The sequence below is a fragment of the Heterodontus francisci genome, chromosome 19 (assembly GCF_036365525.1).
Source record: "Heterodontus francisci isolate sHetFra1 chromosome 19, sHetFra1.hap1, whole genome shotgun sequence".
Taxonomy (NCBI): domain Eukaryota; kingdom Metazoa; phylum Chordata; class Chondrichthyes; order Heterodontiformes; family Heterodontidae; genus Heterodontus; species Heterodontus francisci.
In genome coordinates, this window is record NC_090389.1 from 11,331,438 (window position 1) to 11,604,279 (window position 272,842).

Consider the following 272,842-nt stretch of genomic DNA (forward strand, 5'->3'; position numbering starts at 1 on the left):
GTAACAGACTCCTGTCCCAGTTCTCACCACCACTTGGCCAATCTCAAACTGCTACAGTCAGCTTCAATGGCTCTAAACTAGGGAAAAGAAAATTAGGCAGGATTTCTGCCTCTAGTTGATATCCAGGAATTCCTGCCTGATAGTGTTTTCAATAGATCACAGCAGGACAACTGTCCTGCTACATATAAAAAAACCCTTGCTGAGTGAGGATGGGATTTGCTTGTGATGCCTCTCCCAGTCAAATAGGCTGTCAGAGGTGTTTCAGAACCTAGTGTCTGATCTTCACAGTTGTGGGGTGCGGGGGTGGGGGCTGGTGGTGATGGTGATAGGGGGGGTGGGGGGAGGTGGTGCAAGTTGTAGAATGGAGAAACTGCAAAAAAAAAGCAATGGAGTTAATGAATCCTTTTTCTGTTGAAAACCTACTGCATAGGAAGTTAATAAGTGAACCAGAGACAAACATTGGAGGAATGGTGCAATGAGATTGTGAAAAGGGGCATGCATTGACGTCTGAGTCCAAGGCAAACAACAGAGTATTAGGGTTCAGCAGGAAAGCAACATCAATGTATACAGCTGTACACGATGAAGTCTCTCCATATCCTGATCTTCATTTTAAGCATTGAGCTTGTGCTTGGTAAGTTAAACAAAACCTAGAGAGCTCAATTGGTAAATGGATTGCCCAGTGTGATAAAGAGTGGTCAGATAACAATGTCTCTCACTGTACTGTGTTGAGGTAAATTATCTCTTTATATTATGACTATTAGCTGATTTCCCGTGACAGAGTTTACAGTAAATTGTATTGCATACGGTTTCATGATTAGTGTGTTGTACTGTTTAAGGTAAGAACTGGGTTTTCCTCTTGGCAGTATTCTGACAGGGCAGGACATTCTGTCCACTCCACTGACAGTGCTGAAACCCAGATTCATTTCCCCCAGTTGAGGATAGGTTCCAGGTGGGTTCCTGCTACCAAGAAGGGGTCCATTGGTTGAACTATGGAAGCTGCTGGCCTTGCTGCAGCACAACGTGTTACATTAAATGGACAGAGGAGCCACACAGATGGTAAGAGCTGCAGCCTCGCAGGCTTCAGTAATCTACAAAGGAAAGTGAGTTGGGGCCATGTCGGAAAAAGAGGATGTTTCTACTAGGCCCTCTTCCTCCACTTTATGACATTGGGGCCATTGCTACGGCCTTCTTGTGCCGACTGTCATTTTGCAGCAGGCTGTCGTGGGGTGTGGGTAATGGTCAGACAGATGAGAACAGGGATGGGAGTAAGGGCTCTGCACCTCCAGCTTTTATATGTGGTGGGTTGGGGAAGGGGAAGAGGGAAATTTAGCTTTTGTGGGAAAGCAGTGGCAGACCTTTTCTGCTGCTACCATACCTGGTTTCAGATAGTTGGACAGTGGAGGAAAATCCAGTCCACAAACAGTGTACTGCGCTGCTGCTGCTGCTAAGGGGCAGCTGTGTTTAACTAGGCCTCTCTGTTTAAGCTCAAAGTCTATGTTATGTTGTATGTATGTTCATCTTTGGGTCATTGATTGTTTAATTGTTGATGAGGGAAGTCAGCACATTGATAGGTGCTTGTAAATTTACGGCTTCAGGTCAAATGAAATCTGCATGGAATGACCGTCAGTACCAGACGACTGGAGAGGGAGCCATGGATGCTCGAAAGCTGCCAGGGATGTAGGCGGCTTTCGAGTCACAGGCGGTGGCAGTGCAAGTCCCCTTCAACAACAACAACAATTTGCATTTATATGGTGTCTTTAATATAGTAAAACATGCCAAAGCACTTCATAGGAGCATAATCAAACAACATTTGACACCGAGCTATACAGGGAGACATTTGGACAGATGACCAAAAGCTTGGTCAGAGGGGTAGTTTTTAAGGAGCACTTTAAAAGGGGAAAGTGAGGTAAAGAGGTAGAAAAGAATTCAGAATTTACGGCAGCTCAAGGCTATAATGATGAAACATAGAAACATAGAAAATTGGAGCAGGAGTAGGCAATTTGGCCCTTCAGGCCTGCTCCGCCATTCAAAAAAGATCATGGCTGATCGTCTAATTCAGTACCCTGTTCCCGCTTTCTTCCCATATCCCTTGATCCCTTTGGCATTAAGAAATATATCTATCTCCTTAAATATATTTAATGACTTGGCCTCCACTGCCTTCTGCTCTAGAGAATTCCATAGGTTTGCCACCATCTAAGTGAAGAAATTTCTCCTCATCTCGGTTCTAAATGGCATACCCCGTATCCTGAGACTGTGACCCCTGATTCTGGACTCCCCAGCCATTGGGAACATCCTCCCTGCATCTAGCCTGTCTAGTCCTGTTAGAATTTTAGAGGTTTCTATGAGATCCCCTCTCATTCTTCTAAACTCTAGTGAATATTGGCCAAGTCGACCCAATCTCTACTCATACATCAATCCTGCCATCCCAGGTATCAGTCTAGTAAATCTTCTTTGCACTCCCTCCATGGCAAGAACATGCTTCCTCAGATAAAGAGACCAAAATTGCACACAATACTCCAGATGTGGTCTCACCAAGGGCCTGTATAATTCCAGTAAGACATCCTTGCTCCTGTACTCAAATCTTTTTGCAATGAAGGCCAACATACCATTCGCCATCCTAACTGCCTGTGCACCTGAATGCTTGCTTTCAGTGACTGGTGTACAAGGACACCCAGGTCTCATTGCACCACCCCCTTTCCCAATCTATCACCATTCAGATAATAATCTGCCTTTCTGTTTTTGCAACCAAAGTAGATAACCTCACGTTTGTCCACGTTATACTGCATGTGTTCACTTATCCAATTTGTCAAATCACATTGGAGCCTCTTTGCATCCTCCTCACAGCTCACATTTCCCACAGCTTTGTTTTGTCTGCAAACTTGGAAATGTTACATTTAATTCCCTCATCCAAGTCATTAATATATATTGTGAATAGCTGGGGCCTAAGCACTGATCCCTGTGGTACTCCACTATTCACTGCCTGCCACCCAGAAAAAGACCCGTTTATTCCTACTCTGTTTCCTGTCTGTCAACCAATTCTCAATCCATGACAGTATATTACCCCCAATCCCATGTGCTTTAATTTTGCACACTAACCTCTTATGTGGGATCTTATCAAAAGCTTTCCGAAAATCCAAATACACCACACCCACTGGTTCTCTCTTTATCTTTTCTACTAGTTACATCCTCAAAAAACTCCAGTAGATTTGTTAAGCATGATTTCCCTTTCATAAATCCATGCTGGCTTTGTCCAATCCTGTTTATGCTTTCCAGGTGTTCTGCTGTCACATCCTTTATAATCGAGTCTAGCATTTTCCTCACTACTGATGTCAGGCCAACTGGTCTGTAATTCCCTGTTTTTCCTCTCCTCCTTTTTTAGATAGTGGGGTTACATTTGCCACCCTCCAATCTGTAGGGACTGCTCCAGAGTCTATAGAATTTTGGAAGATGACCACCAATGCATCCACTATTTCCAGGGCCACTTCCTTTAGTATTCTGGGATGTAGATTATCAGGACCTGGGGATTTGTCAGCCTTTAATCCCATTAATTTCCCTAGCACTATTTTTTTTAATAATACTGATTTCCTTCAGTTCCTTCCTCTCATTAGACCCTTGGTTTCCTAACATTTCCTGGAGGTTATTTGTGTCCTCCTTTGTGAAGACAGAACCAAAGTACGTGTTTAATTGTTCTGCCATTTCTTTGTTCCCCCATTATAATTTCCCCTGTTTCTGACCGTAAGGGACCTACATTTGTCTTCAGTCAGTTTTTATGTTCCCTGCAAGTTTACTCTCATACTCTATATTCCCCTGCTCAATCAACCTCTTTGTTTTCCTTTGCTAAATTCTAAACTGCTCCCAATCTTCAGACTTGCTGCTTTTTCTGTCAATTTTATATGCCTCCTCTTTGGATCTGATACTATCCCTAATTTCTTTTGTAAGCCACGGTTGAGCCACCTTTCCGGTTTGTTTTTGTGCCAGACAGGAATGAATAATTGTTGTAATTCATGCACACGTTCTTTAAATATTATCCATTGCCTATCCACCGTCAACCCTTTTAGTAAAGTTCCCCAAGTACCATAGCCAACTCGCGCCTCATAGCTTCGTAGTTTCCTTTCTTTAGATTCAGGACCCTAGTTTTGGATTCAGCTACTTCACTCTCCATCTTAATGAAGAATTCTATCAGCTTGCGGTTGCTCCTCTCCAAGGGACCCTGCACAACAAGATTGTTAATTAATCCTTTCTCAATGCACAATACCCAGGCTAGGATAACCTGTTCTCTAGTTGGTTCCTCAACGTATTGGTCTAAAAAACCATCATGTACACACTCCAGGAAATCCCCCTCCACAGTATTATTGCTAATTTGGTTTGCCCAATCTATATGTAGATTAAAATCACCCATGATTACAGCTGTACCCTGATTGCATTTTTTATTTTTTTATTTTATTTTAGAGATACAGCACTGAAACAGGCCCTTCGGCCCACCGAGTCTGTGCCGACCAACAACCACCCATTTATACTAACACTACAGTAATCCCATATTCCCTACCACCTACACTAGGGGCAATTTACAACAGCCAATTTACCTATCACCTGCAAGTCTTTGGCTGTGGGAGGAAACCGGAGCACCCGGCGAAAACCCACGTGGTCACAGAGAGAACTTGCAAACTCCGCACAGGCAGTACCCAGAATCGAACCTGGGTCCCTGGAGCTGTGAGGCTGCGGTGCTAACCACTGCGCCACTGTGCCGCCCATATTTCTAATCTCATGTTTAATGCCATCCCTTACATCTCCACTACTGTTTGGAGGCCTATAGACACTCCCCCACCAATGTTTTCTGCCCCTTGGTGTTTCTTAGCTCCACCCATACAGATTCCACATGATTTTCTGAGCCAATATCCTTCCTCACTACTGCATTGATTTCCTTCTTTGAAAATCAAGATATGCGCAAAAGGCTAGAATTGGAGCAACTCAAAGATCTCAGAGGGTTGCAGAGTTGAAAGAGATCAGAGATACAGAGGGATTGCAAGCCAATGTAGGTCAGCGAGCTCAGAGTTGTTGGGCGAACAGGACATGGTGCCAGTTAGAATACTGGCAGCAAAGTTTTGGATAAGCTCAAGCTTATGGAGCATAAAAGGTGGGTGGCTGTCCAGGAAAACATTGGAATAATTGAGTCTAAAGGCGTGGCTGAGGTCTTCACAAGTGGATGAGCTGAGGCAGGGGCAGATGTGGACGATGTAATGAAGGTGGACATAGGTGGTCTTTGTGTCCAATATTAGCTGTGATTCCACGATTGGACAACATTTGCTAAATAATCCTCAGTGTGCTAAGAATGACGTTGACAACCAATTTAAGATTGTCAGTCGGGCTTGCAGTGCGGCGCATTTGCGCGTACTGGAAGCTACATATATTAATACACAGGGCCCTGTTCTTTGCAGACAGAAAGAACATGTACAAACATTGTGCCTGTTTCGGCTAAACAAAATAAGTGATCGCAATTCCCTGGTTCATTCCTCAAGACAGTGCCTTGACCAATCAGAGTCAAGCTGCCTGGCTTACATTTCAAACCAAGCTTGGCAGTTAACTGTCAGTCACCATAAAGTGGTGGATTCTCCATGGCAACACCTCTACCAATCAGAATTCACTTGCCAACCAATCAGCACTCTCCTCTCATACAGTATAAAGTTGCTGTTTTCTCTTACATTGGTATTCTTGCGGATTGTCCTGATGAGTGCAAGCCGAAAAGCTTCGACAAAGCGTCTCTATTTTCACTAATACTTAATTGTAAGATGTAGGTCAATTCAATTACAGACCAAGTTGGGAGAACAGATCTAAAACGGATTTCCAGCTCAGACTAGCTACAAAACCACACGGATATGAGGGTGTTTTCACAAGCTTCACAGATTTCATTAAGTTTTTCACAATAAACACATCGTGATACTCAGCTAAAGGCAGTGGTCAGCAGTTGTGTTTATGGTGGAACACCGGTCTGCAACCTCTGGTTAACTGGACACTTTGTCTCTTGATTGAAGTCTATCGCCTATCTTCTTCTTGATGCTGATGTGCACTTAATGTCTTAGAAATCCTTATTTTATACACTCTTCCCAGCTTGGCTCTGTGCTACATCAGGAAAAACCCTATTTCTGTCCATCTGATTGGTCAGTCATTACCTAATTGCCCTTCCATGATGGTACCTTGAGGCTGGTTTAGATCATTGTCATTTTCATTCGGGGGGGGGGGGGGGGGCTCCATATTCGTGCTTCCTTGCTGTTTATTCATTAAAAATTACCACTTAATGAGATTGATATGCGCTTGCCCCATTTCACAGCTATTTGGCTGCACATGTTTACGATTTTTACTGGTTAAAAGGCTAACAGCCTCCCTGGGGTAATCCACAGTCTAACAATTTTTAAATAAAGGGTCATTACATAGTCTGAATTAACTTTTTCCACCACTTCTTGACATGTCATGACTTGTACAGAACTTTTGTTAACATCACGCTTTGTGGTTACGTTACATATGGGATACAATTTTAACTGTTATGCTTAAGGATATGGCAACTAAGTTCTAACAGTCCCATAATAAAATAAACTCAGTCCTACAATGCACTTACTACAAACATAAATCAGTCCACTGGAATCTATATCTTCTCCCCTAATCTGAAACCTATGCTTTATATAAACTTTTCTTGTTTGCTTAATCGAGGACACCTGGGAGCACATTTTGGAGCCCAGATGGCCATAACCAGTCACTCCCCATGGTCCTATAGCACCCTATGTCTTTGGGAGTTGATGTACACTTGATCATGGACGTTTAACTATGTTCAGCTATAAGTCAACATTTGATTCACCCAGTTACAGCCTTCTCATAGAATCATAGAATGGTTACAGCACAGAAGGAGACCATTCAGCCCATCAAGTCTGCGTCAACTGTTTACAAGAGCAACTCCCCTAATCCTACTCCCTTCACCTTTTCCCTGTAACCCTGCAAATTTTTTCTTTTCACATAATTATCCAGTTTGCTGTTGAAGGCCTCAATTGAATCCACCTTCACCACGCTCTGAGTCAATGATTTCCAGATCATAACCACTTGTTGCATAAAAAAAGTTTTTCCTCATGTCGTTGTTGTTCCTTTTGCCAATCACCTTAAATTGGTGTCGTCTGGTTCTGGATTCTTCTGACAATGCAAACAGTTTCTCCCTATCTACTCTGTCCAGACCCTCATGAATTTGAACACTTCTATCAGATCTCCTCTTGATCTTCTCCAGTGAAAACAGCTCCAGCTTCTCCAAACTATCCACGTAATTGAAGTTCCTCATCCCTGAAACTATTCTCATGAATCTTTTCTGTACTTTTCTAATGCTTTCAGGTCCTTCCTAAAGTGTGGTGCCCAGAACTGGATGCAATACTCTAGTTGAGGCCGAACCAGTGTTTTATACAGTTTCATCATAACTTCCTTGCTTTTGTACTCTATGCCCCTATTTATAAAGCTCAGTATCCCATATGCTTTATTAACTGCTTTCTCAACCTTCCCTGCAACCTTTAATGATTTGAACACATATACCCAAAGGTCCCTCTGTTCCTGCACCCCCTTTAGAACTGTACCCTTTAATTTATATTGCCTCCTTTCGTTCTTCCTACCAAAATGAATCACTTCACACTTATCTGCATTAAATTTCATCTACCCCTTGTCTGCCCATTCCACCAGCCCATCTATGTCCTCTTGAAATTTATCACTATCTTCCTCACAATTCACAATACTTTCAAGTTTTGTGTCATCTGCAGATTTTGAAACTTTGCCCTGTACACCCAAGTCTAGGTTATTAAATATATATTTATGACACTGCACCTCCGAAGTGCATTTCCCAGGCACCATACCTCTGCTGGCAAACACAACACTAAGTTTAAGGAACAGTTATTTTTATCACATTAGGAACAGGAGTAGGCCATTCAGATACTCCTGTCTGTTCTCGTGTTCAATGAGATCGTTGTTGATCTGTATCCTAACTCCATCCATCTGCCTTGCCTCCATATCCCTTAATACCCTTGGCTAGCAAAAATCTCAGACTTAAAATTATTAATTGAGCTAGCATCTACTTTTGTGAGAGAGTGTTCCACAGTTCAGCCACACTTTGCATGAAGATATGTTTCCTAATTTCTCCAATGAGACATTAACACAAAGCCCATTCTGCTCTCTCAAGTGGGTGTAAAGATCCCATGACACTATTTGGAAAAAGAGCAAAGAAGCTATCCTTGGTGTCCTGACCAATATTTATTCCACAATCAGCATTACTAAAGAAAAACACATCTGATTATTATCACATTGCTGTTTGTGGGTGTTTGCTGTGTGCAAACTGGTTGCCATGTTTCCAACATCACAACCCCCTTGCCCCGTAGATACAGGTGCCAGGTCCAAGAGGACACTCAAGCGGAATGCCCCCACTATGCTAGGCAAGTTAGACCCTGCTCCCAGTTGCTCCTTCGGCTGTCCAACCAGCTCCATGCTCTGTGCTAAGCTATGCTACCGCTCACAATGGCTGACATTAGCAGTCAATGCTGACATCCCACTAAGCCACCACCTGGTTATAACTGACGAGCCCTGAAGCACCATTGTTCCCGTGCACCCGTGGAAATTTTTTTAAAAACTGATAACATTCGTTCATTGCCTGTTTTACAGATTTAATTACCTTCCTGCCTCATTCCAGCACAACATAGGAAATGCTTCTTACCATCAAACCCTTTGCGGGAGTTAGTGAACTGTTAATGGCCCAGTAGTGTTTAAAGAAGTAAAGGATCTTTCAGTAGTGCACAATATCTCAATTCATTTCAGACAAGTACACATCAAGGTGACATCTAACATCAGGATCTAACCCCATGAAACCCAAATGCAGCTAGGGGGACTTTTTCATGCATTTGTTGGTTCTCCTACATGGTGCTCCCCCTTTGCTGTCAGCTGAGGTGGAGGCAGGCTGCTGACATTTCTGCTCCATGGCTTTCAATGACAGTGGTAGTGGTGGTCATCCTCTAGCTGCATGAGGCCTGGAGCACCCCAGCATATTGAAGGCCTCCTCCACAGGTGCAGGAGTAGCCTCTGTCTCCACAGCTTCATGAGGCGCTGGTGCCACCGTCAGAGGGACTGAGGAGCTGCTGTCCATGCTGGAACGCCCTGAGTAGAGCCCACTGATGCTGCAGACAGCTGCTCCTCCACCTTTTCAGGCACATCTGTCCCTCCCTGCTCACCTGAGGAATCCGAGGACCTGGCAATGGTTCCAGGCGTCTCATCCATCACTCGCCCAACCTTTGCTCCACAGAGCTCATGGCAATGGTGATGGCAGGCAGGTCTGTGCACATCTCTGGCATCCACTGGGTGGTATGCTGGATAAGGCTCTTCATGAACATTGCCAATCTCCAATGGAAGAAGCCATGCGTGCACACACCAGAGTCATTGCAGCACTCACAGCCTGGCTGGACTGCTTCATCGTCTGCTCATGGGTGCGCACAGCCTCTGGAAACTCCGACAGATGTTCCCGCACCTCATGCTGCAGCTCCAGCACCTTGTGGATGACTCCAGTGGCATTTCATCAGCCTGAAGAAGAGCATCGCTGTGCCCTCCCAAAGTCCTCTGGGTGTGTGTGACCTCAGCTGTCACTGCCTCCATCACTTGCTCTGGTACATCTGTACTGTTCTCACCAGAATGTGACCCAGTGACAGTATCTTTGCCGGTGGAGGGCGCAGGAGAATAATGTTATAGTGCATCCTTTGAGGTCTCCTCCTCCGAGGTCGGGGAGGGGCTGTCTCTCTGGCTCGGTGCCTGGCGTTCTTGTCCATGTCCTGCAAGAATGATAAGACCAATGAGAGGGCTATATGTTTCCAACATGTCCTTCTAACTACTCATCATCTGCTGACAACACAACCACTAGGTGGCACAGAACTGGCAGATGCGCAAATGCAGCCTCATCCACTGAAACGTCACTGTCTGCAATGTCTCAGGCAGCTGCCAGTAATAAAGATGGCACTGGAGACATAGGTTTAAGGTGCAAGGGGCAAAGTTTAGAGGGGATGAGCGAGGAAAGTTCTTTACACAGAGGGTGGTGAGTGCCTGGAACTTGCTGCCGGGGGAGGTGGTGGAAGCAGGTACGATAGCAACGTTTAAGAGGCATCTTGACAAATACATGAATAGGATGGGAATAGAGGGATACTGTCCCCAGAAGTGCAGAAGTTTAGTTTAGTTTAGAGATACAGCACTGAAACAGGCCCTTCGGCCCACCGAGTCTGTGCCGACCATCAACCACCCATTTATACTAATCTTACATTAATCCCATATTCCTACCACATCCCCACCTGTCCCTATATTTCCCTACCACCTACCTATACTAGGGGCAATTTATAATGGCCAATTAACCTATCAACCTGCAAGTCTTTGGCATGTGGGAGGAAACCGGAGCACCCGGAGGAAACCCACGCAGACACAGGGAGAACTTGCAAACTCCACACAGGCAGTACCCAGAATTGAACCCGGGTCGCTGGAGCTGTGAGGCTGCGGTGCTAACCACTGCGCCACTGTGCCGCCCCTTAGTTTAGACAGGCATCAAGATCGGCGCAGGCTTGGAGGGCCGAATGGCCTGTTCCTGTGCTGTACTGTTCTTTGTTCTTTGTTGTTCACTGCTCAATTTGTCACAAAAACAAATGATACCCAAATCCCCTCAATGGCTGTGATCCCCACCTCCATCCTGCCCCCAGCAGTACCAGGGCGGCGCAGTGGCACAGCTCCAGCGACCCAGGTTCGATTCTGGGTACTGCCTGTGCGGAGTTTGCAAGTTCTCCCTGTGACCGCGTGGGTTTCCACCGGGTGCTCTGGTTTCCTCCCACAGCCAAAGACTTGCAGATTGATAGGTAAATTGGCCATTGTAAATTGCCCCTGGTGTAGGTAGGTGGTAGGAGATTGGTGGGTATGTGGTGGGGAATATGGGATTAATGTAGGATTAGTATAAATGGGTGGTTATTGGTTGGCACAGACTTGGTGGGCCGAAGGGCCTGTTTCAGTGCTGTATCTCTATGACTATGACTACCCTACTCCCTTCTGCCATTGCCACCTCGCTTCACCGCTCTCTCCTGCACCCATCTGCTCGCCGCTCACACTCTGCTGCCTTTGCTCAGCCACTCGCTCCTGCCTCGCCACTTCCCCACAACCTTGGCCATTTGCTCCCGTGTCACCACACCATCGCTCGGTTGCTTCTGTGGCTTGTTCCCCCGCCACTTCTTCAGGCGGCATTGCAGAGAGCGATCAGCCGAGGGGGGATGTGATGTGGCCAGGAGTGAGTGGCTGTGGTGGGGTGGGAAGCGGGAGTGGGTGCCTAAGTGGGGGAAGTGGCAAGGCGGGAAGCTAGTTGCCAAGGGAGGAAGCACCGTGGGCGAGAACAAGTGGCTGAGGGGAGGCGGGATGGAGCGGGAAATTAAAGCAACAATTGAGGTGGGGATGGCAGGAGGGAGTGGAGTACTGTTAGGGGGAATGGAGCCAGCAATTGCAGCTATTGAGGGGTGAGGACGTCATTGCATGGTGACGTCAGTGCATGCATTCATACTGGCAAGCTGACAAATGTTCGCATGCACGGATGATGTCTGCGATTGCTCTGCGTTTTCACTGTGAATATATATTTAGGTCTCAGCTGTGGCTCAGTGGTAGCATTCCTGCCTCTAAGTCGGAAAGTTGTAGAATCAAATCCTACTGTAGAGATTTAAGCATGCAATCTAGGCTGACATGCCAATGCAGTAACAGAGAATTTTCCCTTTCAGGTGGATGTTAATCACTCCACCATTGGTGACTGTGCCTTCAGTTGCCTAGGACTCAAGTCCTGGAATTCCCTCCCTACAGCTCTCTGCCTCTCCACCTCACTTTCCTCCTTTAAGATACTCCTTAAAACCTACCTCTTTGACCAAGCTTTTGGTCATCTGATCTAACACCTCCTTATGTGGCTCGGTGTCATATTTTAGTTTAGTTTTAGTTTAGTTTAGTTTAGAGATACAGCACTGAAACAGGCCCTTCGGCCCACCGAGTCTGTGCCGACCATCAACCACCCATTTATACTAATCCTACACTAATCCCATATTTCTACCACATCCCCACCTGTCCCTATATTTCCCTACCACCTACCTATACTAGGGGCAATTTATAATGGCCAATTAACCTATCAACCTGCAAGTCTTTGGCATGTGGGAGGAAACAGGAGCACCCGGAGGAAACCCACGCAGACACAGGGAGAACTTGCAAACTCCACACAGGCAGTAGCCAGAATTGAACCCGGGTCGCTGGAGCTGTGAGGCTGCTGTGCTAACCACTGCACCACTGTGCCGAGGGACTGACTATAACTACAGAACTATAATTCATCCACAGCTTGTCCCCATTCATTAGACAATGGAAGATGTGATGAGTCATTTTTATATTGGTGCTGTATTGGTTTTAATTCTGAGACTCCCCATGCCGATGAACTGGCTCACAGTATTTACACCGCTAAATGTGGCTCCCTTCTCCTGGCAGCATTTTGTTTTATAATGCTCCTGTGAAATTCCTTGGGATGTTTTATTATGTTAAAGGTGCTATATAAATGTATGTTGTTGTTATCCTTGTGCTGCTGTTTCTATCTCAGTCTGCATTTTTACTTTTCTTTCCTTCTTCCTTCTCTCAAAATCATTTTATTCTCTCTGTTATCTGTTTCTTTGTGTCCTTTCCCTCTGTCGGGAAGTGATGGAGGCACCATGCTCCATTTTGGATAGGGTTACAGGGAAATGTGGCCCTCATTGACTCCCTTCTTGCCCTCCTCCAAGCAGTCATGTTTCCCTAACAAGCATCTAGTCCGCTGCCCCTATGCTTTCTCTTTGCTCCCTCTCTTCACTTACATTACTACCCCTATCTCTTTCCCTTTTAATTATCCACTTAACCCTGGCATATTCACGCCAGCCTCACCCCCCACCCCCCAACTAACTCCACTGTCACCCACCTCTTCCTTAGCCTTCCATTCCCCAGACCCATCCCCAGCCTCCAGTCACCTCAAAGCGTGATGACAAGAGGCTGGAGATCTCCTCATTGACAAATTCCTCTCCTCTTCCCTCACTGCTTCCTTCAAAGACGCGTTGTTTTCTTTTAAACTTCAATTTTACTTGATTTTTAAAGAAAACGGAAGACTGCCTCTCGGGTGTTTTGGATTGGTAATTATCTTTTCTGCCAACAATACACAGACAAGATTTTGATTTTATTTATTTATTTAGAGATACAGCACTGAAACAGGCCCTTCGGCCCACTGAGTCTGTGCTGACCATTAACCACCCATTTATACTAATCCTACATTCCTACCACATCCCCACCTGTCCCTATATATTTCCCTACCACCTACCTATACTAAGGGCAATTTATAATGGCCAATTTACCTATCAACCTGCAAGTCTTTTGGCTGTGGGAGGAAACCGGAGCACCCGGAGGAAACCCACGCAGACACAGGGAGAACTTGCAAACTCCACACAGACAGTACCCGGAATTGAACCCGGGTCGCTGGAGCTGTGAGGCTGCGGTGCTAACCACTGCGCCACTGTGCTGCCCTGAAGGTAATTAGTTCACTTCAAAATTCAATTGGTGGTTTACTTTTAAAAATTGAACTAATATTAGCCTTAAGAAATACACACTCTCATCACATTCCTCTCTCTTTCTGACCTTAGTCTCCCTTTCTCTCTCTCTCAGGTTAATGCACCTCCTGGAGTTTATAGGACACAAGACAAAATCTCCAACAAATGTCTAATCAGTAAATTGGCATCGCTCTCTCTCTCTCTTTCTCTCTCTCAAACAAATTCTGTTCTTACAAAAAGCATTCAGAATAAATGTTATCTCAGTAAAGCTTTTGAAATTTATCCTTTAGCTTTTCTTCCAATAACTTTGTAAAGCAACTGAGCTAAAGAAACATATTTCATCATTACAAATCACCAAATGTTACTGATGATTCTGGGACATTAAGTACACTGCACACGCTCAGATTGTGCAATCCAATTTCGGCTGATAGCTCCAGAACTCTCGATAAAAATATCAATTCTTATTGCCCAAAGTCTTCAACTAATGTTCTATCGGGAAGGAAATCTGCTGTCCTTACCTGGTCTGGCCTACATGTGACCCCAGACCCACAGCAATGTGGCTGATTCTTAACTTCCCTCTGAAATGGTGTCAAGAGCAATTAGGGAAGGGCAACAAATTCTGACCTTGCCAGTGATGCCCAATCCCATGAAAGAATAAAAAAAATAAAAACTTTAATGAAGGTATTAAAATTCACAAAAGACAATCCAGTAGATTCATTTAATCATGCCATTGTGAAATATGTTCTTTTTGACTTTTTAAAATATTGTTTAAGCCGTTATTGTGGAAATTTGAGCATGCTAACTAATCAGGGACCTGTGCCAAAATTGGGAGAGCTGTCCCACAGACTAGTCATGCAACAGCCTGACACAGTCAACTGACGGAATCATATCGTACAACCAATGTCCCAGGCTCCTCCATCACCATCCCTGGATATGTCCTGACCCACTGACAGGAGAGACCCACCAGAGGTGCCTGTACAGTTGTATACAATAGGAGGGAGTGGTCCTGGTAGTCCTCAACATTGACTCTGGACCCCATGAAGTCTCATGACATCAGGTCAAACATGGGCAAGGAAACCTCCTGCTGATTACCACCTCCCTTAACTGATGAATCCATATTGAACACTATTTGGAAGAAGTACTGAGAGTAACTAGGGCACAGAATTTACTCTGAGTGGGGAACTTCAACGTCCATCACCAAGAATGACTCTGTAGGAGTGATCACTGTACAGTACTTGTGGAGATGAAGTTCTGTCTTTACACGGAGGATACCCTCCATCATGTTGTGTGGCAGTACCACTGTGCTAAATGGGATAGATTCAAAATAGGTCTAGCAGCTCAAAACTGGGCATCCATTTAGATTAGATTAGATTAGAGATACAGCACTGAAACAGGCCCTTCGGCCCACTGAGTCTGTGCCGAACATCAACCACCCATTTATACTAATCCTACACTAATCCCATATTCCTACCAAACATCCCCACCTGTCCCTATATTTCCCTACCACCTACCTATACTAGTGACAATTTATAATGGCCAATTTACCTACCAACCTGCAAGTCTTTTGGCTTGTGGGAGGAAACCGGAGCACCCGGAGAAAACCCACGCAGACACAGGGAGAACTTGCAAACTCCATGAGGTGCTGTAGGCCATCAAAAGCAGCAGAATTGTATTCAACCACAATCTGTAACTCCAAGTCCCGGCATATCCCTGACTCTACCATTACCATCAAGTCAAGAGACCAATCCTGGTTCATTGAGAAGTGCAGGACAGCATCCCAGGAGCAACACCAGGCATACCTAAAAATAATATGCCAACCTGGTGAAAGCTACAACACTGGACTACTTGTGTGCCAAACAGCAGAAATAGCATGCTATTGATGGAGCTAACTGATCCCAGAACCAATGGATCAGATCTAAAATAAAAACAAGAAATGCTGCATCAGGTCTGGCAGCGTCTGTGGAGAGAGAAGCAGAGTTAACATTTCAGGTCAGTGACGCTTCATCAGATCTAAGCTCTGCAGTCCTACCACATCCGGTCATGAATGGTGGTGGACAAATAAACAACTGACAGAAGGAGGAGGCGCCACAAATATCCCTATCCTCAATGACGGGGGAGCTCTGCAAGTGAGCGCAAAAGACAAGGCTGAAGAATTTGCAACTGTCTGCAGCCAGAAGTGCCGAGTTGATGATCCATCTCGGCCTCCTCTTGAGATCCCCAGTATCACAGATGCCAGTCTTCAGCCAATTTGATTCACTTTGCGTGATATCAAGAAACAACTGAAGGTACTGGATACTGCAAAGGCTATGGACCCTGACAACATCCTGGCTGTACTTCTGAAGACCTGTGCTCCAGAACTAGCCACACCCCTAGCCAAGCTGTTCCAGTACAGCTACAACACTGGCATCCACCCAACAATGTGGAAAATCTCCCAGCATGTCCTGTCAACAAAAAGTAGGACAAATCCAATCCGGCCAATTACCGCCCAATCAGTCTACTCTCAATCATCAGCAAAGTGATGGAAGGTGTCATTGATTACCCTATCAAGCAGCACTTTCAGCCTTTGTCCAAACATCAACAAAAGAGCTGAATTATAGAGGTGAGCTGAGAGTGACTGCCCTTGACATCAAGGCAGCATTTGACTGCGTGTGGCATCAAGGAGTCCTAGCAAAATTGAAGTCAAGGGAATCAGGGGGAGAACGCTCCAGTCGTCTCAGCCTCAGGACTTTGCTGCAGGAGTTCCTCAGGGTAGTGTCCTAGGTCCAACCATCTTCAGCTGCTTCATCAATGACCTTCCCTCTATCATAAGACCAGTTGATCTCCTGTGGTGCTGCACATGAGGTATTAAGACCAAATGCTATCTTAAGTGTAGCTTAAGAGAAGTGGTAAGGGTAATTAGCCTGGGGCATGCAGCATTACTGGGTCCCCATTTTAAATCCATATATTCTGTTCTTATTTTTATATATCCATTATAAATTTCTGCATCCACATTTATAATGGAAACTGCCTACGTAAACCTGCTGCACTGTAATAACACTCTACTGCTACATGTGGTGCTGTACTGCCTCCACTGGGTGGGGATGGTGTAATTACAACTTTCATTCATGCAGTTTCCATTATAATGCAGATTTTAAAAAATTCTTTCACAGGATATGGTGCAGTGGTTAGCACCGCAGCCTCACAGCTCCAGCGACCCGGGTTTAGTTCTGGGTCTGCCTGTGCAGAATTTGCAAGTTCTCTCTGTGACCGCGTGGGTTTCCGCCGGGTGCTCCGGTTTCCTCCCACAACCAAAGACTTGCAGGTTGATAGGTAAATTGGCCATTGTAAATTGCCCCTAGTGTAGGTAGGTGGTAGGAGAATGGTGGGGATGTGGTAGGGAATATGGGGTTAATGTAGGATTAATATAAATGGGTGGTTGTTGGTTGGCACAGACCCGGTGGGCCAAAGGGCCTGTTTCAGTGCTGTATCTCAGATGTGGGCGTCGCTGGCTGGACCAGCATTTATTGCTCATCCCAAATTGCCCTTGAGAAGGTGGTGGTGAGCTGCCGCCTTGAAATGCTGCAGTCCTTGGTGTGTTAGGAAGTTCCAGGATTTTGACCCAGCGACAGTGAAGAACGGCGATATAGTTCCAAGTCAGGATAGTGTGTGGCTTGGAGGAGAACATGCAGGTGGGGGTGTTCCCATGCATCTGCTGCTCTTGTCCTTCTAGGTGGTAGAGGTCGCGGGTTTGGAAGGTGCTGTTGAAGGAGACTTGGTGAGTTGCTGCTGTGCATCTTGTTGATGGTACACACTGCTGCCACTGTGCATCGGTGGTGGAGGGTGTGAATGTTGAAGGTGGTAAATGGGGTGCCAATCAAGCGGGCTACTTTGTCCTGGATGGTGTTGAGCTTCTTGAGTGTTGTTGGAGCTGCACCCATCCAGACAAGTGGAAAGTATGTAGGAATTTGTAATGGATACGGTTGACAGGAGGTGTGCACTGAGGTAAGATTTTTAATATATAGATAAATGAGCCCTGTAACATTGGCTGCTTATCTTGGAATAGTTCAGTTTCCTCTAACTCTCAGATTACCACCAAGTTGGTGGTCTTGTGGAAATTGAAGGCAGCAAGATGCACAATAAGTGTAATTTGGCCAATAAAAATCAGGTAGGCCAAGCACATCGATTCAAGAAGTTCAGATATTTAAGTATAAAAGCAGCATTAGGTTTGACATTGTAAAGGTTATCCTGTGTGGAGCAATACATAGCAGCTGTTTATTATCAGGGTAAAGGTTACTCATTAACTCCAAGAAAATGTTTATTCGTTAAAGTAAGGGTTTCTCACTGTGTAATTCTGGAGTTCCTGCTCATTCAGCTGGGTAAGGGTTACTCACTCTGTAACTGCACAGAGATCCTGTTTATTCAGCAGGGTAAGGGTCACTCACTCTGTAACTGCACAGAGTTCCTGTTTATTCAGCAGGGTAAGGGTCACTCAGTCTGTAACTGCACAGAGTTCCTGTTTATTCAGCAGGGTAAGAGTTACTCACTCTGTAACTGCACAGAGATCCTGTTTATTCAGCAGGGTAAGGGTCACTCACTCTGTAACTGCACAGAGATCCTGTTTATTCAGCAGGGTAAGGGTCACTCACTCTGTAACTGCACAGAGATCCTGTTTATTCAGCAGGGTAAGAGTTACTCACTGAGCACTGGGGACATGAGATTGAGTTATATAAACATAGAATTAGGTTAGTTGTCAGGGGGCACTTCTTTTCACAGAAAGTTGTCCACCTATGGGACAAGTTGCTAACATGTAATGTGGGTGCAGATTCACTGCAAACATTAAGAAAGGAACTGGATAAGTTCCTGAGAAGGTAGGGGATATGTTTCTCAATCACCTTGGTCATCTGGAACTTGTTTCATTGCATTTGGAGGTTGGAGAGAAACTAGCAACTTGACAGTTCTTTCCTAAAATGGTCTGAGATAGGTGAGATTACCTCACATCAGCAGATGCCGTATTGGTGGGGTCTTAGAGTCATAGAATCATTTATGGCACAGAAGGAGGACATTTGGCCTATCGAAAGCAAACCAGTCAGTCCCATTCCCCTGCTCTATCCCCATAGCCATGCACGTTTATTTCCCTCATGTGCCTATCCAATTTCCTTTTGAAATCATTCGTTGTCTCTGCTTCCACCATCCTTGTAGGTAGTGAGTTCTAGGTCGTTACCAATCGGCGCATAAAAAGGTTCTTCCTCACAGCTCCCCTGCATCTCTTGCCAAAAACCTTAATTCTGTATCCTCTAGTCCTTGTACCATCTGGGAACAGCTTTTCTTTGTCTACCTTATCTAAACCTGTCGTAATCTTGTACACCTCTATCAAATCTCCTTTCAAGCACCTTTGCTCCAAGAAGAACAACCTCAGCTTTACCAACATAAGTTGTAGCTAAATTCCCACATCCCTGGAACCATTCTGGTAATTCTCCTCTGCACCCTCTCAAGGACCTTCACATCCTTCCTGATGTGTGGTGAACATCACCGGACACAATACTCTAGCTGTGGCCTAACCGGAGCTTTATAAAGGTTCAGCATAACTTCCCTGCTTTTGTACTCAATACCTCTATTTATGAAGCCCAAGATCCCATATGCTTTGCTAATTACTCTCAATATCCTACAATCTTCAAATATTTATGCAAATAAACCCCCAATTCCCTCTGTCCTTGCATACCTTTTAGAATTGTGCCATTAAGTATATATTGCCTCTCCCTATCCCTTCTGTTAAAATGCATCACCTCACACTTCTCTCTACTAAATTCCATTTGCCACTTCTCTGCCCATTCCTATTGTAGTCGACTGGCATCATCCTCACTGTTTGCCACACTTCCAAGTTTGGTGTCATTGGCAAATTTTGAAATTTTACTTTGTATTCCAACATCCAAGTTATTTATATATATCAAAAAGCAGTGGTCCTATCACTGACATTTGGGAAGCACCACTATCTACCATCCTTCAATCTGAAAAGAAGCCATTTACCACGACCCATTGTTTTCTGACCTTAAGCCAATTTTTTATCCAAGCTGACACTGACTCTCCTATTCCATGAGCCTCAAGTTTGTTAACCAGCCTTTTATGCGGTATTTTGTCAAATGATTTCTTAAATTCCATATCGACTACATACGCTGCAATTCCTTCACCAAATTGTGTAACAGGCTCGAGGGGCTGAATGGCCTCCTCCAGTTCCTGTGTAACAGGTTCGAGGGGCTGAATGGCCTCCTCCAATTCCTGTCTAACAGGCTCGAGGGGCTGAATGGCCTCCCCCTGTTCCTATGTAACAGGCTCGAGGGGCTGAATAGCCTCCTCCAGTTCCTGTGTAACAGGCTCGAGGGGCTGAATAGCCTCCTCCTCTTCCTGTGTAACATGCTCGAGGGGCTGAATAGCCTCCTCCTCTTCCTGTGTAACATGCTCGAGGGGCTGAATAGCCTCCTCCTCTTCCTGTGTAACATGCTCGAGGGTCTGAATAGCCTCCTCCAGTTCCTGTGTAACAGGCTCGAGGGGCTGAATAGCCTCCTCCAGTTCCTGTGTAACAGGCTCGAGGGGCTGAATGGTCTCCTCCTGTTCCTCAACTCATTTAAAAGGCACTGGACATGCACCTAAATTGCTATAACCTGTAAGGCAATGGACCAGGTGCCAGAAGGTGGGATCAGATTGGGGGGGGGGGGGGTTAGTCTTTTTATCAGCCGGTACAGACATGATGGGCTGAATGGCCTCCTTCTGTGCCTAACTTTCCTATAACTTACCCATATCTAGGAAAGATTAGAAGATTATGGCCAGCCTTCCCCCACCACCCTCAGAAACTTGGGATGCAAGCCATCTGGACCAGGTGACTAATCCACTCTAAGCATAGCTGTACATCCTGCCTATCAATTTTCACCCCAACCATTTTACCCGCACCATCTCTGCTTCCACTAATATTTTGTCAGTATCCGCTTCCTTAATAAATATCGATACAAAGTACTCCTTAGGCATTCTAGCCTTTCCCTGCGCCTATATGCAAATATGACCTCCTTTGTCCCGAATAGGCCCCACCCCAACTCTAACTACCCATTTACTATTTACATGCCAGTAGAAGATTTTTGGGTAAGGGAAAGCAACAAATTTATACGGTATGAGAAGAAAGTGCTGTTTGGCAGGGAAGCGCCTCTACCAATCAGAGTCCACTTGCCAATCAATCTGTACACTGTTCTCATACAGTATACATTTGTTGCCTTCCCTTACATTGGTATTCTTGCAAATTGTCCTGATGTGTGTAAGACAAAAAGATTCAACAAAATGTCTCTGTTTTCAGCAATACTCAAGTTTAGATGGCTCCTCGAACTTCTCCATTACTAATCTAACCTTATGATACGATGATCGCTTGTACCCAAGGGACCCTGATCCCACTGGCAATATATCTGCCAACATGAGAGATGGTCTAAGAGCACTTACCATTCCATTCAGTGACTTTTTCATGTGCTTCTATTTGACGTGATTGTCCCTAACGACCTTGGATGCCATGTTTCCCCACTATGGGTACACTTGGTGCCATATGTCAGGAAATGGCATCGCTATCCCCTAGTGACCAGGGATAGACAGCTACATGTTGCACCACGGATATTTGACAAAATATTGACTCAGTCACAGACATGGGGGCAATTAATCTGTATATTAAGTGTATAGCCAATCCAATGCCATCAAAACACAGTCTGATATAAAACATATTTCTCCTTATAAATAAAGTAGCTAAGTATACAAACATTAATAGAGAGCAGCACAACTGTATTAACTAGCTAGCAAGCAAATAATATGCAATGCCAATGCAAATTACATTTGTTGACAGAATAGACCATGTCACAGGGTGGTAGATGGACCTTATCGGATGACCTTTGGATTCATACTGTGTCAGGAGTGCAAATTCATCCAATCAACCATGAAACACAAGGAGAGGATTTTATTGTGGTTATTAAGGTGAAGTAGTAGAAAAATCATCAATAGGAAGACAAACCATTTCTCACACTGCCATTGTCACAAGACCATTTAACCCATGATGGTCAATGTTTGTGCAACTTCTCCACCTGCTTGTAATATGTGTCTGAAGACAGGGCAACCAATACAAGGGCAGTGATCTCCAAATTAGGAGAATTTTATAGGATGGAGCAGATAGTACTTCAGAAGAGTCATGTAAAACAGAAAAGCAGAATGGGACAGGAAGGGACAGAGAGATTAACAGTAGGTAGCTGAGACTAGTTTATTCATCTTCACAGGCTGTTAAACTAGGTCCTGTATTCTAAAATACAAAAACAACAGCATCTCTCACAGACAAAATGTCATTTACTCACCAAAACTAGTGACAAACTTAGATAAACATAATTACAAATAATGTGTGCTATTTAGTTCCTCCAATAAAGTGATTCTCTTAAATTCACTTATGTCTATATCTCAGTCTATCACTGTTGATTCCGATTCAGCTTTGACAAGATAATTATTAACAAAAAACTTTTCTAAAAAATGTTGAGCACTTATTACTGCATGTATTATTCAGTTACAAAATGTTTAGTTGCTATCTGTAAGATTGTACTCCAGACTAATCAATTTATGTGCAAGCCAAATCTCTTACCTGTGAACAATGGTGTACTTTTGATGTAATATAATTATATGATACAGACAACTTGCAAATGCCATTAACCCTCAGGTTATTTGCCCTAAAACTGGATAGTAAATGATGCACGTTGCAGTTACTGATCTTTGGCATACTTGTAAAACCTGTCTTTTAATCCAATTCACAGCAAAAAAAAAATCTGTTGATGACTGTTTCTAACACGGTCATTGAAACATATTACATTTTTATTAAGTCTTCCCCAACAGTTTTCAAAACTGTAAATGCAGCATATATTTTGTTAAGGAACCTTAGACATTTCCTCATTGATTAAGGTTTATTAAAGCTATCAATTACATTGTAGTTACTAACTATTGTATATGGGTCAGCAGCATCCTGTTTTTGCCAATATCAACCCCATTACACCATACTCTTGTACAAGGAACTTACAAAGTGCTGAATTCTGGAAATTCCTTTGATTTTCTTGGCAGTTTCCCCCTCAATACAAGTTCTGGAATAACGTGATTCCAAATGGACAGTGGAATTGTGACATTTATATAGAAGTAAAAGTCCAGCAACTTTCAAGAGGTCACTGAGCTTGTGGCCCAAGTGAAAGTAATGCATGCCAGAGCATAGAAATTGAGACATTCCCGAAGTGACTTTTGCCATTTTAAAGTGAATTTATATGATGCAAGCCTTTAAACTTGTGGTTTCAAATAATCTAGCTGCTAAGTTATTTTAAATCATGACGCTAAAGGCTTGGAGCTGTGGTGACCAACCCTTTTGTGTGGAGGTTGTTAGGGGGGGGGGGGGCGCACATTACAATTTTTGTCTTAATAGGGGGCCACTGAGACAATTTCACAAAGATAAAGACATTAAAAATTGATCTTACTATTAAACAAAACAAGAACAAATGTGAATTTTTCTGAAGAAGCTTTAAAAGTGAAGACTAATTTATTGACTTACTTTCTTGTTATTATGTTGGGCACTGATTTAGTGAGAGACCAGGCTTTTTTTGCTTGCACAAGTAGTCAATTTTTGCCCACACACTTCTTGTCGTGATGCAGAATATTCCTGATAGATGTCCATCTGTCAGGAGTGATCTTTCCCTCCTCTCTCTTTCTCTGTCTGTCTCTCTCCCCCTCCTTCTCTGTGTCTCCCCCCTCTCTGTGTTCCCCCCTCTCTATGTTCCTCCCTCTGTGTTGTTTTCTTCTCTGTTTTGTCATTCCCCTCTCTGTGTCATTCTCCCCTCAGTGTCATCCCCCCTCTCTATGTCGTCCCCCCACTCTGTGTCGTTCCCGCTCTCTCTGTCCCCATTTCTCTCTCTTTGTCCCCCCCTCTCTGTCCCCCTTTCCTTCAGTCCCTTCTCTCTCTCTGCCCCCCCTCTCTCTCTGTTCCCTACTCTCTCTCTGTCCCCCCAGTTACCCTCTCTCTCTGTCTCCCTGCTCTCTCTCTCTCTCTGTCCCCCTCTCTATCCCTCTTCTCTCTCCCCCACACTCTCTTCCCCACTCTCTCTCTATCCTCTCTCTCTCTGTCTCCTCCACTCTCTGTCTCCCCCTCTTTCTGTCTCCCCTCTCTCTCTTTGTCTCTCCTCGCTCTCTGTCACCCCTCTCTTTCTCTGATTCCATTCTCTCTCTGTCCCCACGTTCTCTCTCTGCCCCCTCTCTCTGCTCTCTTTCTGTCTGTGTGCCCTCTCTCTCTCTGCCCCGCTCTCTGTCCCCTCTCTGTCTCTCTCTTTCCCTATCCCCCCTCTCTCTTTGTCCTCTGCATGTGCTCTCTCCCTCTATGCCCCCAGCTGTTGCTGAGAGGGGATACAGAGGTTTCCAAACTTTGGACAGCTTCGTGGTTTGCCAGCGTGCTTTTAAAAAAAATCAGAACCTGCCGGAAAACCCCAAAGCTATCCAAAGTTTGGAAACCGCTGTTCCTTCTCTCAGCACCTGTCAGCTGTGAAACTGACAGTTGCAATTTTTTAAAGCCAGTCTGGTTGGAAAGAAGAAGCCAATGGGAAATTTCTCATCCCTGAAATTACCAGTCACGGAACTCAAAATCTTTTTACCACGGACACTGGTGTCCTTATAGGGCCATGTTGTTGACCTGTGCTAGTGACTGCACTAATGGAGCTCCCACCAGTTTTTCTCTGTTGTGTGGATGAGAGAAGAGGATGGAAAATAGGAATCACTAGGTGAAAAAGGAAGCAGGTCCATTTAGTTCACCTTCTACCATCCTGGTAGTTGCATGAGATAATGATAATGGAGTAGTTAATCATAGCAATCAATCTCTATCAGTTATTTTATGACAACCCAGTTACAACACAAAGAAATCCTTCGTGCTGGATAACTTTGGGAATCTTGGGTCCAAAGTCACCTGTTACGCCCAAGCATGCTACACTTACCACAAGCTATGTCTCAAACTTGCACCATATTCCAAAATGTTATTTTCCAAATGAAATCTATCTTATTTGCATTTGAAGAATCAATACTAACTGCTTGCACCATCTTCCTAGGGAGCCTGTCTTATAGATGTACCACTTGCTCATTGAACTGAAATATTGTATCTGCAGATTAGAATTAGAATTAGAACATTACAGCGCAGTACAGGCCCTTCGGCCCTCGATGTTGCGCCGACCTGTGAAACCATCTGACCTACACTATTCCATTTTCATCCATATGTCTATCCAATGACCACTTAAATGCCCTTAAAGTTGGCGAGTCTACTACTGTTGAAGGCAGGGCGTTCCACGCCCCTACTACTCTCTGAGTAAAGAAACTACCTCTAACATCTGTCCTATATCTATCACCCCTAAACTTAAAGCTATGTCCCCTCGTGTTTGCCATCACCATCCGAGGAAAAAGACTCTCACTATCCACCCTATCCAACCCTCTGATTATCTTATATGTCTCTATTAAGTCACCTCTCCTCCTCCTTCTCTCCAACGAAAACAACCTCAAGTCCCTCAGCCTTTCCTCGTAAGACCTTCCCTCCATACCAGGCAACATCCTAGTAAATCTCCTCTGCACCCCTTCCAAAGCTTCCACATCCTTCCTATAATGCGGTGACCAGAACTGCACGCAATACTCCAGGTGCGGTCTCACCAGAGTTTTGTACAGCTGCAGCATGACCTCGTGGCTCCGAAACTCGATCCCTCTACTAATAAAAGCTAACACACCATATGCCTTCTTAACAGCCCTATTAACCTGGGTAGCAACTTTCAGGGATTTATGTACCTGGACACCAAGATCTCTCTGTTCATCTACACTACCAAGAATCTTCCCATTAGCCCAGTACTCTGCATTCCTGTTACTCCTTCCAAAGTGAATCACCTCACACTTTTCCGCATTAAACTCCATTTGCCATCTCTCAGCCCAGCTCTGCAGCCTATCTATGTCCCTCTGTAACCTACAACATCCTTCGGCACTATCCACAACTCCACCGACCTTAATGTCATCCGCAAATTTACTAACCCACCCTTCTACACCCTCTTCCAGGTCATTTATAAAAATGACAAACAGCAGTGGCCCCAAAACAGATCCTTGCGGTACACCACTAGTAACTAAACTCCAGGATGAACATTTGCCATCAACCACCACCCTCTGTCTTCTTTCAGCTAGCCAATTTCTGATCCAAAGCTCTAAATCACCTTCAACCCCATACTTCCGTATTTTCTGCAATAGCCTACCGTGGGGAACCTTATCAAACGCCTTACTGAAATCCATATACACCACATCCACTGCTTTACCCTCATCCACCTGTTTGGTCACCTTCTCGAAAAACTCAATAAGGTTTGTGAGGCACGACCTACCCTTCGTAAAACCGTGCTGACTATCGCTAATGAACTTATTCTTTTCAAGATGATTATAAATCCTGTCTCTTGTAACCTTTTCCAACATTTTAGCCACAACCGAAGTAATTTACCTCTTTCAAGTGCAGGCCCTGTCCTCAGGTTCTATTGTTCTGGACAAGGTAAAACACCTCGTCATGGTCTACATTATCCAGTCATGGTCATAGGAATAGTGCAATGGTTTTTTCCTGTCCTTTCATTTTCGGATGATTCGTATATGACTACATTTGTAACTTGCTAATTGACATGCCCAGTACCCGTGGTTTACTATTGATCCTGATATCTGCAACACCTCCAATCTGAAGTGAAGGCCAATTCCAGTTTGGAGCATTGATCTTTCATTGTCCTTCCAGCCATCAGTGGACAGGTGAGCGCTAGGAGCCCCCCTCCCCCCCCACCTTGTCCAGGTAGAGTTAAAACGTAATGTTCTTGTTTTTCAGGTCAGCGGAGCCCTCTTAATGACTACCACCGCTCCAAAGGAGTGCAGCTCCGGCATACATCTTATTGGCTACTGGAGGTGCCTTCATCAGAAGAGCAGTGTGCCACCCAGTGTACCAGAGATCTCCAGTGCAGGTAGAGTCCTCCGTGAATATGCACCCGCTTAGAGTTATTCACTCTGCACCTTAACCAGCATACCCCAGTAAAGGCTGTAATTTTGGAGACAGAGCTGGGCTTTCTACTGTTTGTGAAATAGAGTCCACCCTTGACATGGCGCGATGTCATTTTAAATTTCCAAGTATTGTCTTCCAGTAGTTTCATGTTTTCCTTCCAATTTTTCCTATTGTCCATCACCTCAGCCAGGTGAACTGCACAGCTCGGAGCACTGACCACTACTTGGTTCACTATTCTCTGAGGGGTTTCTCAAGTACCCCTTAACCTATATGGCATCACTTGACACTGGAAAACCCTATCTGGTGTAACAGAAGCTGACTTTTCCTTACTCTGGGGTGTCAAAGGAATTTGACAGTATCCTTCCAACACATTTGTCTCTTTAAGACACATGGTGTTTCCCACTCTGTCCATACAGTCCTTTAAATAAGAATTTGGGGAGGAGTCTGCCTTCTTTACCGCAGTTACTTTTCTACAGTCTATGCAAGTTTGAGCCAACCCACCAGGTTTAGGCATCAAGACCATCCACAAATTCCAGCTGTCCTGACTCGGTTCAACTAAGCTGCCCTTCAGCATGCATTATACCTCTGCTTCCACTTGGGCCTGTCTGTCTGGACCTAAGCGGCAAGGATGTTGTTTTAAAGGAATGGTTCCCCCAATACCCACATCATGTGTGGCTAAGGTTGTACATCCTGGCTTATCCCTACAAACTTTTTGAAACATTGTGAAAACCCTGGTTTGGACTTCACGCTGTTTTGCCTCTAAGTGTAAAAGTCTATTGTTTAATTTTCCTAGCCATTCCGTATTTGCTAATCAGATGGTTGGAGGTTCAATCTGAGAATTTCCTAGGCCTACTTCTGCCTCATCCTCACTTTCTCAACAGTCCCGATTACCTGACATACCTGTACTGGCTTATCCTCCTCCCTGCAGTAATACTGTTTGAGCAAATTAATATGACACAACGGTGGTTCTTCCAGCGATCAGGAGTGTCAATCAAGTAATCTACCTTACCCACTATTTTGATCACTCTATATGGGCCACTGAACTGTGCTTTTAATGGTTCTGCCTGTAATGGTGACAACACTAATACTTCATCCCCTGGTTTTATGATAGGTTGTGGTTTTCCCACCATTTGGCAGGTATGGCATGTCCTACAAAATTAGCTCACATCCTTTGTAAGACCCGGCTAATAATAATGTTGGCTTATGTGTGAATTGTTCTTCCGAATTCCCCAATGTCCTGCAAAAAGAATGTTGTCTGCTAACCTTAATAAACCTTGCCGATATTTAGGTGGTACCACTATCTGTTCAACGACTGTCCAGTCTCCATTTTCTCCTCAAAACCCCGTTTGCCATATAATAACCTTCTGGAACTCCTTTCGCCTCAGCTTCTGACAGAGCTGCCTGTGCTATTTGGTATGTCTCTGGATCAGCTTGCTATGCTGCAATGATAGATGATCTGTTAAACATCTCATTTGGATTATCTAAATCCCCAAATAAGGTTTCAGATACTTGGCTATCTATTTGTGGTGCCTCTTTTACCTCTGAAAGTGGATCCTGTTTAGCAATTGATCAGGTGACTACACACGCAGAAAATATTCCCGGAACTTGTTCCTGTAATTGCTCTGTTTGAGTAGTTTCATTTGGTTCCTCTGTAACTATAGGAGAAACTGATACTTTTGATCCAGTCAAAAGATTTCCTAGAAGTAGATCAGTTCCCTTTACTGGTAAACTGTGGACAACACCTACAGTTACTATCGCAGATATTAAGTCACTCTCCAGGTGTACTTTATACAAAGGTATGGGTATATTCTCCCCTCCAATTCCATTAACTAAAACTTTAGCGTTCAGGGCACTCTCTGGTGGAAATGTTATACCTTTCCTCAGCAAGAGCGTATGGGTTGTTCCTGTGTCCCTGAGTATAATGATAGGTTTTCGTGCCTCACTTACGGGATATGGAGTTACTCTCCCCTTTAACAGAAATTCATTATAACTCTCAGGTATTTTATTCTTAACCTCTACACTCCTTTTAGTTTTAGTATCTGGTTTCACAGCTGTCGTTAAAGCTGTAGCCTGGTCTGCTATACTCTCAGTCAGAGTCTTTTCCTCTGCATTAGTTTTGCATACCCCAACAAGTCCTATGGGTTTACCTCGCAATTTCCAGCACTCTGAACGAAGATGACCTGTTTTGTTGCAATAACACTTTGGCTTTTGAACCTTATTCTACCCTCAGCACCTTCCTTTCTGATCTGAGGAGGTGATCCTGCGGCATTCCCAGCTGTTCCTTCTTGTCCCTGGCTACTTGCCTTCCTTTCACTTTCCCACTTTCTCTCCTTCTCGGGTTTATGGGGGTAACAGAAAAAATAGGTTGGCTTATTCACAAGCTCAAAATCATCAGCAATTTCCGCTGCTTGCCTAGCTTTTAAAACTTTCAGGTTATCTATATGAGTTCTCACTACTGAAGGAATGGAGTTTTTAAACTCTTCTAAGAGAATCAATTGTCAAAGGTTCTCATATGTGGTTTCTATCTTTAATGCCCATATCCAACGGTCAAAAGTAATTTGCTTCACCCTCTCAAATTCCAAATATGACTGCCCAGCCAATCTCCGTAAGTTCCTAAAGTTCTGGCGGTAAGCTTCAGGGACTGACTCATACGCAGAGAGAATAGTCTTTTTTGCCATCTCATAATCTACAGAACCCTCTTCAGGAAGTATGGCATAAACTTCATGAGCTCTGCCTACCAGCCTGCCCTGCATTAGCAGTGTCCAGATTTTTTTTGGCCACTTCATCTGTTTAGCTATTTTTTCAAAAGATATGAAAAATGCCTCTATGTCCCTTCCCTCAAACTTAGGAAGAGCCTGTATACATTTAAACAACTTTTCACTGGGTCCTGAGCTAAATTCAAATTCTTCCTGACCTGAATTTTCCCTGGATTTAAGTCTACCCTTTTGTCTTAGTTCCATCTCTTTTAACTTAAATTCCCTCTCTTCTCTTTCATTTTCTCTCCAAAATGCTCTCTCATTCTCCCTTTCCTCCAATTCAAGTTTTCTTATTGCTGTTGCTTTTTCTTTTTCCCTTTCCTTTTCCTCTTTTTCCAATTCAAGTTTTTAAAATTCCTTTTGAGCCTCAAGTTTTTTTCGTTTCTAACTGGATCCTAGCCAATACCACTGCATCACTCTCGGACCTACTACCTTCTTGCTCCTTGTATTGCCCTTCATCTTCTTCATCATCATCATCATCTTCTTCTACTAATTCCAGATGTTCGGCTATTATGTCAATTATCTCTGCTTTTTTGGCACTTGATTTCAATTCCAATCCCAATTTTGCTGCCAATTCTTTTAATTTGTTCTTAGTTGAAGTTATCAAGTCACTCAGGGAAACATTCTGCTTTTCTAAAAAATCTGCTGCAACCACTAATGCCATTACAATGATATAGACTGTACCTTATTATACAAGAGGCCTGGTTCTTTTATTTTCTTTGTAATTGGCGTTAGATTTAGATCCCAACAATTGAGTTTTCAATTGACCCCATTTAAATATGTTATCCCAGAGCCTAGCAGTTAATATGATTTCAAATGGGAGCCCTCCAAATTAGTCTGATTCTAATCCCAGACACGGGCCACTGAATTAAATATGATTCAATGTCAAGCAATCCCCCAATGTAATATGTTACAATCCTGGACGAGCCCCCAATTAATATGTTACGACTGACTGCTCAAGACAAAGCCCCCAATCAAAATATATGATTCTAATTGTGGTAGGAGAAACGCACTGTTGATTCAGTCCCACCCCTCAACAAATCGCCTAACATATCATATTAAACTTTCCAAATTAAAGAAACACCCAGCCAAATTGTGCCATCTATTAATTGCTTGACTTCCTCCTTTGTGTGTTCACTGGTTGTGCATATACTTGGACTGTACACAATTCCTCCTCCCCTGCCAACTGTATTTGAAGTGAGAAGACGCTATCTGAGTAACTGTTGACTTGTTTAACATAGTCTGTCATCTTGGGGTGCATAAGGAATCCTATTCCTCATGCTTCTTTATTTTCTTCTGTTTTTCCTTGATAATACAGCCACCACACCTCCTTGAATCTCTTCTAGTTTCTGCTAGATCTATGAGGCTCCACCTAAAGTCCTCTAATTCTTCCATCAAATGATACAGTAATTCTTCTATTCTTAATGTCCTAGTATTATAGGTGTGTTACAGACAGGTGGAAAGGGGTGTGGGTGGTTCCCGCTGTTCACCTCCCAACTGACCGCAATTGTGTTTTGTTAAAAATGCTGAGTTAGTCCCTGAGTGTTTTTTGGGGTCAAATAAAAAGACAGATGACAGGTTTTCTCATAGGTTAAAAAAATAACTATTTTTAAACAATTTTTAAAATAGTCACAACCTCACCCATACACATATTCACTCACACACATATACACAAGAATAGGTAGATAGAGAGTAAAAGAGTAGGTAGTTTAAAGTGTAAAGTGAGGTAAGTGTTCATAGTTTACAGTAAACCTTTTGAATCTTATCAGGAGGACCATCTCTTTTAAAGCTGCAGGCCTAGGTGTTTGTAGTATTGAACTAGTTGAGGTGTTGTAATATTATAGTGATTATAACTCAACACAAAGCTGGTAGTGTGGATGTTGTTACCGTCACATATGAAGAGTCTTGAAGTCACTTTGTGGTGTCTCTGCTGTCGTGGCTGTTCAGTTATTGTTTCAGCAGGGTTTTTCTTGCTTGGCTGTATCTCTTACACAGCCTCTGACTGGACTGCTTTCTGAAGGTGTTGGCTTGATCTTCCATCTCTCTCCAGAAAACTACCTTTTTAAGATAAAATCCATCACAATAGAGTTTCTGTTAGGAGACACATGGCCCTCTCCCCTGATGTGACCACACAATGGACCAGGATGTGGAGACCATGGCTATCGATTGATGTCTGAATGGGGACCATTCTGTTAACACGGTACTATTTCACACCTATTCAATTTTGGTTTGGGCTGTGAGTCCGTCTGTCTCCAGAATCCTTTGTTAGTTCATTCTTGTCAGTCAGAGTCATTAATATGCAATAGTGCTCTTTTAAATTTCAAGGGGATTCTCCCCAGGGCTACATCAGACAAAGTTAATGAGTTCCATTCTTATAGACAGGTTTGTTGATTTCCAGTACAGGAGGGGTCATGTGACTGCTACTCCATTTTGACTGTGGGACAAGTGTATGTTCTTATGGTTTTGTTTAACAGTTGACTTTTTAATTCATAATTCTTCCATTTCATTGTTTATTTCACCACAGCTCCTTCCATGCATGACAGGTGCATAAATGCAGTTTGCTTTGTCCAGTCTCTCTACTCATTACCTATTACAAGGTTTAAAATAGTCTCCTCCCTCGTTGGTTCCAGAAGATATTGTTCTAAGAAACTGTCCCAAATACACTCTATGAACTCATCCTCCAGGCTACCTTGCCAATTTGATTTGTCCAATCTACATGAAGATTAAATCACCCACGATTATTGCAGTACATTTCTTATAAGTTCCCATTATTGATTTGTACACTGTACTATAGTGTAGCCACTGTTAGATGGCCTATAAACTACTCCCACCAGTGACTTATTTCCTTTGCTATTTCTTATCTCCATTCAAACTGATTCCACATCTTGATCTTCCAAGCCAAGATTATTTCTCACTACTGTACTGATCTCATCCTTCATTAGCAGAGCTACCCACCTGCTTTTCCTTTCTTCCTATCCTTCTGAAATGTCAAATACCCTTGAATATTCCATTTCCAGCCTTGGTCACCTTACAACCACATCTCTGTAATGGCTATCATATCATACTCATTTATTTCTGTTTGTGCCATCAATTCATCCATCTTGTTATAAATGCTGTGTGTATTCAGATAAAGAACCTTTAATTCTATCTTTTTACCATTTTTCCATACTCTGACCTTACTTGCTGGTGCACTCTTACGTTTGTACACTTTGTCCCTTCACTCATCACCTCTGTGCTTGCTGATCAACACTGGCTTCAAATTTAAATTTCTTATCCTTATTTTTAAATCCCTCAATGGCCTTGCCCCTCCTTATCTCTATAATATCCTCCAGCCCTCTGAGATATCTGCAATATTCCCCCAACGTTGGCTTCTTGTCCATCTGCCCCCTTCTTTCACATTGGCAGCTGTGCCTTCAGCTGCCTGGGCTCTAAGCTTTGGAATTTTCTCCCTAATCTTCTCTGCCTCTCCTTTCTCTCTCTCTTCTCCCTTAAGAACCTCCTTAAAACCTACCTCTTTAATCAAGATTTTGGTCACCGGTCCTAATATCTCCTCATGTGGCTCGGTGTCAATTCCTTTACTTGATTACATTCCTGTATAAAAGCAAATTTAATAGTAACTTTAAAAAGGGAATTGGATATTTACTTGAAAAGGAGAAATTTGCAGGGCTATGGGGAAAGAACAGGCAGACACGTTGAGGCAAATGGCCTCCTTCTCTGCAGTATGATTCTAAGATTCTGTGAAGCAACTTGGTATATTTTACTGTGTTAAAGGCCCTATATAAATGCAAGTTGTTGTTGTAGTGACACCCTCAGAGGTGTGCTGGTACAGATTCCTTCGGGATCAGGCGACCCCACCAACAATGCATCTGCAGAGATGAAGTAATCTCACCTAACTCAGAAGATGTGGGTGTGTGAGTGTCAGTGGGAGGGCATTGATCATCTCGGCATCCTCCTCATTGGAATACTTCAGCTCAGAGGATTCCCATTGGGAAACTCATTGATGCCGTGAATGTCTCTGGGGGAAAACAAATGAATGACAGTTTGTAGAGAGGCTCCAGAGAGGCCAGCAGAAAATAAACAAAAGAGGAGGTGGCCAAAGAACACTTGCATTTCCATTCCATGACCTTCCCGCGTGCTTCCTGCCGGTCCCTAGCAACTGTGGATGCCATGTTTCCTCGCCATGGGTTGCACTTGGTGTCACACGCCAGAAAATGGTATCTCTGTCCTCTATTGATTGCACTAATGGAGCTCCCACCAATTGCTGACAGTTCTATGGATGCTTGCTCTAGAGACTGTTGGAGGTTACACTTGTCTGTGCCCCCAGTTGTGAATTGTAACAGAGCGTGGGAACATAGGAACAGGATTGGGCATTCAGCCTCTCGAGCTCATTCCATCATTTAATTTGATGATGGTTGATCTGATTCTAAACTCTATTTATCCACTTTGGTTCCATTTAATACCCTTGCCAGCAAAAATCTATTTATTTATTGATTCATGGATGTGGCCAGCATTTTATTGCCCTTGAGAAGCTGGTGGTGAGCCGCCTTCTTGAACTGCTGCAGTCCATGTGGGGTACGTACACCCACAGTGCTGTTAGGAAGGGAGTTCCAGGATCTTGACTCAGTGACATTGATGTAGTTCCAAGTCAGAATGATGTGTGGCTTGGAGGGGAACTTGCAGGTGGTGGTGTTCCCATGCATGTGCTGCCCTTGTCCTTCTAAGTGGTAGAGGTCACGGGTTTGGAAGATGCTGTCTAAGGAGCCTTTGTGCATTGCTGCAGTGCATCTTGTAGATGGTATATACTGCTGACACTGTGCATTGTGGTGGATGGAGTGAATGTTTGTGGATGGGGTGACAATCAAGCGGGCTGCTTTATCCTGGATGGTATTGAGCTTCTTGAGTGTTGTTGGAGCTGCACCCATCCAGGCAAGTGGAGAGTATTCCATCACACTCCTGACTTGTGCCTTGTAGATGGTGAACAGGCTTTGGGAAGTCAGGAGGTGAGTTACTTGCCGCAGAATTCCTAGCCTCTGATCTGCTCTTGTAGCCACGGTATTTATATGGCTACTCCAGTTCAGTTTCTGGTCAATGGTAACCCCCAGGATGTTGATAGTGGGGGACTCAGCGATCGTAATGCCATTGAATGTCAAGGGGAGATGGTTAGATTCTCTCTTGTTGGAGATGGTCATTGCCTGGCACTTGTGTGGTGTAAATATTACTTGCCACTTATCAGCCCAAGCCTGGATATTGTCCATATCTTGCTGCATTTCTACAGGGACTGCTTCAGTATCTGAGGAGTCACGAATGGTGTTGAACATTGTGCAATCATCAGCGAACATCCCCACTTCTCACCTTATGATCGAAGGAAGGTCATTGATGAAGCAGCTGAAGATGGTTGGGCCTAGGACACTACCCTGAGGAACTCCTGCAGTGATGTCCTGGAGCTGAGATGATTGACCTCCAACAACCACAACCATCTTCCTTTGCGCTAGGTATGACTCCAACTAGCAGAGAGTTTTCCCCCTGATTCCCATTGACTCCAGTTTTGCAGAGCTCCTTGATGCCATACTTGGTCAAATGCTGCTTTGATGTCAAGGGCAGTAACTTACGCCTGACCTCTGGAGTTCAGCTCTTTTGTCTAGTTTGAACCAAGGCTGTAATGAAGTCAGGAGGTGAGTGGCCCTGGTGGAACCCAAACTGAATGTCAGTGAGTAGGTAATTGCTAAGCAAGTGCCGCTTGACAGCACTATCGACAACACCTTCCATTACTTTACTGATGATTGAGAGTAGACTGATGGGGCGGTAATTGGCCGGGTTGGACTTGTCCTGCTTTTTGTGTACAGGATATAACTGGGCAATTTTCCACATTGTCGGGTAGATGCCAGTGTTGTAGCTGTACTGGAACAGCTTGGCTAGGGGCGCGGCAAGTTCTGGAACACAGGTCTTCAGTACTATTGCCAGAATGTTGTCAGCGCCCATCGCCTTTGCACTATCCACTGCCTTCAGTTGTTTCTTGATATCACGTAGAGTTAATCGAATTAGCTGAAGTCTGGCATCTGTGATGCTGGGCATTTCAGGAGGAGGCTGAGATGGATCATCAACTCGGCACTTCTGGCTGAAGATTGTTGTAAATGCTTCAGCCTTATCTTTTGCACTGATGTGCTGGGCTCCACCATCATTGAGGATGGGGATATTTGTGGAGCCACCTCCTCCAGTTATTTGTTTAATTGTCCACCACCATTTACGATTGGATGTGGCAGGACTGCAGAGCTTAGATCTGATCCGTTGGTTATGGGATCGCTTAGTTCTGTGTGTCGCATGCTGCTTACGCAGTTTGGAATGCAAGTAGTACTGTGTTGTAGCTTCACCAGGTTGACACCTCATTTTGAGGTATGCCTGGTGCTGCTCCTGGCATGCCCTCCTGCAGTCTTCATTGAACCAGGGTTGGTCTCCTGGCTTGATGGTAATGGTAGAGTGGGGGATATGCTGGGCCATGAGGTTACAGATTGTGGTTGTGTACAGTTCTGCTGCTGCTGATGGCCCACAGCGCCTCATGGATGCCCAGTTTTGCATTGCTAGATCTGTTCGAAATCTATCCATTTAGCATGGTGGTAGTGACACACAACACGACAGAGGGTATCCTCAATGTGAAGGTGGGACTTCGTCCATCCAAAGATTGCGCGGTGGTCACCCCTACCAATACTGTCATGGACAGACGTATCTGCGGCAGGCAGATTGGTGAGGATGAAGTCAAGTATGTTTTTCCCTCTGGTTGGTTCCCTCACCACCTGCCGCAGACCCAGTCTAGCAGATATGTCCTTTAGGACTTGGCCAGCTTGGTCAGTAGTGGTGCTACCGAGCCACTCTTGGTGCTGGACATTGAAATCCCCCACCCAGAGTACATTTTGTGCCCTTGTCACCCTCAGTGCTTCTTCCAAATGCTGTTCAACATGGAGGAGTACTGACTCATCAGCTTGGGAGGGCAGTAGATGGTAATCAGCAGGAGGTTTCCTTGCCCACATTTGACCTGATGCTATGAGGCTTCATGGGGTCCAGAGTCGATGTTGAGGATGCCCAGGGCAACTCCCTCCTGACTGTATACCACTGTGCGGCTACCTCTGCTGGGCCTGTCCTGCCGGTGGGACAGGACATCCCTGGGGATGGTGATGGCGGTGTCTGGGATATTGTATGTTTGGTATGATTCTGTGAGTATGGCTGTGTCAAGCTATTGCTTGACTAGTCTGTGGGACAGCTCTCCCAACTTTGGTACAAGCCCCTGGATGTTAGGGAGGAGGACTTTACAGGGTCAACAGGGCTGGGTTTGCCGTTGTCGTTTCCGGTGCCTAGGTTAGATACAACTGAGTGACTTGCTGGGCCATTTCGGAGGTCATTTAAGAGTCAACCACATTGCTGTGGGTCGCGAGTCACATGTAGGCCAGACCAGGTAAGGACAGCAGATTTCCTTCCTTAAAGGACATTAGTGAACCAGATGGGTTTTTACAACAATCGACAATGGTTTCATGGCCATCGTTAGATTAGCTTTTAATTCCAGATTTATTAATTGAATTCAAATTCCTCCTTCTGCCATGATGGGATTTGAACCCATGTCTCCAGAGCAATACCCTGGGTCTCTGGGTTACTAGTCCAGGTGAATGCCCAGGTACAAGGGTTCAAATCCTATCACAGCAGATGATGAAATTTAATTTTAATTAATTAATTAAAATCTGGAATTGAAAGCAATTCTCAGTAATAGTGCCATAAAACTATCATCCATAGTGACAATACCACTGTCTCCGCTATATCAATCTATCAATAAGCTTAGTTTTTAAATTTTCAATTGACCCCAGCTTCAACATCTTTTTCAGGGAGGAAGTTCTAGCTTTCCATGAACTTTTACATGAAGAAATGCTTTCTGACATTACCTTTTTTTATTCTTTCATGGGATGTGGGTGTTGCTGGCAAGGCCAGCATTTGTTGCCCATCCCTAATTGCCCTTGATGAGTGAGTGGATTGCTAGGCAATTTCAGAGGGCAGTTGAGTGAGTCACATTGTTGTGCGTCTGGAGTCACATGGAGGCCAGATGGTTAAAGACAACAGAGTTTCTTCCTTAAAGGACATTAGTGAACTAGATGGGTTTTTTCAGCAATGGATGATAGTTTTATGGGGCTATTACTGAGAATAGCTTTCAATTCCATATTTTTATGTATTAATTGAAATTAAATTCCATCATCTGCTGTGATAGGATTTGAATCCATCTCCCTGGGCATTCACCTGGGCCTCTGGATTACTAGATTCATGAAATTACTACTATGCCACCATCTCCCCATGAATAGCCTAGAACTTTAAGGTTATTTCTCCTTGTTTTGGACTTACACACCAGAGGAAATGGTTTCTCCCTATTCACCCTATCAATTCTTTTAGTCATCTTAAATACCTCAATTAGATCACCTGTTAATCTTCTATACTTAGGGGAATACAAGTCTAGTCTATGCAACCTATCCTCATAAATTTAATTCTTTTAACTCGGGTACCCTTGATGCCCAGAACTGAATGCAGCACTCTAACTGAGGTCTAATCAGAACTTTATGTAACCATAAGATAAATTTCACCCTTTTGTATTTCAGCCCGCATGAGATAAAGGCCAACATTACATTAGCCTTTTTAATAGTATTTTCTACTTGTCCACTACCTTTTAGTGATTTATATGCTTGTACCCCTAAATCTTTCTGCTCCTCCACAGTTCCTAGCCTCTTCATTTAGCAAATACTCTAACCTATCTTTTTTACGTCCAAAGTGGATGATCTCACACTTCCCCAAATTGAACTCCATTTGCCAAAGTCTTACCCACTCACTTAATTCATTAATGTCCCTTTAAAACTTTCTGTTCCTGTTTACACTATTTACAATGCTAATTGGTGTCATCAGCAAGCTTGGATTTACAACTCTATTCTTTCATCTAAGTCATTGATCAATATAATAAAAAACAGGCCACAGTAAAGATCCATGCGGGGCACCACTTGTCACATCTTACCAATTTCAGTATACACTCATTATCCCTACTCTCTGTCTTCTACCTCCTATCCATTTCGCTACCCATGTCAATAGGTTGCCTCCAAATCCATGCGCTGCCATAGAATGCCTAGAATTGGCTCCAGTTAGGAATTGGCTGTTGCACAAACAGTCAATAATGGGTCAGTCTTTGCTATGAGTTATCTTTTAGTTAGTGCTGTGTATGTGGATGAGTATAATTGTATACACATCTGTGTGTATGATACTTTGTGATCGTGAAAGTGTGTGTGAGGACGTGGCAATGTTGATGCATGTGTGTTCATGAATGCATTAGTGTGTCTGTGTTGATAATGCTGTGAGTATGTATGTGAATGTGTGTGCTCATGTGGACATGTGTGTGCATGGAGGTGTGTGTGTGAGCATGGTTCACATAAATGTGAGTGTACTTTGTGCATATAGGTGTGTGTGTGCACATGCGCGTGTGTGTGTGTGTGTGTGTGTGTGTGAAGGTGAGGTGTGGGGACATTACGTAAGCACAGTATTGTGTGAGCTGTGAATGTCCTGCTGGCCCTCTGTACAGGTTCCCAATCACATGGAATGAATGGCCAGCTGCATGAAGTATCAGGATGCTGCTGGCGCTGTGATCCCAGTCCAGAGTGACTGCAGGAGAAGGGGAAAGAAGACCTTTAAGGAGAGAACTTCTTAAGCAGAGAGTAAGTAAAATGAAGGCGGAGGAAATTTCCTTAGGTTAGTTGAAATATTTTCATTGAGAGATGGCTGTGTGCTGTGCCTAATTCCAACCTCAGTAAAAAGTAAAGCATTGCAGAAACTCGAGCCTGAGGCTCAATACTCATATTATTCTGTCTGATTTTATCTCATGGTGAACTGTTTTCAAAATAAAAGGTAAACTTATGAACAGCAGAACATGTGTGGTAGGAGCCTCTTTTGATGGTGGAAGCACAACCTTGAACTTCTCTCTTTCCCATTTAGAGCTTTCAATTACAACCTCCAGAGCAAACAATGCCAACTACTAACCTGGACCAGTCAGGAATTAGGCACAGAGCGGCACAGGCATAATCACATTGATCTGTACGAAAAGAAAGGTATGTCTCTCTGTGGACATTGCCCATTGGTTGAATGATGGGCTGAATGACATCCTTCTATGCTGTAATTATTCTGTGGGTAATGTAGTAGATGTAATATATTTGGATTTTCAAACGGCCTTCAATAAGGTACCATATAGCAGACTCATGTCCAAGCTCAGAGCATGTGGACTCAGGGGACAAGTAGCAGAATGGATAGAAAGACGGCTACAAAATAGAAAACGGAGAGTCGGGGTTAAAGGTAGTTACTCAGATTGGAAAATGGTGGGATGTAGAGTTCCACAAGAATTGATGCTGGGACCACTGTTCTTCACTGTTTACACAAATGATTTGAACTCTGGAATCAGATGTACAATTTAAAAATTTGCGGATGACACCAAATTGGGGGGGTGTAGTCAATACAGAGGAGCCTGCAGAATGGGTGTCTAATTGCCAAATGAACTTCAGTATAGATAAGCATGAGATAATACATTTTGGAAGGACGAATAAGGAAGGCACATTCTCTTTATTAAACAAGTATCTAAATGGGGTGGAGGAACAGAGGTATCTGGGGGCACAGATATAGAAATCACTAAAAGTAGCAACGCATATTAATAAACTTGAAGAACAACATTTAATTGGCAAATGAATATCAATATAAATAAGTGTGAAGTGGTGCATTTTGGTAGGAAGAATAAAGAGGCCACATACTGCTTTGATGATAAGAGTTTGAAAAGGATAGAGCAGCAAATAGCTCTATGGTTGCAGGTACACAAATCACTAAAAGTAGTGATGCAGGATAATAAGGCCATTAGGAAAGCAAACCAAGCACTGTAGTTTATTTCTAGAGTGATAGAACTGCAAAGCAGGCAAGTACTGTTAACCTTGTATAGAACCTTGGTTAGACCACAATTAAAGTATTGTGCACAGTTCTGATATAGGAGCACTGGAGATGGTGCAAAAAAGATTTATAAGGATACCAGAACTTGAGAGGTTATGCCTATCAGGAAAGACTGAACAATATAGGGCTCTTCTCTCTAGAAAAGAGAAGGCTGAGGGGTGACCTCATAGAGGGCTTCAAAATGATGATAGGGTTCAATAAGGTTGATAGAGAGAAGATGTTTCCATTTGTAGGGGATTCAAAAACTAGGGGGCCGCATATATGAGGTAGTCACTAGTAAATCCAATTGGGAACTTAGGAGCAACATTTTTACGCAGGGAGTGGTTACAATGTGGAACTCACTACCACAAGGAGTAGTTGAGGTGACTAGCATAGATGCATTTGGTTGGGGGTGGGGGGGGGGGGGGGCGCGTGGAATCTAGATTAGCACATGAGGAAGAAAAGAATAGAATGGTATGCTGATAGGGTTAGATGAAGAGGGCTGGGAGGAGGCTTGTGTGGAGTATAAATACTGGCATTGACCAGTTGGACCAAAAGGCCTGTTTCTGTGCTATAGATGCAGTGTAACTCGATTTACCAGTGTGAATCTCCATTATGTTCATTTGTGTATATCCATACACCCGAGTCAGAGATGGTTATTGGAAGTGCACCCACCAGGCTTCCAATTAGAAAGGTTGCACTACATCCTCTAAGCAGACTTGCAGCCGAAATCCTCCACAGGTACAAGGCCACCATTATAAAATACTGTATCCCCTGAGCAATGTTTTTTTCTTTCATGGGATGTGAGCATCACTGGCAAGGCCAACATTTGTTGCCCATTCCTAATTGCCCTTGCGAAGGTGGTTGTGAGGCACATTCTTGAATGAATAAATGGCTTGCTAGGCCATTTCAGAGGACGGTTAGGAGTTAACCACATTTCTGTGGGTCTGGAGTCACATGTAGACCAGACCAGGTAAGGACAGCAGATTTCCTTCCCTAAAGGACATTAGTGAACCAGTTGGGTTTTTACTACAATCCAGTAGTTTTATGATCCCCATTACTGAGACTAGTTTTTTATTCCAGATTTTATTAATTAATTGAATTTAGATTCCACCCACTGCCAGGGTGGGATTTGAACTCGCATCTCTGGTGTATTAGTTCAGGCATTTAGATTACAAGTCCAGTAGCATTATCACCACACTACCATTCCCAATTGCGAGCAACACCACACCAAAATATACTGTGCTCATGTACACATTAGAGGTGCTCCCTTCCTCAGACCCTTCCCCTTTAATATAATGCACATGAGACTGGTATTCCATTATAGTGGTTGTTCCTAACCTAATAATGACTGGTGCTAATCTCAGAGAGCAGTGTTACTGCTTGTAGCTAACTAATATGTATACTTCACTATGCCTCTTTCTGCCCTTTGATATTGTCCCACATTGTGTTTGTAGATTATATGCGAGAATGCATTTTGAACAGGGGAGTCACATACAGGGGACGTGTCTCCAAGACCAGGAGTGGGAGGACTTGCCAGCAGTGGAGCTCTAATGTGCCTCATGAACACAGGTAGAGGCGCTCATCGGAACCTCTCGCTGTTTACCTTTTGTTGCTGATTTCTAACTTAAGTAACGCTTATCAGATGGGCACTGATTGGAATGGTTTTGATGTTGGAAAACGTTCAGTTCTATTAACCAGTTCAAATAAAGGTTCAAGTGAGTTGGCTCACTTTGGGGCATGATGCAGAGAGAAGTTCAGGATAGATGTTTTTCACACAGGTTACCAGGGAAGGGCATGGAAGAAGGGAATACAAAGGGTTCAGGAGACCTTCCTGGGATTGAGGCACATGGTGAAAGTGTTGATGTATGAGAAGGGGTGGGCTAATGAGGATAGACCTTTCTGTATTGGCGCCAGTGGGTACCCTAGAATATTGCCGGGAAATAGTAGGTGAACTTGCGTTTCATGCCCCAGAATATCTACATGTTTCAGGTGCACTGCAGGCACCTGCCTGGGCCTTTTACCCTATTACTGGGGAGGGAATGATGCCTGCCCTTACCATTGTAACCTTTTGACTGCTGTTCTCCCCAAATTCCCAAGGGCTTTAGATCGTACTGGTGGCTAGGGATGGGATGTAACAAAGATTGAAGACTTGCCTGTTTCACCTTTGGCCTGGCCTTGGAAATTCAGCAGGCCCTCTGGCCTGAAGGCATCTCAGGGCAGGTCACACTGCCTCTTCTTTTCCACCCAACAAACGTATCAAGAGGACATCGAGCTTGCATTCCATGGACAACTCAGCACCCTTCCCCAGCCTACGGCCAATTCTCCTTCCCTCCGCTGAGCTTAGTCTGATGTCACATTGGTTTGGGCCCTCTAGAGGCATCCCTGGCGACCCCTGAAAACAAGTGTTAAGTTCCTTGAGTATACCACAAAAGGGCCTATTGCCTGTTTTAGAACCCAATTCATTGCATTGAAACTGCAGAGATTGGGCTTAATCCAGTCAGGATTATCAGATCTACATGGGGCCTAACCAGAGATTCTTAAAGGGACCGCTGAAGGCCACTTCCAAAATGGTTTATAAAAAAAAATTACCTCAATGCGTAGCAGAAGTAGCTGGTTGTAAGAAACTGGGCTGCTGGTCACTGCTCATCCCCCTCCCGATTGCCTCCTCCTCCCTTCCAGACATACCACACACGCTCAGCCAGGGCCCAGCCCTGTCAGTCTTGCTGTATTTCTGCAACCTGCAGCTCAATGCTATTAAACTTATAAGGCCAGATACCAATTTACCGTAGTCCTGCCATCTGCCTCATTAAGTATATAAGAACGTAAGAAATAGGAGCAGGAGTACACAATTCAGCCCCTCGAGCCTGCTCCGTCATTCAGTATGAACATGGCTGATCTTCTGTCTCAATTCCACTTTCCTGCCAGCTCCCCATATCCCTTGATTCCCTGAGACCAAAAATCTGTCTATCTCAGCCTTAAATGTATTCAACGATGGAGCATCCACAGCCCTTTGGGGTAGAGAATTCCAAAGATTCACAACCCTTTGAGTGAAGAAGGTTTTCGCCATCTCAGTGCTTATCCTGAGACTGTGCCCCCCCCGTGTTCTAGATTCTGCAGCCAGGGGAAACATCCTACCTGTCTATGCTGTCAACCTCTTCAGAACCTGGCATGTTTCAATGAGATCACCTCTCATTCTTCAAAACTCTAGAGAGTAGAGGCCCAATTTACTCAGCTTGTTATCATAGGGACCAATCCCAGGGACCAATCCAGTGAAACTTCACTGTACCGCCTCCAATGCAAGTATATCTTTCCTTAAATATGGAGACCAAAACTGTACACAGTACTGAGGTGTGTTCTCACCAAAGCCCTGTACAACTGTAGCAAGACTTTCTTGTTCTTGTACTATAATCCCCTTGCAATAAAGGCCAACATGCTATTTGCCTTCCTAATTGCTTGCTGTACCGACATGCTGACTTTCTGTGTTCCTTGTATGAGTACACCCAAGTCTCTCTGAACATCAAATTTCAAAGTTTCATGCCTTTTAAAAAATATTCTGCTTTTCTGTTTTTACGAGCAAAGTGGATAACCTCACACTTCTCCACATTAAACTCCATCTGCCACCTTGTTGCCCATTCACTTAACATGTCTATATCTCTTGGTGTCCTCCTCACAGCTTACATTCCCACCTAACTTTGTATCATCAGTAAACTTAGATACATTACTCTCAGTCTCTTTGTCTTACTCATTAATGTAAATTGTAAATGGCTGATGCCCCAGCACTGATCCTTGCAGCATTCCATTAGTTACAGCTTGCAAACTTGAAAGTGGCCTGTTTATCTCTACTCTCTGCTTGTTGTCTGTTAACCAATCCTCTATCCATGCTAGCATATTACCCCCAACTCCATGAGCCCTTATCTTGCATATTAGCCTTTGTGACAAACCTTATCGAATACCTTTTGGAAATCCAAGTATACTATATCTACTGATTTCCCTTTATTCACCCTACTAGTCACATTCTCAAAAAAATCTAATTAAATTTGTCAAACATAATTTCCCTTTTGTAAAACCATGTTGACTTTGTTTGATCATACCATGATTTTCTAAGTGCATTGTTGAGATTTCCTTAATAATAGATTCCAGCATTTTCCCAACAACTGATGTCAGGCTAACTGGCCTGTAGTTCCCTGTTTTCTCTCTCCCTCCTTTCTTGAATAGCATTGTTACATCTGCTAACTTCCAATCTGCTGGGACCATTCTCGAATCTAGGGAATTTTGTAGAATCATCAGAGCTTCTGGGTTATCCTCTATTTATGATCTGTAATTTGTGTCTTCATCTGTGAAGACGGACACAAGATATTTGTTCAAGGTCTATGCCATTTCCTCATTCCCTATGATAATTTATCTTGTCTCTGGTTCTAAGGGATCAATGTTTATTTTAGCCACTCCTCTGTTTTTATATACTTGTCAAAGCTCTTACAATCTGTTTTTATATTCCTGGCTAGTTTACTCTTGTATTCTGTTGTTTCCTTTTATCAACTTTTTGGTTGCACTTTGCTGGTTTCTAAAACACTCCCAATCCTTAGGCTTATTACTACTCTTTGCAACATTATAACCCGCTTTTAATCTAATACTATCCATAACTTCCTTAGTAAGCCACGGATGGATCTTTCTTACTGAGTTTTTTGCTTTTTAATGGAACACACATTTGTTGAACATTTTGAGTTGTTTCTTTAAATGTTTCTCACTGTTTATTTACCGCCATGCCTTTTAGTGTATTTACACAATCAACCTTAGCCAGTTCTCCTTACATGCTTATGTAATTGTCTTTGCTTAAATTCAAGATTCTTTGATGGGATTGGAGTATGTCGCTGTCAAACTTAATATGGAATTCAGTTGTATTATGATCACTTTTTCCTCAGAGGATCTTTTACTATGAGATTACTAATGAAACCTGCCTGATTGCACAATACTAGATCTAAAATAGCTTTATCCTTAGTTGGCTTCTCAACATATTGTTCCAGGAAACTGTCGAGAAGCTTTCTACAAATTCATCTTCCAGGCGACCTACACCAATTTGATTTGTCCAGTCTATATGAAGATTAAATTTCTCCACAATTATTACATTGCCTTTGTTACAAGCTTCAATTATGTCTTGCTTAATGCTCTGTCCAATGGTATAACTGCTGTTAGGGGGCCTATAAACTACTACCACCAGCATTTTCTGACCCTTTTTATTCCTAATCTTCACCCATACTGATTCTACTTCCTGATCTTGTGAACCAAGATCCTTTCTCACTATTGTCCCTATGTCATCCTTTACTATGAGGACGGCTCCTCCTGCTTCAGCATTCTGTCTGTCTTTTTAAAATGTGTGTTAAACGGATCCAAGCCAAATGGTGAAGAATAAAGCTAGACATAGATCCTTTTCTTGATAGTTGGTTTATTCACAGAATGCAGCATTACATATCTCCGCCTCCACCGTGTTCTAGCAGGCTATCTTTATATCTGCTCTAAGTCCTTAATTAAGCAATGCCCTTCACCTGTATATCTTTAACACATAATTAACCCACCATTAACATTGCGTACCCTGGAATATTTATTTTTCAACCTTGGTCACCTTGTAACCATGTTTCTGTAACGACAAATAGATACAAACCATTTATATCTCTTTGTGCTATTAGTTCAACTATCTTATTGCGAATGCTTCACGCATTCAGATAAGGAGCCTTTAATTTTTCTTTTACTAATAATCTTTGCATGGACCTTATTCGCTGATGCACCATTACAGTTAAACCCCCTGTTTCTTCCTGTCTCACTCTGCTTGTCTTTACCCAAATTGCTACACTGCTCTATTGTCTTTAGATTCTAAATCACTCTTCACCTGACCCCTCCCCTGCCTTTTAATTTAAATCCCTATCCACAGCCCTAGTAATACGATTTTCCAGGGCATTGATACCAGCCCAGTTTAAGTGCCGTCCATCCCATCAGAACAGCTCCCTCTTTCCTGAGGACTGGGGCCAGTGTCCCATGAATCGAAACCCCTTCTTCCCAATCCACTTTTTAAGATGCAGATTTAATTCTCTAATCTGCTTGACCCTATGCTAACTGGTGCATGGCTCAGGTAACAATCCAGAGATTATTATCTTTGAGGCTCTGCGTTTTAATTTCGACCCTAACTCCTCAAACTCTGTCAGCAGACCATCATTCCTAGTTCTACCTAGGTTATTGGTTCCTACATGGACTTGACCCCCATCCCCATTCCAAGTTCATCTCCAGCTGTGTGCATTGCGCTCTTACTGCAACCTGACTCCTTGACTTTTCAGGATCATGGTGGGGGTGGAGGTGGGGGTCGGGGGGGGGGGGGGGGGGGGTTGGTGTTGGTTGATGAAAGTAAGCCTATGGCTCAGTGGTAATATTCCTGCCTCTTACTCAGAAGTTGTAGCGTTTAAACACCACACCAGACAGTCCTGATGTACAAAGGCTGGTGATCTGGCTCTGAATTCTGGATTAGGCATCCAGTGGGATATTCATATCTGGTGGGTATGGGTGGCCCCTCCCCTGTCTTATGCCTTGTGGGAACCCTCCCGCTGTATAGAACTAACCACTCTTTTGGCTGGTATAAAGGTGGTTATGACCTTGGGAAAAGAGTTCACGTCATAGCAGGTTAAACTATTAATTAGCCTACGCATCGTCCCACTTCTCCACACTGATCCACAAGGGAAGAGTGTACAAAAGATACAAAAAGAACAACAATGCCACCCTGTTAATCACCCTGCCAGTCCTTCCACTTCTCCAAGGGCAGGTTGTGAAGATACAAAATTATTATGATCGGAAAGGGGGGAATTGAACATGCAGAGTTTCCTAGGACAGCATCGTATAACTTCTACTGTCGTATTTCAAGCTGTATGCTTGTAGGGAAAGGCTGATGTTTTGTCTGCTTTTGCTTTCAACAGAAACACTCCAGGTCAATTCCCAGAAAAAGGGCTTCATTTGAATTATTGCCGCAACCCTGACAACGATCAGAATGGCCCCTGGTGTTACACCACTGACTGGAGCACCCGGCTGGAGGACTGTGGCATCACGAGATGTGATGAGGGTAAAGTGCTCTTCATAGAATTTAAGGCACTTGATGGAGTGTCACCTCAGGCCCACCATAGCCCTTGTATCTATGTCAGTATAGCATGGTTTCGTATAGAGCAGACTGCTGCTTGGACTAACCCACAACAATTTGAATTAAGGTAGAATGAACAGTGGAGTTAGGATTGAGGCCAAGCATTTCATGTGGTCAACTGAACCGAGGGGTTAAAATGTGCCGCAGCTCTGCCGAGAACATTATAATGTATCAACTGTGGCTCAGCTGGTAGCTTGCTAGCCTTTAGATCAGAAGGTTCTCAGTTCAAGTTCCTTTCCAGGATTTGAGTGCAAAAATCAAGGCTCACACTCCGGTGCAGTCCGAAAGGATTACTGCACTGTCGGAGGTGCTATCTATTGGTTGAGATGTTTAACTGAGGCCCCATCTGCCTCTTGGGTGGAGATTGGGTGCAATTATACAAGGCCTTGGTGAGGCCACACCTGGAATATTGTGTGCAGTTTTGGTCTCCTTATCTGAGGAAGGATGTTCTTGCTATAGAGGGAGTGCAGTGAAGGTTTACCAGACTGATTCCTGGGATGGCGGGACTGACTTATGAGGAGAGATTGAGTCGGTTAGGATTATATTCACTGGAGTTCAGAAGAGTGAGGGGGGAATCTCATTGAAACCTATAAAATTCTAACAGGACTTGACAGAGTAGATGCAGGAAGGATGTTCCCGATGGTGGGGGAGTCCAGAACCAGGGGTCATAGTCTAAGAATACAGGGTAAACCTTTCGGGACTGAGATGCGGAGAAATTTCTTCACCCAGAGAGGTGAACCTGTGGAATTTGCTACCACAGAAAGCAGTTGAGGCCAAAACATTGTATGTTTTCAAGAAGGAGTTAGATATAGCTCCTGGGTCTAAAGGGATCAAAGGGTATGGGGCGAAAGCAGGAACAGGTTACTGAATTGGATGATCAGCCATGATCATAATGAATGGCGGAGCAGGCTCGAAGGGCCGAATGGCCTACTCCTGCTCCATAATCTATGTTTCTATGTAAAATATCCCATGGCACCGTTTCAGAGAAGAGCAGGGGAGTTATCCCTGGTGTCCTGGTCAATATTTATCCTTCAATCAATATCACAAAATCACATTGCTGTTTGTGGGAATTTGCTGTGTGCAAATTAGCTGCTGTGTTTCCGACCCTACAACAGTGGTAACACTATAAAAGTACTTAATTGGCTATAAAGCGCTTTGAGACATCCTGTGGTTGTGAAAAGCACTTTATATATGCAAGTCTTTCTTTAATGTTAACTGCCAGGTTGTCAGAATTTTTAAGAGGTAATAGGCCATAGATCTTCCCAGCCTCAGCATTCAGTAAAGCAGATATTTTCCTTGTGTCAGTCTGGCTCACCTGGTAGCATGTATGCTTCTGAATCTGAAGGTTCTGGATTTAACCACTCCAGACACTTACACACACAAAGTCTAGGCTGTCACTCCAGTGTGGTGCAGAGGGAATGCTGCTCTGTCAGAGGTGCCGTCCTTCCTATGAGATGTTACACCAAGGTCCAATATCCCCTTTCTGGTGGACGTAAACAAATGATTCAAAGTACTGGAACATGATTTAAAGAAGAGCAGGGGAGTTCTCCCAGGTGTCCTGGTCAATATTTGACCCTCAAATAACTTCATTAAAATGGATTATCTGGCCATTATCTCATTACTGTTTGTGGGACCTTGCAGTGTGTAAATTGGCTGCCAAAATTCCTACATTTCAGCAGTATTTTTAAAAAAGTACTTAATTCACTTGTCTGGATGGGTGCAACTCCAACAACACTCAAGAAGCTCAACACCATCCAGGACAATGCAGCCTGCTTGATTGGCTCCCCATTCACCAACTTAAACATTTACTCTCTCCACCACCAGTGCACAGTGGCAGCAGTTTGTACCATATACAAGATGCACTGCAGCACGCCTCCTTTGACAACACCTTCCAAATCCTTTATAAATCACTGGTTTTGCCTGAGCTCGAGTATTGCACCCAATTCTGGGCACCACACTTTAGGAAGGATGTCAAGGCCTTAGACAGGTTGCAGAGGAGATTTATCAGAATGGTACCAGGATTGAGTGATTTCAACTAAACTAAAACTAATTATGTGGAGAGTCTAGAGAAATTGGGATTGTTCTCTTTAAAACAGAGAAGGTTAAGGGGAGATTTAATTGAGGTGTTCAAAATTATGGAGGGCAAATATGGAGAAATTGTTTGCACAGATTTAAGGTAATTATGATCTGCAATGCATTGCCTGGAAGAGCAGATTCAATAGTAATTTTCAAAAGGGAATTGGATAAATACTTGAAGGGGATAAAATTGTTAGGAGATGGGGAAAGAGCAGGAGTGCAGGACTAATTGGATAGCTCTTTCAAAGAGTTGGCACAGGCTGGATGGGCCGAATGGCCTCCTTCTGTGCTGTATCATTCTATGGTTGTAAATAATCAGCATAGAATGGCTTAAGCAAATAAGACTTCACCCCTGATTTAGTTTAGTTTAGTTTAGTTTAGAGATACAGCACTGAAACAGGCCCTTCGGCCCACCGAGTCTGTGCCGACCATCAACCACCCATTTATACTAATCCTACACTAATTCCATATTCCTACCACATCCCCACCTGTCCCTATATTTCCCTACCACCTACCTATACTAGGGGCAATTTATAATGGCCAATTTACCTATCAACCTGCAAGTCTTTGGCATGTGGGAGGAAACTGGAGCAACTGGAGGAAACCCACGCAGACACAGGGAGAACTTGCAAACTCCACACAGGCAGTATCCAGAATTGAACCCGGGTCGCTGGAGCTGTGAGGCTGTGGTGCTAACCACTGCGCCACTGTGCCGCCAATCACTTACTGCTTTTTAGTGTGTACCAGCCACATTCACTTCTGTTAGTTATAGAGTGCAGTCAGTGGATAGCCAACCATGACAACACTGAAGTCTTTCAATATCTCATTACTACCCACTTACACATTTATTCTCCCCCACCCCCCACCACACAACAACACTGCAGCTTTGGGGCATAGGTGCCACGCACACAGAAACTGATGATCAGGTCGCCTGCTAAAAAGCATCTGATCTCTTGTAAATTCGAGAATCTTTGTGAACCTTTTAAAGCATGACTTTTATTTTTTCTGTATCCTGTCAAGAATGAGAAGAAAGTGGATTCTTCTCTTGACACCTCAATTCTAACCAGTGACACTGTGTTGAGTGGCCTTGGGGCACAGCATTGGTGTTTGCCGGCAGTGTGTCACAGAGTATTGGAAGGAAATGTATGATGAATCCTTTATCTGAATGAGTGGTGAGGAACGGAGGTCAAAAAATCAGAAATTTGATAGATTGGTAAGAGCAGTGGCCTGATCTAAGACAGCGGCTCCCTGTTGGTCAGTGAAGGTGGACACTGAAGAGCAAACAGCAAAGCATAACCTTCAATAAGGAACAATTGACATATCTGCACTTCCTGGTGAGATGAGAAGAGAGAATCACGATCACTTATCAATAAACTAGGTCGCAGGCAAGCTCCTGATGGAATGTCTAACAGTGTGTTTCTGTATTTTTTTGCTCAGACATTTGTATGTTGTGCAATGGTGAGGATTACTCTGGCTTTGTGGATCACACGGAAAGCGGGAGAGAGTGTCAACGCTGGGATCTCAGTTATCCTCACTTACATAAATACCATCCAGAGAAGTAAGTGACTGCTATCTCACTGTTCAAACTAAGCAGTACAAAATTGTCACTGAGGTACATGGATGCTGTTAACAAAGGATGCAGTGGATCATAAGAATGGACTAGTTGCAACAATATTCCATTGGGTAGCTACACTTAGCTGAGCACTACACACCAGCAAGGCCCCAGGTTTGATCCATAATCCATGTTGAGGTAGAGTGTGTGGCAGATTTGGGGTGGCTCTCAGTGCTGTGATGTAACAGCAATAATGCAGTAAGATGTACCATAAGGTGGTTCATTCCCGTCCATAGGATATGTTAACGTTGTCCTTTGGGATGCTGCTCAAGGTCAACTGTAATTATCGGCGCAAAGACAGCTGATGGATGGGTCTTCTACTAATCTTCGCATCTTTATGGACATCCCTGGCTTTCACTTGCTGCTTTTCTGGCACAACTGTGACTGGAACATAATGCTGCAGGGATTCAACCCATCTCGCCACTGCCATGGTCCTATGCGTAGATCTCTCGTGGCTGCACTAGCACATTTCTCTTCCAATCTGCTGAAAAAAACTAGGAAGGACTGACTATTTCAAACAACTATTTTTTTAATACCATGAATTTTGCAGTCACCAAAATGAAGCTGAAAAGTGGAGTTTGTTTCCTTTTTGGAGACACTGCCCAAGGATTCTTCTTCAGAAAAGACCCAAAATTTGTAATCGCAATGGAGAATGAAGGAAAGTATGGGCGGTGAGGTCTATCACCTACATGCTGCCAGAGCTGTTCACAATGGGACTCCTTCTGAATCTGGAATTCACCACATGTTAAGGCAATGGATGGGTCATGGCCTGACAGCCCAGTCACTGTCCCTCCCGTTCACCTATGTTACCGCCATTTTCCAGAGCTGCCATGGGAAAGGTGACCTCAGACTCCAGGAGGAGACAGTAACGGCCCTGAGGCCCCCTATGGAGGGAGAGAGCCTAGTAACTGCCTCCTCTTCCTCAATTTCAGCCCCACATTTACCTTGCTTTGATTTCTGTTGAAGCCTACAAGGCAGCCAATCATTGGGGCGCTTCTGTTTCTTTAGCTGCCTGACTGCTCTTCTGGTGTTGGGATTTCATGGCCAGGTGTGAATCCCACCAGGGCCTGCCATGTATATTAGATGGAAACAGGGTCAGCATGCTGGTGGTGTTGGAAGGATATGTGGAAGCTTTACCCATTGAAAGACCACCAGTGGAGGAGAGAATCCCGGCCACAACTTCACCATCTAGGACTCCTGGGCCACCTATGGCAAGGTTGCATACAAATCAGACTCCGTCTGCTTTACCTGAGTTGCAGCTTCTGGATTGTACACCAGGCGTACCAGGGTGGCATTCTTCCATTTCCAACATCAGCCATCCTGTGGTCTGAATTGGCAATTAATGTTCAATTTGTTTTGTGGGCTCATTCTCACATTCCCTTCTCCAATAGGCAGTGAATGCAGGGAGTCAATAGAAATTTTAAGACCGAGATTGATAAATTTTTGTTGGGTATGGGCATCAAGTGACATGGAACAAGTCATGGGGGTGGGGGGCGGGGGGGCGTTGAAGTACATGATCTAACTGAATGGCAAAACAGGCTTGTGGGGCTGAATGGCCTGTTACTAAGAGCTGGGTTCAGATTGTTATGTAAGACTCTAAAAGCCAGCAAACGGAGATAACCCTTGGAGTTGTCCCAGTGGGGAGTATTAGAGTCATAGAGTTATACAGCACAGAAACAGGCCCTTTAGCCCATTGTCTCCATGCCAGCCATCAAGCACCTATCTATTCTAATCCCATTTTCCAACACCTGGCCCATAGCCTTCTATGCTATGGCATTTCAAGTGCTCATCTAAATACTTCTTAAATGTTGTGAGGGTACCTGCCTCTACCACCCCTTCAGGCAGTGTGTTCCAGATTCCAACCACCCTCTAGGTGAAAAAATATTTCCTCTAATCCTCTCTAAATCTCCTGCCCCTTACCTTAAATCTATGCCCCCTGGTTATCGACATCTCCGCTAAGGGTCTGCTGGCCCCAGATATCAGGAAACCACTGGCATACTGCCCATCCATTAGGCAAATGGAAAATTCTGTGTAACATGTCTACATTGTCATGGAATGTGCTCCCTGCCAGCAGCTTAACCTTGGAGGGTTTGTTAGAGTCTCCTGTGCCTAGTGCCAGAAATATCAGCTTGCCTTGCATCCAGCAGATCACAGTTCTCCAGAGTGGATATTTCTATTTTCAGATCTATAACAGACTGATCTTCTCTCTGGGTTCTTTGCAAAACAAAAGGCCTTTTTTTACCTGGACAGGTTGTTAGCCTGGCTCACTAGTCCCTACCCATGCCTTTAGTCTGACCCCTGCCTTTCAACCTGACAGTCTTGGTGGCCCTATCAGGAGTTATACACACACCAGCATAGCTCTTGGGGTCCCAGGAGCATGCTCATCTGCCCACCATGTCAATGCTCAGTCCTTGGGGAAGACCCTCAGAATAAACTTTCACCCCATCGGTCTGGGATAGATTTGAATCCAAGTAAAAGGCCAGCGTGCGAACCAATTGTGGCCCCCTTTCACCCGAGCTCATGTTTCTAGCATCAGTATTAAGATAGGCATCTTTTTGTGGGCCAGATTGCAGGTGGTTAGTTGCTAATAGCTTTTATTGTTCCGTTCCCTTCTGATGGATCAAGGTACCCTGAGAAAAACTTGGATGATAATTACTGTCGCAATCCTGATGGGTCAATCCGGCCCTGGTGTTATACCACTGATCCTGCTGTGGAGCGTGAATACTGCAGCATACAGAAATGTGGTAAGTGAAGCTACTAAAGGGAAACTCATGCTAGAAATTAGACCTTTCTTTCATAATTTTTCCTGGACAAATATTTCAGCTTGTTCCCCTGGAGGTGCTGATTCTCATTAGTGTACAGGGTCACTGACAATGGAATCCTTCTCTTCCTCATCCAAGCAACTGTTCTTGCTATGTATGATTAACAGAGAGTCTCGGGTGCGATACTGTTTAACCATGGTGGGCATCACAGGCGAGCCTGATCCAGTCCTCATGTGCACACTTTCCAGCAGGAGTTGTTGGATAGTTACTAGATGGGAGCCCCTGGCTGATCTTCCCCTTTTCAACTCATGGAGGGTGAGGCCCAATTGCAGCAGCTCAATTGACACCTCATTTGAAACCAGCTAACTTGAGCCGAGAACAGAAGTTGAATCTGCACCTTCTGATCTGTGTGGCTCAGTGATACACTGGCCGATGCCCATGTCCACTGGCACACTGGGGCAACTTTCATCACTTTTAACAATTTTGATGATAGTAACAAGAGTGCAGACTGCCGATCTGCACAGTGCTCCAAAGAGAGTCCCAAACCCGAGCACCAACCTGCTCCTAACCCCCAAACCATAGCAATGTTCATAGACCCGTTCTGTATTGCCAGCATTGCTGGAGAGAAAGTGGGAGCTACAGTTAAGGTCTGAAGCTGTTAAAGTCAATATTAAGGCCAGAGGGCTGCAAAGTGCAGAGTAGAAAGATGAGGGGCTTGCGTTGAGCTTCATTGGAACATTGGAGAAGGCTAGAGAAACAGAGGCCAGATTGGGAGTGGGACAGTGAATTGAAAAGTGACAATTAACTCATCTGTGGGCAGAACAGAAGTGTTTGGCAAAGCGATGACATCATCTGCATTCGGACTTCCCAATGTAAAGGAGAGAGCACTGCAAACAGCAGATACCAAGTTGGAATGAGTGCAAGTACATTGCTTTCTCACCCAAAAGCTGTGTTTTCGGCCCCAAACAGTGACGTGGGAGGTAGTGAATGGCAGATGTTGCAGCTCCTGTGTCCACATCCTGAGGTGTCAGGGGAAGTAATGTTGATGGTAGAGTGAACATAGGAACAGAGAAACATAGGAGCCAGAGTAGGCCATTCAGCCCATCGAGCCTGCTCTGCCATTCAATACGATCATGGCTGCTCATCCACTTTTTTTTATTCATTCCTGGGATGTGGGTGTCACCGGCTAGCTCAGCATTTATTGCCCATCCCAAACTGCCCTTGAGAAGGTGGTGGTGAGCTGCCTTCTTGAACCGCTGCAGTGCATGTGAGGTACACCCCCAGTGCAGTTAGGAAGGGAGTTCCAGGATTTTGACCCAGCGACAGTGAAGGAATGGCGATATAGTTCCAAGTCAGGATGGTGTGTGACTTGGAGAGGAACTTGCAGGTGGTGGTGTTCCCATGCATTTGCTGCCCTTGTCCTTCTAGTTGGTAGAGGTTACGGGTTTGGAAGGTGTTGTCTAAGGAGCCTTGGTGCATTGCATCTTGTAGATGGTACACATTGCTGCCACTATGCATTGGTGGTGGAGGGAGTGAATGTTTGTGGATAGGGTGCCAATCAAGCGGGCTGCTTTGTCTTGGATGGTGTCAAGCCTCTTAAGTGCTGTTGAAGCTACACCCATCAGCGCAAGTGGAGAGTATTCCATCACACTCCTGACTTGTGCCTTGTAGATGGTGGACAGGTGGATGGGGAGTCAGAAAGTAGGTTACTCGCCACAGGAGTCCCAGCCTCTGACCTGGTCCTGTAGCCACAGTATTTATATGGCTACTCCAGTTCTGTTTCTGGTCAATGGTAACCCCTAGGATGTTGATAGTGGGGGATTCAGCAATAATAATGCTATTGAATATCAAAGGGAGATGGTTAGATTCTCTCTATTTTTAGATACAGCACTGAAACAGGCCCTTCAGCCCACCGAGTCTGTGCCGACCAACAACCACCCATTTATACTAATCCTACATTAATCCCATATTCCCTACCACATCCCCACTATTCTCCTACCATCTACCTACACTAGGGGCAATTTACAATGGCCAATTTACCTATCAACCTGCAAGTCTTTGGCTGTGGGAGGAAACCAGAGCACCGGGCGAAAACCCATGCGGTCACAGGGAGAACTTACAAACTCCGCACAGGTAGTACCCAGAATTGAACCCAGGTCGCTGGAGTTGTGAGGCTGCAGTGCTAACCACTGCGCCACTGTGCTGCCTCTTGTTGGAGATGGTCAATACCTCGCCCTTGTGTGGCGCAAATGTTACTAGCCACTTATCAGCCCAAGCCTGGATATTGTCCAGCTCTTGCTGCATTTCTACAGGGACTGCTTCGGTATCTGAGGAGGCGCGAATGGTGCTGAACATTGTGCAATCATCAGCGAACATCCACACTTCTGACCTCATGATTGAAGGAAGGTCATTGATGAAGCACCTGAAGATAGTTGGGCCTAGGACACTACCCTGAGGAACTCCTGCAGTGATGTCCTGGAGTTGAGATGATTGACCTCCAACAACCACAGCCATCTTCCTTTGCGCTAGGGATGACTCCAACCAACGGAGAGTTTTCCCCCTGATTCCGATTGACTTCAGTTTTGGTAGGGCTCCTTGATGCTCTACTCTGTCAAATGCTGCTTTGATGTCAAGGGCAGTCACTCTCATCTCATCTCTTGAGTTCAGCTCTTTTATCCATGTTTGAACTAAGGCTGTAATGAGGTCAGGAGCTGAGTGGCCCTGGCGGAACCCAAACTGAATGGCACTGAGCAGGTTATTGCTAAGCAAGAGCTGCTTGATGGCACTGTTGATGACACCTTCCATCACTTTACTGATGATTTAGAGTAGACTGATGGGGCTTCAATGCCTTTTTCCCACACTATCCCCATATCATTTTATGCCATTGGTATTTAGAAATTTGTCAATCTCTACTTTAAACATACTCAATGACTGAGCTTCCACAGTCTTCTGGGGTAGAGAATTCCAAAGATTCACAACACTCTGAGTAAAGAAATTTCTCCTCATCTCTGTCCTAAATGGCTTCCCCCTTATTTTGAAATTGTGTCCCCTGGTTCTAGACTCCCCGACCAGGCGAAACATCTTACCTGCATCTACCCTGTCTATCCCTTGAAGTATTTTGTAGGTTTCAATGAGATCACTTCTCATTCTTCGAAACTCTAGAGAATACAGGCCCAGTTTCCCCAATCTTTCTTCATAGGACAGTCCTGCCAACCCGGGAACAAGTCTGGTGAACCTTCGTTGCACTCCCTCTATGGCAATAATATCCTTCCTAAGTTAAGGGGACCAAAACTGCACACAGTACTCCACGTACAGTCTAACCAAGGTTCTATACAATTGAAGCAAGACTTCACTACTCCTTTACTCAAATCCTCTTGCGATAAAGGCTAACATACCATAAGCTTTCCTTGGACCAGGGTGTTACGATGGGAAGTGGAGAGGGGAGGGGAGGGAGAGGTCACTGCGTTTGGTGGTGGGATCATGATGGGGGCGACACAAATGGCAGATGATCTGATAAGGCAGAAGGTGAAGTCAAGGAAGACCCCATCAAAGTTCTGACTGGGGTGAGAAGGTCTGAGGGCAGAAGCACAGGAAATGGGACTGACTCAGTTAGGAGTCCTGCCAACCATGGTGGAGGGCAAACTTTGACTGAGGAGAAAAGGCAGTTCTTAAGCTCCGGTGTGGAAGGTGGCATTGTCAGAATAAAATTGATGACAATGGAAATTTTGGGAGAGGGGAATGGAGTTCCTGCAGAAAATGGGGTGGGAAGCAGGACAAGTCCAATCTGGCCATTAGTCTACTGTCAATCATCAGCAAAATGATGGTTGATGTCATTGACAATGCTCTCGAGCAACACTTACTCATCAGCAACCTGATCACAGATGCTTAGTTTCGGTTCTGCCAGGACCACTTGGCTCCAGACCTCATTCAAGCCTTGGTCCAAACATGAACAAAGGTGAGATGAGAGTGACTGCCCTTGGTATCAAGACAGAATTTGATCAAGTGTAGCATCAAGGAAAACTTTTAAAACTGCAGCCAATGGGAATCAGGGGGAAAAAAATCTCCACTGACTGGAGTCATACCTAGCACAAAGGAAGATGATTGTGGTTCTTGAGGCCAATCATTTCAGCCTCAGAACATCACTGCAGGAGTTTCAGAGGGTAGTTTCCTAGGCCCAACCTTCTTAAGTTGCTTCATCAATGACCTACCCTCCAACATAAGATCAGAAATGGGGATGTTCGCTGATGAATGCAGTGTTCAGTTCCATGTGCAACTCCTCAGATAATGAAGCAGTCTGTGCTTGCATGCAGCAAGACCTGGACAACTTTCAGGCTTGGGGGCTGATAAGTAGCAAGTAACATTTGTGCCATACAGTACCAGGTAATGACCATCTCCAGCAAGAGAGAATCTAACCATCTCCCCTTGACATTCAATGGCATTACCATCATTGAATTCCCCACCATCAACACCCTGAGGGTCACTATTGACCGGAAACTGAACTGGACCAGCTACATAAGGGCTGTGCCTACAAGAGCAGGTCAGAGGCTGAATATTCTGCAGCGAGTGATTCACTTCCTGACTCCCAATGCCTGTCCACCATCTACAAGTCAGGAGTGTAATGAAATACTCTCCACTTGCTTGGATGAGAGCAGTTCCAACAACACTCAAGAAGCTCAACACCATTTAGGGCAAAGCAGCCCGCTTGATTGGCACTCCATCTACCATCTTAAACATTCACTCCCCCCAACATCATCACTGGGTCAAAATCCTGGAATTCTTTGCCTAACAGCACCGTGGATGTACCTACACCTCATGGACTGCAACGGTTCAAGAAGACAGCTCACCACCAATGTTCCCTCAAATTTCTCTTTACTGTGTGCAGCCTGTTTGTTGCACTACGTGGTCCCTTTAAGATTGTTGCATGGCAGCACATGCATGCACCTTAAAGGGACTGCTGCATGTACGCAGCCTGTTTACCCCCGGGTGGCACATTCCTGATTGCTGCGCAGCCACACACCCGCGCAGCGTAGAGGGCACATAGTTCACCACCACATTTCTCCAGGGCTATTATGGATGTGCAATAAATGCTGGTCTTGCCAGTGATGCCCACATCCCATGAACGAATAAAAAATAGTATAATCTAGGTTGTCGTGGGAGTTGGTGAGCTGATTACAGAGCTCAGTAGAAAGCCCATCTCCTGAGATAGAGAAGTCTAAGAAGAGAAGAGTTACTGATGGACCAAGTAAAGGTAAGAGAGGGGTTGAAAGTTGAAGCATTATTAATGAAATATTTTGGATCAGCAGAAAGCATGATCAGTGTAAGGGAAAACAGTTTAGGGAGGAGGCCTGTATAGGGCTAGAACATGGAGCTTTCAAAATATCCTACAAAAGGAGCCATAACTAGGATGCATTTGGGTTCGTGGAACAATCCCTTTTACTTGGAGGAAGTGAATAGTGTTAAAGCAAAAATTGTTCAATGTAAAAACAAATTTGGCCAGGCGGAGGAGGATGGTGGTGGATGAAGACTGGCTGGAGCCTGGTTCGAGGAAGAAGCAGAGGGCCTGCAGGCTGTCCTGGTGGCAACTGGAGGTGTAAAGAGACTGAATGTCCAGGTGGAGAATGGAGCTGTAGAGAGACTGGATATTCTGGTGGGGCTGGAGCTGTAGAGAAACTGAATGTCCAGGTGGAGAATGGAGCTGTAGAAAGGACTGAATGTCTGGGTGGAGAATGGAGCTGTAGAGAGACTGGATATTCTGGTGGGGCTGGAGCTATAGAGAGACTGAATGTCCAGGTGGAGAATGGAGCTGTAGAAGGACTGAATGTCTGGGTGGAGAATGGAGCTGTAGAGAGACTGGATATTCTGGTGGGGCTGGAGCTGTAGAGAGACTGAATGTCCAGGTGGAGAATGGAGCTGTAGAAGGACTGAATGTCTGGGTGGAGAATGGAGCTGTAGAGAGACTGGATATTCTGGTGGGGCTGGAGCTGTAGAGAGACTGAATGTCCAGGTGGAGAATGGAGCTGTAGAAGGACTGAATGTCTGGGTGGAGAATGGAGCTGTAGAGAGACTGGATATTCTGGTGGGGCTGGAGCTGTAGAGAGACTGAATGTCCAGGTGGAGAATGGAGCTGTAGAAGGACTGAATGTCTGGGTGGAGAATGGAGCTGTAGAGAGACTGGATATTCTGGTGGGGCTGGAGCTGTAGAGAGACTGAATGTCCAGGTGGAGAATGGAGCTGTAGAGAGACTGGATATTCTGGTGGGGCTGGAGCTGTAGAGAGACTGGATATTCTGGTGGGGCTGGAGCTGTAGAGAGACTGAATGTCCAGGTGGAGAATGGAGCTGTAGAAAGGACTGAATGTCTGGGTGGAGAATGGAGCTGTAGAGAGACTGGATATTCTGGTGGGGCTGGAGCTATAGAGAGACTGAATGTCCAGGTGGAGAATGGAGCTGTAGAAGGACTGAATGTCTGGGTGGAGAATGGAGCTGTAGAGAGACTGGATATTCTGGTGGGGCTGGAGCTGTAGAGAGACTGAATGTCCAGGTGGAGAATGGAGCTGTAGAAGGACTGAATGTCTGGGTGGAGAATGGAGCTGTAGAGAGACTGGATATTCTGGTGGGGCTGGAGCTGTAGAGAGACTGAATGTTCCAGTGGAGCTGGAGATGTAGAAGACCTGGATGTCCTGGTGGGGGTGGAGGTGTGTAGGGACTGTACCTTCATTGTGAAACGGAGACGGTTGAAGCCAGAAAACTGGAAGGGTGTCAGAAAAGCCACAGATGTAGGTGTGTAGGAACTGGGATGGGGAAGCATAGAGTTGAAATATTAGGAATTAAGTCCCATATGACAGGAGCAGACTGGAACAATCAGTTTTATGGGACATTTCATTTGCGTATATCAGGAAAGAGGTCAAAGCGGGCTGGCTGGGTTTGACGGGCTGTAATGTGGAGGTTGTGGGTTGATGATCTCCAGAGGATTTGAGGTCAGTTACAGTCTAGGAAATGAGAGCTTGGTGTTCAGTAATGGGGTTCTGTTTCAGTGATAGCTTAGTGTTCAGTAATGGGGTTGTGTTTCCGTAATAGCTTGGTGTTCAGTAATGGGATAGTGTTTCAGTAATAGCTTGGTGTTCAGTAATGGGATAGTGTTTCAGTAATAGCTTGGTGTTCAGTAATGGGGTCGTGTTTCAGTAATAGCTTGGTGTTCAGTAATGGGGTCGTGTTTCAGTAATAGCTTGGTGTTCAGTAATGGGGTCGTGTTTCAGTAATAGCTTGGTGTTCAGTAATGGGATAGTGTTTCAGTAATAGCTTGGTGTTCAGTAATGGGATAGTGTTTCAGTAATAGCTTGGTGTTCAGTAATGGGATAGTGTTTCAGTAATAGCTTGGTGTTCAGTAATGGGATAGTGTTTCAGTAATAGCTTGGTGTTCAGTAATGGGGTCGTGTTTCAGTAATAGCTTGGTGTTCAGTAATGGGGTCGTGTTTCAGTAATAGCTTGGTGTTCAGTAATGGGGTCGTGTTTCAGTAATAGCTTGGTGTTCAGTAATGGGGTCGTGTTTCAGTAATAGCTTGGTGTTCAGTAATGGGGTCGTGTTTCAGTAATAGCTTGGTGTTCAGTAATGGGGTCGTGTTTCAGTAATAGCTTGGTGTTCAGTAATGGGATAGTGTTTCAGTAATAGCTTGGTGTTCAGTAATGGGATAGTGTTTCAGTAATAGCTTGGTGTTCAGTAATGGGATAGTGTTTCAGTAATAGCTTGGTGTTCAGTAATGGGGTCGTGTTTCAGTAATAGCTTGGTGTTCAGTAATGGGGTCGTGTTTCAGTAATAGCTTGGTGTTCAGTAATGGGGTCGTGTTTCAGTAATAGCTTGGTGTTCAGTAATGGGATAGTGTTTCAGTAATAGCTTGGTGTTCAGTAATGGGATAGTGTTTCAGTAATAGCTTGGTGTTCAGTAATGGGATAGTGTTTCAGTAATAGCTTGGTGTTCAGTAATGGGATAGTGTTTCAGTAATAGCTTGGTGTTCAGTAATGGGGTCGTGTTTCAGTAATAGCTTGGTGTTCAGTAATGGGGTCGTGTTTCAGTAATAGCTTGGTGTTCAGTAATGGGGTCGTGTTTCAGTAATAGCTTGGTGTTCAGTAATGGGGTTGTGTTTCAGTAATAGCTTGGTGTTCAGTAATGGGGTCGTGTTTCAGTAATAGCTTGGTGTTCAGTAATGGGGTCGTGTTTCAGTAATAGCTTGGTGTTCAGTAATGGGATAGTGTTTCAGTAATAGCTTGGTGTTCAGTAATGGGGTCGTGTTTCAGTAATAGCTTGGTGTTCAGTAATGGGGTCGTGTTTCAGTAATAGCTTGGTGTTCAGTAATGGGGTCGTGTTTCAGTAATAGCTTGGTGTTCGGTAATGGGATAGTGTTTCAGTAATAGCTTGGTGTTCAGTAATGGGGTCGTGTTTCAGTAATAGCTTGGTGTTCAGTAATGGGATCGTGTTTCAGTAATAGCTTGGTGTTCAGTAATGGGGTTGTGTTTCAGTAATAGCTTGGTGTTCAGTAATGGGATAGTGTTTCAGTAATAGCTTGGTGTTCAGTAATGGGATAGTGTTTCAGTAATAGCTTGGTGTTCAGTAATGGGATCGTGTTTCAGTAATAGCTTGGTGTTCAGTAATGGGGTTGTGTTTCAGTAATAGCTTGGTGTTCAGTAATGGGATAGTGTTTCAGTAATAGCTTGGTGTTCAGTAATGGGATCGTGTTTCAGTAATAGCTTGGTGTTCAGTAATGGGGTTGTGTTTCAGTAATAGCTTGGTGTTCAGTAATGGGGTCGTGTTTCAGTAATAGCTTGGTGTTCAGTAATGGGGTCGTGTTTCAGTAATAGCTTGGTGTTCAGTAATGGGGTCGTGTTTCAGTAATAGCTTGGTGTTCAGTAATGGGGTCGTGTTTCAGTAATAGCTTGGTGTTCAGTAATGGGGTTGTGTTTCAGTAATAGCTTGGTGTTCAGTAATGGGATAGTGTTTCAGTAATAGCTTGGTGTTCAGTAATGGGGTCGTGTTTCAGTAATAGCTTGGTGTTCAGTAATGGGGTCGTGTTTCAGTAATAGCTTGGTGTTCAGTAATGGGGTCGTGTTTCAGTAATAGCTTGGTGTTCAGTAATGAGGTTGTGTTTCAGTAATAGCTTGGTGTTCAGTAATCGGGTCGTGTTTCAGTAATAGCTTGGTGTTCAGTAATGAGGTTGTGTTTCAGTAATAGCTTGGTGTTCAGTAATGGGGTTGTGTTTCAGTAATAGCTTGGTGTTCAGTAATGGGGTCGTGTTTCAGTAATAGCTTGGTGTTCAGTAATGAGGTTGTGTTTCAGTAATAGCTTGGTGTTCAGTAATGGGGTCGTGTTTCAGTAATAGCTTGGTGTTCAGTAATGAGGTCGTGTTTCAGTAATAGCTTGGTGTTCAGTAATGGGATCGTGTTTCAGTAATAGCTTGGTGTTCAGTATGGGGTTGTGTTTCAGTAATAGCTTGGTGTTCAGTAATGGGGTCGTGTTTCAGTAATAGCTTGGTGTTCAGTAATGGGATCGTGTTTCAGTAATAGCTTGGTGTTCAGTAATGGGGTTGTGTTTCAGTAATAGCTTGGTGTTCAGTAATGGGGTCGTGTTTCAGTAATAGCTTGGTGTTCAGTAATGGGATCGTGTTTCAGTAATAGCTTGGTGTTCAGTAATGGGGTTGTGTTTCAGTAATAGCTTGGTGTTCAGTAATGGGGTCGTGTTTCAGTAATAGCTTGGTGTTCAGTAATGGGATCGTGTTTCAGTAATAGCTTGGTGTTCAGTAATGGGGTTGTGTTTCAGTAATAGCTTGGTGTTCAGTAATGGGGTCGTGTTTCAGTAATAGCTTGGTGTTCAGTAATGAGGTTGTGTTTCAGTAATAGCTTGGTGTTCAGTAATGGGGTCGTGTTTCAGTAATGACCGCAATTGTTGACAACGCGATCGGTAGGTGGCGCTGTTTTGGCACATGCGCAAATACAGCATGTGCCACGAAAACGTCACAGCTTGCGACTGTAGCAGCTGCCAGGACTAAAGATGGCGCTGATCAAAGAATCACAGAGATGAAACCTAACAAACACGTGGCAGAATACAATGGCCGGAGTGAGAGAGTGGAGCGGGCCGGGGAGAGCAGCGCGGGGGCCGGGGAGATCAGCGCGGGGGGCCGGGGAGATCAGCGCGGGGGCCGGGGAGATCCGCGCGGGGGCCGGGGAGATCCGCGCGGGGGCCGGGGAGATCCGCGCGGGGGCCGGGGAGATCCGCGCGGGGGCCGGGGAGATCCGCGCGGGGGCCGGGGAGATCCGCGCGGGGGCCGGGGAGATCAGCGCGGGGGCCGGGGAGATCAGCGCGGGGGCCGGGGAGAGCAGCGCGGGGGCCGGGGAGATCTGCGCGGGGGCCGGGGAGATCAGCGCGGGGGCCGGGGAGATCCGTGCGGGGGCCGGGGAGATCCGCGCGGGGGCCGGGGAGATCAGCGCGGGGGCCGGGGAGAGCAGCGCGGGGGCCGGGGAGATCTGCGCGGGGGCCGGGGAGATCCGCGCGGGGGCCGGGGAGATCCGCGCGGGGGCCGGGGAGATCCGCGCGGGGGCCGGGGAGATCCGCGCGGGGGCCGGGGAGATCAGCGCGGGGGCCGGGGAGATCCGCGCGGGGGCCGGGGAGATCCGCGCGGGGGCCGGGGAGATCCGCGCGGGGGCCGGGGAGATCCGCGCGGGGGCCGGGGAGATCCGCGCGGGGGCCGGGGAGATCCGCGCGGGGTCCGGGGAGATCAGCGCGGGGGCCGGGGAGAGCAGCGCGGGGGCCGGGGACAGCAGCGCAGGGGCCGGGGAGAGCAGCACGGGGAGACCAGCGGTAGCGTTGCCGGGGGGCGAGGGAGAGGGAGGGGGGAGAAAGAGGGAGGCGGGGAGAAAGAGGGAGGCGGGGAGAAAGAGGGAGGGGGGGAGAAAGAGGAAGGGGGGGGAGGAAGAGGGAGGGGGGGGAGAAAGAGGAAGAGGGGGGGGGGAGAAAGAGGGAGAGGGGGGGGAGAAAGAGGGAGAGGGAGGGAGAAAGAGGGAGAGGGAGAGGGAGGGAGAAAGAGGGAGAGGGAGGGGGGGGAGAAAGAGGGAGGGGGGGAGGGAGAGGGAGGGGGGGAGAAAGAGGGAGAGGGAAGGGGGGGGAGAAAGAGGGAGAGGGAGGGGGAAGAAAGAGGGAGAGAAAGAGGGAGGGAGAGGGGGGGAGAAAGAGGGAGGGGGGAGGGAGAGGGAGGGGTAAGGGAGGGGGGAGCGGGAGAGAAAGAGGGAGAGGGGGAGGGGGGGAGAAAGAGGGAGAGGGAGGGGTAAGGAAGGGGGGAGGGAGAGAGCTGGGGGGAGAGGGAGGAAGGGGAGAGAGTGGGGGGGGGGAGCAGCGGAAGAGGAGCGCCTTTTTCTGTGCATGCGCCATAAACACAACAGCAAAAGACTTACTGGCCAGTCCCTGGACCCGGTGACACCAAGGTCTTCGCACGCTCGCTCCCCGCGGCTCTCTACGGCCTCTCGCTTCCGGCCCTCTCCATTCAGCCGTTCCCTCCAGCTGCGGATGCCCAATCCAGTTGCTTTCTCCCCTACCCAGTTGCTTTCTCTACTTCTCCACAGTACTTCAGGCATTGCAACTGTTTGGTTCCTGCATTTTGCATGCTCCCTCTCCCCACCCCTCCCCGCTCTCCCCACCCCTCCCTCTCTTCACCCACCCCTGCCTCTACCCCCCTACCATAGTTGAATATCTGAAGTGCAGTTGCAAAGTCGGGGAAATAGCATGCAAAACAAAACCTCAACAATTCTGGGTTTAATTATTGAAAAGTTTTATTAAGTTCATTAAGTATCCGAGGAACTGCTGTGCATGGATACATGAGTGTTGTGTCCAGCATTCCCGTTAGACAGACAGGCCGAGTCTCTGCTATGCACAGCTAAAGAGATTGTTCCTGGAGAGCCTTGTGGTGAATGAACGCTTGGCTCACTATTCCACTACTGTCTTGTCCATGTGAAGAAGGCAAAGTCACAAGAGTCTGAGCTCAGTCTATTCTTGGTGAATGATCCCCAAGCGCATCCCAATGTGCATTCCCAATTCATCCATAAATGCAATGTTCCTTTCCACATCGTGATGAGCTCCGCAGCATGATCTAGTTGCCTTCGTTGCTTGAATGCTGACCTTAAGTCTCAAGGATTGTTTTCTCGACGGCGTGTTTTACATGAAAAGAAATAAAGCAAATCAGAGTCAGAGCTTGCCTCCCTCCATCCACTGAAATTACTGTTGTGCACACCTTTTTAAGTTCTGCAGTGAAGGTACCAATTGATAACGTCGCCAATGAAGCACTTATTACCCACCTCAGATGCAGGAATCAGCACATCCTTGCGTCCTCTCCCGCACTGCCTCCTTTGCTTGAATGCCGTCCTTAAGTGTCAAGGATTGTTTTCTCAAGGGCACGTTTTACATGAAAGAAAATAAGGAAAGAACATCAGTGTCAGAGCTTCCCTCCCTCCAATGAAATTACTGTTGAGCATGCTTTGTGTTCTGCGGTAAAGGCATGTACTGATAACACCGCCAATGAATCACTTAGTACCCCCCTCAGCTGTAGGAGGCAGGATGATGTTACTGCCCCTATCTCGTGATGGTTCAATGCTGCTCTCAGGGAAAACATGAATGATGTGAGGGTGCTGGAAAAGAAGCACATTTCTTTTGGGCTATGAACATAAAGCTGGCCATTTAGCCCAGCAGTTCCCTGCCAGTGGTTATGTTACTCGTGCGTCTTTCCATCCATTCCCATTTAATCCTGCCTACTACTATCACCAGTTGTGTTCACAGCAAGAGCATTCACATTTCTGCTACCACTGGACACGGCATGCTTGTTTCTTTTAGTGCTCAGTCTCTTCTTGCTGAATGTTCCCCAAGTGCTTGACCCCTTTGGACGCCCTCTCTGCTTGACAGGCAGCAACTGGCAAGTGCGGAGTCTCACAAGGCTCTGCATGGTTGTTTCAACGTCGGATGGGGAAACAGGTGGCTGTGTGTCCATGAGCACTGCCATGATGGGTGTAGGAGCAGGTGACTGTGTAACTGAGCAGCAAGGAGAGGGTACCGCAGGTAGGGGAAGTGGAGATTTGAACAGGCAGGCATATGTATGGTCCATCAGATCATTAGGCCAGGGGGTGAGACGCTCAGGATCCAGGGTTTGTGACACGTGACTGATGTCCAGCGCGCGGCCACCTCCATCCGAAGGTGCTTCCGGGCAATTGTTGGGCATAGTAAATGGCTCCATCTCATCAGCCAGTCCTTGCTGCCAGCGGAGAGTCTGTTGCCGCAGCCAGTCCAGTCTCCTCATGAATGCTGCCGTTCCACTCTGCAGAACGGCCTGTTGCAGCTGGTACAATTGATCTGAAAGCAAGCGGTATTTTTCATTGTGGCTGAGGGGCCTTGGCTGTTCCTCTGTAATCACAATGGCAGCAGCCATGCCTGTCGTCGTTGGTGTCTGAGATGCACGCCAGCGACAATTGGGGGCGAGCCTGTCCAAAGGCAGACCCAGATGCCTCTGCACAACAACAGCACGTTTGCAGGGCAACAAAGTCTGAATGGAGAAGATGCAGCTGCAGGTAGCCTGGCCATCATGTATCTGCAGTGTGTACTGTTTGGCGCCAGAAATCACAGTCACTGTGCCTTCATCCTGCTACCTGCGGTGGCCCAGACAATGGAAATGTTTTCAGAGCAACTCACAACAAGGGCTGGAGAACATGCGGTGGCCCAGACAATGGAAATGTTTTCAGAGCAACTCACAACAGGGACTGGAGAACATGCGGTGGCCCAGACAATGGAAATATTTTCAGAGCAACTCACAACAGGGACTGGAGAACATGCGGTGGCCCAGACAATGGAAATGTTTTCAGAGCAACTCACAACAGGGACTGGAGAACATGCGGTGGCCCAGACAATGGAAATGTTTTCAGAGCAACTTACAACAGGGGCTGCAGAACATGCGGTGGCCCAGACAATGGAAATGTTTTCAGAGCAACTCACAACAGGGGCTGCAGAACATGCGGTGGCCCAGACAATGGAAATGTTTTCAGAGCAACTTACAAAGGCAGAGCAACTTACCTTGGAACAATCTCCTGTGTCAAATAAAAATGAAGCAAGTCTCCAAAACGAATAAATAATTCAGATAAAATGTGAGAAAATGCCCAACGAAACCTCCCCTCCTTCCACTTTCAAAAAGTCGCGCTGAAGCTTTGACGCATGCGCAGAGGCCAAACTGGCGCGTCGGCGAGGAAGACGAAATAACGGGATGACGTCATCTGCGCATGCGCACAACGGTCCTGGCAGGTCGGACCGCAGCGCATGCGCAGAGATGAGGAGACTGTGTGCGCATGCGTGTACCGTGTCGTCTGCGCATGCGCAAAGCGGTCCTGGTAAGCCGGACCGCAGCGCATGCGCAGGGGGCATGAGACCGTCTGCGCATGTGCGCACCGCGGCGTATCCTGATGACGTGTCCGATGAAGTAGCGTTGTCATGAATTACTTTGTTCAGTAATAGCTTGGTGTTCAGTAATGGGGTCGTGTTTCAGTAATAGCTTGGTGTTCAGTAATGGGGTCGTGTTTCAGTAATAGCTTGGTGTTCAGTAATGGGGTCGTGTTTCAGTAATAGCTTGGTGTTCAGTAATGAGGTCGTGTTTCAGTAATAGCTTGGTGTTCAGTAATGGGGTCGTGTTTCAGTAATAGCTTGGTGTTCAGTAATGAGGTTGTGTTTCAGTAATAGCTTGGTGTTCAGTAATGGGGTCGTGTTTCAGTAATAGCTTGGTGTTCAGTAATGGGGTCGTGTTTCAGTAATAGCTTGGTGTTCAGTAATGAGGTTGTGTTTCAGTAATAGCTTGGTGTTCAGTAATGGGGTTGTGTTTCAGTAATAGCTTGGTGTTCAGTAATGAGGTTGTGTTTCAGTAATAGCTTGGTGTTCAGTAATGGGGTCATGTTTCAGTAATAGCTTGGTGTTCAGTAATGGGGTCGTGTTTCAGTAATAGCTTGGTGTTCAGTAATGAGGTTGTGTTTCAGTAATAGCTTGGTGTTCAGTAATGGGGTCGTGTTTCAGTAATAGCTTGGTGTTCAGTAATGGGGTCGTGTTTCAGTAATAGCTTGGTGTTCAGTAATGTGGTTGTGTTTCAGTAATAGCTTGGTGTTCAGTAATGGGGTCGTGTTTCAGTAATAGCTTGGTGTTCAGTAATGGGGTCGTGTTTCAGTAATAGCTTGGTGTTCAGTAATGGGATCGTGTTTCAGTAATAGCTTGGTGTTCAGTAATGGGGTTGTGTTTCAGTAATAGCTTGGTGTTCAGTAATGAGGTTGTGTTTCAGTAATAGCTTGGTGTTCAGTAATGGGATCGTGTTTCAGTAATAGCTTGGTGTTCAGTAATGGGGTTGTGTTTCAGTAATAGCTTGGTGTTCAGTAATGGGGTTGTGTTTCAGTAATAGCTTGGTGTTCAGTAATGGGGTCGTGTTTCAGTAATAGCTTGGTGTTCAGTAATGGGGTTGTGTTTCAGTAATAGCTTGGTGTTCAGTAATGGGGTTGTGTTTCAGTAATAGCTTGGTGTTCAGTAATGGGGTTGTGTTTCAGTAATAGCTTGGTGTTCAGTAATGGGGTCGTGTTTCAGTAATAGCTTGGTGTTCAGTAATGGGGTTGTGTTTCAGTAATAGCTTGGTGTTCAGTAATGGGGTCGTGTTTCAGTAATAGCTTGGTGTTCAGTAATGGGGTCGTGTTTCAGTAATAGCTTGGTGTTCAGTAATGGGGTCGTGTTTCAGTAATAGCTTGGTGTTCAGTAATGAGGTTGTGTTTCAGTAATAGCTTGGTGTTCAGTAATGGGCTCGTGTTTCAGTAATAGCTTGGTGTTCAGTAATGGGGTTGTGTTTCAGTAATAGCTTGGTGTTCAGTAATGGGATCGTGTTTCAGTAATAGCTTGGTGTTCAGTAATGGGGTCATGTTTCAGTAATAGCTTGGTGTTTAGTAATGGGGTCATGTTTCAGTAATAGCTTGGTGTTCGGTAATGGGATCGTGTTTCAGTAATAGCTTGGTGTTCGGTAATGGGGTCATGTTTCAGTAATAGCTTGGTGTTCAGTAATGGGATCGTGTTTCAGTAATAGCTTGGTGTTCAGTAATGGGATCGTGTTTCAGTAATAGCTTGGTGTTCAGTAATGGGGTCATGTTTCAGTAATAGCTTGGTGTTCAGTAATGGGGTCATGTTTCAGTAATAGCTTGGTGTTCGGTAATGGGATCGTGTTTCAGTAATAGCTTGGTGTTCGGTAATGGGATCGTGTTTCAGTAATAGCTTGGTGTTCAGTATTGTGGTTGTGTTTCAGAAGGAGGTAGGGACAGTTGTTAGTGAGATAGCATTCCATCTTAGCAAGGTAGAGGTTCTTACACCACACCACAGCAGTGCCTCCTTTGTCAGCTGGTTCTATAATGACCTCAGGAACGTAGGAACAGAAGTAGGCTATTTAGCGTCTTGAGTCTTTTCTGCCATTCAATGAGATCTTAACTGATCTGTGATGTAACTCCATATCCCCTAATACCTTTGGTTAACAAAAATCTCCGATTTAAAATTCACATTTGATCAAGCATCAATTACTGTTTGCAGAAGAAAGTTCCAAACTTCTACCACACTTTGCATGAAGAAGCATTTTCTAATTTCACTCCTGAAAGGTCTGGCTCTAATTTTCTGATTATGTTCTCTTGCCTTGGAGTCCCCAACCCAGAAATAGTTTCTTCCAATCTACCCCGTCTGTTCCTCTTAATATCTTGGAAACTTTGATCATATTACCCATAATCTTCTAAATTCTGGGAAGTACAACCCTAGTTTGTGTAATCCCTCCTGTTATTTAACCCTTGGAGGCCAGATATAATTCTGGTAAATCTACACTGCACTACCTCCTGGGCCAATATATCTTTCCTAAGGTGTTGTGCCTAGAACTGCTCTCAGTACTCCAGGTGTGGTCTAACCAGGGCTTTATATAGCTGAAGCTATACCCCCTTGTATTCTAGTCTTCTAGATATAAAGGACAGCATTCAATTAGCTGTTCTGATTATTTTCTGTACCTGTTCATGACATTTTAAAGATCTGTGTACCTGGACCCCAAGTCTCCTTGGATTGCCACTGTTTCTGGCTTTTCACCATTTAGAAAGTACCCTGTTCTATCCTTCTTAGGTCGAAAGTGGATGACCTCACATTTTCCTACATTGAAATCAGTTTGCTACAGTTTTGCCCGTACACTTAATCCATCAATATCTGTTTGTAATTTTATGCTTCTGTCTATACAGCTTATAATACCTATCTTTGTGTCATCAGCAAATGTGGATATGTGGCTTTCTCTCTTATCTAAGTTAATGAATAGTTGAGACCCCAACACAGACCCTTGTGGGACACCACTAGTCACATCCTGCCAATTGGAGTACTTACCCATTATCGTAACACTGTGATTCTTGACAACGCAGCCGGCAAGGACGTCATCCAACTGCGCCAACCTGCGCACACGCGCAAACGGGCTCCTGCTCTCTGCGCGTGCGCTGCATTCCGCATTGCCAGGACTGGTTGGCGCATGAGCGGATGATGTCATCACCTAAATTGCCAGGACTGGTACACGCATGCCCAGATGATGTCATCGCATAATGCGGGAGAGAGAGCAAGCAGAGAAAGGGGGAGAGAGCAGGGTGGGGGGGGGGTTTGAGAGCTGGGGTGGGGGGAGAGAGTGGGGGGGGGGAGAGAGCAGGGGGGTGAAAGAGCAGGGGGGAGAGAGAGAGGGGGGAGAGAGAGAGGGGGGAGAGAGTGGGGGGGAGAGCGGGGGTGGGTGAGTGAGCAGGGGGGAGAGAGAGAGGGGGAGAGAGCGGGGAGGTGCGGGGGGGAGGGCTATATACATGACATCCTTGGACATTCCCCTGTCCACTACTTTAGTCACCTCTTCAAAAAATTCCACCAGATTTGTCAGGCATGTCCTACCCTCTACAAATCCAGACTGGATCTCTCTGATCAACTGAAAATTTTCAAGGTGTTTGGTCATCCTATCCTTAATCATAAACTTTAGTAAATTCCCAATAACAGATGTTAGGCTAACTGATCTATAATTCCCCAGTTTCCCTCTCTCACCTTTCTTAACCTGCCACGTTTCTCAAAATTGGACCTGAGAAAACAAAGTTCAGAGGGAGAGAGATTAGAGTGCATGAGGGAAGTAGAGATATTGAAATGGCTGATGTCACTACTGCAGTTCTCAATAAAAATATCAATAGAGGGTAAGAGGACAGAGGGAGCGGTCCAGATTGATCGGGGAGGCTAATGACAAGAGAAATGTAGGGACAAAATAGAGACTGGAAGATGAGCTCAGCTTCTCATCCAGCTTGGAATTTGTTGAGGTGAGGGTATAGGGAGATGAAGCTGATGCTGAGGAAGGATTGCTTGGTGTCAGAGAGGGGATGGTGAAAATACAGACAGAGTGAGATTAGAAGAAAAGAGAGGGTCAGAAGAGAGTGAAGAGGAATAGGAGTGAGGAGAAAGTCTGACATCCATGAGTGGTTGAAATTTAAGATCTTTGAAAGGAAGATAACAATTTCTTTATTAAAGTGTTGAATGAGACAAAAGCTGAAGTGATACTAAGGACCAGGACAGCTCTGAAGTTAAGTTCGGTAATGCTGAGGAGCGAGGTGGAAAGTGTGTGCACAGTAGGTAGAGGAATAAGGGTCACAGAGATATTGGTGATCATGGGTACTATCTGAAATGGTAACGGTGGGATTTGAGCCAGAATGCAGGTGGAATGAGTGGAAGCTGGAGACAGGTGCTGAGAAAGTGCAACCTGATCAAGTACAAGGGATGGCACGGAAGATGAACTGGGTAAAAGAAAAAAATGAAAATCATGTTGAAAAGAGGAGCAGAAATTCATCAAGTGGGGAAAGGGGTGGCAAAAAGAAATAAATTGCATTTAAATAGTGCCTCTCACATCCTCAGGATGACCTCAGCACTTTACAGCCAATGAGATACCTCTTGAAGTGTGGTCAAAATTGTAATGTAGGAAGAGAAGGGGCAGTAAAGTAAACAAAAAGCTAAATACTGCAGGTGGTGGAAATTAGAAACATAAACATTCAGCTGGTCTTGTTTGGGAATAACTGAAGAATCTTTACTCACTTTTAATGGTTTGTTTGTGTTTTGTTTGATACAAAAGGAGGGCAACATAAACTGAAAGATGTGGAGATCACCAAAACATGTTTCAAACATCGTGGGGTAGGATACAGAGGAACAGTAAATCAAACCTCGGCCAGAATCCTCTGTCAGCGTTGGGACGTGCAATACCCACATGCACACGAATTCACACCAGAAAACTATCCATGCAAGTATGGAACATTGCAAGGCTTGAAATGTTATAAACCGGTATTAATTGCAGTAAATAGCAGCACATGGTTTAAAGCAGCCAATACATATGGGGCGGCACAGTGGCGCAGTGGTTAGCACCGCAGCCTCACAGCTCCAGCGACCCAGGTTCAATTCCGGGTACTGCCTGTGTGGAGTTTGCAAGTTCTCCCTGTGTCTGCGTGGGTTTCCTCCGGGTGCTCCGGTTTCCTCCCACATGCCAAAGACTTGCAGGTTGATAGGTAAATTGGCCATTATAAATTGCCCCTAGTATAGGTAGGTGGTAGGGAAAATATAGGGACAGGTGGGGATGTGGTAGGAATATGGGATTAGTGTAGGATTAGTATAAATGGGTGGTTGATGGTCGGCACAGACTCGGTGGGCCGAAGGGCCTGTTTCAGTGCTGTATCTCTAAACTAAACTAAACATATTACAAATATGAACAGAAAATGCAGGAAATATGCAGCAGGTCAGGCAGCATCTGTGGAGAGGCTGATGATGATCATTCATCACAACTGGAAGTTGTTAAAAATTTAACAGCTTTGAAGGGAAAAAACAAAGAAGAGGTCTTTAATGTTATATTTATTAATAATGTGCAAATATCAGCAACTAGTAAATTAAATATGACCTTTAGTGTCCTTTATATGATGGGACACCCAAAATGACCCCATTGTAGCCTAACCAATGTTCTGTACAATTTTTTTTATTTGTTCTTGGAATGTGGATGTCCCTGGTAAGGCCAACAAGGATGCACTGCAGCAACTTGCCAAGGATCCTTAGACAGCACCTCCCAAACCTGTGACCTCTACCACCTAGAAGGACAAGGGCAGCAGATGCATGGGAACACCACCACCTGCAAGTTCCCTTGAAGCCACACACCATCCTGACTTGGAATTATATCAGTCACTGGGTCAAAATCCTGGAACTCCCTCCCTAATAGCACTGTGGGTGTACCTACCCCACATGGACTGCAGTGGTTCAAGAAGGCAGCTCACCACCACCTTCTCAAGGGCAATTGGGGATGGGCAATAAATGTTGGCCTGGCCAGTGCTGCTTATGTCCCACGAATGAATAAAAAAGCTGTCTCTCTATTTGTAGCTGTCTCTGAATCTGTGAGCTGTATTTCTATCTGCTAGCTCTCTCTCTATCCATTTGCTGTCTCAGTTTTCCTTAGCTGTCTCTCTATCTGTTAGCTATGTCTCCCTCCCTCTCTCTCTCTCTATTAGATCCCTCTGTGACCGTTATTTGTCTCTATCTGTTAGCTGTCTCTGTATACGTTAGCTGTATTTCTACCCACTGTCTGTCTCTCTCCTTTTGCTGTCTCTATCCCTTATCTGTCTCTCTCCTTTAGCCGTTTCCCTATATCTGTTAGATGTATTTCTACCTACTGGCTGTCTCTCTCTCCTTTTGCTGTTTCTGTATCCGTTCGTTGTCTCTCTATCTGTTAGCTGTGTCTGTATCCATTAGTTGTTGCTGTGTCTGTTAGCTGTCTCTTTATCAGTTAGCTGTCTCTTTATCAGTTAGCTGTCTCACGCCAGTGTTTGCTGTACAGAAGATGCCATTTGCTGCTAGATTTTTTTTGCCTGAAAATTGAGGTTACCGTATGTTTACTTAGAGTTCTCAAATAACCCTGCTGCTAAATTTTTTAACTGTAATTCAATTACTCGGACTAATCCATCAGCTATGCCATTTTCGATTTGCCATGACACTAACTGTGTTCTAATCCGTTTGCCAGAAAACGTTGGTATAAATTCTCCAGTGGAAGAACGGGGATTTCAATGGTCTATGAAACAGCGTTTGTTGTCAATATCACCTTTCAAACAAGTTCTGGGCTATTAGCCATCTCTCTGTGACAATTCGAAGTTGCATTGATATTGTGTTTTTCAAATTCTCAGGACATCCTAAAGCAATTCAGAGCCAGTGAAATGCATTTCAGGAACAGTCTCTGTTTTAATGTAGGGAAGCACCTTTGCTGTTAAGCCCATTAACCTCCTCTCGACAGTGTTGTTTGCTGTTTAAGCCACAAGCTGCTTCTCTGTAGAAATGTTAATGCTAAACCCATTAGCTGTTCCTGTGTGTGAACGTTTACTTTGAAACCTAGTCACTGCCACTATTGTGGCACTGTTCACACTAATTTTTCCTCTTGCTTGTTTCAGCTTTGGCTCAGTGATAGCACTCTTACCTTTGAAGGTTTTAGGTTCAAGTCCCACTCCAGAGATTTGAACATGTAATCTAGTCTGATACTCCCAGTGCAGTACTGTGAGAGTGCTGCACTGTTGGAGGTGCCATCTTTCGGAAGAAATGCTATACTGAGATCCCATCTACCCTCTCAGGTGGATGTGGAAGGTCCAATGGCATTATTTTGAATAAAGCAGAATATCTCTGTCTGATGTCCTGGTCAGTATCCCTGAACCAATATCATTTAAAACAGATTAATAAAAGCAAAATACTGCAGATGCTGGAAATGTGAAATAAAAACAGAAAGTGCTGGAGTTAGTCAGCAGGTGTGACAGCATCTGTGGAGAGAGAAACAGAGTTGATGTTTTGGCTCAGATTCCGGCGAAGAGTCATATCCGACTCAAAACATTAACTCTGCTTCTCTCTCCACAGATGCTGCCAGACCTGCTGAGTATTGCCAGCACTTTCTGTTTTTGTTTCACTAAAACAGATTGTCTGCTGATTATTGCATTGCTGTTTGTGAGAACTTGGTTTATGCAAATTGTCTGCTTTGTTTCCAACAACAGTGGCTAGACTTCAAAAGTACCCCATTGGCTGTAAAGCACTTTGAGATGTCCTGAGGTTGTGAAAGTCAAAATCAAGTTCTTTCTTCTTTCAATCCATTGTGCAGGAGTCGGGGGACTCCATGGTGGTCTATTAATAGTTTGGAAGTTTTGGACCAGTATCTAATCTGTTGTTACAGGGGGCTGGAGCAGAATTACTGCCGAAATCCTGACGGGTCAGAAGCCCCTTGGTGTTTCACAACAAATCCCAGAGTCCGGACTGCATTCTGTTTACAGCTTGAACGCTGTGAAGATGACATTGAACCTCAAGGTAACATGAACTGAGCATGCTCACAGCACTAAGGATTTAACCATCATTATAGCTAAGTACACGCTGTCCGAGAGTATGTTGACGAAGTGCAGGCTGATGGTAAGCACACCGACAGAGAGGGCGTTGACTGAGAGAGCACTGACCAAAAGTGCACTGACTGAGAACAACGTCCGAGAGCAGTGTCCAAGAGCGCACTGACCTAAAGCGCATTGACCTAGAGTGCAATGACTGACAGCACTGACTGAGAGTGCACTGACCGAGACCACTGTCTGAGAACGCACTGACCGAGACCACTGTCTGAGAACGCACTGACCGAGACCACTGTCTGAGAACGCACTGACCGAGAGCACTGTCTGAGAACACACTGACCGAGAGCACTGCCTGAAAGTGCACTGACCAACAGCGCACTGACTGAGCACACTGACCGAGAGAACTGCCTGAGAGCGCAGTGACCAAGTGCACTGTCCAAGGGCACACTGACTGAGAGCACGCTGACCGAGAGAGCACTGACCGAGAGCGCGTTGAACGAGAGAGCACTGTCTGAGAGAGCACTGACCGAGAGCGCGTTGACCGAGAGAGCACTGACCGAGAGCACTGACCGAGAGAGCACTGACCGAGAGAGCACTGACCAGGAGAGCGCGTTGACCGAGAGAGCACTGACCGAGAGCACTGACCGAGAGAGCACTGACCGAGAGAGCACTGACCAGGAGAGCGCGTTGACCGAGAGCGCGTTGACCGAGAGCACGTTGACCGAGAGAGCACTGACCGAGAGCGCGTTGCCTAGAGCGCGTTGACCGAGAGAGCACTGATGGAGAGAGCACGTTGACCGAGAGCACGTTGACCGACAGAGCACTGACCGAGAGTGCACTGACCGAAAGAGCACTGACCGAGAGCGCGTTGACCGAGAGAGCACTGACCGAGAGAACACTGACCGAAAGAGCACTGACCGAGAGCGCGTTGACCGAGAGAGCACTGACCGAGAGAGCACTGACCGAGAGCGCGTTGACCGAGAGAGCACTGACCGAGAGAACACTGACCGAGAGAGCACTGACCGAGAGAGCACTGACCGAGAATGCACTGACCGAGAGAGCGCTGACTGATTGTGCACTGACTAGCAGGACTCTCTGAGAGCGCACTGACTGGGAGCACAGTGACCTAGAACGCATTGACCAATCACACTCGCAGAATGCACTGTCCGAGAGTGCACTGCTGGAGAGTGCATTGACCAAGCACACTTGCAGAGCGCACTGTCCGAGAGCCACTGTCCGAGAGCGCATTGACCAAGCACACTCGCAAAGTGCATTATCCAAGAGCATTATCATACAATGCTATCAAGTGGCATCAAGGAGCCTTAGAAAAACTGGAGTCAATATGAATCGGGGGAAAACTTTCCATTTGTTGGAGTCATACCTAGCACAAAGGAAGATGGTTGTGGTTGTTGGAGGTTAATCATCTCAGTCTCAGGACATCACTGCAGGAGTTCCTCAAGGTACTGTCCTAGGTCCAACCATCTTCAGCTGCTTCATCAATGACCTTCCTTCAATCATGAAGTCAGAAATGGGGATGTTCACTGAATGATTGCACAATGTTTAGCACCATTCGTGACTCCTCAGATACTGAAGCAGTCTGTGTAGAAATGCAGCAAGACCTGGACAATATCCAGGCTTGGGCTGAGAAGTGGCAAGTAACATTCAAGCCACACAAGTGCCAGGAAATGACCATCTCTAACAAGAAAGAATCTAACCATCTTCCCTTGACATTCAATGGCATTACGATCATTGAATCCTTCACGATAAACATCCTAGGGGTTACCATTGACCAGAAACTTATCTGGACCAGCCATATAAATACCGTGGCTACAAGAGCAGGTCAGAGGCGAGGAATCCTGTGGCAAGTAACTCACCTCCTGACTTCCCAAAGCCTGTCCGCCATCTATAAGGCACAAGTCAGGAGTGTGATAGAATACTCTTCACTTGCCTGGATGGGTGCAGCTCCAACGACACTCAAGAAGCTCGACACCATCCAGAAAAAGCAGCCTGCTTGATTGGCACCCCATCCACAAATATTCACTCCCTTTACCACTGACGCACAGTGGCAGCAGTGTGTACCATCTACAAGATGCACTGCAGCAATGCACCACGGCTCCTGCGACAGCACCTTCCAAACCCGCGACCTCTACCAACTAGAAGGACAAGGGCAGGACGTACATGGGAACACCACCACCTGCAGGTTCCCCTCCAAGTCACACACCATCCTGACTTGGAACTATATCGCCGTTCCTTCACAGTTGCTGAGTCAAAATCCTGGAACTCTGTACCTAACAGCACTGTAGGTATACCTATCCCACATGGACCGCAGTGGTTCAAGAAGGCAGCTCACCATCACCTTCTCAAGGACAATTAGGGATGGGCAATAAATGCTGGCCCTGCCAGGGTTGCTCATATCCCACGAGAAAATAACAAAAATTAGTAGCAGGAATAACCAATTTACACTGAACTTTTTCACTTCACAGACTGTTACCATGGAAATGGGACAACATACAGAGGAGTTGTTAGCAAAACCAGGAAGGGAATCCCATGCCAGAAGTGGAACTCCAATACACCTCACAAACCACGGTATGTCAACTGGGACACTGTTATTGGGAATTGTGTTACTGGAATTATGTTTATCTCAGGGACTGTGTATATCAATGGGATTACGTTAATCTCAGGGACTGAGTATATCACTGGGTTTAGTGTTAATCTCAGGGACTGTGTATATTACTGGGTTTAGTGTTAATCTCAGGGACTGTGTATATTACTGGGTTTAGTGTTAATCCCAGGGACTGTGTCTATTACTGGGATTAGTGTTAATCTCAGGGACTGTGTATATTACTGGGTTCAGTGTTAATCGCAGGGACTGTGTATATTACTGGGATTAGTGTTAATCTCAGGGACTGTGTCTATTACTGGGTTTAGTGTTAATCTCAGGGACTGTGTCTATTACTGGGATTAGTGTTAATCTCAGGGACTGTGTATATTACTGGGTTCAGTGTTAATCCCAGGGACTGTGTATATTACTGGGATTAGTGTTAATCTCAGGGACTGTGTCTATTACTGGGTTTAGTGTTAATCTCAGGGACTGTGTCTATTACTGAGATTAGTGTTAATCTCAGGGACTGTGTCTATTACTGGGCTTAGTGTTAATCTCAGGGACTGTGTCTATTACTGGGATTAGTGTTAATCTCAGGGACTGTGTCTATTACTGGGCTTAGTGTTAATCTCAGGGACTGTGTCTATTACTGGGATTAGTGTTAATCTCAGGGACTGTGTCTATTACTGGGTTTAGTGTTAATCCCAGGGACTGTGTATATTACTGGGTTTAGTGTTAATCTCAGGGACTGTGTCTATTACTGGGATTAGTGTTAATCTCAGGGGCTGTGTCTATTACTGGGTTTAGTGTTAATCCCAGGGACTGTGTATATTACTGGGTTTAGTGTTAATCTCAGGGACTGTGTCTATTACTGGGATTAGTGTTAATCTCAGGGACTGTGTCTATTACTGGGATTAGTGTTAATCTCAGGGACTGTGTATGTTATTGGACTCTTTTAATCTCAGGGTCTGTGTATATTACTGGGATTATGATCATCTCAGGGACTGTGTATATCTCTTGGATTATGTTAATCTCAGGGACTGTGCATATCGCTGGGATTATGTTAATCTCAGGGACTGTGTATGTTACTGGGATTTGTGTTATTCGCAGGGACTGTGTCTGTTACTGGGATTAGTGTTAATCTCAGGGACTGTGTATGTTATTGGACTCTTTTAATCTCAGGGTCTGTGTATATTAATGGGATTATGTTAATCTCAGGGACTGTGTAGATCTCTGGGATTATGTTAATCTCAGGGACTGTGCATATCACTGGGATTATGTTAATCTCAGGGTCTGTGTATATTACTGGGTTTAGTGTTAATGTGAGGAACTGTGTATATTACGGAGATTATTGTTAATCTTAGGTACTGTGTATATTACAGGGACTATGTTAATGTCAGGGACTTTGTATATTACTGGGTTTACTGTTAATCTCAGGACTGTGTATATTACTGAGATTATGTTATCTCAGGGACTTTGTATATTACTGAGATTATTGCTAATCTTAGGTACTGTGTACATTACTGGGACTATGTTAATCCTATGGACTGTGTCTGTTACCGGGATTAGTGTTAATCCCAGGGATTGTGTATATTACTTGGATTAGTGTTAATCACAGGGACTGTGTATATCACTGGGATTATGTTAATATCAGCGACAGTGTATATCAGTGGGATTATGTTAATCTCAGGGATTTTGTATCTCACTGGGTTTAGTAGTAATCTCATGGACTGTGTATATCACTGGGTTTATGTTAAACTCAGGGACTGTGTATATCACTGGGATTATGTTAATCTCAGGGACTGTGTATATCACTGGGATTATGGTAATCTCAGGGACGGTGTATATCACTGGGTTTAGTGTTAATCTCAGGGACTGTGCATATCAGTGGGATTATGTTAATCTCAGGGACTCTGTATATTACTGAGTTCAGTGTTAATCTCAGGGACTGTGTATATCACTGGGATTATGTTAATCTCAGGGACTGTGTATATCACTGGGTTTCGTGGTAATCTCAGGGACTGTGTATATCACTGGGATTATGTTAATCTCAGGACTGTGTATATTACTGATATGCTAATCTCAGGGACAGTGTATATTACTGAGATTATGTTAATCTCAGGGACTTGTATATTACTGGGTTTAGTGTTAATCTCAGGGATTTGTATATTACTTGGTTTAGTGTTAATCTCAGGGGCTGTGTCTATTACTGAGATTATTGCTAATCTTAGGTACTGTGTACATTACTGGGACTATGTTAATCTCCAGGGACTGTGTATATTTTTGGGATTAGTGTTAATCCCAGGGACTGTGTCTGTTACCGGGATTAGTGTTAATCCCAGGGATTGTGTCTATTACTTGGATTAGTGTTAATCACAGGGACTGTGTATATCACTGGGATTATGGTAATCTCAGGGACGGTGTATATCACTGGGTTTAGTGTTAATCTCAGGGACTGTGCATATCAGTGGGATTATGTTAATCTCAGGGACTCTGTATATTACTGATTTCAGTGTTAATCTCAGGGACTGTGTATATCACTGGGATTATGTTAATCTCAGGGACTGTGTATATCACTGGGTTTCGTGGTAATCTCAGGGACTGTGTATATCACTGGGATTATGGTAATCTCAGGGACTGTGTATATCACTGGGTTTAGTGTTAATCTCAGGGACTGTGCATATCAGTGGGATTATGTTAATCTCAGGGACTCTGTATATTACTGATTTCAGTGTTAATCTCAGGGACTGTGTATATCACTGGGATTATGTTAATCTCAGGGACGGTGTATATCAGTGGGATTATGTTAATCTCAGGAACTGTGTATATTACTGGGTTTAATCTTAATCTCAGGGACTGTGTATATTACTGAGTTTAGTGTTAATCACAGGGACTGTGTATATCAGTGGTATTACGTTACAGGTCGTGTATATTACTGGGATTATGTTAATCACAGGGACTGTGTATATCAGTGGTATTACGTTACAGGGACGTGTATATTACTGGGATTATGTTAATCTCAGGGACTGTGTATTTTACTGGGTTCAGTGTTAATCTCAGGGACTGTGTATATCAGTGGGGTTATGTTAATCTCAGGAACTGTGTATATTACTGGGTTTAATCTTAATCTCAGGGACTGTGTATATTACTGAGTTTAGTGTTAATCACAGGGACTGTGTATATCAGTGGTATAACGTTACAGGGACGTGTATATTACTGGGATTATGTTAATCTCAGGGACTGTGTATTTTACTGGGTTCAGTGTTAATCTCAGGGACTGTGTATATCAGTGGGGTTATGTTAATCTCAGGAACTGTGTATATTACTGGGTTTAATCTTAATCTCAGGGACTGTGTATATTACTGAGTTTAGTGTTAATCACAGGGACTGTGTATATCAGTGGTATAACGTTACAGGGACGTGTATATTACTGGGATTATGTTAATCTCAGGGACTGTGTATTTTACTGGGTTCAGTGTTAATCTCAGGGACTGTGTATAACAGTGGGATTATGTTAATCTCAGGAACTGTGTATATTACTGGGTTTAGTCTTAATCTCAGTGACTGTGTATATTACTGAGTTTTGTGTTTATCTCAGGGACTGTGTATAACAGTGGGATTATGTTACAGGGTCTGTGTATATTACTGGGATTATGTTAATCTCAGGGACTGTGTATTTTACTGGGTTCAGTGTTAATCTCAGGGACTGTGTATATCAGTGGGGTTATGTTAATCACAGGGACTGTTATATCAATGGGATTATGTTAATCTCAGTGACTGTGTATATCAGTGGGATTATGTTATTCTCAGGAACTGTGTATATTACTGGGTTTAGTGTAAATCTCAGGGACTGTGTACATCTCTGGGATTAAATTAATATCAGGGACTGTGTATATCAGTGGGATTATGTTAATCTCAGCGATTTGTATATTACTGGGTTTAGTGTTAATCTCAGGGACTGTGCATAGTACCTGATTTAGTGTTAATGTGAGGGACTGTGTATATTACTGCGAATATGTTAATCTCAGGGATTTGTATATTACTGGGATTTTGTTAATCTCAGGGACTGTGTATATTATTGAGATTATGTTAATCTCAGGGATTTGTATATTACTGGGTTTAGTGTTAATCTCAGGAACCGTGTATATTACCGAGAGTATTGTTAATCGTAGGTACTGTGTATATTACTGGGACTATGTTAATCTCAGGGTCTGTGTAAATTACTGGGTTTAGTGTTAATCTCAGGGGCTGTGTCTATTACTGGGTTGAGTGTTAATCTCAGGGGCTGTGTATATTACTGAGAATATGTTAATCTCAGGAATTTGTATATTACTGGGTTTATTGTTAATCTCAGGGACCATGTATATTACTGAGATCATTGTTAATCTTAGGTACTGTGTATATTACTGGGACTATGTTAATCTCAGGGATTGTGTCTATTTCTGGGTTTAGTGTTAGTCTCAGGGACTTTGTTTATCACTGGGTTTAGTGTTAATCTCAGGGACTGTGTATATTACTGGGTTTCGTGTTAATCTCAGGGACTGTGTATATTTCTGAGATTATGTTAATCTCAGGGATTTGTATATTACTGGGTTTAGTGTTAATATCAGGGGCTGTGTATATTACTGAGATTATTGTTAATCTTAGGTACTCTGTATATTACTGGGACTATGTTAATCTTAGGGACTTTGTACATTACTGGTTTAGTGTTAATCTCAGGGACTGTGTATATTTCTGAGATTATGTTAATCTCAGGGACTGTGTATATTACTGGGTTTCGTGTTAATCTCAGGGACTGTATATTTCTGAGATTATGTTAATCTCAGGGATTTGTATATTACTGGGTTTAGTGTTAATATCAGGGGCTGTGTATATTACTGAGATTATTGTTAATCTTAGGTACTCTGTATATTACTGGGACTATGTTAATCTTAGGGACTTTGTATATTACTGGTTTAGTGTTAATCTCAGGTATTTGTATATTACTGGGTTTAGTGTTAATATCAGGGACTGTGTATATTACTGAGATTATTGTTAATCTTAGGTACTCTGTAGTTACTGGGTTAATGTTAATCTCAGGTATTTGTATATTACTAGGTTTAGTGTTAATCTCAGGGACTTTGTTTATTACTGGGTTTAGTTTTAATCTCAGGGAGTGTGTATATTACTGGGTTTCGTGTTAATCTCAGCGATTTGTCTATTACTGGGACTATGTGAATCTCAGGGACTGTGTATATTACTGAGATTATGTTAATCTCGGGGATTTGTATATTACTGGGTTTAGTGTTAATATCAGGGACTGTGTATATTACTGAGATTATTGTTAATCTTAGGTACTCTGTATATTACTGGGACTATGTTAATCTTAGGGACTTTGTATATTACTGGGTTAGTGTTAATCTCAGGTATTTGTATATTACTAGGTTTAGTGTTAATCTCAGGGACTTTGTTTATTACTGGGTTTAGTGTTAATCTCAGGGAGTGTGTATATTACTGGGTTTCGTGTTAATCTCAGCGATTTGTATATTACTGGTACTGTGTGAATCTCAGGGACTTTGTTTATTACTGTGTTTAGAGTTAATCTCAGGGACTGTGTATATTACTGGGTTTAGTGTTAATCTCAGCGATTTGTATATTACTGGGTTTAGTGTTAATCTCAGGGACTTTGTTTATTACTGGGTTTAGTGTTAATCTCAGGGAGTGTGTATATTACTGGGTTTCGTGTTAATCTCAGCGATTTGTATATTACTGGTACTGTGTGAATCTCAGGGACTTTGTTTATTACTGTGTTTAGAGTTAATCTCAGGGACTGTGTATATTACTGGGTTTAGTGTTAATCTCAGCGAACTGTATATTACTGGGTTTAGTGTTAATCTCAGCGATTTGTATATTACTGGGTTTAGTGTTAATCTCAGGGACTGTGTATATCACTGGGATTATGTTAATTGCAGGGCTGTGTATATTACTGGGTTTAGTGTTAATCTCAGGGACTGTGCATAGTACTGGATTTAGTGTTAATGTGAGGGACTGTTTATATTACTGAGAACATGTTAATCTCAGGTATTTGTATATTACTGGGTTTAGTGTTAATCTCAGGGACTGTGTATATTTCTGAGATTATGTTAATCTCAGGGACTGTGTATATTACTGGGTTTCGTGTTAATCTCAGGGACTGTATATTTCTGAGATTATGTTAATCTCAGGGACTGTGTATATTACTGGGTTTCGTGTTAATCTCAGGGACTGTATATTTCTGAGATTATGTTAATCTCAGGGATTTGTATATTACTGGGTTTAGTGTTAATATCAGGGGCTGTGTATATTACTGAGATTATTGTTAATCTTAGGTACTCTGTATATTACTGGGACTATGTTAATCTTAGGGACTTTGTACATTACTGGTTTAGTGTTAATCTCAGGGACTGTGTATATTTCTGAGATTATGTTAATCTCAGGGACTGTGTATATTACTGGGTTTCGTGTTAATCTCAGGGACTGTATATTTCTGAGATTATGTTAATCTCAGGGATTTGTATATTACTGGGTTTAGTGTTAATATCAGGGGCTGTGTATATTACTGAGATTATTGTTAATCTTAGGTACTCTGTATATTACTGGGACTATGTTAATCTTAGGGACTTTGTATATTACTGGTTTAGTGTTAATCTCAGGTATTTGTATATTACTGGGTTTAGTGTTAATATCAGGGACTGTGTATATTACTGAGATTATTGTTAATCTTAGGTACTCTGTAGTTACTGGGTTAATGTTAATCTCAGGTATTTGTATATTACTAGGTTTAGTGTTAATCTCAGGGACTTTGTTTATTACTGGGTTTAGTGTTAATCTCAGGGAGTGTGTATATTACTGGGTTTCGTGTTAATCTCAGCGATTTGTCTATTACTGGGACTATGTGAATCTCAGGGACTGTGTATATTACTGAGATTATGTTAATCTCGGGGATTTGTATATTACTGGGTTTAGTGTTAATATCAGGGACTGTGTATATTACTGAGATTATTGTTAATCTTAGGTACTCTGTATATTACTGGGACTATGTTAATCTTAGGGACTTTGTATATTACTGGGTTAGTGTTAATCTCAGGTATTTGTATATTACTGGGTTTAGTGTTAATCTCAGGGGCTGTGTATATTACTGAGATTATTGTTAATCTTAGGTACTCTGTAGTTACTGGGTTAGTGTTAATCTCAGGTATTTGTATATTACTAGGTTTAGTGTTAATCTCAGGGACTTTGTTTATTACTGGGTTTAGTGTTAATCTCAGGGAGTGTGTATATTACTGGGTTTCGTGTTAATCTCAGCGATTTGTATATTACTGGTACTGTGTGAATCTCAGGGACTTTGTTTATTACTGTGTTTAGAGTTAATCTCAGGGACTGTGTATATTACTGGGTTTAGTGTTAATCTCAGCGATTTGTATATTACTGGGTTTAGTGTTAATCTCAGGGACTTTGTTTATTACTGGGTTTAGTGTTAATCTCAGGGAGTGTGTATATTACTGGGTTTCGTGTTAATCTCAGCGATTTGTATATTACTGGTACTGTGTGAATCTCAGGGACTTTGTTTATTACTGTGTTTAGAGTTAATCTCAGGGACTGTGTATATTACTGGGTTTAGTGTTAATCTCAGCGAACTGTATATTACTGGGTTTAGTGTTAATCTCAGCGATTTGTATATTACTGGGTTTAGTGTTAATCTCAGGGACTGTGTATATCACTGGGATTATGTTAATTGCAGGGCTGTGTATATTACTGGGTTTAGTGTTAATCTCAGGGACTGTGCATAGTACTGGATTTAGTGTTAATGTGAGGGACTGTTTATATTACTGAGAACATGTTAATCTCAGGTATTTGTATATTACTGGGTTTAGTGTTAATCTCAGGGACTGTGTATATTTCTGAGATTATGTTAATCTCAGGGACTGTGTATATTACTGGGTTTCGTGTTAATCTCAGGGACTGTATATTTCTGAGATTATGTTAATCTCAGGGACTGTGTATATTACTGGGTTTCGTGTTAATCTCAGGGACTGTATATTTCTGAGATTATGTTAATCTCAGGGATTTGTATATTACTGGGTTTAGTGTTAATATCAGGGGCTGTGTATATTACTGAGATTATTGTTAATCTTAGGTACTCTGTATATTACTGGGACTATGTTAATCTTAGGGACTTTGTACATTACTGGTTTAGTGTTAATCTCAGGGACTGTGTATATTTCTGAGATTATGTTAATCTCAGGGACTGTGTATATTACTGGGTTTCGTGTTAATCTCAGGGACTGTATATTTCTGAGATTATGTTAATCTCAGGGATTTGTATATTACTGGGTTTAGTGTTAATATCAGGGGCTGTGTATATTACTGAGATTATTGTTAATCTTAGGTACTCTGTATATTACTGGGACTATGTTAATCTTAGGGACTTTGTATATTACTGGTTTAGTGTTAATCTCAGGTATTTGTATATTACTGGGTTTAGTGTTAATATCAGGGACTGTGTATATTACTGAGATTATTGTTAATCTTAGGTACTCTGTAGTTACTGGGTTAATGTTAATCTCAGGTATTTGTATATTACTAGGTTTAGTGTTAATCTCAGGGACTTTGTTTATTACTGGGTTTAGTGTTAATCTCAGGGAGTGTGTATATTACTGGGTTTCGTGTTAATCTCAGCGATTTGTCTATTACTGGGACTATGTGAATCTCAGGGACTGTGTATATTACTGAGATTATGTTAATCTCGGGGATTTGTATATTACTGGGTTTAGTGTTAATATCAGGGACTGTGTATATTACTGAGATTATTGTTAATCTTAGGTACTCTGTATATTACTGGGACTATGTTAATCTTAGGGACTTTGTATATTACTGGGTTAGTGTTAATCTCAGGTATTTGTATATTACTGGGTTTAGTGTTAATCTCAGGGGCTGTGTATATTACTGAGATTATTGTTAATCTTAGGTACTCTGTAGTTACTGGGTTAGTGTTAATCTCAGGTATTTGTATATTACTAGGTTTAGTGTTAATCTCAGGGACTTTGTTTATTACTGGGTTTAGTGTTAATCTCAGGGAGTGTGTATATTACTGGGTTTCGTGTTAATCTCAGCGATTTGTATATTACTGGTACTGTGTGAATCTCAGGGACTTTGTTTATTACTGTGTTTAGAGTTAATCTCAGGGACTGTGTATATTACTGGGTTTAGTGTTAATCTCAGCGATTTGTATATTACTGGGTTTAGTGTTAATCTCAGGGACTTTGTTTATTACTGGGTTTAGTGTTAATCTCAGGGAGTGTGTATATTACTGGGTTTCGTGTTAATCTCAGCGATTTGTATATTACTGGTACTGTGTGAATCTCAGGGACTTTGTTTATTACTGTGTTTAGAGTTAATCTCAGGGACTGTGTATATTACTGGGTTTAGTGTTAATCTCAGCGAACTGTATATTACTGGGTTTAGTGTTAATCTCAGCGATTTGTATATTACTGGGTTTAGTGTTAATCTCAGGGACTGTGTATATCACTGGGATTATGTTAATTGCAGGGCTGTGTATATTACTGGGTTTAGTGTTAATCTCAGGGACTGTGCATAGTACTGGATTTAGTGTTAATGTGAGGGACTGTTTATATTACTGAGAACATGTTAATCTCAGGTATTTGTATATTACTGGGTTTAGTGTTAATCTCAGGGACTGTGTATATTTCTGAGATTATGTTAATCTCAGGGACTGTGTATATTACTGGGTTTCGTGTTAATCTCAGGGACTGTATATTTCTGAGATTATGTTAATCTCAGGGACTGTGTATATTACTGGGTTTCGTGTTAATCTCAGGGACTGTATATTTCTGAGATTATGTTAATCTCAGGGATTTGTATATTACTGGGTTTAGTGTTAATATCAGGGGCTGTGTATATTACTGAGATTATTGTTAATCTTAGGTACTCTGTATATTACTGGGACTATGTTAATCTTAGGGACTTTGTACATTACTGGTTTAGTGTTAATCTCAGGGACTGTGTATATTTCTGAGATTATGTTAATCTCAGGGACTGTGTATATTACTGGGTTTCGTGTTAATCTCAGGGACTGTATATTTCTGAGATTATGTTAATCTCAGGGATTTGTATATTACTGGGTTTAGTGTTAATATCAGGGGCTGTGTATATTACTGAGATTATTGTTAATCTTAGGTACTCTGTATATTACTGGGACTATGTTAATCTTAGGGACTTTGTACATTACTGGTTTAGTGTTAATCTCAGGGACTGTGTATATTTCTGAGATTATGTTAATCTCAGGGACTGTGTATATTACTGGGTTTCGTGTTAATCTCAGGGACTGTATATTTCTGAGATTATGTTAATCTCAGGGATTTGTATATTACTGGGTTTAGTGTTAATATCAGGGGCTGTGTATATTACTGAGATTATTGTTAATCTTAGGTACTCTGTATATTACTGGGACTATGTTAATCTTAGGGACTTTGTATATTACTGGTTTAGTGTTAATCTCAGGTATTTGTATATTACTGGGTTTAGTGTTAATATCAGGGACTGTGTATATTACTGAGATTATTGTTAATCTTAGGTACTCTGTAGTTACTGGGTTAATGTTAATCTCAGGTATTTGTATATTACTAGGTTTAGTGTTAATCTCAGGGACTTTGTTTATTACTGGGTTTAGTGTTAATCTCAGGGAGTGTGTATATTACTGGGTTTCGTGTTAATCTCAGCGATTTGTCTATTACTGGGACTATGTGAATCTCAGGGACTGTGTATATTACTGAGATTATGTTAATCTCATGGACTTGTATATTACTGGGTTTAGTGTTAATATCAGGGACTATGTATATTACTGAGATTATTGTTAACCTCAGGTACTGTGTATATTATTGGAACAACTGGGTCTCATGTTAATCTCAGCATTGCTGTGTATAGAACCATAGAGTCATAATGGCACAGAAGGAGGCTATTTAGCCTGTTGAGTCCTTGCCAGTTCTCTGCAGAGTAATACAATGTCCCATTCCTTGGCTCTATCTCTGTAGCCCTTTAAGTTTATTTCTCTCATGGGTCCATTCAATTTCCTTTTGAAATCATTTATCGTCTCCATTTCCACCACTGGTGTAGGCAGCGAGTTCCAAGTCATTACCACTCACTGCGTAAAAAGGTTCTTCCTTATATCCTCCCCACCCCCCCCCCCCACTGGTGCCTCTTGACTAAAACCTTAAATCTGTGTCCCCTAGTCCTTGTCAGTTTAACATCTGTGATGAGTAAAGTTTTAGAAACAAGAATCAGAGAAAACATCAACAGGCACTTGGTTCCCTGACCTCTTGCCCTTGTAGGAATGTACCTAGCCTGTCCCTGAAGCATCTTCTCCTTAAAAGATCATCCCTTGCTCTGTTACAGTTTTCCTGTTAATCTTTGGTTCCATTTTACCCTCACTAGATCCCCTCTCATGTCATTGAAATTGGCCTTCTTCCAATTTAGAAGTTCTACTTTGGATTGTTCCTTGCTCTTCTCCATTGCTAATCTAAACCTTATGATATAATGATCACTTTTACCCAAGTGTTCCACCACAGACACTTGGTCCACCTCATTCTCCAGCAGCAGATCCAGCAATACCTCCTTCCTAGTTGGACCGAGAACATACTGGTCAAGGAGGTTCTCCTGAACACATTTCAGAAATTCCTTCCCCTCCTTTCCCTTTACTCTAGCATTATCCCAATCTATATTTGGGTAATTAAAGTCCTCCAATATCACCACTCTATATTTTTCGCACATCTCTGTGATTTCCCTGCAGATTTGTTCTTCTATCTCTCTCTCACTATTTGGAGGCCTATAGTATACTTCCAGTAGAGTGATCAGACCCTTTTTGCTGCTCAACTCTAACCAAATGGATTCTGTCTTTGTCCCCTCAAGGACATCCACTCTTTCCAACACTACAATGTCTTCCCTATTGTTACGACCAGGTAAGAAATGTGTCTAGGGGTCTTTTGCTGAATTTACCTGGTCTTATTGTAACAGGGTTTCATTTTAAACACACTGTGTTTTGAGCTCCCCTTTTTGTAAATCCTTGTTCACAGTTTCCAATTATAAGGCAAAGAAATCAGCACAAACAGGTTGTTTTTTGGTTTACAACAGAAGATGAAATTTATTAAACCTTAAACTTAAACTCTAATATGGTTCACGCCCATGGATATACAACGCGCCCATGCTAGCATGCACATGCAATATAAACATGCAGATAGGGACAGAAAAGAGCAGAGAAAAAGATAAGTAGAACAGTTTGAGGCAATATCTTGTTACTGTTTCTCGATCTCGCTGTAGTTCTTGATTGACGATATGGGCTTGCATTTTGTTGGGGCCCAGTAGTTTTCTTAAAAACCTTGTTCACATACGAAACCTTGCTCTCTTTGAGTTCCACATGTTTTCACAAAATTCAGTTCCGTGGGAAAAGATGGAAGCAGGCAGACAGGAGAGGAGATGTTCTCAGTCCGTGAGCACACAGTGTTCTGAGTTCAAAATCTGTTTTTCCATTTTAAAACTCCCCTAGTTGGCCAGCAGGTGGTCACGTGACTGACTGTTTTGACCAGGTCTCTTTCTGCATATTGGGGGGCAGGGATTGGCTCCCTTTGTTTCCACACTATCTGGTGCAATGCAAATGTGTTTCCAGTCAGGAACTTGCAATTTTTAAGTTTTAATGTTCATGTGGAGAAATAGTGTGTGCCTCAGTCTTGGCGGGTAGGGGGTTTGCCTGACACCTCCACACCCAGGGAAATGAAATGCGATTTGAAGAAAATGGCACATTTCATTACAGAGTTTGAGAGAAATATAAGATACAGAAAGAAACCATGCATTGCTCTCATTCATTTCCATTCATTCACCAATCTTGAAGCTCATTAAAAATGGTCTGTTCTGGGTGCCAGGGCTGCTTTAATTTCCCCCTTTTTTCCCCTCAGGAGAGTTAGTGGGGGGCGGGTCTATCCTGACCTCCCTGATTAATGCAAAGAATTTCGGCTTCAGGGGATGGGTGGTTCCCTTTTCCTCTGACTGTGGGGGAGGAGTCTCTGTTACTCTCCCCTTTGTTCTCTGGGACACTCCTACCTGCAGGTATTTGGGCTGCACTCTCCTGTGACTAGGTGAGGCATCACCCTCATAGTTTCTCTGCCCCCTAGAGGTCTCTCTTTATCTCTGCAGGTTCCTGTAAATGCTGTTAGCAACTCTGGTGGGGTGCTTCTAGCGTCTGTATTTACATATGAGGATGTGGGGTCTAACATTTCACATTTCTTTGGGTTGGTTGACTGGGCAGTAGGGGTTTTCATCCGGGATTCCTCCTGGAGTTCCTTTAACCTGCCCTCTGGGTCGCTTTTCCCCTTCTCTTTCTAAACCTTTGCCAGCCATGTGCCTGCCTGTCCCCTTTTGTTCTCAGCGGGGGTCCCTTACAGTTCACCAGCCCTCTGCTGAAGGGTTCTCCTAACACTGGTACAGGAATTAGGGGTGCAGGTTTCCCCTCAACCTGGCACATGTGGCAACTCCTGCAGTACTCAAACACATCTTTGTGGAGTTTTGGCCAGTCAAACTGTTGCCTTATGCCTAATGGTCTTTCGTATACCGACATGTACAGCTACTGTAGTCTCTTGGGCCCTTCTTAATATTTCTCCCCGGTGCCTCTGTGGCACCACTAGCTATTGTCCACTCCTTGCCCTCAGGTCTGTGAGCAGAACTCCATTTCCTCATCAGTACCTCATTCTTTAAATAGTAGCAATCAGGGACTCCCTCTGTTTCACTTTCAGACTGGGCAGCCTGTGCTAACTCTCTCAATTGTGGGTCGGTTCGCTGAGCCTCAGCTAGGGAAAATCCATTGAATTCATTCCCTGTGTCTCCTAACTTCCCACAGAAAGTCTTGGCCAGGCAGACCTCATGGTCATTTGCCTGCAGTGTCAATGCAGTCGTCTCTGGGGAAGCTGATTTGATCATGGCCTGACCCACTACACATTCAGGAAACTGCAGGAGACTGTCTCCTGCCACTGCCCTGTCTCTCTGACCTTCTGCGATCTTTCTTTCACTACTGGGGGGGGTGGTGTGGGGTGGGGGGGTGGTGCTACCACCTTCACCCCTGCCAGATTATTACCTAGGAGCAGGTCAACCCCATTCACAGACAAACGAGTGACAATCCCTATCGTCACCGGTCTCAAAACTAGGTTGCACTCCAGGTGCACCCGGTGTATAGGTACAGGCATACACTGCCCTCCAATAACATTCACCACCATTCTGGTGTTCACTGCACTCTCTGGGGGAAAGGTCAGGCCTTTTCCCAGTAAAAGGGATCTAGTGGCCCCTGTGTCCCTGAGAATCAGGGATATGGGGTTACTTTCCCTTCAAATACAAAACCCTGATGACCTTCAGGAATCCTATTAACTTCTTCTGCACTGACTGTAGTAAACTTCCTGGGTTGCACCCTTACTGCAGTCAAAGCCACAGCCCGTTTCGTGTTTTCCATCAGGCCCTCATCCTCACTGAGCGGGTGTGCCCTGATTAACCCTACTGGTTTCCCCTTTAGTTTCCAGCAGGCAGCTTTTAAATGCCCTGCCTTGTTACAATGGAACACATTGGTCTCCAGGTCTCACTCTTGCTCACAGCACCTTCCTTTTCAGCTAGAGGAGTGCCCCTGTGTCTCCTGCTTTCTTTTCTCTTCCAGGACCGCCTAGGCAGATATCACCTTCCCACCCTTTGTCCTTTTCGGATTTTTGCGGGTGATCAGGAAAGGTCCTCCCCTGGGAAACTGACTTATAAATTAAAGCAAACTCATCGGCCAGAATGGCTGCTTGCTGGGCTCCCTGAACCCGCTGCTCCTCGACATGGGTTTTTATTGAGAATGGGAGAGAGTTTTAAATTCCTCTAACAGGATTACTTCTCTGAGAATCTCATTGCTGAGTTGTATTTTTAAAGTCCTCAGCCACTGGTCAAAAGCCAGCTGCTTGCTTCTTTCAAACTCCAGATTGGCTTGATTTTTGAGGGTTCTAAACTTCTGGCGGTAGGCTTCGGGTACTAATTCATATGCCCCGAGGATAGAATTTTTGGTCAGTTCATAGTTTGATGAACTCTCATCTGGCAACAAGGAATAGACCTCATGGACTTTTCCAGTTAGTTTGCTTTACAGTGAAAGAGACCAGGTCTCAGCTGGCCATTTTAGCTGCCTCGCCAGTTTCTCGAAGGACACGAAAAACACTTCCACATCTTCCTCGTTGAATTTAGAATTAGTTGGGCGAGTTTTAGCAATCTTGTACCCAGCCCTGAATTCTGATCCTCCATATTAGCTATGCTTTCACTGGGGTTACTCTGTATCCCCCTAGCTAACTTAAGCCGCTTCAGCTCTCGCTCTTCAGATTCTTTCCGGAATATTTTTTCTCTCTCTCTCCTCTCTGTCTCTTTCCTTCTCCTGTCTTTCTTTTTCTCTCTTCTCTCTCTCTCATTCCCTCTTCTGTCTTTGTTTTTCTTCACGTTCCATTTGGAAGGCCCTCTCTTTCTCTTCCCGTTCCCTCTGGAAGGCTTTTTCTTTCTCCCTCTCCTGCCTCTCTCTCTCTTTTTCCCTTTCCTCAAATTCAAGTTCCCTCTGTTCTACTTGTAACTTTGCTGACAGTACCCTGTCGGATTCTACTTCTAAGCCTGTTTCTACTTCTTCAGATTCAAGGGAAAAATGGTTGGCCACTAGCCTTAGGAGTTCAGACGTCCTAGCCTTGCTACGTACAGTGATCCCACACTGCTCAGCCATTTTCCTCAACTCCTCCATAGACAATGCTTTTAACTTATCCCAAGTTACTTCACCCTGACTTGAAGAGCTACTCACTTCAGTCGCAGACATTTTTTAGATTAGAGATACAGCACTGAAACAGGCCCTTCGGCCCACCGAGTCTGTGCCGAACATCAACCACCCATTTATACTAATCCTACACTAATCCCATATTCCTACCAAACATCCCCACCTGTCCCTATATTTCCCTACCACCTACCTATACTAGTGACAATTTATAATGGTCAATTTACCTATCAACCTGCAAGTCTTTTGGCTTGTGGGAGGAAACCGGAGCACCCGGAGAAAACCCACGCAGACACAGGGAGAACTTGCAAACTCCACACAGGCAGTACCCGGAATCGAACCCGGGTCCCTGGAGCTGTGAGGCTGCGGTGCTAACCACTGCGCCACTGTGCCGCCCTTTTAATGTTAGTATTCAATCACACACAACTACAAGAAAACCTGTATTCATTTGATCTTTTTGACTGGGAACAATTTAGCTTCCCACTTCAAATTTCACTCATTTGTCTGTGGGTAACAATCCGGATGCTAGCACCCAATTTCTGTTACGATCAGGTGAGAAATGTGTCTCAGGGTCTTTGGCTGTCTTTACCTGGTTTTATTATAACAGAGTTTAATTTTAAACACACTATGTTTTGATCTCCCCTTTTGTGAATCTTTGTTCACAGTTTCCAATTATAAGGCAAAGAAATGAGCACAAACAGGCCTTCTTTGGTTTAAAGCAGAAAGATGAAATTTATTAAACCTTAAACTTAAACTCTAATATGGTTCACGCCTATGGATATATGATGCACCCAAGCTAGCATGCACATGCAATATGAACATGCAGATAGGGACAGTAAAGAGCAGAGGAATAGATAAGTAGAACAGTTTGAGACAATATCCTTCTCCTGTCTTTCTTTTTCTCTCTTCTCTCTCTCTCTTTGTTTCTCGAGCTCGCGGTAGTCCTTGATTGAAGATATGGTCTTGCGCTTCATTGGGGCCCAATCGTCTTCTTAAAAACCTTGTTCATGTAGGAAATCTTGCTCTCTTTGAGTTTCACGTGTTCACACAAAATTCAGTTCCGTGGGAAAAGATGGAGGCAGGCAGACAGGAGAGGAGCTGCTCTCAGTCCATGAGCACACAGCGTTCTGAGTTCAGAATCTGTTTTTCCAGTTTAAAACTCCCCTAGTTGGCCAGCAGGTGGCCACGTGACTGACTGGTTTGAACAGCTCTCTTTCTGTGTATTGGAGGGAAGGGTCTGGCTGGTACAATGCAAATGTGTTTCCAGTCAGGAACCTGTAATTTTTAAGTTTTAATGTTCATGTGGCAAAATAATGTGTGCCTCAGTCTTGGCAGGTGGCGGGTTTGCCTGACACTATTCAGTACTGCCACCCCTCCTCCCTTTTATTCTTCTCTTTTTTTTCTGAACACTTTGTATCCTTGAATATTAAGCCCCCAGTCCTCACCATTTTTAAGCCATGTTTCCATTATTGCCACTGCATCATATTCCCACACGGCTATTTGTATGTGTAGCTCACCAACTTTATTCACCACGCTTTGTGCGTTTATATATACGCATTATAAACTTGTCTTTGTATTCCTTGTAGTCTATCTTACTTTGCTGCGATCTAATATGGTACTGATTCCTTTTCTAGTACTATCCAACATTCTCACGCCTTTATGCCTGTTATTCCTCTTTTCTACTTCTATATGCTGGTACTCATCCCCCTGCCAATTCAGTTTAAACCCTCCCCAACCACACTAGTGGACCTCCTCATGAAGACAATGGTGCCAATCCTGTTTGTGCAATCTATCCCTTTTGAGTAGGTATCTCCTGCCCGAGAACCGGCCCCAGTGACCCCAGAATCTGAAGTCCTCCCTCTGGCACCCATGCCTCAAGTCATGCATTGATCCTCCCTGTCTTCCTATTTCTACTCCTGCTGGCACTTGGCACTGGGAGTAATCCAGAGATTACAACCTTTGAGGTCCTATTTCTATTACTGGGATTACTGTTAACATCAGGGACTGTTATATTACTGGGATTAGTGTTAATGTCAGTGTTTGTGTATATCACTGGGATTATTGTTAACCTCAGCATTGTTCTATATCACTGAGATTATTGTTAACCTCAGCATTGCTCTATATCACTGAGATTATTGTTAACCTCAGCATTGTTCTATATCACTGGGATTATTGTTAACCTCAGCATTGCTCTATATCACTGGGATTATTGTTAACCTCAGCATTGTTCTATATCACTGGGATTATTGTTAACCTCAGCATTGTTCTATATCACTGAGATTATTGTTAACCTCAGCATTGCTCTATATCACTGGGATTATTGTTAACCTCAGCATTGCTCTATATCACTGAGATTATTGTTAACCTCAGCATTGTTCTATATCACTGGGATTATTGTTAACCTCAGCATTGCTCTATATCACTGGGATTATTGTTAACCTCAGCATTGTTCTATATCACTGGGATTATTGTTAACCTCAGCATTGTTCTATATCACTGAGATTATTGTTAACCTCAGCATTGCTCTATATCACTGGGATTATTGTTAACCTCAGCATTGTTCTATATCACTGGGATTATTGTTAACCTCAGCATTGTTCTATATCACTGAGATTATTGTTAACCTCAGCATTGCTCTATATCACTGGGATTATTGTTAACCTCAGCATTGTTCTATATCACTGAGATTATTGTTAACCTCAGCATTGCTCTATATCACTGGGATTATTGTTAACCTCAGCATTGTTCTATATCACTGGGATTATTGTTAACCTCAGCATTGCTCTATATCACTGAGATTATTGTTAACCTCAGCATTGCTCTATATCACTGAGTTTATTGTTAACCTCAGCATTGCTCTATATCACTGGGATTATTGTTAACCTCAGCATTGCTCTATATCACTGAGATTATTGTTAACCTCAGCATTGCTCTATATCACTGAGTTTATTGTTAACCTCAGCATTGCTCTATATCACTGGGATTATTGTTAACCTCAGCATTGCTCTATATCACTGGGATTATTGTTAACCTCAGCATTGCTCTATATCACTGGGATTATTGTTAACCTCAGCATTGCTCTATATCACTGGGATTATTGTTAACCTCAGCATTGTTCTATATCACTGGGATTATTGTTAACCTCAGCATTGTTCTATATCACTGAGATTATTGTTAACCTCAGCATTGCTCTATATCACTGAGATTATTGTTAACCTCAGCATTGCTCTATATCACTGAGATTATTGTTAACCTCAGCATTGTTCTATATCACTGAGATTATTGTTAACCTCAGCATTGCTCTATATCACTGGGATTATTGTTAACCTCAGCATTGCTCTATATCACTGAGATTATTGTTAACCTCAGCATTGCTCTATATCACTGAGATTATTGTTAACCTCAGCATTGCTCTATATCACTGAGTTTATTGTTAACCTCAGCATTGCTCTATATCACTGGGATTATTGTTAACCTCAGCATTGCTCTATATCACTGGGATTATTGTTAACCTCAGCATTGCTCTATATCACTGGGATTATTGTTAACCTCAGCATTGCTCTATATCACTGGGATTATTGTTAACCTCAGCATTGCTCTATATCACTGAGATTATTGTTAACCTCAGCATTGCTCTATATCACTGGGATTATTGTTAACCTCAGCATTGCTCTGTATCACTGAGATTATTGTTAACCTCAGCATTGCTCTATATCACTGGGATTATTGTTAACCTCAGCATTGCTCTATATCACTGAGATTATTGTTCACCTCAGCATTGCTCTATATCACTGAGATTATTGTTAACCTCAGCATTGCTCTATATCACTGGGATTATTGTTAACCTCAGCATTGCTCTATATCACTGGGATTATTGTTAACCTCAGCATTGCTCTATATCACTGGGATTATTGTTAACCTCAGCATTGCTCTATATCACTGAGATTATTGTTAACCTCAGCATTGCTCTATATCACTGGGATTATTGTTAACCTCAGCATTGTTCTATATCACTGGGATTATTGTTAACCTCAGCATTGCTCTATATCACTGGGATTATTGTTAACCTCAGCATTGCTCTATATCACTGGGATTATTGTTAACCTCAGCATTGCTCTATATCACTGGGATTATTGTTAACCTCAGCATTGCTCTATATCACTGGGATTATTGTTAACCTCAGCATTGCTCTATATCACTGAGATTATTGTTCACCTCAGCATTGCTCTATATCACTGAGATTATTGTTAACCTCAGCATTGCTCTATATCACTGGGATTATTGTTAACCTCAGCATTGCTCTATATCACTGGGATTATTGTTAACCTCAGCATTGCTCTATATCACTGGGTTTATTGTTAACCTCAGCATTGCTCTATATCACTGGGTTTATTGTTAACCTCAGCATTGCTCTATATCACTGAGATTATTGTTAACCTCAGCATTGCTCTATATCACTGGGATTATTGTTAACCTCAGCATTGCTCTATATCACTGAGATTATTGTTAACCTCAGCATTGCTCTATATCACTGAGATTATTGTTAACCTCAGCATTGCTCTATATCACTGGGATTATTGTTAACCTCAGCATTGCTCTATATCACTGGGATTATTGTTAACCTCAGCATTGCTCTATATCACTGGGATTATTGTTAACCTCAGCATTGCTCTATATCATTGAGATTATTGTTAACCTCAGCATTGCTCTATATCACTGAGATTATTGTTAACCTCAGCATTGCTCTATATCACTGGGATTATTGTTAACCTCAGCATTGCTCTATATCACTGGGATTATTGTTAACCTCAGCATTGCTCTATATCACTGGGATTATTGTTAACCTCAGCATTGCTCTATATCACTGAGATTATTGTTAACCTCAGCATTGCTCTATATCACTGGGATTATTGTTAACCTCAGCATTGCTCTATATCACTGGGATTATTGTTAACCTCAGCATTGCTCTATATCACTGGGATTATTGTTAACCTCAGCATTGCTCTATATCACTGAGATTATTGTTAACCTCAGCATTGCTCCATATCACTGGGATTATTGTTAACCTCAGCATTGCTCTATATCACTGGGATTATTGTTAACCTCAGCATTGCTCCATATCACTGGGTTTATTGTTAACCTCAGCATTGCTCTATATCACTGAGATTATTGTTAACCTCAGCATTGCTCTATATCACTGGGTTTATTGTTAACCTCAGCATTGCTCTATATCACTGAGATTATTGTTAACCTCAGCATTGTTCTATATCACTGGGATTATTGTTAACCTCAGCATTGCTCTATATCACTGGGTTTATTGTTAACCTCAGCATTGCTCTATATCACTGGGATTATTGTTCAGCGTGTGCCATGTATTGAAGCCAATATATTGACAGTTTCTTCTAAATCTTTTCTCACAGTGTCACATCTCAGTCCCATCCTGATGCTGGTCTTCTGAGAAACTACTGTCGGAACCCTGATGGTGACAGTTACGGGCCCTGGTGTTACACCAGTGATCCCAAAGTGCAGTGGGATTATTGCGCAATCCGCTCCTGCAGTAAGAGACCAACTGTTGTTACTCACAGGCTGAATGAGGACCTGAGGTTCAAACATCTGTTGATAATGCAAGTAGGGCAGCTGTGATCACGTGGCAAATGGAAACTACTTTGGAGCTGGCATTCCCGAGTGTAGGCAAAGATATCTTATATACAGGATATAGTTTTTTTGCAATACAGGCACGGTGTTAATGTCCCAAGTGACAGGCACAGTGATAGTGTCTCACAATACAGGTATAGAGATAATGTCCCACATTACAGAGACAGAGATAGTGTCCCGTATGACAGGCATCGAGATAGTCTCCCACAATACAGGCACAGAGATAATGTCCCACATTGCAGGTACAGAGATAGTGTTCCATATGACAGGAATAGAGATAGTGTCTCTCAATACAGGCACAGAGTTAGCTGTACCCTGGGGCCGCCGATGACAAGGGCAGTATAAAATCTGAGACATGCTGGCTGGCTTTCCATGAGCACTATCAACGATTGCAGAGAGAATGGAGGAGTCCACCTCAAGCATGAGTGGGTTGATGTTGCAAGGCATTTTGAGGATGTCTTCTGCCATGGATAGTGTGACCAACTCCTTGGAACATGAGTTGTGGCAATCAAATGAGTCCATGCAGGCCTTGACCATGGCCATGCAGGTTGGATGGTAGCCTGTCTGGTGCCTGAAATAGGATGAAAAACACCTTCGTCTTGGCTTTACAGTGTGTTACTGATCTGCACCAAGCTGCTCTCCAGCAGAGTAGTAGGGATAATAGTGACTGGGAATTTGGAAATGGGAACTTCCACTCAAAGCACTCCCACTTCTCAACTGTTGTCCCACCCTCATTCAGTGCGCGATGTGCTGCCTCCTCTCCGAATGGCCGAGTCTGCCCCTGCATAGGTGCTGATGGAGTGTCTTTGGCAGGGTCCTTGTGGACAATTACACCCAGAAGTTGTTGGCCAAGAGTATCCCAAGAGTCCGAGCAGAAATCTGAGCAGCTTGCCTCTACTTCGGCTCAACCTACAGGGAAAGGAAAAGTAAAGCTTTTGTAAAGTCATTGCACAAGGGAATGCACATGGATGTAAGAAAAAAATGCCCTTGTTTAGTAGAATTACATAAAATTTATTACTTTACACCTCTTTCCCATCTTACCCACTCTTGTTTGCTGGGTGGCAACTCACCTTTTCCTTTGCTTGTTGGTAAATGGGAGACAGGAATTGACAGGGACCAATAGGGAGATCTGCATTGGGTAGATGGGTGATTACAGGACGGCTTTGTGTCATTTAGGTTTAAGGATAGTAGGGGTGAGGTGGGGGGGGGGGGTCGGGGGTGGGGGAGGGCAAGGCGTTGGATGTGCTTGTTACACCTGGTTCAATGGCAGTGATTAACTGAACTTTACAACTATAAGGGAATTCCTGGCATCCGGGCAGCAATGTGAGTGACTGATGCTGCATTGTGGTTGTCATCTTCCTCCTCCTCTTCCTCTTCTGCTTCATTCTCAATGTGTGCTCAGCACTTTGTTCCTCCTGCAGCTCTGATCCTTGTTACTGTGCAATGTTATCCAGAGCACAGCTCACCACGATTATTTTGGAGACCCTGACTTGTGAATACTGAAGAGCGCCTTCATATGTGTTCAGGAACATTGGTTGTCAAATGGCTTTTGGTTTCTGACAGGCATCATCAGCCTTTGTCTTCCAGCAGCCATCCCTTTAGTTTGCTTGCAGGTGCAAACCAGTCGGGGAGCTTGGACTGCTGCAGGATGAAAGCATCATAGCAGCTTCCTGGGAATCTGACGCACACCTGCATAAAGCTTTTCTTGTAGTTGCACACCAGCTAGACATTGATGGAATAGAAACACTTGCAGCTGACCAATATTATTAGATGATCTGGGAGTGTGCGGATTGCCAAGTGCGAGCAGTTGATGACACCCTGCACCTGTGGGAAACCAGCCAGAGCTGCAAACATGTGTGCCCATTCATTCTGACTGGCATATCACACATGAAGTTAACATAATAGCCGACCCTGGCAAGCAAGCTATCCGTGAGCTACCTTATGCATTTATGTGCAGCTAACTAGTAGATCTTCAGTATAAATGTAGGCAGCATCCTGGAAGGATCCAAAGGCAAATATGTTGAGGACAGTAGTCACTTTCACAGCCATTGGTACTGTGTGACCACCAGGCCCAGCAGGGAGCAGGTCTTCTACTAGGATGCTGCAAATATCTGCCCCCTCCTGCTTCGACAACTGTAATCTTTCAAAGCACTGTTCTTCTGAGAAACAAGAAATATGAGCCTTTGCTAAACACCCTGCTAGGTGGGTAGTGCTTCCTGTGAGCTCGACCCTACTGCTTCCCCTCTCTGCTGCTCCTCTCTCTTCTGCTCCCCGCTCTGCTGCTCCCCTCTCTGCTGCTCCCCTCTCTGCTGCTCCCCTCTCTGCTGCTCCCCTCTCTGCTGCTCCCTTCTCTGCTGCTCCCCTTTCTGCTGCTCTCCTCTCTGCTCCTCCTCTCTCTGCTCCTCCTCTCGCTGCTGCTCCCTCTCTGCTGCTACTCTCTCTTCTGCTCCCCTCCCTGCTGCTCTCCTCTCTTCTGCTCCCCTCTCTTCTGCTCCCCTCTCTGCTGCTCCTCTCTCTTCTGCTCCTCTCTCTTCTGCTCCTCTCTCTTCTGCTCCCTCTCTGCTGCTCCCCTCTCTTCTGCTCCCCTCTCTTCTGCTCCCCTCTCTTCTGCTCCCCTCTCTTCTGCTCCCCTCCCTTCTGCTCCCCTCTCTGCTGCTCCTCTCTCTTCTGCTCCCTCTCTGCTGCTCCCCTCTCTTCTGCTCCCCTCTCTTCTGCTCCCCTCTCTTCTGCTGCCCCCATCTCTGCTGCCCCCATCTCTGCTGCCTCCATCTCTGCTGCCTCCATCTCTGCTGCCCCAATCTCCCCATCTCTGCTGCCTCCATCTCTGCTGCCCCAATCTCCCCATCTCTGCTGCCCCCATCTCTGCTGCCCCCATCTCTGCTGCCCCCATCTCTGCTGCCCCCATCTCTGCTGCCCCCTCTCTGCTGCCCCCTCTCTCTGCTGCCCCCTCTCTCTGCTGCCCCCTCTCTCTGCTGCCCCCTCTCTCTGCTGCCCCCTCTCTCTGCTGCTCCCTCTCTCTGCTGCTCCCTCTCTGCTCCCCTCTCTCTGCTGCTCCCTTTCATTGCTTCCTCTCTCTGCTGCTCCCTCTCTGCTGCTTCCATCGTTCTTGTTCCCATTGCTGATGCTCCCCTTCTGCTGACCACCTACAGTTCTCTCCAAAGCAGGCTGTTGTTGCTTCTGGTGGTCACCTTGCTCCTTGTCTGAGGTCCAATAAGGAAACTATGGCGGGCCCTACCCATCTTGATCATCAGTGTCGATACTTCCAAAATGCAGAAATTAGCCTCTCAGCCTAAGTATGGGCACCAAGTGGGAGGTAAAACAGAAGCTGTGGACACTGAATGTTTATTGCTGTTGTATTTCTGACTTTTAATGAGCCTGATGAATTGACTTTTTCTTCCTGCCTTGGTTTCAATGGAGAGTTTCAGGAAGCCTGGGAAACCCAGACTTGTACCGTTAAATTAAAATGGTGGTTGAAATATTGCTGCAAATCAGTAAATTAAATATTCAAATTGCTGGCCCACTTGTCTGGAAGGTGTTACACACACACACCCAAAGGCACCCAAGTTAATGCTGGAAGTGGGTGTATCGGAGCTGGTTTCCAGAGGCACTGTCATTTTCAATGACTTTAACTCCCACCCCTCTCACCTGCATCTAAACCCCCGAGGTCGTCAATCGTAAAATTCCCCCGAGTATCTTGCATTACAGGCACAAAGATAATGGCTGTAAAATGCAGTTGCATTGTGCTCATAGTTTCAGTGCTGCAGGTGGCATTTCAGGTCCAAAATGGTTTCCGGGCTGGTCATGCCGGACACAATTTTGGTTAGAGGGTTAGTGTGGGCCCACCACCACCACCTGCAAGTTCCCTTCCGAATCACACACCATTGCCGTTCCTTCACTGTCACTGGGTCAAAATCCTGGGACTCCATTCCTAACAGCATTATTTGTGGGGAGGGGGGGCATGGGAGTGGGGTGCAGGCAGTACACCTACACCACTTAGACTGCAGTGGTTCAAGAAAGGGCGGCACAGTGGCGCAGTGGTTAGCACCGCAGCCTCACAGCTCCAGCGACCCGGGTTCAATTCTGGGTACTGCCTGTGTGGAGTTTGCAAGTTCTCCCTGTGTCTGCGTGGGTTTCCTCCGGGTGCTCCGGTTTCCTCCCACAGCCAAAAGACTTGCAGGTTGATAGGTAAATTGGCCATTATAATATACTAGGTAGGTGGTAGGGGAATATAGGGACAGGTGAGGATGTGGTAGGAATATAGGATTAGTGTAGGATTAGTATAAATGGGTGGTTAATGGTCGGCACAGACTCGATGGGCTGAAGGGCCTGTTTCAGTGCTGTATCTCTAAACTAAAGCAGCTCACCACCAGCTTCTCAAGGCTAGTTAGGGATGGGTAATAAATGCTGGCCTTGCCAGCAACACACACATCCCATGAATGACTGAAAGAAGGATGTTCAGGGAGCAATTCTCCTACTTCAACCACAGTAACAAATAGTGCGCCAGATATTTGTACTTCACCAAGGAGGTGTTCACCGAAATCTGCCACCTGTTGCAGCCTGAACTGCAGCCTCAGAGCAGGGTGAGGACAGCATTGCCAGTGCCTGTGCAGGTGACCATGGCCAAGAACTATTATGCATTGAGTTTCTTCCAGACTGGAACAGGTGATATTGGCTAACCACTGTTGCATAATGGGAGGTCATTGAGACTCTGTATGCAAAGAGAGCTGAATATATTTCATTCTCTCTTGCCAGAGAGAAGCAGGTAGAACCATAGAAAGTTTACGGCACAGAAAGAGGCCATTTAGCCCATCGTGTCTGTGCCGGCTGAAAAACGTTCCACCTATTCTAATCCCACCTTCCAGCATTTGGTCCGTAGCCCTGCAGATTACGGCACTTGAGGTGCATATCCAGACTTCTTTTGAATGAGTTGAGGGTTTTTGCTTCAACTACCCTTTCAGGCAGTGAGTTCCAGACCCCCACCACCCTCTGGGTGAAAAAACATTTCCTCATCTCCCCTCTAATTTTTTTACCAATCACTTTAAATATATGCTCCCTAGTCACTGACCTCTCTGCTAAGGTGAATAGACCTCTACTCTATCCAGGCCCCTCACAATTTTGTATATTTCAATCAAATCTCCCCTCAGCCTTCTCTGTTCGAGGGAACTTTGGCCCTCACCTGCCCTGGTATTCCTATGCAATGTTACCCCAGTGGCTATAGTGGAAGGCTGCTGCCTTTCAGTGGGGGAGACTGCAAATGTCCTTCCAAGACGACCTCAAGCATCTCTGACTCTAGAAGTCCTAGCTTCAGACTGCACCACCATGGCATAGGTGGCAGCAGTCTGGGATGGCTGGCCGGCAGGCATCAGCACTCTTGGATTGGCAGTGGCGGGAGGGTGAATGCTGCTTTCAGAGAGGGGACAGCAGTTCATGCTCCACAGATCCACTGCCACTCCCATTGGGCAATGCCTCAGCAATCCTAGCAATGTGTTGGAGGGTAGATTGCTGGACTGCTGTGAGACCTTACAAGCCCCTTTGCACACTGGTATCAGGCAGCAGTCTGAGCTTTTGTGACACAAGATGAGAATTCAGTCTGAATTTCCACTGCAGCAGCCAGATGTTGGGTGGCTTCTTGTGCTGCAGTGGAAGTTGATACATCAGACGCTGCCTCATGGTTGGATTTGCAAGTGTTTTCATGGAGTTGACCACCACTTCCACTCTCGAAAGGATGGGCTCCAAGATCTGCACAAAACCCTGTGCAAAATTGATGTCAGATTCCTCCATCCTATTTGACAGTGACCACAGGCTTTCTGGTAGGCCTGCCAATGCACCAAGAATTTCATTGTGTATTCCCATCACAGCCCTTTTCTGGACCATCAAAGTCCTATCTGATTTCTTTGCAACCGAGCACGAGTGCAACCTTGTCATCTGCCCTGGTTGTGTGTCACTCATACCTGGTATCTCACTATGTGCAGATCCTGCCTTTAAGCCAGGCTCTAAAGTACGTGCAGTATCACTATCTGAGCTGGTGGTTGCAAGTGTGAGAGAAAGTTACGGTGTTTCTTCTTCATCAGTGGCTTCTTGCTATTGCAACCCCTCCTCTTCCACACTGCCTGGCCAGGTGGCAGTTCTTGGGTATCTGAAAGGAGAGAGGCACAAGGCTAGGGTTGTGGTGAGAGGAGTAGACATAAAACTAGAGGTGCATGCTTAGACCATCTGCAGCTTGTAAGTCAGAGGAAGTTGTAGGATGAAGGGAAAGTGGGATGTAGGATTAGGTATTTGGATACCACCTTCTGTGGTTTCAGCCTCACTGCTGGCCGTGGCCTCCATCATGGCGAGCATTGTTTCTTCATTGGGGTGTCAGCATGCAACAATACCCCACCAGTTAGATATTGCTGCCACCTTGTCCTGCAAGAGATTGAGTATGGTGCAATATGTTTAGGTGATGTGGCTGCCATGCTTGAATAGCAGGCAGTGTGTGAAAGCTTTGATCTGTGTGTGTGAGGCTTGCAGTCGTGCTAAGTGCGTGTGGGGGGCGGTGAATCATTGAATGTGAAGTATGAGCTGTGGTTGATAGAGGTTGGTGGTAGCTGAGTGATGGAGTTATGGTGCATTAAGCAGTATGTGCTTGTACTGGGGCAGTTGGTGGGATATGGCATTTGAAGATGTGTTCACTGACCTTGGCCACTTGTGTGAGGTCATTGAACTTCTTGCAACACTGCATCCAGTTCCTCATAGCTTGACTCCTGACATTGACTGCCTGAGTTATCTGGTCCCAATGCCTTCTGTGAGTTTGTCTGAAGGCCTCCTGGCCCTTTAGGATAGATGACATCCCGTCTACTCTGCATCTTCTGAATCAAGGCCTCCAGTGCAGTGTCGGAAAATCTTGGAGCCCCTTCTCTGCCCAGTTGTGCCATAAATCAGTGTTCTTCTTGCTCATATTCCCTTCTGCAACCAGTTCCAGCACCTGCTCCAGCCAGAATGATTCTTCCCTTTAAGAAGTGCAGGCTCGCTTTAAATGGTGCTAAACTCTACCGTTTCTGCACCACCTGCTCAGATGTGCAGTCACCCAACAGTGCAATTAATACTGGCTGCAGGCTACAATTATTTAAATGATCAGGCAGCATGAAGTTGGCGTGCAGCCTGTTCCGGAAGCACACCGTGATCCCATTTGTCTGTTTATGGGACTTATCAAATTTTACGGCCAATGTTGTGTTCCACAGAACAGGCAGACAAATAGTGTCATCCGTTATAGGCATACAGACAGTGTTCCACAATACAGGGAAAGAGATAGTGTCCCACAGAACAGGCATGGAAATAGTGATACTCATAATAGGCACAGAGATGGTGTCCCACATAACAGACAGGGAGTTAGTGTCCCACATTACAGGCACAGAGTTAGTGTCCTACATTGGAGACATGAAAGTAGGGTCCACAATATAGGTAGAAAAATAATGATGTGCAATACGGACAGAATTCACGTCCCGCATTACAGACACAGAGATAATGTCCTGTATTACAGACACAGAAGCTGGAATTTTACGTGGTGGCGGAGGCCCTGCCTAGTGGCTTTAAAGTCAGAGACGAGCCCACCTCAGCAGGGCCTGGAAGCCATGCACTGATTTTACGTGGCCTTGGGCGGGACTTCTGTCTCTCTGAGGCAGAAAGTCCTGCCGGTCAATCAGCAGGCCGACAGCTCTTCAGTCCCTGCAGTGCCACCGGGAGTAGTGGCCACTGCAGGGGCTACACCAGCCTGACGAGCAAGAGGGACGCCAGCCCCCGATAAAGGTAACTGGGGTTTCGGGCCTCACCGGGGATAATCGGCTGGGCCCTGGTGAGGGAGGTTGGGGTCGATCAGGAGGGCGGGAGGGGGGAGGTCCTCCAGTGGGGAGAGCTTGTGCTGCTGGGGCACTCTCTGTGGGACACAGAGCGCCCGATCAGGAGGGCCCACCCCCGGACCTGCAAGGAGGCCACCCGGTTTTACTGGGCGGCCTCCTCAGCTGACGAAGTTCCCAGCTGCTGCCGGTAATATACAGCGACGGTAGGCGGAGGCCCTTAAGTGGCAATTAATTGGCTGCTTAAGGGCCCAATTGGCTTGGGGTAGGTGGGCTGTTTGTCATTTCCCACACTGATGGTAAAATGGCAACAGGGCAGGTAGGCGACAGGAATGGCACCCACCCACCCCCCCAGCCTCCCACTCAATTTTACACCCCCCCACCCCCCAACCCCCAACCCCTTCCCCCCTGCTCCACCTCCAGGCTGCTCCTAGGGGTGGGGGGCATAAAATTCTGGCCATAGTTAGTTTATATTACGCATAAAGAGTTGAAATCCTGCATTACTGACACAGATATTACGTGCTGTGTTACAAACAGAGCAGTTATTTCTGTGCCAGTGATGTGGGACATTACCCGGGTGGACTCACTTCTGGTCATTTGGATTTCGATGCGTCTCATCTCACTCTGCATAGCTGCCTCCTGTACTGGATTCTGCCCTGCTCCTACATCCCCTGAATGAGCTGGATAAGTGGGATTAGGTGGAGGCCTAATTTTACAGTTCTCTGCCTTGCTTTCTTCTTTTCTGTGCCTGGTGATCAGTGATTTGCAAACTATGAGGAGGAATGGTGACTATCTCCCTAACTGTCCCACATCAGAGATACACAAGGACAGGAATTCTCAGAGGTCGCATTTGCAGAACAATTTAAAGACACAAAATGACAGCTGATTTCCAGTTACACTGCTTTAATTGTGCAATAATCATCTGTTTCAATTACAGGAGGACATTCCAAACCAACAAACAAGGAAGATCCAGGTACATGAGGATAGTTGCAGCTGAACTTTCAAAGAGAAGCCAAGAGAAAACAGGATATATCTCCATGGTTACATTGGGTAGATTTGATCTCCCAGCAATCATCCATCTGGTCAAATGGAATAAAAATGTTTGAACAATGGGGGAGAGAGAAGCTGGGATTGTTCTCTTTAGAGCAACAAAGGTTATGGGGAGATTTAATTAAGGTATTCAAAATTATAGGTATTTTTGTTGGAGTAGATAGGGAGAAACTGTTTCCACTGGCAGAAAGATCTGTAATCAGAGGACATTTCCTCTAAATTAAAGGTGTTGCTGCTGGAACCTGTATAGGTCCTAACCATACCTGCCTTTTCATGAGGTATGTGAAGCATTTTTTGTTCCAGTTCTAGTCAGGACCCTCCCTCACCTGTTCTTCCAGTACATTGTTGACTGTATCGGTGCTGCTTCCTGCTCTCACCCTGAGCTAGAAAAATTCAACATCGCTCCTGATTTCCTCTGCTCCCTCACCTTCACCCAGTCCACCTCTGACTCTTCCCTTCTCTTCCTCACTTCTCTGCCTCCATTTCTATGGATAAGCTGTCAGCCACTATCTACTATAAGCCCACTGACTTCCACAGCTACCTTAACTACACATGCTCACACCCTGCTTTCTGTAAGGACTCTGTTCCATTCTCCCAGTTTCTCCGTCTCTGTCTCATCTGTTCTGATGATGCTACCTTTCATACCAGCACTTCTGATATGCTTTACTGATTCCTCAGCTGAGGATTCCCCTCCATCATGGACCAGGCCCTTGATTATGTCTGTCCCATTTTCTGCACCTCTGCTCTCATCCCTGCCTCTCCCTCCCAAAACCATGATAGGAACATAGAAACAGAAGGCCCTTTAGCTGCTCGAGCCTGTTCTGCGATTCACTGAGATCATGACTGATCTGTGATCTAACTCCATATACCTGCCTTTACCCCAAAGCCCTCAATACCTTTGGTTAACAAAAATCTATTAAAAATCTATTAATCTCAGATTTAAAATTAACAACTGATCTAGCATCAACTGCCATTTGTGGAAGAGAGTTCCAAACTTCTACCACCCTATGTTTGTAGAAATGTTTCCTAACTTCACTCCAGGTGAAACAGTGATTTACGTGTACTAACCGCTTAGTGGAACACCTCCAGTCAGTCCTCAAGTGTGACCCTGAGCTTCCGGACAGGTGACCTGTCATTTTAATTCTCCACCTTGCTCTCAATCTGACATCTCTGTCCTCCACCTACTGCAGTGTTCAAATGGAGCTCAACACAAGCTCAAGGAACAGCCCTTCATCCTTTGATGAAGCACTTTACAGCCTTCTGGACTTAACACTGAGTTCAACAATTTCAGGCCATAATCTCTGCCAAATTTTGATTCCTTTTCTTTGCATGTTTCGACTTTAATCTTGTTTTCTCTTGTTTTTGTTTTTGGACAGCAGCTGTTCATTATTCTGCCATTCACACCTCCTCTGGACACATCTTTTATCTTTTTACTTGTCCCATTATTACTCCCTTTGGCTCTGCCCCACCGACTCTTTTGTCATTTAATGTCTCCTGTCTTCCACCCTATCACAGAGCTTCCCTTTTGTTCATTTTCCACCCTCCCCCATTTGACCTACTTAAAACCTATTACACTTCTCATTTTTTCCAGTTCTGATGAAGGGTCATGGACCTGAAACATTAACTCTGGGCTGGATTTTACGTTGGGTGGGGGAGTCCCATCCACTGGCCGAAAAGTCGGTGGCGATCCTGCCTCTGCTGGGTCTGGGGATCCAAACCAGATTTTACGCTCCACAGGCCCTTAATTGGTCTTGGGCGGAGCTTCCACCTCCTTAGAGTGATACAGCACTGAAACAGGCCCTTCGGCCCACCAAGTCTGTGCCGACCAACAACCACCCATTTATACTAATCCTACATTAATCCCTTCCACATCCCCACCATTCTCCTACCTACACTAGGGGCAATTTACAATGGCCAATTTACCTATCAACCTGCAAGTCTTTGGCTGTGGGAGGAAACCGGAGCACCCGGCGGAAACCCACGCGGTCACAGGGAGAACTTGCAAACTCTGCACAGGCAGTACCCAGAACTGAACCCGGGTCTCTGGAGCTGTGAGGCTGCGGTGCTAACCACTGCGCTACTGTGCCGCCTTGAGGCAGGAAGCCCCACCTAATGGAGCTGCCGACCAATCAGCGGGATTGCTGGGAGCAGTGGCCACTGCTGGGACTCCACCCAGCTGTAGGAGGAAGATGACAGCCAGCCCTGGAAAAGAGGAAAGTTTTTGGGCCTTGCCGGGGCCAATCGGTTGAGCACCAGCACAGCTGGGGGGGGGGGTTGGTAAGGGGGGCAGGGGACGTGTTGTGCAGAGCAGTTGAGGCTTCGGAGATGGCACTTTGTGCGGCACAGGACGCCCGATCAGGAGGGCCCTCCCCCAGCCCACCAGAAGGCCCCCTACTTTTATCAGGCAGGTTCTTTGAGGCTCAGCTTCCTGCCAGCCAAACGCAAAATCCCCGTAGTGGCAGACAGACGCCCTTAAGTGGCAATTAATTGGCCACTAAAGGGCCTTGATTGGCCTGGGGCGGTGAGCCGTTTCTTGCACCGCCGCCCTGCATAAATTGGCAGCAGAGGTGGGAGCAGGTCGGGAAGGGCCCCCTGAGCCTCCCACTCCATTTTACGCCCACTCTTTTCGGGGGCATAAAATTCTGGCCTCTGTTTCTCTCTCCACAGATGCTGCCAGACCTGCTGAGTATTTCCAGCATTTTCTATTATTATTTCACTCCTGAAGAATCTGGCTGTAATGTTCGTTTATGCCCCCAGTCCTTTTTTTAATTCATTCATGGGATGTGGGCATTACTAGCTAGGACAGCATTTATTGCCCATCCCTAATTGCCCTTGAGAAGGTGGTGGTGAGCTGCATTCTTAAACCGCTGCAGTCCATGTGGGGTAGGTACACCCACAGTGCTGTTAGGAAGGGAGTTCCAGGATTTTGACTCAGCGACAGTGAAAGAATGGTGATATAGTTCCAAGTCAGGATGGTGTATGGTTTGGAGGGGAACATGCAGGTGGTGTTGTTCCCATGCATCTGCTGCCCTTGTCCTTCTAGGTGGTAGAGGTCACGGGTTTGGAAGGTGCTGTCGCAGGAGCCTTGGTGAGTTGCTGCAATGCATCTTGTCTATAGTACACACTGCTGCCACTGTGCGTCAGTGGTGGAGGGAATGAATGTTGAAGGTTGTAGATGGGGTGCCAGTCAAGCAGGCTGCTTTGTCCTGGATGGCGTCGACCTTCCTGAGTGTTGTTGGAGCTGCACCCATCCAGGCAAGTGGAGAGTATTCCATCACACTCCTGACTTGTGCCTTGTAGATGGTGGACAGGCTTTGGGGAGTCAGGAGGTGAGTTACTTGCAGCAGAATTCCCAGTTTCTGACCTGCTCTTGTAGCCACAGCATTTATGTGGCTACTCCAGTTCAGTTTCTGGTCAATGGTGACCCCAGGATGATGATAGTGGGGAATTCAGCGATGGTAATGTCATTGAATATCAAGGGGAAATGGTTAGATTCTCTCTTGTTTGAGATGGTTATTGCCTGGCACTTGTGTGGCATGAATGTTATTTGCCACTTATCAGCCCAAGCCTGGATGTTGTTCAGGTCTTGCTGCATATGGACATGGGCTGCATCAGTATCTGAGGAATTGCAAATGGTGCTGAACATTGTGAAATTATCAGCGAACATCCCCACTTCTGACCTTATGATGGAGGGAAGGTCATTGATGAAGCAGCTGAAGATGGTTGGGCCGAGGACACTACCCTGAGGAACTCCTGCAGTGATGTCTTGGGACCGAGATGATTGACCTCCAACAACCACAACCATCTTCCTTTGTGCTAGTTATGACTCCAACCAGTGGAGAGTTTTCCCCCTGATTCCCATTGACTCCAGTTTAGCTAGGGCTCCTTGATGCCATACTCAGTCAAATATTGCCTTGATGTTAAGGGCAGTCACTCTCAACTCACTTCTGGAGTTCAGCCCTTTAGTCCATGTTTGGACCAAGGCTGTAATGAGGTCAGGAGCTGAGTGGCCCTGGCGTAACCCAAATTGAGCATCACTGAGCAGGTTATTGCTAAACAAGTGCTGCTTGATGGCACTGTCGATCTCCCCTTCCATCACTTTGCTGATGATCGGGAATAGACTGATAGGGTGGAAAGTGGACAGGTGGGATTTGTCCTGCTTTTTGTGCACAGGACATACCTGGGCAATTTTTTCTCCATTGCTGGTTAGATGCCAGTGTTGTAGCTGTACTGAAACAGATGGTAAGGGGCGCGGCAAGTTCTGGAGCATAATTCTTCAGTACTATTGCCGGAATGTTGTTAGGGGCCATAGCTTTTGCAGTATCCAGTGCCTTCAGCTGTTTCTCAGTATCATGTAGAGTGAATTGGATTGGCTGAAGACTGACATCTGTGATGATGGGGACCTCAGGAGGAGGCTGAGTTGGATCATCCACTTGGCACATCTGGCTGAAGATAGATGCAAATGATTCAGCCTTGTCTTTTGCACTGATGTGCTGGGCTCCCCCATTGTTGAAGATGGGGATATTAGTGGAGCCACCTCCTCCTGTTAGTTGTTTAATTGTCCACCAGCATCACAACTGGATGTGGCAGGACTGCAGAGCTTAGATCTGATCCATTGGTTGTGGGATTGCTTAGCTCTGTCTATCGCATGCTGCTTCTGCTGTTTGGCATGCAACTAGTCCTGTAGCTTCACCAGGCTGACACTCATTTTGAGGTACGCCTGGTGCTGCTCCTGGCATGCCCTTCTACAGTCTTCATTGAACCAGGGTTGGTCCCCCAGCTTGATGGTAATGGTAGAGTGGGTATATCCCAAGCCATTAGGTTACAGATTGTGGTTGAATACAATTCTGCAGATGCTGATGGCCCACAGCGCCTCTTGGATGTCCAGTTTTGAGTTGCTAGTTCTGTTCAAACTCCATCTCATTTAGCACGCTGGCAGTGCCATACAACACAATGGTGGGTACCCTCAATGTGAAGACGGGAATTTGTCTCCGCAAGGACTGTGCGGTGATCACTCCTGCCAATACTGTCATGCATCTGCAACAGGTAGCTTGGTGAGGACGAGATCAAGTATGTTTTCCCTTTTGTTGGTTCACTCACAGCCTGCCGCAGACCCAGTCTAGCAGCTGTGTCCTTTAGGACTCGGTCAGCTTGGTCAGTCGTGGTGCTACCAAGCCACTCCTGGTGGTGGATATTGAAGTCCCCTACCCAGAATACATTTTGTGCCCTTGCTACCCTTAGTGCTTCTTCCAGTTGGTGTTCAACATGAAGGAGTACTGATTCATCAGTTGATGCGGGGCAGTAGGTGGTAATCAGCAGGAGGTTTCCTTGCCCATGTTTGACCTGATGGCATGAGACTTCATGGGATCTGGAGTCAATGTTGAGGACTCCCAGGGCATCTCTCTCCTGACTGTATACCACTGTGCCGCCACCTCTGGTGGGTCTGTCCTGCCGGTGGGACAGAACATACCCAGGGATGGTGATTGAGGAGTCGGAGACATTAGATGTAAGGTATGATGCTGTGAGTATGACTATGTCAGGCTGTTGCTTGACTAGTCTGTGGGACAGCTCTCCCAATGTTGGCACAAGCCCCCAGATGTTAGTAAGGAGGACTTTGCAGTGTCGACAGGGCTGGGTTTGCCTTTGTTGTTTCTAGTGCCTAAGTCGATGCCGGGTGATCCGTCCGGTTCTATTCCTTTCCTTAGGCCTTGTGGTGGTTTGATATAACAGTGGCTTGCTAGGCCATTTCAGAGGGCAGTTAAGAATCAACCACATTGCTGTAGGTCTGGAGTCACATGTAGGCCAGACCAGGTAAGGACGGCAGATTTCTTCTCCTAAAGGACATTAGTGAACAAAATGGTTTTTTACAACAATCGACAATGGTTTCATGGTCACCACTAGACTCACTTTTAATTTCAGATCTATAAATTGAATTCAAATTCCACCATCTGCCATGGTGGGATTCAAACCCATGTCCTCAGAGCATCAGCCTGGGGCTCTGGTTTACTAGTCTAGTGACATTACCACCACGCCACTGCCTCCCCCTAGACTCCCCAACTAGGGGAAGTAGTTTCGCTTTCTATTCTATCTGTTCCCTTTAATATCTTGAAAACTTCAATCAAATCATTCACTAATCTTCTAAATTCCAGGGAATACAACCACAGTAGGTGTAATCTCTCTTCTTTATTTAACCCTTGGAGTCCAGGAATCATTCTAGCAAATCTATGCTGCACTGCTTCCAAGGCCAATATATCCTTCCTAAGGTGTGGTGCCCAGAACCGATCACGGTACTTCAAATGTGGTCTAACCAGGGCTTTGTATAGCTGAAGCATGACTTCTAACCCCTTGTATTCTAGTTCTTTAAATATAAGGGCCAGAATTCCATCAGCCTTTTTGGTTATTTTTGTGCCTGTTCAAACCATTTTAATGATCTATGTAGCTTGACCTCCACATCTCTTTGGAGCTCCACTGTTTCTATAGCTTTTCTCCATTCTGTTTTATCCTTTTTAGGTCAAAAGTGGATGACCTCACACTTGACTATATTGAAATCCATTTTTCACAGTTTTACCAATTCACTTAATCTATTAATAAAGCTTTGTAATTTTATGTTTCCATCTCTACTGTTACTATGCCACCTACCTTTGTGTCATTGGCAAATTTGGATATGGGGCTCTCTATCCCGTCATCTGAGTTGTTAATAAATACAGTGTATAGTTGAGCCCCAGCACATATCCCTGTGGGATGCTACTAGTCATTTCCTGTTAATTGGAGTAACTGCCCATTATCCCTGCTCTCTGCCTCCTGCCACTGAGCTAATTTCCTAATCAGGTCAATAACTTCCCCTCAATTCCATGAGCCTCAACTTTAGCTAAGAGCTAAATGGGGATTTTATCAAATGCCGTCTGCATGTCCATAGAAATAGCGGCTACAGACATTCCCTGTCCACTACAAAATAAATATTTTGTATCCGTCTTCACAGTTGAAGACACAAGTTCCAGAAATAGACAGTGACCTAGGGGCTAAAAAGAGTGAGGAAATTAAGGATATTGATATTAGTTGAGAAAAAGTATTGGAGAAACTTGAGCGACGAAAATCTGACAAGTCCCCTGGACCAGATGGCCTACATCCTAGGGTTCTAAAAGAGATAGCTGCAGAGGTAGTGGATGCGCTGGCTATGATTTTCCAGAATTCCTTAGATTCAGGAATGGTCCCGTCAGATTGGAAGTTGGCAAATGTTATGCCGCTTTTTAAGAAAGGAGGTAGAGAGAAAACAGGGAACTACAGGCCAGTTAGCCTAACATCAGTCATTGGGAAGATGCTGGAAACTATTATTAAGGAAGTCTTAACATTGCACTCGGAAAAGCATAGTATGATTAGAACAAGTCAGCATGGTTTTACTAAAGGGAGATCCTGCTTGACAAATTTATTAGAGTTTTTTGAGGATGTAACTAGGAGGGTAGATAAAGGGGAACCAGTAGATGTAGTATACCTGGATTTTCAAAAGGCATTCGATAAGGTGCCACATAAAAGATTAATAGGCAAGATAAGGGCTCATGGTGTTGGGGATAATATATTAGTGTGGATAGAGGATTGGTTAACAGACAGGAAGCAGAGAGTGGGCATAAATGGGGCATTTTCAAGTTGGCAGGCAGTGAATAGTGGGGTACCACAAGGATCAGTGCTGGAGCCTCAACTATTTACACTCTATATTAATGACTTGGATGAAGAGGCAGAGAGTAATGTATCTAAGTTTGCTGATGATACAAAGCTCATTGGAAAGGTAAGCTGCGGGGGGAGTGTAGAGAGGCTGCAAAGAGATATAGACAGATTAAGTGAGTGGGCAACAAGATGGCAAATGGAGAATAATGTAGGGAAGTGTGAAGTTGTTCACTTTGGTCATAAAAGTAGAAAAACAGAATATTTTTAAAAGGTGTTGATGTTCAGAGAGACTTGGGGGTACTCGTACAAGGAACATACAAAGTTAACATGCAGGTGCAGCAGGCTATTAGGAAGGCAAATGGCATCTTGACCTTTATTGTAAGGGGATTGGAGTACAGGAATAAAGAAGTCTTACTAAAATTGTACAGGGCTTTGGTGAGACGGCACCTGGAATACTGTGTGCAGTTTTGGTCTGCACATTTAGGAAAGGATATACTTGCACTGGAGGCAGTGCAGTGAAGATTTACTAAATTGGTCCCTGGGATGAGGGGGTTGTCCTATGATGAGAGGCTGCGTAAATTGGGCCTATACTCTCTGGAGTTTAGAAGAATGAGAGGCGATCGAATTGAGACATACAAGATTCTGAAAGGGTTTGAGATTGCTCCCCCTGGTTGGTGAATCTAGAACACAGGGACACAGTTTCAGGATTAGGGGTCAATCATTCAGGATTGAGAAGAGGAGAAATTACTTCACTCAAAGGGTTGTGAATCCTTAGAATTCTCTACCCCAGAGGGTTGTGGATGCTCCATCATTGAATACATTTAAGGCTGGGATAGATAGATTTTTGGTCTCTCAGGGAATCAAGGGATATGGGGAGCAGGCAGGAAAGTGGAATTGAAGCCCAAGATCAGCCATGATCATATTGAATGGCGGAGCAGGCTCGATGGGCCATATGGTCTACTTCTGCTCCTATTTCTTATGTTCTTGTGCACTTTAGTCAGCTCCGACGTTCCTTCTACGCTGCGTGGGTGCGTGGTTGTGCAGCAATCAGGAATGTGTTGTGCAGGGAACTAACAGACTGCATACAAGCAGTGGTCCCTTTAATATAAGCGCATGTGCGGCTCTGCAGTAATCTTAATGGGACTGCGCAGTCCAACAAATGGGCTGTGCACAGCAAATGGACATTAGAGGGAACATTGGTCACTTCTTCAAAAAATCCAGTCAGGTTCAACAGGTATGACTTATCCTGTATAAATCCATGCTGTATCTCTGTGATCAGCTGAAAACTTTCAAGATGTTCAGTCACACTATGCTTAATTATTGACTCTAGCAATTTGCTGACAATAGATGTTAGTCTCACTGGCCTATAGTTACCTGTTTTCTGCTTCCCGCCCACTTCTTGAATGGAGGTTTTATATATATTTGTTTGTTGACCGTTTGCTGTTCATTGTACCTCCCCCATTTGCCAGGATCTGTGCTTTTTTGTGTTCTTGTATGCTTTTTTCCTTTAGTTTTATGTCTTTAGTCATTCATGAATTATTCTTTGGCGCTTGCCCCTTAGGGATACTCCATGGTGACTGTACTTTTAATAGCAGGGTGTAGTCGTACACCACAGAGACTGTACCATTAAGATCAGGGTGTAGTCTTGCGCCACAGAGACTGTACGTTTAATATCAGACTGTAGTCATACACCAAAGAAACTGTACCTTTAATATCAGGCTGTAGTCCTACACCACAGAGACTGTACCTTTAATATCAGACTGTAGTCTTACACCACAGAGACTGTACCTTTAATATCAGACTGTAGTCTTACACCACAGAGACTGTGCCCTTAATATCAGGCTGTAGTCCTACGCCACAGAGACTACCTTTAATATCAGACTGTAGTCTTACACCACAGAGATTGTACCTTAAAAATCAGACTGTAGTCTGACACCACAGAGACTTTACCTTTAATATCAGACTGTAGTCTTACAAGACATTATAGAGGGTGATGATATTGGCATCGCGCATGTCCTGTGGTACTGCTCCCTCGTCCCAGCACAGGCAAAGCAGTTCGTAGAGTGCTGAGAGTTTGGCAGGCTTAGCACTCTTGATTATTTCAGGGGTAATGCCGTCCTTCCCAGGGGCTTTTCTGCTGGCTAGAGAATCAATGGCATCACTGAGTTCCGATTTTGTTGGCTGTACGTCCAGCTCATCCATGACTGGCAGAGACTGGGCTGCATTGAGGCTGGTCTCACTGACAACATTCTCCCTGGAGTACAGTTCTAGGTAGTGCTCAACCCAGCGGTCCATTTGCTTGCGTTGGTCAGTGATTGTGTCCCCTGATTTAGATTTGAGGGGGGCGATCTTCTTGATGGTTGGCCCAAAAGCTCTCTTAATGCCATCATACGTTCCTCTGATGTTTCCGGTGTCTGAGGCCAGCTGAATATGACTGCATAGGTGTTGCCAGTAGTCATTTGTGCAGCGCCTGGCTGTTCTTTGTGCAGCGCTTCTGGATGTTTTAAGTGCTACGGATGTTAACTCGCTGGGGGCTTTCTTGTAGTTCAGCAGTGCAATGCGCAGCAGAAAGTCTTCGCTCAAGTCGCTTTAAACAGGCTCCAGAAGCTGGCCGAGCGTGTCTACCCTGAGGCACAGTGTGGCTTTCGAGCAGAGAGATCGACCATTGACAGGCTGTTCTCCCTTCATCAGCTACAGGAGAAATGCCGCGAACAACAGATGCCCCTCTATGTTGCTTTCATTGATCTCACCAAAGCCTTTGACCTCGTCAGCAGACGTGGTCTCTTCAGACTACTAGAAAAGATCGGATGTTCACCAAAGCTACTAAGTATCATCACCTCATTCCATGACAATATGAAAGGCACAATTCAGCATAGCGGCGCCTCATCAGACCCCTTTCCTATCCTGAGTGGCCTGAAACAGGGCTGTGTTCTCGCACCTACACTGTTTGGGATTTTCTTCTCCCTGCTGCTCTCACACGCGTTCAAGTCTTCAGAAGAAGGAATTTTCCTCCACACAAGATCAGGTGGCAGGTTGTTCAACCTTGCCCTCCTAAGAGCGAAGACCATAGTACAGAAAGTCCTCATCGGGGAACTCCTCTTTGCTGACGATGCTGCTTTAACATCTCACACTGAAGAGTGTCTGCAGAGCCTCATCGACAGGTGTGCGGCTGCCTGCAATGAATTTGGCCTAACCATCAGCCTCAAGAAAACGAACATCATGGGGCAGGACGTCAGAAATGCTCCATTCATCAATATTGGCGACTACGCTCTGGAAGTGGTTCAAGAATTCACCTACCTAGACTCAACTATCACCAGTAATCTGTCTCTAGATGCAGAAATCAACAAGCACATGGGAAAGGCTTCCACTGCTATGTCCTGACTGGCCAAGAGAGTGTGGGAAAATGGCGCACTGACACGGAACACTAAAGTCCGAGTGTATCAAGCCTGTGTCCTCAGTACCTTGCTCTACGGCAGCGAGGCCTGGACAACGTATGTCAGCCAAGAGCGACGTCTCAATTCATTCCATCTTCGCTGCCTCCGGAGAATCCTTGGCATCAGGTGGCAGGACCGCATCTCCAACACAGAAGTCCTCGAGGTGGCCAACATCCCCAGCTTATACACACTACTGAGTCAGCGGTGCTTGAGATGGCTTGGCCATGTGAGTCGCATGGAAGATGGCAGGATCCCCAAAGACACATTGTACAGCGAGCTCGCCACTGGTATCAGACCTACCGGCTGTCCATGTCTCCGCTTTAAAGACGTCTGCAAACGCGACATGAAGTCCTGTAACATTGATCAAAAGTCGTGGGAGTCAGTTGCCAGCGATTGCCAGAGCTGGCGCGCAGCCGTAAAGGCGGGGCTAAAGTGTGGTGAGTCGAAGAGACTTAGCAGTTGGCAGGAAAAAAGACAGAAGCGCAAGGGGAGAGCCAACTGTGTAACAGCCCCGACAACCAATTTTTTCTGCAGCACCTGTGGAAGAGTCTGTCACTCTAGTATTGGCCTTTATAGCCACTCCAGGCGCTGCTCCACAAACCACTGACCACCTCCAGGCGCTTACCCATTGTCTCCTGAGACAAGGAGGCCGAAGGAGAAGAAGTAGTCTTACACCACAGAGACTGTACCTTTAATATCAGGGTGTAGTCCTACACCACAGAGACTGTACCTTTAATATCAGACTGTAGTCTTACACCACAGAGACTGTACCTTTAATATCTGACTGTAGACTTACACCACAGAGACTGTACCTTTAATATCAGAGTGTTGTCCTACACCATCGAGACTGTATCTTTAATATCAGACTGTAGTCTTACACCACAGAGACTGTATCTTTAATATCGGACTGTAGCCTTACACCACAGAGACTGTATCTTTAATATCAGACTGTTGTCTTACACCACAGAGACTGTGCCTTTAATATCAGACTGTAGTCTTACACCACAGAGACTGTACCTTTACTATCAGGCTGTAGTCCTTTACCACAATGACTGTGTCTTTAATATCAGGATGTAGTTCTGTACCACGGAAACTATACCTTTACTATCAGGGTATGGTCCTATTCCACAATGACCATACCTTTAATTTCACGCTGTAGTTCTATACGAGGGTGACTGTACCTTTAATATCAGTGGTAGTTCTCCTCTGTGGAGATTGTGGGGGTGAATTTCCCCTGGGGCTCTCTGTATTTCTGGTGTTTCTATGGCTTGTGTGTCAAAGTTTAATATCAAGGTTTTGTCCTACACCACAGAGACTGCACAGAGTCTCTGTGGTGTAAGACTACACCCTGATATTAAAGGTACAGTCTCTGTGATGTAGGACTACACCCTGATATTAAAGGTACAGTCTCTGTGGTGTAAGACTACAGTCAGATATTAAAGGTACAGTCTCTGCGGTGTAAGACTACACTCTGATATTAAAGGCACAGTCTCTGTGGTGTAAGACTACACCCTGATATTAAAGATACAGTCTCTGTGGTGTAAGACCATAGTCAGATATTAAAGGTACAGTCTCTGTGGTGTAAGACTACACTCTGATACTAAAGGCACAGTCTCTAGTGTAAGACTACACTCTGATATTAAAGGTACAGTCTCTGTGATGAAAGACTACAGTCTGATACTAAAGGCACAGTCTCTGTAGTGTAAGACTACACTCTGATATTAAAGGTAAAATCTCTGTGGTGTAAGAGTACACCCTGATATTAAAGGTACAGTCTCTGGTGTAAGACTACACCCTGATATTAAAGGTACAGTCTGTGTGGTGTAAGACTACAATCAGATATTAAAGGTACAGTCTCTGTGGTGTAAGACTACACTCTGATATTAAAGGTAAAGTCTCTGTGGTGTAAGACTACACTCTGATATTAAAAGTAAAGTCTCTGTGGTGTAAGACTACACCCTGAATTTAAAGGTACAGTCTCTGTGGTGTAAGACTACAGTCTGATATTAAAGGTACAGTTTCTGTGGTGTAAGACTACACTCTGATATTAAAGGTAAAGTCTCTGTGGTGTAAGACTACACCCTGAATTTAAAGGTACAGACTCTGTGGTGTAAGACTACAGTCTGATATTAAAGGTACAGTCTCTGTGGTGTAAAATTACACCGTGATATTAAATGTACAGTCTCTTTGGTGTAGAACTACACTCTGATATTAAAGATACTGTTTCTGTGGCCGTGGGAGCAATTCCTGGCTAATTTCACTCCCTCTACTGAGTGTCTGTATTATTTGTTTAATGCTGGCTTTTGTTCCTTTTTCAGACTTGGTTGAATTTGATTCCTGTGGTAAGCGGGATGACCGAACATTTTATAACAAAAAGAGCCGGATACTGAACGGTGAACCCGGCAACTCCCCCTGGACCGTGAGCCTTCGCAACAGGTAAGCTAATGAGAGGCTGTCCAGATCGACAAGATTTCTGGAGATCTATAGTTTACACCAACCAGACCCCATGTACTTCCCTCACCCAATGGCACACTTTATATGAATCTGAGTGTTCAGACCATTTGCAACCATCAACTTCTCTCCGTTTCTGGGATAGGCTATCGATCAATACCCACCATAAACCCGCTGACTCCTACAGCTACTTCAACCACATTTCCTCATACCCTGCTCACTTTAAGGACTCCATTCTATTCTCACAGTTTGTCCGTCTCCATCGCATCTGTTTTAGTGATGCAAACTTCCATACCAGTGCTTCCGATATGTTTTCCCTTTTTCCAACTGACAAGTCACCCCCATCATTGTTGACAGGGTCCTTGACCGTATCTGTTCCATTTCCTGCACTTCTGCCCTCACCCCTTCCTTCACCCCCAGAATGACGAAAGGGTTCCCCTTGTCCTCACCTTTCACCCCCATCATGATTCAATGCATCATCCTCCGCCATTCCTGCCACCTCCAACATGATGCCACCACCAAACACATCTTCCCTCACCTTTCAGCATCCTGAAGGGACCGTTCTGAGCGCGACACCCTGGTCCACTCCTCTATCACCCCAACACCCCTCCCCTTCCCACGGCATCTTCCCATGAAAGCACAGGAGATGCAATACCTGTCCATTTACCTCCTCCCTTCTCACCATCCAAGGCCCCAAACACTCCTTTCAGGTGAAACAGTGATTTACTTGTACTTCTTTCAATTTAGTGTACTGTATTTGCTGCTGACAATGTGGTCTCCTCTACTTTGGGGAGATCAAACATGGATTTGGTGACTGCTTTGCAGAACACCTCCATTTAGTTCGCAAGCATGACCCCCAAGCTTCCAGTCACTTGTTATTTTAATTCTCTGCTCCACTCTCACTCTGACCTCTCTGTCCTCGGCCTCCTACACTGGTCCAATGAAGCTCAACCTAATCTCAAGGAACAACACCTCATCTTTCGATTAGGCATATTAAAGCCTTCCAGACTCAACATTGAATTCAAAAATTTCAGATCATAACCACTACCCCCATCATTTTATGTTTCTTGTGTTTATTTTATTTATTTTGTTTTTGGACATCAGCTAAGATGATTCTGCTATTCCCATTTACATCTCATATAGAGACGTTTTTTATTTCTTTTCTTGTCCCATTACCATTCGCTTTTATCTTGCACCATCATCCCTTATATCTCTAACTTTTACCAGTTCTGATGAAAGGTCACCACTGAAATGTAAACTATTTCTCTGTCTGCAGACACTGCTAGACCTGCTGAGTATTTCCAGCATTTTCTGTTTATATTCCAGATTTCCAGGGCCGGATTTTCAATGGGCTGCGGGGTCGGGAGCCGCAGTGGATGCAATTTGAAAATCATGGCCCTGGAAGTCATCTCTGGAAACTGATGCCTCCGGGACAGTCCACGATTTTCAATGTCAGGATTGGGGGAGGGAACGGGGAAGACATTCAGCTCCAACCAATTAAGGTCCTTTAGGAGTAAAAACAAGAAATGCTGGAATCACTCAGCAGGTCTGGCAGCATCTGTGAAAAGAGAAGCAGAGTTAACATTTCGGGTCAGTGACCCTTCATCGGAACTGACAAATATTAGAAAAGTCACAGGTTATAAGCAAGTGAGGTGGGGGTGGGGCAAGAGATAACAAAGGAGCTCTAGATTGGACCAGGCCACATAGCTGACCAAAAGGTCACGGAGCAAAGGCAAACAATATGTTAATGGTGTGTTGAAAGACATTAGTACAGATTAGGTGTTAATACACTGAATATTGAACAGCAGCAAGTGCAAACCTGAAAAAAAACAGTGGGTAAGCAAACTGAACAAACTAAGATGAAATGAAATAAATGCAAAAAAAAGATTGTAAAAAATGTAAAAAAGAATGTAAAAAAAAAGGAAGAAAAAATAACTAAAAATGAAAGTAAAATGGGGGGCTGTCCAATGAGGTTTGGAAGGGGATTCTGTCGAACCTGAACAGTCTGATGCACATTTGTGTTCGCTGCGAGTTGAAGGGAAAATGTTTATTTAAATGTTCAAAATTATCGGGCGCCCCGGTGTGCTGTGCGGGGTTATGCGCAGTACCTTTGTTTTAGTCGTTTTGCCTCTGTTTCATTGATATATAGGGCTGTCCCTCTGAGGAGCTGCCTGATCTCCTTGGCAAGGCACTGGCAGGTCCCATCATGACTGCTGCTTGCTTTTGCCTCGGGCACCAGGCAGGCAGCTCCCACCTCCTGGACACACTCTCACCACTAATTGGACACTGAGCTCGCCTCCTGTGCAATTCTGGCATTGAAACATCAAAATATCATCGTGTGAACGATGCATTGGAGGTGTGGGGTCGGGATCTGGAAATTATCGGTTTCCTGACCACGGATTGAAAATTCTGCCCCCAGAAACTTCAGATTTTACTTTTGTGTTGTGTGTGATAAAGGGCTGTTTGATTGACAGTTAAGGATCATCCAATCGGGTATCTTGGTGTAGGAAAATGGGGCTCCGCAAGATTGGATGTGCTGGGTGGCCAATGGTGGGAGCATAGGGGTGGGGCAGTAGGAGGTGGGAGATCTTGTGACAAAACCACCAGGCACCTGTCCAACCAGAGCTGTCAACCCGATCGGGATAATAACAGAATATTCCTTCCCTGCTCTCTCTAGCCCATTCTGTTGATTTTCTTGAACACATTGGAGTTTTATTGATTCATTTTACTTTCTTTTCAGGGAAGGGAGACACTTCTGTGGTGGGACTCTTGTGAGCAGGAATTGGATCATCAGCACAAAGCAATGTTTTTCCTCTTGGTATGGTTCGACTGTTTACTTCATTGAGCCCTTGTTGTGCCGGATCATTGAATGTATTCTTAGATTGTCTCATAGTCATTGGTGTAGGGTGTGTGATAGGCCACACAAAATGCTATAGAGCTATAAACACGGGCACTGAAGGTTCAGTGGGTAAATGCACCATGTGATGTGGTGCTGAGACAAACAAGCCAGAAGTTCCCTGGTTTGATCCTTGGCCTCAGTCAGCTTTGGGGATCCTACATTTGACCAAAGTACCAATTTTGGAAGAGGGAAGGAAACTGGGAAACAAATATTAATGTGCAGTCTAGCCATTCCAACTAGGCATAAGCCAGACACCCATTCCCTTCCCTCTCTGAATAGAAATAAAATCCAGTGGGAGGGTCACCACTGCAGCATGATACTCTCCAGCTGGCATTTGCAGATGGTGGGTATGGGGTGGACCTGATGGCATTTGTTGTAAGGGAGGGCAGGAGAGAGGAGCCTTTAAAAACAATGTGGGAACCACTGGCAGTGGCAGAGCAGCAAAGCACAGCAGGAGGGAGGAGCCTTTAAAGACAGTGCAGGAAACACTGGCAGCGGCGGCACAGCAGCAAAGTACAGTGGGAGAGAGGACCTTTTAAAAACTGTGCGGGAAACATCGGCACCGACGGAGCAGCAAAACAGTGGGAAAGAGAAGCAGCAGCGAGAGGCGGAAATATATCATGAAGTGCTGTCACATGATTAGGAGTCATGTGGGGTGAGTGCAATGGTCAGCTTTTAATTTGTATTGTAATTTAATTAAATTAATCAACTATAAAGTAAGACTAGATCAACTAATTGGTGCGAATCTAAAGCCAACTTGATAATTTGTCATATGGTTAATTAATTAATCAAATCTAGGGATAAAGTTAAAATTAAATAGAAATGGATAGCTCTGAATTTTTCAGTTAATTCAAAATCTGAGGTATATAGATAACAAGAGTTAAGTAAAACATTTATGTTAGCCTCCCTATAAAATAAAGTGATGTCAGCACAAGGGAAGCAGCTGATTGGTGAGTATTTATTTGCTTAAGTCTTAAGTTTATTTCTGTTACGGCAGTTAATAGTCCAATAAATTGAGGTATGGCAGGGTATCTCAATCCTGTGGTGTGCACATCCTGCTCCATGTGGTAACTCCAGGATTCTTCTCGTGTCTTGGGCAACCACATACACAGGAGGTATCGTCAGCTGGAGCAGCTCAAGCATCGGGTTTTGGAGCTTGAGCAGTAGCTGGCGTCACTGCAATGCATCCTCAAGGCTGAGGGTTTTGTGGACAGCAAATTTCTGGATGTGGTCACCCCTCAGCTTAAGGGTATGCAGGCAGAGAGGGAATGGGTGACCACCAGGCAGTCAAGGAGGACCAGGCAGGTAGTGTAGGAGCCCCTGAGTGCATCTCACTCTCCAACCAGTATTCATTTCTGATTACTGATATAAGTGATGGTTCCTCTGGGGAATGAAGCCAGATCCAAGTCCAAGGCACCACGGCTGGCTTATTTGTACAGGAGGTTCAGAGGAAGATTGGGAAAGCAATAGTTATAGGGATTCTATAGTTAGGGGAACAGGCAGGTGTTTCTGTGGATGCAGATGTGAGTCCTGGATGGTAGGTTGTCTCCCTAGTGCTGGGGTCGAGGATATCACTAAGCGGCTGCAAAGCACTCTGAGGCAGGAAGGTGAACAGCCAGTGGTTGTGGTCCATATCGGTACCAATGATACAGGTAGAAAGAGGGATGATGTCCTGCAGGCAGATTTTAGTGAGCTAGGAAAGAGATTAAGAACAGTACCTCAAAGGTACTAATCTCCGGATTACTTCTGGTACTGTGTGCTAATAAGTATGGAAATAGGAGGATAGAGCAGATGAATGCGTGGCTGGAAAAATGATGCAGTAGGGAGGGTTTTATATTTCTGGGACATTGGGACTGGTTCTGGGGGAGGTGGGACCTGTACAGGCTAGATGAGTTGCACCTAATCCGATCCAGGACTAATGTCCTTTTGGGGTGGTTTGCTGGTGCTATTGGGGAGGGTTTAAACTAACTTGACAGAGGGATGGGCCAGGAGGTAACGTTAGAGAAAAAAACAAGATCGCAAAGAATTGGGAGAGATAAAACAGTAAGGTATTAGGTAGGGTCAGAGTAAGAGCTCTAAATTAGGTTTACAGTGCATGTATGTGAATGCACGGAGTGTGGTTAATAAGGTTGGTGAGCTGCAGACACAGGTAGCCACATGGGAGTCTGTTGTTCTGGCGACAATGAAGACCTGGCTCAAAAATGGGCAGGAATGTGTACTAAATATTCCTGCAGACAGGGTTTCAGGAAAGATAGGAGAGGAAAGAAAGGAGGAGGAGTGGCAGTATTGATTAAGGATAATATTACAGTGCTGGAGAGAGAGGATATCCTAGAGGGGTCAGGGACAGAATCTATTTGGTTTGAGATAAGAAACAATAGAGGTACCATTACACTACTGGGTGTACTCAATAGGCCTCCAACTAGTGGGAAAGATATGGAGCAAAAATTTGCATTGAAATTACAGAGAGTTGCAAATTCTGTAGAGTAATTATAATGGGGGACTTTAATTATCCTAATATAGACTGGGATAGTAATAGTGTAAAGAGCAGACAGGCAGAAATTTTCTGAAGTGTGTTCAGGAGAATTTTCTACATTAGAATATTTCCAGTCCAACAAGGAAGGAGGATTTGCTGGATTTGGTTCGGGGGACTGAAGTGGGATGAGTGGATCAAGTGTCATTCGGGGAGCATTTAAGGGATAGTGATCATCATATAAGATTTAGGCTAGCTATGGAAAAGAACAAAGAGCAATCCAGAGTTAAAGTAATTAATTGGGGAAGGGCCATTTTCAAAGGGGTGAGAATGGATTTGGCACAAGTAAATTGGAATCACAGATTGGCAGACAAAGTTGTAATTGAACAATGGGCTGCCTTTAAAGAAAAGATGGTTCGGGTATGGTCGAGGTACATTCCCACGAGGGGGAAAGGTATAACAAACAGAACCAGCTCTCCCAGGATGACAAAAGAGATAGAGAGTAAGATGAAGCAGAAGAAGGGTGTATATGACAGATGCCACGTTGATAATACAAGTGAGAACCAGGCTGAATATTGAAGTATCAGAGGGGAAGTGAGAAAAGAAATAAGGGCAGCAAAGGGAGAGTATGAGAAGAAACTAGAATCCAACATGAAAGGGAATCCTAAAGTCTTTTATAAGCATATAAATAGTAAAAGGGTGGTAAAAGGAGAAGTAGGCCTTTTTGGGACCAAAATGGGGATTTACACATGGAGCTAGAGGGCATGAGTAAAGTACTAAATGACTACTTTGCCAAGGAAGAAGATGCTGTCGTGAAACAAGAGGTAATTGAGACACTGGATGAGCTAAAAATTGATAAAGAGGAGGTATTAGAAAGGCTGTCTGTACTGAAAGTTGATAAGTCACCAGAACCAGATGGGATGCATCCGAGGATACTGAGGGAAGTGAGGGTGGAAATTGTAGAAGCACTGGCCAAATCTTCCAATCCACTTTTGATACAGGAGTGGTGCCAGTGGACTCGAATTACAAATGTTACACCCTTGTTCAAAAACAGCATATAAGGATAAACCCAGAAACTATAGGCCAGTCAGCATAACCTTGGTGGTGGGAAAGCTTTTAGAAATGATAATTTGGGACAAAATTAACAGTCACTTGGACAATTGTGGATTAAGGAAAGCCAGCATGGATTTGTTAAGAACAAATTGTGTTTAAATAATTTGATTGAGATTTTTGACAAACTAACAGCAGTTGATGAGGGTAATGTGGTTGTACGTGGACTTCCAATGGCATTTGATAAAGTGCCACATAACAGGCTTATCAGAAAATTTGAAGCCCATGGAATTTTATGGGACAGTGGCAGCATGGATACAAAATTGGTTGAGTTACAGGAAACAGAGTAGTGGTGAATGGTGGTTTTTCGGACTGGAGGAAGGTATATAGTAGGTTTCCCCGGGGGTCGGTTGTAGCACCACTGCTTTTCTTGACCTTTATTAATGACTTAGATTTGGGTGTGCAGGGCACACTTTCAAAATTTGCTGATGACACAAAACTTGGAAGTATTGTGAACTGTGAGGAGGCTAGTGATAGACTTTGGGAGGATATAGTCAGGCTGGTGAAATGGGCAGACACAGGGCAGATAAAATTTAATGCACATAATTGTGAAGTGATACATTTTGGGAGGAAGAACTATGAGAGACAATATAAAATAATGGATACAATTCTAAAGGGGGTGCAGGAGCAGAGGGACCTGAGGATATATGTGCATAAATCATTGGAGGTGGCAGGGCAGGTTAAGAAAGTGGTTAATAAGGCATAAAGCTTTATAAATAGAAGAATAGAGTACAAAAGCAAGAAAGGTCTGCTGAACCTTTGTAAAACACTGGTTTGACCTCAGCTGGAGTTTTGTGTCCAATTATGGGCACTTCACTTTAGGAAGGATGTGAAGGCATTGGAGAGGGTGCAGGAACGATATACAAGGTTCTAGACTTCTGTTACAAGGATAGATTGGCTAAGCTGGGATGTGCTCTTTAGAGCAACAACGAGGCAATAGAGCAGGCTAGCGATTTGGATAATGATAACCAGAATGTGGCAGGAAGGGACAGAGCATACAAACTTAAGAGTGCACCAGCAGATAAGGTCAGAGATTGCAGAAATGGTAAAAAGACAGCGTTAAAGACTCTGTATCTGAATGTGTGCAGCAGTCGCAACAAAATGGATAAATTGTTAGCACAGATAGAAATGAATATGTATGATCTGATAGCCATTACATGGTTGCAAGGTGACCAAGGCTGGGATAAAAATATTGCAGAGTATTTGACATTTCAAAAAGACACAAAGCTAGGAAAAGGTGGTGGGGTAGCTCTGATAATTAAGGATGTCATTAGTACAGTAGCAAGAGATGACTTTAGCTCGAAGGAGCAGGATGTGGAATCAGTTTCGGTAGAGATAAGAAATGGGAAAGATAAGAGGTTACTTGTGGGAGTAGTTTTTCGGCCCTCTTATGGTTGTTACACTATAGGACAGAGTATACAGGAAGGGATGGAGTGCGTAACAAAGGTACCACAATAATAGGTGACTTTAAGCTACATGTATATTAGGTGAATCAGATTGGCAAAGGTAGCCTGGAAAATGAGTTCATAGAGTATATACAGGACAACCTCTTAGAGCAGTCCATTCTAGAGTCAACCAGGGATCAGGCTATTTTAGACTTGGTAATTGTGCAATGAGACAGGATTAATCAATAACCTCATGGTAAAGGAGCCTCTAGGCGATAGCGAACATTACATGATCGAATTTCACATTCAGTTTGAAGAGAAGCGTAGGTCTAAGACTAGTGTTTTAAACCCAAATAAAGGTAATTATAAGAGTATGAAGGCAGAGCTAAAGTGAACTGGGAAACTAGGTTAAAAGGTAAGTTAGTAGAGATATTTAATAATTGTCAGAAAAGATTTATCCCAGTGAGAAAGACAGACTCTTTTAGAAGGATGCATCATCTGTGGCTAAATAAGGAAGTTAAGGATAGTATCAAATTGAAAGAAACACTACAAATCTGCAAAGCTTAATGATAGGTCAGAAGATTGGACAGATTTTAAGAAACAGCAACGAATAACTAAAAATGTAGAGAGAGAAAGTAGAGTATGAGAGAGTGGGAGCTAATAATATAAAAACAGATAGTAAGAGTTTCTACAAGTATTTAAATAGGAAAAAAGTAACTAAAGCTAGTGTTGGCCCTCTGGAGAGTGAGTTTGGGGAATTGATAATGGAAAACAAGGAAATGGCGGAGGCGTTGAACAGTTATGTCTGTTTTCACTGTAGAAGGCTCAGAAAACTTCTCAAATATACCTGAAAATCAAGAGGTGATAGGGAGAGAGGAACTTGAAACAATCACCGTCACCAGGGAAAAGGTGCTGGGAAAACAATTAGACCTAAAGGCTGACAAGTCCCCAGGACCAGATGGCCTGCATTCTAGGGTCTTAAAAGAAGTGGCTGCAGAGATAGTAGAGGCTTTGGTTATAATCTACCTAAATTCCTTAGATTCTGGAAGGGTCCCAGCAGATTGGAAAATAGCAATAAACACCTTTATTCAAGAAAGGAGGGAGACAAAATGCAGGAAACTATAGGCCAGTTAGCTTAACATCTGGCATAGGGAAAATGCTAGAATCTATTATTAAGGAGGTTATAACATGATACCTAGAAAATCATAATGGGACCAGACAGAGTCAACATGGTTTTGTGAAAGGGAAATTGTATTTAATTAATTTATTAGAGTTCTTTGAAGAAGTAACAAGCAAGATGGATAAAGGAGAACCTTAAATCTGGTGCACTTGGAATTCCAAAAGGAATTTGATAAGGTGCCATAGCAAAGGTTACTACACAAGATAAAAGCATATGGTGTAGGGGGTAACATATTAGCATGGATAACGGATTGGTTAGCTAACAGAAAACAGAGAGCTAGGATAAATGGGTCTTTTTCGGGGTTGGCAAGCTGTAACTAGTGGAGTGCCACAGGGATCAGTGCTGCGGCCTCAACTATTTACAATTTCTATCAATGACTTGGATGAAGGGACAGAATGTACGGTAGTTAAATTTGCCGGTGACACCAAGATGGGAAGCAAAGTAAGTTGTCAAGAGCAGGTAAAGAGTCCACTAAGGGATATAGATAGGTTAAAGTGAGTGGGCAAAAATTTGACAGATGGAGTATAATGTGGGAAAATGTGAACCTGTCCACTTTGGCAGGAAGCATAGAAAAGCTGTATACTATTTAAATGGAGAGAGATTGCAGAACTCGGCGGTACAGAGGGATCTGGGTGTCCTGGTACATGAAGTTAGTATGCAGGTACAGCAAGTGATTCGAAAGGCAAATGGAATATTGGTGTTTTTGCAAAGGGAATAGAATATAAAATTAAGGAAGTTTTAGACTATATCTGGAGTACTGTGTACAGTTTTGGTCTCCTTATTTGACAAAGGATATAATTGTGTTAGAAACAGTTCAGAGAAAGTTCACTCGACTCATTCCGGGGATGAAGGGATTATTTTATGAAGAAAGTTGAATAGGTTGAACAGGTTGGGCCTATACCCACTGGAGTTTAGAAGAATGAGAGGTGGTCTTATTGAAACATATAAGATCCTGAGGGATCTTGATAGAGTGGATACTGAGAGGTTGTTTCCTCTTGTGGGGGAAACAAGAACTAGGGGACACAGTTTAAAAATAAGAGGTCACTCTTTTAAGACTGAGATGAGGAGAATTTTCTTCCTCAGAAAGCAGTGGAGGCTGGGTCATTGAATTTATTCGAGGCTGAGTGAGATAGATTTTTGGTAGACAAGGGAGTCGAGGGTTATGGGGGGCAGACAGGAAAGTGGAATTGAGACCACAACCAGATCAGCCATGATCTTATCGACTGGCAGAGCAGGCTCAAAGGGCCGAATGGCCTACTCCTGCTGCTAAATCCTATGTTCATATAAACATAGAAAATAGGAGCAGGAGTAGGCCATTCGGCCGTTCGAGCCTGCTCCACCATTCATTATGATCATGGCTGATCATCCAACTCAGTAACCTGTTCAGAGGAGACTCGAACGAGGTATTCAAAAGCATGAGGGGTCTGGACAGAGTAGTGTTACGACCAGGTGAGAAATGTGTCTGGGGTCTTTTGCTGTCTTTACCTGGTCTTATTGTAATGGGGTTTTATTTTTAAACACTGTGTTTTGAGCTCCCCTTTTTTTGAATCCTTGTTTGCAGGTTTCCAATTATAAGGCAAAGAAACCAACACAACAGGTTTTCTCAGGTTTAAAGGAGAAAGATGAAATTTATTAAACCTTAAACTTAAACTCTAATACAGTTCACGCCTACGGATATACGATGTGCTCATGCTAGCATGCACATGCAATATACACATGCAGCTAGGGACAGAAAAGAGAAGAGGAAAATATAGTAGAGGGGGGTTGAGGCAATATTAGAAGAATCTCTTGTTTACTGTGCTTTGAGCTCAATTGATCGTAGGTAGTCTTGCTGTTCCTCAGGGCCCAGTGTTCCTTTTAAACCTTGTAGGAGTAGGAGACTTTTCTCTCTTTGAGATTCATGTGTTTTCACAAGATTCAGTTCCGTGGGAAAGGGATAAGCAGGCAGACAGGAGAGGAGGTAATTCTTGCTTCAGTTCCAGGAGCACACAGTTTTCTGAGTTCAAATTCTGTTTTCCCAATTTAAAACTCCCCTAGTTGGCCAGCAGGTGGTCAAGTGACCAACTGGTTTGACCAGGTCTCTTCTGTGTATTGGGATGGGGACTGGTTCCTCATTGTTCCAACACTGTCTGTTACTATGCAAATGTCTTTCCAGTCAGGTGCTTGCAGTTTTAAGTTTAAATGTTCATGTGGCGAAATAATGTGTGCGTCAGTCTTGGCGGGAGGGGGGTTTGCCTGACAGTAGATAGAGGGAAACTGTTCCCAATGGCAGAAGGGTCATGAAACAGAGGACACCAATTTAAGGTGATTGACAAAAGAACCAGAGGCAACATGAGGAAAATCTTTTTTACGCAGTGAGCAATGCACTGCCTGAGAGTATGGTTGAGGCAGATTCAATCGTGGCTTTTAAAAGCAAGTTGGATAATTATCTAAAAGTAAAAATTTTCAGGCTACAGGGAAAAGGCTGGGAAGTGGAAGGAGCTGAGTAGCTCATTATGGAGAGGTGGCACAGACAGGATGAGCCAAATGGCCGCCTTCTGTGTGTAACCATTTTATGATTCTACATCTAAACAGTGAAGTAGTTGGGAACTTTGCAAAGGACAGGCTAAAATTGGTTGGGAATACCATCCTGGGGCTGAATTTTATGTGACCGCCACCAATTTTGGCAATCATGGAACTGTTGCGATTCTAAGCATGGCGGCTCACTTAAATAGCTGGGCAGGCCGCCCCCTCCACCAATCATGAGGAGGAGCGGCTGTCCGTACCCAGCAATGGCATCAGCTGCCTGTACCCAGGTGCTGACGCCATTTTTAAAGGGCCGTTAGCCCTACTGGCTAATTTAAATATTTAAAGGTAAAGTGAATTAAAATAAATACATTTCTTTTACTCCTCTCCCCCCCCCCCCCCACCCCCCACAATACAATAAAATTAATTATTTGCCCTTTCCTCTGTTAAACACTTACTTTTACCATCTGACCTTCTACCCCCAAACTGCACATTCAACTATAATCCTTCCCACAATCCCCTACACCCATGACATTAATTTGACCCTGCTTCCCCACCCCCGCACTGATAAACCTATCTCCACCCTTCTCCCCACCAGCGTGGTGCATCCTTTTGCCGGACGGGGTCCGGAGGCGCAGGAGTGCCGGCCACTGGGCTGAAGATCGCAGCGGGACATCAGGCAGCGACGTGAGCTTAGTTAATTCATTCATCTTAATTTATTTAAAAATTCAAATTGGGGTCCCGTCGCCTAGCGGCGGGGGAGCCACCACGAGGTCTCACCACCACCAGTAGTATCGGGCCGGGTCCTCCCGGTGTCGGGGCGCATGCCGGCCCTCTCCTAGGGGCATATTCAGGCCCCCTCCACTATGGAACCTGACGCCTGGGGGAGAACAAAATCCAGCCCCTGGTATCCTCTACCATTGCCCCCACTTTAGTTTGTGAGTGAACACCTCAATTACATATGGCAGGTGGGTGTGCTGGAAGTAGGATTAGCTTTGCCCAGGCCTCACCCACATTCATCTCAGCCCACAGTGTTTAAGGGACCCACTCAGTAACAATGTATTTAGAAATGATCTTACTTTTCTGTGAGGGTCCAGTCCCTTTCATGGTGTAGGGGGCCCACAAACTCTGTTCCTCCTTGCCTCTACCTCGATAACATTTACCTGATCCAACCAGCTACCCTGCTGTTTTCCGCGGGTTTCACCATTCCGCTTGGAGTCATGAAGGGAGACCAGTGAGATCTCTGAAAAATTTTGGTCCCAGAATAAAACTAAGATTCAGAATGAAAGGGAAAAGCCAGGCAGAATGTCAGCCTATTTGTTACATTCAACTGTTGCTTTCTGTCTCAGTCATAGAATAACAGAATTCTGCAGTGCAGAAGGAAGCCACTTGGCTCATTGTGCCTGTGCTGGCTCTTTGAAAGAACTATCCAATTGGTCCCACTGCCCCTACTCTTTCCCCATAGCCCAGAAAATCTCTTCTTTTCAAGTGAATCATTGGCTGGGATTTAATGAGGAGTTAATGTTGCCCTGCCCACTGGTGCAAAGCCAAGGGTGAACCCGCCTCCGCCGGCCCTGGAAACTACGATGCTATATTGTGTGGCTCAGGCAACTATTTGCCTGAAGTTGTGGTTTCAGCCCCTGAGGCAGGATGTCCCACCTCCAAGAGCTACCGGTCAACCAGAAGGTCAGTAGCTCTTCAGTCCCAGCAATGCCACTGGGATGGGTGGCCACTGCTGGGACTGCAGCAGGCCTCGGATTTAATATTACTTGTTCCTTTGCTGTGTGATCTATTGTAAGACTCAGGACTGCAAGCAATATCCAAAATAAACATGAGTTTTATTATACTTTAACTGGAACATATATATACAAACAGTTAGAGCACAAGCTACATCTAAACACATCTTGCTCTGTCAGGCAAAGTAGGACAAAGTGTTGACGAAGCTTGGTGCTGTGTCAAAGCGCCAAAAGTTTAACCATGTTCCATTCACCTCATTGTGCTGAGCACACATGGTTCAATCATCTGCAAGTTATCTATTCCCTATTTCTCTGAGAGGGTGCAAATCATTTTACTGCTTTTGGAGAGTCTGTCCGTGGCCAAACAGGAGAAACTGGGTTAATAATGACATAATGTATCCAAGAGCACAGAACCTGATTAGAGAGATAATGGGGCATGATTACATTTCAGATAGTTTCAGATGAGCAGAATGTAAGAATGAGAATATTCCCATAACCTGTACTAGACCACCCTTAGATAACAAGTTCTTATATCAGTCATGAAACGTGAAACCAATATACTCTTAATTTGAAATAAAAACAAGAAATGCTGGAACCACTCAGCAGGTCTGGCAGCATCTGTGGAAAGTGAAGCAGAGTTAACGTTTCGGGTCAGTGACCCTTCTTCGGAACTGACAAATATTAAAAATGTCACAGGTTATAAGCAGGTGAGGTGGGGTTGGGGCAAGAGATAACAAAGGAGAAGGTGTAGATTGGACAAGGCCACATAGCTGACCAAAAGGTCATGGAGCAAAGGCAAACAATATGTTAATGGTGTGTTGAAAGACAAAGCATTAGTACAGAAAAGGTGTTAACGGACTGAATATTGAACAGCAGCAAGTGCAAACCTGAAAAAAAACAGTGGGTAAGCAAACTGAACAAACTAAGATGAAATGAAATAAATGCAAAAAAAGGTTGTAAAAAATGTAAAAAAGAAAAAAGAAACAACAACTAAAAATGAAAGTAAAATGGGGGGCTGTCATGCTTTGAAATTATTGAACTCAATGTTCAGTCCGTCAGGCTGTAGTGTGCCTAATCGGTAGATGAGATGCTGTTCCTCGAGCTTGCGTTGATGTTCACTGGAACACTGCATCAATCCCAGGACAGAGATGTGAGCATGAGAGCAGGGGGGAAGTGTTGAAATGGCAAGCAACCGGAAGCTCAGGGTCCTGCTTGCGGACTGAGCAGAGGTGTTCCGCAAAGCGGTCACCCAGACTGCGTTTGGTCTCCCCAATGTAGAGGAGACCACATTGTGAGCAGCGAATACAGTATACTACATTGAAAGAAGTACAAGTAAATCGCTGCTTCACCTGAAAGGAGTGTTTGGGGCCTGGGATAGTGAGGAGAGAGGAGGTAAATGGGCAGGTATTACACCTCCTGCGATTGCAGGGAAGGTGCCATGGGACGGGGACGAGGTGGTGGGGGTAATAGAGGAGTGGACCAGGGTGTCGTGGAGGGAACGATCCCTTCGGAATTCTGACAGGGGAAGGGAGGGGAAGATGCGTTTGGTAGTGGCATCACGCTGGAGGTGGCAGAAATGGCAGAGGATGATCCTTTGGATATGGAGGCTGATGGGGTGGAAAGTGAGGACAAGGGGAACCCTGTCATGGTTCTGGGAGGGAGGGGAAGGGTTGAGGGCAGAGGTACGGGAAATGGGCCGGACACGGTTGAGGGCCCTGTGAACAACAGTGGGGGGGAATCCTCGGTTGAGGAAAAAGGAGGTCATACCAGAAGCACCATCATGGAAGGTGTTTTTTTTTTTAGAGATACAGCACTGAAAACAGGCCCTTCGGCCCACCGAGTCTGTGCCAACCATCAACCACCCATTTTATACTAATCCTACACTAATTCCACATTACTACCACATCCCCACCTGACCCTATATTTCCCTACCACCTACCTATACTAGGGGCAATTTATAAAGGCCAATTAACCTATCAACCAGCAAGTCTTTGGCATGTGGGAGGAAACCGGAGCACCCGGAGGAAACCCACGCAGACACAGGGAGAACTTGCAAACTCCACACAGGCAGTACCCAGAATTGAACCCGGGTCGCTGGAGCTGTGAGGCTGCGGTGCTAACCACTGTGCCACTGTGCCGCCCACAGGTAGCATCATCAGAGCAGATGCGTCGAAGATGGAGAAACTGGGAGAATGGAATGTAGTCCTTACAGGAGGTAGGGTGTGAAGAAGTGTAGTCGAGGTAGCTGTGGGAGTCGGTGGGCTTATAATGGATATTAGTAGACAACCTATCCCCAGAGATGGAGACAGAGAAGTCGAGGAAGGGAAGGGAAGTGTCAGAGATGGGCCATGTAAAGGTGAGAGAAGGGTGGAAATTGGAAGCAAAGTTGATAAAGTTTTCCAGTTCGGGGCGGGAGCAGGAAACGGCACCGATACAGTCACCAATGTACCAGAAAAAGAGTTGGGGGAGGGGGCCTGAGTAGGACTGGAACAAAGAATGCTCGACATATCCCACAAAAAGACAGGCATAACTAGGACCCATGCGGGTACCCATAGCGACACCTTTTACTTGAAGGAAGTGCGTGGAGTTGAAGGAGAAGTTGTTCAATGTGAGAACAAGTTCAGCCAGGCGGAGGAGGGTGGTGGTGGATGGGGACTGGTTGGGCCTCTGTTCCAGGAAGAAGCGGAGAGCCCTCAAACCATCCTGGTGGGGGATGGAGGTGTAGAGCGATTGGATGTCCATAGTGAAGAGGAGGCGGTTGGGACCAGGAAACTGGAAATTGTCAAAATGACGTAGGGCGTCAGAAGAGTCACGGATGTAGGTGGGAAGAGACTGGACCAGCAGAGAAAAGATAGAGTCCAGATAGGAAGAAATACATTCAGTGGGGCAGGAGCAGGCTGACACAATGAGTCTGCCGGGACAGTCCCGTTTGTGGATTTTGGGAAGGAGGTAGAAGCGGGCTGTCCGGGGTTGCGGGACTATGAGGTTGGAAGCTGTAGGGGGAAGATCTCCAGAGGAGATGAGGTCAGTGACCATCCTTTGGACGGTGGCTTGATGTTCGGTGGTGGGGTCATGGTCCAGAGGGAGATAGGAAGAAGTGTCTGTGAGTTGGCGTTGAGCTTCTGCAAGGTAGAGGTCGGTACGTCATACAACAACAGCACCACTCTTGTCTGCAGGTTTGATGACTATGTTGGGATTAGACCTGAGAGAACGGAGTGCCTCAAGTTCAGAGGGGGACAGGTTAGAGTGAGTGAGGGGGGCAGAGAAATTGAGATGACCAATGTCTCGCCGACAGTTTTCAATGAAGAGATCAAGAGCGGGTAAGTGGCCAGGGGGAGGGGTCCAGGTAGAGGTAGAATGCTGGAGGCGGGTGAATGGGTCTGCTGGTCGGGAGGAGGACTCCTGGTCAAAGAAGTGAGCCCGGAGGCGACGGAAGAAGAGCTCAACGTCATGCCGAGCGCGAAATTCATTGAGGTGGGGGCGTAAGGGGATAAAACTGAGACCTTTGCTGAGTACAGAACGTTTAGCATCAGAGAGGGGGAGGTCAGAGGGTATAGTGAATACATGGCAAGGGGTCAGATCAGAAGGGGTGGGGTCAGAGGGAAGTGAAGCGGAAGGAGGATCTGGAGGAGCATTTGTCCCCATCAGCTGCTGGAGCTTGCGTTCCTTGACACCTGAAAGGAAGAAAAAAAGTTTTTTGTTAATGCGTCGGATGAGACGAAAGATGAAATGAAACTGCGGAGTAGAACAGATTTGAGATAAGATGAGGCGGTGCTGCTGGAGAGAGAGGTCCAGTGTGTGCATGTGGCGGCGCATAGCACTGAGTGTGGATCTCAGGATGCGGCGAGAGTAGCAGTTCGAGGAACGTTGTATTTCTCGGAGATACCTGTAGTCCTGGGTGGATTCAAAGCATGATGGGTGAAACTGCAGTTGGAATCCACGTGGAATAAGTCGGAGCCGGAGACAGTCACTGAGGAAGGAGTTGTGGCTGTGAAAACGAGTTTTGGTAGAAACTTTATTTGTGTCTTGTTTCTTAATTTGTGTCTTTGTCTTTTAGTTACGCTGAGTTCAGGGGATATGAGGCCTGGATGGGAACCATGCTCAAAAATCCCAGGCCTGATGACCCAGACAAGCAAGCAATCCCCATCCGAAGGGCTGTGTGTGGACCAAAACGTTCCAACTTAATCATGTTGGAGTTAGAGAGGTACCTGTGCCAATAAAATAGTAATTTCTCATTGTCAGTTCTCTTGCCACCTTCTTGACTTTAGTTTTTTTTTAATGTATTCATTCTTGGGGGTGGTTGTCACTGACAAGGCTGACACTTATTGCCTGTCCCTAGTTGCCCTGAGATTGTGGTGATGGGTCGTCTTCTTAAACCACTATAGTCCAACTGATGAAGTTGTTGAGATTTGATATAACTGAGTGGCTTTATAGGCCACATCAGAGCACAGTAAAGAGACACATATAAGCCAAAAGGAAGGAGGTTTTCTTTACCAAAGGACATGAGTGAACCAGTTGGGTTTTAATGACAATCTGACAGTATCATGGTCACTTTTATGATACCATCTCTTTATTCCAGATTATTTTAAACTGAATTCAAATTCTTAAGCTGCCATGGGATTTGAACTCAACTTCTCTGGATTATTAGCTCAGGCCTCGGAATTACTTATTCAGTAACATAACCACTACACTGCCATACCCCACTATGATATTTGATTTGTACTTTAATTTTACTTTGAGCCAATCAGCATAAAGCAAAGATGTAACTGAAAAGATGTGATTGATAAAGTAGAACAGAAAAGAAATGATGGGAAAGTGTTACAGGAAGTGCACAGCGTAAACATGACCTCTAATATTAACAGCTGACGTCCACTGATAGTGTGCATGGTAAGTTGAAGCTTTATCAGACCGGGGATCTTCTGCAAAGTTTGCACTATCAAGGACACTGATTTATCAGCATTGGCAGCAGGAAGGGCCCCTGTGGTCTAGGAGGCTGCAGACAGGGGTTCATGGAGGCATTGTGGTTCATCCAGGGATCTGGGATCATGAGAGAAATGTCCTGTGATCTGGGAGCATGGGGAAGCGAGGATCCTGGAGTCTGGGGAGCCTTGGAAAAAATGTTTGTGTGAGAAGCTGGTAGAGTCCTGGGAGGGTGGGAGTCCTGAGGTCTAGGAGGACTAGGGAAGGAGGTCTGGAAAGAGTGTAATGGTCGTAGCATGTGGGTGGTAGGGTCTAGAGCCTTCAGGTGAGGGCTATAAGACTGGTCCTGAACTGCCCCAGGCACCATTGTTATCATCAGGTAATGTCACCTTCCTGACCTACCAGGCCAGGCAATTCTTCCCCCTATCCCCTCCCGTGTTCCCACCACCAATCTAATCCATCAAGAACCCTCCTCCTCTCACCTATCAGGAAACCCCCCACTTCCCATCATCTCATTGACCGGGCAGCATCTCACCCACCAGGTATCATCTCACCCACCAGGTATCACCTCACGCACCAGGTATCACCCGGTTTACCAGGCAGCACCTCACTCACCGGGCTGCATCTCACTCACCGGGCAGCACCTCAATCACCAGCTGGGCAGCACCTCAATCACCAGGTACCACCTCACCCACTGGGTATCACCTGACCCACTAAGTATCACCTCACCCACCAGATATCATCCCGTTTACCAGGCAGCACATCACTCACCGGACAGCACCTCACTCACTGGGCAGCACCTCAATCATGAGGTCAGAAAGCACCTCAATCACCGGGCTGAGCAGCTCCTCACCCAACAGGTATCACCTCAATCACCGGGCTGGGCAGCACCTCACCCACCAAATATCACCTCAATCACCGGGCTGGGCAGCTCCTCACCCACCAGCTATCACCTCAATCACCGGGCTGGGCAGCACCTCACCGACCAAGTATCACCTCAATCACCGGCCTGGGCAGCACCTCACCCACCAGGTATCACCTCACTCACCGGGCTGGGCAGCACCTCACCCACCAGGTATCACCTCAATCACCGGCCTGGGCAGCACCTCACCCACCAGGTATCACCTCAATCACCGGCCTGGGCAGCTCCTCACCCACAGGTATCACCTCAATCACCGGCCTGGGCAGCTCCTCACCGACCAGGTATCACCTCACTCACCGGGCTGGGCAGCACCTCACCCACCAGGTATCACCTCAATCACCGGGCTGGGCAGCACCTCACCCACCAGGTATCACCTCAATCACCGACCTGGGCAGCTCCTCACCCACAGGTATCACCTCACTCACCGGCCTGGGCAGCTCCTCACCCACCAGGTATCACCTCAATCACCGGGCTGGGCAGCACCTCACCTACCAGGTATCACCTCAATCACCGGGCTGGGCAGCTCCTCACCTACCAGGTATCACCTCAATCACCGGGCTGGGCAGCTCCTCACCCACCACGTATCACCTCAATCACCGGGCTGGGCAGCTCCTCACCCACCAGGTATCACCTCACTCATCGGCCTGGGCAGCTCCTCACCCACCAAGTATCACCTCAATCACCGGGCTGGGCAGCTCCTCACCCACAGGTATCACCTCAATCACCGGGCTGGGCAGCTCCTCACCCACCAAGTATCACCTCACTCACCGGCCTGGGCAGCACCTCACCCACCAGGTATCACCTCACTCACCGGCCTGGGCAGCACCTCACCCACCAGGTATCACCTCAATCACCGGCCTGGGCAGCTCCTCACCCACAGGTATCACCTCACTCACCGGCCTGGGCAGCACCTCACCCACCAGGTATTACCTCAATCACCGGCCTGGGCAGCTCCTCACCCACAGGTATCACCTCAATCACCGGGCTGGGCAGCACCTCACCTACCAGGTATCACCTCAATCACCGGGCTGGGCAGCTCCTCACCTACCAGGTATCACCTCAATCACCGGGCTGGGCAGCTCCTCACCCACCACGTATCACCTCAATCACCGGGCTGGGCAGCTCCTCACCCACCAGGAATCACCTCACTCATCGGCCTGGGCAGCTCCTCACCCACCAAGTATCACCTCAATCACCGGGCTGGGCAGCTCCTCACCCACAGGTATCACCTCACTCACCGGCCTGGGCAGCACCTCACCCACCAGGTATCACCTCACTCACCGGCCTGGGCAGCTCCTCACCCACCAGGTATCACCTCAATCACCGGCCTGGGCAGCACCTCACCCACCAGGTATCACCTCACTCACCGGGCTGGGCAGCACCTCACCCACCAGGTATCACCTCACTCACCGGCCTGGGCAGCACCTCACCCACCAGGTATCACCTCACTCACCGGCCTGGGCAGCACCTCACCCACAGGTATCACCTCACTCACTGGCCTGGGCAGCACCTCACCCACCAGGTATCACCTCACTCACTGGCCTGGGCAGCACCTCACCCACCAGGTATCACCTCAATCACCGGGCTGGGCAGCTCCTCACCCACCAGGTATCACCTCAATCACCGGGCTGGGCAGCACCTCACCCACCAGGTATCACCTCAATCACCGGGCTGGGCAACTCCTCACCCACCGGGTATCACCTCACTTATCGGCCTGGGCAGCTCCTCACCCACCAGGTATCACCTCAAGCACCGGGCTGGGCAGCTCCTCACCCACCAGGTATCACCTCACTCATCGGCCTGGGCAGCACCTCACCCACCAGGTATCACCTCACTCACTGGCCTGGGCAGCACCTCACCCACCAGCTATCACCTCAATCACCGGGCTGGGCAGCTCCTCACCCACCAGGTATCACCTCAATCACCGGGCTGGGCAGCACCTCACCCACCAGGTATCACCTCAAGCACCGGGCTGGGCAGCTCCTCACCCACCAGGTATCACCTCACTCATCGGCCTGGGCAGCACCTCACCCACCAGGTATCACCTCACTCACTGGCCTGGGCAGCACCTCACCCACCAGCTATCACCTCAATCACCGGGCTGGGCAGCACCTCACCCACCAGGTATCACCTCAATCACCGGGCTGGGCAACTCCTCACCCACCGGGTATCACCTCACTCACCGGCCTGGGCAGCACCTCACCCACCAGGTATCACCTCACTCACCGGGCTGGGCAGCACCTCACCCACCAGGTATCACCTCACTCACCGGGCCGGGAATACCTCAATCACCGTCTGGGCAGCACCTCAATCATTGGGTATCACCTCACCCACCGGGTATCACCTCACCTACCAGGCCAATCCCCCACTGCCCTCACTTATTCCCGCCTGTTAGTCACCTCCCCAGTGCAGTCCATGGCATTTTTAGGCAGTAAAAGGCACCTCCACATCACTCCTCATTTCACGTGATTCCTGCCTTTAAAACATTCAGTGCATCAGGAATGTGATTGCCAAATTATAGTATTTCCATAATAACGATTACATCAAGAAATGATAAAAGTGCATCACTTATGCAATTTCAGACTTTTAAGACAAAGGCCTTTAAGCCTCAGCCAACATGTTTGTCTTTCTCATAGAGCGAATTTTAAAAAAATGAGTTTCAGTCAAAATGCAGAGTGGGGAGGCTTGCTGAGATTGTTACAGCCTGCAGTGGAGCAGAAGGAAGCCAATAACACAAAGACTCAGGCTTGGTTTAGATGATTTGAAAAAAAATGAAGTCCCCCTCAAACTTTCCACTGGGTAAATCAGTCCATTCTCTGTGTAACGGATATCCCAGAGATAGCAGTATAGAGCAGTACAAGAAATGAAGGGTAAAAGGATTATCTGTCAGTATTAGGGACAAAATGTAACGGGGTCTGTCAGTAATAGGGAGAGAAGGTAACGGGGTCTGTCAGTAATAGGGAGAGAAGGTAACGGGATCTGTCAGTATTAGGGAGAGAAGGTAACGGGGTCTCACTATTCAGGACAAAAGGTAACGGGTTCTGTCAGTATTAGGGAGAGAAGGTAACGGGGTCTGTCAGTAATAGGGAGAGAAGGTAACGGGGTCTGTCAGTATTAGGGACAAAATGTAACGGGGTCTGTCAGTAATAGGGAGAGAAGGTAACGGGGTCTGTCAGTATTAGGGAGAGAAGGTAACGGGGTCTGTCAGTATTAGAGACAAAATGTAACGGGGTCTGTCACTATTCAGGACAAAAGGTAACGGGTTCTGTCAGTATTAGGGAGAGAAGGTAACGGGGTCTGTCAGTATTCAGGACAAAAGGTAACGGGTTCTGTCAGTATTAGGGAGAGAAGGTAACGGGGTCTGTCACTATTCAGGACAAAAGGTAACGGGTTCTGTCAGTATTAGGGAGAGAAGGTAACGGGTTCTGTCAGTATTAGGGAGAGAAGGTAACGGGGTCTGTCAGTATTAGGGAGAGAGGGTAACGGGGTCTGTCAGTATTAGGGAGAGAGGGTAACGGGGTCTGTCAGTATTAGGGAGAGAGGGTAACGGGGTCTGTCAGTATTAGGGACAAAATGTAACGGGGTCTGTCACTATTCAGGACAAAAGGTAACGGGGTCTGTCAGTATTAGGGACAAAATGTAACGGGGTCTGTCACTATTCAGGACAAAATGTAACGGGGTCTGTCAGTATTAGGGAGAGAGGGTAACGGGGTCTGTCAGTATTAGGGACAAAATGTAACGGGGTCTGTCAGTATTAGGGAGAGAGGGTAACGGGGTCTGTCAGTATTAGGGAGAGAGGGTAACGGGGTCTGTCAGTATTAGGGACAAAATGTAACGGGGTCTGTCACTATTCAGGACAAAAGGTAACGGGGTCTGTCAGTATTAGGGAGAGAGGGTAACGGGGTCTGTCAGTATTAGGGAGAGAGGGTAACGGGGTCTGTCAGTATTAGGGACAAAATGTAACGGGGTCTGTCAGTAATAGGGAGAGAAGGTAACGGGGTCTGTCACTATTCAGGACAAAAGGTAACGGGGTCTGTCAGTATTAGGGAGAGAGGGTAACGGGGTCTGTCAGTATTAGGGAGAGAGGGTAACGGGGTCTGTCAGTATTAGGGACAAAATGTAACGGGGTCTGTCACTATTCAGGACAAAAGGTAACGTGATCTGTCAGTATTAGGGAGAGAAGGTAACGGGGTCTGTCAGTATTAGGGAGAGAAGGTAACGGCGTCTGTCAGTATTAGGGAGAGAAGGTAACGGGGTCTGTCAGTATTAGGGAGAGCAGGTAACGGCGTCTGTCAGTATTAGGGAGAGAAGGTAACGGGGTCTGTCAGTATTAGGGAGAGAAGGTAACGGGGTCTGTCATTATTAGGGACAAAATGTAACTGGGTCTGTCAGTATTAGGGAGAGCAGGTAACGGGGTCTGTCAGTATTAGGGACAAAATGTAACGGGGTCTGTCACTATTCAGGACAAAAGGTAACGGGGTCTGTCAGTATTAGGGACAAAATGTAACGGGGTCTGTCACTATTCAGGACAAAATGTAACTGGGTCTGTCAGTATTAGGGAGAGCAGGTAACGGCGTCTGTCAGTATTAGGGACAAAATGTAACGAGGTCTGTCACTATTCAGGACAAAAGGTAACGGGGTCTGTCAGTATTAGGGAGAGAAGGTAACGGGGTCTGTCAGTATTAGGGAGAGAAGGTAACGGGGTCTGTCAGTATTAGGGTGAGAAGGTAACGGGGTCTGTCAGTATTAGGGAGAGAAGGTAACGGGGTCTGTCAGTATTAGGGAGAGAAGGTAACGGGGTCTGTCAGGATTAGGGAGAGAAGGTAACGGGGTCTGTCATTATTAGGGACAAAATGTAACTGGGTCTGTCAGTATTAGGGAGAGCAGGTAACGGCGTCTGTCAGTATTAGGGAGAGAAGGTAACGGGGTCTGTCAGTATTAGGGAGAGCAGGTAACGGCGTCTGTCAGTATTAGGGACAAATGATAATCGGTTCTGTTAGTATTAGGGAGAGGAGGTGACGGGTTCTGTCAGTATTAAGGAGAGAAGGTAACGGGTTCTGTCAGTATTAGGGACAGAACGTAACAGGGTCTGTCAGTATTTGGGAGAGAAGGTAACGGGTTCTGTCATTATTGAGAAGAGAAGGTAACTGGGTCTGTCAGTATTAGGGAGAGAAGGTAACGGGGTCTGTCAGTATTAGGGACAAAAGATAATGGGGTATGTCACTTTTGAGGAGAGAAGGTAACGGGGACTGTCAGTATTGGGGAGAGAAGGTAACGGGTTCTGTCAGTATTAGGGAGAGCAGGTAACGGGGTCTGTCAGTATTAAGGAGAGAAGGTAATGGGTTCTGTCAGTATTAGGGAGGGAAGATAACTGGGTTCTGTCAGTATTAAGGAGAGAAGGTAACAGGTTCTGTCAGCATTAAGGAGAGAAGGTAACGGGGTCTGTCAGTATTAAGGAGAGAAGGTAATGGGTTCTGTCAGTATTAGGGAGAGAAGATAACTGGGTTCTGTCAGTATTAGGGAGAGAAGGTAACGGGGTCTGTCAGTATTAAGGAGAGAAGGTAACGGGTTCTGTCAGTATTAGGGACAGAATGTAACGGGGTCTGTCAGTCTTAGGGAGAGAAGGTAACGGGTTCTGTCAGTATTAGGGACAGAATGTAACGGGGTCTGTCAGTCTTAGGGAGAGAAGGTAACGGGGTCTGTCAGTATTAGGGAGAGAACGTAACGGGGTCTGTCAGTATTAGGGACAAAAATAACGGGGTCTGTCAGTGCTAGGGACAAAAGATAACGGGTTTTGTCAGTATTAGATTAAATTAGAGATACAGCACTGAAACAGGCCCTTCGGCCCACCGAGTCTGTGCCGAACATCAACCACCCATTTATACTAATCCTACACTAATCCCATATTCCTACCAAACATCCCCACCTGTTCCTATATTTCCTTACCACCTACCTTTACTAGTGACAATTTATAATGGCCAATTTACCTGTCAACCTCGGGAGAGAAGGTAACGGGTTCTGTCAGTATTAAGGAGAGAAGGTAACTGGGTGTGTCAGTATTAGGGAGATCAGGTAACGGGGTCTGTCAGTATTAGGGAGAGAATCTAACGGGGTCTGTCAGTATTAGGGGCAAAAGATAATGTGGTATGTCCGTTTTAAGGAGAGAAGGTAACTAGGTCTGTCAGTATTAGGGAGAGAAGGTAACTGAGTCTGTCAGTATTAGGGACAAGAGGTAACGGGTTCTGTCAGTATTAGGGAGAGAAGGTAACGGGGTCTGTCACTATTCAGGACAAAAGGTAACGGGTTCTGTCAGTATTAGGGAGAGAAGGTAACGGGTTCTGTCAGTATTAGGGAGAGAAGGTAACGGGGTCTGTCAGTATTAGGGAGAGAGGGTAACGGGGTCTGTCAGTATTAGGGAGAGAGGGTAACGGGGTCTGTCAGTATTAGGGAGAGAGGGTAACGGGGTCTGTCAGTATTAGGGACAAAATGTAACGGGGTCTGTCACTATTCAGGACAAAAGGTAACGGGGTCTGTCAGTATTAGGGACAAAATGTAACGGGGTCTGTCACTATTCAGGACAAAATGTAACGGGGTCTGTCAGTATTAGGGAGAGAGGGTAACGGGGTCTGTCAGTATTAGGGACAAAATGTAACGGGGTCTGTCAGTATTAGGGAGAGAGGGTAACGGGGTCTGTCAGTATTAGGGAGAGAGGGTAACGGGGTCTGTCAGTATTAGGGACAAAATGTAACGGGGTCTGTCACTATTCAGGACAAAAGGTAACGGGGTCTGTCAGTATTAGGGAGAGAGGGTAACGGGGTCTGTCAGTATTAGGGAGAGAGGGTAACGGGGTCTGTCAGTATTAGGGACAAAATGTAACGGGGTCTGTCAGTAATAGGGAGAGAAGGTAACGGGGTCTGTCACTATTCAGGACAAAAGGTAACGGGGTCTGTCAGTATTAGGGAGAGAGGGTAACGGGGTCTGTCAGTATTAGGGAGAGAGGGTAACGGGGTCTGTCAGTATTAGGGACAAAATGTAACGGGGTCTGTCACTATTCAGGACAAAAGGTAACGTGATCTGTCAGTATTAGGGAGAGAAGGTAACGGGGTCTGTCAGTATTAGGGAGAGAAGGTAACGGCGTCTGTCAGTATTAGGGAGAGAAGGTAACGGGGTCTGTCAGTATTAGGGAGAGCAGGTAACGGCGTCTGTCAGTATTAGGGAGAGAAGGTAACGGGGTCTGTCAGTATTAGGGAGAGAAGGTAACGGGGTCTGTCATTATTAGGGACAAAATGTAACTGGGTCTGTCAGTATTAGGGAGAGCAGGTAACGGGGTCTGTCAGTATTAGGGACAAAATGTAACGGGGTCTGTCACTATTCAGGACAAAAGGTAACGGGGTCTGTCAGTATTAGGGACAAAATGTAACGGGGTCTGTCACTATTCAGGACAAAATGTAACTGGGTCTGTCAGTATTAGGGAGAGCAGGTAACGGCGTCTGTCAGTATTAGGGACAAAATGTAACGAGGTCTGTCACTATTCAGGACAAAAGGTAACGGGGTCTGTCAGTATTAGGGAGAGAAGGTAACGGGGTCTGTCAGTATTAGGGAGAGAAGGTAACGGGGTCTGTCAGTATTAGGGTGAGAAGGTAACGGGGTCTGTCAGTATTAGGGAGAGAAGGTAACGGGGTCTGTCAGTATTAGGGAGAGAAGGTAACGGGGTCTGTCAGGATTAGGGAGAGAAGGTAACGGGGTCTGTCATTATTAGGGACAAAATGTAACTGGGTCTGTCAGTATTAGGGAGAGCAGGTAACGGCGTCTGTCAGTATTAGGGAGAGAAGGTAACGGGGTCTGTCAGTATTAGGGAGAGCAGGTAACGGCGTCTGTCAGTATTAAGGAGAGAATGTAACGGGTCTGTCAGTATTAGGGAGAGAAGGTAACGGGTTTTGTCAGTATTAAGGAGAGAAGGTAACGGGTCTGTCAGTATTAGAGACAAAAGGTAATGGGTTCTGTCAGCATTAAGGAGAAAAGGTAACTGGGTCTGTCAGTATTAGGGAGAGAAGGTAACTGTGTCTGTCAGTATTAAGGAGAGAATGTAACGGGTCTGTCAGTATTAGGGAGAGAAGGTAACGGGTTTTGTCAGTATTAAGGAGAGAAGGTAACGGGTTTTGTCAGTATTAAGGAGAGAAGGTAACGGGTTCTGTCAGTATTAGGGACAGAACGTAACAGGGTCTGTCAGTATTTGGGAGAGAAGGTAACGGGTTCTGTCATTATTGAGAAGAGAAGGTAACTGGGTCTGTCAGTATTAGGGAGAGAAGGTAACGGGGTCTGTCAGTATTAGGGACAAAAGATAATGGGGTATGTCACTTTTAAGGAGAGAAGGTAACGGGGACTGTCAGTATTTGGGAGAGAAGGTAACGGGTTCTGTCAGTATTGGGGACAAAAGGTAACGGGGTCTGTCAGTATTAGGGAGAGAAGGTAACGGGGACTGTCAGTATTTGGGAGAGAAGGTAACGGGTTCTGTCAGTATTGGGGACAAAAGGTAACGGGGTCTGTCAGTATTAAGGAGAGAACTTAACGGGGTCTGTCAGCATGAAGGAGTGAAGTTAATGGGGTCTGTCAGTATTAAGGAGAGAAGGTAACTGGGTCTGTCAGTATTAGGGACAAAAGGTAACGGGTTCTGTCAGTATTAGGGACAAAAGTTAACGGGTTCTGTCAGTATTCGGGACAAAGATAATCGGTTCTGTCAGTATTAGGGAGAGAAGGTAACTTGCTCTGTCAGTATTAGGGACAAAAGGTAACGGGTTCTGTCAGTATTAGGGACAAAGGTTAACGGGTTCTGTCAGTATTAGGGACAAATGATAATCGGTTCTGTTAGTATTAGGGAGAGGAGGTGACGGGTTCTGACAGTATTATGGAGAGAAGGTAACGGGGTCTGTCAGTATTCGGGACAAAAGGTAACGGGGTCTGTCAGTATTAGGGACAAAAGTTAACGGATTCTGTCAGTATTCGGGACAAAGATAATCGGTTCTGTCAGTATTAGGGAGAGAAGGTAACTTGCTCTGTCAGTATCAGGGACAAAAGGTAACGGGTTCTGTCAGTATCAGGGACAAAAAGTAACGTGGTCTGTCAGTATTAGGGAGAGAAGGTAACGGGGTCTGTCAGTATTAGGGAGAGAAGGTAACGGGGTCTGTCAGTATTAGGGTGAGAAGGTAACGGGGTCTGTCAGTATTAGGGAGAGAAGGTAACTGAGTCTGTCAGTATTAGGGTGAGAAGGTAACGTGGTCTGTCAGTATTAGGGAGAGAGGTTAACGGGGTCTGTCAGTATTAGGGTGAGAAGGTAATGGGTTCTGTCAGTATTAGGGACAGAACTTAACAGGGTCTGTCAGTATTTGGGAGAGAAGGTAACGGGTTCAGTCATTATTGAGAAGAGAAGGTAACTGGGTCTGTCAGTATTAGGGAGAGAAGGTAACTGGGTCTGTCAGTATTAGGGAGAGAAGGTAACGGGGTCTGTCAGTATTAGGGACAAAAGATAATGGGGTATGTCACTTTTAAGGAGAGAAGGTAACGGGGACTGTCAGTATTGGGGACAAAAGGTAACGGGGTCTGTCAGTATTAGGGAGAGAAGGTAAAGGGGTCTGTCAGTATTAGGGAGAGAAGGTAAAGGGGTCTGTCAGTATTAGGGACAAAAGGTAATGGGGTATGTCAGTATTAGGGAGAGAAGGTAAAGGGGTCTGTCAGTATTAGGGAGAGAAGGTAAAGGGGTCTGTCAGCATGAAGGAGAGAAGTTAACTGGGTCTGTCAGTATTAAGGAGAGAAGGTAACTGGGTCTGTCAGTATTAGGGAGAGAAGGTAAAGGGGTCTGTCAGTATTAAGGAGAGAAGGTAACGTGGTCTGTCAGTATTAGGGAGAGAAGGTAACGGGGTCTGTCAGTATTAGGGACAAAAGGTAACGGGTTCTGTCAGTATTAGGGACAAAAGGTAACGTGGTCTGTCAGTATTAGGGACAAATGATAATCGGTTCTGTTAGTATTAGGGAGAGCAGGTAACGGGGTCTGACAGTATTCGGGACAAAAGGTAACGGGGTCTGTCAGTATTAAGGAGAGAAGGTAACGGGGTCTGTCAGTATCAGGGAGAGAAGGTAACGGGGTCTGTCAGTATTAAGGAGAGAAGGTAACGGGTTCTGTCAGTATTAGGGAGAGAAGGTAACGGGGTCTGTCAGTATTCGGGACAAAAGGTAACGGGGTCTGTCAGTATTAGGGAGAGAAGGTAACGGGGTCTGTCAGTATTAAGGAGAGAAGGTAACGGGGTCTGTCAGTATTAGGGAGAGAAGGTAACGGGGTCTGTCAGTATTAGGGAGAGAAGGTAACGGGGTCTGTCAGTATTAGGGAGAGAAGGTAACGGGGTCTTTCAGTATTCAGGAGAGAAGGTAACGGGGTCTGTCAGTATTAAGGAGAGAAGGTAACTGGGTCTGTCAGTATTAAGGAGAGAAGGTAACTGGGTCTGTCAGTATTAAGGAGAGAAGGTAACGGGGTCTGTCAGTATTAAGGAGAGAAGGTAACTGGGTCTGTCAGTATTAGGGAGAGAAGGTAACGGGGTCTGTCAGTATTAAGGAGAGAAGGTAACTGGGTCTGTCAGTATTAGGGAGAGAAGGTAACGGGTTCTGTCAGTATTAGGGAGAGAAGGTAACGGGGTCTGTCAGTATTAAGGAGAGAAGGTAACGGGGTCTGTCAGTATTAAGGAGAGAAGGTAACGGGGTCTGTCAGTATTAAGGAGAGAAGGTAACTGGGTCTGTCAGTATTAAGGAGAGAAGGTAACTGGGTCTGTCAGTATTAAGGAGAGAAGGTAACGGGGTCTGTCAGTATTAAGGAGAGAAGGTAACTGGGTCTGTCAGTATTAGGGAGAGAAGGTAACGGGGTCTGTCAGTATTAAGGAGAGAAGGTAACTGGGTCTGTCAGTATTAGGGAGAGAAGGTAACGGGTTCTGTCAGTATTAGGGAGAGAAGGTAACGGGGTCTGTCAGTATTAAGGAGAGAAGGTAACGGGGTCTGTCAGTATTAAGGAGAGAAGGTAACGGGGTCTGTCAGTATTAAGGAGAGAAGGTAACTGGGTCTGTCAGTATTAGGGACAAAAGGTAACGGGTTCTGTCAGTATTCGGGACAAAAGATAATCGGTTCTGTCAGTATTAGGGAGAGAAGGTAACTTGCTCTGTCAGTATCAGGGACAAAAGGTAACGGGTTCTGTCAGTACTAGGGACAAAAGGTAACGGGGTCCGTCAGTATTCAGGACAAAAAGTAACGGGGTCTGTCAGTATTAGGGAGATAAGGTCACGTGGTCTGTCAGTATCAGGGACAGAAGGTAACGGGCTCTGCCAGTATTCGGGACAAAATGTAACGGGGTCTGTCACTATTCGGGACAAAAGGTAACGGGGTCTGTCAGTATTAGGGAGAGAAGGTAACGGGGTCTGTCAGTATAAGGGACAAAATGTAACGGGGTCTGTTAGTATTAGGGACAAAATGTAACTGGGTCTGTCAGTATTAGGGACAAAAGGTAACGGGTTCTGTCAGTATTAGGGAGAGAAGGTAACTGGGTCTGTCAGTATTAGGGAGAGAAGGTAACGGGGTCTGTCAGTATTCGGGACAAAAGGTAACGGGGTCTGTCAGTATTACGGAGAGAAGGTAACGGGGTCTGTCAGTATTAAGGAGAGAAGGTAACTGGGTCTGTCAGTATTAGGGACAAAAGTTAACGGGTTCTGTCAGTATTCGGGACAAAGATAATCGGTTCTGTCAGTATTAGGGAGAGAAGGTAACTTGCTCTGTCAGTATCAGGGACAAAAGGTAACGGGTTCTGTCAGTATCAGGGACAAAAAGTAACGTGGTCTGTTAGTATTAGGGAGAGAAGGTAACGGGGTCTGTCAGTATTAGGGAGAGAAGGTAACGGGGTCTGTCAGTATTAGGGTGAGAAGGTAACGGGGTCTGTCAGTATTAGGGTGAGAAGGTAATGGGTTCTGTCAGTATTAGGGTGAGAAGGTAACGTGGTCTGTCAGTATTAAGGAGAGAAGATAACGGGTTCTGTCAGTATTAGGGAGAGACGCTAACGGGTTCTGTCAATATTAGGGAGAGAAGGTAATGGGTTCTGTCAGTATTAGGGTGAGAAGGTAACGTGGTCTGTCAGTATTAAGGAGAGAAGATAACGGGTTCTGTCAGTATTAGGGAGAGAAGGTAATGGGTTCTGTCATTATTGAGAAGAGAAGGTAACTGGGTCTGTCAGTATTAGGGAGAGAAGGTAATGGGTTCTGTCAGTATTTGGGAGAGAAGGTAACGGGTTCAGTCATTATTGAGAAGAGAAGGTAACTGGGTCTGTCAGTATTAGGGAGAGAAGGTAACGGGGTCTGTCAGTATTAGGGAGAGAAGGTAACGGGGTCTGTCAGTATTAGGGACAAAAGATAATGGGGTATGTCACTTTTAAGGAGAGAAGGTAACGGGGACTGTCAGTATTTGGGAGAGAAGGTAACGGGTTCTGTCAGTATTGGGGACAAAAGGTAACGGGGTCTGTCAGTATTAGGGAGAGAAGGTAAAGGGGTCTGTCAGTATTAAGGAGAGAACTTAACGGGGTCTGTCAGCATGAAGGAGAGAAGTTAACTGGGTCTGTCAGTATTAAGGAGAGAAGGTAACTGGGTCTGTCAGTATTAGGGAGAGAAGGTAAAGGGGTCTGTCAGTATTAAGGAGAGAAGTTAACAGGGTCTGTCAGCATGAAGGAGAGAAGGTAACGAGTTCTGTCAGTATTAAGGAGAGAAGGTAACTGGGTCTGTCAGTATTAGGGAGAGCAGGTAACGGGGTCTGTCAGTATTAGGAACAAAATGTAACTGGGTCTGTCAGTATTAGGGAGAGCAGGTAACGGGGTCTGTCAGTATTAGGAACAAAATGTAACTGGGTCTGTCAGTATTAGGGAGAGAAGGTAACTTGCTCTGTCAGTATCAGGGACAAAAGGTAACGGGTTCTGTCAGTACTAGGGACAAAAGGTAACGGGGTCCGTCAGTATTCGGGACAAAAAGTAACGGGGTCTGTCAATTTAGGGAGATAAGGTCACGTGGTCTGTCAGTATCAGGGACAGAAGGTAACGGGCTCTGCCAGTATTAGGGACAAAATGTAACGGGGTCGGTCACTATTCGGGACAAAAGGTAACGGGGTCTGTCAGTATTAGGGAGAGAAGGTAACGGGGTCTGTCAGTATTAGGGACAAAATGTAACGGGGTCTGTCAGTATTAGGGACAAAAGGTAACGGGGTCTGTCAGTATTAGGGACAAAATGTAACGGGGTCTGTTAGTATTAGGGACAAAATGTAACTGGGTCTGTCAGTATTTGGGAGAGCAGGTAACGGCGTCTGTCAGTATTAGGGACAAGAGGTAACGGGTTCTGTCAGTATTAGGGACAAATGGTAATCGGTTCTGTTAGTATTAGGGAGAGGATGTGACAGGTTCTGTCAGTATTATGGAGAGAAGGTAACTGGGTCTGTCAGTATTAGGGAGAGAAGGTAACGGGGTCTGTCAGTATTAGTGAGAGAAGGTAACGGGGTCTGTCAGTATTAGGGAGAGAATGTAACGTGGTCTGTCAGTATTAGGGTGAGAAGGTAACATGGTCTGTCAGTATTAGGGACAGAAGGTAACGAGGTCTGTCAGTATTAGGGTGAGAAGGTAACGTGGTCTGTCAGTATTAGGGACAGAAGGTAACGGGTTCTGTCAGTATTAGGGACAAAATGTAACGGGGTCTGACAGTATTAGGGAGAGAAGGTAACGGGGTCCGTCAGTATTAGGGACAGAAGGTAACGGGTTCTGTCAGTATTAGGGACAAAATGTAACGGGGTCTGACAGTATTAGGGAGAGAAGGTAACGGGGTCCGTCAGTATTAGGGACAGAAGGTAACGGGTTCTGTCAGTATTCGGGACAAAAGGTAACAGGGTCTGTCAGTATTAGGGAGAGAAGGTAACGGTTCTGTCAGTATTCGGGACAGAAGGTATCTGGGTCTGTCAGTATAAGGGACAGAATGTAATGGGTTCTGTCAGTATTAGGGACAGAAGGTAACGGGGTCTGTCAGTATTAGGGACAGAAGGTAATGGGGTCTGTCAGTATTAGGGACAGAAGGTAACGTGGTCTGTCAGTATTAGGGACAGAAGGTAACGTGGTCTGTCAGTTTTCGGGTGAGAAGGTAACGTGGTCTGTCAGTATTAGGGACAGAAGGTAACGGGGTCTGTCAGTATTAGGGACAGAAGGTAACGGGGTCTGTCAGTATTAGGGAGAGAAGGTAACGGGGTCTGTCAGTATTAGGGTGAGAAGGTAACGTGGTCTGTCAGTATTAGTGAGAGAAGGTAACGGGGTCTGTCAGTATTAGGGAGAGAAGGTAACGTGCTCTGTCAGTATTAGGGTGAGAAGGTAACATGGTCTGTCAGTATTAGGGACAGAAGGTAACATGGTCTGTCAGTATTAGGGACAGATGGTAACGGGGTCTGTCAGTATTAGGGTGAGAAGGTAACGTGATCTGTCAGTATTAGGGAGAGAAGGTAACGGGGTCTGTCAGTATTAGGGTGAGAAGGTAACGTGGTCTGTCAGTATTAGGGAGAGAAGGTAACGTGGTCTGTCAGTATTAGGGAGAGAAGGTAACGGGGTCTGTCAGTATTAGGGAGAGAAGGTAACGGGGTCTGTCAGTATTAGGGTGAGAAGGTAACGTGGTCTGTCAGTATTAGGGAGAGAAGTTAACGGGTTCTGTCAGTATTAAGGACAAAAGGTAACTGGGTCTGTCAGTATCAGGGACAAAAGGTAACGGGTTCTGTCAGTACTAGGGAGAGAAGGTAACGGGGTCTGTCAGTATTAAGGAGAGAAGGTAACTGGGTCTGTCAGTATCAGGGACAAAAGGTAACGGGATCTGTCAGTATTAGGGAGAGAAGGTAACGTGGTCTGTCAGTATTAGTGAGAGAAGGTAACGGGGTCTGTCAGTATTAGGGAGAGAAGGTAACGTGGTCTGTCAGTATTAGGGTGAGAAGGTAACTGAGTCTGTCAGTATTAGGGAGAGCAGCTAACGGGTTCTGTCAGTATTAGGGAGAGCAGGTAACGGGTTCTGTCAGTATTAAGGAGAGAATGTAACGGGTCTGTCAGTATTAGGGAGAGAAGGTAACGGGTTTTGTCAGTATTAAGGAGAGAAGGTAACGGGTCTGTCAGTATTAGAGACAAAAGGTAATGGGTTCTGTCAGCATTAAGGAGAAAAGGTAACTGGGTCTGTCAGTATTAGGGAGAGAAGGTAACTGAGTCTGTCAGTATTAAGGAGAGAATGTAACGGGTCTGTCAGTATTAGGGAGAGAAGGTAACGGGTTTTGTCAGTATTAAGGAGAGAAGGTAACGGGTTTTGTCAGTATTAAGGAGAGAAGGTAACGGGTTCTGTCAGTATTAGGGACAGAACGTAACAGGGTCTGTCAGTATTTGGGAGAGAAGGTAACGGGTTCTGTCATTATTGAGAAGAGAAGGTAACTGGGTCTGTCAGTATTAGGGAGAGAAGGTAACGGGGTCTGTCAGTATTAGGGACAAAAGATAATGGGGTATGTCACTTTTAAGGAGAGAAGGTAACGGGGACTGTCAGTATTTGGGAGAGAAGGTAACGGGTTCTGTCAGTATTGGGGACAAAAGGTAACGGGGTCTGTCAGTATTAGGGAGAGAAGGTAACGGGGACTGTCAGTATTTGGGAGAGAAGGTAACGGGTTCTGTCAGTATTGGGGACAAAAGGTAACGGGGTCTGTCAGTATTAAGGAGAGAACTTAACGGGGTCTGTCAGCATGAAGGAGTGAAGTTAACGGGGTCTGTCAGTATTAAGGAGAGAAGGTAACTGGGTCTGTCAGTATTAGGGACAAAAGGTAACGGGTTCTGTCAGTATTAGGGACAAAAGTTAACGGGTTCTGTCAGTATTCGGGACAAAGATAATCGGTTCTGTCAGTATTAGGGAGAGAAGGTAACTTGCTCTGTCAGTATTAGGGACAAAAGGTAACGGGTTCTGTCAGTATTAGGGACAAAAGTTAACGGGTTCTGTCAGTATTAGGGACAAATGATAATCGGTTCTGTTAGTATTAGGGAGAGGAGGTGACGGGTTCTGACAGTATTATGGAGAGAAGGTAACGGGGTCTGTCAGTATTCGGGACAAAAGGTAACGGGGTCTGTCAGTATTAGGGACAAAAGTTAACGGATTCTGTCAGTATTCGGGACAAAGATAATCGGTTCTGTCAGTATTAGGGAGAGAAGGTAACTTGCTCTGTCAGTATCAGGGACAAAAGGTAACGGGTTCTGTCAGTATCAGGGACAAAAAGTAACGTGGTCTGTCAGTATTAGGGAGAGAAGGTAACGGGGTCTGTCAGTATTAGGGAGAGAAGGTAACGGGGTCTGTCAGTATTAGGGTGAGAAGGTAACGGGGTCTGTCAGTATTAGGGAGAGAAGGTAACGGGGTCTGTCAGTATTAGGGTGAGAAGGTAACGTGGTCTGTCAGTATTAGGGAGAGAGGTTAACGGGGTCTGTCAGTATTAGGGTGAGAAGGTAATGGGTTCTGTCAGTATTAGGGACAGAACTTAACAGGGTCTGTCAGTATTTGGGAGAGAAGGTAACGGGTTCAGTCATTATTGAGAAGAGAAGGTAACTGGGTCTGTCAGTATTAGGGAGAGAAGGTAACTGGGTCTGTCAGTATTAGGGAGAGAAGGTAACGGGGTCTGTCAGTATTAGGGACAAAAGATAATGGGGTATGTCACTTTTAAGGAGAGAAGGTAACGGGGACTGTCAGTATTGGGGACAAAAGGTAACGGGGTCTGTCAGTATTAGGGAGAGAAGGTAAAGGGGTCTGTCAGTATTAGGGAGAGAAGGTAAAGGGGTCTGTCAGTATTAGGGACAAAAGGTAATGGGGTATGTCACTTTTAAGGAGAGAAGGTAACGGGGACTGTCAGTATTGGGGACAAAAGGTAACGGGGTCTGTCAGTATTAGGGAGAGAAGGTAAAGGGGTCTGTCAGTATTAGGGAGAGAAGGTAAAGGGGTCTGTCAGCATGAAGGAGAGAAGTTAACTGGGTCTGTCAGTATTAAGGAGAGAAGGTAACTGGGTCTGTCAGTATTAGGGAGAGAAGGTAAAGGGGTCTGTCAGTATTAAGGAGAGAAGGTAACGTGGTCTGTCAGTATTAGGGAGAGAAGGTAACGGGGTCTGTCAGTATTAGGGACAAAAGGTAACGGGTTCTGTCAGTATTAGGGACAAAAGGTAACGGGGTCTGTCAGTATTAGGGACAAATGATAATCGGTTCTGTTAGTATTAGGGAGAGCAGGTAACGGGGTCTGACAGTATTCGGGACAAAAGGTAACGGGGTCTGTCAGTATTAGGGAGAGAAGGTAACGGGGTCTGTCAGTATTCGGGAGAGAAGGTAACGGGGTCTGTCAGTATTCGGGACAAAAGGTAACGGGGTCTGTCAGTATTAGGGAGAGAAGGTAACGGGGTCTGTCAGTATTAAGGAGAGAAGGTAACGGGGTCTGTCAGTATTAGGGAGAGAAGGTAACGGGGTCTGTCAGTATTAGGGAGAGAAGGTAACGGTGTCTGTCAGTATTAGGGAGAGAAGGTAACGGGGTCTGTCAGTATTAAGGAGAGAAGGTAACGGGGTCTGTCAGTATTAAGGAGAGAAGGTAACTGGGTCTGTCAGTATTAGGGAGAGAAGGTAACGGGTTCTGTCAGTATTAGGGAGAGAAGGTAACGGGGTCTGTCAGTATTAGGGAGAGAAGGTAACGGGGTCTGTCAGTATTAAGGAGAGAAGGTAACGGGGTCTGTCAGTATTAAGGAGAGAAGGTAACTAGGTCTGTCAGTATTAAGGAGAGAAGGTAACTGGGTCTGTCAGTATTAAGGAGAGAAGGTAACGGGGTCTGTCAGTATTAAGGAGAGAAGGTAACTGGGTCTGTCAGTATTAGGGAGAGAAGGTAACGGGGTCTGTCAGTATTAAGGAGAGAAGGTAACTGGGTCTGTCAGTATTAGGGAGAGAAGGTAACGGGTTCTGTCAGTATTAGGGAGAGAAGGTAACGGGGTCTGTCAGTATTAAGGAGAGAAGGTAACGGGGTCTGTCAGTATTAAGGAGAGAAGGTAACGGGGTCTGTCAGTATTAAGGAGAGAAGGTAACTGGGTCTGTCAGTATTAGGGACAAAAGGTAACGGGTTCTGTCAGTATTCGGGACAAAAGATAATCGGTTCTGTCAGTATTAGGGAGAGAAGGTAACTTGCTCTGTCAGTATCAGGGACAAAAGGTAACGGGTTCTGTCAGTACTAGGGACAAAAGGTAACGGGGTCCGTCAGTATTCAGGACAAAAAGTAACGGGGTCTGTCAGTATTAGGGAGATAAGGTCACGTGGTCTGTCAGTATCAGGGACAGAAGGTAACGGGCTCTGCCAGTATTCGGGACAAAATGTAACGGGGTCTGTCACTATTCGGGACAAAAGGTAACGGGGTCTGTCAGTATTAGGGAGAGAAGGTAACGGGGTCTGTCAGTATTAGGGACAAAATGTAACGGGGTCTGTTAGTATTAGGGACAAAATGTAACTGGGTCTGTCAGTATTAGGGACAAAAGGTAACGGGTTCTGTCAGTATTAGGGAGAGAAGGTAACTGGGTCTGTCAGTATTAGGGAGAGAAGGTAACGGGGTCTGTCAGTATTAGGGAGAGAAGGTAACGGGGTCTGTCAGTATTCGGGACAAAAGGTAACGGGGTCTGTCAGTATTAAGGAGAGAAGGTAACGGGGTCTGTCAGTATTAAGGAGAGAAGGTAACTGGGTCTGTCAGTATTAGGGACAAAAGTTAACGGGTTCTGTCAGTATTAGGGACAAAGATAATCGGTTCTGTCAGTATTAGGGAGAGAAGGTAACGGGGTCCGTCAGTATCAGGGACAAAAAGTAACGTGGTCTGTCAGTATTAGGGAGAGAAGGTAACGGGGTCTGTCAGTATTAGGGAGAGAAGGTAACGGGGTCTGTCAGTATTAGGGTGAGAAGGTAACGGGGTCTGTCAGTATTAGGGTGAGAAGGTAACGGGGTCTGTCAGTATTAGGGTGAGAAGGTAACGGGGTCTGTCAGTATTAGGGTGAGAAGGTAATGGGTTCTGTCAGTATTAGGGTGAGAAGGTAACGTGGTCTGTCAGTATTAAGGAGAGAAGATAACGGGTTCTGTCAGTATTAGGGAGAGACGCTAACGGGTTCTGTCAATATTAGGGAGAGAAGGTAATGGGTTCTGTCAGTATTAGGGTGAGAAGGTAACGTGGTCTGTCAGTATTAAGGAGAGAAGATAACGGGTTCTGTCAGTATTAGGGAGAGAAGGTAATGGGTTCTGTCATTATTGAGAAGAGAAGGTAACTGGGTCTGTCAGTATTAGGGAGAGAAGGTAATGGGTTCTGTCAGTATTTGGGAGAGAAGGTAACGGGTTCAGTCATTATTGAGAAGAGAAGGTAACTGGGTCTGTCAGTATTAGGGAGAGAAGGTAACGGGGTCTGTCAGTATTAGGGACAAAAGATAATGGGGTATGTCACTTTTAAGGAGAGAAGGTAACGGGGACTGTCAGTATTTGGGAGAGAAGGTAACGGGTTCTGTCAGTATTGGGGACAAAAGGTAACGGGGTCTGTCAGTATTAGGGAGAGAAGGTAAAGGGGTCTGTCAGTATTAAGGAGAGAACTTAACGGGGTCTGTCAGCATGAAGGAGAGAAGTTAACTGGGTCTGTCAGTATTAAGGAGAGAAGGGAACTGGGTCTGTCAGTATTAGGGAGAGAAGGTAAAGGGGTCTGTCAGTATTAAGGAGAGAAGTTAACAGGGTCTGTCAGCATGAAGGAGAGAAGGTAACGAGTTCTGTCAGTATTAAGGAGAGAAGGTAACTGGGTCTGTCAGTATTAGGGAGAGCAGGTAACGGGGTCTGTCAGTATTAGGAACAAAATGTAACTGGGTCTGTCAGTATTAGGGAGAGCAGGTAACGGGGTCTGTCAGTATTAGGAACAAAATGTAACTGGGTCTGTCAGTATTAGGGAGAGAAGGTAACTTGCTCTGTCAGTATCAGGGACAAAAGGTAACGGGTTCTGTCAGTACTAGGGACAAAAGGTAACGGGGTCCGTCAGTATTCGGGACAAAAAGTAACGGGGTCTGTCAATTTAGGGAGATAAGGTCACGTGGTCTGTCAGTATCAGGGACAGAAGGTAACGGGCTCTGCCAGTATTAGGGACAAAATGTAACGGGGTCGGTCACTATTCGGGACAAAAGGTAACGGGGTCTGTCAGTATTAGGGAGAGAAGGTAACGGGGTCTGTCAGTATTAGGGACAAAATGTAACGGGGTCTGTCAGTATTAGGGACAAAAGGTAACGGGGTCTGTCAGTATTAGGGACAAAATGTAACGGGGTCTGTTAGTATTAGGGACAAAATGTAACTGGGTCTGTCAGTATTTGGGAGAGCAGGTAACGGCGTCTGTCAGTATTAGGGACAAGAGGTAACGGGTTCTGTCAGTATTAGGGACAAATGGTAATCGGTTCTGTTAGTATTAGGGAGAGGATGTGACAGGTTCTGTCAGTATTATGGAGAGAAGGTAACTGGGTCTGTCAGTATTAGGGAGAGAAGGTAACGGGGTCTGTCAGTATTAGTGAGAGAAGGTAACGGGGTCTGTCAGTATTAGGGAGAGAATGTAACGTGGTCTGTCAGTATTAGGGTGAGAAGGTAACATGGTCTGTCAGTATTAGGGACAGAAGGTAACGAGGTCTGTCAGTATTAGGGTGAGAAGGTAACGTGGTCTGTCAGTATTAGGGACAGAAGGTAACGGGTTCTGTCAGTATTAGGGACAAAATGTAACGGGGTCTGACAGTATTAGGGAGAGAAGGTAACGGGGTCCGTCAGTATTAGGGACAGAAGGTAACGGGTTCTGTCAGTATTAGGGACAAAATGTAACGGGGTCTGACAGTATTAGGGAGAGAAGGTAACGGGGTCCGTCAGTATTAGGGACAGAAGGTAACGGGTTCTGTCAGTATTCGGGACAAAAGGTAACAGGGTCTGTCAGTATTAGGGAGAGAAGGTAACGGTTCTGTCAGTATTCGGGACAAAAGGTATCTGGGTCTGTCAGTATAAGGGACAGAATGTAATGGGTTCTGTCAGTATTAGGGACAGAAGGTAACGGGGTCTGTCAGTATTAGGGACAGAAGGTAATGGGGTCTGTCAGTATTAGGGACAGAAGGTAACGTGGTCTGTCAGTATTAGGGACAGAAGGTAACGTGGTCTGTCAGTATTAGGGTGAGAAGGTAACGTGGTCTGTCAGTATTAGGGACAGAAGGTAACGGGGTCTGTCAGTATTAGGGACAGAAGGTAACGGGGTCTGTCAGTATTAGGGAGAGAAGGTAACGGGGTCCGTCAGTATCAGGGACAAAAAGTAACGTGGTCTGTCAGTATTAGGGAGAGAAGGTAACGGGGTCTGTCAGTATTAGGGAGAGAAGGTAACGGGGTCTGTCAGTATTAGGGTGAGAAGGTAACGGGGTCTGTCAGTATTAGGGTGAGAAGGTAACGGGGTCTGTCAGTATTAGGGTGAGAAGGTAACGGGGTCTGTCAGTATTAGGGTGAGAAGGTAATGGGTTCTGTCAGTATTAGGGTGAGAAGGTAACGTGGTCTGTCAGTATTAAGGAGAGAAGATAACGGGTTCTGTCAGTATTAGGGAGAGACGCTAACGGGTTCTGTCAATATTAGGGAGAGAAGGTAATGGGTTCTGTCAGTATTAGGGTGAGAAGGTAACGTGGTCTGTCAGTATTAAGGAGAGAAGATAACGGGTTCTGTCAGTATTAGGGAGAGAAGGTAATGGGTTCTGTCATTATTGAGAAGAGAAGGTAACTGGGTCTGTCAGTATTAGGGAGAGAAGGTAATGGGTTCTGTCAGTATTTGGGAGAGAAGGTAACGGGTTCAGTCATTATTGAGAAGAGAAGGTAACTGGGTCTGTCAGTATTAGGGAGAGAAGGTAACGGGGTCTGTCAGTATTAGGGACAAAAGATAATGGGGTATGTCACTTTTAAGGAGAGAAGGTAACGGGGACTGTCAGTATTTGGGAGAGAAGGTAACGGGTTCTGTCAGTATTGGGGACAAAAGGTAACGGGGTCTGTCAGTATTAGGGAGAGAAGGTAAAGGGGTCTGTCAGTATTAAGGAGAGAACTTAACGGGGTCTGTCAGCATGAAGGAGAGAAGTTAACTGGGTCTGTCAGTATTAAGGAGAGAAGGGAACTGGGTCTGTCAGTATTAGGGAGAGAAGGTAAAGGGGTCTGTCAGTATTAAGGAGAGAAGTTAACAGGGTCTGTCAGCATGAAGGAGAGAAGGTAACGAGTTCTGTCAGTATTAAGGAGAGAAGGTAACTGGGTCTGTCAGTATTAGGGAGAGCAGGTAACGGGGTCTGTCAGTATTAGGAACAAAATGTAACTGGGTCTGTCAGTATTAGGGAGAGCAGGTAACGGGGTCTGTCAGTATTAGGAACAAAATGTAACTGGGTCTGTCAGTATTAGGGAGAGAAGGTAACTTGCTCTGTCAGTATCAGGGACAAAAGGTAACGGGTTCTGTCAGTACTAGGGACAAAAGGTAACGGGGTCCGTCAGTATTCGGGACAAAAAGTAACGGGGTCTGTCAATTTAGGGAGATAAGGTCACGTGGTCTGTCAGTATCAGGGACAGAAGGTAACGGGCTCTGCCAGTATTAGGGACAAAATGTAACGGGGTCGGTCACTATTCGGGACAAAAGGTAACGGGGTCTGTCAGTATTAGGGAGAGAAGGTAACGGGGTCTGTCAGTATTAGGGACAAAATGTAACGGGGTCTGTCAGTATTAGGGACAAAAGGTAACGGGGTCTGTCAGTATTAGGGACAAAATGTAACGGGGTCTGTTAGTATTAGGGACAAAATGTAACTGGGTCTGTCAGTATTTGGGAGAGCAGGTAACGGCGTCTGTCAGTATTAGGGACAAGAGGTAACGGGTTCTGTCAGTATTAGGGACAAATGGTAATCGGTTCTGTTAGTATTAGGGAGAGGATGTGACAGGTTCTGTCAGTATTATGGAGAGAAGGTAACTGGGTCTGTCAGTATTAGGGAGAGAAGGTAACGGGGTCTGTCAGTATTAGTGAGAGAAGGTAACGGGGTCTGTCAGTATTAGGGAGAGAATGTAACGTGGTCTGTCAGTATTAGGGTGAGAAGGTAACATGGTCTGTCAGTATTAGGGACAGAAGGTAACGAGGTCTGTCAGTATTAGGGTGAGAAGGTAACGTGGTCTGTCAGTATTAGGGACAGAAGGTAACGGGTTCTGTCAGTATTAGGGACAAAATGTAACGGGGTCTGACAGTATTAGGGAGAGAAGGTAACGGGGTCCGTCAGTATTAGGGACAGAAGGTAACGGGTTCTGTCAGTATTAGGGACAAAATGTAACGGGGTCTGACAGTATTAGGGAGAGAAGGTAACGGGGTCCGTCAGTATTAGGGACAGAAGGTAACGGGTTCTGTCAGTATTCGGGACAAAAGGTAACAGGGTCTGTCAGTATTAGGGAGAGAAGGTAACGGTTCTGTCAGTATTCGGGACAAAAGGTATCTGGGTCTGTCAGTATAAGGGACAGAATGTAATGGGTTCTGTCAGTATTAGGGACAGAAGGTAACGGGGTCTGTCAGTATTAGGGACAGAAGGTAATGGGGTCTGTCAGTATTAGGGACAGAAGGTAACGTGGTCTGTCAGTATTAGGGACAGAAGGTAACGTGGTCTGTCAGTATTAGGGTGAGAAGGTAACGGGGTCTGTCAGTATTAGGGACAGAAGGTAACGGGGTCTGTCAGTATTAGGGACAGAAGGTAACGGGGTCTGTCAGTATTAGGGAGAGAAGGTAACGGGGTCCGTCAGTATCAGGGACAAAAAGTAACGTGGTCTGTCAGTATTAGGGAGAGAAGGTAACGGGGTCTGTCAGTATTAGGGAGAGAAGGTAACGGGGTCTGTCAGTATTAGGGTGAGAAGGTAACGGGGTCTGTCAGTATTAGGGTGAGAAGGTAACGGGGTCTGTCAGTATTAGGGTGAGAAGGTAACGGGGTCTGTCAGTATTAGGGTGAGAAGGTAATGGGTTCTGTCAGTATTAGGGTGAGAAGGTAACGTGGTCTGTCAGTATTAAGGAGAGAAGATAACGGGTTCTGTCAGTATTAGGGAGAGACGCTAACGGGTTCTGTCAATATTAGGGAGAGAAGGTAATGGGTTCTGTCAGTATTAGGGTGAGAAGGTAACGTGGTCTGTCAGTATTAAGGAGAGAAGATAACGGGTTCTGTCAGTATTAGGGAGAGAAGGTAATGGGTTCTGTCATTATTGAGAAGAGAAGGTAACTGGGTCTGTCAGTATTAGGGAGAGAAGGTAATGGGTTCTGTCAGTATTTGGGAGAGAAGGTAACGGGTTCAGTCATTATTGAGAAGAGAAGGTAACTGGGTCTGTCAGTATTAGGGAGAGAAGGTAACGGGGTCTGTCAGTATTAGGGACAAAAGATAATGGGGTATGTCACTTTTAAGGAGAGAAGGTAACGGGGACTGTCAGTATTTGGGAGAGAAGGTAACGGGTTCTGTCAGTATTGGGGACAAAAGGTAACGGGGTCTGTCAGTATTAGGGAGAGAAGGTAAAGGGGTCTGTCAGTATTAAGGAGAGAACTTAACGGGGTCTGTCAGCATGAAGGAGAGAAGTTAACTGGGTCTGTCAGTATTAAGGAGAGAAGGGAACTGGGTCTGTCAGTATTAGGGAGAGAAGGTAAAGGGGTCTGTCAGTATTAAGGAGAGAAGTTAACAGGGTCTGTCAGCATGAAGGAGAGAAGGTAACGAGTTCTGTCAGTATTAAGGAGAGAAGGTAACTGGGTCTGTCAGTATTAGGGAGAGCAGGTAACGGGGTCTGTCAGTATTAGGAACAAAATGTAACTGGGTCTGTCAGTATTAGGGAGAGCAGGTAACGGGGTCTGTCAGTATTAGGAACAAAATGTAACTGGGTCTGTCAGTATTAGGGAGAGAAGGTAACTTGCTCTGTCAGTATCAGGGACAAAAGGTAACGGGTTCTGTCAGTACTAGGGACAAAAGGTAACGGGGTCCGTCAGTATTCGGGACAAAAAGTAACGGGGTCTGTCAATTTAGGGAGATAAGGTCACGTGGTCTGTCAGTATCAGGGACAGAAGGTAACGGGCTCTGCCAGTATTAGGGACAAAATGTAACGGGGTCGGTCACTATTCGGGACAAAAGGTAACGGGGTCTGTCAGTATTAGGGAGAGAAGGTAACGGGGTCTGTCAGTATTAGGGACAAAATGTAACGGGGTCTGTCAGTATTAGGGACAAAAGGTAACGGGGTCTGTCAGTATTAGGGACAAAATGTAACGGGGTCTGTTAGTATTAGGGACAAAATGTAACTGGGTCTGTCAGTATTTGGGAGAGCAGGTAACGGCGTCTGTCAGTATTAGGGACAAGAGGTAACGGGTTCTGTCAGTATTAGGGACAAATGGTAATCGGTTCTGTTAGTATTAGGGAGAGGATGTGACAGGTTCTGTCAGTATTATGGAGAGAAGGTAACTGGGTCTGTCAGTATTAGGGAGAGAAGGTAACGGGGTCTGTCAGTATTAGTGAGAGAAGGTAACGGGGTCTGTCAGTATTAGGGAGAGAATGTAACGTGGTCTGTCAGTATTAGGGTGAGAAGGTAACATGGTCTGTCAGTATTAGGGACAGAAGGTAACGAGGTCTGTCAGTATTAGGGTGAGAAGGTAACGTGGTCTGTCAGTATTAGGGACAGAAGGTAACGGGTTCTGTCAGTATTAGGGACAAAATGTAACGGGGTCTGACAGTATTAGGGAGAGAAGGTAACGGGGTCCGTCAGTATTAGGGACAGAAGGTAACGGGTTCTGTCAGTATTAGGGACAAAATGTAACGGGGTCTGACAGTATTAGGGAGAGAAGGTAACGGGGTCCGTCAGTATTAGGGACAGAAGGTAACGGGTTCTGTCAGTATTCGGGACAAAAGGTAACAGGGTCTGTCAGTATTAGGGAGAGAAGGTAACGGTTCTGTCAGTATTCGGGACAAAAGGTATCTGGGTCTGTCAGTATAAGGGACAGAATGTAATGGGTTCTGTCAGTATTAGGGACAGAAGGTAACGGGGTCTGTCAGTATTAGGGACAGAAGGTAATGGGGTCTGTCAGTATTAGGGACAGAAGGTAACGTGGTCTGTCAGTATTAGGGACAGAAGGTAACGTGGTCTGTCAGTATTAGGGTGAGAAGGTAACGTGGTCTGTCAGTATTAGGGACAGAAGGTAACGGGGTCTGTCAGTATTAGGGACAGAAGGTAACGTGGTCTGTCAGTATTAGGGAGAGAAGGTAACGGGGTCTGTCAGTATTAGGGAGAGAAGGTAACGGGGTCTGTCAGTATTAGGGTGAGAAGGTAACGGGGTCTGTCAGTATTAGGGTGAGAAGGTAACGGGGTCTGTCAGTATTAGGGTGAGAAGGTAACGGGGTCTGTCAGTATTAGGGTGAGAAGGTAATGGGTTCTGTCAGTATTAGGGTGAGAAGGTAACGTGGTCTGTCAGTATTAAGGAGAGAAGATAACGGGTTCTGTCAGTATTAGGGAGAGACGCTAACGGGTTCTGTCAATATTAGGGAGAGAAGGTAATGGGTTCTGTCAGTATTAGGGTGAGAAGGTAACGTGGTCTGTCAGTATTAAGGAGAGAAGATAACGGGTTCTGTCAGTATTAGGGAGAGAAGGTAATGGGTTCTGTCATTATTGAGAAGAGAAGGTAACTGGGTCTGTCAGTATTAGGGAGAGAAGGTAATGGGTTCTGTCAGTATTTGGGAGAGAAGGTAACGGGTTCAGTCATTATTGAGAAGAGAAGGTAACTGGGTCTGTCAGTATTAGGGAGAGAAGGTAACGGGGTCTGTCAGTATTAGGGACAAAAGATAATGGGGTATGTCACTTTTAAGGAGAGAAGGTAACGGGGACTGTCAGTATTTGGGAGAGAAGGTAACGGGTTCTGTCAGTATTGGGGACAAAAGGTAACGGGGTCTGTCAGTATTAGGGAGAGAAGGTAAAGGGGTCTGTCAGTATTAAGGAGAGAACTTAACGGGGTCTGTCAGCATGAAGGAGAGAAGTTAACTGGGTCTGTCAGTATTAAGGAGAGAAGGGAACTGGGTCTGTCAGTATTAGGGAGAGAAGGTAAAGGGGTCTGTCAGTATTAAGGAGAGAAGTTAACAGGGTCTGTCAGCATGAAGGAGAGAAGGTAACGAGTTCTGTCAGTATTAAGGAGAGAAGGTAACTGGGTCTGTCAGTATTAGGGAGAGCAGGTAACGGGGTCTGTCAGTATTAGGAACAAAATGTAACTGGGTCTGTCAGTATTAGGGAGAGCAGGTAACGGGGTCTGTCAGTATTAGGAACAAAATGTAACTGGGTCTGTCAGTATTAGGGAGAGAAGGTAACTTGCTCTGTCAGTATCAGGGACAAAAGGTAACGGGTTCTGTCAGTACTAGGGACAAAAGGTAACGGGGTCCGTCAGTATTCGGGACAAAAAGTAACGGGGTCTGTCAATTTAGGGAGATAAGGTCACGTGGTCTGTCAGTATCAGGGACAGAAGGTAACGGGCTCTGCCAGTATTAGGGACAAAATGTAACGGGGTCGGTCACTATTCGGGACAAAAGGTAACGGGGTCTGTCAGTATTAGGGAGAGAAGGTAACGGGGTCTGTCAGTATTAGGGACAAAATGTAACGGGGTCTGTCAGTATTAGGGACAAAAGGTAACGGGGTCTGTCAGTATTAGGGACAAAATGTAACGGGGTCTGTTAGTATTAGGGACAAAATGTAACTGGGTCTGTCAGTATTTGGGAGAGCAGGTAACGGCGTCTGTCAGTATTAGGGACAAGAGGTAACGGGTTCTGTCAGTATTAGGGACAAATGGTAATCGGTTCTGTTAGTATTAGGGAGAGGATGTGACAGGTTCTGTCAGTATTATGGAGAGAAGGTAACTGGGTCTGTCAGTATTAGGGAGAGAAGGTAACGGGGTCTGTCAGTATTAGTGAGAGAAGGTAACGGGGTCTGTCAGTATTAGGGAGAGAATGTAACGTGGTCTGTCAGTATTAGGGTGAGAAGGTAACATGGTCTGTCAGTATTAGGGACAGAAGGTAACGAGGTCTGTCAGTATTAGGGTGAGAAGGTAACGTGGTCTGTCAGTATTAGGGACAGAAGGTAACGGGTTCTGTCAGTATTAGGGACAAAATGTAACGGGGTCTGACAGTATTAGGGAGAGAAGGTAACGGGGTCCGTCAGTATTAGGGACAGAAGGTAACGGGTTCTGTCAGTATTAGGGACAAAATGTAACGGGGTCTGACAGTATTAGGGAGAGAAGGTAACGGGGTCTGTCAGTATCAGGGAGAGAAGGTAACGGGGTCTGTCAGTATTAGGGAGAGAAGGTAACGGGGTCTGTCAGTATTCGGGACAAAAGGTAACGGGGTCTGTCAGTATTAGGGAGAGAAGGTAACGGGGTCTGTCAGTATTAAGGAGAGAAGGTAACGGGGTCTGTCAGTATTAGGGAGAGAAGGTAACGGGGTCTGTCAGTATTAGGGAGAGAAGGTAACGGGGTCTGTCAGTATTAGGGAGAGAAGGTAACGGGGTCTGTCAGTATTAAGGAGAGAAGGTAACGGGGTCTGTCAGTATTAAGGAGAGAAGGTAACTGGGTCTGTCAGTATTAGGGAGAGAAGGCAACGGGGTCTGTCAGTATTAGGGAGAGAAGGTAACGGGTTCTGTCAGTATTAGGGAGAGAAGGTAACGGGGTCTGTCAGTATTAGGGAGAGAAGGTAACGGGGTCTGTCAGTATTAAGGAGAGAAGGTAACGGGGTCTGTCAGTATTAAGGAGAGAAGGTAACTGGGTCTGTCAGTATTAAGGAGAGAAGGTAACTGGGTCTGTCAGTATTAAGGAGAGAAGGTAACGGGGTCTGTCAGTATTAAGGAGAGAAGGTAACTGGGTCTGTCAGTATTAGGGAGAGAAGGTAACGGGGTCTGTCAGTATTAAGGAGAGAAGGTAACTGGGTCTGTCAGTATTAGGGAGAGAAGGTAACGGGTTCTGTCAGTATTAGGGAGAGAAGGTAACGGGGTCTGTCAGTATTAAGGAGAGAAGGTAACGGGGTCTGTCAGTATTAAGGAGAGAAGGTAACGGGGTCTGTCAGTATTAAGGAGAGAAGGTAACTGGGTCTGTCAGTATTAGGGACAAAAGGTAACGGGTTCTGTCAGTATTCGGGACAAAAGATAATCGGTTCTGTCAGTATTAGGGAGAGAAGGTAACTTGCTCTGTCAGTATCAGGGACAAAAGGTAACGGGTTCTGTCAGTACTAGGGACAAAAGGTAACGGGGTCCGTCAGTATTCAGGACAAAAAGTAACGGGGTCTGTCAGTATTAGGGAGATAAGGTCACGTGGTCTGTCAGTATCAGGGACAGAAGGTAACGGGCTCTGCCAGTATTCGGGACAAAATGTAACGGGGTCTGTCACTATTCGGGACAAAAGGTAACGGGGTCTGTCAGTATTAGGGAGAGAAGGTAACGGGGTCTGTCAGTATTAGGGACAAAATGTAACGGGGTCTGTTAGTATTAGGGACAAAATGTAACTGGGTCTGTCAGTATTAGGGACAAAAGGTAACGGGTTCTGTCAGTATTAGGGAGAGAAGGTAACTGGGTCTGTCAGTATTAGGGAGAGAAGGTAACGGGGTCTGTCAGTATTAGGGAGAGAAGGTAACGGGGTCTGTCAGTATTCGGGACAAAAGGTAACGGGGTCTGTCAGTATTAAGGAGAGAAGGTAACGGGGTCTGTCAGTATTAAGGAGAGAAGGTAACTGGGTCTGTCAGTATTAGGGACAAAAGTTAACGGGTTCTGTCAGTATTAGGGACAAAGATAATCGGTTCTGTCAGTATTAGGGAGAGAAGGTAACGGGGTCCGTCAGTATCAGGGACAAAAAGTAACGTGGTCTGTCAGTATTAGGGAGAGAAGGTAACGGGGTCTGTCAGTATTAGGGAGAGAAGGTAACGGGGTCTGTCAGTATTAGGGTGAGAAGGTAACGGGGTCTGTCAGTATTAGGGTGAGAAGGTAACGGGGTCTGTCAGTATTAGGGTGAGAAGGTAATGGGTTCTGTCAGTATTAGGGTGAGAAGGTAACGTGGTCTGTCAGTATTAAGGAGAGAAGATAACGGGTTCTGTCAGTATTAGGGAGAGACGCTAACGGGTTCTGTCAATATTAGGGAGAGAAGGTAATGGGTTCTGTCAGTATTAGGGTGAGAAGGTAACGTGGTCTGTCAGTATTAAGGAGAGAAGATAACGGGTTCTGTCAGTATTAGGGAGAGAAGGTAATGGGTTCTGTCAATATTAGGGAGAGAAGGTAATGGGTTCTGTCAGTATTAAGGAGAGAAGATAACGGGTTCTGTCAGTATTAGGGAGAGACGCTAACGGGTTCTGTCAATATTAGGGAGAGAAGGTAATGGGTTCTGTCAGTATTAGGGAGAGAAGGTAACGTGGTCTGTCAGTATTAGGGTGAGAAGGTAATGGGTTCTGTCAGTATTAGGGTGAGAAGGTAACGTGGTCTGTCAGTATTAAGGAGAGAAGATAACGGGTTCTGTCAGTATTAGGGAGAGACGCTAACGGGTTCTGTCAATATTAGGGAGAGAAGGTAATGGGTTCTGTCAGTATTAGGGTGAGAAGGTAACGTGGTCTGTCAGTATTAAGGAGAGAAGATAACGGGTTCTGTCAGTATTAGGGAGAGAAGGTAATGGGTTCTGTCATTATTGAGAAGAGAAGGTAACTGGGTCTGTCAGTATTAGGGAGAGAAGGTAATGGGTTCTGTCAGTATTTGGGAGAGAAGGTAACGGGTTCAGTCATTATTGAGAAGAGAAGGTAACTGGGTCTGTCAGTATTAGGGAGAGAAGGTAACGGGGTCTGTCAGTATTAGGGACAAAAGATAATGGGGTATGTCACTTTTAAGGAGAGAAGGTAACGGGGACTGTCAGTATTTGGGAGAGAAGGTAACGGGTTCTGTCAGTATTGGGGACAAAAGGTAACGGGGTCTGTCAGTATTAGGGAGAGAAGGTAAAGGGGTCTGTCAGTATTAAGGAGAGAACTTAACGGGGTCTGTCAGCATGAAGGAGAGAAGTTAACTGGGTCTGTCAGTATTAAGGAGAGAAGGGAACTGGGTCTGTCAGTATTAGGGAGAGAAGGTAAAGGGGTCTGTCAGTATTAAGGAGAGAAGTTAACAGGGTCTGTCAGCATGAAGGAGAGAAGGTAACGAGTTCTGTCAGTATTAAGGAGAGAAGGTAACTGGGTCAGTCAGTATTAGGGAGAGCAGGTAACGGGGTCTGTCAGTATTAGGAACAAAATGTAACTGGGTCTGTCAGTATTAGGGAGAGCAGGTAACGGGGTCTGTCAGTATTAGGAACAAAATGTAACTGGGTCTGTCAGTATTAGGGAGAGAAGGTAACTTGCTCTGTCAGTATCAGGGACAAAAGGTAACGGGTTCTGTCAGTACTAGGGACAAAAGGTAACGGGGTCCGTCAGTATTCGGGACAAAAAGTAACGGGGTCTGTCAATTTAGGGAGATAAGGTCACGTGGTCTGTCAGTATCAGGGACAGAAGGTAACGGGCTCTGCCAGTATTAGGGACAAAATGTAACGGGGTCGGTCACTATTCGGGACAAAAGGTAACGGGGTCTGTCAGTATTAGGGAGAGAAGGTAACGGGTCTGTCAGTATTAGGGACAAAATGTAACGGGGTCTGTCAGTATTAGGGACAAAAGGTAACGGGGTCTGTCAGTATTAGGGACAAAATGTAACGGGGTCTGTTAGTATTAGGGACAAAATGTAACTGGGTCTGTCAGTATTTGGGAGAGCAGGTAACGGCGTCTGTCAGTATTAGGGACAAGAGGTAACGGGTTCTGTCAGTATTAGGGACAAATGGTAATCGGTTCTGTTAGTATTAGGGAGAGGATGTGACAGGTTCTGTCAGTATTATGGAGAGAAGGTAACTGGGTCTGTCAGTATTAGGGAGAGAAGGTAACGGGGTCTGTCAGTATTAGTGAGAGAAGGTAACGGGGTCTGTCAGTATTAGGGAGAGAATGTAACGTGGTCTGTCAGTATTAGGGTGAGAAGGTAACATGGTCTGTCAGTATTAGGGACAGAAGGTAACGAGGTCTGTCAGTATTAGGGTGAGAAGGTAACGTGGTCTGTCAGTATTAGGGACAGAAGGTAACGGGTTCTGTCAGTATTAGGGACAAAATGTAACGGGGTCTGACAGTATTAGGGAGAGAAGGTAACGGGGTCCGTCAGTATTAGGGACAGAAGGTAACGGGTTCTGTCAGTATTAGGGACAAAATGTAACGGGGTCTGACAGTATTAGGGAGAGAAGGTAACGGGGTCCGTCAGTATTAGGGACAGAAGGTAACGGGTTCTGTCAGTATTCGGGACAAAAGGTAACAGGGTCTGTCAGTATTAGGGAGAGAAGGTAACGGTTCTGTCAGTATTCGGGACAAAAGGTATCTGGGTCTGTCAGTATAAGGGACAGAATGTAATGGGTTCTGTCAGTATTAGGGACAGAAGGTAACGGGGTCTGTCAGTATTAGGGACAGAAGGTAATGGGGTCTGTCAGTATTAGGGACAGAAGGTAACGTGGTCTGTCAGTATTAGGGACAGAAGGTAACGTGGTCTGTCAGTATTAGGGTGAGAAGGTAACGTGGTCTGTCAGTATTAGGGACAGAAGGTAACGGGGTCTGTCAGTATTAGGGACAGAAGGTAACGGGGTCTGTCAGTATTAGGGAGAGAAGGTAACGGGGTCTGTCAGTATTAGGGTGAGAAGGTAACGGGGTCTGTCAGTATTAGTGAGAGAAGGTAACGGGGTCTGTCAGTATTAGGGAGAGAAGGTAACGTGCTCTGTCAGTATTAGGGTGAGAAGGTAACATGGTCTGTCAGTATTAGGGACAGAAGGTAACGGGGTCTGTCAGTATTAGGGTGAGAAGGTAACGTGATCTGTCAGTATTAGGGAGAGAAGGTAACGGGGTCTGTCAGTATTAGGGTGAGAAGGTAACGTGGTCTGTCAGTATTAGGGAGAGAAGGTAACGGGGTCTGTCAGTATTAGGGAGAGAAGGTGACGGGGTCTGTCAGTATTCGGGACAATAGGTAACGGGGTCTGTCAGTATTAGGGTGAGAAGGTAACGTGGTCTGTCAGTATTAGGGAGAGAAGGTAACGGGGTCTGTCAGTATTAGGGTGAGAAGGTAACGTGGTCTGTCAGTATTAGTGAGAGAAGGTAACGGGGTCTGTCAGTATTAGGGAGAGAAGGTAACGTGGTCTGTCAGTATTAGGGTGAGAAGGTAACATGGTCTGTCAGTATTAGGGACAGATGGTAACGGGGTCTGTCAGTATTAGGGAGAGAAGGTAACGGGGTCTGTCAGTATTAGGGACAGATGGTAACGGGGTCTGTCAGTATTAGGGAGAGAAGGTAAAGGGGTCTGTCAGTATTAGGGAGAGAAGGTAACGTGGTCTGTCAGTATTAAGGAGAGAAGGTAACTGGGTCTGTCAGTATCAGGGACAAAAGGTAACGGGATCTGTCAGTACTAGGGAGAGAAGGTAACGTGGTCCGTCAGTATTAGTGAGAGAAGGTAACGGGGTCTGTCAGTATTAGGGAGAGAAGGTAACGTGGTCTGTCAGTATTAGGGTGAGAAGGTAACATGGTCTGTCAGTGTTAGGGACAGAAGGTAACGAGGTCTGTCAGTATTAGGGTGAGAAGGTAACGCGGTCTGTCAGTATTAGGGAGAGAAGGTAACAGGGTCCGTCAGTATTAGGGACAAAAGGTAACAGGGTCTGTCGGTATTCGGGAGAGAAGGTAACGAGTGTTTCAGTATTGGGGACAAAAGGTAACAGGGTCTGTCAGTATTAGGGAGAGAAGGTAACGAGTGTTTCAGTATTGGGGACAAAAGGTAACAGGGTCTGTCAGTATTAGGGAGAGAAGGTAACGGGGTCTGTCAGTATTAGGGTGAGAAGGTAACGGGGTCTGTCAGTATTAGGGACAGAAGGTAACGTGGTCTGTCAGTATTAGGGACAGAAGGTAACGTGGTCTGTCAGTATTAGGGTGAGAAGGTAACGTGGTCTGTCAGTATTAGGGACAGAAGGTAACGGGGTCTGTCAGTATTAGGGACAGAAGGTAACGGGGTCTGTCAGTATTAGGGAGAGAAGGTAACGGGGTCTGTCAGTATTAGGGTGAGAAGGTAACGTGGTCTGTCAATATTAGTGAGAGAAGGTAACGGGGTCTGTCAGTATTAGGGAGAGAAGGTAACGTGGTCTGTCAGTATTAGGGAGAGAAGGTAACGAGTGTTTCAGTATTGGGGACAAAAGGTAACAGGGTCTGTCAGTATAAGGGACAGAATGTAATGGGTTCTGTCAGTATTAGGGACAGAAGGTAACGGGGTCTGTCAGTGTTAGGGACAGAAGGTAATGGGGTCTGTCAGTATTAGGGACAGAAGGTAACGTGGTCTGTCAGTATTAGGGACAGAAGGTAACGTGGTCTGTCAGTATTAGGGTGAGAAGGTAACGTGGTCTGTCAGTATTAGGGACAGAAGGTAACGGGGTCTGTCAGTATTAGGGACAGAAGGTAACGGGGTCTGTCAGTATTAGGGAGAGAAGGTAACGGGGTCTGTCAGTATTAGGGTGAGAAGGTAACGTGATCTGTCAGTATTAGTGAGAGAAGGTAACGGGGTCTGTCAGTATTAGGGAGAGAAGGTAACGTGGTCTGTCAGTATTAGGGTGAGAAGGTAACATGGTCTGTCAGTATTAGGGACAGAAGGTAACGGGGTCTGTCAGTATTAGGGTGAGAAGGTAACGTGATCTGTCAGTATTAGGGAGAGAAGGTAACGGGGTCTGTCAGTATTAGGGTGAGAAGGTAACGTGGTCTGTCAGTATTAGGGAGAGAAGGTAACGGGGTCTGTCAGTATTAGGGAGAGAAGGTAACGGGGTCTGTCAGTATTAGGGTGAGAAGGTAACGTGATCTGTCAGTATTAGGGAGAGAAGGTAACGGGGTCTGTCAGTATTAGGGTGAGAAGGTAACGTGGTCTGTCAGTATTAGGGAGAGAAGGTAACGGGGTCTGTCAGTATTAGGGTGAGAAGGTAACGTGATCTGTCAGTATTAGGGAGAGAAGGTAACGGGGTCTGTCAGTATTAGGGTGAGAAGGTAACGTGGTCTGTCAGTATTAGGGAGAGAAGGTAACGGGGTCTGTCAGTATTAGGGTGAGAAGGTAACGTGGTCTGTCAGTATTAGTGAGAGAAGGTAACGGGGTCTGTCAGTATTAGGGAGAGAAGGTAACGGGGTCTGTCAGTATTAGGGTGAGAAGGTAACGTGGTCTGTCAGTATTAGGGAGAGAAGGTAACGGGGTCTGTCAGTATTAGGGTGAGAAGGTAACATGGTCTGTCAGTATTAGGGACAGATGGTAACGGGGTCTGTCAGTATTAGGGTGAGAAGGTAACGTGATCTGTCAGTATTAGGGAGAGAAGGTAACGGGGTCTGTCAGTATTAGGGTGAGAAGGTAACGTGGTCTGTCAGTATTAGGGAGAGAAGGTAACGGGGTCTGTCAGTATTAGGGTGAGAAGGTAACGGGGTCTGTCAGTATTAGGGAGAGAAGGTAACGGGGTCTGTCAGTATTAGGGTGAGAAGGTAACGTGGTCTGTCAGTATTAGGGAGAGAAGGTAACGGGTTCTGTCATTATTGAGAAGAGAAGGTAACTGGGTCTGTCAGTATTAGGGAGAGAAGGTAATGGGTTCTGTCAGTATTTGGGAGAGAAGGTAACGGGTTCAGTCATTATTGAGAAGAGAAGGTAACTGGGTCTGTCAGTATTAGGGAGAGAAGGTAACGGGGTCTGTCAGTATTAGGGACAAAAGATAATGGGGTATGTCACTTTTAAGGAGAGAAGGTAACGGGGACTGTCAGTATTTGGGAGAGAAGGTAACGGGTTCTGTCAGTATTGGGGACAAAAGGTAACGGGGTCTGTCAGTATTAGGGAGAGAAGGTAAAGGGGTCTGTCAGTATTAAGGAGAGAACTTAACGGGGTCTGTCAGCATGAAGGAGAGAAGTTAACTGGGTCTGTCAGTATTAAGGAGAGAAGGGAACTGGGTCTGTCAGTATTAGGGAGAGAAGGTAAAGGGGTCTGTCAGTATTAAGGAGAGAAGTTAACAGGGTCTGTCAGCATGAAGGAGAGAAGGTAACGAGTTCTGTCAGTATTAAGGAGAGAAGGTAACTGGGTCTGTCAGTATTAGGGAGAGCAGGTAACGGGGTCTGTCAGTATTAGGAACAAAATGTAACTGGGTCTGTCAGTATTAGGGAGAGCAGGTAACGGGGTCTGTCAGTATTAGGAACAAAATGTAACTGGGTCTGTCAGTATTAGGGAGAGAAGGTAACTTGCTCTGTCAGTATCAGGGACAAAAGGTAACGGGTTCTGTCAGTACTAGGGACAAAAGGTAACGGGGTCCGTCAGTATTCGGGACAAAAAGTAACGGGGTCTGTCAATTTAGGGAGATAAGGTCACGTGGTCTGTCAGTATCAGGGACAGAAGGTAACGGGCTCTGCCAGTATTAGGGACAAAATGTAACGGGGTCGGTCACTATTCGGGACAAAAGGTAACGGGGTCTGTCAGTATTAGGGAGAGAAGGTAACGGGGTCTGTCAGTATTAGGGACAAAATGTAACTGGGTCTGTCAGTATTAGGGAGAGAAGGTAACTTGCTCTGTCAGTATCAGGGACAAAAGGTAACGGGTTCTGTCAGTATTAGGGACAAAATGTAACGGGGTCTGACAGTATTAGGGAGAGAAGGTAACGGGGTCCGTCAGTATCAGGGACAGAAGGTAACGGGCTCTGCCAGTATTAGGGACAAAATGTAACGGGGTCGGTCACTATTCGGGACAAAAGGTAACGGGGTCTGTCAGTATTAGGGAGAGAAGGTAACGGGGTCTGTCAGTATTAGGGACAAAATGTAACGGGGTCTGTCAGTATTAGGGACAAAAGGTAACGGGGTCTGTCAGTATTAGGGACAAAATGTAACGGGGTCTGTTAGTATTAGGGACAAAATGTAACTGGGTCTGTCAGTATTTGGGAGAGCAGGTAACGGCGTCTGTCAGTATTAGGGACAAGAGGTAACGGGTTCTGTCAGTATTAGGGACAAATGGTAATCGGTTCTGTTAGTATTAGGGAGAGGATGTGACAGGTTCTGTCAGTATTATGGAGAGAAGGTAACTGGGTCTGTCAGTATTAGGGAGAGAAGGTAACGGGGTCTGTCAGTATTAGTGAGAGAAGGTAACGGGGTCTGTCAGTATTAGGGAGAGAATGTAACGTGGTCTGTCAGTATTAGGGTGAGAAGGTAACATGGTCTGTCAGTATTAGGGACAGAAGGTAACGAGGTCTGTCAGTATTAGGGTGAGAAGGTAACGTGGTCTGTCAGTATTAGGGACAGAAGGTAACGGGTTCTGTCAGTATTAGGGACAAAATGTAACGGGGTCTGACAGTATTAGGGAGAGAAGGTAACGGGGTCCGTCAGTATTAGGGACAGAAGGTAACGGGTTCTGTCAGTATTAGGGACAAAATGTAACGGGGTCTGACAGTATTAGGGAGAGAAGGTAACGGGGTCCGTCAGTATTAGGGACAGAAGGTAACGGGTTCTGTCAGTATTCGGGACAAAAGGTAACAGGGTCTGTCAGTATTAGGGAGAGAAGGTAACGGTTCTGTCAGTATTCGGGACAAAAGGTATCTGGGTCTGTCAGTATAAGGGACAGAATGTAATGGGTTCTGTCAGTATTAGGGACAGAAGGTAACGGGGTCTGTCAGTATTAGGGACAGAAGGTAATGGGGTCTGTCAGTATTAGGGACAGAAGGTAACGTGGTCTGTCAGTATTAGGGACAGAAGGTAACGTGGTCTGTCAGTATTAGGGTGAGAAGGTAACGTGGTCTGTCAGTATTAGGGACAGAAGGTAACGGGGTCTGTCAGTATTAGGGAGAGAAGGTAACGGGGTCTGTCAGTATTAGGGTGAGAAGGTAACGTGGTCTGTCAGTATTAGTGAGAGAAGGTAACGGGGTCTGTCAGTATTAGGGAGAGAAGGTAACGTGCTCTGTCAGTATTAGGGTGAGAAGGTAACATGGTCTGTCAGTATTAGGGACAGAAGGTAACGGGGTCTGTCAGTATTAGGGTGAGAAGGTAACGTGATCTGTCAGTATTAGGGAGAGAAGGTAACGGGGTCTGTCAGTATTAGGGTGAGAAGGTAACGTGGTCTGTCAGTATTAGGGAGAGAAGGTAACGGGGTCTGTCAGTATTAGGGAGAGAAGGTAACGGGGTCTGTCAGTATTCGGGACAATAGGTAACGGGGTCTGTCAGTATTAGGGTGAGAAGGTAACGTGGTCTGTCAGTATTAGGGAGAGAAGGTAACGGGGTCTGTCAGTATTAGGGTGAGAAGGTAACGTGGTCTGTCAGTATTAGTGAGAGAAGGTAACGGGGTCTGTCAGTATTAGGGAGAGAAGGTAACGTGGTCTGTCAGTATTAGGGTGAGAAGGTAACATGGTCTGTCAGTATTAGGGACAGATGGTAACGGGGTCTGTCAGTATTAGGGAGAGAAGGTAACGGGGTCTGTCAGTATTAGGGAGAGAAGGTAACGGGGTCTGTCAGTATTAGGGAGAGAAGGTAACGGGGTCTGTCAGTATTAGGGAGAGAAGGTAACGGGGTCTGTCAGTATTAGGGTGAGAAGGTAACGTGGTCTGTCAGTATTAGGGAGAGAAGTTAACGGGTTCTGTCAGTATTAAGGACAAAAGGTAACTGGGTCTGTCAGTATCAGGGACAAAAGGTAACGGGTTCTGTCAGTCCTAGGGAGAGAAGGTAACGGGGTCTGTCAGTATTAAGGAGAGAAGGTAACTGGGTCTGTCAGTATCAGGGACAAAAGGTAACGGGATCTGTCAGTACTAGGGAGAGAAGGTAACGTGGTCTGTCAGTATTAGTGAGAGAAGGTAACGGGGTCTGTCAGTATTAGGGAGAGAAGGTAACGTGGTCTGTCAGTATTAGGGTGAGAAGGTAACATGGTCTGTCAGTGTTAGGGACAGAAGGTAACGAGGTCTGTCAGTATTAGGGTGAGAAGGTAACGCGGTCTGTCAGTATTAGGGAGAGAAGGTAACAGGGTCCGTCAGTATTAGGGACAAAAGGTAACAGGGTCTGTCGGTATTAGGGAGAGAAGGTAACGAGTGTTTCAGTATTGGGGACAAAAGGTAACAGGGTCTGTCAGTATTAGGGAGAGAAGGTAACGAGTGTTTCAGTATTGGGGACAAAAGGTAACAGGGTCTGTCAGTATTAGGGAGAGAAGGTAACGGGGTCTGTCAGTATTAGGGACAGAAGGTAATGGGGTCTGTCAGTATTAGGGACAGAAGGTAACGTGGTCTGTCAGTATTAGGGACAGAAGGTAACGTGGTCTGTCAGTATTAGGGTGAGAAGGTAACGTGGTCTGTCAGTATTAGGGACAGAAGGTAACGGGGTCTGTCAGTATTAGGGACAGAAGGTAACGGGGTCTGTCAGTATTAGGGAGAGAAGGTAACGGGGTCTGTCAGTATTAGGGTGAGAAGGTAACGTGGTCTGTCAGTATTAGTGAGAGAAGGTAACGGGGTCTGTCAGTATTAGGGAGAGAAGGTAACGTGGTCTGTCAGTATTAGGGAGAGAAGGTAACGAGTGTTTCAGTATTGGGGACAAAAGGTAACAGGGTCTGTCAGTATAAGGGACAGAATGTAATGGGTTCTGTCAGTATTAGGGACAGAAGGTAACGGGGTCTGTCAGTGTTAGGGACAGAAGGTAATGGGGTCTGTCAGTATTAGGGACAGAAGGTAACGTGGTCTGTCAGTATTAGGGACAGAAGGTAACGTGGTCTGTCAGTATTAGGGTGAGAAGGTAACGTGGTCTGTCAGTATTAGGGACAGAAGGTAACGGGGTCTGTCAGTATTAGGGACAGAAGGTAACGGGGTCTGTCAGTATTAGGGAGAGAAGGTAACGGGGTCTGTCAGTATTAGGGTGAGAAGGTAACGTGATCTGTCAGTATTAGGGAGAGAAGGTAACGGGGTCTGTCAGTATTAGGGTGAGAAGGTAACGTGGTCTGTCAGTATTAGGGAGAGAAGGTAACGGGGTCTGTCAGTATTAGGGTGAGAAGGTAACGGGGTCTGTCAGTATTAGGGAGAGAAGGTAACGGGGTCTGTCAGTATTAGGGTGAGAAGGTAACGTGGTCTGTCAGTATTAGGGAGAGAAGGTAACGGGGTCTGTCAGTATTAGGGTGAGAAGGTAACATGGTCTGTCAGTATTAGGGACAGATGGTAACGGGGTCTGTCAGTATTAGGGTGAGAAGGTAACGTGATCTGTCAGTATTAGGGAGAGAAGGTAACGGGGTCTGTCAGTATTAGGGTGAGAAGGTAACGTGGTCTGTCAGTATTAGGGAGAGAAGGTAACGGGTCTGTCAGTATTAGGGACAAAAGGTAACGTGGTCTGTCAGTATTAGGGACAAAAGGTAACGGGTCTGTCAGTATTAGGGACAAAAGGTAACGGGGTCTGTCAGTATTAGGGACAAAAGGTAACGGGTCTGTCAGTATTAGGGACAAAAGGTAACGGGGTCTGTTAGTATTAGGGACAAAAGGTAACGGGGTCTGTTAGTATTAGGGACAAAAGGTAACGTGGTCTGTCAGTATTAGGGACAAAAGGTAACGGGGTCTGTCAGTATTAGGGACAAAAGGTAACGTGGTCTGTCAGTATTAGGGACAAAAGGTAACGTGGTCTGTCAGTATTAGGGACAAAAGGTAACGGGTCTGTCAGTATTAGGGACAAAAGGTAACGTGGTCTGTCAGTATTAGGGACAAAAGGTAACGGGTCTGTCAGTATTAGGGACAAAAGGTAACGTGGTCTGTCAGTATTAGGGACAAAAGGTAACGGGTCTGTCAGTATTAGGGACAAAAGGTAACGGGGTCTGTCAGTATTAGGGACAAAAGGTAACGGGTCTGTCAGTATTAGGGACAAAAGGTAACGGGGTCTGTCAGTATTAGGGACAAAAGGTAACGGGGTCTGTTAGTATTAGGGACAAAAGGTAACGGGTCTGTCAGTATTAGGGACAAAAGGTAACGGGGTCTGTTAGTATTAGGGACAAAAGGTAACGGGGTCTGTCAGTATTAGGGACAAAAGGTAACGGGGTCTGTTAGTATTAGGGACAAAAGGTAACGGGGTCTGTCAGTATTAGGGACAAAAGGTAACGGGGTCTGTCAGTATTAGGGACAAAAGGTAACGGGGTCTCTTAGTATTCGGGACAAAAGGTAACGGGGTCTGTCAGTATTAGGGACAAAAGGTAACGGGTTCTGTCAGTATTAGGGACAAAAGGTAACGGGGTCTGTTAGTATTAGGGACAAAACGTAACGGGGTCTGTTAGTGTTAGGGACAAAAGGTAACGGGGTCTGTCAGTATTAGGGACAAAAGGTAACGGGGTCTGTCAGTATTAGGGACAAAAGGTAACGGGGTCTGTCAGTATTAGGGACAAAAGGTAACGGGGTCTGTTAGTATTAGGGACAAAAGGTAACGGGGTCTGTCAGTATTAGGGACAAAAGGTAACGGGGTCTGTTAGTATTAGGGACAAAAGGTAACGGGGTCTGTCAGTATTAGGGACAAAAGGTAACGGGGTCTGTCAGTATTAGGGAGAGAAGGTAACGGGGTCTGTTAGTATTAGGGAGAGAAGGTAACTGGGTCTGTCAGTATTAGGGAGAGAAGGTAACGGGGTCTGTCAGTATTCGGGACAAAAGGTAACGGGGTCTGTTAGTATTAGGGACAAAAGGTAACGGGTCTGTCAGTATTAGGGACAAAAGGTAACGGGGTCTGTCAGTATTAGGGACAAAAGGTAACGGGGTCTGTTAGTATTAGGGACAAAAGGTAACGTGGTCTGTCAGTATTAGGGACAAAAGGTAACGGGTCTGTCAGTATTAGGGACAAAAGGTAACGTGGTCTGTCAGTATTAGGGACAAAAGGTAACGGGTCTGTCAGTATTAGGGACAAAAGGTAACGGGGTCTGTCAGTATTAGGGACAAAAGGTAACGGGTCTGTCAGTATTAGGGACAAAAGGTAACGGGGTCTGTCAGTATTAGGGACAAAAGGTAACGGGGTCTGTTAGTATTAGGGACAAAAGGTAACGGGTCTGTCAGTATTAGGGACAAAAGGTAACGGGGTCTGTTAGTATTAGGGACAAAAGGTAACGGGGTCTGTCAGTATTAGGGACAAAAGGTAACGGGGTCTGTTAGTATTAGGGACAAAAGGTAACGGGGTCTGTCAGTATTAGGGACAAAAGGTAACGGGGTCTGTCAGTATTAGGGACAAAAGGTAACGGGGTCTCTTAGTATTCGGGACAAAAGGTAACGGGGTCTGTCAGTATTAGGGACAAAAGGTAACGGGTTCTGTCAGTATTAGGGACAAAAGGTAACGGGGTCTGTTAGTATTAGGGACAAAACGTAACGGGGTCTGTTAGTGTTAGGGACAAAAGGTAACGGGGTCTGTCAGTATTAGGGACAAAAGGTAACGGGGTCTGTCAGTATTAGGGACAAAAGGTAACGGGGTCTGTCAGTATTAGGGACAAAAGGTAACGGGGTCTGTTAGTATTAGGGACAAAAGGTAACGGGGTCTGTCAGTATTAGGGACAAAAGGTAACGGGGTCTGTTAGTATTAGGGACAAAAGGTAACGGGGTCTGTCAGTATTAGGGACAAAAGGTAACGGGGTCTGTCAGTATTAGGGAGAGAAGGTAACGGGGTCTGTTAGTATTAGGGAGAGAAGGTAACTGGGTCTGTCAGTATTAGGGAGAGAAGGTAACGGGGTCTGTCAGTATTCGGGACAAAAGGTAACGGGGTCTGTTAGTATTAGGGAGAGAAGGTAACTGGGTCTGTCAGTATTAGGGAGAGAAGGTAACGGGGTCTGTTAGTATTAGGGAGAGAAGGTAACGGGGTCTGTTAGTATTAGGGAGAGAAGGTAACGGGCACTGTCAGTAATAGGGACAAACGGTAACGGGGTCTGTTAGTATTCGGGACAAAAGGTAACGGGCACTGTCAGTATTCGGGACAAAAGGTAACGGGGTCTGTTAGTATTAGGGAGAGAAGGTAACGGGGTCTATCAGTATTAGGGAGAGAAGGTAACGGGGTTTGTCAGTGTAAGGGAGGGAAGTTAACGGGATCTGTCAGTATTAGGGAGAAAAGGTAACGGGTCTGTCATTATTTGGGACTAAAGGTATCTGGGTCTGTCAGTATTAGGGACAAAGGTAACGGTGTCTGTCAGTATTGGGGACAGAAAGTAGCAGAGTTTGGTGACACTCGGATAGGATTGATGGGACTTGTTTCACCGGGGAGGAGGTGTTGGAGGTAGTATTAGGGCTGGTGGGTGAAGGTGCTTGGGGTGTTCAAAGACCAGAAGAGCTGGGATCCTGGAGCACTGGTGAGAGTATCTGGTAGTTTCAAAGGGGCCTATCTCTGGGAGCACTGGCGACCAACATATTGAAATACTAAAAGAGGGATCCAGGAACCCGATATCTGGATGCAGAATTAAATTGATCTCAGAATCTGGATGGAAGAAAAAGACTTGTATTTATATCCAGCCATTGACAACCTCAGGATACCCTAAACCATGTTACCGACAGTGAAGTACTTTTTCTGAAGTGTTGTCACTGTTGTAATGTAGGAAACATGGCAGCCAATTTGTGCACAGCAAGATCCCACCGGCAGCAGTATGAAAATGACCAGATAATCTGTTTCAGTGATGTTGGTTGAAGGATAAATATTAGGACAAAGAAGAAAATTACAGCACAGGAACAGGCCCTTTGGCCCTCCAAGCCTGCGCCGATCCAGATCCTCTCTCTAAACCTGTCTCCTATTTTCTAAGGGTCTGTATCTCTTTGCTTCCTGCCCATTCATGTATCTGTCTAGATACATCTTAAAAGACGCTATCGTGCCCGCGTCTACCACCTCCGCTGGCAACGCGTTCCAGGCACCCACCACCCTCTGCGTAAAGAACTTTCCACGCATATCCCCCCTAAACTTTTCCCCTCTCACTTTGAACTCGTGACCCCTAGTAATTGAATCCCCCACTCTGGGAAAAAGCTTCTCACTATCCATCCTGTCTATACCTCTCATGATTTTGTACACGTCAATCAGGTCCCCCCTCAACCTCCGTCTTTCTAATGAAAATAATCCTAATCTGCTCAACCTCTCTTCATAGCTAGCGCCCTCCATACCAGGCAACATCCTGGTGAATCCCCTCTGCACCCTCTCCAAAGCATCTACATCCTTTTGGTAATGTGGCGACCAGAACTGCACGCAGTATTCCAAATGTGGTCGAACCAAAGTCTTATACAACTGTAACATGGCCTGCCAACTCTTGTACTCAATACCCCGTCCGATGAAGGAAAGCATGCCGTATGCCTTCCTAACCACTCTATTGACCTGCGTTGCCACCTTCAGGGAACAATGGACCTGAACACCCAAATCTCTCTGTACATCAATTTTCCCCAGGACTTTTCCATTTACTGTACAGTTCACTCTTGAATTGGATCTTCCAAAATGCATCACCTCGCATTTGCCCTGATTGAACTCCATCTGCCATTTCTCTGCCCAACTCTCCAATCTATGTATATTCTGCTGTATTCTCTGACAGTCCCCTTCACTATCTGCAACTCCACCAATCTTAGTGTCGTCTGCAAACTTGCTAATCAGACCACCTATACTTTCCTCCAAATCATTTATGTATATCACAAACAACAGTGGTCCCAGCACGGATCCCTGTGGAACACCACTGGTCACACGTCTCCATTTTGAGAAACTCCCTTCCACTGCTACTCTCTGTCTCCTGTTGCCCAGCCAGTTCTTTATCCATCTAGGTAGTACACTCTGGACCCCATGCGACTTCACTTTCTCCATCAGCCTACCATGGGGAACTTTATCAAACGCCTTACTGAAGTCCATGTATATGACATCTACAGCCCTTCCCTCATCAATCAACTTTGTCACTTCCTCAAAGAATTCTATTAAGTTGGTAAGACATGACCTTCCCTGCACAAAACCGTGTTGCCTATCACTGATAAGCCTATTTTCTTCCAAATGGGAATAGATCCTATCCCTCAGTATCTTCTCCAGCAGCTTCCCTACCACTGATGTCAGGCTCACCGGTCTATAATTACCTGGATTTTCCCTGCTACCCTTCTTAAACAAGGGGACAACATTAGCAATTCTCCAGTCCTCCGGGACCTCACCCGTGTTTAAGGATGCTGCAAATATATCTGTTAAGGCCCCAGCTATTTCCTCTCTCGCTTCCCACAGAAACCTGGGATAGATCCCATCCGGACCTGGGGACTTGTCCTGGAAAGACACAATGCAACTGAAGAAGAAAGTTATGGCCACGTGTTTGTTGGTACAGGGGAAGGTAAAATCAGGTCAAAGTACAAAAAGGTTGTTTACAGGGAGTTTACAGATGGAACGTTTACCACGCAAAAAATAAGGCTACCAGAAGAACAGCATTTTGAAATACTCGGTCCAATCATTCGAGCAGAAGTTGGTGACATTATCATGGTTATATTTAATTTAATGCCTTTTAGAATACCCAACACTTCCTCCCTCCTTATGCTGACTTGACCTAGAGTAATCAAACATCTGTCCCTAACCTCAACATCCGTCATGTCCCTCTCCTCGGTGAATACCGATGCAAAGTACTCGTTTACAATCTCACCCCTTTTCTCTGACTCCACGCATAACTTTCCTCCTTTGTCCTTGAGTGGGCCAATCCTTTCTCTAGTTACCCTCTTGCTCCTTATATATGAATAAAAGGATTTGGGATTTTCCTTAACCCTGTTTGCTAAAGATATTTCATGACCCCTTTTAGCCCTCTTGATTCCTCGTTTCAGATTGGTCCTACATTCCCGATATTCTTTCAAAGCTTCATCTTTCTTCAGCCTCCTAGACCTTATGTATGCTTCCTTTTTCCTCTTAGCTAGTCTCACAATTTCACCTGTCATCCATGGTTCCCTAATCTTGCCATTTCTATCCCTCATTTTCACAGGAACATGTTTCTCCTGCATTCTAATCAACCTCTCTTTAAAAGCCTCCCACATATCAAATGTGGATTTACCTTCAAACAGCTGCTCCCAATCTACATTCCCCAGCTCCTGCCGAATTTTGATATAGTTGGCCTTCCCCCAATTTAGCACTCTTCCTTTAGGACCACTCTCGTCTTTGTCCATGAGTATTCTAAAACTTACGGAATTGTGATCACTATTCCCAAAGTAGTCCCCTACTGAAACTTCAACCACCTGGCCGGGCTCATTCCCCAACACCAGATCCAGTATGGCCCCTTCCCGAGTTGGACTATTTACATACTGCTCTAGAAAACCCTCCTGGATGCTCCTTACAAATTATGCTCCATCTAGACCTCTAACACTAAGTGAATCCCAGTCAATGTTGGGAAAATTAAAATCTCCTATCACCACCACCCTGTTGCTCCTACATCTTTCCATAATCTGTTTACATATTTGTACCTCTATCTCATGCTCGCGATTGGGAGGCCTGTAGTACAGCCCCAACATTGTTACCGCACCCTTCCTATTTCTGAGTTCTGCCCATATTGCCTCACTGCTCGAGTCCTCCATAGTGCCCTCCCTCAGCACAGCTGTGATATCCTCTTTGACCAATAATGCAACTCCTCCACCCCTTTTACCTCCCTCTTTATCCCGCCTGAAGCATCGATATCCTGGGATATTTAGTTGCCAATCGTGCCCTTCCCTCAACCAAGTCTCAGTAATAGCAATAACATCATACTCCCAGGTACTAATCCAAGCCCTAAGTTCATCTGCCTTACCTACTACACTTCTTGCATTAAAACAAATGCACCTCAGACCACCAGTCCCTTTGCGTACATCATCTGCTCCCTGCCTACTCTTTCCCTTAGTCACGCTGACTTCATTATCTAGTTCCTTACTGTCCACTGACCTCCTCATTTGGTTCCCACCCCCCTGCCACATTAGTTTCAACCCTCCCCAACTGCGTTAGCAAAAGCACCCCCAAGGACATTGGTTCCAGTCCGGCCCAGGTGTAGACCGTCCAATTTGTAATAGTCCCACCTCCCCCAGAACCGGTCCCAATGTCCCAAAAATCTGAACCCCTCCCTCCTACACCATCTCTCAAGCCAGGCATTCATCCTGACTATTCTTTCATTTCTACTCTGACTATCACGTGGCACTGGTAGCAATCCTGAGATTACTACCTCTGAGGTCCTACTTTTTAACTTGGCTCCTAACTCCCTAAATTCTGCTTGTAGGACCTCATCCCGTTTTTTACCTATATCGTTGGTGCCTATGTGCACAACGACAACTGGCTGTTCACCCTCCCCCTTCAGAATGTTCTGCAGCCGATCTGAGACATCCCTGACCCATGCACCTGGGAGGCAACATACCATTCGGGAGTCTCATTTTCGACCACAGAACCGCCTATCTACTCCCCTTACAATTGAATCCCCTATGACTATAGCCCTTCCACTCTTTTTCCCGCCCTTCCGAACAGCAGAGCCAGCCACGGTGGCATGAACCTGGCTACTGCTGCCTTCCCCTGGTGAGCCATCTCCCTCAACAGTATCCAAAACGGTATACCTGTTTTGGAGGGAGATGACCGCAGGGGACACCTGCGCTGCCTTCCTGCTCTTTCTCTGCCTTTTGGTCACCCATTCCCTTTCTCCCTCAGCAATCCTAATCTGCGGTGTGACCAATTCGCTGAACGTGCTATCCACGACCTCCTCAACATCGCGGATGCTCCAAAGTGAGTCCACCCGCAGCTCCAGAGCCGTCATGTTGTCTAACAAGAGCTGCAGCACCAGGGAAAACTCCTGTGCTCTTCCTCGAATAGTGTCATAGGGCCTCTTTTTTATTCATTCACAAGATGTTAGCATCCTGGCAAGGCATTTGTACTCATCCCCAATTACCCTTGAGAATGTGGTAGTGAGCTGCCTTGACCTGCTGCAGTCCACCTGGGATAGGTACACCCACAGCGCTGTTGGGAAGGGAGTTCCAGAGTTTTGACCCGGTAACAGTGATGGAACAGCAATATAGTTCCAAGTCAATGGGCTGTGAATCTTTGGAATTCTCTACCCCAGGCGGTTGTGGATGCTCTATTGTTAAATATATTTAAGACTGAGAGAGAGATTTTTGGTCTCTCAGGGAATCAAGGGGTATGGGGAACAGGTGGGAAAGTGGAGTTGAAGCCCAAGATCAGCCATGATCGTGTTGAATGCCTGAGCCAGCTCGATGGGCCATATGGTCTACTTCTGTTTCTATTTCTTATGTTCTTATTTTTAAGTATGCCTTGTGCTAGTCCTGGCATGCTCTCCTGCACTCCTCATTGAATAGATTTGATCCCCTGTCTTTATGGTTATTGTAGAGTGAGGGATGTGCCGGGCCATGAGGTTACAGATTGTGGTTGACTATATTTCTGCTGCTGCTGCTGATGGCCCACAGCACCTAATGGATGCCCAGTTTTGAACTGCTAGATCTGTTCTGAATCTATCCCATTTAGCACTGTGGTAGTGCCATACAGCATGATGGAGGGTATCCTCAGTGTGAAGACAGGGCATTGTTTCCACAAGGATTGTGCAGTGGTCACTCTTACCAATACTGTCATGGACAGAGGCAACTGTGACAGGTAGATTGGTGAGGGTGAGATCAAGTATGTTTTTCCTTCTTGTTGATTTTCTCACCACCTGCTGCAAGTCCAGTCTAGCAGCTATGTCCTTTAGGACTGAGCCAGCTCGGTCAGTAGTGGTAGTACCGAGCCACTCTTGGTGATGGATATTGAAATCCCCCACCAGGTACATTTTGTGCCCTTGTCACCCTCAGTGCTTCCTCCAACTGGTGTTCAACATGCAGGAGTACTGATTCATCTGCTGTGAGAGGGTATTAGGTGGTAATCAGCAGGAGGTTTCCTTGGCCATGTTTGACATGATACCATGAGACTTCAGGGGATCCAGAGTCAATTTTGAGGACTCCCAAAGGCCACTCCCTCCTGACTATATACCACTGTGCCATTACCTCTGGTGGGTCTGTCCTGCCGGTGGGACAGGATATACGCAGGAATGGTGATTGAGGAGTCTGAGACATTGAATGTAAGGTATGATTTGGTGAGTATGACTATGTCAGGCTGTTGCTTGACTAGTCTGTGGGACAGCTCTCTCAACTTTGGCACAAGCCCCCAGATGTTAATGAGGAGGACTTTGCAAGGCTGAATGGGCAGTGGGTACCTTTGCCATTTCCAGTACCTAGGTCGATGCTGGGTGGTTCACTGGTTCTATTCTTTTTTGACTTTTCTGTATTGGTTTGATACAACTGAGTGGCTTGCTCAGCCACTTCAGAGAGTGGGAGTCACATGTAGGTCAGATCGGGTAAGGATGGCAGATTTCTTTCCCTGAAGGACATTAGTGAACCAGATGGGTTTTTGCGACAATCCATGGTTATCAATACTGAGACTAGCTTTTTATTCCAGATTTATTAATTAATTGAATTTAAATTCCCTCAGGTGCCATGGTGGGATTTGAACTCATCTTTCCAGAGCATTAGCCTGGGCTTCTGCATTATTAGTCCAGTGACATTGTCACTATGCTACCGTTCCATGAAAGTGCAGAGAGGGCCTTGGTTTAACATCTCATGCATAAGACGGCACCTCCAACAGTACAGTACTCCCTCAGTACTGCAGTGGAGTGTCAGCCTGGATTATGCGCTCAAGTCTCCCCAGTCAAAATTGAATGCCCCACACTGATCTCTGATTCTTTTGAATTTTCACCCATACAGTTCTGTGACTTTGAACAGCCGGGTTGCTGTGATCTGTCTACCCCCTCAGGGGTACATCGTTCCTGAAGGGACTAACTGTGAGATAGCAGGATGGGGAGAGACCCAAGGTAAGGACAACTTCCAGCATTCGGGTAAGAGTTCAAACTGCACTTGTATCGATCTCACCTGACGTGGATCTGAATCAGTTTGAAGTCAAACTACTAACACAGCAGAATGAAAAGGAGCTTCTCTAGTCCAGTTCCTGCTCTGTGGGAATGGGCGGTACTTACAACTTACTTTGCCAATGCAGGAAATGAAAGAAAATTACCTAGTACAGAGAAGGTGAATACCGGGGCCATGTCCAGGGAATTATGATGAAGACTTTAGATTGCCTGTCAGGCCAGAAAGAGTGATGATCCAGATCTTTAATGGAACCTTCCTGGGTATTACCATTGGGTTATCCTCTCAGAGACTTTTAAACCCCCCAAATCCCAGTGCCATCCCTTTTTTCTTCTCTCTGTCTGCCCTAATTTCTTCTTCTTGATATGTAGGCACGGGCAATGATGATGTTCTGAATATCCTGCGAATGCCAGTGATGAGTAACAAGCAGTGCAATCAGTATTACAGAGGCCGTCTGGCTGAAACAGAAATCTGTGCTGGGACTATTGCGCGGGGAGCTGGAGCATGTGAGGTAAGAAACAAGGACAGAAGAATATAGATCAGTAAAAGCAGATTCTGGGACCTCAGTTGAACCACAGCCCAGAACCCTGGTAATAGTATTTGGATTTGGGACAGAGTTAAGAGGTTGCTCCAAACTATCCATCTGATCCATGGCCTCCCCATGCTTGAAAAGACACTGGAGGAAGCTTAATTTTATGTTCAACCTATTCTGCACCTGAACCAGATGTGTTTTGTGGGGCCTGTAATAGAGGCAGCGTTACTGAAATTATGCTCACCTGGCAAAGTTTGATGTTGACTCTGGATGGTATTTTTATTGCCTGCAGAGCCAGTGAGAGGCCTGCGGAGTGGGTGGAGACTTGGTAACAGTGTGGAGGGTGAGAGGCACAGGCCTGCGGAGTGGGTGGAGACTTGGTAACAGTGTGGAGGGTGAGAGGCACAGGCCTGCGGAGTGGGTGGAGACTTGGTAACAGTGTGGAGGGTGAGAGGCACAGGCCTGCGGAGTGGGTGGAGACTTGGTAACAGTGTGGAGGGTGAGAGGCACAGGCCTGCGGAGTGGGTGGAGACTTGGTATCAATGTGGAGGGTGAGAGGCACAAGCTTGTGGAGTGGGTGGAGACTTAGTATAAGTGTGGAGGGTGAGAGGCACATGCCTGTGGAGTGGGTGGAGACGGTATCAATGTGGAGGGTGAGAGGCACAGGCCTGCGGAGTGGGTGGAGACGGTATCAATGTGGAGGGTGAGAGGCACAAGCTTGTGGAGTGGGTGGAGACTTAATATCAGTGTGGAGGGTGAGAGGCACAGGCCTGCGGAGTGGGTGGAGACGGTATCAATCTGGAGGGTGACGGTATCAATGTGGAGGGTGAGAGGCACAAGCTTGTGGAGTGGGTGGAGATTTAATATCAGTGTGGAGGGTGAGAGGCACAGGCCTGCGGAGTGGGTGGAGACTTGGTAACAGTGTGGAGGGTGAGAGGCACAGGCCTGCGGAGTGGGTGGAGACTTGGTAACAGTGTGGAGGGTGAGAGGCACAGGCCTGCGGAGTGGGTGGAGACTTGGTAACAGTGTGGAGGGTGAGAGGCACAGGCCTGCGGAGTGGGTGGAGACTTAGTATCGGTGTGGACGGCAAGAAGCACAGGAGTTTGAGTAATTCATGGTTTTGATTTGAGAAAAGCCTTCTCGAAGTCTGGAATGAGATGAGTGATCTACGTCTGGAAACCCTTCACCAAGCGGGGTGGGGTTCAGGGGTGATATCAGTTACTGCACTTGCATTCCCATGAAAACTAAAGCAGATTCTTGTGTCTTTCAGCGGGATTATGGTGGGCCCCTCGCTTGCTATACCCATGATTGCTGGGTGCTCGAGGGAGTCATCATTCCAGGCCGTGGATGTGGCCGACCGAATCAGCCTGGGATTTTTGTCCGAGTTGCAATGTACGTGGACTGGATCAAAAAAGTCATGGAACTGTAGGCATTGGGATCAGAGCTCATGCTTTCAATGGGAGATATGTTAGTCAGCATCTGCTATAACATGAATCCTCATCGGTCTCCACTACCCAGCCCTATTTTCAATACCCCATTATTTTTCTGAAAAATCAGAAAAATCACCTTTAAACATTTTGAAGTTTAAAACTGAAAAGCAGTTGAATGTTCAACCTTATTATGTATGGAGGCTTTGCTATTCAATGGAGTAATCGATCAATGAAGTGTGATCTTTGGGAGGATTTGCTAATCAATGTAGGAATGAATCATTGAAGTTACGTATGGGATGCTATTTAATTCTAATGCAGGTTTTCAATCAGCACTGTTTTGTGAATTCGGCATTAATTTGAAGATTTCAAATATTGATATCTGGGATGTCTCGTTTGACAGTTCATTGAACTGTGCTACATAGAACAGCTCTTTTGTTATTTTATTGTTATTAGAAATTGCTGACATTTAATTCTTCTTTCCTTTACAATTTAACCTGTTCGTCTCATGTATACCTACATAGTAAAGTCTATGCATTGTAATAGTAAATGTCATATCCTTGGGAGTAATGTACTTTTTATCATTTTACATATTGTATTTTAAGTAGCACTTCAGAGCATCTGTGAAACATTCTTTAATCTCATCAAACCTGCCGCAAGTACCATCAAAATAATGTCAAAATTATTTAAATGCAGTTTTTATTTGTATACAAGTGATAACCAACAACAGTTATGTCCAAAATAAATGTTGAACAATGTTCCATTTCTAAGTTACTTGAATGTCCTAGACCAATATAATTTGCTTTGTGCAACTATGTTAATTAAGATAGTGAGTGAGCATTGGACTGCTCCTTGCCTGTTCCACACTAAAATCACAAGCACTATTGCACATCAACCTCAAACGTTAGTGGTTACTTCTGCTGTGAGGAACATCATGAAACCTTGACACAACAAAGAACACCAAACTATCAACTTCTATGTCATCAAAGGAATATATGCCATACGTCTGCAGCATGTACAATATTGGAGTTGGGGAGGAAGCTCCAAGGACACTCCCCAGTCATTACTGTCAGTGAGAATACTGGGCAAACACCTGCAATATCCTGATGGGTTTGCTCACCTCAATAATGGGGACGACTGTGATTCCAATTCCATTCTTATCACACAGGACTTTTACTGGGGATTTTGGAACCGCATTCCACAATTCCATATCTCGGCTCTGTGAGAAACAAAATCCACTGGCATTGCCCATAACTCGTAGCACAGACTGTTGTAATCAAAGTGATGGGAATTAGCCAGGAAACTTAGCCAGTCATGGAGGTGGTGGCTGGGGTGGGGAATCTCCCAGTGCTGTAAACCAAGCAGAAAGAGAGAGGAATAGGGAAAGAGAGGGACAAGTGGGGAAGGCAGTAGCATAATGGTAATATCACTAAACTAGTAATCCAGAGTTCCAGGCTAATGCCCTGGGGACACAGGTTCAAATTCAAATTTAAATTCAATTAATTAATAAAAATTTGGAATTGAAAATTAGTCTCAGAAATGGTGCCGTGAAACTATGATCAATTGTTGTAAAAACAAATCTGCCATCCTTACCTGGTCTGGTCTACATTTGACTCCCGACCAATATCAATGTGGTTGACTTTTAACTGCCCTCTGAAATGGCCTAGCAAGCACTCAGTTCAAGGGCAATTAGTGATGGGCAGCAAAATGCTGGCCTTGCCAGCGACACCCACATCCCATGAATGAATAAATAAAGAGGATTGGGGAAGAGAGAAAGAGGAATGGAGAAAAGATTATCATGCTGTCTTCATTAATAGTCCATTATGTATTGAATTCAAAATCCTGATTTACAAATCCTTTCATGGCCTCACCCCTCCCTAGTCCGCTGTATATCCCTGGACATGCCTCTGCTCCTTTAACCCCAGCCTACTGCACAATCCCTCCCTCCACCATCAATTGCAGAACCTGTCATTATATCAGGTCCTGATGTCTCTCTAAATCTCGATTCTCTCCTCAAATCTCATTTGTTCACTCACCTTCCCTGGATCTCAGTCTCTGTTCCCTTCAGTCCATTTCTCTTCTCTGAAGCACCTTGGGCTATTTAATATGTAGAGACACTATTTAAATGTAAAGGTATGCAAACTGCATGTCCAGAATGGGCTCGCAATCTGCTTGGTTCAAAGAGCAGGCACTGCAGGTAAAGGTCTAAGCACATTGCCTCAACCATACTCTAACATTAGCTTGGACCACAGTAAGCTTTTGGATTTGAGATATTATATATCACACTTGTTAGTGTAACATGTGTGTTTTTTTTGGGAAAGTTCCTCCCCATTGCAGATCAACCCCATTTCAACTCTAAAAGTCATCATACACATTTGGCCTACTCCAGCATATTTGCTCCTTCAATCTAATTGTCTTTCATTCTACTCATCCTTTCAACAACTAGTGTGCAAATTGCCTGACACCTTTCTCTCCAGTACAACAGCGACTGTGTTCCACAATAAGGCTGTGACATTCTGTAGGACGTCCTGAGGATGTTTCAATGCAACACTCTTCTCTCCTTAATTAAGTGAAATACAGCAAGCTGCCAGTTGATGTCCCCAGAGGCTGCTGATAGCTCCAGAACCTCACTATAGGTCAGAAACTGGGACCAAATGTTACCGCGTCCCCACCCTTCAGAGCATCAATGAAATCTTTCATTTACAATAATTGGCAAAATGAATTGGGGTGGGGGAGATGAGGTGTTTTTAAGGAGTGAATTGCTCTGATCTGGAACACACTGCCTGAAAGGATGTTGGAAGCAGATTCAATACTAACTTTCAAAAGGCAATTGGACAAGTACTTGAAGGGGAAAGAATTGCAGGGTTATGAGGAAAGAGCAGAGGAGTGGGAATAATTGGATCATTTTCAAAAAGCCAGCACTGGCACAATGGGCTGAATGGCCTCTCTGTGCTGTAATATTTATTGATTTTATGATTCTGTGTCTGATGGGCTGTATCTGACAATTTGTGATCCAATGGGAGCAAGACTGAGGGCAGCTCTGGAAGCAATATTGAGCGTGACACTGGGAGAAATACTGAGGGTGGCAAAGGGAGCAATATTGAGGTTGGCTCTGAGAGCAACACTGAGGGTAGCACTGGGAGCAGCACTGACGGTGGCACTGGGAGCAACACTGAGGGTAGCACTGGGAGCAACACTGCGGGCAGCACTGGGACCAAAACTGAGGGTGGCACTGGGTGGAACACTGAGGGCAGCACTGGGAGCAACACTGCGGGCAGCACTGGGACCAAAACTGAGGGTGGCACTGGGTGGAACACTGTGGGGAGCACTGGGAGCAGCACTGACGGTGGCACTGGGAGCAACACTGAGGGTAGCACTGGGTGCAATACTGAGGGTGGCACTGGAAGCAATATTGAGGGTGGCACTGGGTGCAATACTGAGGGCAGCAGGGGGAGCAACAATGATGTTGGCACTGGGAGCGACACTGTGGGCAGCACTGGGTGCAATACTGAGGGTGGCACTGGGAGCAACACTGAGGGCAGCACTGGGAGCAACACTGCGGGCAGCACTGGGACCAAAACTGAGGGTGGCACTGGGTGGAACACTGAGGGCGGCACTGGGTGCAACACTGAGGGTGGCATTGAGTGGAACACTGAGGGCGCCACTGGGAGCAATATTGAGGGTGGAACTGGGTGGAACACTGAGGGTGGCATTGGGAGCAATATTGAGGGTGGCAATGAGCAACACTGAGGGTGGCACTGGGAGCAACAATGAGGGCAGCACTGGGAGCAACACTGAGGGTGGCACTGGGAGCAACACTGAGGACAGCTCTGGGAGCAAAACTGAGGATGGCAATGGAAGCAATACTGACGAAGGCACTGGGACAAATACTGAGAGCAGCACTGGGAGAAATACTGAGGGCAGCACTGGGAGCAATGCTGAGGGTGTCACTGGGAGCAGTACTGAGGGTGGCACTGGGTGCAACACTGGAGGCAGCACTGGGAGCAACATTGAGCGCAGCACTGGGAGCAATATTGAGGGTGGCACTGGAAGCAATATTGAGGGTGCCACTGGGTGCAATACTGAGGGCAGCACTGGGAGCAACAATGACTGTGGCACTGGGAGCGACACTGTGGGCAGCACTGGGTGCAATACTGAGGGCGGCACTGGGAGCAACACTGAGGGTGGCATTGGGAGCAACACTGAGGGTGGTACACAGAACAACACTGAGGGCAGCACTGGGACCAAAACTGAGGGTGGCACTGGGTGGAACACTGAGGGCGGCACTGGGAGCAACACTGAGGGTGGCACTGGGAGCAACACTGAGGGTGGCACTAGGTGCAACACTGAGGGCGGCACTGGGAGCAACACTGAGGGCGGCACTGGGAGCAACACTGAGGACGGCTCAGGGAGCAATACTAAGGATGGCAATGGAAGCAATACTGAGGAAGGCACTGGGAGAAATTCTGAGGGCAGCACTGGGTGAAATACTGAGGGCAGCACTGATAGCAATACTGAGGGTGTCACTGGGAGCAACACTGAGGGCAGCACTGGGAGCAACAATGACTGTGGCACTGGGAGCGACACTGTGGGCAGCACTGGGTGCAATACTGAGGGCGGCACTGGGAGCAACACTGAGGGTGGCACACAGAGCAACACTGAGGGCAGCACTGGGACCAAAACTGAGGGTGGCACTGGGTGGAACATCGAGGGCGGCACTGGGTGCAACACTGAGGGTGGCAATGGGAGCAATATTGAGGATGGCATTGGGAGCAACACTGAGGATGGCATTGGGAGCAACACTGAGGGCAGCACTGGGAGCAACACTGCGGAGCACTGGGACCAAAACTGAGGGTGGCACTGGGTGAAACACTGAGGGCGGCACTGGGAACAATATCGATGGTGGCACTGAGCAACACTGAGGGTGGCACTGGGAGCAACAATGAAGGCAGCACTGGGAGCAACACTGAGGGTGGCACTGGGTGGAACACTGAGGGTGGCAATGGGGGCAACACTGAGGGTGACACTGGGTGCAACACTGAGCGCAGCACTGGGAGCAATATTGAGGGTGGCACTGGGTGGAACACTGAGGGTGGCACTGGGAGCAATATTGAGGGTGGCATTGGGTGGAACACTGAGGGCGGCACTGGGAGCAACACTGAGGATGGCACTGGGAGCAACACTGAGGGTGGCACTGGATGCAACACTGAGGGCGGCACTGGGAGCAACAATGAAGGCAGCACTGGGAGCAACACTGAGGGTGGCACTGGGTGGAACACTGAGGGTGGCAATGGGGGCAACACTGAGGGTGACACTGGGTGCAACACTGAGGAAGGCTCAGGGAGAAATACTAAGGATGGCAATGGAAGCAATACTGAGGGCAGCACTGGGAGCAACACTGAGGGCGGCACTGGGAGCAATGTTGAGGGTGGCAATGGGTGGAACACTGAGGGTGGCACTGGGTGCAACACTGAGAGTGGCACTGGAAGCAACACTGAGGGTGGCACTGGGTGCAACACTGAGGGCAGCACTGGGAGCAACACTGAGGGCGGCACTGGGAGCAATGTTGAGGGTGGCAATGAGTGGAACACTGAGGGTGGCACTGGGCGCAACACTGAGCGCAGCACTGGGAGCAATATTGAGGGTGGTACTGGGTGGAACACTGAGGGTGGCACTGGGAGCAACACTGAGGGTGGCACTGGGAGCAGGACTGAGGGTGGCACTGGGTGCAACACTGAGGGCGGCACTGGGAGCAATATTGAGGGTGGCACTGGGTGGAACACTGAGGGCGGCACTGGGAGCAACACTGAGGATGGCACTGGGAGCAACACTGAGGGTGGCACTGGGAGCAACACTGAGGGTGGCACTGAGTGCAACACTGAGGGCGGCACTGGGAGCAACACTGAGGGTGGCACTGGGAGCAACACTGAGGGCGGCACTGGGAGCAACACTGAGGATGGCACTGGAGCAACACTGAGGGTGGCACTGGGTGCAACACTGAGCGCAGCAGTGGGAGCAACACTGAGGGTGGCACTGGGTGCGACACTGAGCGTAGCACTGGGAGCAACGCTGAGGGTGGCACTGGATGCAATACTGAGGGTGGCACTGGGAGCAATATTGAGGGTGGTACTGGGTGGAACACTGAGCGCAGCACTGGGAGCAATATTGAGGGTGGCACTGGGTGCAACACTGAGGGCAGCACTGGAGCAACACTGAGGGTGGCACTGGGTGCAACACTGAGGGTGACACTGGGAGCAATATTGAGGGTGGCACTGGGTGGAACACTGAGGGTGGCACTGGGAGCAACACCGAGGACGGCTCTGGGAGCAATACTGACGATGGCAATGGAAGCAATACTGAGGAAGGCACTGGGAGAAATTCTGAGGGCAGCACTGGGTGAAATACTGAGGGCAGCACAGATCGCAATACTGAGGGTGTCACTGGGAGCAACACTGAGGGCAGCACTGGGAGCAACAATGACTGTGGCACTGGGAGCGACACTGGGCAGCACTGGGTGCAATACTGAGGGCGGCACTGGGAGCAACACTGAGGGTGGCACACAGAGCAACACTGAGGGCAGCACTGGGACCAAAACTGAGGGTGGCACTGGGTGGAACACCGAGGGCGGCACTGGGTGCAACACTGAGGGTGGCACTGGGAGCAACACTGAGGGCAGCACTGGGAGCAACACTGCGGAGCACTGGGACCAAAACTGAGGGTGGCACTGGGTGGAACACTGAGGGCGGCACTGGGAACAATATTGATGGTGGCACTGAGCAACACTGAGGGTGGCACTGGGAGCAACAATGAAGGCAGCACTGGGAGCAACACTGAGGGTGGCACTGGGTGGAACACTGAGGGTGGCAATGGGGGCAACACTGAGGGTGACACTGGGTGCAACACTGAGCGCAGCACTGGGAGCAATATTGAGGGTGGCACTGGGTGGAACACTGAGGGTGGCACTGGGAGCAATATTGAGGGTGGCACTGGGTGGAACACTGAGGGCGGCACTGGGAGCAACACTGAGGGTGGCACTGGGTGCAACACTGAGGGCGGCACTGGGAGCAACACTGAGGATGGCACTGGGAGCAACACTGAGGGTGGCACTGGGAGCAACACTGAGGGTGGCACTGAGTGCAACACTGAGGGCGGCACTGGGAGCAACACTGAGGGTGGCACTGGGAGCAACACTGAGGGCGGCACTGGGAGCAACACTGAGGATGGCACTGGAGCAACACTGAGGGTGGCACTGGGTGCAACACTGAGCGCAGCAGTGGGAGCAACACTGAGGGTGGCACTGGGTGCGACACTGAGCGTAGCACTGGGAGCAACGCTGAGGGTGGCACTGGATGCAATACTGAGGGTGGCACTGGGAGCAATATTGAGGGTGGTACTGGGTGGAACACTGAGCGCAGCACTGGGAGCAATATTGAGGGTGGCACTGGGTGCAACACTGAGGGCAGCACTGGAGCAACACTGAGGGTGGCACTGGGTGCAACACTGAGGGTGACACTGGGAGCAATATTGAGGGTGGCACTGGGTGGAACACTGAGGGTGGCACTGGGAGCAACACCGAGGACGGCTCTGGGAGCAATACTGACGATGGCAATGGAAGCAATACTGAGGAAGGCACTGGGAGAAATCCTGAGGGCAGCACTGGGTGAAATACTGAGGGCAGCACAGATCGCAATACTGAGGGTGTCACTGGGAGCAACACAGAGGGCAGCACTGGGAGCAACAATGACTGTGGCACTGGGAGCGACACTGGGCAGCACTGGGTGCAATACTGAGGGCGGCACTGGGAGCAACACTGAGGGTGGCACACAGAGCAACACTGAGGGCAGCACTGGGACCAAAACTGAGGGTGGCACTGGGTGGAACACCGAGGGCGGCACTGGGTGCAACACTGAGGGTGGAACTGGGAGCAACACTGAGGGCAGCACTGGGAGCAACACTGCGGAGCACTGGGACCAAAACTGAGGGTGGCACTGGGTGGAACACTGAGGGCGGCACTGGGAACAATATTGATGGTGGCACTGAGCAACACTGAGGGTGGCACTGGGAGCAACAATGAAGGCAGCACTGGGAGCAACACTGAGGGTGGCACTGGGTGGAACACTGAGGGTGGCAATGGGGGCAACACTGAGGGTGACACTGGGTGCAACACTGAGCGCAGCACTGGGAGCAATATTGAGGGTGGCACTGGGTGGAACACTGAGGGTGGCACTGGGAGCAATATTGAGGGTGGCACTGGGTGGAACACTGAGGGCGGCACTGGGAGCAACACTGAGGATGGCACTGGGAGCAACACTGAGGGTGGCACTGGGTGCAACACTGAGGGCGGCACTGGGAGCAACAATGAAGGCAGCACTGGGAGCAACACTGAGGGTGGCACTGGGTGGAACACTGAGGGTGGCAATGGGGGCAACACTGAGGGTGACACTGGGTGCAACACTGAGGACGGCTCAGGGAGCAATACTAAGGATGGCAATGGAAGCAATACTGAGGGCAGCACTGGGAGCAACACTGAGGGCGGCACTGGGAGCAATGTTGAGGGTGGCAATGGGTGGAACACTGAGGGTGGCACTGGGTGCAACACTGAGGGTGGCACTGGAAGCAACACTGAGGGTGGCACTGGGTGCAACACTGAGGGCAGCACTGGGAGCAACACTGAGGGCGGCACTGGGAGCAATGTTGAGGGTGGCACTGGGTGGAACACTGAGGGTGGCACTGGGCGCAACACTGAGCGCAGCACTGGGAGCAACACTGAGGGCAGCACTGGGTGAAATACTGAGGGCAGCACAGATCGCAATACTGAGGGTGTCACTGGGAGCAACACTGAGGGCAGCACTGGGAGCAACAATGACTGTGGCACTGGGAGCGACACTGGGCAGCACTGGGTGCAATACTGAGGGCGGCACTGGGAGCAATACTGAGGGTGGCACACAGAGCAACACTGAGGGCAGCACTGGGACCAAAACTGAGGGTGGCACTGGGTGGAACACCGAGGGCGGCACTGGGTGCAACACTGAGGGTGGCACTGGGAGCAACACTGAGGGCAGCACTGGGAGCAACACTGCGGAGCACTGGGACCAAAACTGAGGGTGGCACTGGGTGGAACACTGAGGGCGGCACTGGGAACAATATTGATGGTGGCACTGAGCAACACTGAGGGTGGCACTGGGAGCAACAATGAAGGCAGCACTGGGAGCAACACTGAGGGTGGCACTGGGTGGAACACTGAGGGTGGCAATGGGGGCAACACTGAGGGTGACACTGGGTGCAACACTGAGCGCAGCACTGGGAGCAATATTGAGGGTGGCACTGGGTGGAACACTGAGGGTGGCACTGGGAGCAATATTGAGGGTGGCACTGGGTGGAACACTGAGGGCGGCACTGGGAGCAACACTGAGGATGGCACTGGGAGCAACACTGAGGGTGGCACTGGGTGCAACACTGAGGGCGGCACTGGGAGCAACAATGAAGGCAGCACTGGGAGCAACACTGAGGGTGGCACTGGGTGGAACACTGAGGGTGGCAATGGGGGCAACACTGAGGGTGACACTGGGTGCAACACTGAGGACGGCTCAGGGAGCAATACTAAGGATGGCAATGGAAGCAATACTGAGGGCAGCACTGGGAGCAACACTGAGGGCGGCACTGGGAGCAATGTTGAGGGTGGCAATGGGTGGAACACTGAGGGTGGCACTGGGTGCAACACTGAGGGTGGCACTGGAAGCAACACTGAGGGTGGCACTGGGTGCAACACTGAGGGCAGCACTGGGAGCAACACTGAGGGCGGCACTGGGAGCAATGTTGAGGGTGGCACTGGGTGGAACACTGAGGGTGGCACTGGGCGCAACACTGAGCGCAGCACTGGGAGCAATATTGAGGGTGGCACTGGGTGGAACACTGAGGGTGGCACTGGGAGCAACACTGAGGGTGGCACTGGGAGCAGGACTGAGGGTGGCACTGGGTGCAACACTGAGGGCGGCACTGGGAGCAATATTGAGGGTGGCACTGGGTGGAACACTGAGGGCGGCACTGGGAGCAACACTGAGGATGGCACTGGGAGCAACACTGAGGGTGGCACTGGGAGCAACACTGAGGGTGGCACTGGGTGCAACACTGAGGGCGGCACTGGGAGCAACACTGAGGGTGGCACTGGGAGCAACACTGAGGGCGGCACTGGGAGCAACACTGAGGATGACACTGGAGCAACACTGAGGGTGGCACTGGGAGCAACACTGAGGGTGGCACTGGGTGCAACACTGAGGGCGGCACTGGGAGCAACACTGAGGGTGGCACTGGGAGCAACACTGAGGGCGGCACTGGGAGCAACACTGAGGATGGCACTGGAGCAACACTGAGGGTGGCACTGGGAGCAACACTGAGGGTGGCACTGGGTGCAACACTGAGCGCAGCAGTGGGAGCAACACTGAGGGTGGCACTGGGTGCGACACTGAGCGCAGCACTGGGAGCAACGCTGAGGGTGGCACTGGATGCAATACTGAGGGTGACACTGGGAGCAATATTGAGGGTGGTACTGGGTGGAACACTGAGCGCAGCACTGGGAGCAATATTGAGGGTGGCACTGGGTGCAACACTGAGGGCAGCACTGGAGCAAAACTGAGGGTGGCACTGGGTGCAACACTGAGGGTGACACTGGGAGCAATATTGAGGGTGGCACTGGGTGGAACACTGAGGGTGGCACTGGGAGCAACACTGAGGACGGCTCTGGGAGCAATACTGAGGATGGCAATGGAAGCAATACTGAGGAAGGCACTGGGAGAAATTCTGAGGGCAGCACTGGGTGGAACACTGAGGGCGGCACTGGGAGCAATACTGAGGGTGTCACTGGGAACAATATTGATGATGGCACTGAGCAACACTGAGGGTGGCACTGGGAGCAACAATGAAGGCAGCACTGGGAGCAATGTTGAGGGTGGCACTGGGTGCAACACTGAGGGTGGCACTGGAAGCAACACTGAAGGTGGCACTGGGTGCAACACTGAGGGCAGCACTGGGTGCAATGTTGAGGGTGGCACTGGGCGCAACACTGAGCGCAGCACTGGGAGCAATATTGAGGGTGGCACTGGGTGGAACACTGAGGGTGGCACTGGGAGCAACACTGAGGGTGGCACTGGGAGCAGGACTGAGGGTGGCACTGGGTGCAACACTGAGGGTGGCACTGGGAGCAATATTGAGGGTAGCACTGGGTGGAACACTGAGGGCGGCACTGGGAGCAACACTGAGGATGGCACTGGGAGCAACACTGAGGGTGGCACTGGGAGCAACACTGAGGGTGGCACTGGGTGCAACACTGAGGGCGGCACTTGGAGCAACACTGAGGGTGGCACTGGGAGCAACACTGAGGGCGGCACTGGGAGCAACACTGAGGATGGCACTGGATCAACACTGAGGGTGGCACTGGGAGCAACACTGAGGGTGGCACTGGGTGCGACACTGAGCGCAGCACTGGGAGCAACATTGAGGGTGGCACTGGGTGCAACACTGAGGGCAGCACTGGGAGCAACACTGAGGGTGGCACTGGGAGCAACACTGAGGGTGGCACTAGGTGCAACACTGAGGGCGGCACTGGGAGCAACACTGAGGGTGGCACTGGGAACAACACTGAGGGTGGCACTAGGTGCAACACTGAGGGCGGCACTGGGAGCAACACTGAGGGCGGCACTGGGAGCAACACTGAGGACGGCTCAGGGAGCAATACTAAGGATGGCAATGGAAGCAATACTGAGGAAGGCACTGGGAGAAATTCTGAGGGCAGCACTGGGTGAAATACTGAGGGCAGCACTGATAGCAATACTGAGGGTGTCACTGGGAGCAACACTGAGGGCAGCACTGGGAGCAACAATGACTGTGGCACTGGGAGCGACACTGTGGGCAGCACTGGGTGCAATACTGAGGGCGGCACTGGGAGCAACACTGAGGGAGGCACACAGAGCAACACTGAGGGCAGCACTGGGACCAAAACTGAGGGTGGCACTGGGTGGAACACCGAGGGCGGCACTGGGTGCAACACTGAGGGTGGCAATGGGAGCAACACTGCGGAGCACTGGGACCAAAACTGAGGGTGGCACTGGGTGGAACACTGAGGGCGGCACTGGGAACAATATTGATGGTGGCACTGAGCAACACTGAGGGTGGCACTGGGAGCAACAATGAAGGCAGCACTGGGAGCAACACTGAGGGTGGCACTGGGTGGAACACTGAGGGTGGCAATGGGGGCAACACTGAGGGTGACACTGGGTGCAACACTGAGCGCAGCACTGGGAACAATATTGAGGGTGGCACTGGGTGGAACACTGAGGGTGGCACTGGGAGCAATATTGAGGGTGGCACTGGGTGGAACACTGAGGGCGGCACTGGGAGCAACACTGAGGATGGCACTGGGAGCAACACTGAGGGTGGCACTGGGTGCAACACTGAGGGCGGCACTGGGAGCAACAATGAAGGCAGCACTGGGAGCAACACTGAGGGTGGCACTGGGTGGAACACTGAGGGTGGCAATGGGGGCAACACTGAGGGTGACACTGGGTGCAACACTGAGGACGGCTCAGGGAGCAATACTAAGGATGGCAATGGAAGCAATACTGAGGGCAGCACTGGGAGCAACACTGAGGGCGGCACTGGGAGCAATGTTGAGGGTGGCAATGGGTGGAACACTGAGGGTGGCACTGGGTGCAACACTGAGGGTGGCACTGGAAGCAACACTGAGGGTGGCACTGGGTGCAACACTGAGGGCAGCACTGGGAGCAACACTGAGGGCGGCACTGGGAGCAATGTTGAGGGTGGCACTGGGTGGAACACTGAGGGTGGCACTGGGCGCAACACTGAGCGCAGCACTGGGAGCAATATTGAGGGTGGCACTGGGTGGAACACTGAGGGTGGCACTGGGAGCAACACTGAGGGTGGCACTGGGAGCAGGACTGAGGGTGGCACTGGGTGCAACACTGAGGGCGGCACTGGGAGCAATATTGAGGGTGGCACTGGGTGGAACACTGAGGGCGGCACTGGGAGCAACACTGAGGATGGCACTGGGAGCAACACTGAGGGTGGCACTGGGAGCAACACTGAGGGTGGCACTGGGTGCAACACTGAGGGCGGCACTGGGAGCAACACTGAGGGTGGCACTGGGAGCAACACTGAGGGCGGCACTGGGAGCAACACTGAGGATGACATTGGAGCAACACTGAGGGTGGCACTGGGAGCAACACTGAGGGTGGCACTGGGTGCAACACTGAGCGCAGCAGTGGGAGCAACACTGAGGGTGGCACTGGGTGCGACACTGAGCGCAGCACTGGGAGCAACGCTGAGGGTGGCACTGGATGCAATACTGAGGGTGGCACTGGGAGCAATATTGAGGGTGGTACTGGGTGGAACACTGAGCGCAGCACTGGGAGCAATATTGAGGGTGGCACTGGGTGCAACACTGAGGGCAGCACTGGAGCAACACTGAGGGTGGCACTGGGTGCAACACTGAGGGTGACACTGGGAGCAATATTGAGGGTGGCACTGGGTGGAACACTGAGGGTGGCACTGGGTGCAACACTGAGGACGGCTCTGGGAGCAATACTGAGGATGGCAATGGAAGCAATACTGAGGAAGGCACTGGGAGAAATTCTGAGGGCAGCACTGGGTGGAACACTGAGGGCGGCACTGGGAGCAATACTGAGGGTGTCACTGGGAACAATATTGATGGTGGCACTGAGCAACACTGAGGGTGGCACTGGGAGCAACAATGAAGGCAGCACTGGGAGCAATGTTGAGGGTGGCACTGGGTGCAACACTGAGGGTGGCACTGGAAGCAACACTGAGGGTGGCACTGGGTGCAACACTGAGGGCAGCACTGGAAGCAATGTTGAGGGTGGCACTGGGCGCAACACTGAGCGCAGCACTGGGAGCAATATTGAGGGTGGCACTGGGTGGAACACTGAGGGTGGCACTGCAAGCAACACTGAGGGTGGCACTGGGAGCAGGACTGAGGGTGGCACTGGGTGCAACACTGAGGGTGGCACTGGGAGCAACACTGAGGGTGGCACTGGGTGCAACACTGAGGGCGGCACTGGGAGCAATATTGAGGGTGGCAATGAGCAACACTGAGGGTGGCACTGGGAGCAACAATGAGGGCAGCACTGGGAGCAACACTGAGGGTGGCACTGGGAGCAACACTGAGGACAGCTCTGGGAGCAAAACTGAGGATGGCAATGGAAGCAATACTGACGAAGGCACTGGGACAAATACTGAGAGCAGCACTGGGAGAAATACTGAGGGCAGCACTGGGAGCAATGCTGAGGGTGTCACTGGGAGCAGTACTGAGGGTGGCACTGGGTGCAACACTGGAGGCAGCACTGGGAGCAACATTGAGCGCAGCACTGGGAGCAATATTGAGGGTGGCACTGGAAGCAATATTGAGGGTGCCACTGGGTGCAATACTGAGGGCAGCACTGGGAGCAACAATGACTGTGGCACTGGGAGCGACACTGTGGGCAGCACTGGGTGCAATACTGAGGGCGGCACTGGGAGCAACATTGAGGGTGGCATTGGGAGCAACACTGAGGGTGGCACACAGAACAACACTGAGGGCAGCACTGGGACCAAAACTGAGGGTGGCACTGGGTGGAACACTGAGGGCGGCACTGGGAGCAACACTGAGGGTGGCACTGGGAGCAACACTGAGGGTGGCACTAGGTGCAACACTGAGGGCGGCACTGGGAGCAACACTGAGGGCGGCACTGGGAGCAACACTGAGGACGGCTCAGGGAGCAATACTAAGGATGGCAATGGAAGCAATACTGAGGAAGGCACTGGGAGAAATTCTGAGGGCAGCACTGGGTGAAATACTGAGGGCAGCACTGATAGCAATACTGAGGGTGTCACTGGGAGCAACACTGAGGGCAGCACTGGGAGCAACAATGACTGTGGCACTGGGAGCGACACTGTGGGCAGCACTGGGTGCAATACTGAGGGCGGCACTGGGAGCAACACTGAGGGTGGCACACAGAGCAACACTGAGGGCAGCACTGGGACCAAAACTGAGGGTGGCACTGGGTGGAACACCGAGGGCGGCACTGGGTGCAACACTGAGGGTGGCAATGGGAGCAATATTGAGGATGGCATTGGGAGCAACACTGAGGATGGCATTGGGAGCAACACTGAGGGCAGCACTGGGAGCAACACTGCGGAGCACTGGGACCAAAACTGAGGGTGGCACTGGGTGGAACACTGAGGGCGGCACTGGGAACAATATCGATGGTGGCACTGAGCAACACTGAGGGTGGCACTGGGAGCAACAATGAAGGCAGCACTGGGAGCAACACTGAGGGTGGCACTGGGTGGAACACTGAGGGTGGCAATGGGGGCAACACTGAGGGTGACACTGGGTGCAACACTGAGCGCAGCACTGGGAGCAATATTGAGGGTGGCACTGGGTGGAACACTGAGGGTGGCACTGGGAGCAATATTGAGGGTGGCATTGGGTGGAACACTGAGGGCGGCACTGGGAGCAACACTGAGGATGGCACTGGGAGCAACACTGAGGGTGGCACTGGATGCAACACTGAGGGCGGCACTGGGAGCAACAATGAAGGCAGCACTGGGAGCAACACTGAGGGTGGCACTGGGTGGAACACTGAGGGTGGCAATGGGGGCAACACTGAGGGTGACACTGGGTGCAACACTGAGGACGGCTCAGGGAGAAATACTAAGGATGGCAATGGAAGCAATACTGAGGGCAGCACTGGGAGCAACACTGAGGGTGGCACTGGGAGCAATGTTGAGGGTGGCAATGGGTGGAACACTGAGGGTGGCACTGGGTGCAACACTGAGGGTGGCACTGGAAGCAACACTGAGGGTGGCACTGGGTGCAACACTGAGGGCAGCACTGGGAGCAACACTGAGGGCGGCACTGGGAGCAATGTTGAGGGTGGCAATGAGTGGAACACTGAGGGTGGCACTGGGCGCAACACTGAGCGGAGCACTGGGAGCAATATTGAGGGTGGTACTGGGTGGAACACTGAGGGTGGCACTGGGAGCAACACTGAGGGTGGCACTGGGAGCAGGACTGAGGGTGGCACGGGGTGCAACACTGAGGGCGGCACTGGGAGCAATATTGAGGGTGGCACTGGGTGGAACACTGAGGGCGGCACTGGGAGCAACACTGAGGATGGCAATGGGAGCAACACTGCGGAGCACTGGGACCAAAACTGAGGGTGGCACTGGGTGGAACACTGAGGGCGGCACTGGGAACAATATTGATGGTGGCACTGAGCAACACTGAGGGTGGCACTGGGAGCAACAATGAAGGCAGCACTGGGAGCAACACTGAGGGTGGCACTGGGTGGAACACTGAGGGTGGCAATGGGGGCAACACTGAGGGTGACACTGGGTGCAACACTGAGCGCAGCACTGGGAACAATATTGAGGGTGGCACTGGGTGGAACACTGAGGGTGGCACTGGGAGCAATATTGAGGGTGGCACTGGGTGGAACACTGAGGGCGGCACTGGGAGCAACACTGAGGATGGCACTGGGAGCAACACTGAGGGTGGCACTGGGTGCAACACTGAGGGCGGCACTGGGAGCAACAATGAAGGCAGCACTGGGAGCAACACTGAGGGTGGCACTGGGTGGAACACTGAGGGTGGCAATGGGGGCAACACTGAGGGTGACACTGGGTGCAACACTGAGGACGGCTCAGGGAGCAATACTAAGGATGGCAATGGAAGCAATACTGAGGGCAGCACTGGGAGCAACACTGAGGGCGGCACTAAGAGCAATGTTGAGGGTGGCAATGGGTGGAACACTGAGGGTGGCACTGGGTGCAACACTGAGGGTGGCACTGGAAGCAACACTGAGGGTGGCACTGGGTGCAACACTGAGGGCAGCACTGGGAGCAACACTGAGGGCGGCACTGGGAGCAATGTTGAGGGTGGCACTGGGTGGAACACTGAGGGTGGCACTGGGCGCAACACTGAGCGCAGCACTGGGAGCAATATTGAGGGTGGCAATGGGTGGAACACTGAGGGTGGCACTGGGAGCAACACTGAGGGTGGCACTGGGAGCAGGACTGAGGGTGGCACTGGGTGCAACACTGAGGGCGGCACTGGGAGCAATATTGAGGGTGGCACTGGGTGGAACACTGAGGGCGGCACTGGGAGCAACACTGAGGATGGCACTGGGAGCAACACTGAGGGTGGCACTGGGAGCAACACTGAGGGTGGCACTGGGTGCAACACTGAGGGCGGCACTGGGAGCAACACTGAGGGTGGCACTGGGAGCAACACTGAGGGCGGCACTGGGAGCAACACTGAGGATGACATTGGAGCAACACTGAGGGTGGCACTGGGAGCAACACTGAGGGTGGCACTGGGTGCAACACTGAGCGCAGCAGTGGGAGCAACACTGAGGGTGGCACTGGGAGCGACACTGAGCGCAGCACTGGGAGCAACGCTGAGGGTGGCACTGGATGCAATACTGAGGGTGGCACTGGGAGCAATATTGAGGGTGGTACTGGGTGGAACACTGAGCGCAGCACTGGGAGCAATATTGAGGGTGGCACTGGGTGCAACACTGAGGGCAGCACTGGAGCAACACTGAGGGTGGCACTGGGTGCAACACTGAGGGTGACACTGGGAGCAATATTGAGGGTGGCACTGGGTGGAACACTGAGGGTGGCACTGGGTGCAACACTGAGGACGGCTCTGGGAGCAATACTGAGGATGGCAATGGAAGCAATACTGAGGAAGGCACTGGGAGAAATTCTGAGGGCAGCACTGGGTGGAACACTGAGGGCGGCACTGGGAGCAATACTGAGGGTGTCACTGGGAACAATATTGATGGTGGCACTGAGCAACACTGAGGGTGGCACTGGGAGCAACAATGAAGGCAGCACTGGGAGCAATGTTGAGGGTGGCACTGGGTGCAACACTGAGGGTGGCACTGGAAGCAACACTGAGGGTGGCACTGGGTGCAACACTGAGGGCAGCACTGGAAGCAATGTTGAGGGTGGCACTGGGCGCAACACTGAGCGCAGCACTGGGAGCAATATTGAGGGTGGCACTGGGTGGAACACTGAGGGTGGCACTGCAAGCAACACTGAGGGTGGCACTGGGAGCAGGACTGAGGGTGGCACTGGGTGCAACACTGAGGGTGGCACTGGGAGCAACACTGAGGGTGGCACTGGGTGCAACACTGAGGGCGGCACTGGGAGCAATATTGAGGGTGGCAATGAGCAACACTGAGGGTGGCACTGGGAGCAACAATGAGGGCAGCACTGGGAGCAACACTGAGGGTGGCACTGGGAGCAACACTGAGGACAGCTCTGGGAGCAAAACTGAGGATGGCAATGGAAGCAATACTGACGAAGGCACTGGGACAAATACTGAGAGCAGCACTGGGAGAAATACTGAGGGCAGCACTGGGAGCAATGCTGAGGGTGTCACTGGGAGCAGTACTGAGGGTGGCACTGGGTGCAACACTGGAGGCAGCACTGGGAGCAACATTGAGCGCAGCACTGGGAGCAATATTGAGGGTGGCACTGGAAGCAATATTGAGGGTGCCACTGGGTGCAATACTGAGGGCAGCACTGGGAGCAACAATGACTGTGGCACTGGGAGCGACACTGTGGGCAGCACTGGGTGCAATACTGAGGGCGGCACTGGGAGCAACATTGAGGGTGGCATTGGGAGCAACACTGAGGGTGGCACACAGAACAACACTGAGGGCAGCACTGGGACCAAAACTGAGGGTGGCACTGGGTGGAACACTGAGGGCGGCACTGGGAGCAACACTGAGGGTGGCACTGGGAGCAACACTGAGGGTGGCACTAGGTGCAACACTGAGGGCGGCACTGGGAGCAACACTGAGGGCGGCACTGGGAGCAACACTGAGGACGGCTCAGGGAGCAATACTAAGGATGGCAATGGAAGCAATACTGAGGAAGGCACTGGGAGAAATTCTGAGGGCAGCACTGGGTGAAATACTGAGGGCAGCACTGATAGCAATACTGAGGGTGTCACTGGGAGCAACACTGAGGGCAGCACTGGGAGCAACAATGACTGTGGCACTGGGAGCGACACTGTGGGCAGCACTGGGTGCAATACTGAGGGCGGCACTGGGAGCAACACTGAGGGTGGCACACAGAGCAACACTGAGGGCAGCACTGGGACCAAAACTGAGGGTGGCACTGGGTGGAACACCGAGGGCGGCACTGGGTGCAACACTGAGGGTGGCAATGGGAGCAATATTGAGGATGGCATTGGGAGCAACACTGAGGGCGGCACTGGGAGCAACACTGAGGATGGCACTGGAGCAACACTGAGGGTGGCACTGGGAGCAACACTGAGGGTGGCACTGGGTGCGACACTGAGCGCAGCACTGGGAGCAACATTGAGGGTGGCACTGGGTGCAACACTGAGGGCAGCACTGGGAGCAACACTGAGGGTGGCACTGGGTGCCACACTGAGCCCAGCACTGGGAGCAATATTGAGGGTGGCACTGGGTGCAACGCTGAGGGTGGCACTGGATGCAACACTGAGGGTGGCACTGGGAGCAATATTGATGGTGGTACTGGGTGGAACACTGAGCGCAGCACTGCGAGCAATATTGAGGGTGGCACTGGGTGCAACACTGAGGGCAGCACTGGAGCAACAATGAGGGTGGCACTGGGTGCAACACTGAGGGTGGCACTGGGAGCAATATTGAGGGTGGCACTGGGTGGAACACTGAGGGTGGCACTGGGAGCAACACTGAGGACGGCTCTGGGAGCAAGACTGAGGATGGCAATGGAAGCAATACTGAGGAAGGCACTGGGAGAAATTCTGAGGGCAGCACGGGGTGGAACACTGAGGGCGGCACTGGGAGCAATACTGAGGGTGTCACTGGGAACAATATTGATGGTGGCACTGAGCAACACTGAGGGTGGCACTGGGAGCAACAATGAAGGCAGCACTGGGAGCAACACTGAGGGTGGCACTGGGTGGAACACTGAGGGTGGCAATGGGGGCAACACTGAGGGTGACACTGGAAGCAACACTGAGGGTGGCACTGGGTGCAACACTGAGGGCAGCACTGGGAGCAACACTGAGTGCAGCACTGGGAGCAATATTGAGGGTGGCACTGGGTGGAACACTGAGGGTGGCACTGGGAGCAATATTGAGGAAGGCTCTGGGAGCAATACTGAGGATGGCTCTGGGAGCAATACTGAGGATGGCAATGGAAGCAACACTGAGGAAGGCACTGGGAGCAACACTGAGGGTGGCACTGGGAGCAACACTGAGGACGGCTCAGGGAGCAATACTAAGGATGGCAATGGAAGCAATACTGAGGAAGGCACTGGGAGAAATTCTGAGGGCAGCACTGGGTGAAATACTGAGGGCAGCACTGGGAGCAATACTGAGGGTGTCACTGGGAGCAACACTGAGGGTGGCACTGGGTGCAACACTGAGGGCAGCACTGGGAGCAACACTGAGGGCAGCACTGGGAGCAATGTTGAGGGTGGCAATGGGTGGAACACTGAGGGTGGCACTGGGTGCAACACTGAGGGCAGCACTGGGAGCAACACTGAGGGCGGCACTGGGAGCAATGTTGAGGGTGGCAATGGGTGGAACACTGAGGGTGGCACTGGGCGCAACACTGAGCGCAGCACTGGGAGCAATATTGAGGGTGGCACTGGGTGGAACACTGAGGGTGGCACTGGGAGCAACACTGAGGGTGGCACTGGGAGCAGGAATGAGGGTGGCACTGGGTGCAACACTGAGGGCGGCACTGGGAGCAACACTGAGGATGGCACTGGAGCAACACTGAGGGTGGCACTGCAAGCAACACTGAGGGTGGCACTGGGGGCAACACTGAGGGCAGCACTGGGAGCAACACTGAGGGCGGCACTGGGAGCAATGTTGAGGGTGGCAATGGGTGGAACACTGAGGGTGGCACTGGGCGCAACACTGAGCGCAGCACTGGGAGCAATATTGAGGGTGGCACTGGGTGGAACACTGAGGGTGGCACTGGGAGCAACACTGAGGGTGGCACTGGGAGCAGGACTGAGGGTGGCACTGGGTGCAACACTGAGGGCGGCACTGGGAGCAATATTGAGGGTGGCACTGGGTGGAACACTGAGGGCGGCACTGGGAGCAACACTGAGCGCAGCACTGGGAGCAATATTGAGGGTGGCACTGGGTGGAACACTGAGGGTGGCACTGGGCGCAATATTGGGGGTGGCACTGGGTGGAACACTGAGGGCGGCACTGGGAGCAACACTGAGGATGGCACAGGGAGCAACACTGAGGGTTCCACTGGGAGCAACACTGAGGGTGGCACGGGTGCAACACTGAGGGTGGCACTGGAAGCAACACTGAGGGTGGCACTGGGTGCAACACTGAGGGCAGCACTGGGAGCAACACTGAGGGCGGCACTGGGAGCAATGTTGAGGGTGGCAATGGGTGGAACACTGAGGGTGGCACTGGGCGCAACACTGAGCGCAGCACTGGGAGCAATATTGAGGGTGGCACTGGGTGGAACACTGAGGGTGGCACTGGGAGCAACACTGAGGGTGGCACTGGGAGCAGGAATGAGGGTGGCACTGGGTGCAACACTGAGGGCGGCACTGGGAGCAACACTGAGGATGGCACTGGAGCAACACTGAGGGTGGCACTGCAAGCAACACTGAGGGTGGCACTGGGTGCAACACTGAGGGCAGCACTGGGAGCAACACTGAGGGCGGCACTGGGAGCAATGTTGAGGGTGGCAATGGGTGGAACACTGAGGGTGGCACTGGGCGCAACACTGAGCGCAGCACTGGGAGCAATATTGAGGGTGGCACTGGGTGGAACACTGAGGGTGGCACTGGGAGCAACACTGAGGGTGGCACTGGGAGCAGGACTGAGGGTGGCACTGGGTGCAACACTGAGGGCGGCACTGGGAGCAATATTGAGGGTGGCACTGGGTGGAACACTGAGGGCGGCACTGGGAGCAACACTGAGCGCAGCACTGGGAGCAATATTGAGGGTGGCACTGGGTGGAACACTGAGGGTGGCACTGGGAGCAATATTGGGGGTGGCACAGGGTGGAACACTCAGGGTGGCACTGGGAGCAATATTGAGGAAGGCTCTGGGAGCAATACTGAGGATGGCTCTGGGAGCAATACTGAGGATGGCAATGGAAGCAACACTGAGGAAGGCACTGGGAGCAACACTGAGGGTGGCACTGGGAGCAACACTGAGGACGGCTCAGGGAGCAATACTAAGGATGGCAATGGAAGCAATACTGAGGAAGGCACTGGGAGAAATTCTGAGGGCAGCACGGGGTGAAATACTGAGGGCAGCACTGGGAGCAATACTGAGGGTGTCAATGGGAGCAACACTGAGGGTGGCACTGGGTGCAACACTGAGGGCAGCACTGGGAGCAACACTGAGGGCAGCACTGGGAGCAATGTTGAGGGTGGCAATGGGTGGAACACTGAGGGTGGCACTGGGTGCAAAACTGAGGGTGGCACTGGGAGCAATGTTGAGGGTGGCAATGGGTGGAACACTGAGGGTGGAACTGGGCGCAACACTGAGCGCAGCACTGGGAGCAATATTGAGGGTGGCACTGGGTGGAACACTGAGGGTGGCACTGGGAGCAACACTGAGGGTGGCACTGGGAGCAGGAATGTGGGTGGCACTGGGAGCAACACTGAGGGCGGCACTGGGAGCAACACTGAGGATGGCACTGGAGCAACACTGAGGGTGGCACTGGGAGCAACACTGAGGGTGGCACTGGGAGCAACACTGAGGGTGGCAATGGGTGCAACACTGAGGGTGGCACTGGGAGCAACACTGAGGGTGGCACTGGGAGCAGGACTGAGGGTGGCACTGGGCGCAACACTGAGCGCAGCACTGGGAGCAATATTGAGGGTGGCACTGGGTGGAACACTGAGGGTGGCACTGGGAGCAACACTGAGGGTGGCACTGGGAGCAACACTGAGGGTGGCACTGGGTGCAACACTGAGGGCGGCACTGGGAGCAATATTGAGGGTGGCACTGGGTGGAACACTGAGGGTGGCACTGGGAGCAACACTGAGGATGGCACTGGGAGCAACACAGAGGATGACACTGGGAGCAACACTGAGGGTGGCACTGGGTGCAACACTGAGGGTGGCACTGGGAGCAACACTGAGGGTAGCACTGGGAGCATCACTGAGGGCGGCACTGGGAGCAACACTGAGGATGGCACTGGAGCAACACTGAGGGTGGCACTGGGAGCAACATTGAGGGTGGCACTGGGTGCAACACTGAGCGCAGCAGTGGGAGCAACACTGAGGGTGGCACTGGGTGCCACACTGAGCCCAGCACTGGGAGCAATATTGAGGGTGGCACTGGGTGCAACGCTGAGGGTGGCACTGGATGCAACACTGAGGGTGGCACTGGGAGCAATATTGATGGTGGTACTGGGTGGAACACTGAGCGCAGCACTGCGAGCAATATTGAGGGTGGCACTGGGTGCAACACTGAGGGCAGCACTGGAGCAACAATGAGGGTGGCACTGGGTGCAACACTGAGGGTGGCACAGGGAGCAATATTGAGGGTGGCACTGGGTGGAACACTGAGGGTGGCACTGGGAGCAACACTGAGGATGGCTCTGGGAGCAATACTGAGGATGGCAATGGAAGCAATACTGAGGAAGGCACTGGGAGAAATTCTGAGGGCAGCACGGTGTGGAACACTGAGGGCGGCACTGGGAGCAATACTGAGGGTGTCACTGGGAACAATATTGATGGTGGCACTGAGCAACACTGAGGGTGGCACTGGGAGCAACAATGAAGGCAGCACTGGGAGCAACACTGAGGGTGGCACTGGGTGGAACACTGAGGGTGGCAATGGGGGCAACACTGAGGGTGACACTGGAAGCAACACAGAGGGTGGCACTGGGTGCAACACTGAGGGCAGCACTGGGAGCAACACTGAGCGCAGCACTGGGAGCAATATTGAGGGTGGCACTGGGTGGAACACTGAGGGTGGCACTGGGAGCAATATTGAGGGTGGCACTCGGTGGAACACTGAGGGCGGCACTGGGAGCAACACTGAGGATGGCACTGGGAGCAACACTGAGGGTGGCATTGGGAGCAACACTGAGGGTGGCACTAGGTGCAACACTGAGGGCGGCACTGGGAGCAACACTGAGGGTGGCACTGGGAGCAACACTGAGGACGGCTCAGGGAGCAATACTAAGGATGGCAATGGAAGCAATACTGAGGAAGGCACTGGGAGAAATTCTGAGGGCAGCACTGGGTGAAATACTGAGGGCAGCACTGGGAGCAATACTGAGGGTGTCACTGGGAGCAACACTGAGGGTGGCACTGGGTGCAACACTGAGGGCAGCACTGGGAGCAACACTGAGGGCAGCACTGGGAACAATGTTGAGGGTGGCAATGGGTGGAACACTGAGGGTGGCACTGGGTGCAACACTGAGGGTGGCACTGGAAGCAACACTGAGGGTGGCACTGGGTGCAACACTGAGGGCAGCACTGGGAGCAACACTGAGGGCGGCACTGGGAGCAATGTTGAGGGTGGCAATGGGTGGAACACTGAGGGTGGCACTGGGCGCAACACTGAGTGCAGCACTGAGAGCAATATTGAGGGTGGCACTGGGTGGAACACTGAGGGTGGCACTGGGAGCAACACTGAGGGTGGCACTGGGAGCAGGAATGAGGGTGGCACTGGGTGCAACACTGAGGGCGGCACTGGGAGCAACACTGAGGATGGCACTGGAGCAAAACTGAGGGTGGCACTGGGAGCAACACTGAGGGTGGCACTGGGTGCAACACTGAGGGCAGCACTGGGAGCAACACTGAGGGCGGCACTGGGAGCAATGTTGAGGGTGGCAATGGGTGGAACACTGAGGGTGGCACTGGGCGCAACACTGAGCGCAGCACTGGGAGCAATATTGAGGGTGGCACTGGGTGGAACACTGAGGGTGGCACTGGGAGCAACACTGAGGGTGGCACTGGGAGCAGGACTGTGGGTGGCACTGGCTGCAACACTGAGGGCGGCACTGGGAGCAATATTGAGGGTGGCACTGGGTGGAACACTGAGGGCGGCACTGGGAGCAACACTGAGCGCAGCACTGGGAGCAATATTGAGGGTGGCACTGGGTGGAACACTGAGGGTGGCACTGGGTGCAACACTGAGGGTGGCACTGGAAGCAACACTGAGGGTGGCACTGGGTGCAACACTGAGGGCAGCACTGGGAGCAACACTGAGGGCGGCACTGGGAGCAATGTTGAGGGTGGCAATGGGTGGAACACTGAGGGTGGCACTGGGCGCAACACTGAGTGCAGCACTGAGAGCAATATTGAGGGTGGCACTGGGTGGAACACTGAGGGTGGCACTGGGAGCAACACTGAGGGTGGCACTGGGAGCAGGAATGAGGGTGGCACTGGGTGCAACACTGAGGGCGGCACTGGGAGCAACACTGAGGATGGCACTGGAGCAAAACTGAGGGTGGCACTGGGAGCAACACTGAGGGTGGCACTGGGTGCAACACTGAGGGCAGCACTGGGAGCAACACTGAGGGCGGCACTGGGAGCAATGTTGAGGGTGGCAATGGGTGGAACACTGAGGGTGGCACTGGGCGCAACACTGAGCGCAGCACTGGGAGCAATATTGAGGGTGGCACTGGGTGGAACACTGAGGGTGGCACTGGGAGCAACACTGAGGGTGGCACTGGGAGCAGGACTGTGGATGGCACTGGGTGCAACACTGAGGGCGGCACTGGGAGCAATATTGAGGGTGGCACTGGGTGGAACACTGAGGGCGGCACTGGGAGCAACACTGAGGATGGCACTGGGAGCAACACTGAGGGTGGCACTGGGAGCAACACTGAGGGTGGCACGGGTGCAACACTGAGGGCGGCACTGGGAGCAACACTGAGGGTGGCACTGGGAGCAACACTGAGGACGGCTCAGGGAGCAATACTAAGGATGGCAATGGAAGCAATACTGAGGAAGGCACTGGGAGAAATTCTGAGGGCAGCACTGGGTGAAATACTGAGGGTGTCACTGGGAGCAACACTGAGGGTGGCACTGGGTGCAACACTGAGGGCAGCACTGGGAGCAACACTGAGGGCAGCACTGGGAGCAATGTTGAGGGTGGCAATGGGTGGAACACTGAGAGTGGCACTGGATGCAACACTGAGGGTGGCACTGGAAGCAACACTGAGGGTGGCACTGGGTGCAACACTGAGGGCAGCACTGGGAGCAACACAGAGGGCGGCACTGGGAGCAATGTTGAGGGTGGCAATGGGTGGAACACTGAGGGTGGCACTGGGCGCAAAACTGAGCGCAGCACTGGGAGCAATATTGAGGGTGGCACTGGGTGGAACACTGAGGGTGGCACTGGGAGCAACACTGAGGGTGGCACTGGGAGCAGGAATGAGGGTGGCACTGGGTGCAACACTGAGGGCGGCACTGGGAGCAACACTGAGGATAGCACTGGAGCAACACTGAGGGTGGCACTGGGAGCAACACTGAGGGTGGCACTGGGAGCAACACTGAGGGTGGCACTGGGTGCAACACTGAGGGTGGCACTGGGTGCAACACTGAGGGCGGCACTGGGAGCAATGTTGAGGGTGGCAATGGGTGGAACACTGAGGGTGGCACTGGGCGCAACACTGAGGGTGGCACTGGGAGCAGGAATGAGGGTGGCACTGGGTGCAACACTGAGGGCGGCACTGGGAGCAACACTGAGGATGGCACTGGAGCAACACTGAGGGTGGCACTGGGAGCAACACTGAGGGTGGCACTGGGTGCAACACTGAGGGCAGCACTGGGAGCAACACTGAGGGCGGCACTGGGAGCAATGTTGAGGGTGGCAATGGGTGGAACACTGAGGGTGGCACTGGGCGCAACACTGAGCGCAGCACTGGGAGCAATATTGAGGGTGGCACTGGGTGGAACACTGAGGGTGGCACTGGGAGCAACACTGAGGGTGGCACTGGGAGCAGGACTGAGGGTGGCACTGGGCGCAACAATGAGCGCAGCACTGGGAGCAATATTGAGGGTGGCACTGGGTGGAACACTGAGGGTGGCACTGGGAGCAACACTGAGGGTGGCACTGGGAGCAGGACTGAGGGTGGCACTGGGTGCAACACTGAGGGCGGCACTGGGAGCAATATTGAGGGTGGCACTGGGTGGAACACTGAGGGCGGCACTGGGAGCAACACTGAGGATGGCACTGGGAGCAACACTGAGGGTGGCACTGGGAGCAACACTGAGGGTGGCACTGGGTGCAACACTGAGGGCGGCACTGGGAGCAACACTGAGGGTAGCACTGGGAGCATCACTGAGGGCGGCACTGGGAGCAACACTGAGGATGGCACTGGAGCAACACTGAGGGTGGCACTGGGAGCAACATTGAGGGTGGCACTGGGTGCAACACTGAGCGCAGCAGTGGGAGCAACACTGAGAGTTGGAACTGGGTGCCACACTGAGCCCAGCACTGGGAGCAATATTGAGGGTGGCACTGGGTGCAACGCTGAGGGTGGCACTGGGAGCAATATTGATGGTGGTACTGGGTGGAACACTGAGCGCAGCACTGCGAGCAATATTGAGGGTGGCACTGGGTGCAACACTGAGGGCAGCACTGGAGCAACAATGAGGGTGGCACTGGGTGCAACACTGAGGGTGGCACTGGGAGCAATATTGAGGGTGGCACTGGGTGGAACACTGAGGGTGGCACTGGGAGCAACACTGAGGACGGCTCTGGGAGCAATACTGAGGATGGCACTGGGTGGAACACTGAGGGTGACACTGGAAGCAACACAGAGGGTGGCACTGGGTGCAACACTGAGGGCAGCACTGTGAGCAACGCTGAGCGCAGCACTGGGAGCAATATTGAGGGTGGCACTGGGTGGAACACTGAGGGTGGCACTGGGAGCAATATTGAGGGTGGCACTGGGTGGAACACTGAGGGCGGCACTGGGAGCAACACTGAGGATGGCACTGGGAGCAACACTGAGGGTGGTACTGGGAGCAACACTGAGGGTGGCACTGGGTGCAACACTGAGGGCGGCACTGGGAGCAACACTGAGGGTGGCACTGGGAGCAACACTGAGGACGGCTCAGGGAGCAATACTAAGGATGGCAATGGAAGCAATACTGAGGAAGGCACTGGGAGAAATTCTGAGGGCAGCACTGGGTGAAATACTGAGGGCAGCACTGGGAGCAATACTGAGGGTGTCACTGGGAGCAACACTGAGGGTGGCACTGGGTGCAACACTGAGGGCAGCACTGGGAGCAACACTGAGGGCAGCACTGGGAGCAATGTTGAGGGTGGCAATGGGTGGAACACTGAGGGTGGCACTGGGTGCAACACTGAGGGTGGCACTGGAAGCAACACTGAGGGTGGCACTGGGTGCAACACTGAGGGCAGCACTGGGAGCAACACTGAGGGCGGCACTGGGAGCAATGTTGACGGTGGCAATGGGTGGAACACTGAGGGTGGCACTGGGCGCAACACTGAGCGCAGCACTGGGAGCAATATTGAGGATGGCACTGGGTGGAACACTGAGGGTGGCACTGGGAGCAACACTGAGGGTGGCACTGGGAGCAGGAATGAGGGTGGCACTGGGTGCAACACTGAGGGCGGCACTGGGAGCAACACTGAGGATGGCACTGGAGCAACACTGAGGGTGGCACTGGGAGCAACACTGAGGGTGGCACTGGGTGCAACACTGAGGGCAGCACTGGGAGCAACACTGAGGGCGGCACTGGGAGCAATGTTGAGGGTGGCAATGGGTGGAACACTGAGGATGGCACTGGGCGCAACACTGAGCGCAGCACTGGGAGCAATATTGAGGGTGGCACTGGGTGGAACACTGATGGTGGCACTGGGAGCAACACTGAGGGTGGCAATGGGAGCAGGACTGAGGGTGGCACTGGGTGCAACACTGAGGGCGGCACTGGGAGCAATATTGAGGGTGGCACTGGGTGCAACACTGAGGGCAGCACTGGAGCAACACTGAGGGTGGCACTGGGTGCAACACTGAGGGTGACACTGGGAGCAATATTGAGGGTGGCACTGGGTGGAACACTGAGGGTGGCACTGGGAGCAACACTGAGGACGGCTCTGGGAGCAATACTGAGGATGGCAATGGAAGCAATACTGAGGAAGGCACTGGGAGAAATTCTGAGGGCAGCACTGGGTGGAACACTGAGGGCGGCACTGGGACCAATACTGAGGGTGTCACTGGGAACAATATTGATGGTGGCACTGAGCAACACTGAGGGTGGCACTGGGAGCAACAATGAAGGCAGCACTGGGAGCAATGTTGAGGGTGGCACTGGGTGCAACACTGAGGGTGGCACTGGAAGCAACACTGAGGGTGGCACTGGGTGCAACACTGAGGGCAGCACTGGGAGCAATGTTGAGGGTGGCACTGGGCGCAACACTGAGTGCAGCACTGGGTGCCATATTGAGGGTGGCACTGGGTGGAACACTGAGGGTGGCACTGGGAGCAACACTGAGGGTGGCACTGGGAGCAGGACTGAGGGTGGCACTGGGAGCAATATTGAGGGTAGCACTGGGTGGAACACTGAGGGCGGCACTGGGAGCAACACTGAGGATGGCACTGGGAGCAACACTGAGGGTGGCACTGGGAGCAACACTGAGGGTGGCACTGGGTGCAACACTGAGGGTGGCACTGGGAGCAACACTGAGGGTGGCACTGGGAGCAACACTGAGGGCGGCACTGGAGCAACACTGAGGATGGCACTGGAGCAACACTGAGGGTGGCACTGGGTGCGACACTGAGCGCAGCACTGGGAGCAACATTGAGGGTGGCACTGGGTGCAACACTGAGGGCAGCACTGGGAGCAACACTGAGGGTGGCACTGGGTGCCACACTGAGCCCAGCACTGGGAGCAATATTGAGGGTGGCACTGGGTGCAACGCTGAGGGTGGCACTGGATGCAACACTGAGGGTGGCACTGGGAGCAATATTGATGGTGGTACTGGGTGGAACACTGAGCGCAGCACTGCGAGCAATATTGAGGGTGGCACTGGGTGCAACACTGAGGGCAGCACTGGAGCAACAATGAGGGTGGCACTGGCTGCAACACTGAGGGCGGCACTGGGAGCAATATTGAGGGTGGCACTGGGTGGAACACTGAGGGTGGCACTGGAAGCAACACTGAGGGTGGCACTGGGTGCAACACTGAGGGCAGCACTGGGAGCAATGTTGAGGGTGGCACTGGGCGCAACACTGAGTGCAGCACTGGGAGCCATATTGAGGGTGGCACTGGGTGGAACACTGAGGGTGGCACTGGGAGCAACACTGAGGGTGGCACTGGGAGCAGGACTGAGGGTGGCACTGGGAGCAATATTGAGGGTAGCACTGGGTGGAACACTGAGGGCGGCACTGGGAGCAACACTGAGGATGGCACTGGGAGCAACACTGAGGGTGGCACTGGGAGCAACACTGAGGGTGGCACTGGGTGCAACACTGAGGGCGGCACTGGGAGCAACACTGAGGGTGGCACTGGGAGCAACACTGAGGGCGGCACTGGGAGCAACACTGAGGATGGCACTGGAGCAACACTGAGGGTGGCACTGGGTGCGACACTGAGCGCAGCACTGGGAGCAACATTGAGGGTGGCACTGGGTGCAACACTGAGGGCAGCACTGGGAGCAACACTGAGGGTGGCACTGGGTGCCACACTGAGCCCAGCACTGGAAGCAATATTGAGGGTGGCACTGGGTGCAACGCTGAGGGTGGCACTGGATGCAACACTGAGGGTGGCACTGGGAGCAATATTGATGGTGGTACTGGGTGGAACACTGAGCGCAGCACTGCGAGCAATATTGAGGGTGGCACTGGGTGCAATACTGAGGGCAGCACTGGAGCAACAATGAGGGTGGCACTGGGTGCAACACTGAGGGCGGCACTGGGAGCAATATTGAGGGTGGCACTGGGTGGAACACTGAGGGCGGCACTGGGAGCAACACTGAGGATGGCACTGGGAGCAACGCTGAGGGTGGCACTGGGAGCAACACTGAGGGTGGCACTGGATGCAACACTGAGGGCGGCACTGGGAGCAACACTGAGGGTAGCACTGGGAGCATCACTGAGGGCGGCACTGGGAGCAACACTGAGGATGGCACTGGAGCAACACTGAGGGTGGCACTGGGAGCAACACTGAGGGTGGCACTGGGTGCAACACTGAGCGCAGCAGTGGGAGCAACACTGAGGGTGGCACTGGGTGCGACACTGAGCGCAGCACTGGGAGCAACGCTGAGGGTGGCACTGGATGCAACACTGAGGGTGGCACTGGGAGCAATATTGAGGGTGGTACTGTGTGGAACACTGAGCGCAGCACTGGGAGCAATATTGAGGGTGGCACTGGGTGCAACACTGAGGGCAGCACTGGAGCAACACTGAGGGTGGCACTGGGTGCAACACTGAGGGTGACACTGGGAGCAATATTGAGGGTGGCACTGGGTGGAACACTGAGGGTGGCACTGGGAGCAATATTGAGGACGGCTCTGGGAGCAATACTGAGGATGGCAATGGAAGCAACACTGAGGAAGGCACTGGGAGAAATTCAGAGGGCAGCACTGCGTGGAACACTGAGGGCGGCACTGGGAGCAATACTGAGGGTGTCACTGGGAACAATATTGATGGTGGCAATGAGCAACACTGAGGGTGGCACTGGGAGCAACACTGAGGGTGGCACTGGGTGCAACACTGAGGGTGGCACTGGAAGCAACACTGAGGGTGGCACTGGGTGCAACACTGAGGGCAGCACTGGGAGCAATGTTGAGGGTGGCACTGGGCGCAACACTGAGCGCAGCACTGGGAGCAATATTGAGGGTGGCACTGGGTGGAACACTGAGGGTGGCACTGGGAGCAACACTGAGGGTGGCACTGGGAGCAGGACTGAGGGTGGCACTGGGTGCAACACTGAGGGTGGCACTGGGAGCAATATTGAGGGTAGCACTGGGTGGAACACTGAGGGCGGCACTGGGAGCAACACGGAGGATGGCACTGGGAGCAACACTGAGGGTGGCACTGGGAGCAACACTGAGGGTGGCACTGGGTGCAACACTGAGGGCGGCACTGGGAGCAACGCTAGGGGGTGGCACTGGGAGCAACACTGAGGGCGGCACTGGGAGTAACACTGAGGGTGGCACTGGGTGCGACATTGAGTGCAGCACTGGGAGCAACATTCAGGGTGGCACTGGGTGCAACACTGAGGGCAGCACTGGGAGCAACACTGAGGGTGGCACTGGGTGCCACACTGAGCCCAGCACTGGGAGCAATATTGAGGGTGGCACTGGGTGCAACGCTGAGGGTGGCACTGGATGCAACACTGAGGGTGGCACTGGGAGCAATATTGATGGTGGTCCTGGGTGGAACACTGAGCGCAGCACTGCGAGCAATATTGAGGGTGGCACTGGGTGCAACACTGAGGGCAGCACTGGAGCAACAATGAGGGTGGCACTGGGTGCAACACTGAGGGTGGCACTGGGAGCAATATTGAGGGTGGCACTGGGTGGAACACTGAGGGTGGCACTGGGAGCAACACTGAGGACGGCTCTGGGAGCAATACTGAGGATGGCAATGGAAGCAATACTGAGGAAGGCACTGGGAGAAATTCTGAGGGCAGCACTGGGTGGAACACTGAGGGCGGCACTGGGAGCAATACTGAGGGTGTCACTGGGAACAATATTGATGGTGGCACTGAGCAACACTGAGGGTGACACTGGAAGCAACACTGAGGGTGGCACTGGGTGCAACACTGAGGGCAGCACTGGGAGCAACTCTGAGCGCAGCACTGGGAGCAATATTGAGGGTGGCACTGGGTGGAACACTGAGGGTGGCACTGGGAGCAGGACTGAGGGTGGCACTGGGTGCAACACTGAGGGTGGCACTGGGAGCAATATTGAGGGTAGCACTGGGTGGAACACTGAGGGCGGCACTGGGAGCAACACTGAGGGCGGCACTGGGAGCAACACTGAGGATGGCACTGGGAGCAACACTGAGGGTGGCACTGGGAGCAACACTGAGGGTGGCACTGGGTGCAACACTGAGGGCGGCACTGGGAGCAACACTGAGGGTGGCACTGGGTGCGACACTGAGCGCAGCACTGGGAGCAACATTGAGGGTGGCACTGGGTGCAACACTGAGGGCAGCACTGGGAGCAACACTGAGGGTGGCACCGGGTGCCACACTGAGCCCAGCACTGGGAGCAATATTGAGGGTGGCACTGGGTGCAACGCTGAGGGTGGCACTGGATGCAACACTGAGGGTGGCACTGGGAGCAATATTGATGGTGGTACTGGGTGGAACACTGAGCGCAGCACTGCGAGCAATATTGAGGGTGGCACTGGGTGCAACACTGAGGGCAGCACTGGAGCAACAATGAGGGTGGCACTGGGTGCAACACTGAGGGTGGCACTGGGAGCAATATTGAGGGTGGCACTGGGTGGAACACTGAGGGTGGCACTGGGAGCAACACTGAGGACGGCTCTGGGAGCAATACTGAGGATGGCAATGGAAGCAATACTGAGGAAGGCACTGGGAGAAATTCTGAGGGCAGCACGGGGTGGAACACTGAGGGCGGCACTGGGAGCAATACTGAGGGTGTCACTGGGAACAATATTGATGGTGGCACTGAGCAACACTGAGGGTGACACTGGAAGCAACACTGAGGGTGGCACTGGGTGCAACACTGAGGGCAGCACTGGGAGCAACACTGAGCGCAGCACTGGGTGCAATATTGAGGGTGGCACTGGGTGGAACACTGAGGGTGGCACTGGGAGCAATATTGAGGGTGGCACTGGGTGGAACACTGAGGGCGGCACTGGGAGCAACACTGAGGATGGCACTGGGAGCAACACTGAGGGTGGCACTGGGAGCAACACTGAGGGTGGCACTGGGTGCAACACTGAGGGCGGCACTGGGAGCAACACTGAGGGTGGCACTGGGAGCAACACTGAGGACGGCTCAGGGAGCAATACTAAGGATGGCACTGGGAGCAACACTGAGGATGGCACTGGGAGCAACTCTGAGCGCAGCACTGGGAGCAATATTGAGGGTGGCACTGGGTGGAACACTGAGGGTGGCACTGGGAGCAACACTGAGGGTGGCACTGGGAGCAGGACTGAGGGTGGCACTGGGTGCAACACTGAGGGTGGCACTGGGAGCAATATTGAGGGTAGCACTGGGTGGAACACTGAGGGCGGCACTGGGAGCAACACTGAGGGCGGCACTGGGAGCAACACTGAGGATGGCACTGGGAGCAACACTGAGGGTGGCACTGGGAGCAACACTGAGGGTGGCACTGGGTGCAACACTGAGGGCGGCACTGGGAGCAACACTGAGGGTGGCACTGGGTGCGACACTGAGCGCAGCACTGGCAGCAACATTGAGGGTGGCACTGGGTGCAACACTGAGGGCAGCACTGGGAGCAACACTGAGGGTGGCACCGGGTGCCACACTGAGCCCAGCACTGGGAGCAATATTGAGGGTGGCACTGGGTGCAACGCTGAGGGTGGCACTGGATGCAACACTGAGGGTGGCACTGGGAGCAATATTGATGGTGGTAATGGGTGGAACACTGAGCGCAGCACTGGAGCAACAATGAGGGTGGCATTGGGTGCAACACTGAGGGTGGCACTGGGAGCAATATTGAGGGTGGCACTGGGTGGAACACTGAGGGTGGCACTGGGAGCAACACTGAGGACGGCTCTGGGAGCAATACTGAGGGTGACACTGGAAGCAACACTGAGGGTGGCACTGGGTGCAACACTGAGGGCAGCACTGGGAGCAACACTGAGCGCAGCACTGGGTGCAATATTGAGGGTGGCACTGGGTGGAACACTGAGGGTGGCACTGGGAGCAATATTGAGGGTGGCACTGGGTGGAACACTGAGGGCGGCACTGGGAGCAACACTGAGGATGGCACTGGGAGCAACACTGAGGGTGGCACTGGGAGCAACACTGAGGGTGGCACTGGGAGCAGGACTGAGGGTGGCACTGGGTGCAACACTGAGGGTGGCACTGGGAGCAATATTGAGGGTAGCACTGGGTGGAACACTGAGGGCGGCACTGGGAGCAACACTGAGGGCGGCACTGGGAGCAACACTGAGGATGGCACTGGGAGCAACACTGAGGGTGGCACTGGGTGCAACACTGAGGGCGGCACTGGGAGCAACACTGAGGGTGGCACTGGGTGCGACACTGAGCGCAGCACTGGCAGCAACATTGAGGGTGGCACTGGGTGCAACACTGAGGGCAGCACTGGGAGCAACACTGAGGGTGGCACCGGGTGCCACACTGAGCCCAGCACTGGGAGCAATATTGAGGGTGGCACTGGGTGCAACGCTGAGGGTGGCACTGGATGCAACACTGAGGGTGGCACTGGGAGCAATATTGATGGTGGTACTGGGTGGAACACTGAGCGCAGCACTGCGAGCAATATTGAGGGTGGCACTGGGTGCAACACTGAGGGCAGCACTGGAGCAACAATGAGGGTGGCACTGGGTGCAACACTGAGGGTGGCACTGGGAGAAATATTGAGGGTGGCACTGGGTGGAACACTGAGGGTGGCACTGGGAGCAACACTGAGGACGGCTCTGGGAGCAATACTGAGGATGGCAATGGAAGCAATACTGAGGAAGGCACTGGGAGAAATTCTGAGGGCAGCACGGGGTGGAACACTGAGGGCGGCACTGGGAGCAATACTGAGGGTGTCACTGGGAACAATATTGATGGTGGCACTGAGCAACACTGAGGGTGACACTGGAAGCAACACTGAGGGTGGCACTGGGTGCAACACTGAGGGCAGCACTGGGAGCAACACTGAGCGCAGCACTGGGTGCAATATTGAGGGTGGCACTGGGTGGAACACTGAGGGTGGCACTGGGAGCAATATTGAGGGTGGCACTGGGTGGAACACTGAGGGCGGCACTGGGAGCAACACTGAGGATGGCACTGGGAGCAACACTGAGGGTGGCACTGGGAGCAACACTGAGGGTGGCACTGGGTGCAACACTGAGGGCGGCACTGGGGGCAACACTGAGGGTGGCACTGGGAGCAACACTGAGGATGGCTCAGGGAGCAATACTAAGGATGGCAATGGAAGCAATACTGAGGAAGGCACTGGGAGAAATTCTGAGGGCAGCACTGGGTGAAATACTGAGGGCAGCACTGGGAGCAATACTGAGGGTGTCACTGGGAGCAACACTGAGGGTGGCACTGGGTGCAACACTGAGGGCAGCACTGGGAGCAACACTGAGGGCAGCACTGGGAGCAATGTTGAGGGTGGCAATGGGTGGAACACTGAGGGTGGCACTGGGTGCAACACTGAGGGTGGCACTGGAAGCAACACTGAGGGTGGCACTGGGTGCAACACTGAGGGCAGCACTGGGAGCAACACTGAGGGCGGCACTGGGAACAATGTTGAGGGTGGCAATGGGTGGAACACTGAGGGTGGCACTGGGCGCTACACTGAGCGCAGCACTGGGAGCAATATTGAGGGTGGCACTGGGTGGAACACTGAGGGTGGCACTGGGAGCAACACTGAGGGTGGCACTGGGAGCAGAAATGAGGGTGGCACTGGGTGCAACACTGAGGGCAGCACTGGGAGCAACACTGAGGATGGCACTGGAGCAACACTGAGGGTGGCACTGGGAGCAACACTGAGGGTGGCACTGGGTGCAACACTGAGGGCAGCACTGGGAGCAACACTGAGGGCAGCACTGGGAGCAATGTTGAGGGTGGCAATGGGTGGAACACTGAGGGTGGCACTGGGCGCAACACTGAGCGCAGCACTGGGAGCAATATTGAGGGTGGCACTGGGTGGAACACTGAGGGTGGCACTGGGAGCAACACTGAGGGTGGCACTGGGAGCAGGACTGAGGGTGGCACTGGGCGCAACACTGAGGGCGGCACTGGGAGCAATATTGAGGGTGGCACTGGGTGGAACACTGAGGGCGGCACTGGGAGCAACACTGAGCACAGCACTGGGAGCAATATTGAGGGTGGCACTGGGTGGAACACTGAGGGTGGCACTGGGAGCAATATTGAGGGTGGCACTGGGTGGAACACTGAAGGCGGCACTGGGAGCAACACTGAGGATGGCACTGGGAGCAACACTGAGGGTGGCACTGGGAGCAACACTGAGGGTGGCACTGGGTGGAAAACTGAGGGCATCACTGGGAGCAACACTGAGGGCGGCACTGGGAGCAATGTTGAGGGTGGCAATGGGTGGAACACTGAGGGTGGCACTGGGCGCAACACTGAGCGCAGCACTGGGAGCAATATTGAGGGTGGTACTGGGTGGAACACTGAGCGCAGCACTGCGAGCAATATTGAGGGTGGCACTGGGTGCAACACTGAGGGCAGCACTGGAGCAACAATGAGGGTGGCACTGGGTGCAACACTGAGGGTGGCACTGGGAGAAATATTGAGGGTGGCACTGGGTGGAACACTGAGGGTGGCACTGGGAGCAACACTGAGGACGGCTCTGGGAGCAATACTGAGGATGGCAATGGAAGCAATACTGAGGAAGGCACTGGGAGAAATTCTGAGGGCAGCACGGGGTGGAACACTGAGGGCGGCACTGGGAGCAATACTGAGGGTGTCACTGGGAACAATATTGATGGTGGCACTGAGCAACACTGAGGGTGACACTGGAAGCAACACTGAGGGTGGCACTGGGTGCAACACTGAGGGCAGCACTGGGAGCAACACTGAGCGCAGCACTGGGAGCAATATTGAGGGTGGCACTGGGTGGAACACTGAGGGTGGCACTGGGAGCAATATTGAGGGTGGCACTGGGTGGAACACTGAGGGCGGCACTGGGAGCAACACTGAGGATGGCACTGGGAGCAACACTGAGGGTGGCACTTGGAGCAACACTGAGGGTGGCACTGGGTGCAACACTGAGGGCGGCACTGGGAGCAACACTGAGGGTGGCACTGGGAGCAACACTGAGGACGGCTCAGGGAGCAATACTAAGGATGGCAATGGAAGCAATACTGAGGAAGGCACTGGGAGAAATTCTGAGGGCAGCACTGGGTGAAATACTGAGGGCAGCACTGGGAGCAATGTTGAGGGTGGCAATGGGTGGAACACTGAGGGTGGCACTGGGTGCAACACTGAGGGTGGCACTGGAAGCAACACTGAGGGTGGCACTGGGTGCAACACTGAGGGCAGCACTGGGAGCAACACTGAGGGCGGCACTGGGAGCAATGTTGAGGGTGGCAATGGGTGGAACACTGAGGGTGGCACTGGGCGCTACACTGAGCGCAGCACTGGGAGCAATATTGAGGGTGGCACTGGGTGGAACACTGAGGGTGGCACTGGGAGCAGGAATGAGGGTGGCACTGGGTGCAACACTGAGGGCAGCACTGGGAGCAACACTGAGGATGGCACAGGAGAAACACTGAGGGTGGCACTGGGAGCAACACTGAGGGTGGCACTGGGTGCAACACTGAGGGCAGCACTGGGTGCAACACTGAGGGCAGCACTGGGAGCAATGTTGAGGGTGGCAATGGGTGGAACACTGAGGGTGGCACTGGGCGCAACACTGAGCGCAGCACTGGGAGCAATATTGAGGGTGGCACTGGGTGGAACACTGAGGGCGGCACTGGGAGCAACACTGAGCGCAGCACTGGGAGCAATATTGAGGGTGGCACTGGGTGGAACACTGAGGGTGGCACTGGGAGCAATATTGAGGGTGGCACTGGGTGGAACACTGAGGGCGGCACTGGGAGCAACACTGAGGATGGCACTGGGAGCAACACTGAGGGTGGCACTGGGAGCAACACTGAGGGTGGCACTGGGTGGAACACTGAGGGAAGCACTGGGAGCAACACTGAGGGCGGCACTGGGAGCAATGTTGAGGGTGGCAATGGGTGGAACACTGAGGGTGGCACTGGGCGCAACACTGAGCGCAGCACTGGGAGCAATATTGAGGGTGGCAATGGGTGGAACACTGAGGGTGGCACTGGGAGCAACACTGAGGGTGGCACTGGGAGCAGGAATGAGGGTGGCACTGGGTGCAACACTGAGGGCAGCACTGGGAGCAACACTGAGGATGGCACTGGAGCAACACTGAGGGTGGCACTGGGAGCAACACTGAGGGTGGCACTGGGTGCAACACTGCGGGCAGCACTGGGAGCAACACTGAGGGCAGCACTGGGAGCAATGTTGAGGGTGGCAATGGGTGGAACACTGAGGGTGGCACTGGGCGCAACACTGAGCGCAGCACTGGGAGCAATATTGAGGGTGGCACTGGGTGGAACACTGAGGATGGCACTGGGAGCAACACTGAGGGTGGCACTGGGAGCAGGACTGAGGGTGGCACTGGGTGCAACACTGAGGGCGGCACTGGGAGCAACACTGAGCGCAGCACTGGGAGCAATATTGAGGGTGGCACTGGGTGGAACACTGAGGGTGGCACTGGGAGCAATATTGAGGGTGGCACTGGGTGGAACACTGAGGGCGGCACTGGGAGCAACACTGAGGGTGGCACTGGGTGCAACACTGAGGGTGACACTGGGAGCAATATTGAGGGTGGCACTGGGTGGAACACTGAGGGTGGCAATGGGTGGAACACTGAGGGTGGCACTGGGCGCTACACTGAGCGCAGCACTGGGAGCAATATTGAGGGTGGCACTGGGTGGAACACTGAGGGTGGCACTGGGAGCAACACTGAGGGTGGCACTGGGAGCAGAAATGAGGGTGGCACTGGGTGCAACACTGAGGGCAGCACTGGGAGCAACACTGAGGATGGCACTGGAGCAACACTGAGGGTGGCACTGGGAGCAACACTGAGGGTGGCACTGGGTGCAACACTGAGGGCAGCACTGGGAGCAACACTGAGGGCAGCACTGGGAGCAATGTTGAGGGTGGCAATGGGTGGAACACTGAGGGTGGCACTGGGCGCAACACTGAGCGCAGCACTGGGAGCAATATTGAGGGTGGCACTGGGTGGAACACTGAGGGTGGCACTGGGAGCAACACTGAGGGTGGCACTGGGAGCAGGACTGAGGGTGGCACTGGGTGCAACACTGAGGGCGGCACTGGGAGCAATATTGAGGGTGGCACTGGGTGGAACACTGAGGGCGGCACTGGGAGCAACACTGAGCACAGCACTGGGAGCAATATTGAGGGTGGCACTGGGTGGAACACTGAGGGTGGCACTGGGAGCAATATTGAGGGTGGCACTGGGTGGAACACTGAGGGCGGCACTGGGAGCAACACTGAGGATGGCACTGGGAGCAACACTGAGGGTGGCACTGGGAGCAACACTGAGGGTGGCACTGGGTGGAAAACTGAGGGCATCACTGGGAGCAACACTGAGGGCGGCACTGGGAGCAATGTTGAGGGTGGCAATGGGTGGAACACTGAGGGTGGCACTGGGCGCAACACTGAGCGCAGCACTGGGAGCAATATTGAGGGTGGTACTGGGTGGAACACTGAGCGCAGCACTGCGAGCAATATTGAGGGTGGCACTGGGTGCAACACTGAGGGCAGCACTGGAGCAACAATGAGGGTGGCACTGGGTGCAACACTGAGGGTGGCACTGGGAGAAATATTGAGGGTGGCACTGGGTGGAACACTGAGGGTGGCACTGGGAGCAACACTGAGGACGGCTCTGGGAGCAATACTGAGGATGGCAATGGAAGCAATACTGAGGAAGGCACTGGGAGAAATTCTGAGGGCAGCACGGGGTGGAACACTGAGGGCGGCACTGGGAGCAATACTGAGGGTGTCACTGGGAACAATATTGATGGTGGCACTGAGCAACACTGAGGGTGACACTGGAAGCAACACTGAGGGTGGCACTGGGTGCAACACTGAGGGCAGCACTGGGAGCAACACTGAGCGCAGCACTGGGAGCAATATTGAGGGTGGCACTGGGTGGAACACTGAGGGTGGCACTGGGAGCAATATTGAGGGTGGCACTGGGTGGAACACTGAGGGCGGCACTGGGAGCAACACTGAGGATGGCACTGGGAGCAACACTGAGGGTGGCACTTGGAGCAACACTGAGGGTGGCACTGGGTGCAACACTGAGGGCGGCACTGGGAGCAACACTGAGGGTGGCACTGGGAGCAACACTGAGGACGGCTCAGGGAGCAATACTAAGGATGGCAATGGAAGCAATACTGAGGAAGGCACTGGGAGAAATTCTGAGGGCAGCACTGGGTGAAATACTGAGGGCAGCACTGGGAGCAATACTGAGGGTGTCACTGGGAGCAACACTGAGGGTGGCACTGGGTGCAACACTGAGGGCAGCACTGGGAGCAACACTGAGGGCAGCACTGGGAGCAATGTTGAGGGTGGCAATGGGTGGAACACTGAGGGTGGCACTGGGTGCAACACTGAGGGTGGCACTGGAAGCAACACTGAGGGTGGCACTGGGTGCAACACTGAGGGCAGCACTGGGAGCAACACTGAGGGCGGCACTGGGAGCAATGTTGAGGGTGGCAATGGGTGGAACACTGAGGGTGGCACTGGGCGCTACACTGAGCGCAGCACTGGGAGCAATATTGAGGGTGGCACTGGGTGGAACACTGAGGGTGGCACTGGGAGCAACACTGAGGGTGGCACTGGGAGCAGGAATGAGGGTGGCACTGGGTGCAACACTGAGGGCAGCACTGGGAGCAACACTGAGGATGGCACAGGAGAAACACTGAGGGTGGCACTGGGAGCAACACTGAGGGTGGCACTGGGTGCAACACTGAGGGCAGCACTGGGTGCAACACTGAGGGCAGCACTGGGAGCAATGTTGAGGGTGGCAATGGGTGGAACACTGAGGGTGGCACTGGGCGCAACACTGAGCGCAGCACTGGGAGCAATATTGAGGGTGGCACTGGGTGGAACACTGAGGGCGGCACTGGGAGCAACACTGAGCGCAGCACTGGGAGCAATATTGAGGGTGGCACTGGGTGGAACACTGAGGGTGGCACTGGGAGCAATATTGAGGGTGGCACTGGGTGGAACACTGAGGGCGGCACTGGGAGCAACACTGAGGATGGCACTGGGAGCAACACTGAGGGTGGCACTGGGAGCAACACTGAGGGTGGCACTGGGTGGAACACTGAGGGCAGCACTGGGAGCAACACTGAGGGCGGCACTGGGAGCAATGTTGAGGGTGGCAATGGGTGGAACACTGAGGGTGGCACTGGGCGCAACACTGAGCGCAGCACTGGGAGCAATATTGAGGGTGGCACTGGGTGGAACACTGAGGGTGGCACTGGGAGCAACACTGAGGGTGGCACTGGGAGCAGGAATGAGGGTGGCACTGGGTGCAACACTGAGGGCAGCACTGGGAGCAACACTGAGGATGGCACTGGAGCAACACTGAGGGTGGCACTGGGAGCAACAATGAGGGTGGCACTGGGTGCAACACTGCGGGCAGCACTGGGAGCAACACTGAGGGCAGCACTGGGAGCAATGTTGAGGGTGGCAATGGGTGGAACACTGAGGGTGGCACTGGGCGCAACACTGAGCGCAGCACTGGGAGCAATATTGAGGGTGGCACTGGGTGGAACACTGAGGATGGCACTGGGAGCAACACTGAGGGTGGCACTGGGAGCAGGACTGAGGGTGGCACTGGGTGCAACACTGAGGGCGGCACTGGGAGCAACACTGAGCGCAGCACTGGGAGCAATATTGAGGGTGGCACTGGGTGGAACACTGAGGGTGGCACTGGGAGCAATATTGAGGGTGGCACTGGGTGGAACACTGAGGGCGGCACTGGGAGCACACTGAGGATGGCACTGGGAGCAACACTGAGGGTGGCACTGGGAGCAACACTGAGGGTGGCACTGGGTGCAACACTGAGGGCGGCACTGGGAGCAACACTGAGGGTGGCACTGGGAGCAACACTGAGGACGGCTCAGGGAGCAATACTAAGGATGGCAATGGAAGCAATACTGAGGAAGGCACTGGGAGAAATTCTGAGGGCAGCACTGGGTGAAATACTGACGGCAGCACTGGGAGCAATACTGAGGGTGTCACTGGGAGCAACACTGAGGGTGGCACTGGGTGCAACACTGAGGGCAGCACTGGGAGCAACACTGAGGGCAGCACTGGGAGCAATGTTGAGGGTGGCAATGGGTGGAACACTGAGGGTGGCACTGGGTGCAACACTGAGGGTGGCACTGGAAGCAACACTGAGGGTGGCACTGGGTGTAACACTGAGGGCAGCACTGGGAGCAACACTGAGGGCGGCACTGGGAGCAATGTTGAGGGTGGCAATGGGTGGAACACTGAGGGTGGCACTGGGCGCAACACTGAGCGAAGCACTGGGAGCAATATTGAGGGTGGCACTGGGTGGAACACTGAGGGTGGCACTGGGAGCAACACTGAGGGTGGCACTGGGAGCAGGAATGAGGGTGGCACTGGGTGCAACACTGAGGGCAGCACTGGGAGCAACACTGAGGATGGCACTGGAGCAACACTGAGGGTGGCACTGGGAGCAACACTGAGGGTGGCACTGGGTGCAACACTGAGGGCAGCACTGGGAGCAACACTGAGGGCAGCACTGGGAGCAATGTTGAGGGTGGCAATGGGTGGAACACTGAGGGTGGCACTGGGCGCAACACTGAGCGCAGCACTGGGAGCAATATTGAGGGTGGCACTGGGTGGAACACTGAGGATGGCACTGGGAGCAACACTGAGGGTGGCACTGGGAGCAGGACTGAGGGTGGCACTGGGTGCAACACTGAGGGCGGCACTGGGAGCAATATTGAGGGTGGCACTGGGTGGAACACTGAGGGCGGCACTGGGAGCAACACTGAGCGCAGCACTGGGAGCAATATTGAGGGTGGCACTGGGTGGAACACTGAGGGTGGCACTGGGAGCAATATTGAGGGTGGCACTGGGTGGAACACTGAGGGCAGCACTGGGAGCAACACTGAGCATGGCACTGGGAGCAACACTGAGGGTGGCACTGGGAGCAACACTGAGGGTGGCACTGGGTGCAACACTGAGGGCGGCACTGGGAGCAACACTGAGGGTGGCACTGGGAGCAACACTGAGGACGGCTCAGGGAGCAATACTAAGGATGGCAATGGAAGCAATACTGAGGAAGGCACTGGGAGAAATTCTGAGGGCAGCACTGGGTGAAATACTGAGGGCAGCACTGGGAGCAATACTGAGGGTGTCACTGGGAGCAACACTGAGGGTGGCACTGGGTGCAACACTGAGGGCAGCACTGGGAGCAACACTGAGGGCAGCACTGGGAGCAATGTTGAGGGTGGCAATGGGTGGAACACTGAGGGTGGCACTGGGTGCAACACTGAGGGTGGCACTGGAAGCAACACTGAGGGTGGCACTGGGTGTAACACTGAGGGCAGCACTGGGAGCAACACTGAGGGCGGCACTGGGAGCAATGTTGAGGGTGGCAATGGGTGGAACACTGAGGGTGGCACTGGGCGCAACACTGAGCGCAGCACTGGGAGCAATATTGAGGGTGGCACTGGGTGGAACACTGAGGGTGGCACTGGGAGCAACACTGAGGGTGGCACTGGGAGCAGGAATGAGGGTGGCACTGGGTGCAACACTGAGGGCGGCACTGGGAGCAACACTGAGGATGGCACTGGAGCAACACTGAGGGTGGCACTGGGAGCAACACTGAGGGTGGCACTGGGTGCAACACTGAGGGCAGCACTGGGAGCAACACTGAGGGCGGCACTGGGAGCAATGTTGAGGGTGGCAATGGGTGGAACACTGAGGGTGGCACTGGGCGCAACACTGAGCGCAGCACTGGGAGCAATATTGAGGGTGGCACTGGGTGGAACACTGAGGGTGGCACTGGGAGCAACACTGAGGGTGGCACTGGGAACAACACTGAGGGTGGCACTGGGTGCAACACTGAGGGCGGCACTGGGAGCAATATTGAGGGTGGCACTGGGTGGAACACTGAGGGCGGCACTGGGTGCAACACTGAGGGCGGCACTGGGAGCAATATTGAGGGTGGCACTGGGTGGAACACTGAGGGCGGCACTGGGAGCAACACTGAGGATGGCACTGGGAGCAACACTGAGGGTGGCACTGGGAGCAACACTGAGGGTGGCACTGGGTGCAACTCTGAGGGCGGCACTGGGAGCAACACTGAGGGTAGCACTGGGAGCATCACTGAGGGCGGCACTGGGAGCAACACTGAGGATGGCACTGGAGCAACACTGAGGGTGGCACTGGGAGCAACACTGAGGGTGGCACTGGGTGCAACACTGAGCGCAGCAGTGGGAGCAACACTGAGGGTGGCACTGGGTGCGACACTGAGCGCAGCACTGGGAGCAACGCTGAGGGTGGCACTGAGCAACACTGAGGGTGGCACTGGAAGCAACACTGAGGGTGGCACTGGGTGCAACACTGAGGGCAGCACTGGGAGCAATGTTGAGGGTGGCACTGGGCGCAACACTGAGCGCAGCACTGGGAGCAATATTGAGGGTGGCACTGGGTGGAACACTGAGGGTGGCACTGGGAGCAACACTGAGGGTGGCACTGGGAGCAGGACTGAGGGTGGCACTGGGTGCAACACTGAGGGTGGCACTGGGAGCAATATTGAGGATAGCACTGGGTGGAACACTGAGGGCGGCACTGGGAGCAACACTGAGGATGGCACTGGGAGCAACACTGAGGGTGGCACTGGGAGCAACACTGAGGGTGGCACTGGGTGCAACACTGAGGGCAGCACTGGGAGCAACACTGAGGGTGGCACTGGGAGCAACACTGAGGGCGGCACTGGGAGCAGGACTGAGGGTGGCACTGGGTGCAACACTGAGGGTGGCACTGGGAGCAATATTGAGGGTAGCACTGGGTGGAACACTGAGGGCAGCACTGGTAGCAACACTGAGGATGGCACTGGGAGCAACACTGAGGGTGGCACTGGGAGCAACACTGAGGGTGGCACTGGGTGCAACACTGAGGGCGGCACTGGGAGCAACACTGAGGGTGGCACTGGGAGCAACACTGAGGGCGGCACTGGGAGCAACACTGAGTATGGCACTGGAGCAACACTGAGGGTGGCACTGGGAGCAACACTGAGGGTGGCACTGGGTGCGACACTGAGCGCAGCACTGGGAGCAACATTGAGGGTGGCACTGGGTGCAACACTGAGGGCAGCACTGGGAGCAACACTGAGTGTGGCACTGGGTGCCACACTGAGCCCAGCACTGGGAGCAATATTGAGGGTGGCACTGGGTGCAACGCTGAGGGTGGCACTGGATGCAACACTGAGGGTGGCACTGGGAGCAATATTGATGGTGGTACTGGGTGGAACACTGAGCGCAGCACTGCGAGCAATATTGAGGGTGGCACTGGGTGCAACACTGAGGGCAGCACTGGAGCAACAATGAGGGTGGCACTGGGTGCAACACTGAGGGTGGCACTGGGAGCAGTATTGAGGGTGGCACTGGGTGGAACACTGAGGGTGGCACTGGGAGCAACACTGAGGGTGGCACTGGGAGCAGGACTGAGGGTGGCACTGGGTGCAACACTGAGGGTGGCACTGGGAGCAATATTGAGGATAGCACTGGGTGGAACACTGAGGGCGGCACTGGGAGCAACACTGAGGATGGCACTGGGAGCAACACTGAGGGTGGCACTGGGAGCAACACTGAGGGTGGCACTGGGTGCAACACTGAGGGCAGCAATGGGAGCAACACTGAGGGTGGCACTGGGAGCAACACTGAGGGCGGCACTGGGAGCAGGACTGAGGGTGGCACTGGGTGCAACACTGAGGGTGGCACTGGGAGCAATATTGAGGGTAGCCCTGGGTGGAACACTGAGGGCGGCACTGGTAGCAACACTGAGGATGGCACTGGGAGCAACACTGAGGGTGGCACTGGGAGCAACACTGAGGGTGGCACTGGGTGCAACACTGAGGGCGGCACTGGGAGCAACACTGAGGGTGGCACTGGGAGCAACACTGAGGGCGGCACTGGGAGCAACACTGAGTATGGCACTGGAGCAACACTGAGGGTGGCACTGGGAGCAACACTGAGGGTGGCACTGGGTGCGACACTGAGCGCAGCACTGGGAGCAACATTGAGGGTGGCACTGGGTGCAACACTGAGGGCAGCACTGGGAGCAACACTGAGGGTGGCACTACGTGCCACACTGAGCCCAGCACTGGGAGCAATATTGAGGGTGGCACTGGGTGCAACGCTGAGGGTGGCACTGGATGCAACACTGAGGGTGGCACTGGGAGCAATATTGATGGTGGTACTGGGTGGAACACTGAGCGCAGCACTGCGAGCAATATTGAGGGTGGCACTGGGTGCAACACTGAGGGCAGCACTGGAGCAACAATGAGGGTGGCACTGGGTGCAACACTGAGGGTGGCACTGGAAGCAACACTGAGGGTGGCACTGGGTGCAACACTGAGGGCAGCACTGGGAGCAATGTTGAGGGTGGCACTGGGCGCAACACTGAGCGCAGCACTGGGAGCAATATTGAGGGTGGCACTGGGTGGAACACTGAGGGTGGCACTGGGAGCAACACTGAGGGTGGCACTGGGAGCAGGACTGAGGGTGGCACTGGGTGCAACACTGAGGGTGGCACTGGGAGCAATATTGAGGATAGCACTGGGTGGAACACTGAGGGTGGCACTGGGCGCAACACTGAGCGCAGCACTGGGAGCAATATTGAGGGTGGCACTGGGTGGAACACTGAGGATGGCACTGGGAGCAACACTGAGGGTGGCACTGGGAGCAGGACTGAGGGTGGCACTGGGTGCAACACTGATGGCGGCACTGGGAGCAATATTGAGGGTGGCACTGGGTGGAACACTGAGGGCAGCACTGGGAGCAACACTGAGCGCAGCACTGGGAGCAATATTGAGGGTGGCACTGGGTGGAACACTGAGGGTCGCACTGGGAGCAATATTGAGGGTGGCACTGGGTGGAACACTGAGGGCGGCACTGGGAGCAACACTGAGGATGGCACTGGGAGCAACACTGAGGGTGGCACTGGGAGCAACACTGAGGGTGGCACTGGGTGCAACACTGAGGGCGGCACTGGGAGCAACACTGAGGGTGGCACTGGGAGCAACACTGAGGACGGCTCAGGGAGCAATACTAAGGATGGCAATGGAAGCAATACTGAGGAAGGCACTGGGAGAAATTCTGAGGGCAGCACTGGGTGAAATACTGAGGGCAGCACTGGGAGCAATACTGAGGGTGTCACTGGGAGCAACACTGAGGGTGGCACTGGGTGCAACACTGAGGGCAGCACTGGGAGCAACACTGAGGGCAGCACTGGGAGCAATGTTGAGGGTGGCAATGGGTGGAACACTGAGGGTGGCACTGGGTGCAACACTGAGAGTGGCACTGGAAGCAACACTGAGGGTGGCACTGGGTGTAACACTGAGGGCAGCACTGGGAGCAACACTGAGGGCGGCACTGGGAGCAATGTTGAGGGTGGCAATGGGTGGAACACTGAGGGTGGCACTGGGCGCAACACTGAGCGCAGCACTGGGAGCAATATTGAGGGTGGCACTGGGTGGAACACTGAGGGTGGCACTGGGAGCAACACTGAGGGTGGCACTGGGAGCAGGAATGAGGGTGGCACTGGGTGCAACACTGAGGGCGGCACTGGGAGCAACACTGAGGATGGCACTGGAGCAACACTGAGGGTGGCACTGGGAGCAACACTGAGGACGGCTCAGGGAGCAATACTAAGGATGGCAATGGAAGCAATACTGAGGAAGGCACTGGGAGAAATTCTGAGGGCAGCACTGGGTGAAATACTGAGGGCAGCACTGGGAGCAATACTGAGGGTGTCACTGGGAGCAACACTGAGGGTGGCACTGGGTGCAACACTGAGGGCAGCACTGGGAGCAACACTGAGGGCAGCACTGGGAGCAATGTTGAGGGTGGCAATGGGTGGAACACTGAGGGTGGCACTGGGTGCAACACTGAGGGTGGCACTGGAAGCAACACTGAGGGTGGCACTGGGTGTAACACTGAGGGCAGCACTGGGAGCAACACTGAGGGCGGCACTGGGAGCAATGTTGAGGGTGGCAATGGGTGGAACACTGAGGGTGGCACTGGGCGCAACACTGAGCGCAGCACTGGGAGCAATATTGAGGGTGGCACTGGGTGGAACACTGAGGGTGGCACTGGGAGCAACACTGAGGGTGGCACTGGGAGCAGGAATGAGGGTGGCACTGGGTGCAACACTGAGGGCGGCACTGGGAGCAACACTGAGGATGGCACTGGAGCAACACTGAGGGTGGCACTGGGAGCAACACTGAGGGTGGCACTGGGTGCAACACTGAGGGCAGCACTGGGAGCAACACTGAGGGCGGCACTGGGAGCAATGTTGAGGGTGGCAATGGGTGGAACACTGAGGGTGTCACTGGGCGCAACACTGAGCGCAGCACTGGGAGCAATATTGAGGGTGGCACTGGGTGGAACACTGAGGGTGGCACTGGGAGCAACACTGAGGGTGGCACTGGGAACAACACTGAGGGTGGCACTGGGTGCAACACTGAGGGCGGCACTGGGAGCAATATTGAGGGTGGCACTGGGTGGAACACTGAGGGCGGCACTGGGTGCAACACTGAGGGCGGCACTGGGAGCAATATTGAGGGTGGCACTGGGTGGAACACTGAGGGCGGCACTGGGAGCAACACTGAGGATGGCACTGGGAGCAACACTGAGGGTGGCACTGGGAGCAACACTGAGGGTGGCACTGGGTGCAACTCTGAGGGCGGCACTGGGAGCAACACTGAGGGTAGCACTGGGAGCATCACTGAGGGCGGCACTGGGAGCAACACTGAGGATGGCACTGGAGCAACACTGAGGGTGGCACTGGGAGCAACACTGAGGGTGGCACTGGGTGCAACACTGAGCGCAGCAGTGGGAGCAACACTGAGGGTGGCACTGGGTGCGACACTGAGCGCAGCACTGGGAGCAACGCTGAGGGTGGCACTGAGCAACACTGAGGGTGGCACTGGAAGCAACACTGAGGGTGGCACTGGGTGCAACACTGAGGGCAGCACTGGGAGCAATGTTGAGGGTGGCACTGGGCGCAACACTGAGCGCAGCACTGGGAGCAATATTGAGGGTGGCACTGGGTGGAACACTGAGGGTGGCACTGGGAGCAACACTGAGGGTGGCACTGGGAGCAGGACTGAGGGTGGCACTGGGTGCAACACTGAGGGTGGCACTGGGAGCAATATTGAGGATAGCACTGGGTGGAACACTGAGGGCGGCACTGGGAGCAACACTGAGGATGGCACTGGGAGCAACACTGAGGGTGGCACTGGGAGCAACACTGAGGGTGGCACTGGGTGCAACACTGAGGGCAGCACTGGGAGCAACACTGAGGGTGGCACTGGGAGCAACACTGAGGGCGGCACTGGGAGCAGGACTGAGGGTGGCACTGGGTGCAACACTGAGGGTGGCACTGGGAGCAATATTGAGGGTAGCACTGGGTGGAACACTGAGGGCGGCACTGGTAGCAACACTGAGGATGGCACTGGGAGCAACACTGAGGGTGGCACTGGGTGCAACACTGAGGGCGGCACTGGGAGCAACACTGAGGGTGGCACTGGGAGCAACACTGAGGGCGGCACTGGGAGCAACACTGAGTATGGCACTGGAGCAACACTGAGGGTGGCACTGGGAGCAACACTGAGGGTGGCACTGGGTGCGACACTGAGCGCAGCACTGGGAGCAACATTGAGGGTGGCACTGGGTGCAACACTGAGGGCAGCACTGGGAGCAACACTGAGTGTGGCACTGGGTGCCACACTGAGCCCAGCACTGGGAGCAATATTGAGGGTGGCACTGGGTGCAACGCTGAGGGTGGCACTGGATGCAACACTGAGGGTGGCACTGGGAGCAATATTGATGGTGGTACTGGGTGGAACACTGAGCGCAGCACTGCGAGCAATATTGAGGGTGGCACTGGGTGCAACACTGAGGGCAGCACTGGAGCAACAATGAGGGTGGCACTGGGTGCAACACTGAGGGTGGCACTGGGAGCAGTATTGAGGGTGGCACTGGGTGGAACACTGAGGGTGGCACTGGGAGCAACACTGAGGGTGGCACTGGGAGCAGGACTGAGGGTGGCACTGGGTGCAACACTGAGGGTGGCACTGGGAGCAATATTGAGGATAGCACTGGGTGGAACACTGAGGGCGGCACTGGGAGCAACACTGAGGATGGCACTGGGAGCAACACTGAGGGTGGCACTGGGAGCAACACTGAGGGTGGCACTGGGTGCAACACTGAGGGCAGCAATGGGAGCAACACTGAGGGTGGCACTGGGAGCAACACTGAGGGCGGCACTGGGAGCAGGACTGAGGGTGGCACTGGGTGCAACACTGAGGGTGGCACTGGGAGCAATATTGAGGGTAGCCCTGGGTGGAACACTGAGGGCGGCACTGGTAGCAACACTGAGGATGGCACTGGGAGCAACACTGAGGGTGGCACTGGGAGCAACACTGAGGGTGGCACTGGGTGCAACACTGAGGGCGGCACTGGGAGCAACACTGAGGGTGGCACTGGGAGCAACACTGAGGGCGGCACTGGGAGCAACACTGAGTATGGCACTGGAGCAACACTGAGGGTGGCACTGGGAGCAACACTGAGGGTGGCACTGGGTGCGACACTGAGCGCAGCACTGGGAGCAACATTGAGGGTGGCACTGGGTGCAACACTGAGGGCAGCACTGGGAGCAACACTGAGGGTGGCACTACGTGCCACACTGAGCCCAGCACTGGGAGCAATATTGAGGGTGGCACTGGGTGCAACGCTGAGGGTGGCACTGGATGCAACACTGAGGGTGGCACTGGGAGCAATATTGATGGTGGTACTGGGTGGAACACTGAGCGCAGCACTGCGAGCAATATTGAGGGTGGCACTGGGTGCAACACTGAGGGCAGCACTGGAGCAACAATGAGGGTGGCACTGGGTGCAACACTGAGGGTGGCACTGGAAGCAACACTGAGGGTGGCACTGGGTGCAACACTGAGGGCAGCACTGGGAGCAATGTTGAGGGTGGCACTGGGCGCAACACTGAGCGCAGCACTGGGAGCAATATTGAGGGTGGCACTGGGTGGAACACTGAGGGTGGCACTGGGAGCAACACTGAGGGTGGCACTGGGAGCAGGACTGAGGGTGGCACTGGGTGCAACACTGAGGGTGGCACTGGGAGCAATATTGAGGATAGCACTGGGTGGAACACTGAGGGTGGCACTGGGCGCAACACTGAGCGCAGCACTGGGAGCAATATTGAGGGTGGCACTGGGTGGAACACTGAGGATGGCACTGGGAGCAACACTGAGGGTGGCACTGGGAGCAGGACTGAGGGTGGCACTGGGTGCAACACTGATGGCGGCACTGGGAGCAATATTGAGGGTGGCACTGGGTGGAACACTGAGGGCAGCACTGGGAGCAACACTGAGCGCAGCACTGGGAGCAATATTGAGGGTGGCACTGGGTGGAACACTGAGGGTCGCACTGGGAGCAATATTGAGGGTGGCACTGGGTGGAACACTGAGGGCGGCACTGGGAGCAACACTGAGGATGGCACTGGGAGCAACACTGAGGGTGGCACTGGGAGCAACACTGAGGGTGGCACTGGGTGCAACACTGAGGGCGGCACTGGGAGCAACACTGAGGGTGGCACTGGGAGCAACACTGAGGACGGCTCAGGGAGCAATACTAAGGATGGCAATGGAAGCAATACTGAGGAAGGCACTGGGAGAAATTCTGAGGGCAGCACTGGGTGAAATACTGAGGGCAGCACTGGGAGCAATACTGAGGGTGTCACTGGGAGCAACACTGAGGGTGGCACTGGGTGCAACACTGAGGGCAGCACTGGGAGCAACACTGAGGGCAGCACTGGGAGCAATGTTGAGGGTGGCAATGGGTGGAACACTGAGGGTGGCACTGGGTGCAACACTGAGAGTGGCACTGGAAGCAACACTGAGGGTGGCACTGGGTGTAACACTGAGGGCAGCACTGGGAGCAACACTGAGGGCGGCACTGGGAGCAATGTTGAGGGTGGCAATGGGTGGAACACTGAGGGTGGCACTGGGCGCAACACTGAGCGCAGCACTGGGAGCAATATTGAGGGTGGCACTGGGTGGAACACTGAGGGTGGCACTGGGAGCAACACTGAGGGTGGCACTGGGAGCAGGAATGAGGGTGGCACTGGGTGCAACACTGAGGGCGGCACTGGGAGCAACACTGAGGATGGCACTGGAGCAACACTGAGGGTGGCACTGGGAGCAACACTGAGGGTGGCACTGGGTGCAACACTGAGGGCAGCACTGGGAGCAACACTGAGGGCGGCACTGGGAGCAATGTTGAGGGTGGCAATGGGTGGAACACTGAGGGTGGCACTGGGCGCAACACTGAGCGCAGCACTGGGAGCAATATTGAGGGTGGCACTGGGTGGAACACTGAGGGTGGCACTGGGAGCAACACTGAGGGTGGCACTGGGAACAACACTGAGGGTGGCACTGGGTGCAACACTGAGGGCGGCACTGGGAGCAATATTGAGGGTGGCACTGGGTGGAACACTGAGGGCGGCACTGGGTGCAACACTGAGGGCGGCACTGGGAGCAATATTGAGGGTGGCACTGGGTGGAACACTGAGGGCGGCACTGGGAGCAACACTGAGGATGGCACTGGGAGCAACACTGAGGGTGGCACTGGGAGCAACACTGAGGGTGGCACTGGGTGCAACTCTGAGGGCGGCACTGGGAGCAACACTGAGGGTAGCACTGGGAGCATCACTGAGGGCGGCACTGGGAGCAACACTGAGGATGGCACTGGAGCAACACTGAGGGTGGCACTGGGAGCAACACTGAGGGTGGCACTGGGTGCAACACTGAGCGCAGCAGTGGGAGCAACACTGAGGGTGGCACTGGGTGCGACACTGAGCGCAGCACTGGGAGCAACGCTGAGGGTGGCACTGGATGCAACACTGAGGGTGGCACTGGGAGCAATATTGAGGGTGGTACTGTGTGGAACACTGAGCGCAGCACTGGGAGCAATATTGAGGGTGGCACTGGGTGCAACACTGAGGGCAGCACTGGAGCAACACTGAGGGTGGCACTGGGTGCAACACTGAGGGTGACACTGGGAGCAATATTGAGGGTGGCACTGGGTGGAACACTGAGGGTGGCACTGGGAGCAACATTGAGGACGGCTCTGGGAGCAATACTGAGGATGGCAATGGAAGCAATACTGAGGAAGGCACTGGGAGAAATTCTGAGGGCAGCACTGGGTGGAACACTGAGGGCGGCACTGGGAGCAATACTGAGGGTGTCACTGGGAACAATATTGATGGTGGCACTGAGCAACACTGAGGGTGGCACTGGGAGCAACAATGAAGGCAGAACTGGGAGCAATGTTGAGGGTGGCACTGGGTGCAACACTGAGGGTGGCACTGGAAGCAACACTGAGGGTGGCACTGGGTGCAACACTGAGGGCAGCACTGGGAGCAATGTTGAGGGTGGCACTGGGCGCAACACTGAGCGCAGCACTGGGAGCAATATTGAGGGTGGCACTGGGTGGAACACTGAGGGTGGCACTGGGAGCAACACTGAGGGTGGCACTGGGAGCAGGACTGAGGGTGGCACTGGGTGCAACACTGAGGGTGGCACTGGGAGCAATATTGAGGATAGCACTGGGTGGAACACTGAGGGCGGCACTGGGAGCAACACTGAGGATGGCACTGGGAGCAACACTGAGGGTGGCACTGGGAGCAACACTGAGGGTGGCACTGGGTGCAACACTGAGGGCAGCACTGGGAGCAACACTGAGGGTGGCACTGGGAGCAACACTGAGGGCGGCACTGGGAGCAGGACTGAGGGTGGCACTGGGTGCAACACTGAGGGTGGCACTGGGAGCAATATTGAGGGTAGCACTGGGTGGAACACTGAGGGCGGCACTGGTAGCAACACTGAGGATGGCACTGGGAGCAACACTGAGGGTGGCACTGGGAGCAACACTGAGGGTGGCACTGGGTGCAACACTGAGGGGGCACTGTGAGCAACACTGAGGGTGGCACTGGGAGCAACACTGAGGGCGGCACTGGGAGCAACACTGAGTATGGCACTGGAGCAACACTGAGGGTGGCACTGGGAGCAACACTGAGGGTGGCACTGGGTGCGACACTGAGCGCAGCACTGGGAGCAACATTGAGGGTGGCACTGGGTGCAACACTGAGGGCAGCACTGGGAGCAACACTGAGTGTGGCACTGGGTGCCACACTGAGCCCAGCACTGGGAGCAATATTGAGGGTGGCACTGGGTGCAACGCTGAGGGTGGCACTGGATGCAACACTGAGGGTGGCACTGGGAGCAATATTGATGGTGGTACTGGGTGGAACACTGAGCGCAGCACTGCGAGCAATATTGAGGGTGGCACTGGGTGCAACACTGAGGGCAGCACTGGAGCAACAATGAGGGTGGCACTGGGTGCAACACTGAGGGTGGCACTGGGAGCAATATTGAGGGTGGCACTGGGTGGAACACTGAGGGTGGCACTGGGAGCAACACTGAGGGTGGCACTGGGAGCAGGACTGAGGGTGGCACTGGGTGCAACACTGAGTGTGGCACTGGGAGCAATATTGAGGATAGCACTGGGTGGAACACTGAGGGCGGCACTGGGAGCAACACTGAGGATGGCACTGGGAGCAACACTGAGGGTGGCACTGGGAGCAACACTGAGGGTGGCACTGGGAGCAGGACTGAGGGTGGCACTGGGTGCAACACTGAGGGTGGCACTGGGAGCAATATTGAGGATAGCACTGGGTGGGACACTGAGGACGGCACTGGGAGCAACACTGAGGATGGCACTGGGAGCAACACTGAGGGTGGCACTGGGAGCAACACTGAGGGTGGCACTGGGTGCAACACTGAGGGCAGCAATGGGAGCAACACTGAGGGTGGCACTGGGAGCAACACTGAGGGCGGCACTGGGAGCAGGACTGAGGGTGGCACTGGGTGCAACACTGAGGGTGGCACTGGGAGCAATATTGAGGGTAGCCCTGGGTGGAACACTGAGGGCGGCACTGGTAGCAACACTGAGGATGGCACTGGGAGCAACACTGAGGGTGGCACTGGGAGCAACACTGAGGGTGGCACTGGGTGCAACACTGAGGGCGGCACTGGGAGCAACACTGAGGGTGGCACTGGGAGCAACACTGAGGGCGGCACTGGGAGCAACACTGAGTATGGCACTGGAGCAACACTGAGGGTGGCACTGGGAGCAACACTGAGGGTGGCACTGGGTGCGACACTGAGCGCAGCACTGGGAGCAACATTGAGGGTGGCACTGGGTGCAACACTGAGGGCAGCACTGGGAGCAACACTGAGGGTGGCACTGGGTGCAACACTGAGGGTGGCACTGGAAGCAACACTGAGGGTGGCACTGGGTGCAACACTGAGGGCAGCACTGGGAGCAATGTTGAGGGTGGCACTGGGCGCAACACTGAGCGCAGCACTGGGAGCAATATTGAGGGTGGCACTGGGTGGAACACTGAGGGTGGCACTGGGAGCAACACTGAGGGTGGCACTGGGAGCAGGACTGAGGGTGGCACTGGGTGCAACACTGAGGGTGGCACTGGGAGCCACACTGAGCCCAGCACTGGGAGCAATATTGAGGGTGGCACTGGGTGCAACGCTGAGGGTGGCACTGGATGCAACACTGAGGGTGGCACTGGGAGCAATATTGATGGTGGTACTGGGTGGAACACTGAGCGCAGCACTGCGAGCAATATTGAGGGTGGCACTGGGTGCAACACTGAGGGCAGCACTGGAGCAACAATGAGGGTGGCACTGGGTGCAACACTGAGGGTGGCACTGGAAGCAACACTGAGGGTGGCACTGGGTGCAACACTGAGGGCAGCACTGGGAGCAATGTTGAGGGTGGCACTGGGCGCAACACTGAGCGCAGCACTGGGAGCAATATTGAGGGTGGCACTGGGTGGAACACTGAGGGTGGCACTGGGAGCAACACTGAGGGTGGCACTGGGAGCAGGACTGAGGGTGGCACTGGGTGCAACACTGAGGGTGGCACTGGGAGCAATATTGAGGATAGCACTGGGTGGAACACTGAGGGCGGCACTGGGAGCAACACTGAGGATGGCACTGGGAGCAACACTGAGGGTGGCACTGGGAGCAACACTGAGGGTGGCACTGGGTGCAACACTGAGGGCAGCACTGGGAGCAACACTGAGGGTGGCACTGGGAGCAACACTGAGGGCGGCACTGGGAGCAGGACTGAGGGTGGCACTGGGTGCAACACTGAGGGTGGCACTGGGAGCAATACTGAGGGTAGCACTGGGTGGAACACTGAGGGCGGCACTGGTAGCAACACTGAGGATGGCACTGGGAGCAACACTGAGGGTGGCACTGGGAGCAACACTGAGGGTGGCACTGGGTGCAACACTGAGGGCGGCACTGGGAGCAACACTGAGGGTGGCACTGGGAGCAACACTGAGGGCGGCACTGGGAGCAACACTGAGTATGGCACTGGAGCAACACTGAGGGTGGCACTGGGAGCAACACTGAGGGTGGCACTGGGTGCGACACTGAGCGCAGCACTGGGAGCAACATTGAGGGTGGCACTGGGTGCAACACTGAGGGCAGCACTGGGAGCAACACTGAGGGTGGCACTGGGTGCCACACTGAGCCCAGCACTGGGAGCAATATTGAGGGTGGCACTGGGTGCAACGCTGAGGGTGGCACTGGATGCAACACTGAGGGTGGCACTGGGAGCAATATTGATGGTGGTACTGGGTGGAACACTGAGCGCAGCACTGCGAGCAATATTGAGGGTGGCACTGGGTGCAACACTGAGGGCAGCACTGGAGCAACAATGAGGGTGGCACTGGGTGCAACACTGAGGGTGGCACTGGAAGCAACACTGAGGGTGGCACTGGGTGGAACACTGAGGGTGGCACTGGGAGCAACACTGAGGGTGGCACTGGGAGCAGGACTGAGGGTGGCACTGGGTGCAACACTGAGGGTGGCACTGGGAGCAATATTGAGGATAGCACTGGGTGGAACACTGAGGGCGGCACTGGGAGCAACACTGAGGATGGCACTGGGAGCAACACTGAGGGTGGCACTGGGAGCAACACTGAGGGTGGCACTGGGTGCAACACTGAGGGCAGCAATGGGAGCAACACTGAGGGTGGCACTGGGAGCAACACTGAGGGCGGCACTGGGAGCAGGACTGAGGGTGGCACTGGGTGCAACACTGAGGGTGGCACTGGGAGCAATATTGAGGGTAGCCCTGGGTGGAACACTGAGGGCGGCACTGGTAGCAACACTGAGGATGGCACTGGGAGCAACACTGAGGGTGGCACTGGGAGCAACACTGAGGATGGCACTGGGAGCAACACTGAGGGTGGCACTGGGAGCAACACTGAGGGTGGCACTGGGTGCAACACTGAGGGCGGCACTGGGAGCAACACTGAGGGTGGCACTGGGAGCAACACTGAGGGCGGCACTGGGAGCAACACTGAGTATGGCACTGGAGCAACACTGAGGGTGGCACTGGGAGCAACACTGAGGGTGGCACTGGGTGCGACACTGAGCGCAGCACTGGGAGCAACATTGAGGGTGGCACTGGGTGCAACACTGAGGGCAGCACTGGGAGCAACACTGAGGGTGGCACTACGTGCCACACTGAGCCCAGCACTGGGAGCAATATTGAGGGTGGCACTGGGTGCAACGCTGAGGGTGGCACTGGATGCAACACTGAGGGTGGCACTGGGAGCAATATTGATGGTGGTACTGGGTGGAACACTGAGCGCAGCACTGCGAGCAATATTGAGGGTGGCACTGGGTGCAACACTGAGGGCAGCACTGGAGCAACAATGAGGGTGGCACTGGGTGCAACACTGAGGGTGACACTGGGAGCAATATTGAGGGTGGCACTGGGTGGAACACTGAGGGTGGCACTGGGAGCAACACTGAGGACGGCTCTGGGAGCAATACTGAGGATGGCAATGGAAGCAATACTGAGGAAGGCACTGGGAGAAATTCTGAGGGCAGCACTGGGTGGAACACTGAGGGCGTCACTGGGAGCAATACTGAGGGTGTCATTGGGAACAATATTGATGGTGGCACTGAGCAACACTGAGGGTGGCACTGGGAGCAACAATGAAGGCAGCACTGTTTGCAACACTGAGGGTGGCACTGGGTGGAACACTGAGGGTGGCAATGGGGGCAACACTGAGGGTGACACTGGGTGCAACACTGAACGCAGCACTGGGAGCAATATTGAGGGTGGCACTGGGTGGAACACTGAGGGTGGCACTGGGAGCAATATTGAGGGTGGCACTGGGTGGAACACTGAGGGCGGCACTGGGAGCAACACTGAGGATGGCACTGGGAGCAACACTGAGGGTGGCACTGGGAGCAACACTGAGGGTGGCACTGGGTGCAACACTGAGGGCGGCACTGGGAGCAACACTGAGGGTGGCACTGGGAGCAACACTGAGGACGGCTCAGGGAGCAATACTAAGGATGGCAATGGAAGCAATACTGAGGAAGGCACTGGGAGAAATTCTGAGGGCAGCACTGGGTGAAATACTGAGGGCAGCACTGGGAGCAATAGTGAGGGTATCACTGGGAGCAACACTGAGGGTGGCACTGGGTGCAACACTGAGGGCAGCACTGGGAGCAACACTGAGGGCGGCACTGGGAGCAATGTTGAGGGTGGCAATGGGTGGAACACTGAGGGTGGCACTGGGTGCAACACTGAGGGTGGCACTGGAAGCAACACTGAGGGTGGCACTGGGTGCAACACTGAGGGCAGCACTGGGAGCAACACTGAGGGCGGCACTGGGAGCAATGTTGAGGGTGGCAATGGGTGGAACACTGAGGGTGGCACTGGGCGCAACACTGAGCGCAGCACTGGGAGCAATATTGAGGGTGGCACTGGGTGGAACACTGAGGATGGCACTGGGAGCAACACTGAGGGTGGCACTGGGAGCAGGACTGAGGGTGGCACTGGGTGCAACACTGAGGGCGGCACTGGGAGCAATATTGAGGGTGGCACTGGGTGGAACACTGAGGGCGGCACTGGGAGCAACACTGAGGATGGCACTGGGAGCAACACTGAGGGCAGCACTGGGAGCAACACTGAGGGTGGCACTGGTTGCAACGCTGTGGGTGGCACTGGGTGCCACACTGAGCCCAGCACTGGGAGCAATATTGAGGGTGGCACTGGTTGCAACGCTGTGGGTGGCACTGGATGCAACACTGAGGGTGGCACTGGGAGCAATATTGAGGGTGGTACTGGTTGGAACACTGAGCGCAGCACTGGGAGCAATATTGAGGGTGGCACTGGGTGCAACACTGAGCGCAGCAGTGGGAGCAACACTGAGGGTGGCACTGGGTGCAACACTGAGGGTGGCACTGGGAGCAATATTGAGGGTGGCACTGGGTGGAACACTGAGGGTGGCACTGGGAGCAACACTGAGGGCAGCACTGGGTGCAACACAGAGGGTGGCACTGGGACTATCACTGAGGACAGCACTGGGAGCAACACTGAGAGTGGCACTGGGAGCAACACTGAGGGTGGCACTGGGATCAGCATTGATGGCGGCACTGGGAGCAACACTGAGGGCAGCACTGGGAACAATACTGGGATTGGCACTGGGGAGTTCTTTTGGGTATATTGAAACCTCTCTCTTGCAGAAGCCATGTACCATTCAACCACATTTACATGTGATAAGCACCAAGAGGGGAGACCAATCACATCTGATTTTCACCACTTTTATCCTCCATTATACCCCAATTGTGGCCATTTAAGCGATGTAATGGAGCCTCCTCTAACATCAAGGGCAGTTACAGCAACATTAAATCATAGAATCATGGAATGGTCACAGCACAGAAGGTGGCCATTCAGCCCATCCTGCCCATGCAGCTCTCTGTAATAGCAACTCAGCTTGTCTCACTCCCCTGCCTTTCTCCATGGCCCCTGCAAATTCTTTTATGTTCAGGTACTTATCCAATTCTCTTTTGAAAGCCACAATTAAATCTGTCTCCACCACACTCCCTGACAGTGCATTACAGATCCTAACCACTTGCTGCATACAAACTCTTTTTCCTCATGTCACCTTTGGTCCCTTTGCCAATCACCTTAAATCGGTGTCCTCTGGTTCTCAACCCTTCCGCCAATGAGAACAGTTTCTCTCTATCTTCTCTGTATTGACTCCTCATTGTATTTGAACACTTCTATCAAATCTCCTCTCAACCTTTTTTTTCTCTAAGGAGAACAACCCCATCTTATCCAATCTATCCATGTAACTGAAGTCCATCTTCCCTAGAACCATTATCGTAAATCTTTTTTTGCACCTTCTCTAAAGCGTTCACATCCTTCCTAAAGTGCAAGGCCCAGAATTGGACACAATACTCTAGTTGAGACCAAAACAGTGTTTTATAAAAGGTTCATCTTAACTTCCTTGCTTTTGTACTCTGCCTCTTTTTTTTAATTATAAAGCCCAGGATCCCATATGCCTTTTTAACCACTTTCTCAACCTGCCCTGCCACCTTCAATGATTTGTGCACAATCAGGTATCACAACCAGGTATCTCTGTTCCTGCACTCACTTTAGAAATGAACCCTTTATTTTATATTGCCTCTCCTTGTTCTTTCTACCAAAATGTACTTAAATGCTTTGAATGCCAAAGGATACTTGTCAGGCCATTAGTGACTTAGCATGGAGATTTACTTCAAACTGTAGCATCTTGTCATGGTGCTGTAGTTTTTTTCTCTCCAGGGAACATGTGGTGTGTCTTTAAGGCTGGAAAAGGAGCTGTACTCCTTTAAGAACCAACAAGCCTCAGGAGTTGGAGAAAGTGCATTTTGGTTGCCGTTGGATACAGCCATTCGGAGACTGCGGTTCTCATTTCCTTGGATACAGCCACTTGGACTGAGCATCAAGCAATACATTTGTTACAATTCAATTTTGAACTAGCTTTTTAGTTGAAAGCAGACTGTTCTAACAGAACACAAACAGACAGCTGGTGTTAGCACATGAAAGAAGAGCTCTCAGCCATTTAAACTGCAGGAAGAGAATTTAGTCTATTTAATTATTACTTTTTCTCTCAAAATTCTAAAAAGTCAAGCCAAAACAGAGATCTCTGATAATTTAAACTGAAGGAAGGGAAGTTAGACTGTAACAATCTTTTATCCCTCAAAAAATTCTAAAGTCAGATTGATTCATTTAAAAAGTGTTTGCAAGTCATTAAAAATCCATCGCTGGAGAAGGAAAGCATCACTTATTGCTGGAATTAGACTACGGACTGTTCTACTGTTGAAGAACCTTTTTTCCCCATTGGACGGCTGTGAAGACTTCAAGCAACATTGGACTGTAAATTTGCAAGGGCGCTAATTTTTAAATTTTAAATGTTGCTTATATCTTCATAATGTTTAAGAATTTAGTTTTTCTAAATTAAACAGCTAATTTGTTGATTTAAAGACACCTGGTTTGGTTAGCCTCATTCGGGGGTTAATAGATGGTACAATTTGGCTGGGTCTTTCTTTAATTTGGAAAGTTTTAAATCATATGTTTGGCAATCTATGGAGGGACAGGATTGAATTAACAGTGTGTTTCTCCCACCACAATCAGAATCGTATATTTTGATTGGGGGCTTTGACTGGAGCGGTCGGTCATAGCAATCTATGCTCTGTTTTACAGTTTTCCCCTCCATCCTCTTGCAGACGCGGATTCTCCTGAAGAAACAGCTCAGCAAGATCCAGTTCGGCTCCAGGACTTCTGTTGTGGGTGCAAATTGTCAGTGAGCAAAGCTGTTCAATGCTTTGGGTGGGAGAGTGGTTGTTAAGCCAATTGTAGTATCTCTAAACTCTCCTTGCTGTAATATCGGAAATGCAGTAAACAATTTGTGCACAGCAAGATCCCAGAAACAACAAATGATGTTGATGGAAGGATAAATGTTGGCCAGAACAATGGAAATAAATCCCCTGCTCTTCTTTGAATAGTGGCATGAGATCTTTCATATCTACCTGACAGAGCCTCAGTTTAACACCTCATCTGAAAGATGGCAACTTTTTTTTATTTGTTCAAGGGATGTGGTCTTCACTGGCAAGGCCAGCATTTATTGCCCATCCCTAATTACCCTTGAGAAGGTGGTGGTGAGCTGCCTTCTTGAACTGCTGTAGTCCTTGGGGTGTAAGTACACCCAGAGTGCTAGTGGTTTGATATTGAATGGCTTGCTAAGCCATTTCAGTGTCAACCACATTGCTGTGGGGCTGGAGTCATTTGTAGGCCAGACCAGGTAAGGATGGCAGATTTCCTTCCTTAAAGGACATTAGTGAGCCAGATGGGTTTTTACAACAATTGACAATGGTTTCATGGTCACTATTAGAATAGCTTTTTAGTTCCAGGTTTATTAATTGGATTCAAATTTCACCATCCACCATAGTGGGATTCAGACCCATAACCCCAGAGCATTAGCTGGGTTCTGGATTACTAGTCCACTGACATTACCACTACTCCACCACCTCCCCCCTCTAACAGCGCAACTCTCCCTCAGTACTGCACTGGAGTATCAGCTTGGATGAGGGCAGTCATTGAGTCTACGCTGATACATATAAGGTGCATTAGTCACTGGCTGCTCGCTGGCCGCAAGACTTGTTTTGACTGACAATAACTTAAACATGAAAATGTAATGGGCATCCATGATATATCAGGTGGGATTTTAGGCGAAAAAAAATGGCAGCCCGCATGTGCGGGCCACGCGCTGCCATGCCGACGCAATCTCCCGCAAGGCGGCTCTTTTAAATGCCCCAGTCGGCCTGTCCCCCAATCACATGGAGGGGGTGGGCTCTCTGATACCGGCAATGGCGTCAGCTGCCTGTGCACCGGCGCTGGTGTCATTTTTAAAGGGCAGCCGAACTTGTTGGGTAATTTAAATTTTGAAAGGCAACCATCTCTCCGCCATGTACAAATCAAAATTCTAACACCCCTTTCCCACCCCGCAATAACAATAAAATTAATATCTGCCCTTTCCCCCGCCAAAACACTTACCTTATAAATATGACCTTCCACCCCTCCAAAACTATACAAAGTTCACAGTTCACCCCTACCCACCATCTCCTACACTCGTGATGGCATTTTGACCCCGCCCCACCCCCCCACTAAAAATCTTACTTCCCCCCACGCACCCCCCACCCCCACCCACTCCTCACCTGTGTCACGCCTGCTTTCTGTAGACGGGGAAGTGAAGGTACGGGAGTGCCGGCTGTCGCTCTGATGATCGTGATGGGCCCGTATGATGCCAGGGCAGTGTATTTAATTTATTCACTCACTTCATTTACATATGTTAAGTAGGGTCCCATCGCCCAGCAGAGGGGCCGGTTGGGGGGGGGGGGGCGGTGGGGGTAGGTGCCACGGAGCTCCACGGTGTACTCCACCGTGGGCCTCGGCCGGACAAATCTTCCGGCAACCGTCCCCGCCATGGAACCCGACTTCAGGGCCCTGTAAAATCCCGGCTATCGTGGGCGATTTTCACCCCCTTCTGCTTTAGTCACACTTCATCACCAGGGTTTAAGCTGGTCTGATATAAAGAACCTTCTCACCTTTTTCTACCCAGCTATTGATGCAGTAAAGTTCCAAAGGTGCCAGTCACCTGTTGGCACCTCACCCAGGGATGCCTATCACCCATTCATACCTCACCCAAAGGTGCCCATAACCTGTTGGCATTTCACCCAAGAATGTCAGTCTTCATGTGTTTTTTTAATTCTTTCACGGGATGTGGGCATCACTGGCTAGACAAGCATTTATTGCCCATCCCTAATTGTCCTTGAGAAGGTGGTGGTGAGCCACCTTCTTGAACCGCTGCAGTCCATGTGAGGTAGGTACACCCACAGTGCTGTTAGGAAGGGAGTTCCAGGATTTTGACCCAGTGACAGTGAAGGAACAGTGAAAGAATATAGTTCCAAGTCAGGATGGTGTGTGGCTTGGAGGGGAACTTGCAGGTAGTGATGTTCAAATGAATCAGCTGCCCTTGTCCTTCTGGGTAGTAGAGGTCGTGGGTTTGGAAGGTGCTGCCAAAGGAGCCTTGTGGATAGAGCATGGCTACCCGACCCGAACCCGACAGGACCCACCGACATGTGTCGGGCTGGGTTGGGTCGGCTCGCTCTTCCGGGTCCAGCATTCGGGCTCGGGTTGGGTCAGGCCAGGTCGGTCACAGTGACAGCCAGGACATCAAGGCGGGAAACACTCCGCACTAGTCTGCGGTGAATGATTCCATCCAAGGTAGAGCACAATCTCTTCAATAAAGTTGATTATATTATGGTGGTCGGGTTGGGTCAGGTCGGGCGCGGGAAAAAATGAAAGGACTCGGGCTGGGTCGGGCTCGGGTCAGATGTGGTTCTGTCGGGCTTGGGTCGGGTTTCATTTGCAGACCTGAGCAGGCCTTTACTTAGTGAGTTGCTGCAGTGCATCTTATGGATGGTACACACTGCGGCCACTGTGCACCGGTGGTAGAAGAAGTTAATGATGAAGGTGGTGGTTGGGATGCCAATCAAGCGGGCTGCTTTATCCTGGATGGTGTCGAGCTTCTTGAGTGTTGTTGGAGCTGCACCCATCCAGACAAGTGGAGAGTATTCCATCGCACTCCTGACTTGTGCCTTGTAGATGGTGGATAGGCTTTGGGGAGTCAGGAGGTGAGTTACTCACTGCAGAATTCCCAGCCTCTGACCTGCTCTTGTAGCTACTGTACTTATATGGCTGGTTCAGTTCAGTTTCTGGTCAATGGTAACCCTCAGGATGTTGATGGGAGGGGATTTAGCGATGGTAATGCCATTGAATGTCATGGGGAGATGGTTATATTTTCTCTTGTTGGAGATGGTCATTGCCTGGCACTTGTGTGGCATGAATGTAACTTGCCACTTATAAACCCAAGCCTGAATGTTGCCCAGGTCTTGATGCATATGGACACTGTCATGCAGACCCTCACCAGCCAAGAATGAGGCATATTAATTTTCCATTTGAACATTGATTTTAAACTGTTGCTGGAGCGAGGAAATGACTTATTAAACAGATCAGCCGTGGCTTGAAAAAACATTTACATACTAAAAGATAGGGTTTGTGGAGACAAAGGACCATTCCCTGACACATTCAACCCACAATGGAATTTGATCACCAGACTGAAGATGAGGAAGCTGACATTCCAGGATGACTGCAAAGATGGCCAAATCCACAAACAAATGTGGTCAAACCAGCTAGTAACATAACTAACTTGCTGGGCAACCTAAGTTTTTTTGAATTGTACTGACAGTTTGGGAGGGAGAGACTGTTTGCTCCTGGACTGTAAAGACCTCTCCTGGCTGGCTCGCCACAGCCTCTCCTGTCTGTCTGCACCCATCTCTTTTTCATGGAACTCCAAAACCACTGAAGACGTGAACCTTAAGAGAGAAAAGTCCTCTACATCAAAGAAGGTTTAAGAAGAATTCTGGGCCCCAACAAAAAGCAAGACCTACCTACAATCAAGGACTCTACATTGAGCTTGAAGAACAATAACCAAAACCATCTTCAGATATTGCCTCAAACTTTTCCACTTCTTCTGCTCTTTTCTGTCTCTATCTGCATGTGTGTATCATGTATGCATGCTAGTGTGGGCACATCGCGTATCCGTTAGGGTTAACCGAATTAAAGTTTAAGTTTAATAAAGTTCAATCTTTCTTCTTTAAGCCTAAGAAAACCTGTTTGGCTGGTTTCTATGCCTTACAATTGGAAAACAGTGAACAAGGATTCACCAAGGGGGAGCTAAAACACGGTGTGTTAAAAATTAAACCCTGTTACAGTAAGACCAGGAAAAGGCTGAGAGGGAACCCTAGATCCCTTTCTCACCTGGTCGTAACAGGCACAGACTGCTTGAGTATCTGAGGAGTTGTGAATGATGCTGAACATTGTGCAATCATCAATGAGCATCCCCACTTCTGACCCGACATTTTGAAGGAAGGTCATTGATGAAGCAGCTGAAGATGGTTGGGCTTAGGACACTACTCTGAGGAACTCCTACAGTGATGTCCTAGGACTAAGATGATTGATCTTCAACAACCACAATCACCATGATTTGTGCTAGGTATGTCTCCAACCAGTGAAGAGCTTTCCCCCTGGATTGTAATTGACTCCAGTTTTACTAGGGCTCCTTGATGCCATACTTGGTCAAATGCTGCCTTGATGTCAATGTGTGAGACCAGACATTGAGCGTTTGGGGGCCATTCTACTGTGAGGTTTTGTGCAGCTGAGCCTGATCCTAACCTCACCCAGTGTTCATACAGACTCACTTTACAGGACGGGTTAGTTTACAGGAGGAAGGGGAATGCTGGCTCTTTCCCCCCACCCTCTCACCCCTCTGCCTGGGTCATGAGGTTAGGTTGAGGGAGAGGGCACTGAGAACAAAGGTAGAGTTTCTCCCACTGCTGGCCTGGGTGATTTTACTCAACTTACTGATCGACGAAGCTCTTTGATTTTATAGATGAAGACACATTGTTAGCCCAGGTGAATACTGCACACACACATATGCACAGTCACACACACAGACGCTCCCACATACATACACACACACACGCGTGCTTGCGCACATTAACACGCACATACACGCACTAATGCACGTACACACAGGAGACGGTGGCATAGTGGTAACGCCACTGCACTAGTAATCCAGAGGCCCAGGCTAATGCCCTAGGGACACGGTTTCAAATTCCATCATGGTAGCTGGTGGAACTTAAATACAATTAATTAATAAAAATCTGGAATTAACACATAGTCACAGTAATGGTGCCATGGAACTAGCATCAATTGTCGCAAAGACTCATCTGGTTCACTAATGTCTTTCGGGGACATTAGGGTAGGCGGTGGCATAGTGGTATTATCACTGGACTAGTAACCCAGTGACCCAAGGTATTCCTCTGGGGACATGGGTTCGAATCCCACCACAGCAGAAGGTGGAATTTGAACTTAATAAAAATCTGGAATTAAAAACTATTCTAATGATGGCCATGAAACCATTGTCGATTGTTGTAAAAACCCATCTGGTTCACTAATGTCCTTTAGGGAAGGAAATCTGCTGTCCTTACCTGGTCTGGCCTACATGTGACTCCAGACCCACAGCAATGTGATTAACTCTTACATGCCCTCTGAAATGGCCTAACAAGGCACTCAGTTGTACCTAACTGCTACGAAGTCTATAAAAAGGAATGAAACCGGACAGACCACCCGGCATCGACCTAGGCACCGGAAACAACAACGGCAAACCCAGCCCTGTTGACCCTGCAAAGTCCTCCTTACTAACATCTGGGGGCTTGTGCCAAAGTTGGGAGAGCTGTCCCACAGACTAGTCAAGCAACAGCCTGACATAGTCATACTCATGGAATCATACCTAACAGACAATGTCCCAGACACTGCCATCACCATCCCCGGGTACGTCCTGTCCCACCGGCAAGACAGACCCAGCAGAGGTGGTGGCACAGTGGGATACAGTAGGGAGGGAGTTGCCCTGGGAGTCCTCAACATTGACTCTGGATCTCATGAAGTCTCATGGCATCAGGTTAAATATGGGCAAGGCAACCTCCTACTGATTACCACCTACCGCCCTCCCTCAGCTGATGACTCAGTACTCCTCCAGGTTGAACACCACTTGGAGGAAACACTGAGGGTGGCAAGGGCACAAAATGTACTCTGGGTGGGGGACTTCAATGTCCATCACCATGAGTGGCTCGGTAGCACCACTACTGACCGAGCTGGCCGAGTCCTAAAGGACATGGCTGCTAGACTGGGTCTGCGGCAGGTGGTAGGGGAACCAACACGAGGGAAGAACATACTCGACCTCGTCCTCACCAATCTGCCTGCCGCGGATGCATCTGTCCATGACAGTATTGGTAGGAGTGACCACCGCACAGTCCTTGTGGAGACGAAGTCCCACCTTCACATTGAGGATACCGTCCATCGTGTTGTGTGGCACTATCACCGTGCTGAATGGGATAGATTTCGAACGGATCTAGCAATGCAAAACTGGGCATCCATGAGGCACTGTGGGCCATCAGCAGCAGCAGAATTGTACTCAACCATAATCTGTAACCTCATGGCCCGGCACTCTACCATTACCATCAAGCCAGGAGACCAACCCTGGTTCAATGAAGAGTGCAGGAGGGCATGCCAGGAGCAGCACCAGGCATACCTCAAAATGAGGTGTCAACCTGGTGAAGCTACAACCCAGGACTACTTGCATGCCAACCTGCGTAAGCAGCATGCGATAGACAGAGCTAAGCGATCCCATAACCAACGGATCAGATCTAAGCTCTGCAGTCCTGCCACATCCAGCCGTGAATGGTGGTGGACAATTAAACAACTAACTGGAGGAGGTGGCTCCACAAATATCCCCATCCTCAATGATGGGGGAGCCCAGCACATCAGTGCGAAAGATAAGGCTGAAGCATTTGCAACAATCTTCAGCCAGAAGTGCCGAGTTGATGATCCATCTCGGCCTCCTCCTGAAGTCCCCAGCATCACAGATGCCAAACTTCAGCCAATTCGATTCACTCCACGTGATATCAAGAAACGACTGAAGGCACTGGATACTGCAAAAGCTATGGGCCCTGACAATATTCTGGCAATAGTACTGAAGACCTGTGCTCCAGAATTTGCCGCGCCCCTAGCCAAGCTGTTCCAGTACAGCTACAACACTGGCATCTACCCGGCAATGTGGAAAATTGCCCAGGTATGTCCTGTACACAAAAAGCAGGACAAATCCAACCCGGCCAACTACCGCCCCATTAGCCTACTCTCAATCATCAGTAAAGTGATGGAAGGTGTCATCAACAGTGCCATCAAGCGGCACTTGCTCAGCAACAACCTGCTCAGTGATGCTCAGTTTGGGTTCCGCCAGGGCCACTCAGCTCCTGACCTCATTACAGCCTAGGTTCAAACATGGACAAAAGAGCTGAACTCAAGAGGTGAGGTGAGAGTGACTGCCCTTGACATCAAGGCAGCATTTGACTGAGTATGGCATCAAGGAGCCCTAGCAAACTGAGGTCAATGGGAATCAGGGGGAAAACCCTCCGCTGGCTGGAGTCATACCTAGCGCAAAGGAAGATGGTTGTGGTTGTTGGAGGTCTATCATCTGAGCTCCAGGACATCACTGCAGGAGTACCTCAGGGTAGTGTCCTAGGCCCAACCATCTTCAGCTGCTTCATCAATGACCTTCCTTCAATCATAAGGTCAGAAGTGGGGATGTTCGCTGATGATTGCACAATGTTCAGCACCATTCGCAACTCCTCAGATACTGAAGCAGTCTGTGTAGAAATGCAGCAAGACCTGGACAATATCCAGGCTTGGGCTGATAAGTGGCAAGTAACATTCGCGCCACACAAGTGCCAGGCAATGACCATCTCCAACAAAAGAGAATCTAACCATCTCCCCTTGACATTCAACGGCACTACCATCGCTGAATCCCCCACTATCAACATCCTAGGGGCTACCATTGACCAGAAACTGAACTGGAGTAGCCATATAAATACCGTGGCTACAAGAGCAGGTCAGAGGCTAGGAATCCTGAGGCGAGTAACTCACCACCTGACTCCCCAAAGCCTGTCCACAATCTACAAGGCACAAGTCAGGAGTGTGATGGAATACTCTCCACTTGCCTGGATGGGTGCAGCTTCAACAACACTCAAGAAGCTCGACACCATCCAGGACACAGCGGCCCGCTTGATTGGCACCCTATCTACAAACATTCACTCCCTCCACCACTGACGCACAGTGGCAGCAGTGTGTACCATCTACAAGATGCACTGCAGCAATGCACCAAGGCTCCTTCGACAGCACCTTCCAAACCCGTGACCTCTACCAACTAGAAGGACAAGGGCAGCAAATACATGGGAACACCACCACCTGCAAGTTCCCCTCCAAGTCACACACCATCCTGACTTGGAACTATATCGCCGTTCCTTCACTGTCGCTGGGTCAAAATCCTGGAACTCCCTTCCTAACAGTACTGTGGGTGTACCTACCCCACATGGACTGCAGCGGTTCAAGAAGGCAGCTCACCACCACCTTCTCAAGGGCAATTAGGGATGGACAATAAATGCTGGCCTAGCCAGCGACGCCCACATCCCGTGAATGAATAAAAAAAAAAATCTGCTGTCCTTACCCGGTCTTGTCTGTATGTGACTCCAGACCCACAGCAATGTGATTGACTCTGAAATGGCCTTGCAAGCCATTCAGTTGTCAAGGGCAATTAGGGATGGGCAAAAAATGCTGGCCTAGCCATTGATGCCCACATCCCATGAAAGAATAAAAAAAAGCTAACACGCACACACTCACATGCACATCCATATGCACACTCACCCAGTTCAGTGTTAGCAGTACAATGGGTGCAGTAGAGATGCTGTGTTTAAACAGCAGGAAAACAAACTAAACATCTCTCAGCAGCTTCAAAAATGGTTCAAGATTTCAAAACTTTAATTTAAATCGACATAGCCTATCACAATCTGTCACCAAATATCTAACAACTGTCGCTGACAGCCTGTCTCCAGCCAGACTGGTAGAAATCTTTATGTTCATTGTAGCTGTTAGTACAGTAATAAACAAATCGATTAGCACCTGATGCTGAATTCTTGGCGAATTCTGTGTTACTTTCACAACTTTTTTACAGTATTAAATTTCAAAATGACTGCCCCTGAATTGGTAAATAAAACAGCAATTATCACGGACACTACCGAACTCTCTCCACACAGGAAGTTTTTATAAATAAACCAGGCGTGTTCGCACAGCAGGGTTATGTTGAATGGATGTAAACAGCAGCTGATGGGTAATGGGAAGAAAGCAAATGAGTCAGTGTTAATTGGAGGGGCTGAGCATGCACCGGTCGGTTTGTTATGTGAAAGGATGGCTCTACCCTTTAATTAATGTTTCACCATTCAGGGAGAATGTCTACACAAACATAGATTTAAAAAAATGCTGAGGACACAGTTTGTTTCAGATATTCAATGAGTGGTGAGGCTGAGGGCCAGGTCACTCTCTGTCCAGATCTGCCCGGCCTATCAATCAGCTTACATTACCACTGGCCAGTCTGTTTTGTTTCTCTGTGCAATCTATTGAATGATTTTTTTCCTTTCCCTAATCCTAATTGTCAAAGTGTGGTCCATGGACTGGTGGCCTGCGAGGGTCCTCCAGGCGGTCCACGGGATGGTCCAAAAGCAAGTCACTGACATACGACGCCACAGCCGAGGCCATACAAGAGAACAGGCCAGAACCATCATCCCCACCACTTGTGTGACGTCACACAACCAGACCGGCTCCCACGTGTGGGGTACGAGTCATCATAAGCGCGAGCAGCAACAATATAGTTTTATAGGAAAGATTTATCTTCCTGTTACAACATAAAACTGTGAGATTAATTTTCAACCCTTGTGAGGCTGAAAACAAGGAAGAGGAACCAGCTGAAGGTGGAGCCTGACTTGAGACTGAAGCTCTGCAGCTTAGAGCCACACATCACTTCATCAAAAGCAGTGCCATTCTTCTCAGTAATTCTAATGAGTTTTTTTGCAGTGGCAAGTGAAAGTGAGTTGGTAGGACAGGTAGGTGGTCCGTGGGATCTTTTGCTCCACTTGAGTGGTCCATGAATGAAAAAGTTTGAGAACCACTGACTTATCCAGTTCTTAATCTCATTTCAATGGACCAAACCATTTCTCTTCACACCCATTGGCAGAATTCTAATGGATCATCGCATTTCACCAATTCTACAGCACAGAAATTCTACACCAATTTGGCCCAATTGGTCTATCCCACTGTTCATGCTCCACGTGAGCCTTCTTCCCCCACCCCCCCCCCCCCCACCCCCGCACCCTCCCCGCCTCCCCAACTTCATCTAATCCTAACAGCATATCCTCTGTTCCTTCAGGTGCTTATCTGGCTTCCCCTTAAATGCATCTATGGGATTAGCCTCAACTGCTCCATCCAGTAGCAAATTCCACATTCTAATCACTTTCTAGGTAAAGAGATTTCTCCTGATTTCTACTACTTGTCCTCTGACTCCACATGTTCTGTCTTAGTTATGAGTCTACTACGTGGCACCTTATCAAAGGCCTTTTGAAAATCTGAATATATTACACCCACTGCATTACCCTTGTCTACTCTTTCTGTTACATCTTTAAAGAATTTAATACAGTTCGTCACGTACGACCTTCCCTTCTGAAATCCACTTTTGAACCATTCTGATTTTGTGGAACTCCCACAGATCAAATCAGTTTCCATTCATTCCCTTTGTTTGAACTTCTGAAGAACCCAATAACTTCCCATACATTTGCTTTGTGTGGAATTCCAATAGATGGAAAACTAGTTCTAATTCATTGCCAATGTTTGGAATTCAGACCAAATCACTGCCCAGTCACTGCCATTGCAAACAATCCATTTGCAAGGAAAGCCTTGTGGAATTATTCTCTTGGGAAAGGCTGATGGGGTGAAATTGGTTCTGAGCTTTAGTATGAAACGGGTGCTCGTGAGTTGGCAACCCGTTTTACACTGTACCTGAATTACTTCAGTGTCGGGCTGTAGAACAAGCTGATGAGTCACAATCAGCCCAAGACCAACAGCGTTGCAATTTGCCTGCACCCACCCATGTGGGCATGAGCCCATCTCTCGAAAAGAGTCCAGGTGTGGGGAGAGAGGAAAAGGACAGGGATGCAGTAGAACATGTCTCCAGATCTGCTAGATACTTGAAGGGCGAGGGCTAGGATGCCGAGAGCGTGTTAGCAGACAATACCACTCTATGGGAGTGGTGGTAGGGTAGCATCCCAACATCAATGTTTAGGCAGAGACTGCCCACCAGGAGTAGGGACCCTTGACCCTGTGGCAGAGCCAGTGGAGGTTGGTGGGGGTCAGGGGTGTTTTGGCCCCACCCCCCAATCATTTCGAGATTAGCCAACTAGATACTTTGGACTTTCAGGATATTTGTGATGGGTTTTGGGAAGCCAGAGCAGAGGAGGAGGGCAGTAAAGCAGTGTATTATAGGCTTCTGTCTTAGTCACTCTATCTTAATCACTCTATCCTGATCTAAGCCACGTTCCACAATTTTTTTAAAACAGTAATAATGCCAAAAATTTACATTTTGTTTCAGAAATCCATTTATTCCACTCAGGAGACTCGAGTCCATAATCCAGGCTGACATTACAATGCAGTACTGAGAGAAGTCTTTTGGACAAGATGTTAAACTGAGGCCTCATGCGCGCTCTGAGAAGGATGTAAAAGATTCCATGACACTATTTCGAAGAAGAGCAGGGGAGATCTTTCCAGTGTCCTGGTCAATATTTATTCTTCAACCAATGCCCATAAAACAGATTATCTTGTCATTATCTCATTGCTGTTTGTGGGATCTTGCTCTGCATGGTTTTTCTGCTGCATTTCCTACATGACAACAGTGACTACACTTCAAAAGTACTTCATTGGCTGTAAAGTGCTTTGGGACATCCTGAGGTCATGAAAGGTGTTATATAAACTCAAGTCCTTCTTGGTTCTATCTCACTGAAAATCTTTTCACTGGCATCCAAAATAAATATTGGCTGGGTATGTGCTGGAGCTGTGCTCTCTCCACTGATGTAACTTTGCAGTAGGTCCCTTTTCGAGCCACACTGCTGACTAAGTTATGGCAGTAGAGTGGGAGCAGCTCCCAGAAATTGGAAGCCATTACTTTGTTTCCAGCTTTCTTTCCCCCTTAGCATGAAGATGGCTAACTCCTGCTGGTACTACACCAATGTGGCCATCCTTCACATGTAAGGTATGGCAGACTATTTGACCTAGGAGGCCATTGCAGACGAACCCACACCCTTCCAGTGGGGGGTCCCAGGATGATTATCACTAGCAAGAATTGTGGCTGATTTCCCCCCCCCTCCCCTCCACCGTCTCTCGGACACTGAGGCCAATTGCAGTGTTTCCATTGCTGTCCCAGCTGCTGCCATTTAACAGTACGGACACGGATTTGGATCTGCAGCTCCTAATCTGTGTAGCTTGGTACCACACCAGGAGAGCGAATAAAGTTTAAAGAATAGAGATAAAGTTAGAAGAGAACTTGCTGTTGTGACTGGGGTTTGGCATTTGAGGATGTGCAGGAGCTGGGGATATGGGGAGGGGGAGGTTGTAACTGGTAACTGGAGTCTGGTGGGGAACCATTGGTTTCAGTTAGTTTCTCGCCCATCTGGAGCTGAAAGAAATTATCGCAGCGGCAGTGATAATTAACATATTGCAGATTCACTTCCCACCCGGACCGGATGGGAAGCAGCTGCTGGTCTCTGGAGAAATAGCCACTCAGGTAAAGATGGGGAAAGGAGATTCCAGAGCCTTGCGGTAGAAAAGAGAAAAGGGAGGTGGGGGAGGGGAGGTGACATTGGCAGGAGGGGAGGGGGAATTTCTGGGCAGAGCTGAGGGACAAGGGTGAGGGAGCCCAGAACAGAGCAGGAGGGTGGAGGAGGAGCCTAGGGCAGAACAGGGGGTTAGGGGTGGGGAAACCCAGGGCAGGACCGAGGGGCGAGGGGTGTGATGTGAGTCCAGGGCAGGGCAGAGGTTTATGGGGTGTGCGGGGAAAGAAAGGGGCAGGGTGGGGTGAAGGTTGCGGATAGGGGAAGAGAGAGTTCAAGGCAGTGCAGGGGAAGTGGTACTGAGTCCAGGGCATGGCATGGGGTAGGAGTACAGGGCAATGTGGGTTTGTGAGGGAGGAATCCAGGGATGGGCAGTAGGGGGAAGAGTCCAGGGCAGGGGTGGGGGGTGGGGGTGGTGTTGGGAGTGTTGCTCCCCTATGCATCACAAAAAAACTTCCCCGAAGGTCTCTTCAACTTCATAATTCACTTCACGCTGGGAAATTCCATGACATCTTTGGACCTCAATTAGCCTATGTGAATTAGAACCCACACCAGATAGGGAGGAATGTTGACCAAGACACTGGAAGAACTCCACGTTCTTCTTGGAATTGTGACATTTCTTTCTCCCAAACTCTCCATTCTCATCAATTTTATTCTGACAATGCCACCTTCCACACCAGAGCTTACGAACTGCCTTTTCTCCCCTATCAAAGTTTGCCCTCCACCATAGTTGGCAGGACCCACAACTGAGTCGGTCCCATTTCCTGTGCTTCTGCCCTCAGACCTTCTCTCCCCAGTCAGAACTCTGATGGGGTTTCCTTGACTTCACCTTCTGCCTTATCTGATCATCTGCCATTTGTACTTGCCATTTGCCATTCACTACCGTTCGGGGCCAAAAACACAGCTTTTGGGTGAGACAGCAATGTACTTGCATTCATTCCAACCTGGCATCCACTGTTTGCAGTGCTCTCTCCTCTACATTGGGAAGACCGAATGCAGATGATGTCATCGCTTTGCCAAACACTTCTGTTCTGCCCACAGATGTGACCCTAAGTTCCCTGACACCTTCACTGTCCCAATGAAGCTCATCGCAAGCTCAAGGTACAGCCTTTCTACTCTGTACTTTGTAGCCCTATGGTCTTAATATTGACTTTAATAGCTTCAGACCTTAACTATAGCTCCCACTTTCTAGCAGGAGATACTGGCAATTTTGTGGGGGGAGCAGGATAAGTTACAAATGAGGGGGGGTCTCCATTGGAACATGCTGATTGTGAGGGTAGTCGGGGGGCTTGCAATCTCAGTGTTGACCTTTAATTTTTCCTCTGGCTGCTGAATCCATTTACACTTTTCCAGCTTTTCCCGTTCCCTTCACACCTGCCCTACAACCATTCAAGTCAAAATCAGTGACATAGAGACAGACGGCCTGATTTAAACTCTGTGTAAGTTGGTGGGTGTTGAATGAGTTAAAATCTCACCCTGACAAAGAGAGAGAGAGAGAGCGAGACAGATAAAGACAGACAGACAGAAACAGAAGGAAAGGAAATCGGATGTCTTTATCAGGTCTGGCCCACATGTGACTCCAGACCCACAGCAATGTAGTTGACTTAGCTGCCCTCTGAAATGGCCCAGCAAGTCACTCAGTTGTATCAAACTGCTACAGAAGAGTCGAAAAAGAATAAAACCAGACGGACCACTGGACATCAACCGAGGCATCAGAAACAACAAAGGCACACTTTGCCCAGTTGACTCTCCAAAGTCCTCCTCATGAACTTCTGGGGACTTGTACCAAAATTGAGAGAGCTGTCCCACAGACTAGTCAAGCAACAGCCTGACATAGTCATACTCACAGAATCATACCTTACAGCCAATGCCCCAGACACTGCTATCACCATCCCTGGATAAGTCCTGTCCCACTGGCAGGACAGACCCACCAGAGGTGGTGGCACAGTGGTATACAGTCGGGAGGGAGTTGCACTGGGAGTCCTCAACATTGATTCCACACCCCATGAAGTCTCATGGCATCATGGGCAAGGAAACCCCCTGCTGATTACCACATACCACCTCCCCCAGTTGATGAATCAGTACTCCTCCATGTTGCACACCACTTGGAAGAAGCACTGAAGAATAGCAAGGGCACAGAATGTACACTGGGTGGTGGGTCTTCAATGCCCATCAACAAGAGTGACTCAGTAGCACCACTACTACCTGAGTGGGCTGCGTCCTGAAGGACATATCTGCCAGACTGGGCCTGCAGCAGGTGGTGAGGGAACCAACAAGAGGGAAAAACCTACTAGACATTGTCCTCACAAATCTATCTGTTGCAGATGCATCTGTCCATGACAGCATTGGTAAGAGTGCAAAATCTTTGTGAAAATGAAGTCCCGCCTTCACACTGAGGATATCCTGCATTGTGTTATGTGGCACTACCATGGTGCTAAATGGAATGGATTCAGAATAGATCTGGCAGCTCAAAACTGGGCATCCATGAGGCACCGTGAACCATCAGCAGCAGCAGAACTGTATTCAACCACAATCCGTAACCTCATACTCGGCATATCGCTCACTCTACCATTACCATCAAACATGGGGATCAACCCTGGTTCAGTGAGAAGTGCAGGAGAGCAGGCCAGGAGCAGCATTAGTTATACCTAAAAGTGAAGTGTCAACCCAGTGAATCTACAACACAGGACTACGTGCATGCCAAAGGTGGTGTTGAGCTGCCTTCTTGAACTGCTGCAGTCCTGGGGGTGTAGGTACACCCACAGTGCTGTTCGGAAGGGAGTTCCAGGACTTCCAGGATTTTGACCCAGCTGAAGACTTGTGCTCCAGAATAGCTGCGCTCCTAACCAAGCTGTTTCACTGCAGCTACAACACTGGAATCTACCTGACAATATGGAAAATCTCCCAGATATATCCTATCCATAAAAAGCAGGACAAATCTAATCCAGCTTACTACCACCCCATCAGTCTACTCTTAATCATCAGTTAAGTGAAGGAAGGTGTTGTCGACAGTGCTATCAAGCGTCACTTAAACAGCAACAACTTGCTCACTGATGCTTAGTTTGGGTTCTGCCAGGGCCACTTGGTTCCTGACTTCATTACAGCCTTGGTCCAAACATAGACTAAAGAGCTGAACTCAAGAGGTGAGGTGAGAGTGATTGCCCTGAATATCAAGATAGCATTTGACTGCGTGTGGCACCAAGGAGCCCTAGCAAAACTGGAGTCAATGGGAATCAGGGAGAAAATTCTCCATTGGTTGGAGTTGTACCTAGCACAAAGGAAGATGGTTGTGGTTGTTGGAGGTCAATCATCTCAGTCCCAGGACATCACTCAGGA

At 48.5% G+C, this 272,842-nt stretch overlaps 3 protein-coding genes across 3 annotated transcripts; all 3 read left to right on the forward strand.

Moving 5' to 3' along the window:
- The first annotated feature begins 465 nt into the window (after positions 1-465).
- mst1 (macrophage stimulating 1) lies at positions 466-194,874 on the forward strand. Its single transcript, XM_068051375.1, has 18 exons — positions 466-631; positions 26,491-26,623; positions 39,417-39,529; positions 41,846-41,960; positions 47,345-47,487; positions 51,076-51,196; positions 53,876-53,994; positions 73,192-73,360; positions 76,297-76,427; positions 78,940-79,042; positions 100,320-100,456; positions 109,324-109,359; positions 122,848-122,965; positions 125,721-125,798; positions 140,323-140,469; positions 191,999-192,105; positions 192,529-192,668; positions 193,960-194,874. The coding sequence occupies exons 1-18, from the start codon at positions 580-582 to the stop codon at positions 194,116-194,118; spliced, it is 2,121 nt and encodes a 706-aa protein (XP_067907476.1). The 5' UTR covers positions 466-579; the 3' UTR covers positions 194,119-194,874.
- Positions 194,875-196,907: 2,033 nt separating this feature from the next.
- LOC137380318 (S-antigen protein-like) lies at positions 196,908-198,968 on the forward strand. Its single transcript, XM_068052250.1, has 3 exons — positions 196,908-196,954; positions 197,140-197,808; positions 198,617-198,968. Exons 1-3 carry the CDS (start codon positions 196,908-196,910, stop codon positions 198,966-198,968), a joined length of 1,068 nt encoding a protein of 355 aa, XP_067908351.1.
- A 14,946-nt stretch (positions 198,969-213,914) lies between these two features.
- Positions 213,915-214,502, forward strand: LOC137380320 (period circadian protein-like). The gene has a single exon (XM_068052251.1). It carries the CDS (start codon positions 213,915-213,917, stop codon positions 214,500-214,502), a length of 588 nt encoding a protein of 195 aa, XP_067908352.1.
- The last annotated feature ends 58,340 nt before the right edge of the window (positions 214,503-272,842 follow it).

Excerpts from the sequence above, each read along its gene's own strand:
- mst1 (XM_068051375.1), top strand. The coding sequence starts at position 580 with ATGAAGTCTCTCCATATCCTGATCTTCATTTTAAGCATTGAGCTTGTG. Across the intron at positions 632-26,490 it reads AAGCATTGAGCTTGTGCTTG|GTCAGCGGAGCCCTCTTAAT; the intron begins GTAAGTTAAACA and ends CTTGTTTTTCAG. Across the intron at positions 39,530-41,845 it reads TGATCTGTACGAAAAGAAAG|ATTATATGCGAGAATGCATT; the intron begins GTATGTCTCTCT and ends TTGTGTTTGTAG.
- LOC137380318 (XM_068052250.1), top strand. The coding sequence starts at position 196,908 with ATGTTGGAAGCAGATTCAATACTAACTTTCAAAAGGCAATTGGACAA. Across the intron at positions 196,955-197,139 it reads TTCAAAAGGCAATTGGACAA|CAAGACTGAGGGCAGCTCTG; the intron begins GTACTTGAAGGG and ends ATCCAATGGGAG. Across the intron at positions 197,809-198,616 it reads AATATTGAGGGTGGAACTGG|CACTGATAGCAATACTGAGG; the intron begins GTGGAACACTGA and ends TACTGAGGGCAG.
- LOC137380320 (XM_068052251.1), top strand. The coding sequence starts at position 213,915 with ATGGCAATGGAAGCAATACTGAGGAAGGCACTGGGAGAAATTCTGAGG.